Source organism: Saccoglossus kowalevskii, chromosome 2 (genome assembly GCF_978046115.1).
Source record: "Saccoglossus kowalevskii chromosome 2, keSacKowa6.1, whole genome shotgun sequence".
Lineage (NCBI taxonomy): Eukaryota > Metazoa > Hemichordata > Enteropneusta > Harrimaniidae > Saccoglossus > Saccoglossus kowalevskii.
Window position 1 is genome coordinate 16,508,230 of NC_140642.1, and position 288,358 is coordinate 16,796,587.

General features: G+C 35.5%; 12 protein-coding genes and 2 long non-coding RNA genes across 18 annotated transcripts in view; 5 read left to right on the top strand and 9 right to left on the bottom strand.

Moving 5' to 3' along the window:
* Nucleotides 1-3,730: 3,730 nt before the first annotated feature.
* Nucleotides 3,731-19,921, bottom strand: LOC144349718 (uncharacterized). 2 transcript variants are annotated; one of them, XM_085506591.1, is made up of 17 exons: nucleotides 19,720-19,921; nucleotides 13,782-13,942; nucleotides 13,278-13,454; nucleotides 11,729-11,946; nucleotides 10,684-10,864; nucleotides 10,120-10,218; nucleotides 9,770-10,000; nucleotides 9,558-9,668; nucleotides 8,911-9,090; nucleotides 8,569-8,647; nucleotides 7,676-7,916; nucleotides 7,428-7,570; nucleotides 6,891-7,096; nucleotides 5,833-5,972; nucleotides 5,398-5,581; nucleotides 4,989-5,141; nucleotides 3,731-4,763 (listed from the first exon to the last, which is right to left on the bottom strand). In XM_085506591.1, exons 1-17 carry the CDS (start codon nucleotides 19,889-19,891, stop codon nucleotides 4,509-4,511), a joined length of 2,931 nt encoding a protein of 976 aa, XP_085362717.1. In that variant the 5' UTR covers nucleotides 19,892-19,921; the 3' UTR covers nucleotides 3,731-4,508. The 2 variants fall into 2 exon arrangements, with proteins under 2 accessions (XP_085362717.1, XP_077864357.2); XM_078008231.2 differs by having other exon boundaries at nucleotides 6,891-7,099.
* Nucleotides 19,922-43,523: 23,602 nt separating this feature from the next.
* Nucleotides 43,524-48,983, top strand: LOC146748233 (uncharacterized). The gene is made up of 2 exons (XM_085492250.1): nucleotides 43,524-43,907; nucleotides 44,466-48,983. The coding sequence occupies exons 1-2, from the start codon at nucleotides 43,659-43,661 to the stop codon at nucleotides 46,788-46,790; spliced, it is 2,574 nt and encodes an 857-aa protein (XP_085348376.1). The 5' UTR covers nucleotides 43,524-43,658; the 3' UTR covers nucleotides 46,791-48,983.
* A 901-nt stretch (nucleotides 48,984-49,884) lies between these two features.
* On the bottom strand, nucleotides 49,885-92,339 carry LOC100378853 (dipeptidase 1-like). 2 transcript variants are annotated; one of them, XM_006812535.3, is made up of 10 exons: nucleotides 91,850-92,339; nucleotides 60,104-60,245; nucleotides 56,658-56,790; nucleotides 55,872-56,022; nucleotides 55,327-55,381; nucleotides 54,837-55,013; nucleotides 54,464-54,551; nucleotides 53,949-54,024; nucleotides 50,984-51,119; nucleotides 49,885-50,638 (listed from the first exon to the last, which is right to left on the bottom strand). In XM_006812535.3, exons 1-10 carry the CDS (start codon nucleotides 92,143-92,145, stop codon nucleotides 50,534-50,536), a joined length of 1,359 nt encoding a protein of 452 aa, XP_006812598.2. In that variant the 5' UTR covers nucleotides 92,146-92,339; the 3' UTR covers nucleotides 49,885-50,533. The 2 variants fall into 2 exon arrangements, with proteins under 2 accessions (XP_006812598.2, XP_085348389.1); XM_085492263.1 differs by lacking the exon at nucleotides 91,850-92,339 and adding an exon at nucleotides 60,836-60,957.
* LOC146748234 (uncharacterized) lies at nucleotides 61,640-65,024 on the bottom strand. The gene is made up of 3 exons (XM_085506599.1): nucleotides 64,777-65,024; nucleotides 64,066-64,273; nucleotides 61,640-62,455 (listed from the first exon to the last, which is right to left on the bottom strand). Exons 1-3 carry the CDS (start codon nucleotides 64,956-64,958, stop codon nucleotides 61,757-61,759), a joined length of 1,089 nt encoding a protein of 362 aa, XP_085362725.1. The 5' UTR covers nucleotides 64,959-65,024; the 3' UTR covers nucleotides 61,640-61,756.
* Nucleotides 66,768-71,486, top strand: LOC146748235 (uncharacterized). Its single transcript, XR_014931271.1, has 3 exons — nucleotides 66,768-66,791; nucleotides 70,125-70,155; nucleotides 71,032-71,486. It is a non-coding gene; the product is annotated as an uncharacterized LOC146748235 (long non-coding RNA).
* A 14,986-nt stretch (nucleotides 92,340-107,325) lies between the features above and the next one.
* LOC100378703 (serine hydrolase RBBP9-like) lies at nucleotides 107,326-111,484 on the bottom strand. Its single transcript, XM_002731621.3, has 5 exons — nucleotides 111,314-111,484; nucleotides 111,102-111,144; nucleotides 109,485-109,590; nucleotides 108,796-108,881; nucleotides 107,326-107,930 (listed from the first exon to the last, which is right to left on the bottom strand). Exons 1-5 carry the CDS (start codon nucleotides 111,401-111,403, stop codon nucleotides 107,704-107,706), a joined length of 552 nt encoding a protein of 183 aa, XP_002731667.1. The 5' UTR covers nucleotides 111,404-111,484; the 3' UTR covers nucleotides 107,326-107,703.
* Nucleotides 111,485-111,789: 305 nt separating this feature from the next.
* On the top strand, nucleotides 111,790-130,578 carry LOC100378555 (signal recognition particle subunit SRP54). The gene is made up of 14 exons (XM_085492266.1): nucleotides 111,790-112,072; nucleotides 113,588-113,764; nucleotides 114,256-114,360; nucleotides 114,520-114,586; nucleotides 114,786-114,843; nucleotides 115,128-115,278; nucleotides 116,069-116,217; nucleotides 116,663-116,763; nucleotides 118,941-119,027; nucleotides 123,840-123,913; nucleotides 125,835-125,943; nucleotides 128,714-128,884; nucleotides 129,231-129,326; nucleotides 130,075-130,578. Exons 1-14 carry the CDS (start codon nucleotides 111,995-111,997, stop codon nucleotides 130,185-130,187), a joined length of 1,536 nt encoding a protein of 511 aa, XP_085348392.1. The 5' UTR covers nucleotides 111,790-111,994; the 3' UTR covers nucleotides 130,188-130,578.
* A 2,043-nt stretch (nucleotides 130,579-132,621) lies between these two features.
* Nucleotides 132,622-133,485, bottom strand: LOC102803669 (sulfotransferase 1E1-like). The gene has a single exon (XM_006812534.3). It carries the CDS (start codon nucleotides 133,483-133,485, stop codon nucleotides 132,622-132,624), a length of 864 nt encoding a protein of 287 aa, XP_006812597.1.
* A 7,172-nt stretch (nucleotides 133,486-140,657) lies between these two features.
* On the top strand, nucleotides 140,658-143,831 carry LOC100377711 (cytochrome P450 18a1-like). The gene is made up of 3 exons (XM_002731614.4): nucleotides 140,658-141,135; nucleotides 141,847-142,809; nucleotides 143,132-143,831. The coding sequence occupies exons 1-3, from the start codon at nucleotides 140,799-140,801 to the stop codon at nucleotides 143,326-143,328; spliced, it is 1,497 nt and encodes a 498-aa protein (XP_002731660.1). The 5' UTR covers nucleotides 140,658-140,798; the 3' UTR covers nucleotides 143,329-143,831.
* Nucleotides 143,832-165,008: 21,177 nt separating this feature from the next.
* Nucleotides 165,009-174,295, bottom strand: LOC146748236 (uncharacterized). The gene is made up of 12 exons (XM_085506635.1): nucleotides 174,040-174,295; nucleotides 173,391-173,534; nucleotides 172,990-173,120; nucleotides 172,085-172,156; nucleotides 171,872-171,967; nucleotides 170,889-170,977; nucleotides 170,393-170,495; nucleotides 170,124-170,226; nucleotides 168,021-168,128; nucleotides 166,935-167,030; nucleotides 166,083-166,181; nucleotides 165,009-165,887 (listed from the first exon to the last, which is right to left on the bottom strand). Exons 1-12 carry the CDS (start codon nucleotides 174,248-174,250, stop codon nucleotides 165,658-165,660), a joined length of 1,482 nt encoding a protein of 493 aa, XP_085362761.1. The 5' UTR covers nucleotides 174,251-174,295; the 3' UTR covers nucleotides 165,009-165,657.
* Nucleotides 174,296-201,469: 27,174 nt separating this feature from the next.
* LOC100378408 (crooked neck-like protein 1) lies at nucleotides 201,470-218,927 on the bottom strand. Its single transcript, XM_085492272.1, has 14 exons — nucleotides 218,757-218,927; nucleotides 217,320-217,409; nucleotides 216,683-216,837; nucleotides 215,613-215,696; nucleotides 215,066-215,307; nucleotides 210,202-210,380; nucleotides 205,251-205,412; nucleotides 204,662-204,862; nucleotides 204,129-204,269; nucleotides 203,540-203,686; nucleotides 203,201-203,395; nucleotides 202,873-203,028; nucleotides 202,434-202,526; nucleotides 201,470-201,958 (listed from the first exon to the last, which is right to left on the bottom strand). The coding sequence occupies exons 1-14, from the start codon at nucleotides 218,799-218,801 to the stop codon at nucleotides 201,845-201,847; spliced, it is 2,004 nt and encodes a 667-aa protein (XP_085348398.1). The 5' UTR covers nucleotides 218,802-218,927; the 3' UTR covers nucleotides 201,470-201,844.
* On the bottom strand, nucleotides 210,763-214,359 carry LOC146748237 (uncharacterized). Its single transcript, XR_014926883.1, has 2 exons — nucleotides 214,286-214,359; nucleotides 210,763-210,995 (listed from the first exon to the last, which is right to left on the bottom strand). It is a non-coding gene; the product is annotated as an uncharacterized LOC146748237 (long non-coding RNA).
* A 507-nt stretch (nucleotides 218,928-219,434) lies between the features above and the next one.
* Nucleotides 219,435-235,402, top strand: LOC100378255 (cilia- and flagella-associated protein 61-like). Its single transcript, XM_085492282.1, has 26 exons — nucleotides 219,435-219,535; nucleotides 220,003-220,155; nucleotides 220,644-220,794; nucleotides 221,178-221,254; nucleotides 221,365-221,559; nucleotides 221,774-221,906; nucleotides 222,015-222,171; nucleotides 222,303-222,404; nucleotides 224,314-224,403; nucleotides 224,522-224,585; nucleotides 224,986-225,049; nucleotides 225,177-225,361; nucleotides 225,471-225,579; nucleotides 225,671-225,868; nucleotides 226,506-226,790; nucleotides 226,916-227,044; nucleotides 227,342-227,469; nucleotides 227,709-227,894; nucleotides 228,747-229,003; nucleotides 230,039-230,386; nucleotides 233,214-233,343; nucleotides 233,498-233,738; nucleotides 233,845-233,952; nucleotides 234,101-234,295; nucleotides 234,404-234,463; nucleotides 234,577-235,402. The coding sequence occupies exons 2-26, from the start codon at nucleotides 220,013-220,015 to the stop codon at nucleotides 234,715-234,717; spliced, it is 3,876 nt and encodes a 1,291-aa protein (XP_085348408.1). The 5' UTR covers nucleotides 219,435-219,535; nucleotides 220,003-220,012; the 3' UTR covers nucleotides 234,718-235,402.
* Nucleotides 235,403-237,089: 1,687 nt separating this feature from the next.
* LOC100377557 (uncharacterized) overlaps nucleotides 237,090-288,358 on the bottom strand; it is a 70,471-nt gene continuing 19,202 nt past the window's right edge. For 2 of the 3 annotated variants that reach the window (XM_078005316.2, XM_085492301.1), the window contains 13 exons: nucleotides 284,347-284,522; nucleotides 272,942-273,125; nucleotides 249,435-249,641; nucleotides 249,054-249,147; nucleotides 248,042-248,239; nucleotides 247,126-247,287; nucleotides 246,342-246,585; nucleotides 246,009-246,171; nucleotides 241,481-245,858; nucleotides 241,033-241,208; nucleotides 240,278-240,406; nucleotides 239,125-239,275; nucleotides 237,090-238,513 (listed from right to left, as the gene is read on the bottom strand). In XM_078005316.2, coding sequence (XP_077861442.2) covers nucleotides 238,371-238,513; nucleotides 239,125-239,275; nucleotides 240,278-240,406; nucleotides 241,033-241,208; nucleotides 241,481-245,858; nucleotides 246,009-246,171; nucleotides 246,342-246,585; nucleotides 247,126-247,287; nucleotides 248,042-248,239; nucleotides 249,054-249,147; nucleotides 249,435-249,641; nucleotides 272,942-273,125; nucleotides 284,347-284,522 — 6,405 coding nt within the window. In that variant the 3' untranslated portion in view covers nucleotides 237,090-238,370. The remainder of the gene's footprint in view (nucleotides 238,514-239,124; nucleotides 239,276-240,277; nucleotides 240,407-241,032; nucleotides 241,209-241,480; nucleotides 245,859-246,008; nucleotides 246,172-246,341; nucleotides 246,586-247,125; nucleotides 247,288-248,041; nucleotides 248,240-249,053; nucleotides 249,148-249,434; nucleotides 249,642-272,941; nucleotides 273,126-284,346; nucleotides 284,523-288,358) is intronic. The other variant, XM_085492296.1, reaches the window with a different exon arrangement.

A 288,358-nucleotide genomic window follows, 5' to 3' on the forward strand; every position in this document is an offset into this window, starting at 1 on the left:
CCTGTAAAGTTACTAATAGGCCGCTGGAAAAAAGCATTATTGCTTGGGTGAAGCTTACTTGTATAATTTAGAATAGCCATAATAGGACAAAGTGGGAAGTCTGTTTTTTACATCCGTTTCTCTAATTCAAAGTCATCGTTGAAATCCCCGGGGTGGTTTTTGGTTGCTTCCAAATAGGCCAAAGTGATATAATCCCGTTCCCTGTCATCTTTCTTTAAAACAAAACTTTGTGTAAATCCCGAAGATCCCCCCCCGTCGACTTCGGCAAAAGAAAAACTCTACATAAAACCACACCAAACGTAAAAAAGACACCGGGTCACGGTCCCGCTGGTAAACATCTAAACATGTCTCACGCACTGATAACCGTTTTGTGTTGGATTGTATATTCTTCTACTGCTTCAAACTTTTTACTTTGCCTATAAATACATTATTGACAGTTTGGAATTACCGATCTTGAATAATGTTAATGGAATGGAACATTGGTTATGTTGCGATGGATTGCTGCTCGAATTCCAGCGTAGCTTTTTATGCTGTATTCTTTCCCGTCTCTAGCCCTGACCTCGGCATAAAAATGCTTAATTTTTTTGCCAGCTTTTGCACTTCCACCATTTGGAAGGCTGGGTCGATTTTCCATTCAGAGCACCACACTATACAAAAAATTGTTAGTACAGAAATTGGTCATCATGTGGCCAAACGTTCAACGCATTGTTTACAAACAACGAAATTCACTTCATTTTTCTTTGCTGCCAAGTTTTCGACCATTTCTTCAGAAAATTCTGGGAATCTTCGCCCTTTGGCAGACACCGGCTTCTGTTGATCTGGCTCGTTATTACTGCCGGCGTTCTGTTGCTCCCATTCAATTGTAGCTTGAAGAAGTTCTTCATCAGTAGCGTAAATTTCATCCAGCTGGTCCCATTTGAAATTGAGATCAAAATTGATCTGAAACTCGTCGTCTGACGTAATTACTATAAAACAGGGCCCAAGACATATATTGCCAGATATAAACCCTAGCTTCAGCTAATCAGATGGCTAGATTCACACTGGTCATATTATAATAATGTTTCATAAAATAATTTGTTCTATTTACTTCACATGTGAATGTGAAGCTTCTACAATGCTAGGTTTAGAAATAGGAAAACAAGGTTGCCGAAAAAATTGGGCAGAAAGTGCCAAAGCAATGGAGTCAATATGGCCCAATATGGTGGAGGAACTTACCTGACAGATGGAGAAAAGCTCTGCACCGATTGGAACTTTAATTGGTGATGTTGACCAAGCTATTGAGAAGAAATCTGATAGTAATTCTTGGCAATCAGCTCTATTCCCTGAAGGATATTCATCAAGTTGTAACAAAAGTGTTTTAATTTTATAGTTATACATAATGAAGGAAATGTACAGGATCTTAGGCAAGGATTAAAATCACTCTCACTGCATCCAATCATACTTATTGTAGTCCGTCATGGTGCAGATTTTTCGAAAATCCCATCTCAAAATATAAATCTTTATCATATGGCCGTCCACTCTGTGATGCTCTATTACAATTGAAGTTGAGCAGAATATTTGAAGATCTGTTTTCTGTTGCTGAAAAACTAGTGTCAATAGAAAGTACACAAGCAGTTAAGAGTTTTAATCATACACTGTCATCTAAGGCTTGCAAAAATTACTTTTATAGTGGTTCTCAGAGTCTATAACTATAGTGTGACAACAGCAGTTATACATATGTTATACATATGTATCAGAAGTGAGATTTAAACTCAATGATGGAGAGGGTTCGAAGTGTTTTATCGCTCATTTTGCAATTCAGCTATATTTAGTTGAAAAGTAATATTTCATCAAAGTTATGCATATACCCAAGACCATTGTGATAAATCATATACCAAATGTGCCAAATCATAAACTAAACTTGGCCAATCCTAGACTATTGTGATAAATCATATACCAAATGTGCCAAATCATATACTAAACTTGGCCAATCCTAGACCATTGTGATAAATGACATACCAAATGTGTCCAATCATATATTAAACTTTGCCAACCTAGGACCAATGTGATAAATCATATACCAAATGTATCCAATCCTAGGCCATTGTGGTAAATCATATACCAAATGTATCCAATCCTAGGCCATTGTGGTAAATCATATACCAAATGTATCCAATCCTAGGCCATTGTGGTAAATCATATGCCAAATGTATTCAATCCTAGACCATTGTGATAAATCATATGCCAAATGTGTCCAATCATATACTAAACTTAACCATGCCTAGACCATTGTGGTAAATCATATACCAACTCTGTCCAATCATATACTAAACTTAACCGTGCCTAGACCATTATGGTAAATCATATACCAAATGTGTCTAATTATTTACGAAACTTGGCCAATCCTAACCCATTGTGATAAATCATATGTCGAATGTGTCCAATTCTATACCAAATTTGACCAATCCTAGACGATCGCGATCACCCATATACCAAATGTGTCCAATCCTATACCACATTAAACCAACCCTAGACGACTGTAACCTTTGTGATCAATCATACAGTACATGTCCAATATATGTTATTGCCACACCCCTAGTCTCCTTAAAACACACTTGTCAACATGAAGTGAAGTACGGTCACTCCCAAACCTTCAATCACCTTACTGTTCACATGTTTTTCAAATACCCTCTAGAGTTTTTTGATTAGCTGTATCAATATGTTGAAGAAATTGTTTTTGTGCCAGGCGACAGTTTTTGACATTGAGTGTCACTGTTGTCTCTCCTGACTTTTTTTGTGAGTGCAAATTGGAAGTGCTAGTGCTGACACATAGTACATTTTGCCACAGAAGTCATATTCATGTTTGGGACTACAAGACAGGGTTGTGTGGCCATCTCTCTATCAAATGGCAATGTAATGCGCTATCCTGGCGTCAACCAGGCACGGTCGAACACAATCACCTGCGGACCAAGAAATTGTTACATCATATTGTTCCTGCCGTTGACAGAATGTCAACTGTTTTAGGAAAATTAAACCCCCAACTCAGGACCTGAAGAAGTTATACGTATGTATTTCAAAAAAACGTGCGATTTCGCTAACAATCGTTTATCATTTAAAACAGGTCATATCATTCTGTTTTTAAATCCACTTTTTTGTCAGGGTTTTAATGAGCTGATCGAAAAAAATGTCAACCATTTTTCATGGAACATGTTTTAAATGTAAATGAGTTTTCCCTATAAAACCAGCATGCTTTCAAAACAGATAAAGATTCTGGTGGCCAAATATGGTATTTTTCTAACCATTTTCACAATTCAAAAAATCCCTTAAATACGAACACCTAATTCATTGCTGGGGTATTTGTCATTCCAGCTCAGCAGCCCATCAGCGACGTCCTTACAGTTAGATGACAATTTCGGTTTTTAAATACCATGGGAAAGTGTTCTATGTTCTTCGTGTAATTAGGTCTTCACATTTAAGGGATTTTGTCACACAAAAACGACGAATTCGGCCGAATTGTGTTATCGGTTGGCTTAATATTACCCCCAAAAGGATCGTATTTCTGTAAAAGATTGGCATTTTTGTCCCGATATGTAGGAATCTGAAAAACGCGTTTCACAACTTGTCTCTTATTTAGTTTTATGCCGCATGCAAGATGGTGGCCCCATATAGTAAATATCGCATATATTTTATTATCACGTGTGCGCCAGCTAACCACTAACTCAATATACACAAGACAAAATTGACCTCCATGTGCCAGTTGATCAATACTACTTTATTCATACGCTATCAGAATGGGAAATAGTTATGCTATGCTACCAAACATTTAGACACCCGTGTTACAGGGAAATATAGTGGTTATTTGTAAAATATGTTCAAACTGGATATAATTTTGAACAATTTTTCATGCAATAGCACTAGAATTTTTTTAACCAATTGTTTTATATATCTAATATAAACATAAATCAGCTATCATTGTAAATGTTGAACATCTTGAAGCTGCAAATCTTACATTTTGATTTATCCTCAGTATTTAGTATATATCTACTATACTATACTATATTATAATCAATAGCATGTCATTGTCCATATTTGGTCATTGAGTTACGTCACTGCTTCTACACGCCATCAGGCATTTAGCCTTATATATTTAATATGGATTCCTGTCACAACTGTGCATGTGCGCATTCAGCCGTTCTAGGATTGTTTTCTTCTTGACGATCATTGCGCGCACTATGTGTTAAAGACAGTCCATTCGAAATGTAAAGTGATTAACAGAACTTACTATCGACTACGTGTAATATCAAGAACGTTATCATCTAGAAGAAAATAAACCTCGACATGGATTTTTTATTATTTACTATTTTGTCCCTAAATACGGATTTTCAGCAGCTCTCTAAAAACTGTTCGCTATATATGAAAAATCTAACACGTACGGATATATCATAATAACAATAATGATTCTCCAGCAGAGTAATATTGGATTCGGAGTTGAATCTACGCTATTGTAATATAATTATAATATTTAAAAACTATTTTTCATTTGCTGTACATTGATGAACAGGTTTATATTCTGTGTAATCTGCCACAGGATGGTACTGAACATCTTCTGGATATCCAAACGCTTGTGGACCAACGACCTTCAATGCTGTCGGTGTTCTTAGAATATGCGCCGATGCGAACACAAGCACAGTGACACGTAGATTATTTCGTACCTCTTCAAAATGAATAGCCTCCCCAGTGTCAGTGTCAACGATAGCGATTAAGTCAGGAACACATGCTACAACCTGTTGACAATTGAACAAGCACGAGGACAATGTAATTTAACGTAGCGATAAGTTTAGTCGAAGGAAACAATATTTGAGTTGAATACGAAGTTACACCAGTAGTATGTTAGTTGTATGTTTACTGAGGTAGAGGTGTAATGAAACTGTGAAATATTATAATATTATAATACTTGTAATGCATAATGGGTCATTTGTATCATACACAGCAAAAAACTGTCATCTTACCTTAAATTCTCCTTTCATGCAGTGAAGAGTTGCAGTCAGATTTTCGTTCCGGCATTCGACATGAAGTGACTGACCAGCATATGCGTTATAACCATCAATGATCACTTTTCCTTTTGAGAATGCGCCTGTCAGTTTCGTTTTAACATCTGCTATCTGTGGGAATTTGGTTCAAAATGGTTTTAATAAGTATGTACCAAGTGTCATATTTTTTTTCTAATGGTTAACCCTATCATTTCGGGTGAACACAATTTTATCTCACTTTTCTAATCGCAAATACTGCATATTATTAGACATCTGTCACCGTAACGCCAAATATTATTTATACCGTATGTATTTTTATTAGTATTTTTACCGATATCAATACTATTATTACATACTGTATCAGAATATAGGTAATAATAACCCATACCTTTCCAACAATCAGGGTTTTTCCATTCTCCCATTGTAGTATTGCTTGTATAGGATCTGTCCTGTCACGCCTTGCCTGTAGTACAGCCTGACCGAGTCGCCAAACTCTGCTGAACGTATACTTCACACTATAGTCCATGATATCTGATTTACTGTACGAACCAAAACAAAGTCCAGCTTGGCACCTGTGATGAAAAGTTAGAAGTGTTTATTTAGGTCTAACTGACCAATATACGCGTTTACGAAGCACAACCTGTATCCAGGCAATAGCAGCCAATACCACAAATAAGTATTACCTGTAGCTCATGTGGAAAATAATTGAATTCACAATTGGGAAGTTTTAAATAATGTTATTGAGTAATTATCCGATAAAATCACTTCCCAGACTTTACATATATGTGTGCATTATCTCCGGCTGTGTCAGGAAAGTATTTACCCCATTTCTTGCACAACTTTTCGCAGGTGATTTTCAATATCTTGTGCGTTCTTCGCCTTCAACACTACTGCTGTTCTTCCCTTAACATCAGACATGCAGCATGGATAAGCAGGTATACCAAACATATTGGGAACACACATCTGAATATGGTAAATTATGGTGAGGGCAAAGAATATATAAACAGCAGCAAAAGCGATTTAATATACAGGGAACGAACTTGAAAATTAAAATAGACAACTGCAGAAAAGATATATTCTGAGAAGCCCCTCCATTCTGTTCATATAAATGTCTTTCTGTCATTTATCTATTAAGCACTACCTGTGAAGTCATTACAATTTCATGATAGAGTGGTTCTATATGACCTATGTAGTTCACAATTTGGATGGGTTCGTTAAAAACGCTATTCTGGAAAAGCGTTGAACTGTGTGACTACCCCAGACATATGCAAATTAGACTGCAAGTATGCACCACTGCCTATGGTCATGTGTAGTATTGGACATAGAAATTCATGAACAGAAATGTCAATTGAGATGAGATGAGCTCATACGTGAAACCAATTCGCTAGAGAACAATTTAACATTAACTAGCAACCATCACGAGAAAATAACATCGGACGTAGAAGAATGTTAAAGAAATGTCATGTACACACGAGTTTACACAGCGCAAAACGTTCTTCGTTGATATTAGGGGATATTATCTCACTTTGAATTATTTTTAATACAATCAGGAAAAATAAGTATAATATTAGAATACCGCAGCGTGTATACTGGTGCAGTGCGAGATCGGATCAGTCGATGCGATTGTCGTATTGCCGCCCGAGACCGCTGTGCTTACTTATCTATTTTGCGGTTTATCTTGTGACAATCTCATATTATGCAAACCAACGATGATTTTTCGGTGCACGTCCATGCTCGTTCGATACACTGTGATATTGTTTGTGAAGTTAGTTTATTGTCAAAAACTTTGTAATTTACAACGTGGCTAGAATGTTATCGTATGTCTGCTTGAAGTGACTAGTAGCTGTAGTAATGCCATATTTGTATAAGATTTGTACAAACCTGGAACTCCGGAAAAGCTCTGCCCATGAAATCTGCATCCACAACTGGGAGATCGAAGAGACCACCAGCATATAATGCTATCAATGAATTTGCACCACCAATCTCAGCACTCATTATAGCACTCAATCCTGGTGTATCCACGTTTTTCACCAATTGGCCATGAAAGTCTTCAATATACTTAAGTCCATTTAAGTCTTCTTCAATGTCTTCTGGTGGGAAATTAACATATATGTGTTAATTTTCCTTTTGTGTCAAAGAGCTTGATTGCGAAACGTTTTGGTTTTTTAGAAATCAAGAATACGTTTTTACTGTCTTTACTGTTTTTACTGGACTATGGTATACATGAATGAATGTAATCTGTTTCAAAAGTGTGTGACCCATCCTGTTTTACATGTGGCACCTGTCATATACCATCATAAGTCATAATCAAGTGGTTTCTATATGACATTTGAGATCGTTTTTGTAACATATAATATATATGTACTGGTAATTATCTACAAAGCTTATGCAAATCTAAGGGAAATAGGCACGTCTTACCTTCATCCAGAATATTGTTTGATGTGATTATTTGTTGGAGGCATATAACTGGATCTATTATGGTGTCCCCAGCCGGTTTTTCTATTTCAATCAATGGTGCACCCAAAGCGGCAACACAGGAAACGAAACCAGTATTGTTAATACTGAAAGTAAACACAGAATTGTTAGAAAATTAATATTTATCAGTAAGTCTGCAGAAGCATGTCTGTTCTGCCTGTGCAAACAAAAATCAAAGTAGAATATCATACCTTTCTGGTGTTATAATTCGTATCTTCTTGCCATCTCGCAGTATAAGTTTGCATTGCAATTTCTGTAAATAAGGCTCACCCCCTCCACCGCAGCCGAGTATAGAAGCACCTAGAGTAATACAATCTATGTCCCACTCTGACAATAGCCATTCCCCTGTTGAAGGATCTATACGTGGTTGGCTATCAATATCTTCCACTGTAGTTTGTTCCTGTTCTGCCGATGCATCGCTAATACCTGCATCTATAAACAGTATATGCAAATAATGTTGATAAATGTATGTATGACTCGAGCCAAGGTAACAAACACACATTCAATATGTTGAATGTGTTGTTGCCTTACATCGGTGAGGAGTGTGTAAGTTCAATTACAAAATCTAGTTTCAGTAATAGTTTCATCTTTTTCTTGATGAAGTTGCATTTGTATTTGCACAGTGAAAATCAGTGAAGTTCGACAACTGTATAGTGACAGTGTTTTTAATTTGTCATTAAATGAGCCAGAATGTCAAAGAAAGTCAGAAAAAAGTAATCCGTGGATTATTCTAAACATGGTATATGTTGATTAAGCTAACTACATTAGCCACACTAGTAGTTGCCCTGTATTTATAAACACGTCCATCAGTCTGACAGATCCTTATCGATTTAAAATAATACCGGGTGTATCTTTCATAAGCTCCAGTTATTGTTTTATTTATTCACTAACACACACTGTTGCACACTGCTCATTTTGAGTCGATTCCCGCTGCAACGATGTCTTTCTGTTTAAAAGTGGAATTCCAAGCCGTTGTCTCAACACATACATTATCCCAGGTTCATTTCGTTATTTTTTTGGACTTGGAACAGTTTGGATAAAACGCAATGACAGTTTTGGCGATGACAGTTTTTTTAGTACATACCTTTTATGCCATCCTTGGGGACATCACCATCCATGGATTGTCTGAAAACTTCCCCAAAGTTTACGGAAGAGGTAAATGTCTGGATAATTTGAGAGATATGAGATATTCGAGAAAATCACATATTTCCGCCAACTATTTACTGTTTGACAAAATACTAATGCACATTTGTGTGTATGTTCACTACTGCTAATCAAGTTGATATATATTATGAATTGCCATGACTAACGTATGAACCGCATACACTTGTGAACATAGCATGGGAGTCTGCCATAACATGTATAGAATTGAGTAAACATATTAGACAACATTGACTTGATTAACATTAACACTATTCACTTCTACCTTGCTCTCATCAGCTACATCACTCATAGTCATCTGTATGGCGTCTCTCACTCCAGTATAAAATACAGATTTTCCAGCAGTGTGTTCTTGTTTTATTTGTTTGATCTTCTTGTCCATTTTGACTATCTTACCATATTCGGTACCGACCTGTGCAAGAGCTGCTCCCACGGCATTTGCAACCTTAAATAACAGTGGATAGGTTTCTCAATTGTAATCGTAGACAATTATAAGAGGGTATGCTTATACTACTCTATAATATAGTACCGAACAATAAGCCAGGGTAATGTTTGCAATGGTGTGAATTACACTTTTTATTTGTTTTCAGTCATAACGTGTTTTAAATGCTGAAGATATTCATACAAAATTTATACAAACGCATCAGTGTCAGTTTCCAATCCTCAATAGTTTTTTTCTTGCATACCTTTCTGTTTACCTGAGCTAGGGGTAAGCATAGTGGCTATCTTTCTTTTTACTCCTTTTACGACAGTTTCGGTAGTTTTTCTTATGCTAATACATGGAGAATAGAACGTGATCTCGCGTGATACCCGTCCACTTTCGGAAGCACCCAAGTTCGGGAAACCGTATTGATCAACCTTAATATTCTCTGAAGGCTGATTGGTTGTATTGGTGAACTGAAAGGAACGTACCTCAAAGAGTGGTGGCCTGATGACACTGGATGCTCCTTGTAGCTTTTGTTTGTCATCAATTAAAATACTCCCCCCACCAAGTAATATTACGGGTTGGTCTCTTGATTCCATCTGCAAACAATAGATTACAAATGTGGAAGTTGAGACACCAGCACTGATTTGTTAAATAATGATCTAAACAAGTTTTGTTTTTTGTGGTATGATCTTGTCACCTTAATTTGGTCGATTGCAGCCTCCACCATCAAGCGCATTTCCTTAACCGCAGAGGCAACTAACTGCTCGTCCAATTGGTCTGCTTTCTCAGGTTTTCCTACGTTTGCTACTCCTGCTGCAACAGCAGTGTCCGTTGCCGTCAATAACTGATTTTCAACCAGTTCACCAAAAACCATCCCTTGGACAGTAAGCTTGTTTCCACAACTCAACGGTCCGACTTTTACAGATTTCTTTGAGGAAAAAGGTGATAACTGTCGTGATTAATACATTGAAATATTAATTATAAGTAATTAACAGCAAGTTGTACACAAATAATTATAATGCAAGGTACAATAACATTTTAACCTACCTTGGCGTCGTTACTTTGCTCAGAAATTACATGCGATCCTCCGCCGAGACATATTCTCTTCTCAGCAGGAATTCTGAGGCTGGTTCTCACTCCACCCATCTTAAGAAGTATTTATATTAACATTAAGCATAAATAATAAATTGACAGTGTAATGTTAGAGATTATAACACTATCTCTGGAATACGTCAGTAGTAGTCAGACAGTTAAATAAAGCAATAATAATATATAAGGTCTGGAACATCAGAGTATAGTAACAATATCGTGTTTGTTATACACAATATATTAATATATATAGTTCATAAAAAAAATAGAAACATAATAGATTGAGATAAATGATCAATGTCACGGACATATAGTAATGTAAATTTTGCTGAAAAACTACGCTAAGAATTGTCCGTTGCTTGCTTCAGATCGCGTGCAGACAATAATATCGACAATACGATATAATGTAACTACTAAAGTGGTTTTATTTAGCCAATATTTAATTCCAAATCATAAGATATGGTTTGCTGGTATTACCACAGCCAAACCTCAATTGGAATATATATTTTTGTTTCAGTGTACCTCTACAATAGATGAAGTTAACCTGGGAAATCCTCCTGCCATACCACACACATGAGTATATGTACCACCGATGTCTATAACTGTAGCATCTTCGATGCAAGCTAAATGTGATGCTCCTCTCACACTGTTAGAAGTTCCACATAAAAATGTACGCACGGGAAATTCTAAAAAGTCTTTAGCACTGAATGGAGAGAATTTGGTATGTTTGTTACTCGAAATACACATACAATAATACTATATGTGAATACAGTGTTGATTTAAATATTTTTGTCTATTTACAATGATGCACATATATATTTCATACAGGATCAGACACTAGTGAATACATGGACAGGAAACTGTAATCGTTTTCTTTGATGTCTCTTGGGATTCACACGCGATTTCGAACATTCTACGTGAAATATTACGTTCGAATATGTAACTAGTCTTGTGATTGGTTGTTGACAAATGCTGAACAGGCCACGCCTTCAACTGTGCCGTGTGTTCGGGCAAACCGTTAGGAATTCCTAAATGGAGTCAATTTGTGTAGTTTTCTTGATTTATTCTGCAGATATCGGTGAAATGTAGGCAAGGCTTTGGCGAAATTTGAAGGAGCAACTAATATTCTTCAACCTGGTATTTTTTTTAGATTTTATTTTTCATTCTTTTCGTCTGTTTTTTCTAGTTTAAAAAATGTAAGCTGGCTGGAGCCTTCATCCCTTGTCTATTTCTTACACTAGATACCAGCCGATACCCCCCCCCCCCGCTCATAGAGACTGTGTACTACAGTTGATTATAGTTCCTGGGCTCCCTGTGATAATACACGACGCACTAAGTGACGTTGTACCGAGCATCATTCTATTCCCTTCGATGACTGCCACAGTTTCCTGCTCCTGTATACACTAGTATATTTGACATATCAAATTACTAATTTATTTTAGTAATATAACACATTAGCTGATTATACCAGCTCCACTATTACCCTTATTATATTATAGGTGCAGAATAAATTTCCCATATTATTGGTTTATTATTGTTTTTTTAAATGTAATGTGAACTGTTTTACCTCAGAATCGTACCATCATTCTGCGTAAGGTAAAGAGGACAATCAAGACCAAGACTCTGCAGGGCTATATCAAAGTCACTGATGGTTTTTAAAAAGTATGGTTTCAAACTTTCATTCAATACTGCTGCATGTTCTCTCTCCAGCAAACCAACGCCACTCACTGTATGGGACAACGTCAGACTGACGCCAGGGTACTCTTCTTTTAAAATCGCTGCAACCTATAGTTTAGAATGTGACGAAATGACTGCCGAGTATAGTATGACACAAGACTAACTCAATACAGACAGTATGAATATAGCAACTTAAAATGTGAATATTAAACATGCATGCTTTTTGCAATTAGTGACAAAATAAAGATGTGTGGGTGGATTATGTGCTGAAGAGACGTATACTAAAGTGTTTGAGAGGGGGTGGCCGACATTACAATATGCTTATGTGCTTATAGTTATAATAATATACATTTTGTAAAACAGAAAAGAACAAAAACATGTCACTCGTATCTAGGTTGCAGTTAATCAAGCTCAGTCGACCTGCTCTTCTACCTGCACCCCCACCACCAACAACAAGAGATTGTACATGACATACTGTTTGATTATTCAGGTTCATTGAGACAACTATTGCCTCTAGCGATCAAACACCCACTTTATAGTTAAAAAAGTAGAAAATCTTTAGAAAATGTTCAGTGATGCTGAATTATTATTATTACTATTAAATGAAAGATTAAGCCGAACAACATAAAAAAAGCTCCACAAATGTAGGAGAATGCAATTCACAGTTTTTTTATATATCAATTTTCGTTCTCTAGATATTCAACTTTTATCAGTTTTATGTAGTCAGCCATCTTGATTATCAAGCAAAGGATTATGGGTAAAGTATGACATCATAGAATCTGTTGACAGAAATTGAGAAAATGATTTCATCTATAACATGAGAAGCGAATTAGTTCAAATTTTCGTTGTGCTCATTACTCATGTATATAATTATAGTAATGGAAATTACAATGTTACAAATACTTACAAAGATTTGCTAGCAGTAACACGGATACCAAGCGGTTAATTACATAAAGTTAAAGAGAATTTGTCCTCATTGATTGTTTGTCAGTTTGTTTGAATGATTGTGGATTGTCAATACACATAAAATGAAGATATTTAAAAAAAATAAAAATTGTTGTTTTAGTCGTTTAAAATAAAATGACACATTTTGTCCCCTTTTTATGGTCAACAGGTAATATGACAACCATTTTATAAGCATGTTTGGCATCAGTACATATATGCTACTATGTTCTAAACTTTCAGCCCATTTGAAGTTCAACTTTTGAAGTTATTTTCTCAATTTCTGACTACAGATTCTATGATGTCAAACTCTACCCATAATCCTTTGCTGAAGAATTAAGATGGCGGAATACATAAATTGATTTAAAGTTGAACATGTAGAGAATGAAAAGTGATATAAAAAAACTGTAAATTGCATGTTCTTACATTTGTCGAGCTCTTTTATCTGGAAGTATTATGTTGTTAGCATTGACTTTCCCTTTAATATTAATATGTACCTCTAATTCTTGAGCTGAATTAACCGGAGAAAATATTCCACAGACTACCGCGTTTTTTATTCCTTTTTCTTTGATCTGTTGAATGCAAGCTTTGACCTCCGCTATATCTACAGATGTTATCTCGGTCCCATCGTATTCATTTTCGCCTTGCAGTAAATGTGTTGAAGCACATATTACCTGAATACAACAAGAATGTGTCCATTGCAATATGACAGTGAACTGTGATAAACAAATTATCTTATTATTATCTTGTTTGTTTCTTTCGAAAATTACATTGTTTTGTAGAACCTTGCTACTTAGCCTAGGGTCATGCTACAGTGAAATAATTTGCGGCTTGCATTTGCTCCTAGAAATAAATGAAAATGTGTTGTGCCTAATCTAATCTAAGAATACATTTAAGAAGAAGGATTTTGTTCAAGTTAAAAAAAATAAAGCTTTCAAAAATATTGATCAGATTATCCATTTTGTATCATGGGCATTTTATTTTGTTGGAAAGGCACTTACCTTGCAAAGATCTGCGGGCATGTCAATGCATGGTGGTAAACTGGTTGCAGTCGGTCCACATAATCTTATTACTGATATCTTAGCCAGATTTCTTCTCTGAATTACAGCATTTTCAAACTGGTTCGTGCCAATATTGACCTGCGATATACTATCCATATGACCTGCAAATACAGATTTACAATTTAATATATTAGACTGCAAATGTAACAAAACACAGACTAAGCAAAACAGACATATAATTAGTATCTGCAAACAAATTTTAAAGAAGACTATTTTACTAATCGATTATAATGTATATTTACAATTTCCTCTTTTTGTTGGTTTAAACCTTTGCTTAGAATGGGGTGTATAGTGTCAAAAGAAAAGATTTGCTAGCAGTAACACGGATACCAAGCGGTTAATTACATAAAGTTAAAGAGAATTTGTCCTCATTGATTGTTTGTCAGTTTGTTTGAATGATTGTGGATTGTCAATTATCTGTTTTGTGTTCTTGAATTTGCGAATTTCCTTCGACTATAAATCTGAATATCGCTTCATTATTCATATTATATATGCTCTATAAATTTAATACATTATTCCTAACCTTTTAATTTTATACATTAACATATGCTATCTGAGATTGCTACCACATTTGATTACAAAACATCTCTCTCTCTTACTGGAAACCCCAATTTATGAAGTTCGAATTGGAATTCGAATGATTTACAATAAAATGGTTGATTTTTAAACGTTTTTTTATTCCGAGATCACCACTTAGAACATGAAATTACAACTGAAACGGTATTACATGTTATTAATGAATAAATACTAACTGTTGTATGTGTACAAATATAATCTATGAAATTATAAATTTCCAGCACCCGAGTTGATCGAATCGTATTTATTCCTCAGCTCCTGAGAGCGAGGTTATTTGTATTTTATGTTGGCGCTCGTCGATGTGTTGCGGAAGTCCTATGGGAGATTGCATGATGCGAGTAAAAAGTAAAATTATTTGAAATTAAGTAAAACTTTGATCAGTAAAATAATTTTAGAAAAGTGAAAACTAGGATGACTGTGAAATAAAGTTTGGTTTTAAATATTGAATATCATGATATCTGGAGGAAAAAATAATGAAAGGAAATTGAACTGGTATAAAAGGGAAGTAAATGTAGCAAGGTCAGAATCAGGGGGTCAAAATACGTCACAATACATCCTATCATTGCGGCTGCAAAGTGTCAACAACTATGGATGCGGTAAAGAACTGGATTTGCAGTTTGTCGGGGGAAAAATCATGCAAATTCTGTGCTTCAGTAACAGTATTTGCTGCTTTATTGTGCAATGGAAATTAATACAAGAAATTGTGCCAAAAGACATTTCCTTTTAGTAAACAAAACAACCGTGGGGCGTTTATCTTTAGAAATTGAGAAGACGAAAATCCCTTGGCACAGTCTTCTCCAGGCTATGAAGGGTATTTTTGATTATTTGAATAAGGGAAACTGCTGCTTTATGTAAGAGCAAAATTCAATGTCATTGGCCACAGTAATTCGATGTTGGTTTTCAGAGGTGTTACCTGGCGTGGAAATAATTACATTAAGTCTTGTACTAGCCGAGCCACGGCTTGATACTTTATCAATATACATATGGGGAGATTAAATTGCACTATAAAATCACTAATTAAAGATGTACATATAAATTATCTTCGTTTTTTCTTGAGGACATGCAAAAGCATCACAACAATGGGCTTATATGGTGTGCCTTGGACGTTACCCATTGGAAACTATTATCGGAAAACAAACAAATAATACAATAATTAATTAAAATATATTAAATACTTAAATAATTTAATTAATTAACTCATCAAATCTATTATTATCCATTTCTATGAAAACAAAGAAAGTAATAGTAAATGGTACACTAATATAGACTCCCTTTTGAATAACATTAACCAGTCTAACCAGGTCGAAACAATGAAATTCCGACAGCAAGGCTATTAGGACAAATTAATAAAAATATACAAACGTAATTTATATCAACTTCGATAAGTGAATTACATGACGACAATCGATCAAAACATAAATTAAGAACATACAGAGAATTAAAAACCAATTTTGCTTTCGAAACCTACCTTGTTAACTAAATTCCTCCTCATAACCTGAAAATTGAGACTGGCAGACATGCAATCTTTGTGATCAAAATCAAGTAGAAGATGAGAAAGAGTATCACCTAATGATGTGTGCACAAGTGGCAAAAACCACAATTTTCAAAATTTGTCACCAAAGCGACAATTCATAGCTTTGCTAAACAGTGGTCCAACACTCGCCATGATACCATAGTTACAACTAATTTAGTCCATGAATTTGTTACAGAAATGTACAACCTGGAATTAGTCGATTACGATACGTATAAACATACAGACCCATTAAACTTAGAACTTTAAGTTAGAACGCCCCGGTGGTATTTACTGCCTAAAATACACAAACTGCCACCAGTATATTTGTCGGTAGACCAAAAACTTGGTATCGTTTTCGAGATGATATCTTCATGGTATTTAAAGGTACCGTTCCTGAATTACACAAATTTGTTCAGGAAACCAATATGCTTCATAACAAATACCGGCTCACATTTGAATACTCCATGATGCACACCAAGACAACGGAAATATTTGAAATATTTGAAACGTAATTCTTGTCACTCCACATCAGTATTCAAAGGATTTATTAAAGGCAAAACCATTCGGTATGCTCGAACATGTAATAATCTAAGCGATTTCTTACATAAACGTAATCTATTTAATCTATCTTCAATTAATGAACATGACAATCGTATCTCACATTTATGTGAATCGATGCCTAATAATGAAGGGTAAACAATATTCACAACTACATTCAACCTTTATATACTAGGATCTAAGCTCAAAAGAGCCCTATTAAAAAACTGGGACTTAATTCGGAATGATCAGTTACTCACTAACATTTTTCCAAATCCTCCTCTTCTTGCATTTCGTAGAAATACTAACTTGAAAGATAAACTTACAAGTTCTGCTCTATGTACTGATAAATTTGTGAAAAACGAGACACCAAACGACGAAGAATTACTTTCCATTTTACCTAAATTGTATAATGAAAGTAATAACGTCGAACATTCTGAAAGCTAAATAAATCGAACGATTCAGTCAAGTACTGCTCTGCAACAGCACCATAGTGAATAATCCAATTACAAATAAATTTGAGTGCTGTATCGACATAGGCTTTCTTTGTATTCAGTTTCGTATTCGACTATTGTTTCCGTGTTTACTTCTATCGGAATCAAACCTGAAATATTTTAACACGGAAGAATACGTCTGTTACGTATTTAGTTAGCTATTGCCATACTGCCCTCAGTCAGTGAGATGTTCGTCAATCCGCCACCCCCATTGATAATAAATGCATTATTAGAGACAGTTTATACAAAAATACAGCAGAAATTCATTGTGAAAGATCTGTTAAACAACATAGTTGATGAAATTGTTGAGAGAAAGGATAAATAAAATTCATTCTTTAAAAATTCTATTTTTGTCCTGTCCTGTCTTGTCTTGATTCAGGGAGTCTGAAGGTTTCAGATTTTGTTTTTACATGCATATAGTGTGGGATTTTGTTTTCAAGCGTTATAATTTTTTTTATAATTTTTTCACAAAATCTACCTGGCTCGCCCCAGGATATCTAGGGACCATGTAAAAATCCATTTTCTACTATACCGCTTACCGAAGTAAATGTCATTTCTTTTAATCATTTTCCTGTGTTGAAAATATTTTTTGTTGCAGAAATAACCAGAAAATGCATGTTTAAATTTTAGAATTACCAGCTTGCATCTCAGAATTACATGTTAGCATCGTCAGATCGCGTGTTTACATTTCAGTTTTGCGTGCTGCATCTCTGAATTGTATGTTTGCATTGTCAAATCGCATTTTCTTATTTGAGAATTCCATGTTCGTAGATGACAAATTGTATTTTCAAAGAGCATAATAGAATAGAAACACCAAGTTTTGACATGAATATATTTCGCCATAAATAAGTATAAAATATGCCAATTTTACTCGTTTGCCGTTTAGAAATAATCAATACACAAAGAGTACAACACATTATATTTGGACATACGATTCGCTGTTGTCGTAATAATAATAGTAACTTTGAATCTCTGTTGAGATATGGATAAAATTACAATAAAGAATAAAATCATGATAATAATAAAGTAAAAACAGAAAACAAAACAAAAGTAAAATAAGTACATTGCATAGATTGTAATATTACAATAAAATGTTATTTATATATTTATTAATTGTTTTGATGGTACTGGTATGAGACAGCTGGTAATTTTATTTATTCAAACTTTGTTCTCTCATTTGAAAACAACTATAGATATTAAGTTGACCAAGTTCAATAATGGCTTTCTGATGTGTACTTTTTAATAAATTGATAAAATGCTGTTCTTCTGAACAGATATCGGGAACAATGTTAAATTTGTTAAAAATGTGTTCCTTAATTCAGTGTAATGACTACATTGAAGGAGAAAGTGTTTTTCATGTCAGTCAAGTCTCCGCAAATTTTGAACCGATTGTGAAAATAAATATATAAATAGGGCTCATATTAAAGAAGTTATGTTATAAAAATCACCTTTTTGATAAAAAGATTTATGATCACAAATTCGACAACACAGCGTATTGATAACGAAATTCGATAAGTATGTATTATATGGCGTCCAGATGAGGGTTACCAAATCACCTCGACCCCTGTCCAGTTCGACCCTGGACACCTTGACCCCTCGACACTCGGTAGTTACACTATGCGTCCCAAGAATATATATTTTGATTCACTATATTTCAATCGTTTAATCATATAAAGATTATATATATATTTCATTTCACTGACAAGTTAATTTCCGTTGGTTGTCGATTTCTGTTCATTCTATTGCACACAACCGCTAATAGACGCCATCTTGGATTGAACCACTGTACTTCATATTGCCGACGCACACAATTTTTTTTACTAAGTAATACTTCAATGAGGTGATGCCGAAACGAGTTGTCACTATAATACTGATACTTAATAAAAGACGTGATAAAAGAATTTATTAATTATAGCACCATGTAAAACTGTCATGATTGTGATGTGTTTGAATATTAGATATTTGATTACGTGATTTATTAGTGAATAAAATATGCATGGAACATTATAAATATATTAAAGTATTCATGTTTGGTGTAACAATGTACATTAAACATATCAAGGATCCATTAAGGAAATAATTTGCAACTGTTCTGAGAATTATTCGGACAGTCAGTTAGCAAACTGATTTGCAACTTTGCAAAACACTTTGCACAATCCGGACTTGTTGGAGCCACTTGATTGACGGGCGCGTGGTTTGGGATTACTATTTCATAGAGGTTGTCGGCATGATGAATTGCAACTATTATCTAGCATCCGCATACGGCAACCATTCTTTATTTCTTATATTAATATTGTAATTTTTTCGGTAATTTTAAAAATCGCAAGTTGGGTGTTGCTTAAATTTGTCGACAAATTTCAACCCATCGCTCATTTCAGTCAGTTGTACCTGATACAAAAATGGACTAGACAAAATAACGATCGTCATACCATCGTTATTTTCAAACTGCAGTTGGAAAAGCGATTTAGATTTAGATTAGGCACTTTAGATTTGAAAGCTCATCAAACCGTTATAATCATGTTTTCCAACTGTACGTACTCTCCCACTTCGGTATAAAATCTGAATTTGATACATAATGCACCAGTAAAGTTAAAACAACTGACTGTCCGAATAATTCTCAGAACGGCTGCAATGGTACAATGAAGTATGATATGTTCACACACGATGTAAACAAGTTAATATATTTCCTTGTTATTGTTTGGTTTCGGTAGACGCTTATGTTATTTATCAGTTTAAATCTGAACCGAGTTAATTGTACCTTGTGACTGCATTTCCCGCAATGCCGTCGTTATGGCGGCCACGACACCGCCTGTAACATCTTCAGTAGTGGTGGTCTTTGCCCATCCTATCACCGTGTTCCCTCTCAGAATAACGGCGTCAGTGTTGGTGTACCCGACGTCTACACCAATGCAGCAGAACTCCGCCGACATGTTGTGTACAAATCACGACTACTAAACCCGCACAAATACAATCTTACATGCAAATCTGGCCTTAAAAAGGCCCAGGTACTAACTATACTATAAATACGCTTCTAAACAAGCCAAGCTCCAGTAAAAACGCATTTTCCCGAACGTACAGGTCGATTATGTCGTGCCAAAGTGAATGTATGTGACTATGAATATCACAGCAGTGACTGTGTGTTGTATTTATGCAAATAAATAGTGTACGAGTTGAGGTTTTGGCGGATAAAAGTCAAAAACACGAACCGAGGAAAGGGACGCGCTACTAAGCTTGAATAATTAATTGTTGTCAAAGTCACGTGATGTTGGACCGCTGAAACAGGATGCGTCATCTAATCTCCAACACAGACGGACTGTTGCTTCCATAAACATTTACACAGTTCCTATATCACATAGCCGATTCATCGAAGACAATGACAATCGTGTTCCCAAATTTAAAAAGACGCCACAGAGCGTACGAGCCAGAAATAACAGTCTATGACGGTAAATGGATCATAAATGGGACTCGAATCACGTGATATCTAGGGTTGCCGATGACGGTACACTTATGACAATTTTTATAAAATCTATCAAATCATTTCTTTCAACGTGACTACAAAAACTAGTCTTCACAGTCATGCTAAGAATATATATAGCCGTCCTGTCTCCGTTACAAGTGGTTGCAGTCGGTTAATAATTTCTTTCACGCAGTGCTTTTAGCGACAGATAAACAGAAGCCTTAAACTATCTTTTTAAAATAGCTATTATACTATGCTACACTTGAACACATTTGATATTTACGGCTTTTCTCTTTTTGTAGGGTGTGGGTGGCCCTGAAAAGGGCCGTTCGTTGTGTGTGTAACTAGTATATACTCATTTCAATTCCATCGATATTCCATATATGGCACTGTTGATAAATAAGGATACATCGAACGAACTTATTGTACAACACAGACTGGAATGATTTCCCTTTGAGTGACAACAACATCATCGGTAATCATCAACTAACGCTTGCGTGTAATGTATCGATCGTCGTTCCAAACGTTTCTACGTCCCAACATCGTTCAATATTTCTTGTACATCCGACGTCTTATGACAGCATTAGTATCACACGGACCTTGGCCACTGCCCAGCCAATCTTGCTTATTCGTTTTAACGCAAGGCTGGCAAAAACAGAAATTACATTCGTTCCTTTCTATTGCTAAAACAGGGCCAGAGCACAGGAAGCCCATGAACTATGATCAACTGTACCACAGGCTGTACATAGTCTCTATGAGCGAGGGGGGGGGGGTACTGGCTGTTATATAGTGTAAGAAATAGACAAGGGATGAAGGCACCAACGATCTCATATTTTTTAAACTGGAAAAAACAGACGAACAGAATGAAAAATAAAATCTATAAAAAATACCAGGTTGAAGAATATTAGTTGCTCTTTCAAATTTCGCCAAATCTTTACCTATATTTTACCTATATCTGCTGAATAAATCAAGAAAACTAAACAAATTGACTCCATTTATGAATAATTAACGGTTGGCCCGAACGCACGGCACTGCAGTTAAAGGGGTGAAAAATCTGAATAAGACCTGGCCATGGCTAAAAAACATTGAAGATATAGAAAGAACTATAAAGATAAACAAAAGCCAATTTACTAATCTGTCTGAAAGAAATGTTAAAAATGTGATTATAAACAGTGACGAGATTCAATGGAAACAAACAATGGCAGAGAAATCACGTCTCGTCCATTATAGAAAATTTAAAACAAATTCTGTATCCAACTTCAAGGGTACCCAATTAAAATTTAAGGCAGGATCCTACACTCTTGGTTTGGCATATGAGAAAAGGAAATGGGCAAACTTGGATAACAATGATTGTACATGTCCATAGTGCAAAAAAGAACACTTGAGCATTTCATATTACATTGTGAATGTTTCTCAGCACAGAGAAAACCCCAAATGAAAGGGATTAAATGCTTCTGTGCAACAAAAACGAAATAAATTGATATGAAGACTTAATAGCACACAAAGAAGTGCTTGAGTGACGAAATTGATAATCTTACAAACAATTTCTTAAATGATGCCATGGAAAGTAGAAAGAAGTATACAGATAATATTTAATATTTTACCAATGTATAATCTACTTCTTATATATTAATTTTCTTATTTTTTCTACTTTTAGATGTTTTTTGTTGTTGTTATATTTAGTTCGTGTAACTTAGTTTCTATTTTGTCAATCAAAAGTGAAATGTATTATTTATTTGGTGCTGCTCCTAATTTACATTGTGAGCCCCTGTTACAAAAGGCAAGCAATAAATAAATAAGTAAATAAATAAATAAATAAATAAATAAATAAATAAATATGCATTTCCAATTTTTTTTCTTAAACACAAATAATTTAAAATGTAATTAGGAATTTGCTTTATCTGTAAAGTGTAAAAAACAATTTTTCATTGAAAACGGAACTTTCATTTTATTTCCTGTAAAATGACTTTTTTATTTCCTGTAACTTGTACCAGCTATCCCCCCTTGCCCCCTCAAGTGGTAATATCTGTCCACCGTGATATAATTTTTACCTTATACTAAAATATGTTTGGATATTTGGAATTTAGAAATTTGATAATTATATATTATATGGCGTCCAGATGAAGCATGCCAAATCACCTCGACCCCTGTCCAGTTCGACCCTGAACACCTCGACCCGCGTTAGTTGCTTCGACCCCGGAGTTATACACTGTGCGTCCCAAGAATATATATTTTGATTCACTATATTTCAATCGTGTAAACATATAAAGATTGTATATATATTTCATTTCACTGACAAGTTAATTGTCGTTGCTTGTCGATTTATGTTCATTCTATCGCACACAACCGCTAATGGACGTCATCTTGGATTGAACCACTGTACTTGTATACTGCGCTGTACTGTATATTGCCGACGCACACATTTTTACTAAGTAATACCTCAATGAGGCGATGTCGACATTATTAAAACGAATGTTTAACAAGTTATTTTTATATTTTATTTATTCCGCAAATGAGGTGTTATCAACGCACATATTAAGTAATACTTAATGAGGTGATGACGAAACGAGTTGTCACTATAATACTGATACTTAATAAAAGGCGTGATAAAAGAGTGTATTAATTATAGCACCATGTAAAACTGTCATGATTGTGATTGTGATTTATTACTACCTTATACTAAAATATGTTTGGATATTTAGAACACATTTCCACTTACGGTCCGGTAAGACTTAAAATACACCACGAATATTCACTTTTGAGATATAATTTTTGGTATTTGTTGATTCTTGGATATTTTATCTTCCTCGTCCTGTAATTCGTTTAGTAATTCAAACTTCCCAGTTTGCGTAAAAAGGTAGAGTTTCGAGATTTCGACATCAAAAATGCCTTTGCTTCATTATTTGCTGAGGAACGGTCGCTTAGATATGTGCTCTGTTACTTGCAGCAAATGAACCTAAATATGCTAGGTAATCAAACAAAAATGACTTTGTACTAAAGTCCAAAAAAGTACGTTCAAGGTCTGCATTTTTTCATAGCATAAAAACGATTTACTCCCTCGCTTATTGTGACACCCACAAATTGACTGATTTGCATTCCCCCAAGAGTCAAAATGGTATGTGCCTCCATGTTACGCCATGACTTGAAAAAGTCTTTTTTGCTTGACGTGTTCATTTGCCTTCAATTGCGTTTCAGTGGCTGTCACAGTCGTATTCTGAGTCTTGCCGGTAACATTTTGGTTCAAATTCATGTAGATATCGCCGAGAAAACTTAAATTTTCAACTAAAGCTAATTTGCATAATGTGTTTGCCCTTTGCCACCGCACACAACTAGGGAAATTAGTAGGGTAATTCGCTTGCATCAAATTGCGTTCGCCGTGATAGGCAAAATGCACTAAAGTACGTTCAAGATCTGCACTTTCTCATAGCATAAACAATGTTTTCCTTCGATTACTTTTCGCCACCAAAGTGATTCACTTTCCAAATTTTGGTTTCTTTTGGCCTCGACCTTTTTTTCGCTCGAAAGGCAAAGGCGATAAGACTAGATTCTCAAGGACGCAGGTCGTTTGGATCGGACGATTTTTTTTTTCTAATCCGTTTTACGCCTAGAAACATGGCAATGTTGTTTTTGGTGAATATATAACATGTTCTGTTCCAATAAAGGATTTTGATATGCATAACAATTCCTTACTAAAACATTTCCTGTACTCTCTAAAATTTGTTAATGCCACTAGCCCAAAATGGACTTCCTGTTCAACACGTTGTTGAATGTTCGCGTCACTGTACTGTTAGGAAGTTATTAGCAATTTGTTCATGTATATTATGTTTTAGTTTAATTGATATCGGAAACGAGGACGTTTCATATTTTTCAGTTCCGCCATGTTAGGAAGTTGTTAGGAGTTGTTTTATGTATATTTATTTCCAGCGCTATTCACTGTCGCATCTCCAATGTGAAAGTTCATGATACATCACCAGCTGAATTATTTTCCTTTGTCATGATATATGTTTAACGAATCAATTGTTCAGTACCAGCTCTCATTGACTACGTTACCTGTATCATTATAGAAGATTAGTAGCTGAGACAATGGGCACATTAATTAGGCACAGCAGGTGGTAGTCTAATCATTTCCACCGGTTTTGAACTTGGGAAACTGATACAGCGTAATTTATCTAAATTGCCAAGAATAGTAACAGCGGTCTTTTGTTTAATAGTTAAAACATGGTAACCAACATCCGAGATGTATTGTTTTCATTTATCGTAATTGCCATTTATTGCAACGGTGGTTTCCTTTTCATTAATTAGCGCTAATCAAATATTGTAATTAATATTTGAAGTGTATTGTTTTCAGTTACAAACACTGGCTAAAGTGCAGCTGGCGCATGATAGAAGTTAACCCTTAAAAGATGGTTAGTACACATAACGAGTGGAACTGGGTTCGGGCAGCATACCGAGGGCAAGGAATCGGAGGCAGAGAGTAGCAACCGACTGACATGGCACCTACGACGGGTCGCCAGCTCTACGTGTTCAACTACATGTATCACAAGACGCACATTGGATCCAGATCCAGTCTTTTCCCCCCGACACTTCGCAACACAGCCAACTCTCTACACGAATCCGTATTCCTGCGCTCAGTTAGCCTAAGTATCAACAACCATTGTATTTAAAAGTCACGTCTTATCTTATCAATATATATTCATAACTAAGTAACTTGGTGTTTCATCATCATTGTGTGCATCTGCAAGCGTTACGACCCGGTCCCTCTAGCTGAAGCCAAGTGAGTCAAAAGTTCCCCAACTGCAGAATTAATCTCTTACTCCTGGTCCAAAACAGAACTCACACCAACCCAATCTGACTCGAAACCATCACCCGGACAGTACGTAAAAACACACTCTCGAACTTAATAATTTTAAAGTTCAGACCATTAAGCAAATAGATGGAAATACCAGTTGCATAAATCATGAAGATTGATGATTCGATTGCTGAATGGAATAGCTGCATTTAAGTGTTCTTTTCTATGCAATATAAAATCATATCGATGCTGTGGGCGGCGAAGGGTAACAGATTGTTTTAATTCAACGGCTCTCAAGGCACGGGCAACTCACATTTCCTGACTTTTTTTACTATTCTGATGTGTTCTGGGCTGTATATAACAGTCAGACACTGACAAGTAAGTAAGTACTAGTAAACAGTCTGGGATATAGTCAATACAAGCCGGTAAGCTGGTTGGCTATTTGCTCCGCTCAAAAAACAAGCAACATGTTTTTGGCTGTTTCCATGGTAGGACATGAACGTGAAGCTAACGTCAGTTTATAACTAAATGGGCCCGGTATACGAAGTTCGCAAAAACCATTTAGTCTTTAGAAGTCACTTAGTTTATAACTAGGACGTATTCTGCTGTTACATTTATTATTTCCAACCGTTTTGTGCTAGTATTTTCTAGAATGAAAGCAGAATTTACAGTTCACTCAAAGCTTAAAACTGCGTTGGGATTACGTTGACACAGTGTAACAATGTCGGTGCCAGTGATCTCTTACCAGTGTGCAAAGTAGCCAAAATAAAAAGCATGATCATTTGAACACTGCTATTACAAAACTGGTAGGCGGTAATACATTTGGGGCGAAAGTATTCAAACAAGCCGGTAGGCTGGTTGGCGATCGGCTCCGCTCAAAAAACAAGCAACATGTTTTTGGCTGTTTGCATGGTAGGACATGAACGTGAAGATAACGTCGGTTTATAACCAGAACCGAATCACGTATACGAAGTTCGCAAAAAAAAAGCATTCAGTCTTTAGAAGTTACTTTATTTTATTGTTAAGACGTATTGTATTGTTAAATTTATTATTTCCAACCATTTTGCGATAGTATTTTCTAGATTGAAGGCAGCATTTACAGTTCATTCAAAGTTCAAAGTTGCGTTGGGATTACCTTGATACAGTGTTACAATATCGGCGCCGGTGATCTCTTACCAGTGCGCAACGTAGCCAAAACAAAAAGCATGACCTTTGAACACTGCTCTTACAAGACTGGTAGGAGGTAATATATTTGGGGCGAAAGTATTCAAAAATCAGTTTTTGGCTGTTGCCATGGCAGCGTTGGGCCAAGTTTTAGGAGGTAATAAATTTGGGGCGAAAGTATTCAAACAAGCTGGTAGGCGATCCGCTCCGCCCAAAAAACAAGTATGACATGAACGTGAAGATAACGTCGGTTTATAACTAAAACCGAATCACGTATACGAGATTTGCAAAAAAAAACAAAACAGAAGAAGTTACTTTAGAAGTTACTTAATTTCATTGTTAGAACGTATTCTGTTGTTGTTAAATTTATTATTTCCAACTGTTTTGCATAGTATTTTCTAGATTGAAGGCAACATTTACAGTTTATTGAAAGTTCAAAGTTGCGTTGGGATTACGTTGATACAATGTAACATGTCGGCGCCGCTGATCTCATACCACTGCGCAACGTAGCCAAAATAAAAAGCATGATGATCATTTGACAGTCGAGAAGCTGGTTCTTGTCACAGAGGGCGCTCATTAGGCAAAGGTCACATGACTATTTTCAAAATGGCAGCCTCCGTGTCAAACAACACGGTGTGTTACAGGAAATTGCCACATTTTGCTATTTCACAAACACTCCTACCAAACGGACATCTATATCAACGAGAATAGACCCTTTACTTCATAATATTGGAACGGCATGTGATTTTATGACAGCAGATAGCCTTGTGGACATTTTTTGCTGGAATCGACATTACCAAAAACAGTGGAGAAAAATCATCATTTTTCACGTTTGCGATTCAATAACTCACGAAGTTGGAAAGGTAGCAAGACAACTCATCAATGCTCAGTTAGGTAATTCATTCTTCTATATAACTGTAAAGTTTCAGTATTATAGGGTTTTTTCGAATTGCTGCACTTTTTTGTAAATTGTTCCCAAGTGCACGATTTGACGATGTATTGCATATAAATGCAAAAAAGTACTATTAGTTTTCGAATAAATATTTGAATAATAATATGAAACAGTGGTCGTGTTCTTGATTCCATGAGGTGTGTGTAGTTGTGTTTATTATTTGCTGGGCCATATCCCCATAACCAAACAATTTTAATATTTGGAAAAAAATCTGCTTATACACTATGAAATAATATATTGTTTAGTGCATTTTTAGAAATACAAATTTCTATCAGTAGGTAGCAATAATATTTCAAAAATATGAAAAATAAAAAGAGAAGATACATTTATGAGACTAAGTTTATACATTTGAGTCTACCCACAAGTTATTTGAGCTACAATTTTAGCCTTTCAAGATGTCTGTTTTGGTTTGTATGGTGGACACTTAAGTACTGCTCAATATTAGTTTTAAATACTAGGGATACAGCTACTGGGTAGGTAAAATATTGAGTCTAATAATATACTCAAGGTCACTTTTTTTGCTCATAATTAATACATTTGTATTGTGGTTTGACTTTGAACAAATGTTTAGTTAGAAAATATATTTGATCAGAACATCAAGTTGCATGTATCTAAGCAAAATATAAGAAGCTAATATTTCAAGCTTTGTGTGTTTTTTGAGGGGATGTCATAATATATTGTGAAGAAAAACATAAAATGATATAACTTCACCTTCACTACGAAAATAAACAAATCTCTTTAAATTCAACATGACTGTTATACATCACACAATGACACATACTAACAACCTGAAATTAGTCAATTAAGATGAATGACAATTCAAAGCAGTGATATATCTTATAAATATCCATAAATGTCTCAGACTTAACATCACTCGTCAGGATACCAGTCAGGATCATCACGGTCTGCATCAGGTTCCATGGACTGGAGACTGCTGTTTCCTTGTTAATCAATACTTCCTTACTGTTTTGCAAAAGATCTAGCTCAAAATTATCATCGTCTTCCTCTGCCTCCTCCAAAGCTGTTAAATATTCTGATGACGGGGAGTCTGGGCTGCTTGGCTGGTTTGGCATATTTTCACACTGTAGGCATTTACAACCTGGGCCACACGCTTTTCCAGATTTTAAACATTTGCAGCACTTATTTGTACATTTTGATTTTTTGCACTTACACCCACTGGTCCAAAATTTGACAGTTTTCTTCAAGTTCTCATTTGAGTTCCAGACAACAATAATTTGTCAATCCTCCACTTTCCATCCAAATTCAGATATTGGAGGTAGTATAACATCACTGTTAATAGCATTTGCCCATAAATATGATACCCAGCATGACCTATGCCAGTGATATTTCAATGCTTCATTTGATGGCAAGAAACCTACCTCACTGTATATTCTGTCCCATATTCTATTTCTAATATCATTGAGCCATATATAATGTAACTGAAGAGGTGTGGAAAGTGTTTCACTTATGATTGACTGAAAGTGTTCACAAGGTCCATCATATCCTGGAAAAGCTGAAGAATGTTTATGATAATAAACAGAGCCAATTAACTGATAGAATGCTAAAAGGCCTTGCTCTTTAACATGCCCATGAGTGTCCAGTTATATAGTCACTTTCTGTGCCATTTATAAATGCTGTATCCTTAAAAAAAGAATCTAAGATGGCTATCTTTCCGTACCCCGGGAGTAAGAAATGTAGTCGCAGCCTGTACAGATGAATAAGATTTGAAATATTTTACCAAGATTAGTTGAAATCAGAGAAGTTAATGAAAGATCGTGTTTCATACATTCTATAAGGGTGCTCATAGAAAGGTAAACATTAGCTGTATAATCACATTTTTATCACATCCCCCAAGAAGAGGTAGACCAATGTGATATACATCAGTATCAGAATGGAATAGATTAGAATGTTTTCACAAATTGACTACAGAGCATGATACCAAACTTGTGAATCACTCTCTTAATGTTTTGAGTTGTATATTGAACAAACGGAAACAACGCCTTCAGCACTAATTTGTTTAGCTTTGTCACTTGCATCACCATCAAAGCCACCAGCAGTCACAAGTTTTTGACTCCCTGATATGTACACTTTTGATGATGTTAACAAGGCCTCGCACAGTAAGTTAACTAGTAGCCGTTTATGTTTACAAACCCCTTGGAATTTTCTCCAGTTTGTAGGAAGCATTTGGTTAATTGATAGTGTTTCAAATAACACATCATCGTCCATTCCTGTGTCCCGTCTTGCCCTTTCAATATATTTTGGACTCTGTGTACTTCACTAGTATTCAATTGACAGGAATATGGTTTAACCCACCTTATACAAAGAAAGGATACATAATCTTTAAAGGTTTGACGGAATGCTAGTGGCGTTGTGTTGATTAGAAACATTCCTTCTAACACTACACAGTCAGGAGTAAAATTGTGTGGCAATTCTGAATAAAAAGCAGATGGATATCTACTTTAAGTATTTTACCAACACTAGCCTTTTGTCCATTTTCAGGCAATCCATCCACAATAGCTATTGCCCTCGGAAGTTCTATAAATTGACTGAGGTCATCTACAGGAATACCTGTAGCCTTAGAGTAAGCTATTCTTTTCCTGAGAATGGAGTTCACAAGTTTTTGATCCTTCACCTGCATTTTTTTTGTTTTATAACATTTGGTTGCTTTACTATGAAGGTTTTCCAGTTCTTACGACGAGAAGGGGGAAGTTTCGGACCGGGATTGAAGAGTAATACATATGTAATCTGAGAGGTTTTTCTCGAACAGCCCTGAATGTCAGAAAATCATGAGTAGTATCCTTTGAATATAAGGTTTTGTTCAAGAAGAGATGGTTAAGACTGTCGGAGGCATTAGATTTAGGATCAAATAGTACACTTGATGTTTTTCATTTCAGAGAGTAAAACATTGGAAGATGATTTGCTTGGCTGAATGAGGATTTGTCTTTTCATGTTTTTATGCAGTTTTTAACATAGAAAGTGAAAGTAGAATGGATTACCTCTTTCACATCTTTGTTTATGCACATCTCATGGCATTCATCTAATGCAACACATTTCCATTGTCTACCAGAAAGGCTTGCTGCAAAGCCTCCATTATGAAGATGGTGAATAACAGAGGAAATCGTTGCAGATCAGCAAGATGCTGTGGTATGAGCCTAAGATAATTAAAATGTGGAATAATGGAGCCATTTCTTTCATTTCGTAATGCAGCATTACGTAAATCAAAATTCCTATTTCTAATTGATATGTATAGTGTAATATAGGTCATCATATCTCTGTGTACAAAATCATGCCAAAATTTCTATGTGCTATTTGCCTCTATCATCTTCCCTGTAAATTGCTCAAATTCTGACTCCAAACCAACAATTTGTTCTCTAAGTTTTTGTCTTATTTCTCTGAAACATGCATCATCATCAAGAAGGTCTACATGATCAGGTTCACCTTGTATGCTGTTGATACATGCATCATTTATTTATTTCTCGAATAAGGAACAAGACACAGATTAACCTGATATGTTTTTCATGAACCTTTCAATTTCAATTCTGTATAATGACTCCCAAACTTGGATTAGAAATCGATGTGTTCTATCAAAGTGAGTTTCTTGCATTACTGAAGTACCAGTCTTTCCAAAATAAAACAAATTGACGAGCTCCTTTAACCCTGCATCAGGATAAATTTTCATCAACACACTTAAAAAATTTTTCAAAATATGCCAGTCTCCAGGGTAAGCTATCAGCCAAGCCGAAGGGAGGTCAGAGGTCACTGACATGCAAGTAATCTCTGAGTAGTCGCTCCAGGAGTACCCAAAAATAATACAGCAAAACGTAACGGAGACACTCTAACAACAACTCTGTTTGATTCACTAAAGTAATGTCGACAAACAGACACAAGCTCAAGAATGAAATCTAAAAAGAAGACCGGGAATTCGACAACAAAATCTCAACAGCCAGATTCCAAGCCCACGCGACGACCAGATCACGTAATCAAGACGAATCTGGAAACGACAGTGAAAGTACAAGTACTTACGACGGACCATCGCCAGTAAAAATGCACAGCGACATCGATTTTGAGACTTTTGTTAAATCTACCCTAGAGAGAATGGAAAGCAAGATAGACAAGGTGGCGGGAGAACACAATGTAGTGAAAGAGCAAATCGAGCAAGTGGCGACAAAAAAGGGTGAATTTGAACATTCACTTGACCACACCACCGAGGAGATTCAAGAATTGCGTAATGGCCACGCCGCGGCTGAGAAACGAATATCTGAACTAGAAAACGCAGTAAAGGTTATCAGTATTCAGCTCCAAGAATCCAGAGAAGACAATCTCCGTCTTCAAAGATATTCACGCGGGTACAACATTAGATTTGGCGGTATAAAGGAAACACCAGGAGAGAACTGCGTAGAAATACTGGCGGGAATTTTGGAAAACAAATTTGGACTCGTAGACGCGGCGGACATGATTGAGAACGCACATCGGGTGACCCCAGTAAACAGAAGCAGAAGGGACGGTCCACCAGGCCGGATTATTGCTAAGTTTATGAAGAGACCACAACGTATACTCGTGCTGAAAAAAGCAAAAGAGGCGTTAAAAGGCTCCGGAATCTTTGCAACAGAAGACTTGTGTTCACGAGACTACAAAGAAAAACGAAAGCTCGCCGGCGTCATGAAAAGAGCGTATGAACAGGGGAAGAAACCAAGGTTTATAAATGGTAAGCTTTATATCGACGGGCGTTTGCACAGGGACTAATACAAAGAACATCATCGAATCGAATGGAGTAGAAGTTTAATCATGTAAACTTTTCTGTTTGTTATGAAAAAACGCCTGAAAATTAGGCGAACTCTTACATGGACTTGTAAAACGTAAGGTCAGTTCTGCTGAGTGTTTGATCTTTAAGTATTTAGAAATATTGCTGTTTTCTTTTAAAAGTTACCTATCAGGACAGTTATGGGTAGGAGTTGATAATCCAGTTGTTCTGTTAATGATACTAGGACTTTTCTTACCCTGGTCTGAAACGCGACTAACTGGAGTAGAAGTAGGGATGGCCAAAAATATTAAAATGGGCATTTTGGCTTCTGTGGGAGTTTGTTTTTCTGGGGGGACTTGTTGCAGTATTTTTTTTTGTTTTAATTTGTGTTGAGTTAATGAGAAAAAGATTCAGAAATATACATCATCTGGAATCCAAAGAAAGTATTAGCAAAAAGAGATAATGATGTGAAGAAAGTAAAATGGTCGGTATAAAAATATTGTTGGAGGATATAAAAAGAGAAAGAAAATATTTAAATGGACAAGGGATAGCAAATCTAACATAATATTGCTCCAAGAGTCTCATAGCACTTGTAAATCAGTTAAATATTGGCGTAATTAGATACGAGGCCACATGGAATTTTCACATGGTACTAACTTAAGTAGAGGAATGGTTACCATAATCCGTAATGTAGATTTTAGTATAAATAAGAGTATTAGTGACCCCAAGGGAGATTTCTTATTATGGACACTAATATCGAAGAGAAACGAATAATACTTGTGAACACGTATGCACCAAATGATCAAGTTAGTCACATCTTGTTTCTAAAACACCTACCAAAAAGTATAAATGAAACACAATCGGCCTTTGTGAAAAATAGATACATCGGGGTTGTCATCAGACTGGTAGAAAATATATAGATAATATGAAAATGCCAGGTATTCTAATCTCAATCGACTTTGAAAAGGCATTTGATAGTCTGGAATGGAGCTTCATGTTGAAAGCACTAAAAGCCTTTAACTTCGGAGAAAATGTCATTCAATGGATCAGATCAGCTGTACACAAACTCGTGCAGCTGTGTTATGAACAAAGGTACATCTACTGGATATTTCTATCTGGGAAGAGGGGTTAGGGGAGGGGAGGGGGTTGCATTTCTCCAGCATTTATTCTGAGCTTAGAAATATTCTTGATTGCATTGCGTAGCAACAAAGATATCAAGGGGATCAAAATTAATAACCAAGAAATCAAGAATGCAACATTTGCAGATGATGTAACCTGTTTCCTGCAAGATAGCATGTCTGCTAAAAATGTATTCACACTCTTAAATAAATTTAAAGAAATTTCAGGGCTACAAATAAATTTTGAAAAATCAGAAGCCATGTGGCTTGGCAAACTGAGAAAGAGTAAGCAAAAGCCATGGAAGTTGAAATGGCCTAAAGAATCAATAAAAATAGTTGGAATCTATGTCTCTTACCACCAATGCAAACAACTTAAATACAGCACGACCAATTGAACATCTCAAAACTTGTTTAAAATTTTGGAAAACCCGAGATCTTACATTATCAGGTAGAATTCAGATAATTAAAACATTGGGAATTTCTAGAATGCAATATCTATTAAGCATGGTGGATGTCTCTAAAGCTAAACTGAAAGAAATTAATAATATTTTCTATGGAGAGGACCAGATCGGACAGCGAGACACACATCTATTGGCTGTAAAATGAAAGGAGGGATAAATATGCCTGATATATTTACAGTAAATAAAGCAATTAGAATTGACTGGATAAGAAGATACTGCGACCAGTCAATCAAACATCCTTGGAAGTTGTTCTTAGACAAAATGTTGAAACCATTGGGAGGCATACATTTGTTATTGAAATGTAATTTTAATATAAATAAATTACAACATAAAATAACAGGTTTTCTTCATACAATGTTGAAAACATGGACAGACATTAAGATAGAGATACCACCCACAAAAACCAATAAAATTGTAAATGAATCAATTATATGGAACAACAAAAATATAACTGTAGCAGGAAATTCAGTATATTGCCCAGAATTTGTAAATGCGGGTTTGATGTACGTCAAACAGATGTATAAAGATAAGGGACAAAAACAGACTTGGAATTATATCCAAAATAAAGGTGTTCCCAGTTCATCAATTTTGAGAAGGTTTGGTTTGGTGAACGCCATACCAAATATGCAGATAGTAAACACACAGGTAAACCATGTTGAAGATATTAATTTGGAGATAAATCATTAAAATTAAAAGACTGTACAACAAGGAATGTTTATCACAAAATGATAAACAGTATCTTTATCCGACCAAGGACAAAAATTTATTTTATTCATCTGTTTGAAATTAACATTGATTGTTGGGAAGAATGTTATCAGCTACCAGTTAAATGTACTATAGATAATAAGCTAAGAGATTTTCAATTCAAAACAGCCAGGCCAACTCTGAACCATACTGTTTTTTTTTTCAATTTCAGCAAGTAGTCATATTTTTTTTCCATCTCCAACTACAACCAAATAATTTATATATTTGCCAACACCAAACTTGATATAGATTATATTTAGAACAGCTTTCATTGTCTCCTTGTTGTCATCTGGCAAATCAAGCACATCAAGATATACAATATGTGAAACCTCAGTTTCTTCAGTTGTGAACATTGATATTCTGTCTTTCAGAATGGGTATGAAATGGTCTGTATTCTCATTATGTAAGGTTTTTTTCTCCAGTGCATGTAGAAAGCAATCGGATTGTAAATTTGTACACTCCAATTTGTCCTTAGGTGAGACTTTGAAATCCTCAAGAGAAGATTTTCAGAATTTATGGGATGACCACTTTCATTGTCCATTCCAGTCAAGGTGCTATAGTAATTTTCTATCAATAGTGGTGCAATTGTGCGACGAGAAGATTGTGTCTGTTTATTTGTTATCACTGTGTACTCTGGACATAGGATTTCACTAAATGGATTACTAGTTTGACCTTTTATATTTGTTTGTTGCCAAGAAGGTAGAAGATTTTTCTTGTGTGAAATGAGCACACTATCATAATATAAATTTTCATCCCAGAAGAGTGTGTACACTTTGGCATCTTCACAATATGACAATAATACACTAATCAGATTAATTTCACAAAAAGCACTGGCTCCATATTCACAGATTTGACTGTACTGACCATTATGCTCTTTATATAATGTCAGTGTAAAGCTATGCAGCAACACAGTGCTAATAATTCAGGCACACCACAACCAGCCCCCTTCCTAATTTCCTCACATCTGTGATCAAAATCAATGTATTTCTCATGACCATTGTCCTTGGGGAGGAAGGACTCATACTTAGAAATGTCAAGAAGTCTCTGTTTTGTTCAAGGCAGTCTACAATGTCATTCTTATATGGACCCTATGGTATACATGAACATAGAAATGATACTACAACTAAATGTCAGGGAATACAATAATTTCAATCACCTCATTTTTTTTCAAATCCTGCAGCCACCATAGAAGAGTTGATAATATTGCTAATACGTCAGTTGTGAACTTCAAATCTAATTAGGATTTCCACATGAAGTTTGACAAATAATGATTTTATTTTTCAAGGTTATATGATGAATTCTCTAATTAACATTTCATATGTATTTTTGTGAGTGTATTAACTTATCCAACTTATCGTCTGTGTTGAGCCATTTACCAGAGCCTCAAAGAGAAAGTCTTGGTGAGTTGATTTTCGAATTTCAACATTTGTGTGCTGATGAAGATGCTTTAACTAATATTGACTCCTATCCTCTACCCAGAATTGAAGATTGTATTGACAAAGTTGGGAAAGCAAAGTACATCAGTAAGGTAGATTTACTTAAAGGTTATTGGTTGTGTATATTGATGATGTGGTCATCTATAGCGAAAATTTGAATAATCATTTACTCCATCTCAGAAAATTGTTTAAGAAGCTCACTTGGGCCAATTTGATTGTAAACCTGACCAAAAGTGAGTTTGCCAAAGCTAATGTGACCTATTTAGGTCATGTCATGGATCATGGTAAAGTGTGGCCACGACTGGCCAAAGTTTAAGCCATTGTCAACTTTCCTACTCCAAAATCAAAACGAGAAATTCTAAGATTTTTGAGCATGTCTGGTTTCTATCGAAAGTTTGTGGTAAGGAATAGTGAGGTTGTGTCTCCACTTACCAATTTTCTAAGTACGAAAGTGAAGTTTATTTGGTCAGATGAATGTGAACAAGCATTCGCAAATGTGTAAACAGTGCTAGTAAGAGAACCCATTTTGGCTGCTCCAAATTTCAGTAAGCCTTTTAGGATGGTGATTGATGCTAGTGATATTGGCGTTGGGCGCGTGTTGCTCTAGGAGGATAACTTTGGAGTTGAGAAACCAGTTTGTTGTTTTTCAAGAAAATTAAATGTACATCAAAAACGGTATTCTACAATTGAGAAGGAAACGTTGAACTTGGTATTATCTCTCCAATGATCATAATCCACTTGTGTTTTTGGAAAATTTTAAAACTAAGAGTTTGATGCTATAACCATACTCTAGTGCATAAATAGTACATATAGCTAGAGAAGATAATGTATTAGCTGATGCTTTATCACTAGTTTGAGATTTGTTATGTAAAATTGCATTGAGAGTTTGAATTTGAAGTTTGAAGAACGCATTACTTCAGAAAAGCGTTCTTTTTTGTGTGGGAGTGATGTTATGATATTCTATTTTTTAATATTTAATTATTCAAGGTACAGAGGCCACCACCTACAAGTACAAGTAATGTATGTCAAGAATGTATTACAGAGCGCTTAATAACTGTTTGTGCTACAATTTGCATCGTAACAACCCAGAAGACAAATAAACAGAAACTTGCATTATAGTCCAGTAGAAATTGACATGAAAATAGTCAAACCCAGACATTTTGTATAACAACCATTTTTTTGTTTTAATCTCTCTATATAGGTCTCTCAAAGCTGTAAAAAAATCAACCTTGGGGAAATATGATTTTTCAACCAAATAAAATGACGTGATTAAAATTAATTAAAACCATGTTTTTGTTAAAATCATTGGTATATATTTATGTTTGCCTTCACAATATATGTAGTGATTTACAAATATATAAAAAATAGTTATGTTACCATGGTAACTGGTAAAATTTGAGCCATAAAAGTTTCAAAATACTTGTTTTTAAGCATATTTTGTTAACTTTGAGCATTTCACTGAACTCAGGTTTTAAGAATTGTGTAATTAAGTATAATAAGAAATTTAGTATTATTCAGCAGAGTCTTCTCAAGGCCTGTGAAAGAAGAAATGACATGATAGCTGTGAATGTAAAAGCACGAATACAATTTGCAGGAGATATTCGAGCAGTGGATGCCAAGTATCATCGGACATGTATGCAATCTTTCATGTCAGAAAAAAACATTGCCAGCAGTCACACAGTGGTTGAATCAAATGATAAAGCATTTAGTGATTTGTGTGACTAGCTCACTTCTTCTGAACAACAAGTACACCAAGTACACTAGGTGATCTTCAGGAACAATTGGCAATGTATCTGCCACCAGATGTTTCTGTATACAGCACTACTCACATCAAACGACGCCTTAATGAACAGTTTGGACAGAATATAACGATAGCTGAAGTTGAACGCAGAATAAATGTTGTTACACTCAAGGAACGAGCTGTATCAATTCTCCACGAGTCATATACTGATTCAGAAATCCCTGAATGTGTAGAGAAAGAACACATTAGACTTGCAAAATTGGTTGCATCCAAAATAAAGCAAGATTTACAAAGCATTGATCAGCCAACAGATCTGTACCCCATGCCCACAGAGATAGATCTTGAGAAGCTTGAAGGCGATATCCATGATTCCCTCCAGCACCTAATAACAGGCATGTTTACTGATTCACGTACAGAACAAGCTAAACGTAAAAAGAAGCTCTTGCAAGTATCACTATGTCACATAATAATGCAAGTAGCTGGGAAACAGACATACTTATCAACCTTGCTTTTATCAGTTGGTCTTTTTATACACCGGTCAACAAGGTCTCGAGTTCTTCTTGATGTGCTTTCTTCTCTTGGATTAAGTGCATCATATGGTCAAGTAATGGCATTTAAAAAATCTGCAGTCGTCAGTCAATCCATTGACAAGCTTCCTGTAGGCCTTGTTGAATAAGAAAGGGGTGGTGGCTTTTGCCAGTGGGTGGCAGATAACGATTATAATGAAGACACAGTAACTGGCCATAACTCCACACACGTCATGGGTATCATTACATGCCAAACACCATGCAGTAGTGACAAGTACTTAGATGTAATTCAATGAAGACATGTTTCAGCAGATGAAATTTTTAAGGCGGGTAATTTTGGCGAAATGTGGACACATTATGGCTGTTTTCTAGTTGTCTACACCAACAACCACCAAATTGGCATGGCTTTATGTCAACAGTGATAGATAGTAACTGCCAGTGCTCAGCTGTGTAGAACCCAATGATCCCTCTAAATCCACAATCAAATGAAGCTGTTTATAGCACAATGGTATTTGTACAGTCCAAAGCTATGAAAGAAAGTGTTGTGCAACATTGACATTTGACCAGCCACTATACCTGAAGGCTTACAAGATCAAACAGGACAATACACCTGAGTTCAGTCATAACAATTTGCGTCTTGGTGGCTTTCAGCAACTGATGTCCTTTCTAGGAACAGGGCGCAAATTAACGGAAGGTAGTGGTTTAGATGATTCATGGGCAACTGTGTATGCAGGAAATTCATTGCCAAAGATGATGAATGGAAAGGCCTATGCTAAGACATTGCGGGTTTATCTATTAACAGATGCTGCTCTACACTTGATATTGTTGATGCCACTGGAAGAAAAATCAGGCTCTCTTGAACATAATGATTTTGGCGCCAACACATCAAATGTCTCACTTCCTGGAGAGCAAGTGGTGAATGATGATACTGGTAATGGTGTTACCGAAAGTAATGCACCAATGAATAATGATGTGGGCATGATAACTTGCCAGTTGGTGAAATAGCTTCTTCTGATATGTTATGGGACCTTCACAAACAAGTGTGTGATATGAAGAAGGACAAGGAAATATCTCGAACAGGAAAGTTGTGGATTATGGTCATGAATATTGTATCAGTTGTTAGAATGTTCATAAGGGCTGAAATGACTGGAAATTGGAAGCTACACATGATATGCTTCCTTATTTTGCTGCAGCAGGACACAATAACTACATAAAGAGTTCTCGTTTATATTTACAAGATTTTTAAGAGCTGTGTCCTTGCCTGTTGAAACCAATGGAAGATGGCCTATTTACTGTGCGCAGAAATAAGAAGCTTTTCTGGAGTGGCACATGGTCAGACATGACCATTGAACAAAGCTTAATGAGGTCTGGGACCACACAAGGAGGACTCATAAACATTACGCACCAAGAATCAGCCAGAACAAAATGGCTTCTTTCTGCACATATAATGGTGCAGTACAAGGAAGCACTTCGATCACTGACTGGTACTTTTACTGGAACTTGGTCGGAGCAGCATCGTGAAGTTCATCCAGGAAACATCCAACGTGATGCTGCAGATCTCGCAAAATTCAAGGCCTTCCTTCTTGAGCACAATCCATTTACTGTTGAAGATGATGATGAGCTAAGAAATGTTGCATAAGGCAAAATATTCATGCCAAGCTAAAAGGCAAAACAGCTGCAGAAGTCACCATGAAGAAGATTGACCAAGCTAAAACTTTTGCGGTAATGAGAAAGCTGATTAAGGTTGAAAATGACGATATTGCCATGTCATCAGCAGAACTCTACCAACGTCTGTTGTCAGTTGCATATCTGAATGGACTTCCACAGCCAAGTGTATTTGCACATGAGCTTGCCATTGTTTCTCCAGCTTTATTCCAAGATGATGGTAGCATGAGGAAGTCACAGAAGTCACAACTGGCTAATTATCTACTCCGGATGGATGATGATATCCTTGTTCAAGGAAATGATGAACCTACTGTGAAGGGGTTTTATGGATGTGCTCTTCTACACCGTATACCCTGGCCAAAGGTTGGTGCACTGGATTCAGTATGTGAATCTTTTCTTACTGCAGCAACTCACAGACGATCAGTTGGGATTCCACTCTATGTAATTTTTGATAGTTACGAAGTCACTACAATGCTGTAGAACTTGCGAGAACAACGCAATGCTGTAGAACTTGCGAGAACAAACAATCACGTTGTTGTGATTGCTGATGACACAGATGTGTTGATCCTGCTGCTTTATCATTCAAGTATGTCTGCTGACATCTTCGTGCAGACGAAACAACATACCATATCCATCAAGATTGCAAAAGAAGTTATAGGACTGGAACTTTGTATGTGTATTTTGTTTGCCCACGCATGTCTGGTTGTGACACAACATCATCTATCTATGGTCATGGCAAGGTAAAATTAATAAAGCTCCTCCAGTCACCACAACAACTACGGTCTGGTGTACTGGTATTTGGGGACACATCAACACCAATCCAAGAGCTGTGTAATGTTGGAGAGATAATTGTCAAAATGTTATATAATGGAAATATGAAAGCAATAAATAGTATAGATGAGCTCCGATATCTTCATGTTACATCTTCAAAGTATACTTCTGTTGAGCGTATGCCTCCTACAAGCAGAGCCTGCTACTTTCACAGCCAACGTGTGCACCACCAGGGAACTACATGGAAGCATCTTGAAACTGTGTTAAATAAAGAAGATTATGGGTTTAAGTTACAGGCTGGCTCCGTTTCACCTATTATTACAGATATTGCAGCTGCACCACCAGAACTTCTTTCAACCATTAGATATTCATGCAAGACTAGTGTGCACTTATGTTCATCATGTGGATGTTCAAAAAAGGGTCTTCCTTGTAGTATTCACTGCAGGTATCAGGCACTATGCTAGAATTGGCCACCAACAAGCTACTTGAAAGGCAATGATGATGGTGATGATGACAATGACGATCCTAAAGACATTGAGGACATTGAAGATCCAGCGTAAGAAGATTCTCTGGCAATCAGTAACAGGAACAGATCATCATCAAACTCATATTTATGAGTAATACATTTCTATTCTGAGTGCATGTATTATTTGAACGGAGATTTCTGGAATGTAGCATAGCCTTTATCACATTTGTATTTTTCCATTGTTTTGCAGTACAGAAAATGTTCGGAATTGTGTAGTCATTAAATTAGGTTATTTACTTTTACAAAATGTGTGACTAAAGTACTCAAGTACATATGTTGTTGAGTTCATTAGCTTTCGAATGACATGTCACATGCACATTTTTAGATGAATAAAGACCTAAACGTGTACTATACTGCTAAATAACATTGTTTGTACACGAGAAAACATTAGTTTCCCAGGGTTATATCTGGATTGAATGTTGTGTGCACTTCTGTGACACCAATATATATAGTAAACTAACTGTTGTTACTCTTTAGATTATCAATAATAATCAAAACAAATGTTGTCGTGCTTGAAACAATGTGAAAAATGTGGGTTTTTTTAATAAATATATAAATAATAAGTAAAATCACTATCTGCTTCCATTGTAACAATGTGATAACATTTAGTATGTATGTAACTATATTCATGAGTACCTTTAATGGATACCAAAGAGATTTGTAGTTTTGAGACTCAAAATTGCGTTTTTTACACCTTTGACCAAAAATTGGATTTTTACGTGCTTAAAAAACAACTTTCCTCAAGGTTGATTCGGGTTGAATTTTTTTTACGGTTATAGAGCATCAACATATAAAAAATATGTTTGTTATACAAAATGTATGGGTTCTCGTCAATTTCTACTGGACGTCCAGTAGAAATTGACATGAAAATAGTCAAACCCAAATATTTTGTATAACAACCATTTTTTTTTTTTAAACTCTTTATACAGGTCTCTCAAAGCTGTAACAAAAATTCAACCAAAATCAACCTTGGGGAAATACGATTTTTCAACCAAATAAAATGACGTAATTGGCGGTTTCGATTGCTTACTTTTCAGTGTATACGGGCAATCTTTCTGTACATTATATTGTTCCCACTTGAATAAACCTTTAATAGAAAATTGCTAGTATATTTTTATTTACAAAAGAAATTCCACAGCATTTTTACAATTTTTGTCATTACATTGAATATTTTTTTTCACTTCGTACAAATGTGTACACTTCCAGATACATCTTTGCCAGCCAAAGGTTCGTTCATTCAGTCATCGCTTCAATTTTACATCAAACACTGAGCATAATTGTCTAGAATGGAAGCAACAAAATAAGTAAATCGTAATGTTTAGAACACTGTAAACAGCTATAGTAAACAATGCAAACTGATTTTAAATTGTATAACGGTCACCGGCCCACAGAATCGACGCAGAAAATTGGAGCAAAAAAATATTTCCTGATCAATTGCGATGTGTTCCAAATAAAAAATATTTTATTCCAGTCCAAATCAGCTCAATTACTTTAATAAAGAGTTGTTGTATAATGTACAAAATGTTGATACAATTCGATGAATATTTATAGCTACGGCTTCAATACTGTAGCCGATTTTGGCCCGATCGTCAACAAAACATCACCCATCTCCAGGGCAAGCGACTAGAAAAAAACACTAATCAGTCAAGAACGTGAATCAGTCAGCATAAAATAGATTAATCCGAAAAGAAGTGCAAAGTTCATCAAATTTGAACCTTATTAATCCACTAGGCCCTAACAAGTGAGAAGTTAATATGTAGAATATCTTGTAAAATGTGCTTGATGCATGAAAACAAGCTGTAATACACATGTCAGTGTTGGAGGTCGATGCACTGGTTCATTTTTATCTTACAAAAAATCATTAAATGGACACTGAATTGGGTACCCAAACTTTCACGCTCAATTAACAAAAATGCAATCGAGGTAGTAACAGCCGCCATATTTCGTCTGATTTCGTAGCTAGGATGATCGTATGTATATTCGAGCATTCTCTAGTTACCACACTACACGAACGAATTACAACCGCAGTTGCCTTGGTAACGTGATTGTACGCATGCATACACAACCAAAACGCATTGGGCTGTCGCATAATAAATACATATGATATTAGTGTCAGAATTGTTATTTGGGTCTCAAAATATAAAACTGAGCGCAGTGCCGATTTACTCGGCATGGTGACAAGGTATATTTTTAGCCGTGTGATGTATTTCGTATAGACAGACACATTGTATTCATCAAAAGAAAAAAAAACCTGATAAATAGAACAATAGCTGAACAAAAGAAATTCTCGCCAATGCACATGTCAATTGTGTGTATCTCTGTCAAGCTGGCTGCTTTTATGCTTCGATGTGCACTATTGTTTATATTTCCGCGTATCACGTGACAATGACAGAATATAATGGTTGTTTTCTCCCCTCCCCATAAGAATACTGAGCACATGACACCACGCACACATGTTAACCTGCCACCCAGACGTGTCATAAAACAACAGCAGCTATCGCGGTACATCATGCGTATATAAATATTAGTTTGCAGTGTTTTATTCCCGAGTTACTACGTGTCGGATATTCGAGTTGACGATTCTCGTCTCTGAGTTCCTTAAATCATGAACTGGGTATTCAGAATTTTTAGCGTGTTCATTGCCGCCATGGCTCTATGGGAGCTTCTGACTACAATAGATTCGTTTTGGTCTGCAAATACAATGAATGTTAAACCATTAGCGATGCGACCAATGAGACCAGTTATTACCACAGGCGGAAAGGACAAATCTAGCCTGTATGGAGGCAAGCAGTCTAAAAACAGTGTAAAAGAAATGAAAATCAGCCAGACTGAAGATGATGGTGGTTCAACACAGGTAAATGCAGCAATTCATATCGTTATTTATTATTATTTTGAAAATTCATCTAGCAATGACGTATGCTGTAAAACAAAAACACCATGACGTTATTCGGTGTGAGTTGTTTTCATGCACTCGCAGTTCAAGAATTGTTTTTGTATTTGCCTGTTCCTGATAATTCATATAAATAAGCCTTGAGAACCAGATAAACCATTTGAAAGCATACACCCAATTTATCGGATGCGAAGCTAGGCCAGACAAAGCCAATACCTGGCCATTATCTGAGTCCTGTTCTGTATACGGAAATGCCAGTGACAAACTATTTTTTAAAAGTAAAGGCACTATAATACATATATATAGTTGAAGCGGACATTTAGGGGATAGTTTTCTGGTAAAATGGGACATTGGGATAGATTTGGAAATTAATCATTGGCCCAAAGAATACACTTGATTGGGTACCCCTGTGGTATTGAAATCATCATATCCCATGCGCTCACACAAACGTACACGCAGACAATTATACTGACGCACACTAGATACATTATTTACATTGCTTTTTAAATTATATTTATATAGGTTCTGAAGAAGCTTTTCAAACCAGATAAAACAAAGCATAAACAAAAGCAATCGGATGAGAACCCAAGCAAGAAGAAGACTGGACATATCAAACACAAATCTGAAGCTAATCAAACAAATAATTATACTGATCAACCAAAAACTGACCAAGGATCTGACCAAACAAAGGATAAGTCAGATGAGAAAGAAAACCAGAAGAAGATTGGACATATCCAACACAAAACAGAGGCTATCCAAACAAGGAATTTTACAGACCTGCCAAAGACTGGCCTAGGCATACCATTAGGGAAAACAGATCATCAAAAAAATACACCGGAACAACAAGGCGACAATACAGTCAAGTCGAAGTCTGAACCAGGCCAGACATCGTCTGGGTCTAGCCAGCCTAAAAATGTGAATGATCAGCCAAAAAATAACCCCGAACAACAAATGAGTAAACAAGTTAAACCAGGCATGAATCCCAGCCAGCACGTTAAAATACAAGAACAACCGAATATAGTTCCCGTCCAGACCATAGATAAGTCCAACCAAGAAATTAAAACACAAGACCAACCAAAGAAAAACCCAGGTCAGATCATGGATGAGTCCAACCAAGAAATTAAAACACAAGACCAACCAAAGAAAAACCCAGGTCAGATCATGGATGAGTCCAACCAACAAATTAAAACACAAGACCAACCACAGAAAAACTCAGGTCAGATCATGGATGAGTCCAACCAAGAAATTAAAACACAAGACCAACCCAAGAAAGACGCAGGTCAGATCATGGATGAGTCCAACCAAGAAATTAAAACACAAGACCAACCAAAGAAAGGCACAGGTCAGATCATGGACGAGTCCAACCAAGAAATTAAAACACAAGACCAACCAAAGAAACTCCCAGGTCAGATCATGGACGAGTCCAACCAACAAGTTAAAATACAAGACCAACCTAAGAAAAACCAAGATCCAATCATGGATGAGTCCAACCAAGTAATTAAATTACAAGACCAACCACCGAGAGACCCCAGCAAGACAAGGGATAATTTCAACCAACAAAAAATAATGCAAGACCAGCCAATGAGAGAACAAAGCCAGACCACGGATATTAACAGAAAACAAATTAAATTACAAGACCAACCACCGAGAGACCCCAGCCAGACAATGGATAATTCCAACCAACAACGAATAATGCAAGACCAGCCAATGAAAGAACAAAGCCAGACCACGAATAATAACAGAAAACAAATTAAATTACAAGACCAACCACCGAGAGACCCCAGCAAGACAATGGATAATTCCAACCAACAAAAAATAATGCAAGACCAGCCAATGAGAGAACAAGTCCAGACCACGAATAATAACAGAAAACAAATTAAATTACAAGACCAACCACCGAGAGACCCCAGCCAGACAATGGATAATTCCAACCAACAAAAATTAATGCAAGACCAGCCAATGAAAGAACAAAGCCAGACCACGGATACTAATAGAAAACAGATTAAATTACAAGACCAACCACCGAGAGACCCCAGCCAGACAATAGAAAATTCCAACCAACAAAGAAAGATGCAAGACCAGCCACAGAAAGAACAAAGCCAGACTACGGATACTAACAAAAAACAAAGTAAATTACAAGACCAGTCACAGAGAGACCCCAGCCAAACAATGGATAATTTCAACCAACAAAAAATAATGCAAGACCAGCCAATGAGAGAACAAAGCCAGACCACGGATAATAACAGAAAACAAATTAAATTACAAGACCAACCACCGAGAGACCCCAGCCAGACAATGGATAATTCAAAACAACAAAAAATAATGCAAGACCAGCCAATGAGAGAACAAAGCCAGACCACGGATAATAACAGAAAGCAAATTAAATTACAAGACCAACCACCGATAGACCCCAGCCAGACAATGGATAATTCAAAACAACAAAAAATAATGCAAGACCAGCCAATGAAAGAACAAAGCCAGACCACGGATACTAACAGAAAACAGATTAAATTACAAGACCAGCCACCGAGAGACCCCAGCACGACAATGGATAATTCCAACCAACAAAGGAAGATGCAAGACCAGCCAAAGGAAGAACAAAGCCAGACTACGGATACTAACAAAAAACAAATTAAAATACAAAACCAGCCACCGAGAGACCCCAGCCAGACAATGGATAATTTCAACCAACAAATTAAAATACAAAACAAACCAAAGAAAGACCCTGGCCAAACCATGGAAGACTCCAAGCCACGAATTGAAATGCAAAACCAATCACAAAAGACCAGCCAAAAGGTGAACCAGGTCAGCCAAAAGATGAACCAGGTCAGCCAAAGTACTCTCTAGACCAACAAATGGATACACCTGACAATAAACTGACCCAAGCAAATCAGCTATAATTAAAGCAGAAAATAAATAACATGAACAATGATGATGTATGCGCAGGTTATTGGATATATTAAGCAAGACCATCAAATCAATGAGACAGACTCAATGAGACGATCAATTACAATTTAATTAAGAAATAAACATGATGAAATTACTCCAACCAGTCACTGAACCAGTGCGAGTAAAACAAATAATAAGTAAACTAGATCAGTTAAAAACATGGCAGAAAAAGCAGTAGTGAGGTAATACAAAGTTAATCAACCACTAAATAGTTTTGTTACTTGTCATTATATGCGTCTGTTTAATTTATTTACATTCATTCAAATTAAAAGAAATGTGTGTCAACGTGAGCGCATTTAATCGGACTTAAGGTATTGTGTTAGGTGTATTATATTATATTTTAGCTATTATCCGAAAAAAATCACCTTGCGCTGTTTGTGGGTTGATTAAAATTGTACTATGCAATGTTAAATTCAGAATGTTTCCTATTTTAAAGAATTGCACATTGTTTACGTTTGTCAAACATACGACACTATGGTGACAGATTGTGATAACTAGTATAAAAATTGTTTATTAATTAATGCGTATATTTTAGGAGGATATTCGCTATACTGGGAAACAATCTCACAAGTAGAAAAGTATTTAACCAAGCAGCTTTGAAATGGATAATTAACCCACCTCTGTCGATTATATATGCACTATTTTTAAGAACACCACGCTCTCATGCTTTGCTTAGCTCGCAAGCACCATCTAACATTGTAATAGAGTAATACATACTTTAATGATTCCAATCTGGTTGAATATTATTTATCTTATCAACACCATAAATATTTCATAAATAATTCTGTTCTGGGGGTGTATCATATACTTGTCAATGCTCAAAACATCGTGACGACTAATTATGCATGTGATCGACCTCATATTATTGTTATGCAAACATCTACCACTTGAAATCTATTATTCAAATGTGCGGCTTTTTATTAATGTCATATTATTCGGTCATTGCGTGCTGTGCCAAATGAACATGATTAATTAAAAAAACTAGTCAAACTGTCAATAGAATATACTTTTTGAACATTGACATAGCAATTTATAAGATAGCATGATCATGATTCAGAGTATGCGTCATGTTTACTCTTGCGATCTAGCGGGATACAGAGCACCGCAACCCAGTGTGTGTAGTTATTACTGCCAGAACATACGATTCTGCTGTTAAAATTTACTTTTGTTTCAAAACTGGCCTGCATCTTTGAGAAGGGATACAGTATCCCAGTGTGATTTCTATTCGGTAAAAAGAAGACAGAGATTATCGAACACACAAAACACTATATTTAATCACGGTTACTAAAAAAAATCTTTTTTAGTAACCGCGATTTAATAGTCACTCCAACACATTGTTATTTCTTGTTCTTAGGGGCAAGTGAGTACAATTTAATGAATGTTAAAGCGCTGTAGTCGTCGTGCAGCGCCTGCCCGAATTTCAGGAGAACAAACCATGCATTTTACACGTGTCTCATATTCGCCATGGTTCCATATTGAACACGAGGCGGTGCGACAACCGTGACTGTAGCGCTTTAAATGTCAATGTTTCCTAGTATATATTAGACCACGTTCACCATACGTCATCCTCTATGTGTCACAATAATCTATAGTATCAAGTAGGGCAATTTCATATATATATATATATATATATATATATATATATATATATATATATATATATATATATATATATATATATGGAAATGCAACCAATCATTGAGAAACGCAACAGAGCTCAGTAAATACGCTTGGTCATTAAAAGGCAATAACATCGATTATGACATCAAATGGAGTGTTATCGCGTGCTGCACCATATAATACTTCAAGCAAACGTTGCAACTTATGCACTAGAGAGAAATATATTATAATTTTCCAACCACATTACTGTAGTTTAAATAAAAGAAATGAGCTTTTTTCTTCCTGTAGACACAGAGCCAAATCGTTGCTATGCAACAACTAGTTTTAATATCGTAAACACACTCCATTGTTATGCAAATCTGTAGCGCTTATAACGTAGTCTATTTCGGTGGTTTATTTAATAAAGTCTTAACTCCTGATGAGTGAGGTACTACATGTACCTTACGAAACAGTACTGTAGAGTCAACTTTACTCATGTAGTCGTGTCTTAATTTCTCTGTCCACGTATGTAAATCTGTGTCGCATACGACTTGTTTACCACTTCCGTGTGACTGAGAATGTTCTAGAACCGTACTGTGTCTGGGTGTAATTTTTAGAAGCTGGTTGAATAGGTAATAGGACACTGTAGAAGGCAATAGAAGGTAATGGAACATTCTAGAAATTTGTAGTAAATTCCAGACTCATTATGTATGCTGATGTAATGGTCTATTTATAGACAGTGTGGGTATATATAGGGGAGTTGTTCAGCACTGAGATCAGATCGGAGATCACGTTGAATTGTATTGGAGTTTAAGTATCTAGTTATTGGAGTAGTGGAGTTTTACCGCGTTATTGTACTTGATGTTTGCAGAGTATAATATTACCAGTACCAGTTGAAACCTCATCTGTTGGCTCCGTGTTCGTATTTTATCATCGCCGCCAGGGAAGTCTTTTTGTTACTGTTGCCATTTTGGTATTTGAACCATCACACCTGTACTATAACAATTACGGTAATATTACGCGTTGCGTGTGACAATATGCTCTACAAACTCATCGTTTAGTATCGAGCACTCTCATCTGGAATAATCGTCTACCTTCCTATATATATATATATATATATATATATATATATATATATATATATATATATATATATATATATATATATATATATATATAAATGGATCTTGAAATTCGCAATCTTTCAAATCTTGAAACCTGTAGAGAGGGGGAGATATATATATATAAATGTCTTATTTGACTCAACTGATGTCATCTTGCCATATCCCCAGAAGTTTTGTTTGTTATCATCAATCTTAATTTGTTGACTTTATTGATATATATTTTGATATGACTAACGATATAACATAACATTTGACGAAGAGAGTGCGCAGATGATATAAAATTTTTATTTATTAACCTAAATCGGGCAAATGGAACAAGAACCATCACGAAATGCATGACATTTACGGCAGTGAAAGGAATAAAATGCTGTGGCCGCCTTTCCAAATTACGATGACAAATAGCTACCTGCTAAACAAAATATCCGCTCTTTCTTGCTAACCATTTTCATTGTGCATTAAGTTGTTACTTAAGTATTAGTATTTGAATAAAGTTTTAAAACAGTGTTAACGCCATGCTTGGCTAAATACAGACAAAACAAGACGGAATAAGTAGCACACAAAGTACTGTAATGGAATATTCTGAGAGAATCATGGCTTTGTGAACATTATATTGTTCAATGTCTCTAGTAGTGATTTATTTTTAGTTCGCAGTTTTCACATACAAACAGTTCAAAATTACATACATCAGTAATTCGAAAATCGCTTGTTCTAATCCTGTACGTGCAGGTCCTAAAATGGCACAAGACTAGTCTGACAAAATCGCTTCTGATAATCGCATCCTGACAACACATTCTTACTTATTCCCATATTCTACGGATACCCTGCATTAAAACATCTATTATGTCAATTGGAGATCCATTCTCAGTGCAGCTTAATTGTAGTTGGATGGCGTTTACAGACTGCCTTATGATTAAACGTTTACTGAAGTCCATTCCATTCTGATCGACAATTATCGGTCGAACTCTGTGATTCCATAACATCTTCGTGTGGCTTTTCTCCGTCTTCGTACTTTTTATTGCGTACCTATATGGGATAGAATAAAACATTTCACAAAATCAACATGGCTAATACGGCATACGAATAAATAATCACTACAAAAACATGACTTGGTTTTACTATAGAGCGAGAAATAAAACGTTGAAATTTGTCATTATCCGCGATTGACATATAATGTTTTCTATTGGTTTGTTTTCACGGGAGCAGAACATACTGGAATACTGAAAGAATCACATTTTTCTCAAATTTGCAGCAGGTTTAAAGCATTCTTAAACGGATTTTCGTGGCGAAACTTGCGATGTTTCGTTTGTATTATCAGGGACTGGATTCATCATAGAACGATTACAGTTATTATCAATGGAAAGGTATTACCTGTTCTACCCATTCGAAGACTTGTAGTAAATTTTTGCCAACCAGAAGTTCCACTTCCTCATCGGCCCACCCCCGACTGATCAGCTCCATAATCAAGTCTGGGTATTTTGAAGTGTCTTCGAGTCCTGTTGCTGGCCTAGAAGCGATAATTCATTGTTGTTATGAACAGCATAAGTTAGAGGTTCAAATACTGAAAGGTGGTGGACGTCGTGTCACGGTATTTTCGATATTGGGCTCATAACGCAGGGGCGGATGCAGGATTTTTTTATGGGGGGTCCAAACTTTAAAATCGCCAGACTAAGTCAATGATTTTTTTATATTATACAAAAACAAATTGAATAATTTTTTCAACGGGGCGGGGGGTACGAACCCAAAGAACCACCCCCTAAATCTGTCACTGCGTGGAGCTAGAAAGGGCTCCCTGTCGTTCAAACAGTGTCATGTTTCTATGGAAATTAACGTGAACAAACAAACAAACAAACGAACAATGAATGTATTTTATACGCGTTGTGTACGTTGATATGAGTCCCATACGAACAGGGAGCTGCACGACGACTACCACACAAAGTGCCTGTGCAATGCCCACCCACACGCTTCTCATTTTAGATCTGTGCCCCACTGAAATGGGCAGTTATTGATTTTTTTGCTGAAAATGATTACTCGTATCCATGTAAATTTGAGATATTTCCCGTGCTGTAGCCACGCCCACCTATCCTGAAACGGTCGACTGTTTCCGGATTTCCGACTCTCGCCGAAAGTGCGCCACCAAATGCTAAAATATGAGAGGAAGCCATACCTCTGGGCCGTACTTTTGTATCACTGTGTCATTCAACATACGTTTAAACGATATATATTTTTTGATCGGCGTTTCTTTTTTTTTGTCTATTTTATTTTTAAGAGAGAGAATTTTTAGAAATTGTTTTCACAACAAACATTTATGATGGTTAAACGTTGTGTTGTGGGCGGTTGCAGTAATGCGTATAGTCATAGTGTAAGTATTTACACGTTTCCTTTCCGAAGGTGCGAAATCGGTGGACGAAAGCCGTGAAAATAACGAGAAAAGGTTGGGGTGGACTTCCTCCTTACAGCGTCAAATGTAGTGTCCACTTCACCTCAGATTCTTTTTTTCGTAAAACTGTCCTTGTTCATGACAAAACAACTAGGTTTTAATGAGAAACGCCAACGTCCATGCTTAAACCTGGCGCAATACAAAACGTTTTCAAAAAAATAGATTCCGGACCAGCCCATGATCACTGAGGCGGATTTTAGAAGGGAGACAGACGCCGGGTAAGTGTTTCAAATGATTTGACTTTTTTTGCGATCCTGATTATCGCATTATAGAGACCATCCGTGTTATGTAAAAGCATGGACATACTAGCAGTAATTTTGATAATGACACGACAACGAAGCGTCGGACAAACAGGAAATTACGCAGCCCTGTTTTCATTTTCGCAGGCTAAAAGTGTCTGGTGATTGGTGTTGAATGTCGAATTCACACCTTTGTTGCCTTTACTTGCAGCTTGATCTGCGTAATAATTTATGGAATAAGAATCCGGGCTTGGGCTGTCAATGCGTTTCCAACAAGTATTTTTTTAATATGTCATAATTATGAAAATCACGCTAAATCCACTCTGAATTTGTCTGTATCATATGTGAGTCCGCTCTCAATTATTTTTGTTATGCGTTCATCTATCACAACAAATTTATTTCAATGCGGCGGTCATTTATTTAGTAACTGTGATTTGTCGTTTTTTAAATTATTTCTCTATTTTATTGATCACTATAATTTAATGTTTAGAATGTCAAAATATGTTCTCTTTTTATTATAATTTTGAATGTTTTTTTTTTACTCAGACGATCGTTGAAATAAAACAGTGTAGTGACGTGCCTAGTAACCTGCTAAATAACAAGACGATTCAGACGTCAAATTCGATTTTGTCCAGTGCCGGGGTCCAGCAACAGTGTACAAACGTGCGTCAGTGACGGTGACGACCACGGACTAGCTACACCAGACCGGACATATTTCGCATCTGACTCAACGCCATGCAACAAACTTGATACTAATGTGTTCATTATGGTCCATTCTTACTCGACGAACAAGTACATAAGTGGCAATTTAGTCAAAGATGAGAAAACAGCAAAAGCAATTCGCATTATTTACATGTACCGGCAATGCAAGCTACCCAGCAACTTCCCCTTCTGACGTCACAAGGGGAATTTCTGTATGCAAATGAGAAGCTATTGAGGAGCCTCGTTTTAAAACACACAAAAATAAAGTTGCCGTAGACTGAGTTTAAAACGCATTTCTTCACTTAAAAAAATAATTTATGCTTAGAAACATAAAAATTAATAAAATTTATGTATCAATGGATAATTTTAGGCGTTAAAATAGCAGCCATTTCACAGACACTTTATTAAGTAAAGTCATGAAATATTGTAACAAATTAAAGATTTCACTGGAGCCTTTAAGACAAGAAATCACAGTGACGTTTGAGTAATCTACTGGTAACACCTGAGCCTCAAGTGATGAAACACTGTAACCACTGTAACATATGGTGGTTACAGTTAGTGTCATGTGATTATAGTGCCATTGTTTCCCCGATAAACACTGTGTGATATTTACAATAGTGCAACGATATTTGTAATTTTTATTTTCGGTATACACTTACAGCTTTGGTTAGAATAAAATAACCTGGTCATGCACTAATGTAAACTTAGGTTTCTACATGAAATTAAAGTGCTATCCGTTGTTAAAGCTGGCGTTGATAGCCTTTTGAGTTCGAATTCAAGTTCAAAGAAAATCACAGTCGAACTATTGTAACATGCCGCAGGGAAAATTAATCATATCATTATTATTACTACTACTTTACTATCACTGTGACCACCATAGGTGACTATGCATTGAGTGGTCATTTCGCTCCGCTTATAGGTATTACCGGGAGTAAATACACGTGACAATGTCTACCTTACGATTCCGTCGAATTCCGCGCCCAAACCAACATGCGTTGCGCCGATTTTTCTTCGAATATAGTCTATATGATCTGCCAAAGATAATATATATTCATGGGTGAGCATGTGTTGTACTATATATATATATAGGGAACAGTCAATCGTTCGGAAACAGCTGCTACCTCTAAACAAAAATGCAGTGTGGAGCGAGTTCTGTGAGATTATGAGGCGATATTATTATTGTTAGTGCTCTTTATAACAGCGTCCTGAATAAAGCTGAGTAGGTAATTCGCTCGTGTCATGGCCCCTATGAAAAGGATACCGACCATGACGGTACAGATGACTTCTCTGGGATTACAAAAATACATTTGTGATAATACGTACATTTACATATTTTGGTTTAGCTGTCTATCGAGTCTACCACCGCGAAGCATGCATTTCCACGCGTATGTAAACAGATTCTAAGTGTACAATTCAATGAATTCACGACCGAAAAAAATCGTGCGCTCCATAAACCATATATTCACATACCTGCTACATTCATTAGCGTTGCCTCGCTTTCGTCACAGCTTATCATGTCACTGTTGAAATTCACCATAACTATACCATTGTTAGTTCTCTGCCAATATATAGAGCATATGGATTAATTAATAAAATAATGTGCAGGTTTAATAACACTCCGGGTTTATAAATTGTACTTCTATATCAAAGAAATCATGCAATTCCATGTACTGATTTAGCAACATTTCCGCGGTAATCAGTCGCAAAAATATTTGTATGCGTATAAATGGTACGCTACAGTGACCATTTTCCTAGTTTTCGACGCCTGGCTGCAGCATCGAATATTTCGTATTATGAGAAATACCCCCTACCCAATGTCCAATTACGTTATGTGAAGGCTTACCAGCGAAAGTAATACGTCATCGGGTACGTTCCTCGTATGTTTGCATTTCTCATAGGCAGCCGAGTGACTGAATATAACAGGGGCTTCGCTTATCTCTAATACGTCGCGCATGGTGTCTGGATGTGTGCCCGATAAATCCACGATCATTCCCAAACGATTCATTTCCTGTATAACCACCTAGAATATAAGATGACACGTGGTGTTAACGTAATCACATGTTATCGATGTTAACGCCACACTTTTGATAACACGGGATCATACATCGTGTGTTAGTGACGCCGTCATTATTATTTTATTAATTGTCTTAACTAAATATTAGTAAAACATATATGCCTGATACCAAGCCACGAATACAAATAAATCTTTATTAAAATATATATTGATGATATCCCCATCTCAAGTTAGATGACGGGTGGGTGATTGCATAAACGGACCGCCGCTAACATTCGGATTGTTATCATCTACAAATAGACAATCATAATATATCTACCTTTCCGAATTCAGAAAGTCCTCCATTTACTGCTTGTTGGTTGTGAGCATCTGCCCTGTTATATTGAATAAGAAAATACATAGATAAGTCGTTATGTATGTGAATGTACAGAACATTTGTGGACAAATTGGAGAGAGTATATAGTTTTCACTTGTCCGCTGATCCAATCATTCTGATTTATGGAACCAACTTGAAAAAAGAGTTAGAAGATTAGTTATTACACAGTGTTATATTCAGACTATATTATGATGTGGTCAACGAAACCTTCTCATAAGTGACTAGAGAAATGTGTCTTAACCGTCTTAATTCCTGTACAATACTAGTATGCGAAAAATGAATAATTTGTAATATATCTTGATTTACATGTACATTGTTTTTTCTTGTAATTTTGCATAGAATCTATATAGGGGTATATTTGTGTATTTGCAGTGACGAATAATAAATGATTGATTGCCAAATTGCGACAAAAATGCAATCCATTCGCCCAAACCTGACATTCCCAGTCCGCCCAACTAAAATTTACAGGTCCTGTGTGTCATACTCACCATGGTGTACTGCAATCTCCTGTCAGTGTCAGGTATCTTACCCCCAAATTATAGAATTGTCGTAGTTTGGCTAAACTACTGTCGATGCTATGACCACTTTCAACTCCAATCAAACTTGCTATTTTATTATCACGGAAAGCTTCCATTATACCTATAAGAGTAATTAAAAGATGTATGTAACGTTATTTAACAGTTAATCACAGTACCGTTGCGCATTAATGCTGAAAACCCCTGGCACTGGTGTCATTTATTTGTGGACGCATGCGTTTTAATTGTCAATGAATGTGCGCACTAATAATGCAAGTTATATGTTCATTTGGAAGAATACTAATAAATTTTACAAAAGCAACATCCAAGTTCCGCATAATCACAAGAGTATGTAAACATACTAAGCAAGAATAGTTGTTTAGATATAAATATAATAAATAGGTCCAGTAAGATCCGTATCAAGTTTAAAATGAGGTAAAATTTGCGATTATAATGATAACATTGTTGAGATTCCATTAAAACCAAAAACAGGTAATGTTGCCTCCTGCATTGTCTGTATTTGTCTAAATCTACTTTGTGGTGTCAACATGTACCTGTACGAATCCCATGACTAACATGAGAGTATTTTTAGAACGGCGTTACGTTTCATATTTCTGTCCAAATGTGAAAATAAAATTGTGCCCCAGTTGGGGGATGAATCGGGATGGTTTATTATGATATGTTCTTGGTGCGCGGTGTTGATTGCGGACGGGGTTGAAGGAAGCTTCACACTTTCTGTTAAAAACTCTAAAATCTTACCATCGGATGTTGTGACAAATTGAAATGTACTAGGATATTTGTTGATCATTCTCCTGATGACGTCAATCTGGTCGAGCGTTTGACTGGTGGCGTCCTTGTACTGGGCATCACAACTCGTATATGCTGACCAGAACTGGAGCGAATATAAGTCAAAACATACATAGGTTTGTGTAGGTATTTATAATAATAATAATAAATTTATTACAAAACAATACCATCAGAGGGTACCACAGAATGGTAAAATAGAATGCAACTACAAGTGTATCAAAAAATCACGTGATTCACCCGTTCTCCGGATTGCTGCTTAATTATATTTCCAGATTGTGAAATTCAGATAATATTTTTGCTAATTTATCCAAAAATTATGAATGGTATCGAAATAATTTTCAAATCTGAAATTGACTTTATATAATCTGTAAGTTCTAAGATTATTCCCTTTGCTACAGTCGTTCACAACCTGGCTCGATTTATTATATTTCCACTAGTATATGTAGTTATTTTAATATGGCTACTTATACAGCAGAAGTCATAGAATTCCGGAATTTTCGCAATAATTTTAAACCTAATTTGAATTCATTTTGATTGCTTTTGTTAAATGCACATTTTAATATATCAGTGTTTGGGTAGTTAATTTAAACGATGTCAGTATTTAATTTACCCCCCTCCCCTACCGAATTTCTGAATCCACCTTCGTAACCCTATTTGGGGGGGTGGACATTTTTGGTAAAACGGTTTCTAAATAGCAGAATGTATTCATAACAGTCAAGTTATTATTATCTAGTTGAACGTGTTTATTTTTAAGGTATTCTACTCGTAATTTTTGGGAAGGTTGGTCATGAATTGCATGACAAAGTTCATCAGTTTATTGTGTGAAATCGTGTGAAAGATAGTGTCTCATGACACTATGATATAACATTCTTTGAGAAATTTGTCCGAACATTTTTGAAAATTGCTATTTTTAGAACAATTCCATAGAGCACGTTATTAACGAAAAATTGCATTTTCTGCCACTTTTCAAAACCCAGATTTTTTAAATAATTGAGAACAACCACAACGTACACCATCACTCACAATATATATTTTTAGCCTATGTCACCAGCCTACAATTTAAGATATATTATCTTTATCAAGGTAGTGTCATGAATTTGTTTTCGCGTATCTGTTAACCGACTTAATTAGTTGATTATTAGCGAATTGCTGTGTTATGTCTGTCATCGTTTAGGTCTATTTGAAGTTTTGGACGGAACTTGGCTCAGTGATTTGGAACTAATTACGAGATAACCGTCGCTATTCTGACTACTCATTCTGACAGTTGGTATTCGGAGTTATTAATGTAGTGAACGATTAATCAAAAGATATGACGTATTCAGTACTTAGTGTGATTGGCTTTATGATTGAAGGTTACGCGCTAGAGTCTTTTTACTGCTTTGTAATTGGTTAGAGTTTTGAAAATGAATAAAGAGAGTTTGAGTTGGTCTTGGGGAGCACAGCACGATAGACGCAGTCGTAGTGCGGTCCTGGAAAGCCTTGGGGCGAGTCTAAGCACAGTCTTGGGCTAGTCTTGGGTCAGCCTTGCGATAGTCTTGGGGATTTTTCCCCAGGGCGCTGTGTCTTATAGAGTGCTCGATTGACCGACTAAGACGAGAGTTGAAACGTATTTCGTTGTGCGTGTCTTATTTGACTGTAAAGTATAAGTGACTTTCCCGATCCCATACCTCAAGGGGACGCGATAGAGAGACGAGACGAGATTCCCCCCTGACAAGTGTGGAGAACCCCGGTAAGAAGAATTTCCCCCTGATAGTAGCCTATGGTAAAAGCGTTATATTATTGACAAAATGGCCACTATCCACTAAAATAATTTTTAAAGTCAATATTCTTATTGCCCGAAAATACAATTTATTGGAAAATGAATAAATTTTGGACATTTGAAATCATGAGTAGGCTTCTGCCTTAAATAATACTAGTACCACGTTACAAGTACAATTGCAACGTTGAAATTGTAAGTTGAAAAACCTCCGTGCTTATAGTCACTTATCTTACGTCATAAATAACGCGTATCGAGAACGGCAAAATTCCGTACACATGCTAGAATGGTTGAACTCCAATGTTATGGCGCCAAGTACTAAATCAGACAAATATTATACATTCTGATTGTGGTCGGGGTCAAATTGTTCACTCGACCGTGAAGATTATTTGAACAAATTTAGTTCAAGGGACCGATGTACACATTTCCTTGTTCAAATTCAACTTAAGACTCCTTGATTATTGTTATTCGGTACAAAACGTGAAGGCTATTTTGAGCAACAATATTTTATTCACGAATAAGTTGGTTACTGCAGTTTGTTTCAAATAATTATACACTTCTTGTTCAGTGACGTTTGTTTTTGGTCGGGGTTTGATAACTGGAAACTATAGTAGAAAATTTGTAGATTGTGTGCAAAGAAAATCAGCACAGAGAGAATCTTGAAAAAAAATCTTACATGAACTGAGCCTACTATAATTATGCATATAATGAATTTGTACGCATGCTATAGGGGAGAACTAAAAATTATACTGAAAAGCAATCTAGATCAAAAAATAATTTGTCCAATTGTTTTACTGTATTCTTTCTCATACTTGGAGATTCTGTAATGGACACATAAAACAGAATATCCATTACGTTTCAAAGATCACGCAATTATACTGATGGTTCAGTATTTGCACGTACTAAAACGAACGTTTATGTGACTATATATAAGTCTATAATGTGTGCATTTTCTGTAACCTCTAAAATCTGATGTATTGTACGGCATGTATTTTAATTTCAATTCATGTATTTTTATTTTTATTATATATTTTATTATTTGGTAGTTTTTGCTTTTGTTTTTTATTACGTTTATATTATTTTTTAATTACTTCAACGGCTATCAGCAAATAAACAATATAATTATGAAAATATAATATGAAAAATGATTAATTGAAAACATATTTTAAAAGTGTGAAAAAAAGAAAACAAGGAGCTTATTTCAATCAGATTACCGCCTTCTCCGATAAAAATAAATCTAGGAGCTTATTTCAATCAGATTACGACCTTCTACAATAAAAATAAAACTAGGAGCTTATTTCAATAAGATTACGACCTTCTACAATAACCACCTTGTTACAATGCTCAGTTTGTCTCAGGCTTATTAGCCTTGTAAATGTACTAGTATTTAACGGCTTATGCTGTGGGTAGGCTTTACCGTACCGTGAGGAAGGTAAATTACTATCGGACTGTAATCAAACGAATGACCCAGTTTACGATTAACGTCACTTTCAGTCAACCAATCATATTTACGGTCATTAGCTGAGCTAGCTGCCAATGATCGCGTTCATTGACCATCGTGCCTAGGCATATTTGTAGACGTCACTGAAAACGTACAGATTCGAGATTAACGAACTTATGACAGAAGCAGACTGATAATTACCTGCGCACCGACGCGACCTTCTCTCATACGGGGTATATCGGTATGTGAGATTTCCCAATATCCACTCATATCTGCCAGTAGATTGACGTCTTCCAGTCGGTTATTATGGTGTACTCGTATTTGCCATGCTAAGTCATTGTTTCTAAATCGAGTAATACAAATGAAAAGGAGCACATATGAAAAAATATATAATAGACCAAATTTGACAACACAACACAACTTACGTAAATACGACTTATGGGCATCGGCAGTATTCGCACCCATGCCGTTAAAAATGTTTAAAAAAATAAATATACAATATAGCTGCATAGCAGCGATGACGGGTTTCGAGCCTGCGTGGCTCATGGCAAATTGCACTTGCTTGATGTGATTATTATGTCTAGAATGCAATGTTCTTAACAAGTCCTCTGGTATTTTGCTATTATGAAGCACACTGGAATCAACAGACATAATAACCATTTATAGTCATTCATAATTAAGGAGTTGTTTGATGTTATTAATCATGATTATTGTATTATTGAACTTTTGTTTTAGTGAAACTTTTCAGTTCTAAATGAGCCTGTTGCATTTTCGCATTTTGTTGCCAAATTATGTGAAAAACTGTTATAGTTGGAAATGGTGCAAATAATGCGGCTCGTGCATAGTCACTCAATGACTGAAATATCAATTCCAGTTATACCATGTATGTTCCTCTAAAACAAATCAAGATGAGAAAGTTTTGTGATAGCTTACATGTACGTTAAGACAATAGACCAATAACTGTGTCAATAATTCATCTGCTTTGGCCAGTCAGATATGTGCACATGTATATTGCACTGGAAAAGTGCACCATTGTGAGAGGGAGAGGTAACTTGTACAGTGTTCTGAATCCAATATATGTTGCTAATAACAAATTCAAAAATTCCGAGCACATATGATTACAGATAACAGCCTATATTTATTATCATTAAACTTTAAATCCTTAAAACAAAGTAATGATCAGAGGATATGGATGGAACAAAGAAACTACCAACTTGAATGAATATATCAGCAGCAACTTAGGTTGTGTACCAGCTTATAGTGGAAACACTGAATGTTTTAGCATAAAGTATATAATGGTGAACACAACAATGTATATACATAGATTGTATATGAAATAAACATGGTAAACACTGGTAATAAAATCATCAGTTTCAAATTTCAAAACTCAACAAATTACCCCATCACCTCTAGTGAAGAACATGGATGCATTGCATCTAATGGGTGTTTAAGGCCATTGAAATATCGTGGACTACTTTGGTAATTCTCGGCAGGTACCAGTGGTAAATCATTATGAGCATCGACTGGTGAAATGCTAATGATATTATAACCAGAAACTTGAAATTCTTGATCTTCAGCATCAAGTAAGATCTCTTCAGTTTCATCTGAAGAGAACATGAATGTGTTGCCGAAAATGTGTACCAGCTTATAGTGGAAACACTGAATGTTTTAGCATAAAGTATATAATGGTGAACACAACAATGTATATACATAGATTGTATATGAAATAAACATGGTAAACACTGGTAATAAAATCATCAGTTTCAAATTTCAAAACTCAACAAATTACCCCATCACCTCCAGTGACGAACATGGATGCATTGCATCTAATGGGTGTTTAAGGCCATTGAAATATCATGGACTACTTTGGTAATTCTCGGCAGGTACCAGTGGTAAATCATTATGAGCATTGACTGGTGAAATGCTAATGATATTATAACCAGAAACTTGAAATTCTTGCTCTTCAGCATCAAGTAAGATCTCTTCAGTTTCATCTGTTCTTTTTAAGTCATGTTGAGGGCACAGTTTTTGCAGGATGACTTCAGATGCAGTAAGTTTATGCATCTTGCCAGAGTCTGATGTGATGTTGATGTATGCTTTAATACTTGGTAAAAGATGGCTTGTTTTTGTTCGTTGAGAGCAGTATGGACACTTGATAGTTGACATCTCTGGAGCATAATCTACCAGTTGCTTTTTACAGTGACAGTAATATTTTGCTGTACACTCAGCAGATATGATTGTTCCTCTGATGGTATTCATTTGCATGCCAGGTGTATTATCAGTACTCACATCTGTTAGTGGCGTGGTTTCTGTTATAGTAGTATCCGGTGTGGAAGTCAGTTGAATGGTACCTTGAAATTCACGTACACTTACATCGTTGAACTTGTAGGTGGAATTAAGTTTGATGCTGTCAATCTGTTCTCCCCATATAGCTATGAGCATCGATGATGTACTGTCTGCAATAGCAAACTCTTGCATTTGCATGATCAATCCTGATGATAATTGTTTTGGTCCACCATTTCCACAACTAATCACCTTTGCAACTGTGTTTACCTGTAATACCAAGGAAACAGTTCGCTCATGTACCTAATAATGTATCCATTAGTACAAAGTTTAATATCACTTTAAAATACTGATTGTATGCAATTATTAAAACAAACCATATCAGGTATACACCAAATGCATTAAAAAGTTTCATTAAGAAAACGTGTTGAGATAGAACCAAAACAGTTCAAATTTGCCTGATTATTATGCAAATTAGATATCAGTGTGAAAGTTGGTTAATTATGCAAATTAGGTGATTAATATGCACAAATATTTACCGGAAACTAATTGGGTCTGCATAATTCTAGATTCATTGAAATATGATGATGAGTACTTTAGATATCAGTTGAAAAGCTGAAAATTAATTATGCAAATTAGTAATTAATATGCACAATTATTTACCCTAAAACTAATCAGGGCTCTGCATAGTCCTAAAGGATCTATGTACCAAGTTTCATTGAAATGCGATGATTAGTACTTGAGATACCCGTGGAAAAGCTGAAAATTAATTCATTATGCAAATTAGGTAATTAATATGTACTGAAATTACCATAAAAACTATCAGGGCTGTGCAGTGTCATATGACATCTATGTACCAAGTTTCATTGAAATGTAATGCTCACTACTTATATCAAATGCTGAAAATTAATTAATTATGCAAATTAGGTAATTAATATGTACTGATATTACCATAAAAACTATCAGGTCTGTGCAGTGTCATATGACATCTATGTACCAAGTTTCATTGAAATGTGATGATTAGTACTTGATATATCAGTGGAAAAACCAAAAATTTACTAATCATTATGCAAATTATGTAATTAGTATCCACAGATTATTACCAAAAACTAATCAAAACCTAGCATTAGTTCAGAGCATGTATGTATAAAGTTTCATCAAAATCCAATGAGTGGTTGTTTATATATCAGTGGAAGAATAATGGAACAGCTAAAAATCAGCTAATTATCATGCAAATTAGGTAATTAATATGCACGGATTTTTACCAAAAACTAATCAAATCTGCGCATATGTTCAGAGCATCTATGTACCAAGTTTCATCAAAATCCAATGAGTGGTTCTTTAGATATCAGTGGAACAGTCATAGAACAGCTAAAAATTAGCTAATTATCATGCAAATTAGGTAATTAACGAGCATGGATTTTTACCAAAACCTAATCAAATCTGCGCATTGGCCCAGAGCATCTATGCACCAAGTTTCATCAAAAACCGATGTATGGTTCTTGAGATAGCAGTGGAACAGTCGGACACACATACACACACACACACAGACACACTAACTGCAAAGACTCCCATTATGTGCTTCGCACATGGGAGTAAAAAAATTGTTTCAAAATTGCATTAAAATATTGTGTCATTTCATACGAGATTGGTAGATATTCCATGAATATAAATAACATTGGCAACTGAATAACTGACTCCTACTTAAAATAATATAGTCAAAAAATGTTTCTAGTCAACAAATTTCAACAAGTTTCAGTGAACAAATTTTGTGAGACCATCTTTGTCTTATATAATCAATTATGAAATGAATATTGAAATAGGTTTTGACCAAAAATATTTTTTGTGCATAATTATAAAAATTAGTGATAAGTACATACTGTTTGGAAAGCAGCAAAATTGTCTGTGATATCTCTTATGGTATTCAGTGTTGTACTGCTCTGGCGTGTTAACCGGTATCCACTGTCAAAGTTAAACTTCAACTTTTTGGCAATAGATAGGTTGGATCTTGAGTTATATTTAAGATCATTTTTTGTAGCATCTCGCCGTGATGGTGATGTCAACAAATTCTTCAGTAACACTGGACTCCTAGAATTAAAAAAAAAAACCTTATAACTTGTGTATTGGAAAAATACCTGTAATCCGTTAAACAGGATTTTTTTTCAAAAACAATTCTTCACGATCAAAATGCGTATATGTGTATGATACTTTTGGGAAAAAAATAAATGTGATTAAAAATGAAGCAAGTATGACAACACACTAAAATATTGATTTTGTCATGAAGAACAACTGTAACATACGGACAAGTACATGGTGTACATACCGGTAGTACATTTTTCATTTATGATACTAATAAAGCAAGTACCGTATTGCATACATGATTACATTTAAGAATCGGCCTGTTATAACTGAGGGAGGACTCATCTATACCACTAATAAGGTGCATTTTCATCGATTCTGACCTGGACTCGAAATTCGAATGGACCACCGCTTAAGCCATATTGACCTACTAAACGAATGGAATTCTAAATTTTGGAGTTTTTTGGAGTTAAAATTCTGAATTGAGTAGAAATAACTTAATATGAACTTACTTGTGCTTTTCGGCATTGATGAAATCACGGTGCTTTTGTGGTGAAAATACTACTATGTCTTTAAAACCGTCTTGCTCTTGTAATACGGCATTAAAATACTTAGTGTCGTTTTTCGACGCAAGTTTCACTTTTGAAACCTGGTGAAGATATCCCTCGGTATTAAACATCTCTTGATTGGACATTATACGCCGATCGCAGCAAGTACAAAAATGACACCAAGACTCGGATGGGCAACCAATGAATGCCAAAAGATCACAGCAGCTTTGCCCAGCAGCGATACAGTCGCAAATGAAAGCGTCAGAGTGTTGGATTCAGATCGAGGCTTGGGAATAAAAGTTAGATCACTTTCGCAACTCGCCTACCGTAACAAAAATAAAGGTCCTCACCAAAATGCGTTTAGTTTTGTATACATGGGTAGATTTCGTATACATGGGTAGCAATATTGTATATTTTAAATGCCAGTGTTTATGAACTATTTTCGGTGCAAAAACACAGCGGTTTCGAATGATTATATATTTCTGACGGCGGGTATTTGGCAAGTAAAAGTAATAGCGAGAATGGCAGTGTTATTTACATAATAGTCGTGAAAACAACGTTGAATATTGAAAGACAAAGGAGAACATAGAGACCGACAAGTGTTCGACGTAAGGCTGGGGAATTCAGTTTAAACGGATATCAATGATGACGTTAACCGTTACATGTTTAGTGACTTTCAAATCAGGGGCGACAGTCTTAGTACAAATACATTCATAACGAAATATGTGAGAAAAATGAAGGCACAATAACCTTGCAAATTAATCGCAACTATGAAGAAAATAGTAAAGTGTTCGTAATAAAGTAGGAAATTTGGTAGTTGTCCATAGCTCTTTATGGTAGTATTGAAAATATAATTGTAAAATGACTTTTTCTGCAATTTACTGTTTGGCATAGTAATTTAAATCATGCACGTTGTTTTCTGGCTGGTTTACATAGCGGCGATGGCAGTGATTTCAGTATACAGTTTCTTTCTTAATTGGATTGATTAATTTTTTGTAATTCATTAATCCGGCAATGCGTGTATTTAAATAACAAGGTTCACTACTGCGCGGAATCACCGTCAGGATGTTCACATTTGAAATAACCTGAAAACATTCCAAATAATAAAATATAACGCATGTCACTCAGCTTAAAATATGAGGCTTCATTGCAGAAATGTATCATTAAGAAGCTACTGCAGCCTGGTTGCCATAGAGGGCGCACATTATACTAGAAGTGCATGTAACCATGGAACTTACAAAATGGAACCTACAGTCGTTTTTGAAACTGTTAATTGTAGCAGCATAGACAAAACATTTAAAATATTTTCTTGTACATGTGCCACAGTTGTCGCATTCTATCTTGTACTTGGTTTAATAACTTATAATATGTTGTAAATTTATGTTGTCAATATGATACCAGAGACGTCTAAGTTATGTCAAGATCTGGTTATAAAATTTATATGTATGATATTTCGTTTACATCTGTATGGGCGAATCCCGGGACAGAGTATGCCCGGTATAAACTGTTATATCATAACAGTTACATAAAACGACGGTCTAGCAGTGACAGACGCGTACTTTAATTTTGATCAAATTACAACACATGTATAGTCTTAGTATAAACCGTACATAAATCATGTCATGTACTCGACACTGACAATCAATAAAGCTTCGTTTATATTTACAGCTTCTACAAGTATATATTACTTCAATTCGTGTACAAAATGTGAACATTTTTGCACTTGCACAGATTAAAACAAAGGCATACAATTTCCTCAAATCAATATGAGAACAACAAGGTGTGTAATAATCGTGTGATCTGATCTCATAAATTTTATTGAACTATTAATTACTAGTATAACCATGGAACTGGTTTATAGTTCCATGGTATAACTAAGAATGTTGAACTTGGACAACGGCCCGTCTCTCAGGCCGTGACTGTGAAAACTATATAGCGCCACCAGACGGTTGAAGTTTATATGCTGCGCTTTCGTTTAGGTGAGTACATGTTTATTTTATGATCGGAGATTCAAATATTGAATATTGATAATATATGACAATTTATGTAACTATAAGTGAACATATCCGAAATGTAAAGGTCTAGTCGTCGCATTCTCAAGTCCGGTTTTCGGTGTAAGATATTAAATGTGATAAATTTTGTGCATTTTCTAGTCATTTATCGTGTAAAACAATCATGGCGTCGCCCAGTCATGTCGACCGGAAGTGCGTGCACCGTGTTCAACTTCAGAAAGCATTGCACATGTCTAATCAATTTGGCAATTTAGAAAGTCACAGACGTGTCATTTGAGCGTTACAAATAAACAAAGACATTATGGGTGAAATAATTGAACAATGGCGCTATTTTATAGTGTCGATTATTTAGAAAGGTCAAACCTCAATTCCCAAAACTAGCAATGTATGGGGTAACCCGAATCTCAGGCCCCGGCCAATGACCCCTGGCGAATGAGTTATTAATTTACATGTTTTTCTCGCAAATTTTTATATATTTAACGCCACTGGCCAATGTACGTAAAACGCGGAAGTGAATTGGCCGACAAGTTACTATGACTCGACAGTAATATAGAGACATTTCGCGATGGGCGTCTTTCGTGGTCAGTAATATTTACGAAAAAATCTTTGTTCACTGTTTTATAAACTGGCTTGGCAGTTCTCATCACCAAATAAACAATGTCACAGCCTTTCGGCCATTTTTCCAACAAATCCAAAATCACTTGATAATTTTGTTCACTTAACATTTGTACTATGATTACTTTTGAAGTTTTGATAATTTTAATGGCTTAATGCATACATTGTAGTAAATTTTATTTACTCTTGAGATGTTATCATGCTTTTGAAGTGTAGCATTACCATTTTTTCCTAATGCAATAGCTGAATTATTTTTATCAGAGAAATTAAAATTTATAGCTGTTATGTTACACAATCAAATAGTGTGCTCTGACATGTAATTTTTAGTTTTAATATATTTTTGTAATTATTTTTTAGCTCTGCTGTCGACTTAGTCGAGCGGAGCTTATCATGAGTGATTGTTCATCGGTGTCCATCGTCCGTGTCAATGTTTTATTTTTTCGACTTTTTTTTGAAAACTACAAGCCTGAATGCTTTGATACTTGGTGTATATGTACCTTTGGTAGACCTCTCTAAGATTTGTTCATTTGTCTAATTTTGGTGAATATTGTTGTCATTTTTGGTAAAAAGTGATATTTTCGACTTGTTAAAAACCGCAAGTCCAATTGCTTTGATATTACATGTGGACCTCTCTCAGATTTGTTCATTTCATGATGATTTCTTTGATTCTCTAATTTTAATTAATATTTTTTTTTTCATAAAAAGTATTACCGTTAAAATCCTATTATAAACCACGGTTTATATTATAATGTATTAAATAAAAATCAAAAAATCAACAGCTCAAGTTCGGGGTGCGGTTTATACTGTAGAATACTTTATTTTCGCTTGGAATTTATTTTCGCTATTTTCGCTGAAGGGATGATTCCGTGAAAATAAAATCCAGCAAATATACTTTTTTTCCTGTATTTCACATTAAACTTATAAAAAATCAGTGAAAATAAATTCCATACAAAATGCCCAAAAAGCCTTTTCAGCAAAAATTAATTCCAGCAAAAATAAAGTATTTCACAGTATTAGGGACATATTGCAATCACTAAATGGGCGTGGTCATTTTTTCCCACATCACTTGCACAAAACAAACAATACACCGTACAATCTTTTGAATATAAGCGTAACATCCAATTTAGATGTCAGGGAAGAGTGATAAGCCTCACGTCACAAAAAAAACTGTTCACATGAAAAAAAAAAATACTCTGTATATTTAATGTAATATGCATTTTTTTTTTATTTTCTTCGTAACGGAAAGTATATTCCGACAGGAGTTTCAAATAAAAACAAACATTAATGTAATGCTTAGTAGAAAATGATCATGGTACGGCACTAAAAAAGTACGGTACCGTGGGTACAGTAACGCAATCCGGCCATGCTTCGGCTCACAAGTGAATAACTTCATTGTTTTTGAACTGTTAAAATTGTTGATTATTACTCAGTAGTGATTATAACAACACACGAAAATTTAATTCGTTGAATTGTTATCAAATGCAAGTAAAATTCAACTTAGTTTTACCGTAAGCGAATTATTTCGGTCACATGTAAACGATCGATGCGACATACGCCATGTAGTTTGAATGCACACAAGACATTACTTGACCGGGTAGGTCAAGTCGCTTATTAACCAATAAAAATGCTGGATGGTGCCCATGTGTTCAAATTACCTTAGTTCATTTAAATATGTTAATGACAGGTCACCGACTTCATGGTGAACAAAACCCAGAAGCGATTTACCGATAATGTAGTGTGATCTTTTGGCTTTGATTTCCATGGGAAAACCACATGACTTTTTTTTTAAATCAAGAAATTAGTTGTTTTCGAAAGATAAACTGAGCATTGAAAAAGAATTTAACAGTTTTTTGGTGAGAACAGCTCATTGTCGAAAACTTACAACACACGGATGTATTCATAAGGAGTATTGACACAAGTTGTCACAAGACAAAAGCAGTTTCTCTGCGTGTTTGATATCCTAACACTACTGAACAATAAAGAGGTGTGAATATTTTTAGGCACGTTCTCGAAACAAATGAATCGATTTAGGAACAAGTCGGTCACGGTCTTGTTGAATTGGGGGTGCGGTTAGTAATAGGTACTTTTCATGTTTTCAATTTTTGTTGAGAACTCTTTAACACTGAAGCCGAAATCGGGGGTGCGGTTACTATTAGGTATGCGGTTTATAATAGGATTTTAACGGTATTTTCAACTTGTTGAAAACCGCATGTCTGATTGCTTGGATACCATACATATAGGTACCTGAGATTTGTTCATTTTCATGATGATATCTAATTTTGAACAGTTAACATCAGAGCTATCTCAGCCGACAGGCTGCTTGTTTTATTTTGTATTGTGACCTTTGACCTATAGTACTAACTGCATGTTACGGTTTCAGCCACTGGTCAAATTAATGACCCCTCGTCAATAATCATTGGTTGTAATGATTTGCTATTTCCCGTTTCCTGAAATCAACCTAAATCAATTAACAGGGCGAACAATTTTTTTCTATGTATTTTTTTTTTAAATAATAGTTTAGTGAGTGGAGATAGATTCAGTGAATATTTTTTATTATGTTTATTAAACTTTCCTGTGTTGGTTTACCATGTTGACTATCACATTACTATAATAATTGTAAAATCATGTAAATTCATGTTGCATGTATGTTGCATAATTTAACAGTTCTCTATATTTCTCTTGCAGTCTATAACGATTTATTCCTGTATATTGAAAGGTAAGATATGTCTAGGCATGAAACGTTGAATTTGTTTATGAATTTATTATGATCTATACATTATATAGTGTTAATTTAGTTAAAATTTATGTATCAAACATGTGCACATTTTATTAGCCGTTAATAATGAAGTGTGAATTCTGGATATATGCTTTTATACTGCTCAGTATGTATTGATATTCATACACATTATTACTACATGTCAGCATTATGGTAAAATATATCCAAGTTCACATGATTTGTGGGAGTTAGTGCTATATGTTGATAGACTGAAAGACTTTGATCATTTTGTCACTCAACCGGGGAATTGATATATATGTGTCAATCTTTCTAGCTTATGCATACATATCTGGACCAATCAGGTTTTCAGTTAAGTTATTCAATAGACATTCTAAGCAGTAAATAAAGACAAGTTTTATAGTGTTCTAATTCAAGACACCTGTATGTCCAAAATTTTTAGGTAACATATTTTTGAAATCAACCATTTTTTACAACCAGATCTCATTCACACAAACACTTTGATCATGTTTGAACATGTTTAGGGGTAGATATGAGTGTATGTTTAGCTCTTTATTAACAACTGTATAAACTTCAAAAATCATAAACACAGACATCAGACCTATGTACATGCATGTGTGTGATGATGCAATTCAAGACAGCTGTGTGGTATTTAACTGTGAAGGAAAAAACTCACAATGCAAGTTTGCAATTTATCTCACAGTTTTGCTTGCAAATTAGCAGTATTGCTAATTAAATTGACACAGGTAGCATCTGTATTTTAATAACAATGTACCTATCTCTTGTAAGTAAAAACAGTGCTCAATTTAGCAAATATATTAAATAAATCACTCGTATTTTGACAATTGTATCTTTCAGATGCCTCGAAAGAAAGGTTGGAAGAGAGGTGAAGCTCTAAAGAAGAGGTTGGCCTTGGGTAGAAACCCACCAACCAATGTCCTTCGGGATCATAGCGATACTGTCCTTCGGGATCAAAGCGATACTGTCCTTCGGGATCATAATAAATCAGAAAATATTGTCCTTCGGGATCATAATGAATCAGAAAGTACTGTCCTTCGGGATCATAGCAATACTGTCCTTCGGGATCATAGCAATACTGTCCTTCGGGATCATAGCAATACTGTCCTTCGGGATCATAGCAATACTGTCCTTCGGGATCATAGCAATACTGTCCTTCGGGATCAGAATGAATCAGAAAGTATTGTCCTTCGGGATCAGAATGAATCAGAAAGTATTATCTTTCGGGATCAGAATGAGTTGCAAATTAGTGCTGGAAGTATTTTTAATAAAGTACATGATGAAGAAACAAATAATGTTGCAGAGAGTTTCTCATTAGAGCAATTTCATTTGTTAAATGATTCAGTTGGAAATGTTAATGATCAGACAACAGGTAATAAGTTCATGCTAAAAACTTCAGTACAAGGAAGTTTTCATCAAGGTCATCATCAATTTCTAGATAACAGTGGAAAACAGTGTGTTGCAAATAGCTTAGTTTCTATGATATTCAGTCAAATCAAATATGTAGATTCATGGGAATCGGAAGACTTGGATATAATACTGCAAACTGGTAATGAATTGTATGGCTTTTTACAACAGTCTACAACTGTTAATTCAGAACTGTTATTGGTGACAGAATTACCACAAACAGTTGATTTATTTGACACCCAGTTTACTTTGAGTGTTGGTGACTCATTATTTGGTATTATTGGTGAAAGTGATGATGAAAACACATTTCTTACATCATTTGACAATGCTCTTGATATATCATTAACTGAATATAATTCATGCTTTGTTATATTTGGCGGAGCAGCATTTGCTGTGATCAAGAATGATGGATTTTATTGGATCTTTGATTCACATTCAAGAAATTCCAAAGGTATGGTAACACCTGATGGATTAAGCATAATAATCCAGTTCAGTAGTATTGAGATGGTGTATAAACATTGTTGTGATCTTGCTGTATCCATGCATGTGCATGAAAATGAACAGTTTGAAGTTACGGGTATAAATGTTAATGCTGAAAAGTATCATGTTATTGACACTGAAACTCGGTCAGATAATGAAGTGGAGTTAGTTGAATCAGATCATACACCCTTTTTATATCAACCCTTGTCCTCTGAGATGTGTCAAAGATTGTGCACTGAACTTAGTTTACAAAATGAAAGAGAAAGATTTGGGTTTCATACTGAAAATTTTGAAATGGGTCAACCATGCAAAACCAAATCTATCCAAGGGGATGGTAATTGTTTTTTCCGGGCTTTGTCTTATGTACTATCTGGAAGTGAGGATAACCACATGCAAATCAGATTAGCCATTGTAAATCATCTAAAGAAGAATAACCCTGTATTTTACCCCTTTTTAAGACCAGGCCATGTGTCTGTTGATGATTACATTATAGCATCTGGTATGCAATATGCTCAAACATGGGCAACGGAAGTTGAAATACTTGGAGCTGCTGATCTATTAAGAACAGATATTTGCACATTTAGCCGAGGTAAATGGATTAAATACTCCAACTATCAACTTAACAAGAGTGTATCTAATAATGGAAAAGCAATATACCTAAAACACCCCATGGATATACATTATGAAGTGGTCGAATGTGTCAAACATGCTGGTGATGTGTTGTGTGACTGCTCCCAGAGCAATATTATAGAACAAGACAAGATGTCAGAAATTGGAATGAAGAAAAGACGTTTAGAAAGCACAGAAACTGATATTGGAACAACAATGAAATTATTTAAAAATGATAGCAATATAGAGTCAGATGATATACCAAACACTTTAACTACACCAGCAAAAATTACACGATCTCGGGGCAGACGTACCTATCTTAAATGTTTGAAAGAACATTTTCAAAGTAAACAGGGTGTTAAACAAACTGGGCAACATGTTGTTAAAAAACGTAAACTAGAGAAACAGAGAGAGCGATATTATAATGATGACAGTTTTTGCCAGAGGAAAAAAAAGAACATGATTCAACATTATGCAAATAGTAAGTCTCATAGAGAAGCTGTGAAGACAAGAAGCATTACAAAATATAAATATGATAAAATGCACAGGGAGTCTATAAAAACTAGAAGCATTACTAAGTATAAAGATAGTGAGACACACAGGGAATCTGTAAAGGCGAGAAGCAAAATGAAATATGAACAGAATGACATACATAGGGAAGTTCGGAAGGCAAAGAGCAGAGCAAAATATGAATATAATCCGTCACATAGAGAAGCAGTGAAAGCAAAAAGTATTACAAAATATAAAACGAATGAGTCGCACAGAGAAGCTGTGAAGGCAAGGAGTACTACAAAATATAAAAAGAATGAACAGCATAGGAAAGATGTTTTAGATAGAACACCCACCAAGAGATTAATAGAATCAAATAAGAAACAACATTTTAGAAATATATTGGCTATGTTTAGAAATGAAATTGCCCATGGTCCAGATTTTGCCTGTGCAGTATGTCATCGGCGACTTTTCAGAAATCAAGTCATTCATTGTAATAAAGAGGTGTACACAAAAAAAGGTCGGAATGTTGCATTAATTGCAGATAAGTGTATTACTGAAGACTATCTACACAAATGTAGCAGTGTGTGTTCTAGTGATAATGAATGTTTATATTTGAAAAATGGACAGTGTAAATTATGGATTTGTTTTACTTGTCAGAGGAAAATTCTGAGTGGTAAAATTCCATGTGAAGCAGTTACCAACAATCTTAATCTGAAGCCTATTCCAGATGAATTAAAATGCTTAAACTCTCTCGAACAACATTTGGTGGCATTGCACATTCCTTTTATGAAACTGTTGGCTTTACCAAAAGGTGGACAGAATGGTGTTCATGGACCTGTTGTATGTGTCCCTTCTAGCATTGATAAAGCTACATCCATTTTACCAAGATGTGAATCAGATGACCAAATGATAAAAGTAAAACTGAAGCGGAAACTAACATACAAGGGCCATTATCAGTATCACTTTGTAAATGAGGCTCATATAAAGAATGCATTAGTATATCTTCAGAAGAACAATAAATGGTATAGTGATGTTTGTTTTAACAAAGATTGGGTTAATCCATTAGCAAAAATTGAAGAAGAAATTGAATTACCAGATAGCGAGGATAGTGCCTCAAAACATTCTGAAGAAACAAATAGAGATTTTGAGGACAATGAAGAAGAAAAAGATGGATTACTTTTAGATACATGTCTTCAACCAGTTGATGTCGGACCTGAAGTTCTTGATCAACCTTCTGATGAAATATCTTGTATTGCCCCTGCTGAAGGAAATAGTCCAGTTAAAATGTTAATGGATGAGGGTAATGAAGCAAAGTCTTTTCCTGTATTGTATCCTGAAGGATCACCAACATTTCATGACAAACGCAGTGAAAAAATAACTTTGTCAAGATATTTGCATACTCGTTTGATGAATGCAGATGGTAGATTTGCAAAAAATACAGATTTTATATTTTATGCCCAGTATTTGTCAGAAGTACAACAAGTTGTCTCAAATGTGTCTATTGCCTTACGCAAAGGTTCTGGTAAAGCAGGTGGTCAATCTGTAACAGCTGAAACTTTAACAAATTCACAGTCATTGACTGACATTCTTAAGCACAATGAGGGATACAAGTTTTTGAAACCCATCCGTGGAACACCACCTTTTTGGCAAAGTTCACAGAAAGATTTATTTGCAATGTTAAGACAGCTTGGTATACCTACATGGTTTTGTTCATTTTCATCAGCTGACACGAGATGGCCTGAAATAATTGAATGCATTCTTCGAGAAGAAGGTGATACACGAAGTTTTGAAGAGCTTGATTGGTCTGAAAAATGTTCTGTATTAAGAAACAACCCTGTAACTGCAGCTCGTATGTTTGAACACAGATTCCACTATTTTTTGAAACAGGTAATAATGTCACCTGCAGTACCTATTGGCGAAATAGTAGATTATTTTTACCGTGTTGAATTTCAGCAACGTGGTTCTCCTCATACACATTGCCTTTTTTGGGTAAAGAATGCACCAATTATTGATAAAGATGATGATGAAGAAGTAACAACATTTGTGGACAAATATGTCACTTGTGAAATGCCATCTTCGGAACAAGATGAAGAACTTAATGAGATTGTGGATAGTGTACAAAAACACAGTACAAGACATTCAAAAACTTGCAAAAAACTTGGTACTACTTGTCGATTTAATTTCCCACGCCCACCTTCAGGAAAAACCTTTATTGCACGAACTGATGTAGACAAATTTAATGACAAAGAAGAGAAAACAATTGAAACTGATGATGTCATACAGAATTATGTTGATAGTGAATCAGAGTATCATGAAACAGACCAAACAAATGAGATGACTAAAGATACAGCCAAGGCAATTCTGACAAAAATCTGGAATATACTACTGAATTCTGAAAAGAACTTCACATCTGTTGCATCCTTGTTTGCTTACATTGAATTAACGCAAGAAAACTTTGAGAAAGCATGTAGCGTGTTGACAAAAAAAACAAGCATAGTATTAAAACGGCAACCTTCTGATGTTTGGGTAAATCAATATAACAAAGATCTTCTGAGATGCTGGAATGCAAATATGGACATACAATATGTTGTGGATGCCTACAGTTGTGTTGTGTACATTATTAGCTACATTTCAAAAGCAGAACGAGAAATGGGACTGTTGTTAGATCATGCACAGAGGGAAGCATCAAAAGAAGGAAATATGGATGCAAAACTTGCAATGAAAAAAATTGGAGGTGTATATCTTCACAACCGTGAATTGAGTGCTCAGGAAGCTGTATACAGAGTTTGTAATTTGAGGTTAAAAGAATGCTCAAGAAAAGTACAATTTATTCCTACAGGCGATACTCCAATTAAAATGAGTCTTCCACTAGCAATTTTAAAGAGCATGCGTAAAGGCGGAAATCTCAACAACGAAAACATCTGGATGACCAGTATGCTTGATCGTTATAAGAATAGACCAAATGAAATTAATACCATGTGTCTTGCAAGTTTTGCTTCTGAATACAGAATTGTACCTACATCAGAGGTAGAAAGAAAAAGAAATATTGATAACAATAAAGTTATTAAACTTAATAATGGTCTAGGCTATATGCAAAAGAGAACAAGAACTGAACCTGCAGTTGTCAGATATGCAAGATTTTCAGTAACTAAGCAACCAGAGAAGCATTATCAGAGTATATTGCAACTTTTTCTACCATACAGAGCTGAATGCCAGTTGAAACCTAAACAATTCCATTCATTTGAAGAGTTTTATCAAACTGGTGCTGTGCAATACAAGAACAATTTGCCTGAAAGTGTAAAATCTATAGTTGACAGAAATAAAGCAATGTTTGAGAAAGATGTTGATGTAATTGATGCAGCTGAGCAAATGCTTGAGTCATGCCCTCTTTTAGAAGATGCATGGGCACAAATTCATCCAGAGTCTGAAAAGGAAAGATTAGAATGTTTAGAATCAGCTAGTACGAATACGATATCTAATGAATCAGAAATTGAGGATTCAATTCCAGACTTGTTGCACAAAGATAAAAATGATGTTTGTAAAGAAGTATATAATCAGTGTGGAATATCCAAAAATGAGGCTAAAATATTGATGAGATCACTTAATGATAAACAGTGTGACATATTCTACTCTGTTCGACAATGGTGTTTAGATAAAGCTAATGGCAAGAATGTTGCACCATTTCACATGTTCTTAAGCGGAGGAGCAGGTACAGGAAAATCTCATGTTATCAAGGCTGTGTATTATGAGGCTTCAAGAATTCTTGCTCGTATTCTACCAAATCCAGATGATATTTCTGTTCTGTTGACAGCACCAACCGGTGTAGCTGCGTTCAACATAAATGCAACCACTGTCCATAGTACTTTCTCAATAGCAGTTGATGCAAAATTGCCATATCAACCACTAGGACAAGATACATTAACCACCATTCGTTCCAAACTTAGTAGTCTGCAGATTCTTATTATTGATGAAATTTCAATGGTTGACAAGAAGTTGCTTTGTTATATACATGGGAGATTAAGGCAAATCAAACAGACTGGTGACTATTCACCATTTGGGAATATTTCTGTGATTGCTGTAGGCGATTTTTATCAATTACCACCTGTCAAAGGAAAGGCATTATATGTTAGTAGCGAAGGCATGGATCTGTGGAATGATTATTTTGCCATTGCTGAATTAACAGATGTAGTAAGGCAGCAAGATCAACAGTTTGCTGAGGCATTAAATATTGTCAGAACGCGGAGAAAATCTGATGATTTACCATCAAATGTTATAAACATATTTCGTCAGTGTGAAACTGGTGAAGAGTATAATGGTATGCATATATTTGCAACAAATAAAGATGTGGATCTATGTAATATAAACATGCTTCACGCAACTTGTTCAGACCTCATATGTATCAACGCTCAAGACTTTTCTAGAAATACTAAAACTAAAAAACTAGAACAGCGACAGAGAAACTATGTCAAAGTGTATAATACAAACTTGGCAAAGACGGTTACTTTGGCTATAAATGCTCGTGTGATGTTAATTAAAAACATTGATGTATCTGATGGCCTAGTAAATGGTGTTTTTGGCAAAATTTCACATATTACTTCCGAGGACAATGAAAGTTTTCCATCCTGTATATATGTTGTGTTTGATAACGTAAAAGTTGGTGCTAAACTGCGCAGTAAATCTGGAAGCTTTTCAGCATTACCACCGAATAGCACACCTATAAAACCATCAGAGGACAGAGTAAGCAATGGCGGAGGCACTAGAAGACAATATCCATTAAAGCTAGCTTATGCATGCACTATACACAAAGTACAAGGATTAACAGTAGAGAAAGCTGTGGTATCATTAAATAAAATATTTTCTCCAGGACAAGCTTATGTCGCCTTGAGTAGAGTTAAGACATTAGATGGCCTTATTATTGAAGATTTAAAGGAATCAAGTATGTATTGCAATGAAAGGATTGAATCAGCTCTATTAAGCATGCCAAAATACTTGACATCAAAATCAGTGTCAAACAGGGTTTGCCAATGTACTATCTTGCTACACAATGTGGAAGGATTATTATCTCATTTTGAAGACATCAAATGCGATAAAAGACTGGTTAATGTTGATTTTATGTGTTTGACAGAAACCTGGCTACTGCATGGGGAACTATATAGTGAATTGGAATTAAAAGATTTTGATTTTCATCACAAACCACGGTCATTATCTTATGATACATTTAATGAGATAACATCAGATTTGAAACAACAGGCACATGGAGGTGTAGCAGTTTATTCTAGCATTCATAAAAGCACCGAATTCCTCAAGCTACATGTGTCAAATTTGGAGTATTTAGCTTTTTATGTGAAAGACATACGTGTGTCAGTAGCTGTTGTATATAGACCGCGGTCATATAGAGCTGATGTGTTTAGAGAAAACCTATTGTGTCTGGTTAGTGAAATGAGTAAAATATCTGCAAGTAACATTATTATTGGTGATTTCAACGAAAATATACTTGTGTCTTCTAGTGTGCAAAACATTTTGGAAAAGAAAGGATTCAAACAACGTGTTGCCTTACCAACAACAGAAAGTGGAACGTTGATTGACCATGTATATATTAAAAACGCAGATATTCTTAATGTTGAAGTTGTACAAACATATTATGGATTTCATGATGCTGTGATAATTCGGTTCTGAAAGTATCATTATTTTGGTACACTCAACCTAGATTTATTAATGCGCTCAATTTGAAATTCTAATATCTTACCTTCATATAAATGTCAACATTGCCACAACTGGAATGCTGGAATCACATATAAGTGATAAGTGTATTATAGGGAAAAATATTGCAATGTATTTAGATAGTAAGACTCCCTCTACTTTCATGGCGCGAATAACAATCCTGGGCGTGAAAATAAAACTGAGGGACATGCCCGCCCAACTTCACTCATTACAGGATTGGGAGGGGGGCACTTACTGAAATGGATATTTCGCTAATATATTTTTGTATAACAAAAAATAAATTTGATTTTTTTAACAGATGAGATAGTTGCAGTTACGTGGCTACTTATACCATAGAATGTATCGATTTTATGTTAAATTCTTTTGCTGATCAATGTAATGATGTTGACCACCATCATGCCATTGTTTACACGTGCTTAGTATAGGTCGTTATGCAAGATATATAATGTAAATAATGAATATATAATCTATATTATGAAGTCTAATAATTTCAGGAGATCGGCAACTTTACTTTAAAAAATCATTTATAATTTCAATTATTCACGCAGTATCCATCAAGTGCCCCCCCCCCTCCCAATAAAAAATATAATTTATCTATACTACTCAAAACAATTTAGGGAACACTAGCTTCTGACATTATATATTGTTTAATGTTATGTAACTGTTATATTGACACAACCTTGCATGTTTGATTTGGGTTCCAATATAGGAAAATTAAATGTAGCAATGAAATTGAAAAGTTTATCATAAACCTGCTCGAAATGCATGTACAGTATGCACTCAATAATTATGCTGTCACACGTTCTACAAGCATGACACCACGTCATTAATAAATTGAGCATGAAAGTGTACGAATAATAACTGTGACACCTATATGTGTCAAAGCTTTTCAACAGCGCAGAAATGACTAAGGTTAAGCCACCTACTTTAGATGAGAGCGATACCATCTTGTCGCAGGTTTTAACAGCCGAACTATGGTCATCGATGTCAAATTCAGCGCCTTTGGAACATTAATCATACCAAGCCAAGTCAATGATCTCATGGATGATGTGATTGAAATATCATGTCATACAAGCTGGTGAACACTTCATCGGTGCCACAGTAGGATAGCATAATCACTTAATGTGGTGACAGCATTATGATACAAGTTGATTAACGCCTCCCCCTCTCCATAACCGTAATTACATCAAACATATAAGCCTGCTGGACAACGAATATAAGTTTGAAATGGTAAACCAAGACACACCATGCACTTGATGTCACATATTGCCTATGTGAATACTGGTTCCCTTGCAGAACGAGTTATCCAGAATCACAATGTGGTTTTAGATCAGGTCGCTCCACCATAGACATGATCTTCTCTGTGAGACAACTCCAGGAAAAGTGCAGGGAAATGCGACAACCTCTATACTCTATACAGGCCTTCGACCTGGTAAGCCGCAGTGGCTTATTCAGTCTTCTTCAGTGCATAAGCTGCCTAGCAAAGCTCCTAAGCCTCATTGAGTCTTTCTATACAGACATGAAAGGCACTGTCAGCTTCGAGGGGATTCATCTGAACTATTCAACATTCACAGCGGTGTTAAGCAAGGATGCAAGCTCGCCCCACATTCTTTTGGATCTTCTTCTCTCTCCTTCTGTACTGCACCTTTGGCTCTTCATCTGACGGTGTCTACGTTCACACCAGGCACGACGGAAAACTCTTCAACTGGGCTCGGCTCCAGGCTAAGTCCAAGATCACAAGTGTTCAACGACGGTCATGACGGTCTTCGACGACTTATGGACCGCTTCTCTAAAACCTGCAAAGAGTTTGCGCTCACAATCAGCATTAAGAAGACAGAGGTAATGGCACAGGACCCTCAAATACCACCCTCCATCCAAATCGATGACTCGCAGTTGGCTGTGGTCGACAACTTCAGATACTTGGACTCAAACATCTCTCAGAACCTGTCCCTTGATGCAGAGATACATGCTCACATTGGAAAAGCTACAGGAGTGATGTCCGAGCTGACAAAGAGAGTCTGGGAGAACAAAAACCTGACTCAAGTTGAAAGTCTACAACGCATGTGTTCTCTGCACTCTTCTATACAGTAGTGAAACATGGGCAACTTACACAAAACAGGAGGCTAAACTAAACGCCTACCACATGAGGTGCCTACGTCGACCATTAGGGATCACCTGGGAAGACAAGATCACCAACTCTGAAGTTTTCAGCAAGGCCAAGACAACACCAATCTTCGCCATGCTGAGCCAAAGACGACTGCGCTGACTTGGTCATGTTAGCCGCATGGACAAGATACGTCTTCCAAAGGACTTGCTGTGGAAGGAACACGTCCAGTTGGTCGGCCACGCCTGATATTCTCTGGTGTCTGTAAAACAGACCTCAAGGCTACTCACATAGACACACAGTCATAGGAGAACCAGTAGATGACCGCTCATGGAGACAAGCAGTCAGCAAAGGCATCCATGGCGCAAAGGAGAACAGACACGAAAGACAGCAAGAAAAGCGACTGAGGAGTAAAGAAGCTATCAGCTCACTCGACAACTCAGTTTTCATCTGTGAGGACTGTGACAGGGACTGTCACTCAAGGATTGAGCTCTACAGCCACCACAGACGCTGCTCAAGTTCAACCACATCATGGCACAACCCATCGTCTTCCTAGATGGACGGAGGCCGACGGTGACAATACTGATTTGATTGACTTGGTATTCATCTAATATGGACCCAATTAACTATTCATAGTATTTACTGTCATGTGATGGATAAACTGGTCATATTATCGTGCATTTGTTGAATATTGTTGTGTCACCAATTATAATACATTCATTATTATAATTGTCATTCCTGTGAAATGTGCTATAATAACATGCATTTTCCTCTGATTTATTGTAGTTGTAACTAAAAAAAAAGAAATCATGTTTGAATCGGGCTATTTCGGTGTCCCCTAAATTATTTTGAGTAGTTTAATAGGATTTTGTTATCGTTTTTCTGGGTTGTAAATTATACCTTATTTCTTTTAGCAAAATTGTTATCAGAAATACGGAATCTGTTTAGGTAAAATAAACGAAACTTTTATATATGGTTAGAACAATGTTTTCAAAGCAACGAAATGTAAAGATTCATTTTTAATCCTGTAGCCTTGTTGTTTCTCATTGTTATGTTAAACATATTTTCACAGAAGAAATCCAAGCATGCGTTCTCTGAATTTGTGCACTGATATTTGCCATATATATTATGAATATGTAACAAGACCATATATTATATATTTAGTACTAGGAGCGTTTATTATAATGTCAGTGTCAGTCAAAACTTATTAGTGCGTATGTATACACTGTATGACTCTATCAGATCGTTAAAAACATAAAATCTGACGTGATAGACATAGTTATCTAAGAAAGACAATGAATACCGCATCATCTGCATTGTATTGATTTTATAATCATGTATCTGTTGTGATATATTCTAGTGTTGTTGAATACATGTATACATGATTTCACTATAATTTTAATCTTAAATTAGATTTTGAAAACCAGTTTCTTTTTTGTTTCACATTATGAACTTAGCTGATGAACTTATTTACTGATATATAATGTCATTTGCTTATTTAGATGACTGTATCATATGTATCCTAAACCACATGTAATAGTTTTTGTACATATTTTTATTGATGTTGCCAAAATAAATGAATCATTACTGAAATAACAAAACTACGTGATTTACTGAGTTATATGTCAAGGAATCTCCTAAGCAAATTTTTCTTATATTACTGTACCCTGGCTTGACAAACACATGCATGTGGGGATTAGAACAATGAATGCATGACACAATTATGCCAATAGATGCATATTCATACTGAAAACTGTTCAGGATATTATAATTGTGCACATTTGATGAACCACATAACCATGTCCATCTAATCGGTTTCTCACATATTGTGCCATATTTTTTTCAATCTCCCTTCTCTATATACAATAGTTCATATAACATTAGGTTCAGGCACACTGAATGAATAATATACTGTTGGCTAACATGTTTGCAATTAAATCAAACGGATGCAAATATATCTATATATCCACTGGGAATGACAGTCCTTATTCTGTGATACTTTTGGTTAATCAAAATAATTATTTTCGTTATTTTTATATCATCGTTAATAAAAGTACTTTTGAGACGTTATGAATATATAAAGATAAAATATGCTAAAATTTGTATAAATAGTATTTCATTTATATGCTGTAGGGCATTTCTAGTTAACATTAAATTCACGAACATGATCAACTCACTACATGGAGGCTGTATGCTGTATGTCGTAACATTAGTTTTAAGAAGCTTTGTTTTAACTAAATGCAAGATGGCAGAAAAACTACACAATATATGGATTTGATTTCACAGAAATATGATAAATTTAATGCAAGGATTCCACATACCGAAGTCTGGCAAATAGTTCATGAGTTATAGAACTTTTCCTCTTTTACTAAATTCAAGATGGCTGCCCATAGAAGCCATTTTTCAATAATCTGTTTCAGTAACTTTGTAGAACTATCAACATAGGTGCCATATTCTAAATTGCTAGTCAAACATGCGGGCAGTTTTCAAGAAGAAAATTTGTTCGAATTGTGTTTCAAGATGGCCTCAAAAACCACTTGAATCATGGGAAATACTTTCATGAATATATAATCATCTTATTTAAGGGATGTTGTACGCCAATTTTGGTTTCAATCTGGCAAATTGTTCATGAGTTATAGCGTAATTTCACTTTTTACTAAATCCAAGATGGCTGCCAAAGGAAGCCATTTTTCAAAAATCGGCTTCAGTAACTTTGTAGAGCTATCAACATAGGTGCCATATTCTAAATCACTTGTCAAACAATAAGGCGAAAATAAGAAGACAATTTTTGAGGTATTTTGCTTTAGTTTAATGAATTCTAGATGGCCGCGAAAACCACTTGAATTATGGGAAATATTTTCATGAACACATAATCATCTTATTGAGCGGATGTTGTATGCCAAGTTTTGTTTGAATCTGTCAAATTGTTCATAAGTTATAGCGTAATTTCACTTTTCACTAAATCCAAGATGGCTGCCAAAGGAAGCCATTTTTAAAATATCTGATTCAGTAGCTTTGTAGAGCTATCAACAGCGATACTATATGCTAAATTGCTTTTCAAACAAGCAAGCAGTTTTTAACAAGATAATTTTTTGAGGTTTTTTGCAATTTTTTGATAAATTCAATATGGCCGCCAAAACCACTTGAATCATGGGAAATATTTTTATGAAGGCATAATCATCTTATTGAAGGGATGTTGTATGCCAACTTTTGTGTTAATCTGGCAAATTGTTTATGAGTTATAGCGTACTTTCACTTTTTACTAAATCCAAGATGGCTGCCAAAGGAAGCCATTTTTCGAAAATCTGCTTCAGTAACTTTGTACAGGTATGGCCATAGGTGCTGCAAAGCAAATGTCTAATCACATGAATGAGCCATTTTTGAGAAGAAGATTTTAAAAGTTTTTTGTCAATTTTTGGAAAATCCAATATGGCGGCCAAGGTCACATGACCGCTAAAGATTTTATTGCTGATATTTGCTAAACATGAGCCAATGATGCCACACAAAAAAACCGGAAGTTCCTAGACCCTCAGAAAGTGGTGCAATTGAGCACTTCCGGTTTGTGTTCTACCTAACATGGCGGCCAGGTCATGTGACCTACATAGCTGGTTTTTGGGTATGCACCACAACTCATGGCCCTTTATCAGCATGCAAAATAGCAAATAAATTGCAGCATTATTTTTCAAGTTACAGTGCTTAGAAAAAACGGCGGAAAAATAATAAGAATAAATATAGCTGCAGAGCAGCTATTAACGGCTTTCAAGAAAAAAGGATTCATAACACCATTAAATTTGGAAAAAAAGGTTTGAAGATTTGACTTGTGTAATGTATATACGTGTAGGTTACACGACGTTCTGGCCCAATGCCTGCATTATAGCGATATTTCCATGTCTTTAACATCAATAGTGCTTGAGATATTATATATACGCATATCTAATGAGTTCTATGACCATATATGGTCAACGGATATGTTGGCCAATTCTCTTTTCCATTGCCTTCAATATAGCGTTGGTACCGTGTCTGTACATGCAATACTGCTTGAAATATTAGAGACATGCATATTTAATGAGATCTATGACCATATATGGTCAACGGATATGTTGGCCAATTCTCTTTTCTATTTCCTTCAATATAGTGTTTGTTCCATGTTTGTACATGGAATAGCGCTTGAGATATTAGAGACATGCATATTAAATGAGTTATATGACCATATATGGTCAACGGACATGTTGGCCAATTGTCTTTCCCAGTGCCTTCAATATAGCATTGGTTCCATGTTTATACATGCAATAGTGCTTGTGATATTGGAGACATGCATATTTAATGAGTTATATGACCATATATGGCCATTGAACATGTTGACAATTTCTCTTGTACAAAGCCTTCAATATAGCAATGGTTCCATGTCTGTATGTGCAATAGTGTCTGATATATTATAGATATGCATATTTAATGAGGTATATGACCTTATATGGTCAACGAATATGTTGGCTCATTCTCTTGACTATTACCTTCAATATAGCGTTAGTTTCACGTTTGTACATGCAATAGCGCTTGAGATATAAGAGACATGCATATTTAATGAGTTCTATGACCATATATAGTCAACGGATATGTTGGCCAATTTTCTTGTCCATTGCCTTCAATATATCATTGGTACCATGTTTATACTTGCAATGGTGCTTGAGATATTGGAAACATGCATATTTAATGAGTTATATGACCATATATGGTCAACGAATATGTTGGTCAATTTTCTTGTCCATTGCCTTCGGTATACTGTTAGTTGCATGTTTGTACATGCAATAGTGCTTAAGATATTGCAGACATGCATATTTAATGAGTTATATGACCATAAATGGTCATTGAAGATGTTGACGATTTCTCTTGTCCAAAGCCTTCAATATAGCAATGGTTCCATGTCTGTATGTGCAATAGTGCCTGAGATATTATAGGTATGCATATTTAATGAGGTACATGACCTTATATGGTCAACGAATATGTTGGCTCATTCTCTTGACCATTTCCTTCAATATAGCGTCAGTTTCACGTTTGTACATGCAATAATGCTTGAGATATAAGAGACATGCATATTTAATGAGTTCTATGACCATATATAGTCAACGGATATGTTGGCCAATTTTCTTGTCCATTGCCTTCAATATATCATTGGTACCATGTTTATACTTGCAATGGTGCTTGTGATATTGGAAACATGCATATTTAATGAGTTATATGACCATATATGGTCAACGAATATGTTGGTCAATTTTCTTGTCCATTGCCTTCGGTATACCGTTAGTTGCATGTTTGTACATGCAATAGTGCTTGAGATATTGCAGACATGCATATTTAATGAGTTATATGACCATAAATGGTCATTGAAGATGTTGACGATTTCTCTTGTCCAAAGCCTTCAATATAGCAATGGTTCCATGTCTGTATGTGCAATAGTGCCTGAGATATTATAGGTATGCATATTTAATGAGGTATATGACCTTATATGGTCAACAAATATGTTGGCTCATTCTCTTGACCATTTCCTTCAATATAGCGTCAGTTTCACGTTTGTACATGCAATAATGCTTGAGATATAAGAGACATGCATATTTAATGAGTTCTATGACCAAATATGGTCAACGAATATTTTGGCCAATTCTCTTGTCCGTTGCCTTCAATATACCATTAGTTCCATGTTTGTACATGCAATAGTTTTTGAGATACAAGAGACATGCATATTTAATGAGTTCCAAGATGGCGGCCGAACCACGTGACTAATCGAAAATCTGTTTCAGTCACTTTTAATGGCATGACATGTAGAAGGTATATACAAATTTTCAGGCAAAACGGTCCAGCCGTTTCAGAGAAGAAGTCGTTTGAAGTTGGCGGAATAATAATAATAATAATAAATATAGCTGCAGAGCAGCTATTAACGGCTTTCAAGAAAAAGGAGCCATAACACCATTAAATTTGGGGAAAAAAAGATTGAAGATTTGATTTGTGCAATGTATATAGGTGTAGGTTACACGAAGTTCTGGCCCAATGCCTTCATTGTAGCGCTATTTCCATGTCTCTAACTTCAATAGTGCTCGAGATATTATATGCATATTTAATGAGCTCTATGACCATATATAGTCAACGGATATGTTGGCCAATTCTCTTTTCTATTGCCTTCAATATAGTGTTTGTTCCATGTTTGTACATGGAATAGCGCTTGAGATATTAGAGACATGCATATTAAATGAGTTCTATGACCATATATGGTCAACGGATATGTTGGCCAATTTTCTTTCCCAGTGCCTTCAATATAGCATTGGTACCATGTTTACACTTGCAATGGTGCTTGAAATATTGGAGACATGCATATTTAATGTGTTCTATAACCATATATGGTCAACGAATATGTTGACAATTTCTCTTGTCCAAAGCCTTCAGTATACCGTTAGTTCCATGTTTGTACATGCAATGGTACATGAGATATTGGAGACATGCATATTTAATGAGTTATATGACCATATATAGTCATTGAACATGTTGACAATTTCTCTTGTCCAAAGCCTTCAATATAGCAATGGTTCCATGCCTGTATGTGCAATAGAGCCTGAGATATTATAGATATGCATATTTAATGAGGTATATGACCTTATATGGTCAACGAATATGGTGCCTCATTCTCTTGACCATTACCTTCAATATAGCGTAAGTTTCACGTTTGTACATGCAATAGTGCTTGAGATATAAGAGACATGCACATTTAATGAGTTCTATGACCATATATGGTCAACGAATATTTTGGCCAATTCTCTTGTCCATTGCCTTTAATATACCGTTAGTTTCACGTTTGTACATGCAATAGTGCTTGAGATATAAGAGACATGCATATTTAATGAGTTCTATGACCATATATGGACAACGAATATTTTGGCCAATTCTCTTGTCCGTTGCCTTTAATATACCGTTAGTTTCACGTTTGTACATGCAATAGTGCTTGAGATATAAGAGACATGCATATTTAATGAGTTCTATGACCATATATGGACAACGAATATTTTGGCCAATTCTCTTGTCCGTTGCCTTTAATATACCGTTAGTTTCACGTTTGTACATGCAATAGTGCTTGAGATATAAGAGACATGCATATTTAATGAGTTCTATGACCATATATGGTCAATGAATATTTTGGCCAATTCTCTTGTCCGTTGCCTTTAATATACCGTTAGTTCCATGTTCGTACATGCAATAGTTTTTGAGTTACAAGAGACATGCATATTTAATGAGTTCCAACATGGCGGCCGAACCACGTGACTAATCGAAAATCTGCTTCAGTCACTTTTAATGGCATGACATGTAGAAGGTATATACAAATTTTCAGGCAAAATGGTGCAGCCGTTTCAGAGAAGAAGTCGTTTGAAGTTGGCGGAAGAATAATAATAATAATAATAATAAACATAACAAAAACAATAGGCTTTCAAGCCTGAAGGGACTTGAAAGCCTAATAATAATAATAATAATAAACATAACAAAAACAATAGGCTTTCAAGCCTGAAGGGACTTGAAAGCCTAATAATAAACATAGCAATTACAATAGGGTTTCGACCCATCTGGGCTCGAAACCCTAAATATACAAATCCCATGTTAGAAAAAACAATATTACGTAGCCAACACGGCCACGTAGACGTCCTCCGTATGGTATATAATATTTCTATTGCAGTCATTGAAAGAAAAAACAAATGACTGAAGCAACATTAACCTCCCCTCAGATGATTTATATACCTAGAGGGGAATATGAATGCAATCATTGAAGACAATGGGATGTATTTTCTTTCTCTTTTGTTTGAAGTTGCAAGGTTTTTTCAAAGGTTAAAGCGGGGGAGTCGTCACCTGCGCATGCATCAGATGGCCATAGCGTGTATTGTTAACAAACAAGCGTCTACCTATGAGCCTTTGCGATTTAGCGTGTGTTGTTATCGTCGCTTAAGACTCAATTCTCGCGCATGCGCAGGTGACGACCCTCCCACTTTAATGCAAATGCAAAGGTAAGAAAACTTGAACTTAGCTTAATTCAGTATTCGCAAAATCAAATTTCAACCGAACCCTAGAATCCAACGCTGCATGCAACCACATCAACATAGTGTTAATAAAGAATTTAAAAATAAATAAATTACATTTGTCTTATTCTTTCTATTTACTCTACTGTTATGTAACTAGACTAGTATTATCAACAATCGTTATTTTATATATTTATTTTATGTTTTACATGGCAGCAATTTATTGTAGCCGAACTTTTGCTCGTCTCACCAATTAACGGAAAATTATATCTTTTGCGTTTATACGGTTAGGGCCGAACGAAATCCGTGTTCGATCCGCTTCGTTCGTTCAATCACTTGAGAATCAATATATTCTCTATATTTAAATCTAGACGGCAACAACTCCTATATATTGATGCTCTCTGATGACCACCCCCATTTTTGGATTTTTTGTCACGAAAGCATTTACAATCCTCGAGAAAGAATGCAGCAAACGACTTATTTTCGCGATCGAGAAGATGTGATTCGTTTATCTACAATTTCTACACAAAAATTACAAACGATAATCGACTCATGAGATGCCAAGATTTAAATGGAACGTAATTTGAAAAAGGCGATAGAGGGCGTGACTTCGGTGCGTTTACACGGCCAGGGCCATGTCGGGCCAAGTCCTATCGGTGCTCAAATCAGAGATTTATCGGAGCCGAGCCCGGCTCGAGCCAAACGCGTTCACTTCGTTAAAATGATGACATGTAAACGACGTAATTAGATACAAAGGTCAGTCACGTACGATTTTAATCAAGAAATAAAATTTGCATTTACAATCCTCGAGAAAAGATGCAGCAAACGACTTATTTTCGCTATCGAGAAGATGTGATTAGTTTATCTACAATTTCTACACAAAAATTACAAACGATAATCGACTCATGAGATGCCAAGATTTAAATGGAACGTAATTTGAAAAAGGCGATAGAGGGCGTGACTTCGGTGCGTTTACATGGTCAGGGCCATGTCGGGCCAAGTCCTATCGGAGCTCAAATCAGAGATTTATCGGAGCCGAGCCCGGCTCGAGCCAAACACGTTCACTTCGATAAAATGATGACATGTAAACGACGTAATTAGATACAAAGGTCAGTCACGTACGATTTTAATCAAGAAATAAAATTTGCGTGAAGTTGAGAGTTGTAAACCGAAAAAAAAACTATGATAAAGAATAAGATAATAGAATAGCAGGAGAGATGAATACAAATATAATTTTATGTATTAAATTCCGCATTACCAAATCCAATACTAGTAGTTATTCCAACTCCCTGTGCCCAGTTGTGGTTCCTCACATAATGTGAACACGTTAATGGTTACTTTTAAAAGATTGGTATGGTAACCGTGACGTGTCGTTAACTATCATGGTCATAATCGGACGTGATGTCACGTAATGACCATTACAGAACCAAGTCGGTGTTAAATGCGTGTAAGAGAGAAATTGAGAATCTGCTAAAGCTTCATTCACCGTGGGGGTGACAGCCGTCGTCACAGATACCAAACACATTCCGGACTTTGTTAATATGAACAATCAATTGAGACGACGACACCTCAATTTGAGTTCCCTCGTCAATGTCTGGATTATTGTCCCGTGTTGTATTTTATCGATTTCTTTTTCAGGGTTTGAAATATATTTAATTAGACAATACAATTTATTTTGTTTTCGTCAGTTTATATGATTGCTTAATAAGATAGTATTTTAGACATTTTTTCATTCCATATCGTGTTAGGTTAGCTATTTCAAGCTATTGTCTAAGTTATTAGTATTCGTGTCTTGCATTTTATCGTGCTTGTTCTGTAAAACTCCCTCAGAAGAACTGTGCGTGTATCAACTAAACTAAACTAAAACAGGAAACTAAAACAGCGTTGTTCTTAGCGTGTGAATTCAGTAAATGTACTGACATTTTTTTTAAATAATAGCCACTATCGGTTAAAATAAATCGTAACACTGAAGAAGGAACGAAGTTTAAAATCGAGTTAGGCCAAACTTTTTTTATTCCTTGTTTCTCGAGTTTTTATAAGGCAATTTTTTGGAGGAGGGCGGAAAAGAAATAAAATTAATTCTTTTTTTTTTTCATTAGATTTGTCTGATTCTCAAATAATAATAAATTGTAAGTGAGATTATTGATCGGAGAGAAGAAATGAAATAAAATTGTATTCCATGTATACCCTTGTTTTTCATCTGCGCAAGACTTCGGTATTTTTGATCATGATACTCCCACGAATATGCAACTTGGATTTGTTATGCGGCGGGCAGTAAAAAAATGAAGATAACAATACTATTTTTTAGCATTTTTTTGCGCTTATAAGTCGGTGGGCGCGAGAAATTACGCTGAATAAAATTTTATTTTTATCTCATTTTCGGCTCCTGTTCATTCGGCGGATTCGCGAAACAAGGGATAATAAAAGTCTGGCCTTAACAATTACTACAAAAATAGAAAGTCACGACTGAATTCTTACAATTTATAAGATTGTTGGTGCATGCCATCAGGGAGCTGTAATTACAGCTCCCTGATGCCATGCATGATGGGTGGTGGTGGTCACGGTATATACTAGTATACGATATACCCTCTTTAGTCTGGTGGTGCGTCCCTGCTCATCTCATCGCAAGTTGCAATACACGTAGTGCTCCCGTGTATTGGTCTGCTACAGGGGTATGTTATTGTCAAGTAACGTGAACGCTCTTCTTGCAGTAAAAGACAATTTCGGGATAAATGAGACAGAATGCTCGCTGAATACACAAAGAAATCCTTCAATAGAAATCGTTTATTTCACTTACCCGTCGATCAATGGCGTGTTCGTAAGCACGGCCTGGGTCCTAGTCATCGGTTCTCTCTTACGTTTCTCGGCGGCCGCCACAGCCGTCGACGCAGTCATGGCTGTAACGATGACCAGAAAAAGGCCAAGACCGAGTAGAATAGTGTTTCTATTGCTTAAATGGCTAATCTTCACTTCTGGTTTCAGTAAGTCTTGATCGGCACCCACGCGAAAAATGCGATCCGGGCCATCTGCCGCGGGTTCTTCCACGTTCGATTGCTTCCTCAGTTTTGTGCTGGTCTCCGAATTTTGGTTCATCGTGTCTTGTTAGTAACTGCCGTGAAATTTCACCAAGTCGTCAGGTATGTACCCTGACAAGTCTTCTGGTTAATCCGAAGAACGGGAGCCACGTATACACCGAGTTACGATTGACAAAGTGGCAATGTGTTTAGATAGTAAGCCCTCTGTGTGTACCCCACTATGTCCGTGCATTGTTGTTTACCAGCCGCGGCGAAGAAACAATGCGTTACAGGTCACATTGCCGACCCTTACACTTTCACTCACTGATTTGCATAACAATAGCAGCGGGTCAAAGGCATTCTATTTTTACAACTGGTCGCAATTTGCTGCTTTCATGCCACCTGAAAATAAAAAATGGCCTCTATACGCACTATGATACATAGACGTATGATATGCTCACGTGATGACGACGTCTGATCTTTAAACACGTTTCAATAGTAGTCACGGTAACATTTGTTATTTCTTTTCAGAAAGGGAGGGATAAAAAAAAACGGATGATATTCAATAAATCGACCTACATTTAGCACAGCTGGTCCATGGCTTAAACGTGGACTCTACTACTAGTATTACAATGTACCGTGTTTCTAATACCTGGACCTCCATGCTAAGACAAAATAAGACATACCCTTGTCTGAGGCGATGCGGCTATATAATCACTAACTTAATTATTCAATAATGAAATTGCGACGTGATGACTAGGCGACAAGCAAATGGAATATATTAAAAAAAACGTAAATCATGCCATTAAGCTTCCTTATTTCTCAATCATCATCAATTATACATTCAATAATTATACGTGTATATTTCTATATATTTACCTATGTATATTTAATAATAATAATAAATAAGTTTGAGCATAAAATGGAGAATTGAAGAATACATGTACCTCGTGACTATGCTAGTCATTAGTTTTAAACTATCAATTATCGCTATGTAAGATCTATTTATTTTACACGCCTAAGATCAAATGTGAAAACAGATGTTATATAGTGAGATATATAATATATATAATGGGTAAATTGTTTTATTTAAATAAAATAAATTGTAGATTTACTAGACCACCAGAAAAGCTCACATCATCAGAATAGATATACTGGTAATCAAATAACGTTTTATTAAATTAAAGTTCTGCGTATCATACGTAATCTGATTTTGTCTTCAATGGTGACATAAATATGTGCCGTTAGAACGATGGTGTCAACTCTTGACAAGGCTTCAAGTTCGTTTGAAATGTTAATAGTTTAGTTTAGCTCGTGCCCCCTCCACCACCATGAACAGGGGATACAGGTGACTGTTCTACGACAACGTGACTGAATAATCGAGACTTTCATTTAAGCAAATACATTGAACGTGTCTAGGTCTCCGGTATTACATGTGTAATGCTCAGGCTGTATTACCACAACACATCATACAGCTCCATCCAAGAGACAGTTCACTGGCGGATCCAGAAAAACGTCGGTGTATACCGCGCCCCCACCGACGTGTACACTGCGGTGAACGTGTATAGCGTATATTGTCAAAATAATATAGTGTTAGATACAGACAGTATTTTTGGTTTTTAGACCACAGTCTCACAAACCGAACAACGATGACCAGAAACCAATTTTTTTTTAAACTTCGCAGTCATCGCGAGGCGTCGTGTTCGATACGGGCCGGACTGCGCGCCGCACACAACATGTGTAAAATACATTCTGTACGTAAAGCATGCCGTGGTAGAGTAGGGACCATACAAAATCATATGTACCGTATGCTGTTATGCATAATAAACACAGATGGCTGACATTTGTGTAAACCAATAATAAATTTTAGAACTCATTTTGCACTCTGACAATGATGTAATTCGCCTTTTCTGCCATGATCAGCGTGTTCTTAGACTACGGTAGAATGGCTAGAGCACACACAACCTTTCTCGATAAATCGAGCGCGAATACAGTACACTGTACAACTGAACATATAATTCAATACAAAAGTTATAGCAGGCCCCGTTATACTTGTTTCGTTATCCGTTATGAGGGCTTTTTAATTCCTGGTGATGCGTTCTCGGGATTTTTAATTCATGGTGATTCGTTCTCAGCTAATTCCTCGTTCTTCGTTATTGGGTGTAATGAATTCCCAGTGATACGTTCTCGCAACTTTTAATTTCGCGTTATACGTTCTTTGACTTTCCCGTTCTCTGTATTGTACGCTGAATTGCGCCACCAATAGTTTAAAATCGGTACACCTGAGTGTTTTTTTATACACTCGCGTACTTGTAGTATGATAGAGTTCTTCCCATTGGTCAATTCTTCGAAGTGTATGGTGATCTTTTGCCAATCAAATCTACTGTTCTATAATGATTACAGTATTGGGGCAGCCAAATCGAATTGGCTAACTGCCTGGGTTTTGACTAAACAGTTGGATTTCGAATTTCGCTGGCGCCGTCTTGTTATTATATGAGTGGTAGGCGAATGTACCGGCGACTGACTAACTATGCCGACCCTACTTTAGGCCACTTTTTATTATCCAAGAAACGTTCCGAGCGCCTGTGGCTTGCTGGTGTGTCTAGGAAATACTTGAGGTTTCATGTACGTCTTTTAATGCTAAAACGCTTTATTACATGATAAATTATAGTTTTCGTCTGAATTGTCCTATTGTTTATTGATTCCTTATTACGTCATAGTTTTCCAATGGAACATTAAAAGGTTCACAACTGTTAATAATGTATAGTAGATAAGGAAAAAACGTCAAAGCGTTTTTCCTCTGTTCTACAGGGACGTATATTATTAGAATTAATTTTGAATTATTCATTTGAGAACAATTTTCAATGTGCTAATTATTTTCATACTTATGAACCCCCTTCCCCTCTTATTTACTAATTCCTAAATTTAAGTTAAAGTCATTATTTGGCTATATATGCAATTTACAAACCTGATTAGTTTAGGTTAAAATCTGTTGATATTAATTCCCTGATAAGCATAATATTTTATTTGGGTTTTAATCTCATTTAAATGAAACTTGCTACATGGATGGTTTGTTACATTGCACAAACCTTATTAGTTTTACACTGAAATCTGTTCATATTAATGATCTATTTTGCATAATTAGTTTTAAGCTTTTCCATCAATATCTCAAGTACAAGTAATTTTGAATTAATTTTTAATGTGTCTCCATTACTCAGCACACAAGAGTTTTTCTAAGCTTTCTTTGATATTATATTTATTTGACAAACTATTTTTCGTCATCTTTACTTAATTTAGTTGTTTATTTTGTATCAGTATGCCAGATCATTTGGGAACACAATTAAAGAAAATTTGAAAAGATCATATATTTGGTCAGTCTGTTACTTCACCAGTCCGTCATGATCGTTTTGTCCAGCAGCCACAAACCAAATTTCATTTTGAGACAGTCCAAAGCTCCAATACAACCATTACCAGTTGTACCACGAGAAAAGTAGAAAAGAGAAAATGAGAAATTGGGCTGTTGACAATGGGAAAGTTTTTAGACAAAGATCAATCCGACAAGAAAACACAAAGTATAAGGCCACTGAATTTATACGAGAAAGAGATACCAATTGGTGAAACATTGCATAGAGAGAGACATGATTTGTCAGATGGGTCAGCTGTTGAGAAGGACACATCTGGGAAAACTGATGAGCATAAAGAAGAATATAGTAGTGATGAAAACTAGTGATTCAGAAACTGAGGAAGTAGATAACACGAAAGAAGTGAATTTTATGAGCTGCTGAACAAAGAGAAGCAGTGTGTGCAAGATAGGTTGGCCCCTGAACAGAAAGCAACTAGTAGGGAAACTGTTTCCACAAAGAGACGACTACAATAATGACGAGAACAGCAGTTTAGAAACCGAGGAAATAGATAGTTTCAAACAGAAAGATCAGTTAAGAAATGTATTGTCTAACTACTAGGTCTTACCAGCAATCCAAATTAATGTCAAATATCTTCAATAAATGCTTTTATATTCAACAACAATTCCTGGTGATTGGTGAATAGGTAATTGGAATTCCTGGTGATGGTGAATAGGTAATTGGAATTCCTGGTGATTGGTGAATAGGTAATTGGAATTCCTGGTGATTGGTGAATAGGTAACTGGAATACCTGGTGATTGGTGATTTCCCCCTTTAAATCTTGGTGATTGGTGATTGGGAGGGGGTATAAATGGGCCTGGACTGAAAGTTAATGTCTGACAACCTCTCTAAAATATGTTAATAGTACCAAAGACACACTAATTATTGATATTAATTAAACTTAAATAATACACGTGCGAATTCACATAGCTGATTACTGTATTTATCGAGCATAATACTATATTGTGTACTGTTTCCATCTTGCTGCAGTTTATGCAGTTCAGTTGGTCGTGGTATACGTTGTGGGCGACCACAACGTCATGTCAGAATATCCTAAGTTGCCAATATCAGCTACTAAACTGCAGCAATGTTTCATCATACTACTGTTTTATGAAAATTCACAATATATGAACAAAAATGTGTAAAACAATACTGCATTTTCAAAATAATTAGTTACCCCAGTCTCATCCTATTATATTAGCACGCAGCGTTTTGTCGTTATAAGTTCCACAGTTCTGAAGATGTTAATGTCTATCACGATACGCTCTTGTCTATGCAAACTTCGTCAATGTTACTGATTGGCAATGCTGCCCTCAACGGCGTCAGTATAAGGCATCACTGAAGACTTGTACTGTCCATGGAAGGTACTGTCTCAGTATAGTGATTATAATGGTGGTTTCGCAAAAGAGGGCGTGGTATTTTTTGTAACTCGATGTTTTCGTAACTGAAACAATTCATCATTTCGTCAATATACAGAGCATGGTTGTATAATGCGACACATGCAATTAGGTAGGTATGGTCAAGAAGTGGCCTGTTAGCATAACATGGCTAATTGCATCATGATTATCTATCGTCGTATTTAATGCCGCATTAAAATACTAAAAATCAACGGCTTGTTCTAGATGCATAGTACAACGATATTTCTACAATTTTACAACCTCCTACTATCCTGCTCTGTCCGACAACCCCTCCATCAACACCACCATAAACTACAACCTTTAAACATGATGAATTGGGATTTAAACAGGGTACACATATTGTCACTGGCGATGTAAGCTACTCGAATTATCTGAAGATCGTGTGGTGGTTGCCATAACATCATCAAGGTCTCTCACCAGCGTGTCGTTATACATTTCATTATACCTGAAAATGAGGAAGAATAGTTAGCATATGAATGTATGAAACCACGGATGCAGCAGTTGACGAGTATGTTGGTATCATGTGACTACCATATAGGCAGGGAGATGAGAACATACAGACGTGGTTTAGCTTAATTTATTCGGTTATAATTCCCACAATTATATCTTAGGTGCTAGTAATAACGAACATATCAGGACTCAATTTACTCAATATTATTTGATTTTTATATTGGTTTTCACGGTGAAATTATTTACATTTTTTGGACAAGAGATTAAAAAATCATATTTGTTATTGATATGAATTTTAATAATGTTATATATAATTTTTAAATGCCATTTATTTATTTATTTATTTATTTATTTATTTATTTGTTATTGATATGAATTTTAATAATGTTATATATAATTTTTAAATGCCATTTATTTATTTATTTATTTATTTATTTATTTGTTATTGCTATGAATTGTAATAATGTTATATATAATTTTTTAAATGCCATTTATTTATTTATTTATTTATTTTGTTACTTTTCAATAAAAAAAAAACTTTACTATTTCGTCGCGGGCAATTACTTCGCCATTTTACAAGACAGCATTTCATCGAAGCCAAACGGCTCGAGTCGGCAAAAATCGCGACCGACATCTCACTCTGTGTCGCCTTTTTAAAGTGACCTTTTATTTCAATCGAGGCGTCTTAGGAGTCGTTTGTATTTTTGCGTAATCCTGGCTCAACGAAAAGGTACGCGCCCTGATAGCGATTTGGCAGAATAAAGAACTCCTACGACAGATTGTTAGTGAGTGCGCGAAATTATGCGACAATAACTTCGTTACCTGGCTTTCGATCAAATTATCTCCTTGCGACGTATGGAGAACGCAGACAGGAGTTCGAAAAAAAATCATACAGAGCAATACAGAAAGGCTGGTGTGTTTTGGTAGATTTTATTTCAAGCAGTATTAGAAACCACGACAACACAAATACAATGTCGGTAAAACGGTAACTAGTCTCAAACATGCACACGGGATCTGGACGTACCGGGCCGAACTCGTTTTTCATTCGGCCCAACCGTATAAATGTCGCATACGACTTATTTACCACTTCCGTGTCACTGAGAATGTTCTAGAACCGTACTGTGTCTGGGTGGAATATTCTATATTTTTTAGAAAATGTTTGAATAGGTAATAGAACACTGTCGGAGGCAATAGAAGGTAATGGAACATTCTAGAAATTGATAGTAAGTTTAAGAGATCACTGAGATCAGATCGGAGATCTCGTTGAATTGCATTTGAGTTTAAGTATCTAGTTATTGGAGTAGTGGAGTTTTACCGCGTTATTGTACTTGATGTTTGCAGAGTATAATAATACCAGTACCAGTTGAAACCTCATCTGTTGGCTCCGTATTCGTATTTTATCATCGCCGCCAGTGAAGTCTTTCTGTTACTGTTGTCATTTTGGTATTTGAACCATCAGACCTGTACTATACCAATTACGGTAATATTACGTTGCGTGTGACAATAAACCATACAAATATATGTTATCAGAGGTACATTACTTGGGGTTTGCAACGCGCATAGTACTGTATGGTGACATCATGTCAAGATCCCATTCAAGTCTCATCTCGTAGATGCGAGACTGGTGCTACGACCTTCTGACATGACATAGGCGGTTTGTAATAAAACAATAAAACATGTATTACCACATTCATAGTGAAAAAATGTAATACATCGAAAATGTACAGAAAATACAGTTATCGTAATCCGTCATAACGTGAGCAGCTATTTTGATCCACCTAGACATCCCAGTATCCTAGTTACCTCGGGCATGCGCATTCGAATTTTTCTGAGTTGGAACACTTATGTGAGAGCGAGATTGAAACGGGATCTTGGTATCATGTCACCGTAGTTGCAAACCCCAAGTAATGTACCTCTGATGTTATACATACACACACACAAAGGATACGAATACGTCTGTGTCAGATGTCCAAGTCGTTGAAAACAACTATACATTGTTATTTGTCTTCTCTTTCATTTGCTGACAGAAATCAAATATGATACAGTCTGTATAGTATCTGTTCTGTCTAAGTTACTACTCGATCTGATTATACAATCATGTTTATTGCAAGTCAAATATATGATGGTACTGTCGTTCGCATATAGTAAAATGGGCCATGATTTAGAATCAGTGATCTCGAGTTACGTGTGCCTGACTGTTTTAATTTATTTATCTAGAATCCTTAAAATCTATATAAGCAACCATAGTCCCTTGGATCTTTGATGCAACGCGGTTTGGAATCCCGCTGTAGAAAGTGAGTTTCATGTTCTAACCTTTATATTATAGGGCAATTTTAGAAGTGGGTATTCCATCAAAACAAATCTCACGACTTGACGCCCTCACCGATGCCCTAAGGTACTGAAAACATGATCACAACCGAATCTACATAAATGCTCGGCAATGTTCGGCTTTTTGTCGAAACAATTTCTGACCAAGAAACATTGCGAATACCGTAATTGTTTCATTTGGTATAATGCGTCATACATAACACTGCGATAAACACTTTCCGTTTTAGACATTGTGAAATTCTTTCGTTTTTATGCAGAAAAATACAGTATTTTAAGTAAGTAAAATAAATTGTATTAAAGTTATTGTTCATACATGAGTTGTTGAACACAATATATATTTTGTAATTTCACTCATCTTCTTTCAGTCATAATTAAAGACAAATAAAAGGTATAATAAATATAGAGAATATAGAGAATATAGCAAATTATTTTTTTTCTATAATATTCTTGTGTAATCGGTAATTATGAAATGTATTCATGGGAGCCCAGGGAATATTTTTTTGTTGTGTATAATTCTTGATATAAATTTCTGAATTATCTTTTCAAAGTCATTGTTTTTCGTTATTTTTTTCTCCCAAACGACGAAAGAATTTTAAATGTCGAAAACGGGAAGTCTTTCTTGTAGTGTTACATAAAACTGACAGTGTTATTCAGACCATTGATTCCCAGTCCTCGTGAAATGCGTATCACAAGATAGATAATCAATGATGTTCCCGGTAACCAAACTACAAACTTACTGCACTTACCCTGGCGATATTTTATGATGATTTTAGTGCAATGTGTTTTGTAACCACTACAAAGTGTGATTTGGTGACGTATGTTGAACAAAGAGGGTACTATAACGTTCAATACTCGCCATTGTTAGTACAGATTGCAGCGAGACATATAGCCCCACTTGTAAATTCAAGTGTTACTAGGTTGGCTAAGAAAATACGTGAGCGTCTCGAGTTCATACGAGCAGGACTACTTTAAGAATATATTGACTAATGTCGTCACAAACAACGATATCAAGATTCCAATAATTGTACACTGAAGTCAACAAAGAAAATATTTATAAACATAAGTATTCATAAACTCATGCGCAGTTGCACATATTAGGAACTTGTGTAGTCACGTGGGGTTTTTGTTTGTTGTGCGAGTGTTCCGTGGAATGGAAGGGCAAATTTGACGAGAGCTCCAATTCCCATCTGTGGAATGGTAAAGACATTATCTAAACACATTACACAGACAAAAACAAACAATATATTATATGTAACTATCACGACGAAAACCCTCTGTTTTCAATTATCTAAATTTGCATATTATATTTTTTTATAAATTTGCATATTGTTTTAGCCGTTCTTTATTCTTTCTGTGTGGTTTTGATTTTACATTTGTTAAACAGAGATTCCCTACTTTTATAATACACAATCTAGGATCAAATAAATTTCATTTTTTTTTTGACTACTTTTTTTATTGAATTTTCCCACAACAAATAATTCGTCTGTTCATAACTTGTTTCCCTCATTTTGATTATTTCGACAAATATGCGTTCCTTCAAGGATTATTTGTAGTTATTTGTTTATTTAAGTTCCATCATTTTTGAGAGTTGATTGATATTTGTGGTCTTGTGTTCCACTTTTGTTTGATTTTTTTTTTCAAATTTTGCCACGATTTTGTTTATTGTTTTTGTGCTAGTTTGTATTATTTTTAATATTTCTATTAGTGGCATTGTGTTTAGTCTGTAGCGGGATTTTATTTGAGCTATCTCTGCTTTTATTCTTGGTTTGTGTTCTAACCAATTTCAACTTTGGCGATAAAATTGACTACTGTTCCATGGTTTAATTTATTTATTTTTTATTTGGGAGAAATATTGTACCCAAGTAACAAAACTTCCTTACTGGTGTTTAGTTTAGTTTGAAAATTATAGCCTTTTTATGTTTTTTTATGTTTACAGTCAAGTTCAATTTTTCACAATAATCCCTCAATTTATTTAAGCAATATATTATTAGCCTGGACACATCCCTGAAAGTAATGTCAAATTCCAAGCAAAAATGAACCAAACAACCTCCACTTTTTTTTCTTTTGATTCGAGTAACACAAATTCCTTGGTTGACTCCAGTGACCTGCAAATCTACTTGCCCACGGCCGGCTTTATACTTTTCAGAAAGACAATATAAGACAACTATTCGAATGCACCCAACACACTACACAAGGCATCAAGTGTAAACTGTGGTGTGTTTGAAGCATCACTTGATGCCGAAATGTTCTAACCATAAACTCATCGAAAAATCTCCATCTACAACAAAGAATGTTACTATGGAAACTTGAAGTAAGTGTTAGGCAGTTCATCCGGTAGGTCACTCATGCCCTGGTTCCTTTATTTTATTTTATTTATGTACACATATTTTGGTAACCATGTTACCAACGACCTCAACATCTGATAATGTGCACGAAAAAGCACTTATAATCCGTCCAGTATTCCCTGTAGCTACGTTAAATCATTAAATAATTTGGAGTTTGAAATTGATTATTATTTGAAAATTATTTTGTAGATTTGTTCAGTTTCGTTACGTGAATTATCAACAACGCGCATTCAGACATGCGAGTGACCGTGACACCAAAGTTTTTAATCCAGCTAGTGATAATAAAACCATGCCATTGACATCAATTTCATCTGTTTTTTTAAAATCTATTGGACCATATTGCTGATATTCAACTATATTGTTATTTAAATTAGAGAAAGCTTATCCGCCCAGAAAATATCAATATGAGAAAAACCTTGCCAAAAAAACTTATTCTCACATGTTATCATTTATGTGTTCATACTGTTTCGAATCTGTTATTGTGTGATGGCATGACATGATTACAAAGTACTAGTACATTGTATTTTCAAGAGTTTGTCTATTTGTTCAAGTATCTTACCTCCCCGCCAACGATGTGTTAAGAAACACGAGCTGTACCTTGGTTTGAGTCATCACATCTAGTTCTCTACTGTTGTATGTGATCGCTGCAATTGTCGTACCGATGACCACTGCGCCGATAAAGAAAGAAAAAAATCCTAGACCGAGTAGAACGGTGTTTCGCCGACTAATATTGTTCATCTTGACTGTTATCAATGACAGATTCGTCACATTTGGCTCTATGTCGCTCTCCGGTTCAAAGTCAACGCTAACTTTTGTGTATTTTGTATCCTTGCCAGGATTTGCTGCGTCGCTTTTCTTTCCATTCTCCATGGCGATTTCCCTAATGTTGGAATCTGTTTTCACAGTCAGTCGAGGCCTGATCAGAACTTACGGAACTCAGACGACGCTCTTAACAATAGCGGAACAGCAAACTATGGCCGCTATGTTATTATGATGGACGTGACGATTTTACCCACAACCCCAGGTGATGTGCTAAAAATAGTTTCCAAACATCATGCAGCTCGGCGTGCTATACCATTGAGCTTGTTAAACATTAACCAACTGGGCAGCGTTATGCAGTAGGCCTGAAAAGCCAAAATGACACACAGACGTAATTGCACTCAGGCTAATTGCAATCTGTCTGATATATTGTACGGCGTGTATTTTTTTTATTTTTTCTATATTTTATTATCTTTGTAATATTAGAAGGTTATTAAGAAGATACCTCAAAGTATGCACGGAGACAGTACAGCTGGCGTACAGCTGGAGGTCGATGCGCGGCGTACTGTCTGAGTGCATACTTTGAGGTATTCTCGTAATAACATTATTATTATACATCTTTTCCTTCCAAGGAGACACGATGGGAATGCCGAAATTGCACAAATTATTTATTTTTAAATAATCATAATACAACTTTTACTATAAATTAATATATTGGGACTGTAAAAGTACTATATACATATAATTAACACTAGTTACTAAATTAGTAGATATGTTTAGTATGGGAAATATTATATATCAATCAACATGCAGCTAAACTAATGTATTATTAGTATTATTATTATTATATACATGAAATTAAATAATTCACTAACAATTTATATAGAATGTGAAAATAACCATGACCACAGTTGAAAACTTAAGGGGGTTCATGTTTTTGACTTATTTATACAAACAATTATCGATGTCGGGTGGTTTTTGGATAAAACTGGCAAAAATAGTGAAGGTCAAAATGATCGGCTCGACCGTGAAAATGGGGGTCCAAACAGTAGTGCTTACTCTTTTACTTCAGCAATGGGAGTAGGCTCCCCGCCGGACAATCGTGTCGCATTGAATAAACACCGTGATCAACGTATATTTCAGTCGCACCGAGTATGCAAAAATAGCAAAATTTGTAAACCATATCTATATTCGAATTATTTGTATACAAAGACTATGTACAAGTCTGGCATGTAATATTTATTTATGACAATTTTGAAATCTTCAAATGCATACAAATCGTGAAAACGCCACCAACGTCCATTGTTTGCACATGATGTTATAGCAGTCACGTCGATTAGTAATTATACATTTTAATACTCACATTATTTACATTCAATACGCTTATTTGAATTTATTTAACAATGAAATTGGAAATACTCGATTCTGTATTATTAATCGCAAATAACAAGATAACTAAAACACAATGGTATTATTTACACAATTGTCAATAGAGAATTTGGACTGTCACGCAGAGTGGTATGAACCGGTGATCTTTATTCGGATGGTTACATCAGGAGGACGAAGCCGAGCCGGAGCATAGATTACAATGGTTATCCCAGGGCGATGGCCAAGCCCAGGGAGCAAACAAGTGGACTAGGTCCTGTGTCTATGTCTGAGTCTGTCCGAGTCTCTCTAAGTCTAATCTATCTCTCTTTAAAGTAACATATATTTTTATAAGGTAAATCATGTGATCCAAATTGATACATCATATGAATCAAAAGTGACTTTAGCACCTCCACATCGAGGGTAAATGCTTTACAGGCTGATTTGTCGCAGGTGATAATGTTTTACGAATTATATTATTACACGTGATACCATACACTGTCATCTGCCCATATACCACATACTTGCTAAAAGCGACGCGGATATTGTTTTAGAAACCACGCTTGTTGATAGCAATGTGAAGATACGCTTGATATTGTTTCAATACAAGCGTCACCCGTGGGAATCCTGACAACGCCCATGATGGGTGTCCGTACGAGCGATATGACACAATAATGAATCCCCTGCAGCGCCATCATATTGGGTGAGAAGTAGGAGGATCTAAGGAAAGATAAATTACGAGGCGAACCTGGACACATTATTGCCTGTGAACTATTTGTCATCCCTTTTTAATAATTTTTATAAATCACCACCTTCAGAATTATACAAATTTAGTTATATTTGGATGAAATTGCTGAAATAAATTTACTTGCAAATGAAGGTTATATCGTAAAAAAAATTCTCGACAACAATTCAAGTAAAGAAAGTAAATTTATTTATTAAAAACGAAAAACAAATTAGGGGGTGTAGATACGTCAGCTTTATTTACCGGTAAGATTGCTAGGCAGGGCAACCGTCTCAGAATCGTCTCCGTCTTTGATGTTAACAGCAGCGCTCGCTGCCTTCAGACCTCCAGACAATGCACACTGTCTACAATCGGCACCTCATACATGTATCGGTTTGTAGGCAGAACCTGACAGGTCATTCTTTACTTCAACTCATGAAACAATTGTAAAATGTCCCTTGCTTCGTCACTTACAAGCTAGATGGTGCCTGCACCACTTGAGTATATGGAGTCAGCATAACATTTTAATAAAATTTACATATTTTAAACCATACATTCTGAGCTACTGGTATACGACTATAATTATGAATTACCTTCAAAATCACTCCGTGTCCAGTAGATAAAAGTAATGCGTCATCAGCATATCAAAGTTTTTTTTTATGAATTGTCTCGTATTTTTTAATCCATTTAATACTGAAATGGCTATTAAGTATGGTTATTAAATGTTAAAATTAAATAATACCTACTACAGACCTAATTTGCATATATCCATATATTTACTCATATTGTATCAGAAAGGTAACTTTGATTTAGTATTTAATCACAGGGGCACTGAAATCACGCCTGAACTCAGAACATCGACCCTGTTTGAAGAAAATTCCGTTCTGCAAAATGAGAAAAATGCATTTTTTGGCGAAAGGGAAACATTTCCGGGACGAGAAAAATGATGTCATTTCCGGAAATTTGTGTGCAAATTGATAACAAATGTAAAGCTATGTAGAATCAATGGAATGAAAATTGTCCACTGTCGAACACATAAACGAATCGTCTTGATGGATGGATCGGACTTATTAGTCTGAGAATCTACCAGTTTCCGAAAACGTTTTTATTCGTAATCTCAGTCACGCCCTATGTCGTTGAAACAGATGCAGCCAAATAACGCCTTTTCATGCTGTTGTGTATGATATTTCAAAAGACCGTTTCACATTGCTCACGATTACAATATTTGGGGTATATTGTTAACTGCCAGTTCTCCTTTCACTTCGTCATTCCTAAAGTGTCCTCCCACTATAAAACCAAGAAAAAAAAATGCCTCCACTGTCGATTACCACCACACCATTTCCCCCAGCTTTTTATGGATTACAATTTACGGTACTTCAAGCAACACACACAAAGCCAATAATTAATACCCGCTCTGGCGTGAAATTGAAAAATTAATCATAGTCTGCATATGTTCAATTTACCGTCAGATACAACAACTGGGTCCTATTTTTTTAATTCTATATATTTACATTATGATGTCACAATTTCTTCTATTTTACTAAATTAATAAATGGCATATTTGATTATAGATGCATATTCTATTTCACACCCTTCAATGTCAGCTCAGATGTATTCCTTCAAACACAGACATACTTGTTCCATTCAGACATTTTAACAGATGATCCAGTGGTACTTACTCCAAAAAATAATACACAGTCACACAGAACTTAATTTATTTGAGGCACAAACTTATTTTTAATACTTTATTGCATTGAATTTTAAAAGCTGTCTTTCTGTAAAATTTTTAAGTACATATAAACAAAAATCTGTTATTATGGTGGGTTTTGTAACATTAAAGCTGGCAGTATTCTATAATCACCTGTCAGATAATATTGACCAATCAGATAACAGTGTATTCTTACTGTCTGCCAATTAAAACAAGTTGATGGTCTAACAAATAAAATATTAAATAAAATTTGGTTTGTAAGCTCATATACAATTCAATGCCAAATTTAAAAGAAAGTAAATTAAAATATTTGGCAGGATCATTTGAGATATTGTCTATATCAAAAGACTAAAAGAATTAAGACAGAAAGTTGATTAATCTAAATGAAAAACAGAAGGGACTAAAAAGTGTTCAGTTTTGACAGGTTTACAATTGCACTGTATATCACCCTCATATATGTATATTTTAAACAGCTGTGGATAGACAATAAATATATTTTAAAGGCTTTCCTCATCCTAGTCACGATTTCAGGACTTTTAGTTGGGATTTCCTTTACTCATCACTGAGGACCACAGGGCAGTGCAATCCTGAAATCAGGGCTAAGACTGACAGGGAAGCTCATTGATAACAGTAATGAAATCAGGGCACAGACCAACAGGGAAGTGTCACTAACACTCCCAAATTTATAACTATATCTCCAACCATAGTACAAGTAAATTCATTGCATCTTCATCTGGTTGAGATGTCAGAATTAGATCTATTTTCAATCATTAACTGACCATGATAATGTGTGTACAAATATTTTCACTTTTACAAAAATTTTCTATAATATTCAACTTTGTTCTAAATCAGAATATATGCCTATAGATTATTCTAAAAAAACTGTAAATAATGCCATTTTGATACACAGTAATATAGACCCTGCTATGCTATCCAACAAAATAAAAGTCATGAATTTAAATGTAGTCTTAAATCTGCAAAGGAGTGTGCAACAACATTGTTAATTAATTCGAAACGATTCATGGCTAAGTAATTGGCTTTCAAATATGCAAAATACATATTGATTTTCTTAATTTTGATTGGCTCAATTTAATATGGTTTAAGTTTTATATTTTCTCTTGAGTGACATCACTAATGTCCTAGTAACCACACTCAAGTCGCTTCTTAACGGCTTTGATTAACTCTGGAAAAACAGAAGTCATAAAATGTCCCTTGTTAGTGTACTTGTAGAGTTCTGGTGACAGCTGGTTGACAATTTCTTGCTGTTCTTGCCATGGGATGAATGGATCATCAGTTGAACCAAACTGTATTATCCACTCAGTGTTCTCTTTGATTTTCTTCCACTCCCAAGGTCTGGAATAGTAACCTAAAGTAAATGTTTTACATGTATTAGAAATAATAAAAAAACTCTATTGTTGTCTTATCTAAACATCACAATTATCGTGTTCCCATCTGTTTTATATGTATATTGACCTATATGCAGCCCGTTTGTGTCTTTGTAACATTCTAATTTCCATTATTATAATTATATACACAAGTAATCTGAACACTAAAAATATTAACTACCACGGGTAATTCAAATCAGCATTTCTCAATTTATGGATGAAATCATTGTTGTGAAGTCATATTTTACCTGTAATTCCTTGCTTTGACAATTAAAATGGTGGACAACATTAATTACTCACAGGATTTTAATTTTGCTATTTTCACTGATACATGTAAGTAAAATCAGCTAAATTAAATCTACATGAACATGTAAAATAACAATACAACTCATTGTTACCTTGACAAATTTTTGAAATAAAAACACAGGGAATATGCTGAAAATATTAAAATGAAATGTCAGCAAAAATAAATGGTTTTACAGTATGGTAATTAAAAAGTTGAAAGTTTAGAGAATAAAAAGTGATATAGAATAGAAGTTAAGTTAAGTGCCCTGCACTTGTGGAACGCTTTTATCTGCAAGTATCTTGCTGTTAGCCCAGACTTCCCCTTCAACCAAATGTTTGAAAATCAGCTAAATTTAAATACCTAAAAATTTTAGCATCATAGTTTGGTAGGTTACACTAACTTAGGGGGTATCCTTCACCTATACACTATGTGGTTCAGGATGAATAATTGTAACCCCACATGAAATGATCAAAACCACAAAAATTTCATCAAAAAAAATTTAAATTTGGTTTCCCAGAAAAATAAAGTACATTGTACCTACTCAGTGACAGCAGACTTACCGCTTTCTTTCTCTGTGTCATCACCAAGATCAGTTACACAAGAAGATACCAGAACTATGCCATGAACTTTGTATTTCTCTGCATACCTGGTAGAGTAGACGGAGTGTGGAGTAAAGTTAAGGTATGTACATCATGCAATGGTTAATGATATACCGTACTTACAGTAGTATTCATTTTAAAATTTAAGCTGAATTTTCACCCAAACCTGAACAGTTATATCATGCTGTGGGATAATTTAAATATAATGCAAAAATATGAATATGGAAGTTTCATAGTTGATAATTGAAAGCCATCTGCATATCTGAAGCTGTATAATTTATAATAATACAATACTGCATTTGCTCTTTTACAAACTCAAAAGTTAACATGGCGTCTACAGGCATCATTTGTTTACATTTATGAAAACCAGCATGCAAATGTCAGATAACAAAAATTATGCTTACGGATTTACACTAGCTAATAATCACCTTTGACAATATTACCCATAACAGTACCGTAGTTGTTTTTATTAACAAAATCATATACATATATATGTATATATATATATGTATATTTAGTAACTAAATCAAGGAACAACAACAGTATTTTATCTCATGATGCATATATATGAATAAAATGAAAAAAACAAGTATGACTGCCTATTGGATATCAACTTCTAGTATTGCTAATTTCAACTGTTATTTACTTGCCTTTTGGCAGCTTCAGCACCAGAACTGTGACCAATAATAACCGTGTTCTCATCACACTTCAATTCATTGTGCATGAACGGTATCCAATATTTCTCTCGTGCAATTTCTGGAAATTATAATTCAAGTGAGATATAACAAAATGAGGACTACTCAAACACCAAAAAACATATATTGAAATATTTTGTTATGTTTGTGATGGAAGTCATTTGATGTAAAGAAAAAAATGAGTTTTGTACAATTTTAATCATTTCCACACAAAAATAACTCATTACATATATACTCATATACATGATTTTTACTGTACATGACTAAAAAAGCATAGACATTTTGAACGTTTTTGTCTATAATATCTTTTTAAATGCAGTTCTTTAGCTATTAACATCCAATTTTTGGCATCAGAATGATTTTCATCCTGAATTTTGGTCCTCCAAGCATCTCAATACATAAATTATCTAACCGCTGTTTTTCATAGAAGTTTGGGTGAAAAATCTTCCATTTTTTTTTTCGCTTGAAAATACAAGGGCAATAAAACTTGATTTTCAAAAATACAGGTTGCTTAAATCAGATGGTTCTTTTACAGCGAGTGTGTGCATTATTTGAACGACTCTTGTATAAGGAGTCTCCAACTCCTAGTACAAACCAAATATAGTCTTCCTGCTTAGCGAGTGTTGTAGAAATATTTATGATGCTTTACTCAAAGACACACAAAAATAAACACATGAAAAAAAGAAGAAAAACCACTGAAGACTATACAATTAGAGAAAATGTAAATACACAATAAATTTGCCAAAAAAAGCAAATTCCTACAATCCCATATTACAAATGCAAACTTAGTACACATTCAAAGTAAACATTATTATCTCCAATGATTTGGGATTTGGTAAAAATGTATCTGAATTGAAAAGCTGTGACACTGCCATCATGCAAAGTCAATAAAAGTATCTCTGATTAGTGGATTAGATTTGCAAAACCAGATATCAATGGTCTATAAATTGTAAACAAATATTATGCAAATGTCATTGATCACGAAAGTCGCCAATTGCAAAGTGTCTGGTTATATGAGAAATTCAAAATAACTATTTAAATCCAGTTGACCAATCCAACAATAATGATGTGGCAGCACAGCGAGTATAAATTAATAGTACTAAATAAGTCAATGTTATCCAATCAGAAAATAGCTCAATTTGAATAAGTAGGCAATCACAGACACTACCTCACATTCAGATATTATTTAAGGCATTCATACCCAATATTGGAATGTTGAGCTCTTGAGTTACACAGTTACATATTTGAATGAAGGTTCAGGGCTGGTATTTACATATATTTATGAATAAATTTCTACAGTTTTTTTTTTATACTTTCACTATCATGGGTTCATGTCATCAAGGTACAGTAAATGGGAAATGTTAAAAAAAAAAAGCCTGAAAAATGTCAAATGTTGCATTTTTTATTTTCACATTGTCTTCTATGGTAAAATTATTTCTTCACTGCTGTTCATTGACATGTACTGAAAATGCCTGTTTCAATTGTATTCAATGGGTAGTTAAACCCCGCAATGCATTGTACATATGTTCAGTAGTGTGAAGGGTTCGGACCTCCCTTAAATATAACACTCACCAGGATCGGGCATATCTCTAAGGATAACCTCGGTGTCGTTTAACTACAATGAAAAGTAACATACACGTGTGATTACATTCTAACCAAGTAAAGATATATACAGTATGGCGTGCCAACATGCATGCAATCATGGGGGTAGCCTTCACGGTTCGATGAACGCAACTATTTTTGCTGGGCTGGGCATATTATTCAGTTTATTCTATAAATCCTACCTCTTGGAACCTATCCCTCGCCCAGGAATACCAGTTTGATGTTTCTACACTGCCTCCACCGTTGCCAGGAAGTATAACTATCCTTTTCATTATGCTACAATTGTAAGAATTTACAGCTGTCACAGATAAAAACAATCACACGTGAATTAGATCGCGTAAACACGTAAAAAGGCTTCCGGGTTCATGAACCCACCAACACAGCCTCGTACGAGATGGTTTGTTTACAAGAGAACTTTCTGCCTATTTTGCATTATTTGTTTTGAATATTTCATTAATTAGTTCATTAATAGTAAATAATATTTGTGAAATTTATAAAAAAAATGAATTAAATGTGGTTTTATATTGATTAATTTGCTTGCAAAAGAATTATTTTAGGACAAGACTATCGTCGCCATTTTGATTTTCACTTTTCTTAGCAAAACGTTGTGTGTATATTTAAAAGACCCCTACACCAACTTTAATTGACGTGGTTGCTTTAATTAATATGCATTGTGGATAGTCGCTAGATATATAACATTGGAAAATTTACAGATCCTTGAGTTTGATGTGTCATAGTGCTAGTTTTACATATAGACTTGACGCTGCTGCTTGCTTGCTATAAGCCACGTATCTCACCGTAATCTCCTTGACCAAGTGGTCACGAAGGACTGTTTTTGAAGAAGAACTAACTTTACAGTCAACATGGTTTTGGCGGATCTTGGAAGAAAAATCACAACCGCTCTCCGGTCGCTTAGTAATGCGACGGTCATTAACGAAGATGTGGGTAACACTTAATGTATCTTGTGTAAATGATATATGTATATTTTCCATATGGAAAGTTCGTCATAGATGTTTAGCGTCGTTTTTTGTCCGGATAGGTCCTATGCTATTTCGATAGACGCGGTAGCGTCATTGCCCAGAGCGGGAAACAAAGCATATGATCACCCGGCCCCAAAACGACGTGAAACCACGGCTAAGTCCGTTCCTGCATTGCTTTAACCAGTGACAGAGTATGTATTTGTCACAAAGTCTTTCGTGCTTTAGCTACAAGACTAAAGAATAAATATTATTATGTTTATTGCTAGACCACCGTAATAATCACACGAATGTGAGTAAATATGAAAAATTTACCATAAATGGTTTGATGCATTGCTTCTTTAGCGTGAAATAAGTTGCACATTTAATTTGTGACCATGATGGTATTATAGGGATAGAATTTAAATACTGGTAGTACCTTCCATGGTATACTCATTGTATGCTTTGATAATAATTTATTTGTAGATTTTTTCTTGAAATTCTACGTTCCCAATCCCACACAAACTATTTACCTGAGGATAAAATACAACACGAGTGTGGATTCTAAAACACATCCTGTATTACAAATCATAATGGTTTTTTACACCCGGGAACTGAAATTTGTGCATGTTTAATTCTCTGGGGATTTATGGTAGTCTAAATAAGAATGAAGTAACTATACATGTATGAAAACCATTTTGTCATTCTACCACTTAGCTGCAGTTTTGTAGATACTACCCTATACCATGGCATGCCTATATGAATCACAGATTCACAGTCAATTCGTCCCATTTCACATTTGTCCCACAAGTCGATTTATCCCTATTCATGTGTGTGCGACTAACTGTATATAGTTACTGACATGCTTGCAAAGTACGACTACCCAGCACAACCATATTAATATATGTATAAACTAATAACACGTACATTGCAAGTATGGCTTATTTGTATTATTTAACTAATAACTCTAATAACACTTTCAAATAAGCTCAGTCTATTACATGTGAACTGTAAAAAAAAAAAACATTGAAAAACAATTACAAAATAATAAATATATTGCGTTATTTTTATTTATGTTTTATGTGTAATCAACTTCAGGACGAATTGATTTCGGGACGAATAAACTTGTGGGATGAATCGACTTGGGACAAATGACTAATGTGATTTGGAAGAAATCAATCGTCCTGCATCACCATAATTGGCCATTCTTGTCTATTATCACATGGAAGTCAGTGGAAAGTTACTTCTTACAATATGACATAACAATGTAAAGTGATAGATATGTTCCGGGGCCATGGATTTCTACGCTACATACCAGCTGAGTTTTGTTCGTAAAACAAGACGAAATATCGCCACATGCAATATGTGATGATTGGTCTTGCATAGCATCGACTCTTCGAATATAGCACTGCGGGTTGTTCATATTATTATTATTATTACAATATGATCTCATTTTTGACTGAAACAGACATTTAATTATAGTACTTTCTTTATTGCTAGGTGTTGAATTCTATGCTGAGTGAAATCTGTAGGGCATTGCTTGAAGCAGATGTGAATATCAAGCAAGTCAAAAAACTTAGGGAAAATGTGAGATCGGTCATCGATTTTGATGAGATGGCTGCCGGTTTGAACAAAAGAAGAATGATCCAGTCAGCTGTCTTCAAAGAACTTGTAAAAGTAAGCAAACATGTAGTTTACAGTGATCTCATGGTAACATTCATATGTACATGAGTTTAATATGCACAGAGAATATGATTCAACCATGTAGCAATAGATTATGTCAAATTAACATGATTGGTAACAACATTTTAGTTACTCCACTTCACATTGTTGATCATTTTGCTTTGGGAAATATTCAAAATAACTTGGGCTATTAAGATAATTCTGAAATGAGTATAAAATTGCACAATTTCAGAGATTTAGTGATATTAATGATACACCCAGCTTGAAGTCAACAAGCACACTGATAAGTTGTTGGAAGGTGGTTGTCACAGGATAAGCATTTATGTGAATTTTATAAAGTACTTGTACGGTACTGTGAAATCAGTTATATTAACATCATTTTAATTGCGTGTAATTCATTTTCAATTTGATTCTAAGACTTGTAAAGTATTTGTTCACTGGTACAGGACATGTAACCCTGACAAACTAATTTGTTATCCCTGTAGTTGGTTGATCCGGGAGTGAAAGCATGGACACCAGTGAAAGGCAAACCTAATGTTATCATGTTTGTTGGTTTACAAGGTAGTGGAAAGACAACAACATGTACAAAGGTATTAACTTGTTTTGTATTATTCTTGCTGGTGTACATTGTAGTAGTATTAATTCATTGAGATGAGTCAGAACAAGGTAAGCCGTCTTGTGTATCACTGCTTGTTAAATTTATTTACTGTCATATCATGCTTCATTTTACTCCTTGACTTCATTCACAGCTTGCTTACCATTACCAGAAGAAAGGATGGAAGACGTGTCTCATATGTGCAGACACATTCAGAGCAGGTAGGATTACTGTAATATTCTTTATTGTCGCTTGGAAATTATTTTTGTTATTTTCACTAAAAGGATGATTCAGTGAAAATAAAATACTATTTTTGTATGTTTGACATTCATCTCGCCAAAAATCACAAAATTTAATAATTCTACAGTGTAAAATGTTTTTTGGTTACTTATCCTATTCTTCTTCTTCTTTTTATTATAGGTGCCTTTGATCAATTAAAACAGAACGCCACAAAAGCCAGAATACCCTTTTATGGCAGGTAAGCATGCAATATACTTGTTGTAAGATCTACATGTATGTGTAATGTACTTCTAGTAACCATGGCAATCAAAACGTTTGTAAACTTGGTAAATTCACCTGGAGCATAACTTGTAGCATGCCTTCTGAGTTCATGCCAGACTCTTAGTGCAAGCATGTAAAATAACATAAAGAGTAACAGATTACTGAAAGTGTCAAAATTGTAGAGATTAAATATTCCTAAGTGCCACTGTTTACTGTTAAATCATATGTTGTCCTCATGGTGTATTTATTCTCACCCAACAGTTATACAGAAATGGACCCAGTGGTTATTGCAGCTGAAGGCGTAGACAAGTTTAAGAAAGAAAACTTTGAGATTATAATAGTAGATACTAGTGGTAGACACAAACAAGAAGATTCTCTATTTGAGGAAATGTTACAAGTATCAAATGTTACAGTAAGTCGTGTTCAATATTTTGCTTGCTTTATGTAGTCACCACTTGTAAAATTGTTTTTGGGAGGGAAAAAGTTCTTTAAGGCTCCCTCACTCCTAACCTGAACCCTAACCCTAAAACTCCACCCCCACAATGTAATTTATTATGCTCCTCAAATTAATTATAAGTGTCCCAAAGAGGGGTATATACAATTGTAATGTAGGAGGGGTACTGTAAGGGCAGGGTTAGGATTAGAGTTATGGGTGAGGGGGTCCTAAGGAACTCTTTATCTTTGGGAAATTGCAGAATGACATTTTGCTCAAACTTGCCATTGGTGGTGTTGTTACAGACAGCAAAGTTTGACCTGATTTTCTCATCTGATTTAGTTCATTATGTTTTTTTTTAAATTTATACTTGACATGCTATGCATGTTTAAATAATCTTCTATCTTTACTTAGAGAAATCTGCTCTCCACCTTTGGAATTACTCTTGAAAAATCTGTGTGGAATTCTGGCCTCACGGCTTCATTCCTATCTTGCTCAGTGAGAAGCGCTTGAAATATAATACATGTAATGCTGCCATCAAGGCAAGAACTGGTGATAGAATACAAATCACATAGTGATAGTTTTGTTAACTTGTGTATTACATGCATCTCCAGACTTGCCATGTACATGCTATTTGTCCTTATTTGTGAGAATTTATAATTCTATATTATTCAATATTAGGTATCACTGAGCTTATCATAAAGGATCATTGTGTTATGAATTGATGTATTCATCATTCATTAGTATTTCATTATTTTTTTTTCTTCAGAGCCCAGACAATGTAATATACGTCATGGATGCCACGATTGGTCAAGCTTGTGAATCACAGGCCAGGGCGTTTAAGGAGAAAGTAGATGTGGCGTCAGTTATCATCACCAAATTAGATGGTCATGCCAAGGGAGGTGGTGCCCTTAGTGCGTAAGTAAATGCTCATGTCTTGACTTGTCCAACTCATACCCCTAGCTCATTATACTGACTGTTGTACTGTTGTAAGCAATTCACTCAAGCTCCCATGTTTTCCTATTGATTATATTGGTTAGCATACCTTCTTCTTCTTAGGTTGACTGTGTATTATTTACTCATCTTTCATTTGCACTCAATCAGTGATGTTTATTCATTCCATTTAGTTATGATTCAAATATGTGAACATATCAGTCACCACCACATATATGAGAACATTGGTTCCATCAGTATGTCAGTCTTGGAGAATTAAACCATATCACTATATGAAACATAAATGTGTGCACTCCACAAACACAGTGATGGTTTATGTGTGTTTACTTTTTATGTGCGGTACGTAAATATAGCTACCAGTTATTACCCATTGCATTATCTTAGCGCTCATCTATTTATTGTTTTACAGTGTTGCTGCAACCAAAAGTCCCATCATCTTCATCGGTACTGGAGAACATATTGATGATTTTGAACAATTTAAAACCAAACCTTTTGTCAGCAAACTGCTTGGTAAGTTCATTTATTTTCTACAAACAAAAATTTTTTTTATTGGTAAAAGAAGATCTAAAAACCATCTTCAGTAGAAGTGCATAAATCATTTGTAGAACTTGTAATGCAAAGCATGTCACCACAGTGTTCTCCACAATCCAAATTAGCTGGTGGGCGGCCTAATTAGCATAAATTTGCATATCAATTTGCATATCATTTACATACAGCATTCTCGCATTTATGACATGAACTGCAATACACACTAAGTTATTTACTATTCTCTTTTTAATTTAATTTTAATAATTGGAACATGTTACAATTTTTTGAAATACAAACAGATTGGTCACTATCAATATTTACGAAATGCAAAAAGTTTGAAATCGGTGATTTATGCGTTCGCAAATTATTCTGCGTTCATGAAATGCAATTCGAGTAACCAAGAGCAAGTACAAAACATAATTGAGTTATAATGTAGAAAATATACGAGATGATTTGCCCACGAAGCCAAAACAGACAATTTGTCAAAACAAAATCCATAACATTTTTATTTGTGGCATCAGTACTCACCCGTGCCGACGGACGGTAAGATGCATTTACGCATGTACGGCCACGATACGTTGCGTTTTCACACATTTTTATGGAATTCAAGAAAAAAATGCTAGCAATCGGCAAAATAAAAGAATCTGATATGTTCTCGAAAGATTAGACATAAAAAAATAGATAAATTGAAAAAAGTACGTGGAAAAGATAACTAAAATATTATTCAATTACAAATACTCGCGGTAAACTAATCCAGCAGCCATGTTTGATGTTTATTACCGCTTTCCGAATTCAGTACACGAACACCCAGAATGCGCTGTTCCCCTATGCAACTTAGATACTAAATCGTTACAGCGCCAACAGCGGTGGGTAGCAGACGGTCGTTGAATGGGGTAGGCCAAAAGGTCATCAGTTTGCCTTCTCCATGCTGTTTTCACCATGAAAATCGAGCGAACGTTGTAAATACGGCTAGAATTAAAATTTTTGTTCGAATTTACATGCAATCTGCTAATATATTTGTTTATTTTCTGTGCATATACATTTCGTTCGTATTTACTTCTTTTTTTCGTGATCGGAAGACGATTATTAAAAATACAGCTGTAAATTGAAACCACTGTAGTTGCGTATGGTGAGCAATAAGTGGCAACAATGTCGGGCGACAATGAATTCAAGCGATTGACACATTGCCATGAATACACTTGATAACTGCTTGCAGACTTCCAATGGACATTGTTTATGTTTGGACTGTTGAAACAATAGCAAAATAAAGGGTTGGGCAGCTACTCTTTTGTTTAGGCTTGGGAAGAACAATGCAAGCTTTTTACAAATAATTTCAGCTGGATGTACGTTGGTGGGCGGGTGTTGAGAGTTACTGGGCGGCCGTAAAACTTGACGGGCGGGCCGCCCGCCTAAAACCCCTTGTGGAGAACACTGCACTAAAAATATCACCAAACTTTGCCTGTGTTCACCCTTGTTGTTTTTGTTGTTGACTACTATATAGAGTATTCAGTGTTTTGCTCTGGTTGAGAAAAATATGCATCCCACAGGGACAGTAACATTCATTGCAGATATGCATTCATGTAGGTAACCCAGGTAACAACATCTGGAAATGTGATTACATATACATGTACAGTCAAACCTGTGTATAACAATTTTTTTTTTAGACAGGTGGTCTTTATATAGACTATAATAGTGGTTGATTAATTCATTTTTTGAATAAAAATGTGACATTTATCAGTTTGTAGAGTAATCTGTCGGGTATTTGAAAATGGAAAATAAATAAATATACATTGTTTGTCTTGATTAACTTAAAAATGTCAGTGTAGAGACTAGTATAAAAGACGATGCATGCAATCATCTGATCTTTGTACACTTGTTTATTTGACCAAACTTGTGCCAAAATGATGGTCACTGGTCATATCAGACAGGTGGTCTTACAGCATGTAAATTGCACTAGGATTCTACAGTGACAACTGCACCACAACCAAACACTAGTATTATGGTATCTGCTTTGCATTTGCTCAATGTCACTGGAATACTGTTATGTTTAATTCAAGTGTACTCAAAGTTCACAACTAGTTGTTCCTTTACCCCATGAGCAAACGGATCTCTGCTATCCCACCATTCACAGAAAACTGTTGAATGTTTCCTTTCCACAGGCATGGGTGACATTGAAGGTTTGATTGACAAGGTCAGTGAACTCAACCTAGATGACAATGAAGAACTTATTAACAAACTCAAACACGGTAAGAAAAGAGTCCAGGTCTAATTTGCAAACTCAATAATTTTCTTTCTCTGTCTTACTTGTGATATTTTGCTTTGAGCTCTCATTCCACTATCAGCTTGATGTGAAGAATGACATTACATTCTTTCATATGACCACTTCCTAGTGTTTCAACTGCCAAGTGAGCTTTCCATTCATAACATAGCTCTGTGGAGTATATTGTTTCATGTTAGTCAAAAACTCTACTTTCTATTTTATATAATGCCTATTCTATATGCATTTTTTGTGGTAGATGACCAAGGGGTAGCTTAACTATTTCTTTTTAACATATTGCATGTGTAATAAATAGAGAATGTACTTATACATAATGTGCCAGCTTTGAAAAAAAAGATGATCTGGCAAATCACTATCTCTCTAATACTTATGGTTTTTCTTGCAAAATTGTAATATTTATAGGTACATTGACATCTGTAATATTTATAGGTACATTGACATCTGTAATATTTATAGGTACATTGACATCTGTAATATTTATAGGTACATTGACATCTGTAATATTTATAGGTACATTGACATCTGTAATATTTATAGGTACATTGACATCTGTAATATTTATAGGTACATTGACATCTGTAATATTTATAGGTACATTGACATCTGTAATATTTATAGGTACATTGACATCTGTAATATTTATAGGTACATTGACATCTGTAATATTTATAGGTACATTGACATCTGTAATATTTATAGGTACATTGACATCTGTAATATTTATAGGTACATTGACATCTGTAATATTTATAGGTACATTGACATCTGTAATATTTATAGGTACATTGACATCTGTAATATTTATAGGTACATTGACATCTGTAATATTTATAGGTACATTGACATCTGTAATATTTATAGGTACATTGACATCTGTAATATTTATAGGTACATTGACATCTGTAATATTTATAGGTACATTGACATCTGTAATATTTATAGGTACATTGACATCTGTAATATTTATAGGTACATTGACATCTGTAATATTTATAGGTACATTGACATCTGTAATATTTATAGGTACATTGACATCTGTAATATTTATAGGTACATTGACATCTGTAATATTTATAGGTACATTGACATCTGTAATATTTATAGGTACATTGACATCTGTAATATTTATAGGTACATTGACATCTGTAATATTTATAGGTACATTGACATCTGTAATATTTATAGGTACATTGACATCTGTAATATTTATAGGTACATTGACATCTGTAATATTTATAGGTACATTGACATCTGTAATATTTATAGGTACATTGACATCTGTAATATTTATAGGTACATTGACATCTGTAATATTTATAGGTACATTGACATCTGTAATATTTATAGGTACATTGACATCTGTAATATTTATAGGTACATTGACATCTGTAATATTTATAGGTACATTGACATCTGTAATATTTATAGGTACATTGACATCTGTAATATTTATAGGTACATTGACATCTGTAATATTTATAGGTACATTGACATCTGTAATATTTATAGGTACATTGACATCTGTAATATTTATAGGTACATTGACATCTGTAATATTTATAGGTACATTGACATCTGTAATATTTATAGGTACATTGACATCTGTAATATTTATAGGTACATTGACATCTGTAATATTTATAGGTACATTGACATCTGTAATATTTATAGGTACATTGACATCTGTAATATTTATAGGTACATTGACATCTGTAATATTTATAGGTACATTGACATCTGTAATATTTATAGGTACATTGACATCTGTAATATTTATAGGTACATTGACATCTGTAATATTTATAGGTACATTGACATCTGTAATATTTATAGGTACATTGACATCTGTAATATTTATAGGTACATTGACATCTGTAATATTTATAGGTACATTGACATCTGTAATATTTATAGGTACATTGACATCTGTAATATTTATAGGTACATTGACATCTGTAATATTTATAGGTACATTGACATCTGTAATATTTATAGGTACATTGACATCTGTAATATTTATAGGTACATTGACATCTGTAATATTTATAGGTACATTGACATCTGTAATATTTATAGGTACATTGACATCTGTAATATTTATAGGTACATTGACATCTGTAATATTTATAGGTACATTGACATCTGTAATATTTATAGGTACATTGACATCTGTAATATTTATAGGTACATTGACATCTGTAATATTTATAGGTACATTGACATCTGTAATATTTATAGGTACATTGACATCTGTAATATTTATAGGTACATTGACATCTGTAATATTTATAGGTACATTGACATCTGTAATATTTATAGGTACATTGACATCTGTAATATTTATAGGTACATTGACATCTGTAATATTTATAGGTACATTGACATCTGTAATATTTATAGGTACATTGACATCTGTAATATTTATAGGTACATTGACATCTGTAATATTTATAGGTACATTGACATCTGTAATATTTATAGGTACATTGACATCTGTAATATTTATAGGTACATTGACATCTGTAATATTTATAGGTACATTGACATCTGTAATATTTATAGGTACATTGACATCTGTAATATTTATAGGTACATTGACATCTGTAATATTTATAGGTACATTGACATCTGTAATATTTATAGGTACATTGACATCTGTAATATTTATAGGTACATTGACATCTGTAATATTTATAGGTACATTGACATCTGTAATATTTATAGGTACATTGACATCTGTAATATTTATAGGTACATTGACATCTGTAATATTTATAGGTACATTGACATCTGTAATATTTATAGGTACATTGACATCTGTAATATTTATAGGTACATTGACATCTGTAATATTTATAGGTACATTGACATCTGTAATATTTATAGGTACATTGACATCTGTAATATTTATAGGTACATTGACATCTGTAATATTTATAGGTACATTGACATCTGTAATATTTATAGGTACATTGACATCTGTAATATTTATAGGTACATTGACATCTGTAATATTTATAGGTACATTGACATCTGTAATATTTATAGGTACATTGACATCTGTAATATTTATAGGTACATTGACATCTGTAATATTTATAGGTACATTGACATCTGTAATATTTATAGGTACATTGACATCTGTAATATTTATAGGTACATTGACATCTGTAATATTTATAGGTACATTGACATCTGTAATATTTATAGGTACATTGACATCTGTAATATTTATAGGTACATTGACATCTGTAATATTTATAGGTACATTGACATCTGTAATATTTATAGGTACATTGACATCTGTAATATTTATAGGTACATTGACATCTGTAATATTTATAGGTACATTGACATCTGTAATATTTATAGGTACATTGACATCTGTAATATTTATAGGTACATTGACATCTGTAATATTTATAGGTACATTGACATCTGTAATATTTATAGGTACATTGACATCTGTAATATTTATAGGTACATTGACATCTGTAATATTTATAGGTACATTGACATCTGTAATATTTATAGGTACATTGACATCTGTAATATTTATAGGTACATTGACATCTGTAATATTTATAGGTACATTGACATCTGTAATATTTATAGGTACATTGACATCTGTAATATTTATAGGTACATTGACATCTGTAATATTTATAGGTACATTGACATCTGTAATATTTATAGGTACATTGACATCTGTAATATTTATAGGTACATTGACATCTGTAATATTTATAGGTACATTGACATCTGTAATATTTATAGGTACATTGACATCTGTAATATTTATAGGTACATTGACATCTGTAATATTTATAGGTACATTGACATCTGTAATATTTATAGGTACATTGACATCTGTAATATTTATAGGTACATTGACATCTGTAATATTTATAGGTACATTGACATCTGTAATATTTATAGGTACATTGACATCTGTAATATTTATAGGTACATTGACATCTGTAATATTTATAGGTACATTGACATCTGTAATATTTATAGGTACATTGACATCTGTAATATTTATAGGTACATTGACATCTGTAATATTTATAGGTACATTGACATCTGTAATATTTATAGGTACATTGACATCTGTAATATTTATAGGTACATTGACATCTGTAATATTTATAGGTACATTGACATCTGTAATATTTATAGGTACATTGACATCTGTAATATTTATAGGTACATTGACATCTGTAATATTTATAGGTACATTGACATCTGTAATATTTATAGGTACATTGACATCTGTAATATTTATAGGTACATTGACATCTGTAATATTTATAGGTACATTGACATCTGTAATATTTATAGGTACATTGACATCTGTAATATTTATAGGTACATTGACATCTGTAATATTTATAGGTACATTGACATCTGTAATATTTATAGGAACATCTGTTATGATTTTGTTTTCAATTGTTTGAAATAAACAACATCATTTGCATACTGAACATTCTACTATACTGCGATTTAACGAAATTGCTAAAATTTCTTCACTATCTTCATATTTTATGTAATTCTAGAAATCGGGCTTACTTTCAAGTCCAAAACTAACTAATTTACAACTTTCCTTGAAAAGGGATACTATTATTATATTTATCTGAAAGATGCATGGAACCTCATTTTTACGACACCACCCATGAGATGCAGTGGGCGTTTTTTTTTCAGATAAATAACGCTTTGCAGGCAGGTCATGAGCTCATTATTGTGACCAATAAATGCAATCAAACATTGCCTCCTTCAGGTGAATTTACGCTACGCGACATGTATGAACAATTCCAAAATATCATGAAAATGGGACCTTTCAGTCAAATAATGGTAAGTTGTAATTTGTATTTGTATATTTGTGACTAAATAGTGAATATCTCACACTGTCTTAGCATGTGTTTACTATAATTTTTTGTTGATCTACCGTATATTGTCTAATATGCAAACAAATTGATATTGTAATTAATGAGTTTAATATCAACAGTGAAATTACCATGGGACATTTGGTGTACCGCACACTGACCAATCTGGTGTACCGCACACTGACCAATCTGGTGTACCGCACACTGACCAATCTGGTGTACCGCACACTGACCAATCTGGTGTACCGCACACTGACCAATCTGGTGTACCGCACACTGACCAATCTGGTGTACCGCACACTGACCAGTCTGGTGTACCGCACACTGACCAATCTGGTGTACCGCACACTGACCAATCTGGTGTACCGCACACTGACCAATCTGGTGTACCGCACACTGACCAATCTGGTGTACCGCACACTGACCAGTCTGGTGTACCTCACACTGATCAATCTGGTGTACCTCACACTGACCAATCTGGTGTACCTCACACTGATCAATCTGGTGTACCGCACACTGACCAGTCTGGTGTACCTCACACTGATCAATCTGGTGTACCTCACACTGACCAATCTGGTGTACCTCACACTGATCAATCTGGTGTACCTCACACTGACCAATCTGGTGTACCGCACACTGATCAATCTGGTGTACCGCACACTGATCAATCTGGTGTACCGCACACTGACCAATCTGGTGTACCGCACACTGACCAATCTGGTGTACCGCACACTGACCAATCTGGTGTACCGCACACTGACCAATCTGGTGTACCGCACACTGACCAATCTGGTGTACCGCACACTGATCAATCTGGTGTACCTCACACTGACCAATCTGGTGTACCGCACACTGACCAGTCTGGTGTACCGCACACTGATCAATCTGGTGTACCGCACACTGATCAATCTGGTGTACCGCACACTGACCAATCTGGTGTACCTCACACTGACCAATCTGGTGTACCGCACACTGACCAATCTGGTGTACCTCACACTGACCAATCTAGTGTACCGCACACTGACCAATCTGGTGTACCGCACACTGACCAATCTGGTGTACCGCACACTGACCAATCTGGTGTACCGCACACTGACCAATCTGGTGTACCGCACACTGACCAGTCTGGTGTACCGCACACTGACCAGTCTGGTGTACCGCACACTGACCAATCTGGTGTACCGCACACTGACCAATCTGGTGTACCTCACACTGACCAATCTGGTGTACCGCACACTGACCAATCTGGTGTACCTCACACTGACCAATCTGGTGTACCGCACACTGACCAATCTGGTGTACCGCACACTGACCAATCTGGTGTACCGCACACTGACCAATCTGGTGTACCGCACACTGACCAATCTGGTGTACCTCACACTGACCAATCTGGTGTACCGCACACTGACCAATCTGGTGTACCGCACACTGACCAGTCTGGTGTACCGCACACTGACCAATCTGGTGTACCGCACACTGACCAATCTGGTGTACCGCACACTGACCAATCTGGTGTACCGCACACTGACCAATCTGGTGTACCGCACACTGACCAATCTGGTGTACCGCACACTGACCAATCTGGTGTACCGCACACTGACCAATCTGGTGTACCGCACACTGACCAATCTGGTGTACCGCACACTGACCAATCTGGTGTACCGCACACTGACAAACTGATACCATTGTGTATGCATTTGCCTCTCTGTATTGAAATTATTAAAGTTGCATTGTCGGCAAAATTTAGTTTGACTTGTGAACTCTTAGATATTATTTTTAGACAAAGTTCTTAAAAGTCTTTTTCAACAATACAACATTGCTATTCCCCATTGAATTACAGTTCATGTTAATACTGTCTTTGTGATGACAATGCAATCTTTCATCTCCAGAGCATGATTCCTGGATTTGGGTCGGATTTTCTGAGTAAAGGAAATGAACAAGAGTCCATGGCAAGGTTGAAAAGATTGATGACAATAATGGACAGTATGAATGATGAAGGTAAGGACCTAACAAACGTACGTACGTACAAACGTACTCTATCCAGTAATATTTAAATATTACACCAGGTTATCATGCGAAATGTACATCTATTCTCAGAGGCGGGGCTATGTCACAGAACATGTTGCTATGATGAATACAACTGTAAAATGTATTTCTATGGGTTCTGTGAAAACAGCTAAAACCATGAACAGCACAAATTTAATTTTTGGAAAATCCCAAACAACCAAATTATATGTTGCACATGTAGGTGTAATCTTGTTACGTTGTTCAGAAGAGTCTCAACGCTAGTTTTCTGAGACTTTTCAACCTTGTTTTCACTGGTTGTGGTTGTCAGGCAATGAAAATGTCTGGATGTTCGCTCCAGAGAGTAGATAGATAATTTCTAAGTTCTGTGGTTGCTGCTTTTATACTGAGAGCATACCTATGACAGAAAAGAGGAAGACATTTTTATTCACGGGCTTGTTAAATATTTCCCAAGAAATATCCAAGTATTTAAAGGGTGGATATTGATATACATGTATTATGAATTATATTATAAGTATATTTTGTACTTTTGTATGAATCAAAATATGTTTTCCATATTTTACAAATTTTCAATAAAACCTAGATACCTACAAAACAAAATCAACATTTTGATACAGAACAGGATGATAAATATCCTACAATGGTATATTCTTGCTGAACAGAAATGTATCAGCATTGACCAGCCCTCATACACAACCCAATAACTGCTATTGACATCCCATGTTGATGTGTCATGATAATCTAGTGGCGAAAATAATAAAATTGAATAAACTAGACAAAGAATTAATATGTTCTGTCAATACCTGGAAAAAATTTTGTTTTGGATTAGAAGTTTAAATTTGTTTGTGGATTGCATCCTTTGCACCTAGATTTTCAATCCAAGGTTAACCGTCCCAGTTTAATTATTGTAACAGCAGCTACATAAGGCCTCGCAAAAAGAAAAGTTTCTGGTCAAATGATTTTTCAATAATGGAGTGATTTGGCATTTTTTGCTAAAATATTTGACTGTACACAAATTTTGCAAGTTTTTCAATTTGGCGCTTAGCAGTTAAATTAGTCAAATAAAAAATCAGTCCACCCTTTTTTTAGTGTTCAGCATGCTGTCTAGAAACTTTTCATTACATTATTTTTAGCTCCGCTGTCGACTTTGTCGAGCGGAGCTTATCATATGAGTGATTGTCCGTCGTCGTCGTCGTCCGTCGTCGTCCGTGTCAATGTTTTACTTTTTCGACTTCTTCTTGAAAACTACAAGCCTGAATGCTTTGATACTTGGTGTATATGTACCTTGGGTAGACCTCTCTCAGATTTGTTCATTTCATGATGATATCTTTAATTCTCTAATTTTGGTGAATATTTTTGTCATTTTTGGTAAAAACTGATATTTTCGACTTCCTGTTAAAAACCGCAAGTCCAATTGCTTTGATATTACATATATAAGTACTACATGTGGACCTCTCTCAGATTTGTTCATTTTGTAATGATATCTTCAATTCTCTAATTTTGGTGAATATTTTTGTAATTTTTGGTAAAAAGTGATATTTTCGACTTCTTGTTGAAAACCGCAAGTCCAATTGCTTTGATATTACATATATAGGTACTACATGTCAACCTCTCTCAGATTTGTTCATTTTGTAATGATATCTTCAATTCTCTAATTTTGGTGAATATTTTTGTAATTTTTGGTAAAAAGTGATATTTTCGACTTCTTGTTGAAAACCGCAAGTCCAATTGCTTTGATATTACATATATAGGTACTACATGTGGACCTCTCTCAGATTTGTTCATTTTGTAATGATATCTTTAATTCTCTAATTTTGGTGAATATTTTTGTAATTTTTGGTAAAAAGTGATATTTTCGACTTCTTGTTGAAAACCGCAAGTCCAATTGCTTTGATATTACATATATAGGTACTACATGTGGACCTCTCTCAGATTTGTTCATTTCATAATGATATCTTTAATTCTCTAATTTTGATGAATATTTTTGTAATTTTTGGTAAAAAGTGATATTTTCGACTTCTTGTTGAAAACCGCAAGTCCAATTGCTTTGATATTACATATATAGGTACTACATGTGGACCTCTCTCAGATTTGTTCATTTTGTAATGATATCTTTAATTCTCTAATTTTGGTGAATATTTTTGTAATTTTTGGTAAAAAGTGATATTTTCGACTTCTTGTTGAAAACCGCAAGTCCAATTGCTTTGATATTACATATATAGGTACTACATGTGGACCTCTCTCAGATTTGTTCATTTTGTAATGATATCTTTAATTCTCTAATTTCGGTGAATATTTTTGTAATTTTTGGTAAAAAGTGATATTTTCGACTTCTTGTTGAAAACCGCAAGTCCAATTGCTTTGATATTACATATATAGGTACTACATGTGGACCTCTCTCAGATTTGTTCATTTCATAATGATATCTTTAATTCTCTAATTTTGATGAATATTTTTGTAATTTTTGGTAAAAAGTGATATTTTCGACTTCTTGTTGAAAACCGCAAGTCCAATTGCTTTGATATATTATACATATAGGTACTACATGTGGACCTCTCTCAGATTTGTTCATTTTCTAATGATATCTTCTGTTCTTTAATTGCCATGTGCATTGCTAACAGCGGAGCTATCTCAGCCGACAGGCTGCTTGTTAATTAGAGAAGTGTAACTTCCCAAATCATGTTTTAGAGCATACATATTCAGACATATTGAAACCTAGGGCTGATTCTTCTCTCCATACCAGAACTTGATAGCAGAGAGGGTGCTAAATTATTCACCCGTAGCCAAGGAAGGATACAGAGGGTTGCCAGGGGAGCAGGTGTCTCTGTCAGAGAGGTACAAGAACTATTGTCACAATATCAGAAATTTGCTGCTATGGTGAAAAAGATGGGTGGCATCAAAGGATTATTCAAAGGTATCTCTCACGTCCTTTTGAAATCAACATATTGTTATATTTCAAGAACACTACGCTGACTGGAATAGAAGGCAATCAATCATGTACCAGTTATCTGATCTCAATTACAATTACTTATGCTTTAACTCTTTATTACATGTATTATGGTAACCTGTGCGGAGCACACAAAATGCATTCACAATCTGCATGTGATCTGTTGATTAGGAAATTCAGGCTGGAATGCAGACAGGTTTATAAAACTATATTATGACATCCAAAAACAGTCTATGCTGCTAACTAAATATCTATTCACCCACAATGTTCTCTATGCTTGTTATAAATTTACATCATCATTTACTTTATTTAGGTGGTGACATGATGAAAAATGTAAACCCATCACAAATGATGAAACTAAATCAACAGATGGCAAAGATGATGGACCCAAGGATATTACATCAAATGGGTAAGACCATTGTGTTATGCTCATTTTAAGTTTTCTACTCAATTTGTGTATGGCTTTTAGTCCAATACGTTAATGCAATAAGAGTGTTGTTCAAACGCTACCGATGGTTGTGTGTGCAAAACTTATCATTCCTTATCATTGTCAGAAAATGGGAACTTATGTTTTGATCTCTGTGCAGCCGTGCATTTGTGTGTGCATTGCCACGTGTACTTTGGACATGCCTGGATTGATCATCATGCAAACTTCACATATATATCATACATTTCGGGATACATATGCATCTCCATTCGTTTTGCGATCAGCTTCACGATGACTGAATTGCAGCCATTTTTGTGCTAAAATCAATTTCTCCAAAAGTTGAACCGGATCTTAGTCATATAAGAATGGATTTTGTTCAAACTTGATACAAAGATCAAACATTAATGGGACCTTGATGCATGTCATTTTGTTTTTCAGATCAAATTCAAAATAGATGACTGCAGCCGTATTGTTTTAACATATGCACATGTTTTCATATGACAATCCAATCCAGTTGTTTTTCTGATCAGATTCGAAATGGCTGACTGGTGGCCATTTTGTTTCTGACACATTTTGACCATTCATGTTCAAAATTACTATATTTCTTAAACTCGCAGGGACTATGTAATGTACATATTACTCAGCCTGCAGTGTGAATTTCTTCACATAGCCCCATTTTTCTCATTGCCAATCATTGACCACAAATTTGTCATCTTTTTTTTCACTCCAGGTGGTATTGGTGGACTTCAAAACATGATGAAGCAGTTCCAGGGTGGGGGAGGACCAGGAGGTCTTGGAGGCATGATGGGTGGTATGGGAGGAGGTGGTGGTCCCAGCAAATAACATTACAACCTTGTGTTTTTAAAGCGGCAATAGCTGTGATTAAAATATATGCATTGAGATGACCAAATCTCAACAAAATATTGTTTTTACACACAATTACATGGACAAAAATCTACTCTAGCCTATATCACATAAAATTCAATGTGAAAACTAACGGTCGAGTAGTCGCCATCGTTGAATTCATTCACCGGATGGGGATCGTAGAAAATTATGATGCATTCTATTATATGAAGTGAAACATAAAATCATCAGTAAGAAAGTGCATCAGTGGCTTCGCCTCTGAGGATGGTGACATATTTGATATGAATTTGTAAGTTGTATTGGAATCTCTGAGGTTCACTTGACAAAGCTGGATTTCAATAAATGCCGCCCTCTGGAGACGTAGACGAAACATGGACGTGGACATCTTCTTTCACTTGTAAGAGATTTAATGTACAGCCATGATATATAGTGTACATGCCATTCAGTGTCCACATATCAGCGATGACCATTACAAATTGGTACTATTAAAACTAATTTATTGATAATAAAATCTGAGAAAAAATGGATAGTTACAGCTATTGCCGCTTCAACTGAAATGTCAAACAACCTCTAATGGGTGAAGACAATTTCAACTGACCATCTATTGCTCCTTTGAAAAAAACAGGAATGCATTGTTCATTACTGACTTGCCATATGGTTTATATCATATTTATCTATCCTGTCTGGCAGAACACATTTTTTTACCTCAACAGGCTTCAACTATTTACTGAACACCAGAAACTTGGTCAGCGTGTTTATTAAACCTGCGTGGATGAGAGAGAAATTGAAATAAAATTCACAAATTGAGATTTTATCATAGTTGTTCATTCCAAGGAAGTGCAATATTTGAATGGTGTGTACTGGGTACTCTTAGAGGTACAGGTCATTTTAAACTGCCTGCCTAAAAGCATGTGTGCACATAAATGTTAGGTAATTACTTCAGTAAGTCACTGTCACAACAGCAACTGTTGATTTTTTTCATTTGTGATGTGAAGAGGGGATCAAATATTTGTATGCCATAATTGTAACATGATAAAACCCATATCTTCCCACCTTGCAATAAAACATAAATATTTGCAGATGTCTTACTGAAGACTTTCATGTATATTGTCTCTTTCAATGACACTACATGGGTGTTACTTTTTAGTCACATGACAACACACCCTCACATATACCTGACCAACCATGTTTTACAAAATCAACATGACCAATTAGTGCTCCTTATATAATTGTATTGTCATTGTATACATGGTCCACATTGCAATTTCTGATTGAATTGAACCGCAAATGAACAAGACTCCAACAATCACAAAACTTGCCTGCATGTGCACCAACATAACTACCGTAAAAGTTTGAATCGCGATATGGGATGTGCTGCAATGCTTGCATAGCAACATACTTTCTGATTGGCTCTTATAAGTTGTTTACAGACAAAAATAAAGTGTACAAAAATGTTTTGATCCGGTTTTAATCTGATATGCCAGTTTTAAACTTCCTCAATTGTCAGTACGTGTTGAAATAGGTGGTATTCTCGCAATTGTGGAACTGCCTGTGTCTGCAACCTTGTAGTTTTGCCTTTGCCAGTTTATTATATAATTGATACACTCAAGCTAAGTAGTATGAATATGTAAGTCAAGGAACTCGTCGGTTGTGTAAATACCTTTGTTAAGCTGTACTGTGAGTGTGTGGTCGCTGTACCGGATGTGGGCACTCCTTCAAGTAGTTCTGGCGATCATCCTTCAGACTGAAGATCAAATTACATCAGTACTTTTAATGGTTGGCCATAATTGTTATTGCCAGTTAACAATGTTACCACAAGTATACTTGTGTAAAAAAAAAAGTAATATTAGCATAAACTATCAGTGTTGGGACTCGACCTTGGGTCCCATTCTTGTGAACAACTCTCGACTAAATATAACTTTCGCTCATCTGCATTATACAACAGTTATTAAAGCTTGTCAGTTACTTGACTACAGTTTTTTTCATCATCTCTTTATTAATTAGTCATTTCAAGAAAAATGTACATAAAAATAATTGTTTATATATGTATAAAAACATAAGTGTCTGTTTGGCCACTGTTATATTTCTGTATTAAAGTGTCCAAGCCTGCATGTTTCATTGATATAGAAGTTTCTCCGGTAAAAAGCCTATACTTGTATGCATTCAAAGGAGTGTGCACAATAATTCACGTTAATGAACTATTGTCATAATAATTACCACTACAAAATACCTTGCATTTTGTTTAGCAATAGTACACTCGCGTTTCTCAGCCACTTTATTTTGGGAATTATAATTCTTATTTTGCCATTATAGTGATTTTTTTTAATCATTCTGTTAAAGTTTGAGAAAAAAACAAAACTATTGTTATATTCAGTGTTTAAATATATATCGTATAAACGTGCTGAACATGACGTCATTTCAAAAACATTCCGTGTCCCCTCTCCCTCATCTCAGACAGAGCTTCGTCCATAAGGTCGCTCTGGGCAACAGAGAAGTATTTCTTCCAGCAGCCAACGTCATCAAAATCACGATATGCGAAGTATGCCCGACAGTCATTATTTGAGAAGCCGAGTTTGTTGCCAAGATTTATCGTAGCGGAAAGTTGATAATCCGTGGCAAGGGAATCGATGGCGGCCCCCGTGACCGGAAGACCGAGGAACTCTAACACGCTTCCGATTTCTTTTCGGAGATTGTATTTAAGATTCTCGTATTTAACGAACAGTGTGTTGGCAGGTTTGTTTTCCAGCCAGTCGGTGCTATGCGCCATCCATGATCCATATGGGAGGTTCCCGCATAGAAATTCAGAAACAAAATCGTTCCATGATAATATATGATTGTCAGGTTGGTTTGCGCAGAGTGAGCCATAAAGAGCGACACATACGTCCTTGGGGTTCCTAATCATAACAATGGTCTTGCCGTGAAAGTGATGACGTGGAAAACATTGGTACGGTAAATGCGATTTAATTAAACGCGGAGACGGAGCTCTCGTACACTCGGTATATCCCATTTTAACTGGAGTACTTGCCAATTCCAAGGTAGGGATCAACCCGTTGTCCGTCACTCTCGGCGTACCCCAGTCGTACAACTGTTGAAGTAAACTGGCCAACCAGTCCGTACCAGATTGTGCGTAGCCGGTGACGAACACATCGTCGTGTCGCACTTCGAAATCTCTTACTATGTTTTCAACATTCGTGAGCGGATTACATGCCCATCTATTAATACTGAGATAGTTGTTTCCCTCGGACGTCTCTTCAGTATGTGGAAGGGGGACTGCCATTTCTGTCTACCGCCAGCAACTTGTGTTCACACGAACTGTTTGGGGTCGCTGATAATGTATGCAACCGGGCGTGTCTCGTCCGTGATAAAGACGACTGGTAGGCATAATTTGGGCTGTGAGGGCGCTTTCAAACAACACTACGTGTCTTAGTTTGTTTATTCGATGTCAATTCCAACAGCTATCACCCTCGGAGTCTTGGGAGGAGTGGTGGCGTATGGTATTGAAATTAAAACAAGAAAACGTCACCCAGACAGCACGCGACTGACATAAATGAACAACACATTAAGCTAGGCTAAATATATCCGTGTTTTGCATCCGTGGTATTTGATGTATGGCTATTTCCATACTAATTTTAAATTTAAGGCCTGGCCCTTTGTATACTTTTGTTTTTATTGTATGTGCGCACTTGGTTCACATTCATCGTGTTAGTTATATCATGGAAGGTGCTAACGGATTTTTATATGCGACACGTCATTGTGCAATAGAATCACATCCATGTCACAGAATTGTGGGTGGACTTTTTAGGGAGTTTGGCGTACTTGCATTATTTAATTAAAGTCAATAGTCGCTTACGCGATTATCAAAATATTTGGCTCTTCAAATGTGTGTTTAAACATAAATCGTATGACACTGCTTGGTACGTTTTACTATAATGTTTGCTTTTTGAAAGGCTAAGATGAAGTGTATATATGATTGTAGTGTACATATTATATAATTGTAGTGTATATACGATTGTAGTGTATTTATGATTGTAGTGTATATATGATTGAAGTGTATATGTGATTGAAGTGAATATATGATTGTAGTGTATATACGATTAAAGTGTATATACGACTGTAGTGTATATACGATTAAAGTGTATATACGACTGTAGTGTATATATGATTAAAGTGTATATATAATTGTAGTGTATGTATGATTGTAGTGTATATATAATTGTAGTGTACATATGATTGTAATGTATATATGATTGAAGTGTATATATGATTGAAGTGAATATATGATTGTAGTGTATATACGATTAAAGTGTATATACGATTGTAGTGTTTATATACGATTAAAGTGTATATATGATTAGAGTGTATATATAATTGTTATGTATATATAATTGGAGTGACATATGATTGTAGTGTATATATAATTGTAGTGTATATACGATTGTAGTGTATATATAATTGTAGTGTATATATGATTGAAGTGAATATATGATTGAAGTGAATATATGATTAAAGTGAATATATGATTAAAGTGAATATATGATTAAAGTGAATATATGATTAAAGTGAATATATGATTAAAGTGAATATATAATTGTTGTGTATATATAATTGTAGTGTATATACTATTGTAGTGTATATACGATTATAGAGTATATAAATTTTGTAGTGTATATAAAATTGTAGTGTATGTATGATTGAAGTGTATATACGATTGCAGTGTATATATAATTGAAGTGTATATATGATTGAAGTGAATATATGATTGTAGTGTATATACGATTAAAGTGTATATACGACTGTAGTGTGTATACGATTGTAATGTGTATATATGATTGAAGTGTATATATAATTGTAGTGTATATATTATATAAGTGTAGTGTATATACGATTGTAGTGTATATATGATTGAAGTGTATATATGATTGAAGTGTATATATGATTGTAGTGTATATACGATTAAAGTGTATATACGATTGTAGTGTATATACGATTAAAGTGTATATATGATTAAAGTGTATATATAATTGTAGTGTATATATGACTGTAGTGTATATATAATTGTAGTGTATATATGATTGTAGTGTATATATAATTGTAGTGTATATACGATTGTAGTGTATATACGACTGTAGTGTATATGTGATTGAAGTGTATATATGATTGAAGTGAATATATGATTGTAGTGTATATACGATTAAAGTGTATATACGACTGTAGTGTGTATACGATTGTAATGTGTATATATGATTGAAGTGTGTATATAATTGTAGTGTATATATTATATAAGTGTAGTGTATATACGATTGTAGTGTATATATGATTGAAGTGTATATATGATTGTAGTGTATATACGATTAAAGTGTATATACGATTGTAGTGTATATACGATTAAAGTGTATATATGATTAAAGTGTATATATAATTGTAGTGTATATATGACTGTAGTGTATATATAATTGTAGTGTATATGCGATTGTAGTGTATGTACGATTACAGTGTATATATGATTGTAGTGTATATATAATTGTAGTGTATATATGATTGTAGTGTATATATGATTGAAGTGTTTATATAATTGTAGTGTATATACGATTAAAGTGTATATACGACTGTAGTGTGTATACGATTGTAATGTGTATATATGATTGAAGTGTGTATATAATTGTAGTGTATATATTATATAAGTGTAGTGTATATACGATTGTAGTGTATATATGATTGAAGTGTATATATGATTGTAGTTTATATACGATTAAAGTGTATATACGATTGTAGTGTATATACGATTAAAGTGTATATATGATTAAAGTGTATATATAATTGTAGTGTATATATGACTGTAGTGTATATATAATTGTAGTGTATATACGATTGTAGTGTATATACGATTAAAGTGTATATATGATTGTAGTGTATATACGATTGTAGTGTATATATAATTGTAGTGTATATATGATTGTAGTGTATATATGATTGAAGTGTTTATATAATTGTAGTGTATATACGATTAAAGTGTATATACGACTGAAGTGTATATACGATTGTAGTGTATACACGATTGTTTATTTTTCTAATCAGATGCACTTGAATGTGTTTCACCCAGGTTCTTAAACAATATATGCTCAATGAAGGTTTTAAATGAGATGACAGACAGAGAATTCTTTATTCAAAAGTAGGTGATAAACATTTTACATTATTGTGTGTACCAATGTTCCATTCACAATTCAGGATTGTAATTTGTGACATATACATAAAACCACTGTGACTACAAAATTTCGAAATTTAGACTTCGGTTCTAAGACTTCCGTGCCTATATGAGAAAATAAATTTCCCAAGTAAAAAAAAGCTATAGCGAAAATGTAATCAAAAATATGATATACAGTTTGTGCTTTTAGTAAAGAGTACGCTCATGGAATACAGAGGTCGGCTCGCCCGTAGCAAAATATATTGCATTAAGAAAATGTAGACTCCTTTGAGACAGCACACTCGTCTCTAAATTGCATGCTTTATCAAGTTTAGGAGCTTGTATTTATGTAATCATAACTCTACGTGTTCTAAGCGTGTATACCTAGTATGTATAAATGCGTTGACATAAATCAGTGAAAAGCCGTTCCCTTTTGTATAACCATGCATCACAGGAAGTGCAGAGTGGAAAATTCAGATGAATCATGGACTGGATGTCTTTAATCTGCATGTTTCCTCCACTCACCGGCAGTATCGTAATATACCTCGGAAATCAGGGTTATGATCCCATGTAAAGCTATGTACCCTCTGTGCCATTTGTGGCATCGTCGTTATCTCCTCGTGGTGGGAGAACGCCGATCAGGTTTCAGGATCTTGTAGTAAATAAGGAGTGAATGTGAACAAAAGTGGTGACGGATTTAAATCAAGAACTCGGTCATATTATACTGTTTTGTAATGTGATCATTTCGATATACTGACGTGTTTTCTACGGGGTGTCAACAGTTGGCCAACAAGTGATCACTGTGTCACAGCTCGTCACCACTAGGCAATGTGTCGAGTTACTCGCGAAAATGGTGAATGATTGTGAAATATACACAATGCACTCAATGCCTAAGTACGATGGTCCATGTTTTATTTGCGTGCCCACTGTTTCCCCAGTCCGGCTTTTTGTTATACTCAATTATATGACTTTCTGACATACGGGGGCGAACCGAACTTTATTAATTTATAATGTATTTAATTTGAAATTGATTAATTGTATGATAATGATATTTTGTACAGTATTATCGTCTTTACATCAATGAAACCGGACGGAATGACTCATCACTAATGCATCATGGTCAACTTAACAAAGAAACGTAAAGAGCATATTCGTAAACCCTCGTTACTTCCTTTGATACACATGTCAACCATTATTTCGTAGATCATTGCATAGAATATACCCCATACAAACCGTTTTTATTTATTTTAATTACACTTGTAGCTCTGACGTAGGCATCTCCTGGCTATATATAATTAGCATGCCGCAGTGCGTCACTTGGATGGCATGTTTAAGAGTAGTGCGTTTACGTAAATCGTTTATTTGTCTCACTGAATTCGGACACATTTTTGTCCAGTCGGGCTTTTGGCGTATCTCACATCTGGATATCAGTATCCAGATGTAACTGGCTCATTTATGGGTTGGTATTTTCGATGAAGTCATCAACTTCACCGCCTGCAGATCGTGCACACAAACAAATGTTTCAGGCAACTACGGATTGACTTCCCATTGTTTAAAAACATTCACCCGACATGTTCTGATAGAAATGACTATTTTTATGATTATTAAAACGACAAGAAAACTACTGAATGAAAATGCGATGTATTCATTTTTTTTCACGGTGTATCGTAATACTTGCTTCGTAATACATTGGGTAATGTGATGAAATGTCAGAAAGTAGGTATCGTAATACATTGGTTAATGGGATGAAATGTTAGAAAGTGGGTATCATAATACATTGGTTAATGTGATGAAATGTTAGAAAGTAGGTATCGTAATACATTGGTTAATGTGATGAAATGTTAGAAAGTAGGTATCGTAATACATTGGGTAATGTGATGAAATGTTAGAAAGTAGGTGACGTAATACATTGGGTAAGATGATGAAATGTCAGAAAGTAGGTGACGCAATACAATGGGTAAGATGATGAAATGTCAGAAAGTAGGTGACGTAATACATTGGTTAATGTGCTGAAATGTTAGAAAGTAGGTTTCGTAATACATTGGTTAATGTGATGAAATGTTAGAAAGTAGGTATCGTAATACATTGGTTAGCGTGATGAAATGTTAGAAAGTAGTTATCGTAATACATTGGGTAATGTGATGAAATGTTAGAAAATATATGACGTAATACATTGGGTAAGATGATGAAATGTCAGAAAGTAGGTATCGTAATACATTGGTTAATGTGATGAAATGTTAGAAAGTAGGTGACGTAATACATTGGGTAAGATGATGAAATGTTAGAAAGTAGGTGACGTAATACAATGGGTAAGATGATGAAATGTCAGAAAGTAGGTGACGTAATACATTGGTTAATGTAATGAAATGTTAGAAAGTAGGTTTCGTAATACATTGGTTAATGTGATGAAATGTTAGAAAGTAGGTATCGTAATACATTGAGTAATGTGATGAAACGTTAGAAAGCAGGTGACGTAATACATTGGGTAAGATGATGAAATATCAGAAAGTAGGTATCGTAATACATTGAGTGATGTGATGAAATATAAGTTAGTAGGTTTCTTATTACATTGAATAATGTGATAGAGTGTCAGTAAGTGGGTATTATAAATGCGTTGAGAGGTGTGTGTGATAAAATATAAGTAAATAAGTATCGTATTACATTGAGTAATGAGATTACATTTCATTAAGTATATTGTAATACATTTAGTAATGTTATAAATATTACGGATAATCTCTGAAAATATTGAATGTCTCGGAAGACGTCCTGTGTTCGCGCAGCCGGTATGAAAATAGCCCCGCCAGTCAATGGGTTTCCTAAATATCCGGCTAGTTGACGAAAACTGCCGCATATGATCGAGTCACCAATCTCAAATTCAGTTCAGGAATTAACATTTCTATTTATATACCACACCCCCTGAAATTACTGAATGCGCTCTTGCACTGCTGTGTGGAGGGTGACCTAATACATGTGTTTTTTTCGACAAGGTTTCGAATTTAGCACAAGGCTATAGACACACTTCAGGACTACTCAAGTTTTAAAGTACTCAGTTGCAACCGCGGAAGTCCGGTAGTGAACTTAAAATTTACTTCCTGGCTCGAAGATTTGTGCACTTGGAAGTTGTGTTTTGTTTAATTAAATAATAGCCGCACCTTTGACTTGTAAGTGGACGTACCCTGGAAATGCAATACGACCACATACAGTGTTCCCGGTGTTTTATCTCGTTGATTCCAATGGCATGACAATTACTCCCATACCATACTTCCGGGTCATACTCACATCCGAACCACGCTATATGACTGGGCGAATGAATAGCTCAGCGATGACCAATTAAGGTCATAGTCTCGCTTCAAAACGTACGAGGCATAGCAACGGGCTCGGCATGAGGGCTTCGGCGTGGAGCGACTCACCTTTGACCAACATGCATTACAATTGGCACGACTAATATTCATATCAATGTGACGCAAAAATCGACATATTTACACACCACGGTCAATGCCGCAGAATTAACTACATGTGCGTCGTTGTTGCCATTGGCGTTGTATATACCAGATACAGAGATGTTAATAGGAAACAACTATTCACGATTACGTGTTGTTTCGATACGAGTGCGGTCTAAACGCCTTATATGGGTAGTTTTAATATATTTACGTGCACCCTACTGGTAGTCACAATTGAATAGAGACAAATGAAAGGATTACGGCCTTCGCTTAATTGTGCATCGGCAGTAATTCTGTTTCAGTGACGAGTACTATTAAGGACAAGGTTATAAAACGAATGAATTTTTCATCTTATTTCAATTATTGAAAAACTTCCGATGCTAATTTAAAAAGGAAAGGTTATATGGTGTAAACTTCCTCAAGGACCACCCACTATTAAAAACCACACTGAGAGGTTCAACTTTCTAGGGCGTACAATCGCGGATGCGAAATCGTCAGACTCTTTCAATGGAGCGAGGTGTTAAAATATTTATGAGCGAACCCTTCTGTCTGGCCGAGAAACTCGCCCCGTTGCAAGAATCCACGAAGCTGTTAATCGAACGACAATCTACACATACATCAAGAACGCAGATCGTCAAAACATCGGTATGACTTGATTTGGCAAGCAGATTCCGCGTGATATATTTGGCAAGCAGATTCCGCGTGAACGAAAGACGGCTTCAGCTGACGTCAGAAGGAACCAGGTCAGCCAATCGAATCATTCAAAACCCCGCATGCGCTCTGATGAACAGCACTGTCGTCAGTAATAACGGGGAGTGTCGTTCGTGGGTTTTAAAATGAGTTGAGTAGATCGAGTAAGAGCCACTGATATAGGAGTAGCTCACAGGCAGCTGACATCGCCGCAGTCACGTGGATCTTTACCGCAACTTTTCAAACTTGAGCTGAATTTGTGTTATCTCTTCAGGAAAGATGCTTATGGTGGACAGCATACTTATTTTCATTACGTCCTTCCTGACAATATATTATTTTTACCGTGTCCGGCGAAATCCAAGAAATTTACCTCCTGGGCCATGGGGCTGGCCAATACTCGGCTATCTACCACATCTTGGGAGTAAACCTCATCTAACGTTTGTAGAGATGGTGAAAACTTACGGCTCGATATTCCGAGTCCCGATGGGATCACAGGAAGTGGTTGTCCTCAACGGTTACAAAGTTATCAAAGAAGCCCTTGCTGATAAAGGAGCCAAGTTTGCTGGAAGGCCCACATGGAAATCAACAAGTGTATTTTCTGACGGAGGTACCAAAGGTGAGTTATAAAAAAACGTTGATGTCAAGGCCAGTCCACTCTCGTTCAATGACTTTCGTTTTACGTAAACATATTCAATAGGACATTATTAGTATTTTAACCAACATGTGGTTCACATTTTTAGCACAGTATTATCGATATCTGGCCAGAGACTGATTTAAAACAGTGATGTTACACCGATCTTTGCAGTTCTAATTTTGTGCTATTAAAAGAAGAATTTATATTGCGTCATCATTCACACGGAAAATCTATTTGTAGGCTTCAATAGTCCGTCAAGGCCAAGTCTTTGTTGTACTCTTTCAATGAGACGGACTGAAGGGTATCCAGGTCCCTTTTAAACATAATGAACTCGCATCGAGCTTACGTGATGAAACACACGCCATTTAACCATATATCGCTTGATAGAAAAAAACAAACTTCAAGCATCAAGCGAACAATGCCACTTCATATTTTAATACAGAGTATGCAGTGTTCGTTTTATCGCGGACATAATGATGTGAACAATCGACAATTGTTTTTTTCTTCCTGTTGCTTAAATTCCAAACAAGCTTTGATATTTTAAAAACAATGACATGGCTATATTGTTGTTTCTTTGTATGTTCTTTCAAATGAATAACTTGAAATTGTTTGAATTTACATACCCCCTTCCCATACAAAACAAAGTAATCTATTATGCATAACAAATTGTGTATTGTTTGCATTTTCCCCCAGGTACCATTTTCTCCAACGGCTCGGTTTGGACAGAGAATCGCCGATTTGAAGTGACTGCCTTAAAGCGCTTTGGAATGGGAAAACGGAGTATTGAAGAACCAATTATTGAAGAGGTGCAACACTTCTTAGACGCGTTAGAAGTTGAAAGAGGACGCCCGGTCGACACGTCTGCTACCATCGAGTGTGCTTTGACCAACATCATTGCGCAAATGACACTGGGGCAGCGATTTGAGTACGGCGACGAGGAGCTGAAGCGTATACTGGAGATGACACACGAAGATGCTGAACTGGTTGGTCCCAACGCCGCTATTAGTTTTCTCCCGTTACTGTGGTACATCCCGTGGTTCAGAAATAAGTCCTGCAAACTGCAACATAACTGCGCGGAACTGGTGCATTTTATCACTAAGTACATCGATAAACACATCGAGACATTTGATCCTGATAACATCCGAGATGTCATTGATGCCGGAATTCTCAAGATGATAAAAGAAGAAAAGAATGGTAGACCGGAAGCATTCGGAAAGAAATCATTGGCATATGTCATCAGCGAACTATTCGGCGCTGGATTTGAAAGTACCTCCACGGCGTTGAAATGGTGCGTCCTATATATGGTCAAACACCCCGAGGTTCAGACACGTGTGCAGAAAGAAATCGACAGCGTGGTGGGTCGCGGATGCCACGTTTCGTACGACGACGCTAATCAGATGCCGTACACGGAGGCTACCATCATGGAAGTTCTGCGAGTCGCTAACATGGCACCGCTGGGCCTGCCGCACGCTACAACGGCGGACGTAGAGCTGAACGGTTATACCATACCAGAGGGAACATGCATCTTTGCCAACGTATGGTCGGTACACATGGATCCCAATATTTGGCAGTGTCCGGATAAATTCAACCCATTGAGGTTCATTGGCGAAGATGGCAAGTTGATGAAAAGCAAAGCCTTCATGCCATATTCTTTGGGTAAGTTTTTTTTGGTGAACTACATATTCATTTTACGATAAACCACTTGTTTATCACATTGACTAATGCAACTATTAAGTCAAGGTATTCAATTCATATTAAAATCTTTCTGGAGGTGTGACCGAGGGTTCATGTATAACCCGGTCTATTAAGAGACCTTTCATTGAAGCAGGCAAAACTATCGCTTTTATATAAGTCCATTATACCTCCATGATATGACGAACGTACACTGTGTTGTAATGTCTACGTGATATAGCCATGACAACCGCCGTGCCCTTGGTTACATTGCATAATTAAATTACCCCTATCTTCTTTTGTATAGGTCGTCGTCGCTGCGTTGGAGAACAATTGGCCAGGCACGAATTGTTTGCCTTCTTCGCTAGTCTCCTGCAGAGGTTTTCATTGCGACTACCGGAGGGGCATCCAGACCCGCCAACAGATGGAGTACCGGGATTGTCAATTGCGCCGTTCCCTTTTCAAGTCATCATTAGTGACCGAAGAGATGACAAGGCCGCTTAACCCGCTGCCTGTCATATTATTTTTATTTTATCGGGAAAGGTCTTTAATCGTGCTTTACAAGAATCTCAAGACCGATCATGTGACCCAAACCCTAGCTTTTCAGTGCCATGACTCTCAACCCACCGGCGGGTATCCGTATTAAACAGAGAAGTTACATACCAAACTACTGATCCCTGTTGTATACTGCCACAGCATAAGTACGCAATGTACGTAAGAACTTTCTGAGACTTTTCGTTTACTACTTGGAAGTCGTTGTAACATTATGTTACATTTATTTAGTGTTTGTGCAGGACATTGCATAGTGTGATGCCACGTTTGCGTTACTCGTGCCTTTAACAAGACTGATAGCATAACGCATTAGTAGTGGTTTCTGGAATAAACACACTAATAATACTAATCCATATTTTTGATATTTATTCAGATATATTTTTATAAGCTATTTATTAATTTAAGTTCTGTTGGGACATTTTTATGGGATGAATTAAACTGAATATGGTATAAAAGATGGCTGACTGTGTCGTTATTCATTTAAAGAGGTCAGTTTGCTACTCGCACATTGACATATACGCATACGTTAGTCGTTCGCAGTAATAGTAAATGTTATTAACGTATCTTTTTGTAGAAGAACTGCGCAATTGGCAAATTCCCACAGACCACAAAACAAATAAAAAACGGCTTCTCTTTAAGCTATGCTATGATGTTGTTTTCATCGCCACGGAGCATAATGATGAGATACATGTGTGCATTTGCCGTAGTGAGCAACGCAAGTGTTAGTCGATCTCTCAGAAATTCGTATGGTACCAATATTTTAATTCAGTTTTCTTCGTCCATTCAAAATAGAGAGCCGCCCATAATTAATACTTTTGAGTGGAGGAGAAATTGAGTTTGTTATGTGGAAGTTTTGGCATTTCTATCCTATAAGAACTCAATTATTTCCATATCTTTAGTAGTATTTATCTGTATAAAATACTTGTATGACACGTCCAGCAGCGAAGGGAGTGTCGGGTGGCTATGATTCATGATTTGGTTGCTCCTTTCTCCACGCAACACGGTATTCTCCTCCACGGAGTGTGTTTTTTTATCTGCGGAGTGGTTACACTGTCGGAGGCAATAGAAGGTAATGGAACATTCTAGAAATTGATAGTAAGTTTAAGACTCATTATGTATGCTGATGTGATGGTCTATTTATAGACAGTGCGGGTATATACAGGGGAGTTGTTCAGCACTGAGATCAGATCGGAGATCTCGTTGAATTGTATTGGAGTTTAAGTATCTAGTTATTGGAGTAGTTGAGTTTTACCGCGTTACTGTACTTGATGTTTGCAGAGTATAATAATACCAGTACCAGTTAAACCTCATCTGTTGGCTCCGTATTCGTATTTTATCATCGCCGCCAGAGAAGTCTTTCTGTTAGTTCCATTTTGGTATTTGAACCATCACACCTGTACTATACCAATTACGGTAATATTACGTTGCGTGTGACAGGGATATTCCTGAATACTAGAAATGACGTGAAAAAGAACATGAAATTAATTGCACCAAAAAGTCGTTCTAGTCGACGTGAACACGAAAAACACTCTGCTATCACGTCGACATCAATCACCTCGCTTCCATCTACTTTAATTTCACAGATGCAAAATGATTGCCACAATTATATTATTTTTTTTTTATATTTTAAATGTGAGTTATAATAATATAATGACGAAATGCCCTGTGTTTATGATGTGAGAAACTACCCGTACTACCCACTGTGTTTCCGATCTGATCAGGTTTTCCACCCACGCTTTCGTCAGATATCATTTAGGTACCATTAACTGGTTTTCAGCCTCCGAAGCATCGCGCGTAATACTGCTCCCACGCATGTATTAATAAAATAGAACTATTATTTATATTAAAACAAGTAATCACATTAGCTTCCTGAATGACAACTTAGCAAATATATAGCCCCCACGCACGTATTAGCAGAACGCAAAAGTATCGCTTAATTCGTGACTTCCATGACGAGTGCGAAATATTAACGGGTTATATTTAGATTCAGCGTGCATGCTGAGTAGGATTATCGCGGTACGCCTGCGCATTTGACATTAAAGACGAAAGTAACGCAGTTAATGAAAATACATTTGAGTGGGATAGATTATTCTAATTTGCGTCATTACCCCATCTATGGTAAACACGGGTGGGTGAAACTTTGCGAGATATAACCAACGCTAAGGACGTAATCCACGTAATTTAAGCAACGCATTTTAAGTGGATTGTCACGTTCTCGTCATATCACGAGATTCTTGTATCACGTGATCGTCACTGATTGCTGTGAAATGTCAAATGTTGACTTTTTATCAAATCTATTACGATATCAATGGTTTCACAAAAACGATTGATGGCGGTAATCGGCGTTGTCTTGGTGACGCCATATTATCAGATAATCCGTATTGCCTAGCCTTGTAACGCTATAAAAATCATGGTATGCGAGCCGTGCAATAATTTTCCATATCACTATCGTCCCTGTTTGACCATGTTTGGATATACGTATTTCTTTTAAAAATTTAAAGCGGCACTCCGAACAGGCTCCAGCCAGTTACCGATACATTGCGTTGTATCGGGGAGCTGAAATCCGTCACGGTAGCAGTTTTGATCTTGTACAGAACTTGGCTGTTATGATGCATGGCTTGTTTTTTTTATAAAACATCGATCACATTAGCTACGAATACATGTAACTGTCGGATACAGAAAGATATTTGGAGTTCAAATCTATCGTCATTCAAGAGATTACACGTTCTTGCTCAAAGGAGTTGCCACGGCAACGACCGCTCCCACGTATTGTTGATTTTCTGGTGTCAAACACAAAAGTTTCAATCTGCACTGTGAATGTTATAATAAGCGACAAAAATAAGATTTAACACCAGTAGCTTGAATCAATTGCATTTTAATGAACCCTATAAGGTATATGATAAAAACTTTATGGACTGAATACGGCTTTTGTTTATCAATGACCAATATTGCGCACCAGTCCTAGTCCACTGCCTCTTTTGTGAGGTGGAGTACACGTTGTATTCTTGGTAGAGACGCAGTGACCCAGTTGTAGGTACTCGCTATACACATGGGTGTTGTTTGAGCCTGGAGAGCAAATTGTGTGAATATTTGTTATCATATTTTTCAATAATGGATAGAGGAACATACCGCGTTGAGATTGTGCATATGTAGGTAATGGCAAACGTGGGAGAACACTAGTTTAATATCAAAGCATTTATCAAGGTTCGCAGCAATGATGTTTTAACAAGTGTGAACATATATATTCACTGATGAATTGCGATATCACTTACGAATAGGAAAATGGTTTAGTGGTAAACATGTAACTTTAGGTCACCCCTATCAAGACAATTGATTAAATCGGCTTGACCATTGCGGTGTTCGTATGTACTATAGTGCCTCCAAGGGTCACCTATTTCATTTACTGGGTGTTTACAAATATATTGTTCCCCGTACATCTAAAAGTACGTACTGTAGAATACTTTATTTCCGCCTGGAATTTATTTTCGCTATTTTCGCTGAAGGGATGCTTGTCTTCTCCAGTCTTCTCTTTTATATCTAACCACGCGGATAGTCTCATGTACTCGTGATATAAACATAATACCGACGAAAAAAAAGAAGAAAGTTATCAAATATTTATTTTCTGATTTCCGTTCATCAACAAATGTTTGAATGACTAATTGCTTCCGGTCAGGAAAGCCGATCAGTGCTACATTACATACCGAATATACTGAGACTCTACTGGTACCGAAGCTATGCGATGCTTCGAGTCGACACAAGAGTCTCATAACGAAAACAAACTGGGGATAGATCAATTTGGACACAAAAAACGACCATATATCGATTGAAACATTCTCAAAATATATTATTTATCCACCTCCCGTTCTGACGTACAGACTGGCGACGATGGAACAATATGAGTGAAAGTGTACCTAAGTCAGTCCTCTACAATACGGCACTTGTTGAAAGTACGTCTTGTTTATACAAGAATAGTCTCTGAATGAGAAAGCAGGTCGCGAAGATATCGCATGTATCTTTTTTTTGTCTTGAATGTTTTTTTTTATATCACGATTTGAGAGAAGAATACGTACATACATTTTACCGTCTGAATTCTCCAAACTAGAAGGCATTTTACAGACCGGATGAGTAGTAACAGCAAAGTTATTATATTACTCATTTAAACATGGGAAGTGTATGTGTCGATTATTTACTTAAAGTTGTGTACTTTGGTGCTGGCGACTTGATAGTTGGGTAACAAATACAAATTTAAAATTTATATTACATATCACGACCCATGACTGTTACTTTGTGTACCCTCATCATTACAGTTCAAGGTGATTGTGTTGGCATGACAGTGACTACACAATATTGACTACCACGTGTCAGCGCTCAAGGTTACTGAAGAATATATTGCGGACATGCAGCAGCCTATACAGGCCGCGTGCGGATGTTGCAATGGGTAGTTATTACGAGTCTGGAGTCTGACAGACCACTCTGGTCAATTGGAAATGTGATTAATGGTAATGAACATGTTGACATTTTACTACGGCTTTTAAACAAGACTGCGGACCATGACACGTTTAGTGTATTATTGAGTTCTCTCACATCCCACCTCTTTTACACAATACATGCACCGAGATTATTTCAGAATATATCAGGTGATGAGAATCCGTATTTCTTTCGGCGATCGCTACGGGAAGGTGAGCAAAATGTCAGTGGGTTAAAATTTCAATTGCAATTGATTCGACCTAGCAGCTGGGCACGGGTTGTGGAATTTTTTGGGGCTATTCGGCAGGATTCGAATGACGTCAGCAAGCCAAAGAGTTTGTCAGCGTATCAATGAGGGGCTATCACTCATCGGAAGTAAGAGAGAAAACAGCTATTCAGCCAAAGAGTGGCTATATTGTGTATTGCTGAATTCTCTATGAATTTGCTGCTCATGGGTGCATGAAGTAGTTATTTGCTTGTTTTGTTAAAGAGTGCAAGTGGGTCTTATAAACCCCATGTGGCCACACGTGTGTTGCCGCCGATGTCTTGTGTTAGACCAGTAAACAAACAGCTTTGTTTACGGCGCAGTGAATCATCCAACCAAGCTATATATTCTAGAGGTGTACCCGAAGTAGTGTTGACACGTATTTTAATAATTAATCGATTAAAACAAAGTATCATCCAAATCAACGCTCTGGTTCTGTCGGTTAATTGTGCAAGTGGTTGTGAAAAAGAAGTATGTCGAACGTAGCATGAATATCAACAAGATGCGAGATTTCCAAATGTTAAGCCTTGTATCACTTTAATGACTGGATGTCTCGACATCACGGTGACATGATTACATAACACAGTTCGTTTAAATTAGAACATACATTGTCCGAACCTCTAAGTATACATCCCAGTTCTAGCGCCCTGTTATATATACTCAGAAGTTTGAAATAAAATGCTATGGAGTAAATAAATTCAAAAATGCCGCTGCAATGAGTGATTTTACATGCCCTCACACATGCTCTAATTTCGTTTGCGACCTTGCCCACGGTTACTAGTAACCGTGCCTTGCCCGAAATAGATCTGATTTCATCATCTCCGCATCTCGTCAATTTCAACACCGTTTTTATCATAAATAAAATCACGTTTTTTACGACCATTTTGCGGCTTATTATTTGAAATAAAGTAACACGACAGTAAAACAAGTTCTCTACGATGTGATCGTTATTATGGAGAGTGATTTTATTACGACCAGATGCCGAGTTTGCGCAATCATGTATGGATACCTCGTGACCGTTACCACAGTATTTCCAGCCTATTGTATGTCGCAATCGTTAATGACAATCAGTTTTGCCAATGCTATACATATTATAAATGTTATTCACCATTCGTTAATACATTAGTGCGTATTTTTTCTGATCACTCATGTACTTCTTCGGTATCACGAGGACTGTATGGAAAGAAGACTGCCTGATAATATCGACTATCAATTAATATATTCAACTGTCTTATAGGAAACTAGCAGAGGCGGCGGAAACGGGGGAGAGGGGAGAGGGGAACGCCCCCTCGCAAAAAATTTTTCGAAAATCAAGCTAAAACCTTTCGTGTCAGCAAAATTTGCCCCTCAAAATGCAGGAAATAGCATTTCAGAAGGTCTAGATTTCAAAACTTTGAAGGGGAACAAGCTCCATACTAATGTTGCGCTCTCAGCGCGAGGAATGGCGCCACCACAGTTGGAACTGATAATTTCCAGCCAATCAATTCAGGCTCTTCTACCTAGTGTATGAATTGTATTTCGATGTCCGCGGAGAGAGGGATTTCAATATCGGATCCGAATCTGTACGATAAGATGATATGAATATGATTCATGATGATCACGAATATAACAGAGTGAATTATTGCAGATTTTGTTGGTTGTTGATTTTTGTTCCCTCATTCGACCTAGTCCACTAATAGCAGCAAATTTAAAATCAAAGCAAGGACTTTCAATCGCCGAGGATATTGGAGGTGACGTTTTATAGCATTAATTTATGGATCAGGGAATTTATTGTTCTCAAAACCGTATGCAGTATGATCAGTTAATTGGGTAACTAACTTAATTGAAATTATAAACAAATACCGTGGTTCCTGAGATAAAACTCTCACAAACTGAAATGGCCCATAATTATGCAAATTAGAAAATCATTGTGCAGATATAGTTTACCTTTGAGTGTACAATGAATTGGCTAATTGCTATGACGATTTTATAAGCACAGCTCTGGTTCTTGTCATAAGTTGTTCTTCAAATCCAAACATTTTATTGTTATTCATCGGAAAACCAACAAGATTAAACTCTCAATTACAGGCTCTGTGACAACAACAATATTAACAAACGTTCACGTGCAAGATACAATGAAATACAAAAATACATTTAAAATATATTACAATATAAAATTAATCTTCCAAAGTTTATAAAAAAAACACGACTTAAGGGCGGATTTAATATGACTAAAAATATCCATGGCGGGACACTGTTTTGAAATTCTATTAAAAAAATAATACGTGAGGCAAAGGAAAACTTTCGGAGATTTGTCATTGAACAGAGGAAGTGAAAAAAGTAAAATATTCAAAGTTTTCTACAGATATGATAACAGGTATACGCTAAATATTCAAGTTGGCATGAACACATTTTATACAAAAAATAAGATGAGTCATGCACTTTCCAACGGGTGAAACAAAGTAGGTAAGTTAGACACTAATTGGCTAAGTAATAAGAAAATTAGATAAAATAATATAGAGATTTGAACTAAAAAACAAACATACCAAGATAAATCTGACTACAATTAATTATTATGCAAATTGATAAATTGATCTATGAACCAACAATTTCGTTGAAATATATCTAGAGGTGCTTGAAATATCAGTGGAACAGCTTAAAATTGCTTTTAAGTTAATATTATTCAAATTACATCATAAGTATATACGGTCGCTGTTATTATTAATTATCAGTGTGTGATTCAAGAAATATACGAAAGCGCCATCAACGGTATATCAATACAAGCGACAACGCAGCTGTAGGTCTCACTGCAACGGAAGTCAAAACCAACTATGAAAAGAAAACTGACTATGGTAGTATACCATAAGCGACTCGGCTGAACATTGTTTACAGGGTAGCCGTGTATACTCCGTGACCATCTTGCAGAATGTATGCAATTACTTTGTTTTTATCTGAAAAAGTAATAATATGGTTTTGACAATGAAACTCGATAATGCATAAGGATACAATTCACTGTAAAACGATCTTGCCTGTAAACATGTGATTCGTTGGTAGAATGCAGAAAATATCAGTTTGTTATTACCTGTATAAATGGGTGTAGTCAGAGTATATTCAAATTAAATTAGTATTTCATGAAAATACTGCAATTCAAGTTAATTGATTATATTATCGCCCTGAGATAAAATACATTCCATAAGAAATATTGACAAGAAAATGAATCAAATCTTATGGCATACCAAGTTTTAAAGAATTCACTAATAAATCGCAGTTGACTCCTTTTTCCATGCCATGTAATTGAATGTCTTAACGACATCTAGAAAATCTGGATGGATTTTGCCCCATTTTATAATGGTCAGCCCCTAATGAGATTTAATCACTATCATTTTAATGCAACAAAATGTACTATTTAATATACTTGTTAGTTAACAATGAAAACCCGCATCAATTAATGGTGATGGAAATTTCCAATGCACGATGATTCACAGCTGCATCGTCAGCTTGAGTTTCTTTGCCAATCAACTTGATTTGCCTTATCTAAAGAAACAATTGAACAAATGCACTTTGAACGTGATTGGTCAACGAACGTTTTTAACAGTAACTTAATATGGAATAGCTTTATCCACGAGACAAAATCCGATTACTATTACATGTGTATCTGAAATAGATCTCTCGGAATTAGATGTACATAATTAATTAGGTCATGTGAATAATTATGTTGGTAGTAGCTGGTCTATTCGGGTTTGTTCAATATATGTGCATAATTATTATCTTTATTTATGCGTACATTGTCCAGTTAGTAAATGCATATCAATAGATCTCTGGAAATGTACATAATTAATTAAGTCATGTGACCAATTATGTTTGTAGTAGCTGGTCTATTCGGATTTGTTCAATTTATGTGCATAAATATTATCTTTATTGATGCGTACATTGTCCAGTTAGTAAATGCATATCAATAGATCTCTGGGAATGTGCATAATTAATTAGGTCATGTGACCAATTATGTTTGTAGTAGCTGGTCTATTCGAATTTGTTCAATATATGTGCATAATTATTATCTTTATTTATGCGTACATTGTCCAGTTAGTAAATGCATATCAATAGATCTCTGGAAATGTGCATAATTAATTAATTAAGTCATGTGACCAATTATGTTTGTAGTAGCTGGTCTATTCGGATTTGTTCAATTTATGTGCATAATTATTATCTTTATTTATGCGTACATTTTCCAGTTAGTAAATGCATATCAATAGATCTCTGGGAATGTGCATAATTAATTAGGTCATGTGACCAATTATGTTTGTAGTAGCTGGTCTATTCGGATTTGTTCAATCTATGTGCATAATTATTATCTTTATTTATGCGTACATTGTCCAGTTAGTAAATGCATATCAATAGATCTCTGGGAAATAGTATGTGCATAATTAATTAGGTCACATGAACATTTAAAGTATACCTAAATCTAATGGGAAATCTAATGAGGGAAATATTCTCTAGCAAATGGGTATTCGCAATATATCTCTGGTAATTAGATATGCACATAGTATTTAGTAGTTTATTCAAATCTGCTTTTCTGTATAAACAATATACAGTTTGTTGTAAATGCAATATCTGCAACAGATATCTTTGGTAATCAGATATATGCATAATTAATTAGGTCACATGACCAAGATAAATGCCAAACCATTATGCATGTCACAAATATTTATTGTAAACCCCCACCTATCCCGTAACGCATTGCAAAAAAGCCACATCACATTTATTTATTTATGAAAGTTAACATCCCATGCACAAAATATTATTGTGCAGACCCGGGCACCGTGAAAATATACCCATAGTGATCTTTCAAAATAAATGCAAACACCCCTTCTATAAAATGTCAGTTTTCAATGGAAATCCAGAATCGAAAAAAAAATCTCCTAGCCTAAGAGCCGAGTAATAAGGTACTCCTCAAGTATATTACTGAAGATAATAAGTTATCCTTAATGCATTGAACGGAATAGAAATTGGTTAATACATGCAACTCATGTATCATAAACTATCCTATTGAAATCTTATGTTGGTATAGGTTCTATCCCTTTTTTCATTTTTCTCTATATTTCATTATTTAACTACAGACGACAGAGATATAGTTTAAAGTTACACATATATATGGAACAGAAAGAGTTTATTAGAGGAATTTGATATGAATTCCAAACCGAGGCTCTGATTTCAGCCTATTCTTGAAGTTGTATGTGGTTATTTTCACATGGGTATAGGCTGAGCTCAAAAAACATCCACGTTGTGTATGTGTATTGACTACTACTGTAACACTGCTATGCAACCAAGCTGTGCGAGCAGAACAATCACGATATAATAACGCACTGAAAGACCGCTAAGAATCACAGTGATGCATGCTGGGTATCGTTATATTAGATTAGTTGAGAGCGTGGAGTTCATACCCTCTTAGTCTAGATACTTGTTCTACTCAGGCTCGTTCTAGAATCTTAACAAATACTGACGTCGGAGTATGGCATAGCGCATGCATCGATTGCTCGGGACTATGATGTTATAATAACATATACAGTTATTGCCAATAAGGGAATTTTTCCTCTTCTTCCGCCGTTTTTTTTTTGTCAAGCCTTTAGCAAAAACCACTGAACCGGAAGTGCTCAAATTAACCTACTTCCTACTGCTCAAAGTACGCTGACGTTTTGTCAATAGAATAACAGTTGTTTAGCCTTTGTTAAATACGCGCCTCGTTTAGTAATCAGGTGGGTTCAGATAGAGGTTCATATCATACGATTCGATCATAGTGGAAAGTGCAAATTTCACTTCAATTTTAATAAGACCTATTATTCTCAATTTCCTGTGACATGTGATTTAACTTCTATAATCCATTTATATTTTGCCTATGATGACGTATATCTGGTCATGGATGTACAAGATTCTAATTAATTTCAGAATTAGGGCTGTGACACACACAAACACATTACATGTATTAAGTTTTGTACCATGGGTCTCAGCAATGTGATTTGTTTTATTATAGCATCATTAGATTATGCACAATTTATATCACTAGTGTATATCACGTCACGTGTCTTTTTGCGCAATAATTTATGATTCAAACAATGCTTTGAAAATCTTCTCCTAGCTGGGTAAAACATCAACACTAGCCGCACTAATCAAATTTGGCTTTCAGCAAAGATTGGTCATAATTTGGTGCTCTTCACTGTAATATTAATTGTTTTCATGTGAAACGCATATCATAGTGCAAATAACTACACTTCAACACTAAATTACTATGAACACGGACTACTTATGATGTTTCAAAGTACTCCTCACAAAATAAACAATTGTATGAAAACATTATTTATATTTATTGCATGGAAACTGGAGTGAATACGAATTATGCAGTGTATACTGTAAATAACCGATCCATTGTGACCATCGATCCCATCCTCCACCCACTAATAGAGCCAATGTGGTCATCGACCACATCCTCCGACCCCCCCTCAACATGAGCCAATGTGGTCAGCGACCCCATCTTCTAACTCCTTCAATGTGGTCATCGACCCCCCCCCCCACCTTCAACATGAGCCAATGTGGTCATCAGCCTCATTCCCTAAATCCGCTCCCTCCCAAAAACCATTGGTCAATATCCTCTAATCACTCCAACATGGCCCAGATACAGTCAATGTATCTATTTATTGAGTCGTTCCATGTCGATTTTGTGAGGGCAGGGGAGAATTGTTTTTTATTTCTTGGGACAGGAAGGAATTTTGAAATTTTTAAGGACAGTGTATATTTTGTGCAATTTCTTGAGGTTAGGGGGAGTTTTGGGATTTGTTTGAGGCTAGGGGCCTTGTAAAACTTATGGTTGGAGGATCGTCCTAGATTTGTTAGAACATACGTTTTCAGTGACCATTGTAGTTAATCAAAATTGTGCAAAAGAAAAAAGTAAAAAAACAAAGAAATATTTTGCGGACAGGAAGAAGAAACTTGCCAAAAACATGTGGGAGACCAGGTCTCCCGCAAGATGTGGGGAGCACAGCAGATCAAACGAATTTAGAGGTGGGGAGAAGTTCGTGTGGCCATTAATTATCATAAATGTTATGTTCATTTTTAATTTAAAATAAAATTGTATTTTCGATTTCTTTTTAAAAACAAACTCAAGTACGATAGTCATATTTTCACCTGTTTGACGTCACAACACTCACCAAATTGCCAGCCTCATTCACCATGATCTTGTTTTTACATACCTCATATTCTCGTTGTGTCAAGATGAAAACAACAACCCTGTGTGTGGGTTGACGTGTTCAGCTACAGTATACTAGTAATTATTGTAGATCTACTAATTCGACGGTAATCACTCATTCTCATGACAATGAAAGTGCATCAGATTTTCAGCAATTATATTTATATATTGTTGCAAGAAACTTCCCTTTTAATCCCTTAAACCATCTAACACAATTTGTAAAGCCAATTTGCCCACCTTTCGTTTGTTCAAAGTGGGTTGCCGTTATGTCGATCGGGTAAGAGTTGTTTAGCCTTAGTTAAATACGTACCTCGTTTAGTAATCGGGTGGGTTCAGATGGAGGTTCTTCTTCTACCATCGACCCCATCCTCAACCCCCTAACATGAGCTAATGTGGTCATCAACCCCATTTCCTAATTCTTCCAATGTGGTCATCAACCACATCTCCTAATTCTTCCAATGTGGTCATCGACCCCATCCTCCAACCCCCTCCAACATGAGCCAATGTGGCCATCGACCTCGATCCCTAAATCCCCTCCCTCCCCAAAACCATAGGTCAATATCCTCTAATCACTCCAACATGACTCAGATTTTCAGCAATTATTTAAATATTGTTGCAAGAAACTTTCCTTTTTAATCCCTCTAACCATTTAACACATTTTGTCGATAGCGTAAATAACAGTTGTTTAGCCTTTGTTAAATACGTGCCTCGTTTAGTAATCAGGTGGGTTCAGATAGAGGTTCATCTCATACGACTCGACATCTTCATAGAATTAGTTGTATATTACTGACGTTGACTGAACACCCTTCCCAAAGAATAGCAGAGATTTTACTAGTATGCTATGTATATTGGTCATAAACCAGTTTACACTGGTAAACTGAATGTGTATCGGTTTACAAGCACATCCGTCATTGTCAATGATTCAGCCAGAATCGGTACGATCGTGCCCCCTGAACAAAAAACGCAGATAATGAGCAGAACATTGCACAACGCGATAAATAAGGTAACACTGTCAATTTGTATAGAATTGGCAAACATGTGTGGATATTTTCCCCTCCCTCTCAAGAGACAATAACCATAACTGTATAATGTCTCTCCCAGGAGTTAGTAGGTTAGATGCCTCTAGTCAATACTGTTAGTTTATAATTGATAGGATAAATGCGCACACCCATGCAATATATGCGGAATTCCTACATGATTAAATTATAAATTGTCCACAGCTTTCAATACAGAACAAAGGGTGGTTGTAGCGTCCAGGTGCTGTAGCGATACGCTGAGGGGACAGACACAATAAATTAATTGCGGCAATGACGTAAAACAGTCAGAATATAAAACATATATATCATTTTCGACAGAAAGGTGTTCATTTTTTGTATGTTGATTCGTGCTCGATTATTCAATTCTCGGTGCGTTGAGAGAATAACATGTTTTTTTGTAGTACATGTTAATTAAATTATAATTACAACATCATATTAAGCAGCCATGTGAAGTTAGACGCCCAGTATAAATCGTTTTTACTGATTATGACAAATCTATTCAACGGCAGTATACGAATCGAACGACGTTCCACACATCAGCGCAATTTCACCCCGAACATCCTAAATATCTAAACGGCATCTCGTCGAGATGTTGGAAGCGGGAAGGAAGACGGGAGAAATGATCGCACAAAGATTCCTTTAATCTCGAATTGGTGATAATTACTGGATAATTATATGCAACCTTTTTGTGTCCAACCTTGGCAACAGTAACTTTAAGATAAATGACATTTGAGAGAGAATGGTTTTGAGTTTTGTCACATTGAAAAAAAAAACGAATTGAATCATGTTATGAAGAATCAAAAATATTGTTTTTTCATTATTTTTAAAAATACTGATCAGAATAACTTTTGTCCACCGGCATAAAACCAACGAGTATCGTGGCATATAAATGAAGACAAATAGCTAGTCAAATGACATCTACACTGCTGATAATTTAGAACACAAACCATAAGTTTACTCTTAACAGAAGAACAACATGCCGGATTTGACTGATGACACAGTCTACTGATTCAGAAATGCTTTAGACACGTGTCTATACTAAAATCTATCAACAGATGCAGACATTAAGTCTGTAACCCGAAACCCAATAGTGTGCACGGTGTTTTAAGGAGAGTTGGATGTATTCTAGAGAGCAAAGACATCGGAAATTCAAATAATACAAGAGAACTGGTGATGGTTGTAGAACCATAACTGCCTCAGCTCAAAGACTGTTATGTAATACTAGTACAAGGGAATGTGAAGGGAAATGTATTGTAGTGTTACCTCTGTGTAATTTACAATATATCTGCATTAACCTTCACTATTAAGGACAATATGGGAGTAGAAGCAAGGCTACGCAAATTTGCGAAATAGTAGTTAGTTAGAATTACCTGACATTGTGGGATATAAAGAAGTGGCATATTAACCCAACAAACATACTCGCACATATCCATACATGTCTTATTGTGTGGGGGAAAGCTGTCGTGTACACATTCATAATAACTGGAAATGTTTTCACAACAGAAAACAAGTGTTATTGCTGTAAATAATTATGAACAATAAAAACTGAAATTTAGAAAAACTATGAACAAAAAATAATGAAAGTCTGTGATTTTCTGCACAGTTTCCAGGAAATTATTAACCGAACCATAACATTTATAAAAAGCACAGTGCTGAGATTCACTTCGAGTATATCAGAAATATAATCTTACAATTGCATACAAGTCGTCAAAACGTACAGTTTGGTGACATAATTCAAATTTTGTATAGTTCAGTATGCATACAACCACCCATGTACTAGTACATTTTGGCAATAAACCCCTCTTTCACATTGTGCAAATACAAACAAGACATTAAACCTTCCTGACAGTAACGTGTAAGCGTTGTATTAATCCGAATGAAAAGTCTTGAGTCACGGCGAATACTTCTATCGAGTCGCCCATTTAAAAACCGCTTCAACTAGCCAAGGCCAATCACTAATGTGCGGGGTCATTAATTAAATAATATTAATTTTATTAACACTTACACATTCCCCGAAGGGATTGGCAATGGCTGCAAATGTTTAAGAAAGAATAAAAGGTTAAAAAAAATAAATAAATAATACATTACTGTAACAGAGAAAGAAAATATTAAGACTAAATTATTATACAATAAAAAGATAGAAAAAATGCAAAACTTAACTGTGAACGAAAATTGTCACTGGGGTTGCTGTCTTATTTCAAAACACTTCTGTAGGCACCTTGCTACAGGGAGTGTTAGACCACTGTTGTTTAGCAAGGCTATGAACTGTGTCTTTGGTGACAAATTTTGGTTTTTGCCATTTCAAATAAGACATTTCTATCAGGAGTACAACTTTTGCATGACATCATTAGGTGATATTCATCTTCTACTTGATTCTGATCACAAAGGTTACATAATCTATTAGCAAGGGGTATTCCGTTGTGTCTGTCAGTCACAATATTTTGCAGGGTAACAAGGTAGGTTTCAAAAGCAAAATTGTTTTTTTTTAATTCTCTGTATGTTCTTAATTTATTTATATTTCATTTTGGTTTGATTAATTGTCGTTTTGTAATTCACTTTTCCAAGTTGATATAAATGATGTTTGTATATTAATTTGTCCTAATTGCCTTGTTGTTAGAATTTCATTGTTGTCAACCAGGTTATACTGGTTGATGTTAATCAAAAGGGAGTCGACCATTTACTATTAAGGTAGCGAGACTATTATTTGTGTTGAAAATTGCGATTTTCACATTTATTTATTAATTGATGAAATACACTATAAACTTTCATGTGATAAAGTCAACATAACATAGAATGTCATGTAAGTTGGTTAAAATGTAGATTTTCTGAAGGGAAGCAAGGCAGCCTCAGTAGTGTTTTCCAAAATCAGCAACACAGGTTTAATCTGTGTGCCTATAAGTTTCAAAGATAAACTCAAGACAAAGCAATGTTAGGATGTGTTATCAGTAGCTATCTGACACACAATGAGTGTTTCCAAACATTTGAGTGGTTTGTCTCCGCCCCTGTTTGTTTCACAGATTAGTCATTTGCATATGAATGCGTCAGACACAAGGTCACACAGCCACTGAAAAAAATCATTGATTTTGGTGTTTTCATATGCCGAATTTATCCAATTATAGCTATCCCATTCCTTTATTTTTTGGTTTCCAATAGCCTTGCACATTTGAATGTCCCTACACATGTTAAAACAGACCTTGGTGGGAAAACAAATTGATTGTGCCGATAAACAAGCTTGAAAATCTTTGCTGTTACTTCATGGACGTTTTCTAGGAGTTTATGTTTTTCAAAATACAAGGTCTTTAACAAAAAATAACGTATACTTATTGTCGTCAGATTTACACCAAATTTTCACAGCTTTAAGGTGACAGTGAGAGGAACTTGAATGTGTCCAGACAAACTATTTCATCGATTATTTACCAACGAGTTGTGGTTTGAGTTCGGGGCAATGCGACTGAAACAGTAATTGAAATTCAGCACACTATTTTTTAAAACGAGTTGCTTGAATAAAACTGACCAGACACATTCAATTTACCAGACTATTGAACAACTAGGAAAAGTGAAAAAAAAATACTTCTTATCGCCAGCATAAATGCGTAACTATTTTTTTACAGAAAAAGTAATTTTTCATCTTTGATTGAGTAACACGTCGTAGAATGCAGATACGGGCATGAAAAATACACTTGTGAAAAGCTTGAAGTCTGGCGATTATAAAAATATATACTTTCCTGAACCTATTTATAGTCATTTAGTCACAACTGGAAGATGAAAACAAGTATGCAAATAATAGTCCCGCTACCTTAATTTCTTAATATTAATAATTTACTATTAAACTCAAAAACATCGTAAATGTTATTACTTCTACATCAGGCAACACCATTTAAAACCAACATCGATTTAGAATTACTGTGGTCAATGACATTGACATTTGTTGCTTTTCCATATAGCAGCAGTTTCCCTTTTTTAATAATCAAAACTACCCTTGATACCCTGGAGAAGTATGTCCATTGTTTCACAACAACGACTGTCCCAAGAGATTTTCGTCTTCTCAATTTCTCAAGATAAACGTCTCAGGGTTGTTTTGTTTACTAGAAGGAAATGTCCTTTGACAGCATTACTTGAATTAATTTCTATTGCACAAAAAGCAGCAAATACTCTTACTGAAGCACAGAATTGGCATGATTTTTCCCGGCCATTCACGCAAACTGCAAATCAAGACTTTTACCGCATCCATAGTTGTTGACAGCCGATGGATGATGATGGATGTATTGTGACGTATTTTGACCCCCGGATTCTGACCTTGCATTCTTGCCACATTTCCTTTCATACCTGTTCAATTTCCTTTCATTATTTCATCCAGATTCCATGATATTTTATATTTAAAATCAACCTTTATTTCACAGTCACTCAAGTTTTCACTTTTCTAAAATTATCTTACTGATCAAAAGACTTTTCACTCCCATCATGCAATCTCCCATAGTACTTCCGCAGACACAGCGGCGGTCGCCAACATATCTACAAATAACCTCGCTCTCAGGAGCTGAGGAATAAAACACAAAAGACCGATACACGGACAGTCACACTACAGGAGAGAGGATGTTTATCACTTTTACTAAAAACAAGATATCAAAGAGGACTTGAGTCTGGAAATCAAGCAGTGATAGCTATGACGTCAAACAGGCGGCATGCACAACCGATACACGGCAGTCACACAATTGAATTGATTACAATAATTATAAGAGTTACACAAATTATAACTGGTCATGTGAACCCTCGCGTACACTGAGGCTCATTGCTTTCAACTACAAGAGAGAGGATGTTTATGTCTTTTACTAAAAACAAGATATCAAAGAGGTATCGAGTCTGGGAATCAATCAATGATAGTCATGACGTCAAACAGACGACAATGTGACTACCATGCGCATCTTAAATTGGCGATTGAGTTGAAACAGGGCTCGAGCATTCGGTTTCAAAGGTAGATACAATCAGTCCTGCTCATAATATTGAGTTCCCTTGCAAGACAATTTACGCATCCAAATAAACATTATATTCGGGTACAGAATTCGTGACGAATTATGCTTTTTTTGTTTGTTTTACTAGTAGTACATACAAATAATGTTAATGACTAAATTAAATCGGATATATATATAACCGTTCGCTAGTATAACTTGTCGACTTCCTGTTCACAACCGACGCGTTCCAGAAATACTCATTGTCAATTACCACTGTTATCATGATTAAGATAGACCTCTGCTTAAAATTAAAAATAGTGTCATTTTCTTTATTTTTACATATGTGACACTATAAATTGATGGAGAAAATGAAATAAAAATATGGGGTCATAGTACTCAGTTCGGAGAAAATTAGTAATTAGAAATGAAGTGAAAATAGCATGTTTTGTATGTTTTAGGGCATTTTCTCAATTTAAAAGTGTATTCTGTTGCGAGAATAAATCTCAAGAACTCACAAATTTGCTCGGTGGAATGATATACTGTTTTACAAGGAATTTCTTTATGTCTATAGGTATTGAATAATTGAAATTATTTTAGTTTGGGTGATGATTTGGGTTTGGATGATGAAATGTTTTATGACTGTTATGTTATGCATATTATTTGGCAGTTTTTCTCTTATAAACAGATTGACATTGAGCAAAAAAAAAAAAAAAGGTTCACATACTAGTAACTAATACGATTAATTGTGAAGAGACTTTGACAACAAATATTGTTAGTGCTATATGAGCTAAAATATTTACACGCGCCAAACACCGTCACATACGCAATATGGTTCTACCCTAAAACATACCAGACACGTAAATAACATGTTATTTACGTCCCTGGGCAAAGTGAAACGATCTGAAATAAATCAAGAAAATACATCGAACGATTCTCAAACGTGGTCATTTGATGAGCATGTAAAACAATAGGTGAAATAGAACATTGGCGGATCCAGCAAAATGTATGGGAGGGGGGGTCCAAGCTACGCTTAAGATAAACGAAGCGTAAATCGCAGAGAAGCTATGCGTAATTCAGATGATACGAATCGTCATGCGTTTGGGGGGGGGGGCATGTTTCCCTGCCCCCCTCTGGATCCGCCACTGAAATAGAATGTGTTTAATAAACATTGAGAAAGGTTTATTGGCACTACCGTCATGATTGGTACAAGGCCAGGTACTATACGTGTGTTTAGACTACCTGTTGGAGACGTGCCACTGAAATGGGTTCTGTTTTTCAAGATTCTATGTCTTATTTACTGTCCAAATAGGTATAAATTCAGGATATAAATATCTGGCAGATAGTAGCTGTTTTTTTAAAATAGATATGGATCTATAATCAAGAATCGAGATCCCGCGTAAATATCGTTAAATTGTTTCAATCACGTCCCAGTCACATCTTTCATGTAGTCCGGGCAGATATAGACAGTGAAATAGAGGGCGCAATTCCTTTAATGACTACATGACGGTTTTAGTCGTAAGAAATTCAAAGGACGAAGGATTGTGATTGTATATTTGACAAATTAAAACAGTACAATATCCAGGAAGATAAACGTATTAGTTCTATAGTTATAAAATAATAATTAATCATTGCAGAATAATAGGAATAATACAGGGTCTCATCCAGTCGTCAGTTCATTTCTTTTCTCAAGAACCTACCCTGGATGTACTCGCGTTGATTGTCAGGTCGGAAACTGAATGACATACCGAAATGGATAGTTATAAACATAATGGTAAATCTTCCAAATGGACATTGAATACAATAGTGTTTTGGGCTCTTAGGCCGACTTAGACGTAAACGCACACTTCGTTAGTCCGTGCTAAGGGTCTAGACCGGGTCTTAAAAACGAGCCAGATTTAGCTGTACTTATCGTTCCTTAGCCCGTGCTAAGTGTTCGCGCACGTTTTCTTAGCACGGGCTAACTTTTTTTAACCTATTAGGCCGTGCTTAGGAGCTGTGCATGAACGCAACTTATATCTCAGAAAATAAAACACAAGTGTCAAAATAAGATTTACCCAAATAAACATGTCACATTTCATGAGAATATCTAACCTAATCCAAGCGAGCAATATCAACCCAGTTCACCAACTCAGTTGGTCCACCATTTGATACGAACAGTTCAAGATGATATTACTGTAAATGTGTTTTTTATATAGTCTGTGTCGAATTTCTAACAGCCCCTCCCTTAGTAGACAAAAGCGAATAAATTGTATAACTCGTACAAATCTGATTCCGCGCAAGCGATAAACAAATGCGTAATTTTCGAAATTCCCCTGTACGTGAGAAACGCAATATGAAATCCTCACCATGATCAGTTATGCATTTAAAGGTAATATACACCATTTTCATTTTTTGTCTCGAGGGGGCACACTTCTTCAAGATTTGACTAATACGTCTCAAAATCAACACATTCACACACACACACACACACACACACACACACACACACACACATACGTGGATTGCTATATGTTGTGAGGACTAGGTAACAGCACCCCCCATACGAGGACACCATTTTCCCCTGTACCTACTGCCATAAAATTAAAAAACATATCATCAAATCTATTAAGGATATGCCCTGTTTACGCATTTTTAGAGTATCTCAAAATTTTGCTGACCTGGTTTTTCCTATGCCACAGAGGACAAAATTCCGAGGACTGTGATTTTGTTGCGAGGACAAGGAAATTTCAGGGGGTGTCACTCATAATCTTGTTGCAAGTCCTCGGAAAACATGCAAATAAACAAGATATTTCACTGCTCATCTAAAGCAGAGGTAACTGTTTCAAACATAAACCATTCAAGGCGATGACTTTTGGATTGTTTTTTTTTTTCTAAAACAGAAATAATTACACTATATTCCTTTTTAATTAGAAATGATTGCAAGACAATCCTTTTATATTCCATGTAATGAAGTGACTGTATATATTGTTGCCACTATTCATTGATATTCTATGCAATGAATTGACTGCATTTATTGATGTCAAAATTTTCATTGATACTCCATTCAAAGAAGTGACTTTATTTATTGATGGCAAAATATTCATTGATATTTCATTCAATGAAATGTCTGCATTCACTGATGACCCCAAGAATCTCCCCTCTAGATCTGCCACTGAAAATATTCATTCATATTCTCCATGCAATGAAGTGACTGTATATATTAATTTCACAATATTTATTGATATTCTATGCAATGAAATGACTGTATTATTGTTCGTAAAATATTCATTGACATTCTATGCAATGAAATAATTGCATTTAGTGTTCGCAAAATATTAATTGATATTCCACACAATGAAGTGACTGTATATATTAATGTTAACTATTGATAATCAGTGTATTTAAGTGACTTTATTTTTTCCAAACCAAAATATTCCAAGTAATGAAGGGACTGTATTTATTGTTGCCAACTTTTTCATTGATATTCCATACAAGGAAGTGACTCCATTTATTGCAGCCAACATTTTCATTACAGAGAGGGTAACCTCATACTCACTTTATTAGTACATGCTTCACACAGAAGTCAATACTGTTGTTTTTTAGCATATTACCAAGGCTGAAGTCATTCTCAAATTTCCAAATTATACACATATAAAGTGAATGTTTCAAACATAACTAAAACATAATCTCTACATAATAAATCATTACTGAACATAAAATTTGTTTGAATACCTTTTTTTATTCTTAATGGTACACACTGAATACATGTACATTAAAAAAATCAGCAATAGTTACATAAAGTAAATGATATCATCACAGCAAATGTCAATGGTGGATAGGGGGTGGAACGACAACAAATTATCAAATATTCAGGTTTTAATATACATGTATGAGGGGCACACAATGAAACCATCCATACTTAAACACTAAAAATATGGCAATGCTGCGTGATGGGATGGGTTGTTGTGTGCCCAACAAGTGTTGAACAAGGTGTGATACAGGTTTGTGAAACTGATATAACCATCTTTTAGAGCCCAGGTTTCATCATATTGTGAAGCTTTGAAATTATGTTCATAGTTTATCTATTCATATGCAAACAAGTTTGATCTTGCATACTGTTATTACCTATAATTGAAAATTTATCTGCTCTATTTGAAGTGCATCTAGACAAGCACATAAACCAAAATTAATTTATACTGGATCAATATAAATTGACTTGTTTTGACCATAACCATATATGAAAGCACATGCTAACAGAAGCATTCAAGACACATGTAAGAAAGATGAAACTCATTCTTGCATGTATTACATATTTGATAACCCACCCCCCAACCAACTAAATGGCATACAGAAGACCTGTAGCCAGAGTTAAGAATAATGCTGTTTTGACTTTGATTGCCTTTTATATGTTGTTATCAGATTGTACACACAATACTTTATGTTTTTCCATGACCTGCTGGCCAGTACTTGATTCTCTTTCAGACAGTTAGTACATTCAATCTTTCCAGGAACTTTTAACATTCTGATATTTCTCATAAAATAGTTTTTAACTATTGTCCGTTCTTCTGTGGTCCACATCTTTTTCCCATCACTCACACCTAAGCACAAGAGAAAATGTAATTAAACCAAAAGAGGTCCAAAAAAACTTAGTGCATGGAAATAAAACTGTCTAGTATTCAAGACTTAATGATAGCAAGCAATGTAGAAACCACAAGACAAATTAATTTTTAACTGAGAGAAAATATATATGACTTCGTGCTTAGGAAGGGAATACAATCAATCAATTATAATACCTTTATCAGGTTCTCTCTGTAAATAAGCTTTCTTAGTTTCTGACTGAATAGGGTTATCTGTGGAAGTTCTCTTGTTATACAGTGATGACATGATTACATCTGGAATAAAAATAACACAAATCAAGGCAGTTAGTAAATGAAGCTGAAATCACAAGTAATGGAGCACTGAAAACAAACCCAAAAGAATGACACCCTCGAAGGTTTCGCACACTATACTTTGTCTACATTCACTAAGAAAGTACTTTTTTGTTGCGAGCAGTTCAAATTTATGAGTTAAGACGTTATTCAGGAAATTTCTCCCAAACAAGCATGAATACTCTACTCCTATAAGCAGGAGATTTTGATGGAATGCAACAACTAATGATACTTTCTGCAGAAAACCCATTTACCAGACATTATTTAGCAATAAGAGGTCAAGTACTAGTACAGGGATGTGTTCAATGAGCGAGATGCAGAAAAAAAACATTATTTAAGAGGCCATTTCCATCCATTATGGCAGCGAGAAATCCATTATTTCAATTATAATGCCCAAAATGTAGTGATGTGCTCAAGAAAAAGGACAACAACTCTGTTGTTATTGCGTCCTGACTTTAACACGTTCACAAACAAATGGCATACAAAAACATGTTTATAGGTAATTTTGCAATTAAAAAGACCAGGATTTTCTAACTTAAACGACCAGTAATGGATTTGTTGTTTAAACAATCTTCACAAGTGCGGACAATTTGGTATATTGCTGATCTTTTTTGTGCATTGTCCTCAAGCACTACCCTGTTATTGTCTGATAATGTTACAGCATCTGGTACTGATCAACCACACGATAACTAATAAGAGATAAAATAAAAACAATACCTTCCGCTGATTTTTTCTTCTTTTTTGGTGAGGAATCACTGGTAGAATATGTGGAGGTTCTTTTATTAGAAACTTGTGTCTTGTTCACAGCAAGATCTAGATTTGAATTAATAGATATAAAAATATAATTAAAGAAAATTTAATGCTGTTTAATATTAATTGTCATTTTATCATTTCCCATGATAAATATTGTGGTGGAATACAATTTCTGTAGGTATGGGATGGGAAAATACTGATATAGAGATAACAAGCAAAGCAGTGACCGTAGACTTGAAGAGAACGTACACAAGTGTTATTATGACAAGTGTGTAGTGTAACTTGCTGAAAACTTGGTCAGAATAAGTAATGACTTTGCAAAGACTAAAAATTACGTGACCAACTAGGACTGAGTAGGAGAAATCGCCTGTACAGTTGTGTTGACTAGAGTGATATTTAACACATTTTATAGCAAGTCACTGTCAACATTGTTGGGAGTTTAATAGTTATGGTGTACTCACTTTGAACCAACTTGGAATCCTGACTCCAACAAGTGAGGATTGACTGGGGATTTGTAGATGTGTGTACCAGCCACAGAAAGCCGATACCAGCTTATCTGTCACTTGACTATTGTAGGGGTGCACCCATAGGAAAGCGGATTGAACCAGACCATTAACGTCAATAAATTCCTACATTGTTAATTAGTTGGAATAATACTGGTGTACTTTGGATTTAACACTGGTACCAGTGGTAATCGCACAGGAGGAATGGTTAGAGGACTCTATTGACCGGGTAATTCAACTAAGATAGCAAACCCCTAACTCAACCACAGACACCCAAATGTGACCCTGGTAATCTGAGAATAAGCTTGTTGTAGACCACTCAGGAGACCCTGTGGGAACCTTATCCACTGAACCAATAAAGTGCTACCAGTGGTGTTAGGAAAGCTGACTCACCGCTGACTTATTTTATAACCGGTGGCCAGTTATTTAATAAAGTGCTAGAAAATATTTCTTGGACGAGTTGTTTCAAGTTAAAATTGCAACTGAGAACACAGATTAGTTACAGTTAAAAATAAGTTTAGTCCTACGGTAAGGGAAATAAAATTACCTTCAACAGATTTCTTCATAGGTAAAAGGAAATCCGTCTTCTTAAGTTCTAGGGATGGAGTATGCACAGAAGCTCTCTTTGACATGTGCGTCTTAGAATCTTCTGAAGCTAAAAATAAAAAAAAATACAATTTTATCAGAACAATCAATATGGCAAATGCAATTAATTTTGAACAAAATTATACCATGCATGTCTAGAAAACAGTTAAACAGATAAATTGATGTTATATTCAGTTGTTATTTCAAGTATTGTCTTTGTCCCAAATACCAATGAATCAAATCACGTTCAAGAATTCAACAAGTCATTGTCAATGACACGTCCCCGTTCCGTTCATATTTGAGTGACATATACATTCAAAGCAGATCATGACCGAAATGCACCTGCATATGTACAACACATTGAACAAAATCCATCCATGCATGACTGAGATCCGGTTCTGGAATTGGGAAAATACATGATTTTGATGCATTTTCGGCCTTAAAATGGCCATCATTCAGCTATTGTTAAGCGGATCATGAAACAAACGCACATATCTATTTGTGACATGATGTATCATCTGTGTGTGAAGTTTGAACTTGATCAATCCAGACATGTCTTGGATACGGATCCAGAACTGAATTCTTTAAAACAAAATGGCCACCAGTCGGCCATTTTGAACTTGATCTGGAAAAAAAATGACGTGCATCAAGGTCCTATTATGTTTAATGTATGTACCAAATTTGAACAAAATCCGTCCATGCATAACTGAGATCCGGGTTCGGAATGGTGAAAATGTGCGATTTCAACCTTAAAGCGGCCGCCATTTGGCTATCGTTAATGAAATCATGAAACAAATACACATACATATTTGTGACATGATGTACCTTGTGTGTGTGAAGTTTGAACTTGATCAATCCAGACATGTCTCGGATACGGATCCAGAACTGAATTCTTTAAAACAAAATGGCCGCCAGTCGGCCATTTCGAACTTGATCCAGAAAAAAAATAACGTGCATCAAGGTCCTATTATGTTTAATGTATGTACCAAATTTGACTGAAATCCGTCCGTGCATAACTGAGATCCGGGTCCGGAATGGTGAAAATGTGCGATTTCACTGCATTTTCGGCCTTAACGCGGCCGCCATTTGGCTATCGTTAATGAGATCATGAAACAAATGCACATACATATTTGTGACATGATGCACCTTGTGTGTGTGAAGTTTGAACTCGATCAATCCAAGCATGTCTCAGATACGGATCCAGAACTGAATTCTTTAAAACAAAATGGCCTCCAGTCGGCCATTTCGAACTTGATCCAGAAAAAAAATAACGTGCATCAAGGTCCTATTATGTTTAATGTATGTACCAAATTTGACTGAAATCCGTCCGTGCATAACAGAGATCCGGGTCCGGAATGGTGAAAATGTGCGATTTCAATGCATTTTCGGCCTTAAAGCGGCCGCCATTTGGCTATCGTTAATGAGATCATGAAACAAATGCACATACATATTTGTGACATGATGTACCTTGTGTGTGTGAAGTTTGAACTCGATCAATCCAAGCATGTCTCAGATCCGGATCCAGAACTGAATTCTTTAAAACAAATTGGCCGCCAGTTGGCCATTTCAAACCCGATCCCCCCCCCAAAAAATATGACGTGCATAAGGTCCTATTATGTTTAATGTATGTACCAAATTTGAACGAAATACGTCCATGCATAACTGAGATCCGGGTCCGGAATGGTGAAAATGTCTGATTTTGATGCATTTTCGGCCTTAAAATGGCCGCTATGCGGCTATCGTTATCGGATCATGAAAAAAATGCATGTGCATATGTCCCATATAATGTGTGATGTATGAGTGAAGTTTGAACTTAATCGGCCCATGCATGTTCGAGATACAGGTGATCACGGACGCACGCACGGACGCACACAGGGCAAAACATAAGTCCCCGTTTTCGGACTACGTTCGAACGGGGACTAATAAGCTCACTTCAGAAATATGTTAATCACATCATGAAAAAAAAAACTTTGTGAGATGATCATACAGAATTTGAGTGAAATAAGTACAGCCATGACTGGGAACTGTAAAATGTCTCTCATTATGTCTAAAAATGGCAGCTTACCTGCTTCTACAATACAACGTGATATATCTTCTCTAAATTGCACTATATTGTCCATGTCATACATTAATTTTGTAGACTGTCCATTAGCAAACTGCTCTGCAAACTGAAAAGTAATATGACATTATCAGCAATAAAATAAACATTGCTGTCGATACAACGGCCTGATATATGATACATACATTGAGAAAGTACTGTAAAACCATTTATTTTCACTGACATTTAATATATCACTATTTTAATTTTAAATGCAGCTGAAAGTCCATAATTACCTTGATGACTAACACACCACATGATACAGCATCATCTTGCATTGTATGATCCACTTTCAATATAGTATAAGTACTGACTTCACCCTTCTTACTTGCATAATTACTAAAAGATAACAGATATTTTAGTTGTTGAAAATGAAAAATCTTGTGCAAGAGTTAGGTGCATTTTTTGTGTTACGGTAAGTAAACTATGGCACGTAGGTGGCACAGGATCCTACTGATAATTTATAGCAAACACTTGTATCAAGAATAATACTTGAAGTAGGAGTGCATATGGATCCAACCTTATCCAATTCTTGGTAATTTGTTCCACAACTACATGTATGTCATATTTTGTTATAGCAACAAAACACTCTTGGGGACATAGTTATGTTCAAACAATAACTACCTATTTCTCATACTACAGTATATCCCAGAACTTTGAGTTAAATTAAAAATCTACAAAATTATGCAAAAACAGAAAAAAATTAATTATAATTGAACTCTTCCTACTTACTTCCAATTCTGCTGAATTGTCACCATTGTCTCTTTACTTTCACCAGTAGAATTCAGATATATTATTTCATGACTTTTTTGCTTAACCACCTGTAAAGCATTACAAAAATCAATTCTCATATTGGACAGAAATAAACTAGTCATTGAAAATGACACAGTCCCCGTTAAATATTTGAAAGTTTTCTTTGTGCTCGTCATATTAAAGCAGAGGGGTTGTCGCGAGCGTGTCCTTGAAACTTGAGTTCCAAGTGGTGTATACAACAGATTGTTTATTTACATCAAAACACGTGTTCCGTGTAGTAGTAATATGGCCAAAAATAAAAACAGCCGTTATTCTGCCATCTTTGATCTGATTATGAAACACACTTGATATGTACGATGTATGTGCCAATACGAATGAAAATGGTACATAAATTGTGGAAATATAGTAGTAAGGCCAAAAAGTCAAATGGCTGTCACAATTTGTCATGGACATGCATCCTAACATGTATAAAGTAAATGTATGTGCCAAATTTGAATGAAAACTGACAGAGCACATCCAAGATACCACATAAAAAAACAAAACAAGATGCAAAATTCAATTGATCCAATTGCAAAATAAATCGTCATGGACATGTATCTTAGCATGTATAATCTATGTACCAAGTTTGAATGACAACTGACAAAGCATGTCCAAAATACAAAATTTTCAAAAAACAAGATGGCTGCTAGTCGGTCATTTTGAATCGAATCGCTGAACCACTGCATGTGCATATGTCCCACATAAGATACTAGGCACATGCAAAGAATTAACATAATCGGTCCAAAGGGATTCTGAGATATGACTCCGGACGGACGGACGGATCATCCGAACGGGGACTAATAAAATTGTTCAGTACTGATGGATTTATGCAAAGGAAATGGAAAACAATTATACAAGAATTTTAGAGTCAACTGTAAAATTGAAAATGGTGCCTGAATTATTTACAGTATTTTACAACTTACCACAAGTGTCCAATGTCCATTTATTATGCCAGAATTAGTTGTTTCTCCACCTTCAAACATAGCACCTATTACCATCTCATACTTGGAAAGATTTATCTGTAAATACATTGTATGCATTAGTAATAATACACATGACTAGTAACAATTGTTGCTAAATGGAAGAAACAAATTTCCACTAGCTGACTAGTCTGGAAAATATTAAATGATAATTACCTTTTTTGGTTTGGCCATTTCACCCTTCAAACAAATAGATGTCATTAAATTGTGGTCAAAAAAAAGAATGGCCTGAAAACAATATAAAATTACATTGTCAGCAATGAAATAAAGGAGATTATGTTTAATGATAAGCAATGAATAAACTGTGGCAACAAAGCATAACAGCAGACACCAATGGAGGAAATAAGTACTAAAAAACTGTTGAAGTGCACTACACTTTGGATATTATGCACTAATGAAAAAAATATATTTCAATACATAAACACTGTATTTTACATAATATTCACGTCAGATAGCATCAGAAAGTGATGAACAGTGCACGAATAACTCAATCTAAATAAATAAAATTCATTTCGTCCGATTGTGAATGCTCAACACAGACCTGACAAACTTTCATAGAGAATGGTCAATCAGAATGCATCTTTAAATAGTAGCACAAATTATTAACAGATTATAGGAGTTACTCAAGTGACTTATAATCTGCCATGCTGTTATGTTGACAGAAAAGAGAATCAGAGAGACCCACACTCCACAATCATCATAAACAAACACAGACTAAATAACACAAATACCAATGGTAACCAGTCAAATATCAAATTACAAAATCAATATTAGGGAAAATACAACCAAATATGTTATCATACCAATTTAAGTTTGATTGAAAGTGACATTGATATGTGAACAAAGTCTATCAATTTTGAACAAATTATCACAGTCAGGGTCAGGGATACCCTGTACCAGAATATCTACAAGAAAAACAAGATTTCTTTCCATTGAGCAGCAATAAGTAAAAGTTTACCAAAATCTTTATCATTCAGTATGCAATTAAATCTTAAACTCAGCTTCCCAATTCAGCCATCACCATTCCACCTGTTCAGAACCTTTCAACATAAAATAAATACCTTTTTCTCTCTTGTGGCAATATAAATAGCAGAGTTCACAATATCATCTGACAGCTGTTTTTTATGGCCCAGGTCCAATATACTGTTCTTCATTATCGAGTAGGGCCCTACTTTCATTGTATCTACATCACCTGTAAAACAACATAAACCATTCAAAAACCCTATTACAATAAATACTTTTTCTATCAGGTTGATGTGGTTGTATCTTGTAGATCTGTATAAGCATCAGTGGCAGTCTTTTTCAGATACGCATGTTTACCTTCACAACATCTTCAACTAATGGAAGAAATTTTGGCATGTTCCTCTTCCTTTCATTCATAGTATTAAGTGCATGTAAATACTGAACACCAAGTGCCTTAGGAAATGGTGAATTAAACTGAACACTAAATATATGAACAAACCTTTAGAAACATCTTCATCATCAATATGCATACATTTGTCTTGTAGTTTTCCATTTATATCTGTATTATTATTATTCATTTCTTGAAATTCCTCATCTTCAATGATATTACCAGTATTCAGTAGGTCTTCATTCTCACATTCATCTATAATTCACACAATTTTGAAAAGTTAGTAAGCCAAATGACAAATATCATACGACTTATTTCAATTCTCGTCCTAAGACAGTGCTCAAAGAGATTACAGCATAACTACTGCAAAGATTGTTCAGTGTCATTGATAAAAACTATTTCCTGAACAAATACTAACCTAATATCAATACACAATAGACTGTTCATTCTATCGGTCATTCAGGTTTTTCTGCTGGCATATACAAGGGGACAATTTTTGTTGTTATCTTTAACAGTGTCAGCAAATACTGATAATCGTTGGCTAGTGTATATTTGATACTAATAGCAATTCCCCATAATCATTGATTGAAATTCCATCAACAAATTCAGGCATTTCAATTTAGGGAAAGGTGACCAGCCTATATGCTAGTTCCATATTTGACATACAACTAAAGAAGGTGACGATGATTGAGTAAAAACAATAGTTGGAGTGTCATAGCAGTGAAACGCAGAATTTATCATGGGATAAAACACTACTCACCATCTATGTTGATTTCTATTTCATCAAGTCCTTTGTTCTTGAATTCTCCAATATTTCCTTTCTCAAATGCCATCAGAATTCTGCTGACCTTTGCAATTTGTAATGTATTCTGTGGAAGTCTGTAAAACTCTCGATGGACTCTTATGTCATGTCCCAAAAATCCAGCAAGGATGTCTTGCTCATTGTCCTTCAAATTGAAGATTTGTGACATTGTAGCAATTTGTTTCCTTAAATTTGTAGAGGTGAACCGTTCAGCATGTTCAATGCCACATTTTGTTACAAACTTTCTCAGGCATACTGTTGCACGTACTGGGCGCAGTGAGTTTTGTAAGCACGCAAAAATGTATGGATTTGCCACATTGACTTCAACAGCTTTTCTTTTTTCGATAAGTAATTTTATCTGATTACAGTGATCCTTGGTTAATAGAACAGGCACATTTCTTCCTCTTTTGCCTTTTATTTCAACTCTATCAATCAAACGACACAGATTTTGCTCCCAACTTGTCAAAGATGAACCAGCTTCTTGATTGACTCCCCTTACTTCTTTAAAATCTTCTAGAAGCATTCTTTCCATTTCCCCACTCCTCCTCCTATTGAATAAAATCAATTGGGCTAACGTTATCTCGCTCAAATTCTTCCAGGTTGATGTGGTTGTATCTTCTTGTAGATCTTTATAAGCATCAGTGGCAGTCTTTTTCAGATACATGTTTACCTTCACAACATCTTCAACTAATGGAAGAAATTTTGGCATGTTTCTCTTCCTTTCATTCATAGTATTAAGTGCATGTGAACTTATCGACTGTGCCCACTGTATCTCACACAATTTAAGGAATTTCTTAGCTGCTAATTCGTTGGTAGTCTTCATTTTTGATTGCCTCAGCCATGCAGATTGTAGTACATTTCTTCAGAGAGTGACCCAACTTTAATGCGAGAGAAGGTTTTCCAAGAACTCTATCATCAAGGTTATAGTCTGCCAACTGCTGTGTTGCCTGGATTACAATTTCAAACTTTGAAGGATGAATATATTCTTTTAGGGAGGATGCATTTTTCTTACTGATCTTTCTAAGTTGTATTAGAAGTTTTGCAAGTTCTCTCATTTTCTGCTTCACGTACTGAATCTTTGCAGATTCTGTACCAACTTTCATATATTCCCTGGATCCAAATTCTATGATAAGATCATCATTTCTTGCAATTACTGCCACTTCATCCTGAGTCATTTTAGATAGCACTCTGTCTGCCATACCCTCTGTAACATTATCACTATGTGGTAATAACATTCCTGCTACTTGTTGTATTCTTCGGTGAATTATTTTTGGTGTTGCATTTTCAAACAGTTTGACAGGACATGTCTTGTTGTGTTTATACAGTTCTGCTTTGATGAACCAACCCAAACATTCAGGACAAGGGAGATACTGCGATACAGGAACTGTAAATGATGGTCTTCTGTATGGTATGATATAGCCATATCCATCTTTAAGTATTTCAACATTATGAGCATGGTTGCCTTTATTTGTCAGTTTCTGCCATAAAATTTTCCTTTCGGTACTTCCCTTTCTGAAACTTAATGCATAGACAACATCTTTCTCTGTACTGTGTTTATTCTCAAAATGCCTTGGTAACTTTGGATATTTGTTCATGCAGTAAACACAGTAAGCAAATTTGTCCCATTTTCTTTTCCTATTGGAATTATTTGTTGTTTGAACCTGCACCGAGGAAGGATTCACAGAACTGATTTGGATGTCATTCTTAAGATTCTTTGTAGTAGATGATGTACTAGGCAGATTTCTTTTTTCTGAAGACTTTACAAACTCCATGCTCATTTCACCTGCAGAAGTATTTTGATGATTCTTGTTTTCTTTCCCATGAAACTTTGATGACAATGGTGACACAGTATTGAATTCAACGGACTCACAATCCGACAGATCAGGAACAATGATACTATTGGAACAATTATCACTACTTTGACAGATAGCAGCTGATTGGCAAGCTTTATCTTTGGGGCTTATGCTAGATTTCATCCATGGCTTGTCATTTCCTGTAGTTTTCACATCACTGATACTATGCATATCTAATTCACAAGAAAAAGATACATCCGACTCACAATCTGAATTTGGTTCATAAGTAGGGTCAGCATCAGAATCGTCATAGTCTTCTTCAAAGTTTTCACTATCATTTTCATCTTCATTGTCATGAGTAGCTGCAGTTTTTACTTCCATTGAAGGATGTGTTTTAACCTTAGTTTGTACAGGTGTGAGAGGCCTAACTTTAACAACATTTTTACTTCTATCCCATTTAGATTGCAGAAATGGAAAAGAAATTTCAGAATCAGAAATGTCAGATTCACAGTCTGATTCCAAAACAATGTTTGAATCATATTTTTTAAACAAGGTTGATGATTTACGTACATTTTTACAGGAATTAATATAACCTGGGGTGAGAAATTCTTCTGGTGAGGTTATAAATGGCAAAATGACTCTTCTTTTTAATGATTTTGTCTTGCCTCTATCTGACCCACCATTGACATCATTATGTACCAAACATGATTCTGGTTTCAAGTTGCCACCATCTGGTTCACTTCTGGCAGTTAAAATACTGTTCTGTAAGATGAATGATCCTGAATTCAAATTGCCACTATCTGGTTCATTTCTGACAGGTAGCACACTATTCTGTATTATACACGATTTTGGTCTCACGTAGACACCATCCGAACCATGTGCAATATACGATTCAAGATTCACGATACCACCATCTGGCTCAAACCTGCCAGGCAATATACATGCTTCTGGTTCTGAGTTGCAACTATCTAGTTTACTTCTGTCAATCTGCGTGAAATGTGATTCTGGTTCAGTGTTGCAGTCAACAGATTCACTACTGGCATTGTGGGTAACATGTGACTCTGGTTCAGTGTTGCAGTCAACAGGTTCACTACTGGCATTGTGGGTAACATGTGATTCTGGTTCAGTGTTGAAGTCAACAGGTTCACAACTGGCTTTGGCATCATTGTGTACCAAACATGATTCTGGTTTCAAGTTGCCACCATCTGGTTCACTTCTGGCAGGTAAAATACTGTTCTGTAAGATGAATGATCCTGAATTCAAATTGCCACTATCTGGTTCATTTCTGACAGGTAGCACACTATTCTGTATTATACACGATTTTGGTCTCACGTAGACACCATCCGAACCATGTGCAATATACGATTCAAGATTCACGATACCACCATCTGGCTCAAACCTGCCAGGCAATATACATGCTTCTGGTTCTGAGTTGCAACTATCTAGTTTACTTCTGTCAATCTGCGTGAAATGTGATTCTGGTTCAGTGTTGCAGTCAACAGATTCACTACTGGCATTGTGGGTAACATGTGACTCTGGTTCAGTGTTGCAGTCAACAGGTTCACTACTGGCATTGTGGGTAACATGTGATTCTGGTTCAGTGTTGAAGTCAACAGGTTCACAACTGGCTTTGGCATCATTGTGTACCAAACATGATTCTGGTTTCAAGTTGCCACCATCTGGTTCACTTCTGGCAGGTAAAATACTGTTCTGTAAGATGAATGATCCTGAATTCAAATTGCCACTATCTGGTTCATTTCTGACAGGTAGCACACTATTCTGTATTATACACGATTTTGGTCTCACGTAGACACCATCCGAACCATGTGCAATATACGATTCAAGATTCACGATACCACCATCTGGCTCAAACCTGCCAGGCAATATACATGCTTCTGGTTCTGAGTTGCAACTATCAAGTTTACTTCTGTCAATCTGCGTGAAATGTGATTCTGGTTCAGTGTTGCAGTCAACAGATTCACTACTGGCATTGTGGGTAACATGTGACTCTGGTTCAGTGTTGCAGTCAACAGGTTTACTACTGGCCTTGTGGGTAACATGTGATTCTGGTTCAGTGTTGAAGTCAACAGATTCACAACTGGCATGGTGGTTAACATGTGATTCTGATTCTGTGTTGCAGTCAACAGGTTTACTACTGGCATTGTGGGTAACATGTGATTCTGGTTCAGTGTTGAAGTCAACAGGCTCACAACTGGCTTTGACATCATTATGTACCAAACATGATTCTGGTTTCAAGTTGCCACCATCTGGTTCACTTCTGGCAGGTAAAATACTGTTCTGTACAATGAATGATCCTGAATTCAAATTGCCACTATCTGGTTCAGTTCTGACAGGTAGCACACTATTCTGTATTATACACGATTTTGGTCTCACGCAGCCACCATCCGAACCATGTGCAATATACGATTCAAGATTCACGATATCACCATCTGGCTCAAACCTGACAGGCAATAGACATGCTTCTGGTTCTGAGTTGCAACTATCTGGTTTACTTCTGTCAATCTGTGTGAAATGTGATTCTGGTTCAGTGTTGCAGTCAACAGGTTCACTACTGGCATTGTGGGTAACATGTGATTCTCGTTCAGTGTTGAAGTCAACAGGCTCACTACTGGCAATGTGGGCAACATGTGATTCTGGTTCAGTGTTGAAGTCAACAGGTCCACAACTGGATTTGTGGGTAATATGTGATTCTGGTTCTATATTGCAACCACCTGGTTCACAACTCGCATTGTAGGTGCCGTGTGATTCTGGTTCAGTGTTGCAGTCAACAGGTTCACAACTGGCATGGTGGTTAACATGTGATTCTGATTCTGTGTTGCAGTCAACAGGTTTACTACTGGCATTGTGGGTGACATGTGATTCTGGTTCAGTGTTGTAGTCAACAGGTTCACTACTGGCATTGTGGGTGACATGTGATTCTGGTTCAGTGTTGTAGTCAACAGGTTCACTACTGGCATTGTGGGTAACATGTGATTCTGGTTCAGTGTTGAAGTCAACAGGTCCACAACTGGCATGGTGGTTAACATGTGATTCCGATTCAGTGTTGCAGTCAACAGGTTTACTACTGGCATTGTGGGTGACATGTGATTCTGGTTCAGTGTTGTAGTCAACAGGTTCACTACTGGCATTGTTGGTGACATGTGATTCTGGTTCAGTGTTGTAGTCAACAGGTTCACTACTGGCATTGTGGGTAATATGTGATTCTGGTTCAGTGCTGCAGTCAACAGGTTCACTACTAGCATTGTGGTTGACATGTGATTCTGGTTCTGTATTGCAACAATCTTGTTCACAACTCGCATTGTAGGTGCCGTGTGATTCTGGTTCAGTGTTGCAGTCAACAGGTGGTTCACTACTGGCATTGTGGGTGACATATGATTCAGGTTCAGTGTTACAGCCATCAAGCTCAACACAAGCAAGTAAGGCATTACTGTTCATGACACATGATTCTGATTGTTTGTTTCCACCACCAGGAACTTTTTTCTATAGATAAAGAAATAATCCAATGTGATTTAGGTTAAGCATACATCTTGCAATAGTGCATTGATAATTATAACTGTACACCAGGAACTAAGTGTATTGCAAATAGTACCTAAAGACTTGTTTTTCCCAACTTATTCAGAGAGATTACAAGATTACAAATTTAAAGCATATACTAATTAGATGCATGATATTTATGTTTGTCACTTCTCTCAGGTACAGACACATGTGCTTTCTGTGTTACTACTGACACTAATCTACACCAGCTGATATGAATACTATTTTGCACATTATTCTCAAAACAAAAAGCTACCCAAAAGCCAAAACATAAAAAATCCAACTGTGTAGATATAATACAGATTAAATATTTAATAATATTCAAAAGATAGAAAATATGGGCAGTTTTAGCCAAATATTGAGAATGGTCAATGAAGGCAGAGAATTATGCAAAGAAAGACAAGGAGGAACCAGAACAGAAAATTACCTAAACTTCAAGAAAAAATCACCAATAATGCTCTGAAAACAACAAAACATTTTGATGTTTTGATATGACAAACAAGTCAAAATACCACCACTGTCAAGCAAATAACAAATTTACAAAACAAGTCACTGTCAATGCCCTAGTCCCTGCTCAGTTTTTAGTGACCGCATTAAATATAAACAATGAAAATGTAGAGAAATTACAATAAATGTTAGGAGATTATTCAGCATGTTAAAATATGGTGTTACATCAAATGGCATCATATTCATGTTTTGTTCAGTCAAAGTGACACCTCCTATGAAAAAATCCACATAATCCACACATAATACAGTTGGACATTTTGAATCAAATAGCAAAACAAAACATATATGTTTTACATACCAAAATCTGTTAAAGCATAAAGCATATTTATGAAACTATGAAAAAAAAAAAGCATAGCTGCCAGATTGAAGCAAATCACCAAACAGATTCACACGTGATAGTGTCATGTTCTCAAGTTTGAATAAAACTGACCCAGACATGCCTGAGAAACGGTTTACGAGCGTGTGAGGGAACAAAAATATATACTAGTCTCTCAAAAGTCATTGAAACAAAAACAAAATAAATCAACTTGTGTAATGTATTGTCTTTGTAATGATTTTCAACAAAATTGTTGAAATGTTGATTTTTGGTGTGTTATTGGACTAAAATAATCACCAGTTGGCCATTCTGAATCAACAAAACAAAATAAAGTGATCATGCAAGGAGTAAATGAAATCAGCAAAGGCATCCCTGAGAAACAATGACAATGGCAGGTACAAATTTTTGAGATTTTATTGTTTTTGGAAAAGGATGCTAGTCAGTCATAATTTCAAAAAACAACATTCGTCTTGCGTTTGTACTAAATTTGAACAAAAAATATCTTGGAGAAATGAAGACCAGTCAGCCATTTGAATCAAACCATGAAACTATCATAATGTGCATCAGTCACCTGATGTTCATACCAAGTTTGAACAAAATCAACATAGGCATGTCTGGGTAACACTTCTTTTGAGACAGAAATGGCTGCTAGTCAATCAAGATCAACAAAATGACAAACAAATCCTATGCATATGTATTTCATTATGACTTGTCAATGAATGAACATATACACGTATACACAGACGGAACCAAAACACAAGTCCCTATTTTGGAACTTGTTCAACAAGGCCTAATAAAACGCAGCTTAATTAATTAATTTTGAGTTAGTAAAGTGGTTTTTATAGGCCATCATGAGTGAAGCTAATTCATAGAGGTTGACCAAATGTTTTAGGAACAGAATTACATAGTCAAATTTACATGAAGCAAAACATTTTTTTTTCTACTATACTATTTATAGGAAATGAAGTTCACACACAGATGATCAAAACTGAAAACACAATCTTCCAACCAAGAAAGAATCTCAACAACATTTCCCAGTCAATATATGTACAAATATGTACAAACTATCAAGTAAACAAAACTTTCATTGTAGCCAATATCATCTACAATATATGATTGTGTAACTATATCTCAACAGTAGTTAAGTGTAAGTACCACTGTAAGTACCACTGCAACGCCTTTTACAGCAAAAAAGTGGCTGCCAGTATTTCAGACATCCAGCTAATTCCAGTAAGAGTATAGATATTTACCTTAACTTCCCAAGGTAATCTAGTTGGTCCATAATTATAAAGAATCTCTTCATCAACGTCAATGTCTTTGATTGCAAACAATGCTAGGTATGGGCGACTCCTTAGTTCTATTACTTGCATTCTTGAATTTGGGTGCTTTCTTTCATGATTAACCAATCGTCCATATTTAGGACCTTTTGAAGGTTCATCAGTTGCATCGACACTAAAAAACAAGTTTTAACCAAGTTTGAGTTTATATAACCTTTCAAGCCTATATAGTGCTTTACAAACTTATTCTTGTAGTCAGCTTTACATACATGATTATGATTAATAACATTCTAAAACAAAATGGACATGGTCATATGAAAAATAAAACATGGGGTCAGTAGCAAAATTTGAAAAAAATATTTACATTCCCTAGAGTTAATACAAAAGATAATAATAATAATAATGTACCTGGTAATAATGTAATAATAAGGGTAATAATGTTTTTGAGCGGTCATGAATGGTTTTAAAAATATATTGGAACTTTCATCAATTTTACTATTTATAGACAACAATACTTCTTTTGTCAGGTAGAAACAAACAGTATTGCCCATTGTTAAAAACAAATTACATAGCTCTACAAATGTACATCTTACTCTGAAGTTAATACTAATTCTTTATACTAGTAACCAACAGTATTTATTATGTAAAGGGCTGTCAGATTAAATTACCATTCATAATGTATATTGACTTATAGATATACTCAGAAATCTTCTATCATGCTCAAGCTCCAACTCGAGGAAGCTGCAATTGGTAAATTTTCCAGAAAAATATTTATTTTCCTGAAAATTTTATATGTAACAAATTAAGGTATACCAAAACAAACAAAAATTATCATATTTTGCATCACTTGTCACTACAAATACCAGTCTAAGATGCAAGGAAACTTGAGACTGATAGACAAAATGATGTGAACAGTTATGGGTCATCTCTATGAATTTTCTATGCATGAATTACAAATGCTATTGCAACGGCGGGGGATAGGCAAAAAGCATTCTGGGTAGTAATTTCAACAAATGGATGGAAACCTTAGTCAAAAAATAAAATGTCAAACGTGCCAAAATATTAATAGAAAATACTAACCAATAGCTTTTTCCTTTATGCTTGAAAAAGTAACGAAATACACTTTCCTTGCTGTCTTCACGTCTTTCACCCTCCCTTCCAGTTAATAGCTCACCATGATATTCTAAAAGGAAATCACCTTTTGTAAAATTCTTTGCAGCAAATACACCTCTACCTGAAAATAAAACAGTCAAAATACATCATCACATTGGATTTCGACAGCTTTTATATTTCCAGTAAGGCAATTGAATTGCATGTTCAATTGTTCAGCGACCAATATTATATTATATGAGTGTTCTCAATTAAACGCGAAGTCGGTACAACACCGGAGTATTAGTAAACTTGCTGCCAACTTGCAATGCAACGTGTGGGCGTGGCTACCCAAGATTTCACATGCCACCACTTTTCAGTGGCGTCAATGTTTTATCTGAAAAGTTGATTGCTTTATAAGCATGGATGGCACCGAAATACTTTCACAAAGCTAGATTACTGTTGACCTACAAATGATGATGTCCATGCCCGCAAATCTGAAAATGATCAATTCAAGTAATAAAGCGACACTGCTGAAACCACACTGTAGTTACCCAGAAAATCAGCGCCACAAATCACACGAGAAGACAATTTGAATATAATCACCTTTCCACAAAACCATGTGTTTGTAAAACCCAGGCTGGTCTATTCCTTTTTGGATATACTCTTCGGCCACATTAAAACGGGTAATTCGGCCTTGATCCGTCTGACAACGACTTCTTAGTCTACCAGCAGCCAGTTTACAACTCGCGCTCGACACCGCCATTTTAAAAGCTTAACAACTATGCGCATGCGCGTCCTCGATTAAAAAAAAATACAGCGCCACAAAAATGTTAATCAACGTCCAGCAACACTTTACCAAACGCATAATTTTTGTCATGCTTAACATTTTATTTGTAAATACAAAACAGGGGAGGCACTCGAATTGGAGTACCTATGCTCAATAGTGGTTTTTGAAAAAAAAAAACGCTAAATGCATACAAACATTTGCAATAAATAAGCCATTCCACTGCATGTTCATACTAATCAAAAGTAAAACCTCTATTTGCGAAGGAGGTCGGAACGTATGATTGGATACTAATTCATATCGGGAATTCACCTAGGAGATTCACATAAGAATTAAGACATTGCGATTGAAAACCAAATATACTCTTTTTTTTTCTTTTTTTTTGTAGGCAGACATGACTTTCTGTTTGAAAACCACTCATAATACGGATTTTTTCGTATTGCAGCATGCGTATAAGGCGGCGGCACGGAATTTTACATGGAGGGGCGAAATCTGATCACTAGCCTCTCGCCGAAAACGCGACCTTATTAGGGAGTCTGGGGCATGCTTCCCCTTTAAAAGTTTGAAATCTAGACACTCTGAAACGCTATATCCTGTATTTTGAGGGGCAAAATTTGCTGACATAAAAGGTTTCAGCTTGATTTTGGAGAGGCGACGAGGGCACCCCCCCCCCCGCGCGTGTTGCCGTCACTGGTACAGAGTTAAGGAATATTTAAACATTTTGAAGGGCGGCAAAGCAACATCATTTGCCTCCCGTGATACGCTTCTGTTAATTTCGAACCCTGTGCTCAAATCAGACATCAGGGAAAGACGGGTAAATGTGTAACGTTGTGATAACTGCATTTCTAGTGGGGATCACTCGCATCATAAGCTACTAGCACGTGCATTGCATATTGTGACATTAAACAAAAAATCATGATCCCTTATTCGTGGTTCGGCGACCCTGTTTTTGCCAGGACGAGGGAAATGTATGCTTTTTCAACAAGAATATCTAACAGAACCGGGCATGAGACTAAGATATTTCTGTAGCAACCACACCATGTTCTAGAATAATTTCAGAAAGTTAAATGGACAATACGTACCCTGAAACCAAAGTCTTTTAATCCGCCAACTGAAACGATGATACAGTTTGCAGAGAAAAGCGCCACTATCCAAACGCAAACAGAAAACGCATCTAAGAAACATTCGCGCTGCATTCGGTACAAAATGGTAGTTAGGATAATAAAGTACTTTTAATTGTAGCTTAGAGGCAATGGACCACACGCGTGTACCGGGGAACAGTCCGTACAGGGTCCGGGGGTCACTCGGCAGAGCCGGTACCCTAATTGAGATCTGCCGCATCGATGATCGTCAGTCAGATTTTGTCGTGGACATCATACCCGTTGCAGGCGAGATAGAAGTAGTATCAGCCAAAAGCAGCATAGAAAATTGTAGTGATACAAAACACAACTTTATATCATAATTGGCCAGATTAGGAAAAAACAGCCTCTCCCATGAATACTACCAGTGTAGCAAATAAGCGACAGGTCGATTCAAAACCTCGTCTGAAAGCTGGTTCAAAGTGAGACTCTGTCGACAGTAATCTGTAATTCTTGTGAATGGTATTGCTCAAAGTAGTGCTTCAACGGGGACCCGGGATGTTCACCTCAAATATGAAAATCAACACCTTTACCAGCATTTTACTGCACTGTAAGGCTTGCTCGCAACAAATCCAACTCCTCCGAACCCAGCATTAGCTTGCAACATGATTCGTGTATATGCCGGAATGATGTAACTAGTTGCAGCCGTGGTAAATGTCAGTTCATTGGAATATAAATTTGCTCAGGGCAATTTCTGAATATGTAATAAATAAAAGGTCGAGGGTGTGTTGATGTGGTCGGTAGGTATATAAAGTGCTGGGGCAAATGTGGGTATATCGGTAAGAAATGTATTTATAGGTAATATATAGACCGCCGATTTACAAAAAAAGGAATAGGTATTACAGCTACACACCTTCAACTACTAACAAATAATAAGTCAATAACGCGGGACGTTTTACTGTAAACTGGAGCAATAATAATGTAATAACCACGAGATGACATTCAAATATAACCACAAATCACGTCGAACCCCGATTCCCCAAGCCACAGTCCCCCTGTCACGGGGACTGTGCTTAAGCCCAGAACATTGCTGAGACAGTATTCGCAATGATACGCACAGCCCGGGCACAATACATGCTCTAAGTTGATTACAAATAAAGTGTATGGACTTTACAGTGACACCCCGGCGTTTGCTTAAATTTGTCCAAGACCCATTCTTGCTTTCATCTACATACTGGATTTAACAGAACACTTCATTGTCCAATTTTTTTGGACAAAGTTACGATCTCAAAAAGTTTATTGAGCCGCCACAAAATGCAAATTTGCATTCTCAAGTGTTCAGTATAATGCGATTTCACACTATCCAGATCCAGAACAGAATGATATTTCATTTTCAAAATGAAATGAGAACTAAAGCGGTTATGTGAATGTTGTCAGCCTATAATAATACGAGCCATCATGGTGTGATACATAACACATATAACTTCAATTAGTATTCCGTTCGGTAGTGGGAATCTCACCCGTTTCATAGGCAAAGTATAAGTATTCACTAGCTGTGACACACACAATCTTGTTATCAAATGTAAAACGTAACTAAAATTTAGTACGGATTGCTCTGGTCAAAATCAAGTGGGATACTCGCCTTAAAAGTGACTGTTTTATAGTATACCCACTTTATTTCGAAGGTAGTTCTGAGACGCATAAATCATCTGAAATGCTATATTTGCAACCATGAATCAATGTAATGATACCCAGTCCTAGAACTAGCATGCATCGATTGTAAATACATTGAAAACTAGCACCTGTTTTTCGGCGTTACAAGTTCAAATAGTTTCTTGTTAAAAGATAATGTGGATATAAAATCGTCTTTTAAGAAAAATCACGGGCGGCGGCTAGCGCTTTCGCCCGTTTGCGTTTCGGAGATCGCCTAATTCTTCGGGTCCACGAGCGACCACTGCAACGGCAGTCATTTGCTTGGTGGCGTCTGCGTAATTCTGGAAGAATATGTTCTCATGCTCCTCTTGTGAGCCCGAAATACCCATGAATGTTCTTCATTACACGCTATGTACTTTGCGAAAAATAGTAGCCTTTTTTCTAATTCCAGTAAAGTGTTAATCAGACGTATTCATTTGAAATGCTGGTATAATATATTAACAAATGATCGCATTACATAGTCCTCGTAGTTAAAAGTTTGAAAGTTCAGAGTATGTCATAGATAAGGAATGGTCCCATAATGTTCAACGTACATACCTATATGTTTTTTGAACGGAATTCAAAATTCGGCTACCACCCGACCGTATACATATCAAATGAACACATATGCACATGTGTGACATTATGTATATATAAAGTTCAACATAAATGGTCTGGGAAAGTCAAAGATATTACAACATAGCAGCATTCGTTAAAACAAAATGACCACCAGTCTGAAATGAGCCTGAGGTAATGAATAACCTGAATTTATAATGTCTAATATATGTGCTAAATTTGAACTAAATCAAACATGACCAAGATATGGTCACACATGGCAGAAATTCTTGATTTATATGAATTATCAACATACTATGGCCACTATTCTGACATCTTAAATCATATCGCAACTCAATATGATGAATGCCGTATATATGAAGTTCACACATGACTTGTCAGCACAGGTTAAAGATATATCCAACTATTCACAACTGAGAAACGGTACCAGAATGGCAGTGATGGTTAATTTTAATGATTTTTTAATATTAAATTGGCTGCCATTCGACATTCTTGACTTAGATCACCAATGAATAAATGTTCGTATGTACGACATGATGTATGTACGCGATTTGTAATGATGTGCTTGAGTTCGGACTGTTGACAAAACCATATGGTGCAAATTCACGCAATAATGAACTCTGGAGAATGCAAATGTGTATATTGTGGTCAGTCGCATCCTGCAGGAAATACTATATTGAAGTTTCATGTTCCCAGATGATCAGATAGTGTGCAATAACGCATCTCAATTCATTCAAAAGTGCAATTTTGTACCTCTCAATTAATATAAAAGTACTAATTTGCACATTCATTGGCACTTTCCAGATGTAGGTATATCTGCGCATATAAATTTTCATTGTAGCTTATGATATTTTCTTTTACTCTGGGATATTTGGACAAACGCCCGTTTGCTGTTAGTTTTGCATCATGTGTGTGGATTGTAAGTAGGGAATCAGCATGTTCCGGGGACTAACAAACACACTACCATTGGGGGACAAATAGTCCCAATAGTCCCAATATTTTGACAAAAAAACAGTTTGTTGTAATACATCACGTGTGTCGATTGCAAGTAGAGAATCAGCATGTTCCGGGGACTAACAAACACACTACCATTGTGAGGACAAATAGTCCCAATATTTGGAAAAAAACAGTTTGTTGTAATACATCACGTGTGTGGATTGCAAGTAGAGAATCAGCATGTTCCGGGGACTAACAAACACACTACCATTGCGAGGACAAATAGTCCCAATATTTCGATAAAGCCAGTCTGTTGTAATACATCATTTGTGTGGATTGCAAGTAGAGAATCAGCATGTTCCGGGGAATAAAAATCACACTACCATTGTGAGGACAAATAGTCCCAATATTTGGAAAAAAGCCAGTTTGTTGTAATACATCATGTTTGTGGATTGCAAGTAGAGAATTAGCATGTTCCGGGGACAAACAAACACACTACCATTGCGAGGACAAATAATCCCAATATTTGAAAAAAAAACCAGGTTGTTGTAATACATCATGTGTGTGGATTGCAAGTAGAGAATCAGCATGTTCCGGGGACTAACAAACACACTACCATTGCGAGGACAAATAGTCCCAATATTTGGAAAAAAAGCCAGTTTGTTGTAATACATCATGTGTGTGGATTGCAAGTAGAGACTTAGCATGTTCCGGGGACTAACAAACACACTACCATTGCGAGGAGGACAAATAGTCCCAATATTTGGCAAAAAAAGCCAGTTTGTTGTAACACATCATGTGTGTGGATTGCAAATAGAGAATCAGCATGTTCCGGGGACTAACAAACACACTACCATTTCGAGGACAAATAGTCCCAATATTTGGAAAAAATCCAGTTTGTTGTAATACATCATGTGTGTGGATTGCAAATAGAGAATTAGCATGTTCCGGGGACTACCAAACACACTACCATTGCGAGGACAAATAGTCCCAATATTTGGAAAAAAGCCAGTTTGTTGTGATACATCATGTGTGTGGATTGCAAGTAGAGAATCAGCATGTTCCGGGGACTAACAAACACACTACCATTGCGAGGACAAATAGTCCCAATATTTGGAAAAAAGCCAGTTTGTTGTAATACATCACGTGTGTGGATTGCAAGTAGAGAATCAGCATGTTCCGGGGACTAACAAACACACTACCATTGTGAGGACAAATAGTCCCAATATTTGGAAAAAAACAGTTTGTTGTAATACATCACGTGTGTGGATTGCAAGTAGAGAATCAGCATGTTCCGGGGACTAACAAACACACTACCATTGCGAGGACAAATAGTCCCAATATTTCGAAAAAGCCAGTCTGTTGTAATACATCATTTGTGTGGATTGCAAGTAGAGAATCAGCATGTTCCGGGGAATAAAAATCACACTACAATTGTGAGGACAAATAGTCCCAATATTTGGAAAAAAGCCAGTTTGTTGTAATACATCATGTTTGTGGATTGCAAGTAGAGAATTAGCATGTTCCGGGGACAAACAAACACACTACCATTGCGAGGACAAATAGTCCCAATATTTGAAAAAAAAACCAGGTTGTTGTAATACATCATGTGTGTGGATTGCAAGTAGAGAATCAGCATGTTCCGGGGACTAACAAACACACTACCATTGCGAGGACAAATAGTCCCAATATTTGGAAAAAAGCCAGTTTGTTGTAATACATCATGTGTGTGGATTGCAAGTAGAGACTTAGCATGTTCCGGGGACTAACAAACACACTACCATTGCGAGGAGGACAAATAGTCCCAATATTTGGCAAAAAAAGCCAGTTTGTTGTAACACATCATGTGTGTGGATTGCAAATAGAGAATCAGCATGTTCCGGGGACTAACAAACACACTACCATTTCGAGGACAAATAGTCCCAATATTTGGAAAAAATCCAGTTTGTTGTAATACATCATGTGTGTGGATTGCAAATAGAGAATTAGCATGTTCCGGGGACTACCAAACACACTACCATTGCGAGGACAAATAGTCCCAATATTTGGAAAAAAGCCAGTTTGTTGTGATACATCATGTGTGTGGATTGCAAGTAGAGAATCAGCATGTTCCGGGGACTAACAAACACACTACCATTGCGAGGACAAATAGTCCCAATATTTGGAAAAAAGCCAGTTTGTTGTAATACATCACGTGTGTGGATTGCAAGTAGAGAATTAGCGTGTTCCGGGGACTAACAAACACACTACCATTGCGAGGACAAATAGTTCCAATATTTGGAAAAAAAACAGTTTGTTGTAATACATCACGTGTGTGGATTGCAAGTAGAGAATCAGCATGTTCCGGGGACTAACAAACACACTACCATTGCGCGGACAAATAGTCCCAATATTTGGAAAAAAGCCAGTTTGTTGTAATACATCATGTGTGTGGATTGCAAGTAGAGAATTAGCATGTTCTGGGGACTAACAAACACACTACCATTGCGAGGACAAATAGTCGCAATATTTGGAAAAAAGCCAGTTTGTTGTAATACATCATGTGTGTGGATTGCAAGTAGAGAATTAGCATGTTCCGGGGACTAACAAACACACTACCATTGCGAGGACAAATAGTTCCAATTTTTGGAAAAAAAACATTTTGTTGTAATACATCACGTGTGTGGATTGCAAGTAGAGAATTCGCATGTTCCGGGGACTACCAAACACACTACCATTGCGAGGACAAATAGTCCCAATATTTGGTAAAAAGCCAGTTTGTTGTGATACATCATGTGTGTGGATTGCAAGTAGAGAATTAGCATGTTCCGGGGACTAACAAACACACTACCATTGCGAGGACAAATAGTCCCAATATTTGGAAAAAAGCCAGTTTGTTGTGATACATCATGTGTGTGGATTGCAAGTAGAGAATCAGCATGTTCCGGGGACTAACAAACACACTACCATTGCGAGGACAAATAGTCCCAATATTTGGAAAAAAGCCAGTTTGTTGTAATACATCACGTGTGTGGATTGCAAGTAGAGAATTAGCATGTTCCGGGGACTAACAAACACACTACCATTGCGAGGACAAATAGTTCCAATATTTGGAAAAAAAACAGTTTGTTGTAATACATCACGTGTGTGGATTGCAAGTAGAGAATCAGCATGTTCCGGGGACTAACAAACACACTACCATTGCACGAACAAATAGTCCCAATATTTGGAAAAAAGCCAGTTTGTTGTAATACATCATGTGTGTGGATTGCAAGTAGAGAATTAGCATGTTCCGGGGACTAACAAACACACTACCATTGCGAGGACAAATAGTCCCAATAAAAACAGTTTGTTGTAATACATCACGTGTGTGGATTGCAAGTAGAGAATCAACATGTTCCGGGGACTAACAAACACACTACCATTGCGCGGACAAATAGTCCCAATATTTGGAAAAAAGCCAGTTTGTTGTAATACATCATGTGTGTGGATTGCAAGTAGAGAATTAGCATGTTCCGGGGACTAACAAACACACTACCATTGCGAGGACAAATAGTCCCAATATTTGGAAAAAAGCCAGTTTGTTGTGATACATCATGTGTGTGGATTGCAAGTCGAGAATTAGCATGTTCCGGGGACTAACAAACACACTACCATTGCGAGGACAAATAGTCCCAATATTTGGAAAAAAGCCAGTTTGTTGTAATACATCATGTGTGTGGATTGCATGTAGAGAATTAGCATGTTCCGGGACTAACAAACACACTACCATTGCGAGGACAAATAGTTCCAATTTTTGGAAAAAAAAACAGTTTGTTGTAATACATCACGTGTGTGGATTGCAAGTAGAGAATTCGCATGTTCTGGGGACTACCAAACACACTACCATTGCGAGGACAAATAGTCCCAATATTTGGAAAAAAGCCAGTTTGTTGTGATACATCATGTGTGTGGATTGCAAGTAGAGAATCAGCATGTTCTGGGGAATAACAAACACACTACCATTGCGAGGACAAATAGTCCCAATATTTGGAAAAAAGCCAGTTTGTTGTAATACATCATGTGTGTGGATTGCAAGTAGAGAATTATCATGTTCCGGGGACTAACAAACACACTACCATTGCTAGGACAAATAGTCCCAATATTTGGAAAAAAGCCAGTTTGTTGTAATACATCATGTGTGTGGATTGCAAGTAGAGAATCAGCATGTTCCGGGGACTAACAAACACACTACCATTGTGAGGACAAATAGTCCCAATATTTAGACAAAATTATTAATTATTAATATAATACAGAATAAACAGACTGAACACAGTTAATTAATAAGCTGCTAAGCTAATTATCTAAGTTTCAATTTGTTGGAAAAAGCTTTTACTATGATACTGAAATTCGTATGCAAATTAGCTAATTCATTTGCACATATTAATTATTAGATATTAATCTATACAAACACTGTGCATGTACTAAGTTTCAATCCACTGAAGGAAAATGTTACATTACAAACAAAACGTGATAAAAAAGTTAATTAGTATATATGGATTAATTACAAAACTATTATCAGGAAATCAACTTGCACATGTTATGGTGAGGAATAAACAAGCTGAAATAATTAATTAGTATAAAATTAACTAATTAATTTACACATACTAAATAGAAGCTGTTATTATATGTTGATCTACACACTCAGCAATCATGAACCAAGTTTCAATGAATGTGTGCAAACAAATGCAAAGATACAAATGCTTAGACAATTATTATGCTAATTATCTAAACCATGCATAGGTTTGTAAATATAATCCAGTATATGCATTGGTTCAAGCAGAATATAGTAACCCTCTGCCAAGTTTAATTTCAATCTAGCCAGTGGTTCTTGAGATCAGTGGAACAAGATTTGAAACACAAACTGAAGGAAAATGGACGGACAGACATATTTGCAGCATTAGCTTCTGTTTGTGCTCTGCAAATAATCTTTATTATGCTGTAATCCTGTGTGTTAACAAATGATTAACATTTGTTCAAATGATTTGCTGATGTCAGAATGAAATGACAATACAAGATACTCTTGAAATAAACCAGTATAGGTATAACTTATCAGGGGCACATTTACCAGATATCTGGTAGGTCACACTCAAATAAACAGTACACAGTCTCACAGTGCACAGCAAGAAAGTCAGACAGTCATATTATTTATTCAGTAAAAATAGACTTATCAGAGCACAACTTACAGTACCCCCAAGGCACACACACTAGAATATCTTGTCCTGGGGCTATATTTTTTTTGGAAATTAGTAGCCCAACCAGACTACCAGAATTTTTTTAAAATCTTATTTTATAAAACTAGTAATATCTATTGACACAACACTGACTTTGGAAATTACAGAAGTAAGGTTTCAAACAAAACAAAATAAAATAAAAGCAATCATAGAGTAATAGTATCATCGTGATTAAGTAAAATCATGTCTAACACTGTGGAGAAAAACACACAACACTTAATGGCGTGACTATCACAAATGGAAGCTATCCCGCTAATATTACTCGCATTAAGTTATCACGTACGTCATGAATCGCCATGGTTATATTAAAAAAAGGTTTCGGCTTAAGTTTATTTTTATACTTAGATTATTTAATATCACAACAACAAATTATATATTCAATGTTTAACTATTAATATAAAATTTTTTCGAATACATGAATTGAAGGTTTATTTGGATCAACAAAACCTAACCGTGTGATAGTCATTAACAAGACTTGCAACGTGTAACTCAGTACAAAACCAGTTTAATGTTTATTCGATTTGGTGAACATTTGTGAAGACCTGCAGAAATGTACTCACTCGTTTATTAGCAAATATAAGCCAGGGGATGGTTAATATGTTTAAAATTCCTGAATAACAATGAACGAGACACTAAATGCCACAAATTCAAACTATTCTGTATCACGAAGGCGGCCATGTTAGTTTTTCAATCGCAATGCATTATGGGGCGTTCACTATGACGAATTCTTGAAATCAGGGCATGTCAAATGTAACAACCAGATTTATCATACAAGTTTCATTTTCAAATGATTTGTACTTTTTAGGACTGTTATGTAAATTAACATATGTTCGTTATCTGACTGTATTTGAAGCTGGCATACATCAAATTGCCAAATTAACGTTATGTAGGTCAATCCGGGGGTGTCCAGCTCGATAACCTGCTGTATGCGTTCACAGGCTGTGAGCAGCTTTCAATCCTCGGACGTCACTGAAATACGGTAACACCATAGATTTATTTTTCTGTAATAAGTCTTTTTTCAGCAATGGAGTTGTTTCAGTGTCGAATTTACGAATGATTGGGGGCTTTGGAATTATTAAACATGAATAAACGTAAATTATTCTTACAACAAAGCTAAAAAATCAGTCTAAAAGCCTTTTCAAAATAGTGTGTGTATTCACCAAAAAATTTTGGTTGGTGGCGCTCCCACCTAATTAGCGCAGTTAATTCCGCGTTCACACACGTACAGTGTGTATGCCTAAGGTGTGTGGATATGCTAATTTGGTGGCGCTGTGAGCCACAAAACACCTCCAATGAAAATGTGCGGATTTTAACCACACACATCAATGTTTCTGTACCTACCGAGGACCCCTGTCAGAAGAACGTCAAAGGGTATTTTATCAAATTTCTTTTGTTTTTAAAGGGTGTTTTTCCGAGGACAGTCAAAACGTCCTCGGAAGTCTCCCTAGGTCCTCGCAATAAAGGTCGTTTGACCATGCAAAGTCCTCGCAACATATAGCAATCCAAGTACACACACACACACACACACACACACACACACACACACACACACACACACACACACACACACACACACACACACGTTTTGCTTCTCTTCCAGGGAGAACAAAATAATGTGTTTTTGTTTATTTCAAGTTCATTCGAAACATGAACAAAATGATTAGATCCATGTCCACGAGTTAATAGATCTGTCTCACTGAACCATAGTAGTAACCGTCAGTGACTGAACTTAAGTCAGCCGAATAAACATTTCTTCATTTCACCGTACGTGATGCACTTCACTGGCATGTGAGATCCTCACGAAAGTTTTCCCATTGACGCACATTATTACGACATAAACTATTTTGTGAATAACTGGCCTGGTTTGAGAATTGGCAACGCACAACAATGATTTCCTTTATTTTATGTTGTTAATCACGAAATCCAAATATGGATTTTATGAAATAATTTTTTAACACCATCCCCCCAAAATATTTAAACAAAAACAACTGGATAACTTTTCACTGTTTTAATAGGCAAAATGTTGTGATTGATCTTAAATATGATACACTTACTGTAGCCCCCTCTAGTGTTATCAGTAATCTTTTCCCTAACCTGTGTAATCATACTACCACAATTACTACATTCTCAGACCACTTCGTTTACACATTGTATCTTTAGTCATTCTGGGCTTCTTCTATTTTTACTGGTGTTGGCCAATGTCAGTTATGTCATACATTCAATGACCACCGATATGCCAAAGACACATTCAATGACCATCAACATGTCAAAGACGCATTCAATAACCATCAATATGTCAAAGACGCATTCAATGACCACCAATATGTCAAAGACGCATTCAATAACCATCAATATGTCAAAGACGCATTTAATGAGCATCAATATGACAAAGACGCATTCAATGACTACCAATATGTCAAAGACGCATTCAATGACTACCAATATGTCAAAGACGCATTCAATAACCATGAATATGTCAAAGACGCATTCAATGACCACCAATATGTCAAAGACGCATTCAATAACCATCAATATGTCAAAGACGCATTTAATGAGCATCAATATGACAAAGACGCATTCAATGACTACCAATATGTCAAAGACGCATTCAATGACTACCAATATGTCAAAGACGCATTCAATAACCATGAATATGTCAAAGACGCATTCAATGACCATCAATATGTCAAAGACGCATTCAATGACCAGCAATATGTCAAAGACGCATTCAATGACCAGCAATATGACAAAGACGCATTCAATGACACCAATATGTCAAAGACGCATTCAATGATCACCAATATACCAAAGACGCATTCAATGACCATCAATATGTGAAAGACGCATTCAATGATCATCAATATGACAAATACGCATTCAATGACCACCAATATGTCAAAGACGCATTCAATGATCACCAATATATCAAAGACGCATTCAACGACCATCAATATGTGAAAGACGCATTCAATAACCATCAATATGTCAAAGACGCATTCAATGACCATCAATATGTCAAAGACGCATTCAATGACCATCAATATGACAAAGACGCATTCAATGACCACCAATATGTCAAAGACGCATTCAATAACCATCAATATGTCAAAGACGCATTTAATGAGCATCAATATGACAAAGACGCATTCATTGACCATCAACATGTCGAAGACGCATTCAATGACCAATATGTCAAAGACACATTTAATGACCATCAATATGTGAAAGACGCATTCAATGATCATCAATATGACAAATACGCATTCAATGACCACCAATATGTCAAAGACGCATTCAATGATCACCAATATATCAAAGACGCATTCAACGACCATCAATATGTGAAAGATGCATTCAATGATCACCAATATGTTAAAGACGCATTCAATGACCACCAAAATGTCAAAGACTCATTCAATGACCACAAATATGTCAAAGACACATTCAATGACCACCAACATGTCGAAGACGCATTCAATGACCAATATGTCAAAGACGCATTTAATGACCATCAACATGTCAAAGACGCATTCATTGACCATCAACATGTCGAAGACGCATTCAATGACCAATATGTCAAAGACACATTTAATGACCATCAATATGTCAAAGACGCATTCAATGACCATCAATATGTCAAAGACGCATTCAATGATCATCAATCTGACAAATACGCATTCAATGACCAGCAATATGTCAAAGACGCATTCAATGACCATTAATATATCAAAAACACATTCAATGATCACCAATATATCAAAGACGCATTCAATGACCACCAATATGTCAAAGACGCATTCAATGACCACCAATGTGTCAAAGACGCATTCAATGATCACCAATATGTCAAAGACGCATTCAATGATCATCAATATGAAAAATACGCATTCAATGACCACCAATATGTCAAAGACGCATTCAATGACTACCAATATGTCAAAGACGCATTCAATAACCATCAATATGTCAAAGACGCATTCAATGACCACCAATATGTCAAAGACGCATTCAATAACCATCAATATGTCAAAGACGCATTTAATGAGCATCAATATGACAAAGACGCATTCAATGACTACCAATATGTCAAAGACGCATTCAATGACTACCAATATGTCAAAGACGCATTCAATAACCATGAATATGTCAAAGACGCATTCAATGACCATCAATATGTCAAAGACGCATTCAATGACCAGCAATATGTCAAAGACGCATTCAATGACCAGCAATATGACAAAGACGCATTCAATGACACCAATATGTCAAAGACGCATTCAATGATCACCAATATACCAAAGACGCATTCAATGACCATCAATATGTGAAAGACGCATTCAATGATCATCAATATGACAAATACGCATTCAATGACCACCAATATGTCAAAGACGCATTCAATGATCACCAATATATCAAAGACGCATTCAACGACCATCAATATGTGAAAGACGCATTCAATAACCATCAATATGTCAAAGACGCATTCAATGACCATCAATATGTCAAAGACGCATTCAATGACCATCAATATGACAAAGACGCATTCAATGACCACCAATATGTCAAAGACGCATTCAATAACCATCAATATGTCAAAGACGCATTTAATGAGCATCAATATGACAAAGACGCATTCATTGACCATCAACATGTCGAAGACGCATTCAATGACCAATATGTCAAAGACACATTTAATGACCATCAATATGTGAAAGACGCATTCAATGATCATCAATATGACAAATACGCATTCAATGACCACCAATATGTCAAAGACGCATTCAATGATCACCAATATATCAAAGACGCATTCAACGACCATCAATATGTGAAAGATGCATTCAATGATCACCAATATGTTAAAGACGCATTCAATGACCACCAAAATGTCAAAGACTCATTCAATGACCACAAATATGTCAAAGACACATTCAATGACCACCAACATGTCGAAGACGCATTCAATGACCAATATGTCAAAGACGCATTTAATGACCATCAACATGTCAAAGACGCATTCATTGACCATCAACATGTCGAAGACGCATTCAATGACCAATATGTCAAAGACACATTTAATGACCATCAATATGTCAAAGACGCATTCAATGACCATCAATATGTCAAAGACGCATTCAATGATCATCAATCTGACAAATACGCATTCAATGACCAGCAATATGTCAAAGACGCATTCAATGACCATTAATATATCAAAAACACATTCAATGATCACCAATATATCAAAGACGCATTCAATGACCACCAATATGTCAAAGACGCATTCAATGACCACCAATGTGTCAAAGACGCATTCAATGATCACCAATATGTCAAAGACGCATTCAATGATCATCAATATGACAAATACGCATTCAATGACCACCAATATGTCAAAGACGCATTCGATGATCACCAATGTGTCAAAGGCGCATTCAATGATCACAATGTATCAAATACGCATTCAGTGACCACCAATATGTCAAAGACGCATTCAATGACCACCAATGTGTCAAAGACGCATTCAATGATCACCAATATGTCAAAGACGCATTCAATGATCATCAATATGACAAATACGCATTCAATGACCACCAATATGTCAAAGACGCATTCGATGATCACCAATATATCAAAGACGCATTCAACGACCATCAATATGTGAAAGATGCATTCAATGATCACCAATACGTCAAAGACGCATTCAATGACCACAGATATGTCAAAGACTCATTCAATGACCACAAATATGTCAAAGACACATTCAATGACCACTAACATGTCGAAGACGCATTCAATGACCAATATGTCAAAGACGCATTTAATGACCATCAATATGTCAAAGACGCATTCAATGATCATCAATCTGACAAATACGCATTCAATGACCAGCAATATGTCAAAGACGCATTCAATGACCATTAATATATCAAAAACACATTCAATGATCACCAATATATCAAAGACGCATTCAATGACCACCAATATGTCAAAGACGCATTCAATGATCACAATGTATCAAATACGCATTCAGTGACCACCAATATGTCAAAGACGCATTCAATGACCACCAATGTGTCAAAGACGCATTCAATGATCACCAATATGTCAAAGACGCATTCAATGATCATCAATATGACAAATACGCATTCAATGACCACCAATATGACAAAGACGCATTCAATGATTACCAATATGTCAAAGACGCATTCAATGACCATCAATATGTGAAAGACGCATTCAATGATCACCAATATGTCAAAGACGCATTCAATGACCATTAATATATCAAAGACACATTCAATGACCATCAATATGTCAAAGACGCATTCAATGATCACAATATATCAAATACGCATTCAGTGACCATTATGTCAAAGACACATTCAATGACCACCAGTGTGTCAAAGACGCATTCAATGATCACCAATATGTCAAAGACGCATTCAATGACAATTTCAGAGACGCATTCAAAGACAATCAATATGTCAAAGATACATTCAATGATCACAATATATCAAAGACGCATTCAATGATCACCAATATGTCAAAGACGCATTCAATGACCACCAATATGTCAAAGACGCATTCAATGATCACCAATATATCAAAGACGCATTCAATGACCATCAATATGTCAAAGACGCATTGAATGACAATCAATATGTTAGACGCATTCAATGACAATTTCAGAGACACATTCAAAGACAATCAATATGTCAAAGACACATTCAATGACGACCCATATGTCAAAGATGTATTCAACGACCACAACACAAAAAATAAACCCAATCACCATAAGTCAAAAATACATTCAATGTGTCAATTATACATTCAAATACCACCAAATAGTTCAATGACCATTATGTTGATACATTTAATGACCAGAAATGTCAATGATTACCAATGTAAAAATACACTCATTCAGTGAACAGAATGTCAAAAATACATTCAGTAAAAATACATTCAATTGACAGAAAATGCATTCAATTGCCCTGAATACATCAATGTTGAATGCAATGACCACTTGTATGTCAACGATACATTCAGTAACACTTTCAATGACCACCAATACTAAATATGTAAAGGCAGATTCAGTGTGAAATATCCGACACTGAAGTCCACATATCCCTCAGCATGTGAATTGCAATCGTGTACATGACACAACTAAAGACATACGACCTTCAGTCATGTGTTTTGGATTTGAATAACTGATGAAAACACTTGTTGTCACTGGTAAACCTGATCCATGTATCAATCATATGAATGGCTGCTGCTGTATGAAAACAAACTCTATGCATAAAACCATATTTTCAAACAATACTAAAGTGCACTTGAAATCCTTCACCTGCAAACAGGTGAATGAATATGTAATTTATGTGGGTACAACTCATCATAAAGTGATTTCCCATAATCTAGTTTTGTACTGACAACTAAAAACTTCCACTGACCCATGTTCAGAATCTCAGAGTACACAAGTGCAACAGTGTCATACATGTATACTTGCTCAAGAAACTGCATTCATTAATCTGAGTAAACCTTGATGTACATAACTTCTTTGTTAATTTAGGTCTTAGTATAACCAGGACTTGGGTTTGTTTCAACATCACCACTGGGCATCAGAATCATTTTCATGTTGTCAAATACAATTTGTTATTAACACAGTAAGGTTTATTATTTAAAATGTATTCATTGTACATAGAACAACATCTTTTCATTTCAAGGTGTGATCCTACCACATATGAACTAAATTGGCCTAATTGTTGCTGGTATAAGAGCAAATAACTGCATTGATCTAATTTGCATATTTTTGGGAGGGCGTGGTAATTACTGTCAGAAGCACATCTACTCGTGTCAAGGTGTAATCATACCAAATATGAACGAAATCAGCTCAATGGTTGCTGAGATCAAAGGAAATGACTGGATTTAGCTAATTTGCATATTTTTTGGGTAGGGTGAGGTCATATTAATAACCTAGAAGATGACTTCCAATGATAAGAAAGCTTTTTTGAAATTGAGTTCTGAAAAGTATACACTACCGATCGAATACATGTGAATCAAACTTGTGAATCAGAAATCAGGAACTCATGAATCTGAATTTAACAGAATCTATTATTCTGAGCATGCTCAGTGGCTCTGTCAGTGTAGTAAAGAGAGGTAATTTGGAATGAAAATCTTTAAAAAGAACCACTTAGAATTTTCAGATCTGGAAAAAAAAATTACGTGCATATGTAACACAGACTTGTTCATCAACCAGCCAAGTTTCATTGACGTCTGCTGCAGAGTTCCTGAGAAAATGTGAGAGATAACTTGCAGAAACTTGGACATGAGAAAGAAAGTAATTCTAGTACTCCCCTTTCAGGCTTCGATTAGGCACCATCATATCAAATCAATCATGCTGGTGGGAATGTCTATACAAAATCATCAAATATATGACCAGCTCTGTCATCTATGATAACAGCAAAGCTTTAAAAACCAAATGACTACACCCATGAGTATTCTTCACATCATTTCATTATGACAATATTTTGAGTTAAATACACCATTTTGTGTCATTTATTTGTTAATAAAAAATACATATACAATTGAAAAGCCTGGCAGTAGTATCAAAATAAATGACGTGAGAAATGTGGAGACAGTGCTGGACACACACACATCTACTGGTATGTCTAATAATCTAGTTCATTGCAGAATAGTTTCAAAGAATTGTACAATTTCCGCTGTTTTTTCCTCTCCACTGACATTTCTACACGATAAACTCCAGAGTTTCCATATTGTCTTCTGCCATCTCGGGGCTTACTGCCAATGTTTCAGTAAACCAATCATGTGTATGCCTGCATATAGGCACCACACTGCATGATGGTGTCATTGTAGTCGTTACACGATTGCTATTTACATTGTTCATGCGTTGCCTTGCTTCCATTTCTTGGCCATTGCTAGCAGCTTAAGATTCGGTTGGTTGGCAGAATCTGTTGGGAATATATAGTCATAATACTCCTCCCAACCGGCATCGGACTGTGAACAAGAAAAAAACATCAATTGCATAAAAACTGCTGATGCAAATATTTCTTTCTTATTCATTACAACACAATAAATCTGAATACGCTATACCATGTACTGTATTTATTCTATTACAAGCACATTACCAATAAAAGCGCATATAAACCAAAAAATGCATTTATTGTATACTGAATCATTAAAATATTATAATATTTTGACCATATAAATACCTCTGTAATTTACGTAAATGCCTGAGCTAATAATGCAGCAAATTTTTGATTTTGTTTTTCTGATATGAAATTTTTAATTTTTGATCTGATATGCATGTCAATGATTCACCAGCAACTACACATATAAATACTGCCTGTGTAGCTAATATAAGTAGATAAGATTCTATCACGTTTAGAGATATTGTCAGTAGTCTATTCACATAGCTATCTGAACCAACATGAGAAACACACAGGACGAGCCGCGAATTGAATGTGCTTACCCCATCCTCTGTCTGTACTTTTCTCCTTTTCTTAACTTTCTTTGGCATCTGATCCTGTACTCGCCGCAAGCTGTCATCATCACCACAGTTTATCTGAAAAGATGAAGAAACGCACTGAATAAGTGAGGCCAAAAAACAACTACAAATATGTATATTAGAGAGCACTGGTTGTCGCAACTGCACATGTTTTCAAATGTCTTAATTGCGTAAATGAATTATGCATTTATGTTGCGATGCGTAGTATGGGACCCATCTTGAATGCATGCAGTCGTACAGTGTGCTGCTGTTCAATTAATTAATGTCTGCTACAAATTAGCCATTAAATTCAGGCATCAGAAAAATTTCCACATGTGACAATATATTGAGTATACCAGTTAGTCCCGTTTAATCTTAATAAGTCCTTGAGAGAAAAAAAAGACTTTCAGTTTACATCCTGTACCTCAAACTCTTTCCAAGATTCGAGCAGCATCAATCGATTTTCTTTCTCTTCGTCATTCCGAAGTGCTTTATTTGCTTGTTCATAGATACTTCTAGAAGCCGCAATACAGTGGTCGTCACCGATTGAGGCTTCGAACTGAGCATAACTTATCCAGACCTTATGAATGAAAGAGACAGAACCATAAATGCCATGCATGATTGCTGGACATAATGATGTAATACGGGGAAAATGTGCAACACACTTTAGGCAGATCCTGCAATATAATGTGTGAAGAGTCAGTGGTGTGAAAGATACTAAAGTATAAGTAACTTTAAAACCAGATATTTACCTTAACATGGTGCGTCCTCTCCAGTAATCTACAATACAACTCTCTTGTTTTGTCATATTCTTCTTGTTCAATTTCAAAATCTATGTAGGCTTTCCACAACACTTCTGGCATGTCCAGTTTAGGTTGGTTTATAGCAAGTTCATAAATGGCTCTCGCTCTCTCCACGTCACCAAGAATGGTTTCTAGCTCTGAATACTAAAAAAAATAGTAAAGATAAATATTGTTTATACGTCTCGAAATTTTGTCCATGGAACAATTTTTTTTTATTTCTACAAACATTTGAATGCTGCAGTGGCCTTGAATGCCGTATTAGTGAGTTGAAAACTTCAGCAATCTCACCTTCATCCATGTGGTACAGTTCTCCATATTGAATTCCAAAAACTTTTCATACAGTATCCGACATCTGTCAAATTCTCGTAGTTGTAGTTCTAATTCTATGTAGCCTTTAAATAGTTTGTCTTTTGGACATTTTCCTATTGAGGTTCCCTGTAAATCATTGCAAAGCATGGAAACAAAAGTTACATGATTTGTATGACATGTGTGTGTATCATTCATTACATATACCATGGGGCACACCTTATATAAAGGCTATATTTTTTGTGTATTGACTCTTTACCTAATACAGTGGTTATAGGGTTTGGTGCATTGGCACGGTTCAATTCCATAGCCACCAATTGTCACTTTGCACAAAATAGACCTGTTACAAATCTGAATATTGCCATAAAAGATCTTGCTTCAAGTTTAAAATATTCATATCATCAACTTCACTCAAAGTGTGTCCCACTCAGTGTTCTGCAGTCACAGTGTCCCCAAGTACACATTTTTGTTGCAACCAAGTGACCAATCAGGTGTTAATTCAGTAGGTCTCAATCGTAGTGAGTCCAATCACAGTGTGCTTTGCCAGGTTTCTCATCCTCATAATACTTACCAGGATTTTTCTGGCATGTGTGATATTTTTCTGTCGGACTTCAAACTGTGCAAAAAGCAACCACAGCTTGGCGAAAGTAAACTTCTTGTGTGGAATGAGTTCTAAGCAAGCTTGATACACTTGTCGGGTTTTCTCATAGTCCTGGGAAACATCAAATAAACAAGCATAACAGCACAGAGCAAGGATACAAGGATACAGATAAGGAGTCAGGCAACACAAAATGAAATGGCAATGAGTGCAATATATCACACTTTACTAGTTAATTATTATTACTCAAAAATGCAAATACCCAGAATTTATTCATTCTGCAATAAATTTTACTGGGCAATATAAGTATATTGGCTTATTTGGGGGTCGCCAGCTTTTCTATGGAATTGTTCTAAACATAGCAATTTTTGAAAATTAAGATAAACCACTGCTTTGCAAGCTAATGAATTTTTGAGGTAGCCCATGTGTAAGATACAAGTAGAATGAGGGTTGTTGATTCACATGTGTATAAGTGAGTATTGAACAAAATCATCACAGTGACCTACCTGATCCTCTAGCTCTTCGTACAAGGCATAGTTTATCCACAAGTAAATGTATCTTCTCCAAAACCTTTTCTCTTTCATAGGTGGAATGTTGGCAATGGCTCTCTCATAGATTTCCTGGACTTGTTCCGCTGTGCCATCAGCTTCCATCAGTCTCAGATAGTCAAACCAGGCATCGTAGTTGTTCGGATTCGCTTTTACTTCCTGGTAGATTAAAATAAATGGTTGTTTAAAAGAATAATATACAGTACATAGTGCTTTCATTTTGTAGTTGCATATCGATATTATCGCTTAGCTGATGATAAACAGCGTCTTTGCATTTCACATGGCTTTACACAAAAGTCAATGGGTTATACTACCAACATCAGGCTTGCGGCAGCATTCCAAAATGCATATATGGCAGTAAGTGGAGTGCGTTCCAATTTCTAAACCTATCCTAAATGATATAGTTAAATAATTACAGCGAGGTTCACCAATACATGGTTGGAGGAAATTAGTGAGCAAAATTACTAGACACAGGAATTGAAAAAAGAATACAAAAAAATCAAGTATACTCATGAACAGAAGAGAAGGGGAGGGGGGTATAATTTACCTCTTCATATTGAAACCTTCTTTTGCTAACAATCACATCTTCAATGCCAGCCCGATCACCGTATTTCTTCTCATGTATTGTGTAGAACTTGAATAAATCTTGAGCTTGCTGCTTAGGGATCTTATCCAAGGCATATTTGTATATCGCTCTCACCCTATCATGCTGAATGGAATGAAAATTAAATACATTTTAAAAACCCCCTGCAAATTAGCCAGGAAACTCTATAATGTTTTCAATATGATCAATGCAATGTGCAAGTTTTAAGCCTTTCAAAGCTGTGAAACTGATTTCATTTGTAAATCTAATATTGTAGGGTCCCTGAGAATTAGGCAGAGGGTTCTCTGAACCCGCCTATTCAAATAGTTCATACCCACCATAGACTCTGGTCAGTCAAAATGACTATTTTGAACTGTAGGCAGAGTCAGACGCCGATAGGTGGCGGGTGCTCCGAGCAAACAGGAAAAATGATGAAAGCCTTTTCCCAGTCCGGGATGATACACTCTACAACAATCACTCAACACCTTAATTAAGACCCAAAGAGGGTGGTGTCTTACCTTGCCTGTGCTGTCCCCAGAGCAAGAAGCCGAAATGCTGCTACGGTGTAAGGGTTCGGTGTGCCCGAGAAAGCTAGACCCAAACCCAATTCAGGGGGTAGCATGCTTTTGAAGTGAAGACCGAAACAGTTCTGCATGAGGGCATAGGCCGAAAAGCGGGACCTGGAAGCTTGTGGTCGTTCGGGCTGGGTCAGCAATCAACACAATTTGATTGTCCAAAACGCTGGTACATCGTCCATGAGGACAATGCCCCCAGCTCTGGCCTACCTGTGGTGAGAGCCAGTAGGAAGACTATTTTCCATATCAAAATTTTGAGTGGTGCTGATTGGAGTGGCTCAAAGGGCGGTCTGCTTAGAGCGGACAACACAACCAACAAATCCCAGTTGGGCGGTTCCCTTGTACGGGGTCACGGCTTCTGGAAAGCAGTAAATAATAATAGGACAATCGGCTAGTCTTGTTCCCTGTCGCATACGACTTATTTACCACTTCCGTGTCACTGAGAATGTTCTAGAACCGTACTGTGTCTGGGTGGAATATTCTATATTTTTTTTTAGAAACTGGTTGAATAGGTAATAGAACACTGTAGGAGGCAATAGAAGGTAATGGAACATTCTAGAAATTTGTAGTAATTTCCAGACTCATTATGTATGCTGATGTAATGGTCTATTTATAGACAGTGGGGGTATATATAGGGGAGTTGTTCAGCACTGAGTTCAGATCGGAGATCTCGTTGAATTGTATTGGAGTTTAAGTATCTAGTTATTGGAGTAGTGGAGTTTTACTGCGTTATTGTACTTGATGTTTGCAGAGTATAATAATACCAGTACCAGTTGAAACCTAATCTGTTGGCTCTGTGTTCCGCCAGGGAAGTCTTTCTGTTACTGTTGCCATTTTGGTATTTGAACCATCACACTTGTACTATACCAATTACGGTAATATTACGTTGCGTGTGACATTCCCAAAGCGTTTTCAATGGTGGGGGACAAGGCCGACCTGTAGCCAACGATCGCTGCGTAGGACAAACCCACTTCGTCAAACAGGTAGACAAAGGAGTCTGCTACCTGGCCAATAGAGAGATGGTATGGATCAATCTCCCTTCCACTATACCAATCAGTGTATGCTCACAACCTAGAAATGTAGGCAGCGTTGGTGGAATCCCCGTTTGCCCTGGCCAGGACGTTGGCAGCCCGCTCAGATAAACCTTTCGCATGTGCGGGTCTAATGAGAGCCTCTATGCGTGTAAGTGATACCCACTGAGCTCGTTGGTAGTGCGCCATCCAGTTGGGACTAGCATTTCCAACAGAAGTGGAAACTAGGCCTTGGTTGGCCAATTGGGTGCAACCAATGACAATATGCAGGTGTGCCCCTGTCAAAGTTTTCTCCGGTGCCCGGTGAACTAGCGGGAAGGGAGGAAATGCGTACACAACTATGTGGGTTCACAGGGTCAGCAAAGCAACCCTGGTTCAGGCTCCTGGAGTCAGCAGGAATGTTATGTACGTCGGGAGCTTGGCGTTCCGGGGTGCGGCAAACCGGTCTATCTTTGGACTGTCCCACAGCCGAAACAGCCTGGAGGCTACCCACTGGAAGGTGGTGTGCAGTTAGCTCCACATTGTATTCCAGGCACAAAAGGAGAATTTGCTCCAATAGGACTGACAACGATGGGGAACCCCCCCCCCCCCTTCTTCTTGAAGGAGACCAGCACTGTGTTGTCTGTGCGTGGCAGGACTCTTGAACTACGGGTAGAAAGTGTGGTAGCGCTAAGTGAGAGAAGAATGGAGTGGATGGAGAGAAGAACGCTGATGGCGTCTCCATGCAGAGCTGAACGAGGAGCACGTACAGATTCAGTCTGCCTAGTTCCGGAACTGGACGCCCGTCACCTGTTGATTCGGTACTACGAACATATTTAAGTAGAAGCCTGGACTTAATGCCGGCTGATCTACCTTGTGTATGGCGCCCTTTTCCAGCAAACTGTCTACTTCCTGTCTGATTGCTTCCGCCTTGCAGGAGTCCCCTGGCAGTGCCTAATAGGGGAGACACTGATGGGGGAGATGGAGATTTAAGCGGTATCCCGTAACAGAATGTCACCACTTGGAAAAGTCCAGGGATCGGTCACCCGCTGCCTCCAAACTGGACTACACTGGCGCAATCTGTGTACGACAGGGATATGTGGCCATGGGTTCAGCAGTTGCGAGGGGTGGGTGCTCTATTCTCTCATGAGGTGAGTTTCCCCAAGGCCTGTGGTAGTCACTAAGTTGTGACCTCGTCGAACACATGCCTGTCCCCCCAGTCGCAGAGGTAAGCGTCAAACATGCTTCCCCCGCTGCTGGGGTGGACGACCGTCTGAGGAGGGTGAGGAACCACCACCTGGTTCCTTCCTCCCTGGGGGCGCACTGCTACTCTTCCCTCCCATAGAAGCGTATGAGCGCTTGCCTCCTGCCGTTGTGTTTTCTGTGCATGGAGCGCCCTCCGTTTACCTTTGGCAGAGCCAACTGGCTAGCGGATTTGATCTGAACCATCTGGTTCATTGCACTCTGAAGCTCCTTGACTGCACCTGCCATCTCCCGAACAAAGAGGGTGGAAGATGTCCAGTCTGCGTCACTGAGGTGGGGACATACCCCCTGACTCAGTTTGCCGACGAAAACACACGCGTCTAAGACTGCGTCTCGTTGCACAGTAGTAGCCCCAGCCAAGAGAGCCAGGTGACACTAGGGAATGTCGCACGTAGATGTGTGGTGGCCCACCAGTAAATGTGTTTGCCAAACAGAAGTTTGTGGTATCGGGGTCTGGGGGAGGAGCCTTGGGATTCGGTTGGGGGCCTTTTGGTCTCATCCCACAATTTGGGGCCTGATTCCGAAACCACACCGACCAGGTAGCGTTTGGTCCAGCAGAAAGTGTTGCATAAGATTTACCCCACCCGGGGGCCTTAAGCATTACCTCCTCCGAGTCGTTACGGATGGAAGACTCTGAGGGATTGCCCAAGGTATCGGCTGTATCCAACGTGCGCGAACTGTCTCCCTTCAACTTAAATATGTGAGAGGGAGCGTGTTTGACTGTGCGTCTCATGACAGGGTCGGTTCCCTCTGGGTTACTGCGCGACAAACCCTGGCTGGCTGAAAGTAGGGGGCAGGTGCAACGTGTGCCCTGACCCGAAAGCCCTGCCCCGAAATCGGAGGCTTGGCTGCCAGCATCCCCGTTGGCATTCAGTGCCCGAGGTCCCAGATGAGACCCGGTACAACTAGCCTCAGCCTCACCCAAATCAGCGAGTGAGTAGCAGCTGCGAACAGGGAGTTCCCCGGAAGAGACATGTTTTGAATGCAAGCGATGGGTGGAGGCAAACCCTACATTGTGCGAGGTCGGATCCACAAAGGGACCCAGCAACGGGCCCCATAGGAGGAAAGACCTCCAGGGGCACAGCCTTGCTGTAGCAGGTAAAATCGGGTAAACCACCTCCTGGAAACACAGACTGTGAGGATGCCCTCCGATCAGTGGGGGGAGACCAAAAAATATTGGTACCTCTAACATCGGGTCTCCTACTCGACGTCTCGGTACATGAAGTACCGGTAGCCGAGCGTGAGGGCTTTGCACTCATGCCAAACACGCAACTCACTTTAACCGATTTTTACTGGACGCGCGACCTTGCTGTGAAAAAACATCTCAGGCCTCAGAACTACAGTGAAAACACACGCCTTCAAGGCAAAAACCCTGAACCCCGTACGTAGCCATGGCAAAAAATAGCATTTCGGATGCGGGTTCTATGCTGATAAAATTCTGATTTTAACCACTGCACAGTCGCCTCAAAAAATGAGGAGACAAAAACGGCATAAAATGAACATGACATGCATGAGGGAAGCGAAATACAGTTGGAAAAGGTGACAACAAAACCAGCAAGTGATTAAGTTACGTCGCTCGGGTTTTGTTAAAAATGCTACACACAAAGAGGAAATCGATAAAAATGGGTAAAAATGACAAGGAAAACTTATCCTACCAGCTACAAGTCGGTTACCGCACAGCGGCAGCAACCCATGCCAGAAACCTGGACAGAAAAAAGCAGGCTATGCAGGCAGAGCCACTAAACTTCATCCCCATCGAAGCGGAGAAAAAGGAGAGTGAATATCCAGCCGTAATGGCACCGCCATATGGCCTCGGTCACATAGTTTGTGAAGTAAGGGAAAAGAATCTTGGGGTCATGGGGCTCCCCCTGACCTACATTCTATCTCTCCGTCATTGGCAGAATCGCTGATTAATGCCTACAGTTCAAAATAGTCATTTTGACTGACCGGAGTCTATGGTGGGTAATTGAACGTAGTGAATTTACATGTATCCCCTATGTAAAAACCTGATTAAATAATACGACTGCTTTTTTTCAGTAACTTTGAACAATTACAGAAGCAGCTCACCTCTTTTTGTTTCTCTTCAAACCTTGCAAATGCCACAAACAGTTTCTCATCCAAAAGTACATCACCAAAGAACTCAACAGCTCTTTCATAAACACTTCGGGCTTTTGAAATGTACGAGTGATGTTCTTCAAAATTAGCATAGCGGATCCAGTTTTTTATTTCTGGATGAACGGTGACAAGTGAGAACAAGTTAAAGAAAACAAGAATGCTCTATTTTAAAGTACAGATAAACAAATTAGGGTATTAACAAGTCATGAATGACACTGCCTTCGCTAGTTGTCATTCTAAAGTTGCATGGACATAAATTGGCAAACGTGATTTCTATGGCATTTTCAAGTTTATAGCACTCTCCATCCAGGTCAGCATTATTCTCAGCAAGGAAACCAGATAGCACCAAACCAGTACAAGAGGTAAAATGACAAGGAAGTATACAAATCAGATCAGTGTTGTGTCTGTTTGGATAAACTAGTTTGTGGCCCTGGATTAGTTTCAATATCTCTAATAAGGACAAGATTACTTCTCATACGACAATGACACAAATAAAGTGCAAAAATCCAGAAGAATATTATCAAGTTTTTATTATCATACATTAATATTAACAAATCGTGTGAAATTTTATGTACAGAGAAAACACATATTTATGCTTTGGTTGACAGAACTTCTCAAAGTAAATAAAAGAGGACCAGCGAAACTTTATACAATTGTCAGACATGCAGTGAATAGTACCGGTATGTTTTTGTAATACATGTAGTTCCAGTGCCTTTGCTTTCTGAGAAAAAAATCTGGCTCTGCACCTGAAAAAAACAAAAAAACATTTAGTCCAAAGTAAGCAGAGGTTGTAGCATATGTGCTCCCATTGGCTGTTAGATTTAATTAAACAAGCAGCCTGTTGGCTGAGATAGCTCCGCTGTTAGCAATGCACATGGCAATTAAAGAACAGAAGATATCATTAGAAAATGAACAAATCTGAGGTCCACATGTAGTACCTATATGTATAATATATCAAAGCAATTGGACTTGCGGTTTTCAACAAGAAGTCGAAAATATCACTTTTTACCAAAAATTACAAAAATATTCATCAAAATTAGAGAATTAAAGATATCATTATGAAATGAACAAATCTGAGAGAGGTCCACATGTAGTACCTATATATGTAATATCAAAGCAATTGGACTTGCGGTTTTCAACAAGAAGTCGAAAATATCACTTTTTTACCAAAAATTACAAAAATATTCACCGAAATTAGAGAATTAAAGATATCATTACAAAATGAACAAATCTGAGAGAGGTCCACATGTAGTACCTATATATGTAATATCAAAGCAATTGGACTTGCGGTTTTCAACAAGAAGTCGAAAATATCACTTTTTACCAAAAATGACAAAAATATTCACCAAAATTAGAGAATTAAAGATATCATTACAAAATGAACAAATCTGAGAGAGGTCCACATGTAGTACCTATATATGTAATATCAAAGCAATTGCACTTGCGGTTTTCAACAAGAAGTCGAAAATATCACTTTTTACTAAAAATGACAAAAATATTCACCAAAATTAGAGAATTGAAGATATCATCATGAAATGAACAAATCTGAGAGAGGTCTACCCAAGGTACATATACACCAAGTATCAAAGCATTCAGGCTTGTAGTTTTCAAGAAGAAGTCGAAAAAGTAAAACATTGACACGGACGACGACGGAGACGGACGACGACGGACAATCACTCATATGATAAGCTCCGCTCGACAAAGTCGACAGCGGAGCTAAAAAGATATTTGAGTCTTTTTAGTACGAAAAAATATTACTTTATAAATTTATACCAGCCAGAAAGAAATTGCAGTTCACACTGTACTATTTTAAACATGTTCTACCAAAATCTAGGATGAACTAATTCAACAGTTTCCACTCTACAAAGTTGTCAAATTAATATTCACAGGATTCTGCAAAAATAAAATATTAAGAATGTGCAAAAAGCCAAAGTACTTGTGTCGAAAACTTCACTTGAGCTGAACCAAATGGATGCCAAGCTATCAAAAGAAATAAAAAAAAACTATTGAGAAAAATATAAAAAAATACATTTAATATAAAAGCAGATAGAAGTGCATAAAAAAACTAATCAGCAGAGGTAGTGATCATGTAACCTAAGTGTATGTCAAATTTCCTTTGAACTGGATTGCATTGTCTCAGATTGTTCTCAATGTACATGCGTCCATTGGGCGAGTTATTGCGACGTCACGGCGTAAAATATCATTTTTACGCCGATGACACACAGATTTATTTATCGGTTTCTGAAGATGATCAAATTCGCGCCCGGGTGATACTTCAGACATGTATTCAAGATGTTAGCGATTGGATGTCTTGTAATTTCCTACTTTTGAATGTGTCGAAAACTGAATTTGTGTGCATGTCGTCTCGGAGATTCTCACAAGACTCGTGTCCTTTGTCTAGTATCGCAATTGGTGAAGAATTGGTTAGTGCTTCGTCAAGTGCTAGAAACTTAGGTGTCTTGTTTGATTCGCAGCTATCTATGGAAACACACATTTCTACTATTTGTAGATCTGGATATTCCCATCTAAGAAATATTAATCGTATTCGTAAATCATTATCCCAATCTGATACTGAAAAGTTGGTACATGCTTTCATATCTTCTCGCTTAGACAGCTGTAATTCATTATTGTCTGGTCTCCCTGTAACTAAGATAAAACCTCTTATTCGTGTACAAAATGCAGCAGCCCGCCTTGTCACTCGTGCTCGAAAATATGACCACATTACAGACATTTTTATTAAACTTCATTGGTTACCAGTTGTACAAAGAATCAATTTCAAATTACTTTTACTAGTGTATAAATCTTTGTATGGTTTTGCCCCAAATTATCTATGTGAATTAATCGAATTTTATGTACCGAGTCGTAGTTTAAGATCTGAATCGAAGTTTCTTATTAAAACTCGTCAGATGTGTAGTAAAAAGTCCAAGGTGTTATACAAAGACCGTGCTTTTGAAAATTTAGGTCCTAAACTTTTTAATGAATTACCTCTGTCTGTTCGTTCTAGTCCTTCAGTAGACATTTTTAAATCCAGACTGAAAACGCACTTATTTAAATGTGCTTTTAATATTTGGCTGATTGTTTATTGTATCAGCGCCTTTGATCTTCATATGTTGGAATTGTTGCGCTTAATTAAATAGAGTTATTATTATTATTATTATTGGCTGCTAATTTGCATATTAATTTGCATACTAATTAACATATTGTAGTTGTATTAAAATATTATATAAAATAATATCCGGAGTTTTTAAAAAAAAAATTATGACCATTAAGTCAACATCATTAAAATTGAGAATTACGTGAATTTGACCCCTCCCTAATATTGTTTCACTATCCCTTAAAAACATGGCCACCGTTAAATCCCTCTCAATCGAGGTCCGTAATTTATTTTCCTGCTCATAATGGAGATAAATTATGGTAGCTAAACATTGAAATTGCCACCCTGACTTCAGTACCGAAATAAATAGCTGATTGGGAAAATGTGTCTCTGTTGACATTTCAACATTTCAATTTCAACACCGCATGGAGCATGGAGGTCCCGGTCACGAGTGCAATAATGCACTCGGGTATCATATTTACTTCAAAGGTAATTTAAAAGTGATGATAGATTCATTGATATTGAATTACAGTACTTTTCAATTTCATCATTGCTTTCAAGCAGTCACGGTTGGCCGAACTTGACTTGTGTTTTCTCGATAATTCTAGCCTAATATGTCGTCACGAAACAAAGCTTCAATCTGCTACAGTTGCCAATGAACACCGGAAATAGCAATCGTACATAACAGAATCACGATCAGCGTGTTCTAAACTTTTACGTTTTTATTATTCCAGTATTTTATATGCCAAACGTTATTCCCAAGCCTCCTAAATGACGAGAAAGACTTTCGATCTACACGTTTCATAACCAGTTCTTGAACTAATAGCAGGACTGTTTTTCTGGCAAAATGTGACACTATGCGATCACTAGTTTCTCACTAAAGTCAGGACACAAAAGGATAAATCAAAGTTCATAATAAATACCATAAGCACAGTTTCTTACCTTTGAGATAGAATTTAATCTATATAAGCCTTGTGCAAAGAAAGATACAGTCCCGAAATACAATATACTCAGACGAAATCGCCGCCGATTTCCTCAGCAGTTGGACTGGCGCATGCGCAATACGGTTTACCAGTTCTCTTGCGAGATGTCGTTAAAACTCAGATTTTTCCGGCAAATTTCGGCATTTGTACTAAAAAAATGTTGAAAATCACAGAAAAACACAATGAAACTTTGGCGAATCAAAAAAATACTTGGCGTGCATATGTATGGCATTGAGATATACATTTGCACCAATTTGGAAAAAAATTGGACAGAGCATATAAAAGTTATAAGAGGTAAAACAGAACAGAACAGAACGGACAGAACCCAATCTATAAGCCTTCGGCAGACTTCGTCTGCGAAGGCTAAATAGGCATTGATCAATTCACATCAATACGAGTCTAACAATGGTCTACCTAGAAAGTTGTTGTTTTTTTGCACAGAGTGGAGGCTGTAAACTCCCATCACTTTTTCCAAGGCATCTTCGAGCAAAACAATTTAATTGCGCTTAAACTTTCAGGAAAACAATACACCAGCAAATTATTATTATGCTAAAGAAAACTATTATTTCAAAATAATCTACTTGTTATGTAAATTAGGTTGTACTCTTATGCAAATAAGATGCCATCCAAAAATTCCTTGAGAGAACTTCGAACACAGTGACAATAATTCTGATAATAATACGACAAATAAAGGAAGTATCCTTCAACCCCCCAGCAGGGTCATATTACGAAAGGATATATCGTTCATATACTTGTCTGGCTCTATCAACTTCTTTATATCTAAGTTCCATCTTGATATATGACAACCATGCTTGCTCCTCCGGTTCCCATTCCATCCATCTTTCAAACACTTGTCTGGCACCAGCCGTGTTGCCAAGCATTTCTTCCATGTAAGTGTACTTATACCAGAACTGATTTGCTCTTGGTAGAATCGTAACCGCTCTGTCCCATATATTCCTTGCATGGTTGATCTGACGATGTCTGAAGAGAAAACAAAGCAAATAAAAACATTGTTATCCCCACACCTTAAGAATTATGACGACCATACATATTACAATCTTATGATTGTAGGCCTGAAGAATACATGTAGCTGAGTAATTCAGACAAATACAACATAGGTTGAAATTGGCATGAAAAAAAGTAGCTTGCATTAACGCTAAATTGGTAATCACACAGCATGGCACATAAATTAACAAAGCATCATGGCAAGCATAATAGTTTTGTTCTACCATCAAAATCAATGAAGAACACATCAATAAAATTGTATACATTATACCAGTACTTACTTCATTTCTAATTCGGCATATTTTAGCCATATTGTGATATTCCTGTGATCCACATCCAATGCTCTCTCCCAGATTGACCGGGCTCTGAAAGAAACAAATAAACAAACACATAGCAATGGATTCATAAACAAGCAAAACAAGACTAAAGTAACATTCACCTTGTAACATTTGATATACTATATTTGCTCTATTACTAGTCGAAGCACATTTCAATAGAAGTGCACATACACCGAAAATTGTATTTATTGTATATATAATCATTCAAATATGACTTATTTTGACAATAGACACATCCCACTCTCAAATGCAGGCACATGTAATGACCCATAGTACATGTCATATAGCCAGATTAGGGACAACATCAAAAGTTCAATGTAGGATAAAAAACTTAATTCCTTTAGTTTTTTCCCAAACCCCCCTACCCCCCACTGAAACTTAATTGATAAATATTGACCATGGCGTCAGACTACATTCACTATTAAATACAAATTGATAATCCGACAGTAGTATGGCATAGCAGTTGGTTACCGGGTGGGTGTAAAAAGACTTTACACTCGGACCAAACCATTTTCTCGTCTTGGATGTTTTTTTTTTATTTTGTGTTATTTTTGGCTATGATTGGATAGAAAAAAACGAATAACAAATACTCCAAGATTTTTTTGACTTCATTAAAAAATAAAATCGTTTTTGTAGGATAGAAACTTTTTGAGGTCAAAACCCCCCACCCCCAAACTAAAGCTAATAAGTTTTTTATCCGACATCGATCTTTTGACGTCGTCCCTTAATTAATGCTAAGAGAAAGATACAAAAAAAAATAAACTTAAAAGTTGAACAACAAATTGCATCCAAACAATAATATTGCTTAACAGTACAGTAGTGTCAAGATCAGCCACTTCACTGCGATCTATTGCAAGTAAGCCTCAAAGACCCATTGGATTCGTCGAAATAAAACAAACTTCCATATTCAATTTCAGTTGAATGAGATACAGACATTCATAATTTATTGATATTTATTGATATTGGTAGCAAAAGGATTAGAATTTAGTGAACACTTCCAGTTGCTTACCCACCTGTCAACTTCCCGCTGACTCTCCTCCCACTGAGCATATTTTATCCAATTAGTCATAACTGATCTATTTTTTCGTATATTGTCCTCAAACTCCTTTCGTTTTTTAAGTCGGTATTCCTGAAGTTCATCTGGATCAGTGATCTTCTGCTTTGGGGGCTGAAAATAATATTAGAAGCATGTGTGAGTGTAAGTCTTGTTGCATTTCAGGCCTCTCCCTGAGAATTTTTGTTATAGATGAGACTAATTAGAATAACATTAGCATATCAATCAGCATAAATTAACATGAAATTTCTTAGTTTAGCCATTATATACTGTAAAGTACTTTATTTTCACTTAGAAATTAATTTTCGCTATTTTCACTGACGGGATAAATCGGTGAAAATAAAATCCAGTAGAAATACTTTTTTTTCCTTTGTTTTATAATCAATCCATCAAAATTTAGTGAAAATAAATGTCATACAAAACAGCCAAAAGGTTTTTTTTTCAATGAAAATTAATTCCAGCTAAAAGTATTTTACAGTAAGTATTCTATTTAGAACTACTATTTCTTCACATAAATATTTAGTGCAGGTTCCTTATCGACAGTAAGCATTAATGCTAAAACATTATAGACAATAGAGTGGATTCAGTGTACTTACTGGCGGCACAGCTTCTAGCTCTCTCTCTTTTGCCTCCCTCAGAATCTGTTCAGCAGTGATTTGAACTTCTGCCGGCATTTTATTTTTAACCTATAATGAGAGTAAGAGGAAAAGTTATTCATAAATTACATATCTGTGTCAATCCCAATCAATATGCACTTGCAAGTAAATGACCAAGCAGCATTGTTTATATGATTATTTTGAACATGTTACAAACTACAACGTTGAGTTTTAAAAAATAATTTAATAAGTATTATGATAAAAGGAAAGATGGGAAAAATGATCTCAGTAACTTTTTAAAATACATTTTCTTTTTAGTAAGGACTAGTCATTCACTACATAGAAAGTGCATGAACTTAATTGGTGGAATGACAATAGCTAATTTGCATATAAATTAATGATAAATGATTCCTCTCCACCCAAAATATCCCAAACATTTTATTATGTTATTCTGTTTTTCCAACAATGATTGGCTTTCACTGAATTTGCAATTTATAACCATTATAGGTTATTCTGATATTGCATTTAATAATATTTGTAAAAAGCAACCGGAGATCCACATGAAAAGTTGTTTCAAAAGTAAAGGAGATCTTGGGTGACTACTTGAATACAATCGAGCACAAGAGAGGTCCATTATTTATTCTATTCATATGTGTGGTCTAAAAAATCTAATCCAGCTGTTTTTTTTTTTTTCTGTCTGTATCTCAAGCAGTATTCCAATTTTTTTACTTTGAAATATTATCCTTATGCTTGCCCAAACTACATGTACATGTATAATTGCATTAATTATGAATGAAATCTACAAACTTCACCTAGAAATTGTTATATAGATTTGGGGGAGGGGGTCAATATGTGTTATTTCGGTCAAAAATTGCATTCTGTATTGGTGTCAAGATAGAATTTAGATTCCAAAACAATATTTTCTCCATTTTCAGGCTGAATCATGCACAGTGATATAAAATAAAAACTGGTTTAATCATAGACCCTACAATATTGTAGGGTCCTTGGTTTAATGTAAACACCAACATTTGTTGCTCATCACCGAACAGAAAGGACATTTTAGATCAAAAATTACATTTATGCCTTTTCTTGTGCATACACATAGACCAATATATTTAATTTAACTTGAAATAAATATGCATATTATCTTGTTGGGTCGATTCAGAGATCGAAAATGTTTTTCAACATATAAGTGCGTAATCGAAGTGCATATTATTATATTATTATGAAAAAATAATCTCTCACGGAAGTCAGTGAACTCCTGTCTAAAGAACAAGTTTTTCCTCAATTTCGGGACATTTTCCTCCCGTAAATTAGAAGTATTTATAGTAATTATTTTGGTAGGGGGCGATTGGGCTCATCATAGTGAGATATCATTGTACATGTATTATCACTTGTGTTACTGTTAGACACTTGTGTCAAATTAATACATCTTACCTTGGCCACTTTGGGCGTTTTCCCCTTTCCTGCACTGGATGCCATGATTATAGCCGATGTCACAGATCAAGGTTTTCAAGAATATTACAGCGACAACACACTTCAGCACAAACTCTCACAACAAAGTTTTCTATTTTCAAGTCCAACGAGGGAAATCCAACATGGCGTATATCAGACGTATGGTCGTACTAAATGTTAGTATGGATAGGTAAATGCAACTATAAACATAAGATGATAGGACAAAAATATAAATTGAGTCACCATATCCAATAAATATCATCCATCCACAACTGAAGCATTATTAGTTTATTTTTATATAGAACATTTAATAAAAATGTAATGTAAACATAGACGTGTGTTTTTGTTTATCGAGAAATGATGTACTTTATGAAGATCCCTTCAAAAGAATAGTTTCATCTTACGACCCTTTGAATATTCTCCTTGGGTCAGCAGCAGAGGACGCTCAGCAATATGTCCTTGTTCACAAGTTTATTTTTTGCATTTACGTTCAATTTATCTATAATCACTCATTAAACACACGATTATCTATATTTATATAAAATATTATAAAACTAAAATAAATAAATATAAATTAGATTGTTTAAAACGACAAATTAGGTCTAAAATTACTCACATGTCAAATACTGTCTTGAACAAGGTTGCCGTTGCCATAGAAGAGCCTCCAACATGGCGGGTGTGTTTTGATGAGCTCGAGCTTGCGAAAAAAGTTATTAACTCGGCTTATAGTGTAACAATTTACTGTACATCGTTCTACACAGGTAAATATATCGTATTTGATTGTTCATATATTGCTTTTTCCAGCCTGTTACCCTTACATGAATAAAAATGTACTACACGTTAAACACCGAAGTATCCGCGGCTGAACAGTATCATAACAGTTCATAACACATGAATTGATTGACTAATTTTAAGGTGACTCTTAGAATGGTCAAATTTCTGGTCACCATTTTTTTTTCATTTCGCATCAAATGATTCGAAGGTTGCATCTTTTATATTTACACAAGGCAGTAATACGGAGCAGGAAGCAAGTTAAAATATACCAAAACCTTTTATTATTTTTGTTTATGAATATTTCTTCTTGTATGGTTGTTGTTTGCCAGTTTTTAATTTCAGATATCATGTCCTCAAATTTGCTTTCTCTGTACACAGTTGATAGAAAAAGGGTGAGCTCCTATAATATAAATATTATATTTATATTTAACTCATTTGTTTTCTTTCTTCACAGCAAAGTAAATATGACGACCCTAGTTTCGTCAGATGGCCCTGCTGAGGTTATCAATGCAAGGAGGACTGAATCATTGGATGCACCAAATATTCTAAGATTGGTTTCACATGCTACAGAACAGCTATTTGGACTTGTCAACGTTGTACACCTCATGTAAGTGGTATTTTGGTGAATAAAATTGAACCTGAGTTCCTTGAAAGAATGACTTCATGTCGCACCACACTTCACGCATACTTGCTAAACTGCGAGCAAGGCTTTCTCACCACCAGCAAACTGGAGGCTTACACAAATAACTGATAGAACGCCACAGCTTATTGCGAGCAAGCAAGTTTATAGATTTACTAGAATCACATTTCTGGAGGTGTAAATGCCTTGAATGACCTTTCTCACTTTGCATTATCTATGAAACAATAATCAAAATGGTGTCATCGCAAATATCGATCAAAAGTTCTATAATAATTTAATCAGATCTATGCTTCCTCTTTCAGTAATAAATATTGTAAATTGAGTTATATTTTTAAGATTAACTAAATAACTCAAATTGAATTAGTACTACTGGTATATGCAATGAGCAAAAATGCAGAGAGAGCCCAGTCATTCCGAGTACCATACGCTAATTATTGACTCAAATATTCCTGTAGTGAGAAGGCGGTTCTTGCTGTAACCTTGCACAATGACCATGATGAAGTCTTGGCACATGCCGCTTTCTTTGACTTCCCAAATGTGACAGATGTGGATCCAGCTAAATGGGAGCAGTGGATGAACCAGTACTATGACTGTGAGGATAGTACTGTAAGTATATCCCAGCATGGCCATTCTTTTGTATTTGTAGATAAATGGTATTTGCCTTTAAGCTGGGTTGATTTAGGTCCAGTCTTTTGTTTTTGGGCCATTGAATCAATACTGTAATCATAGTAGCATTGGGTGTTATTCTTTTTCACATCCCCAACTTTATTAAAAATGATGAGTATATATCTTCCATAACGTGATAAATTCTAGGGAAGAACATTAACTAAATGATATGATTATTGATAAACCAAAATGTGCAATACATATACTACTACTACTACATTATTAATTGTTACAAACATTACATGCATATACATGTGCAAATCAATTCACTTGGGAAGTGTGTCTTCAACAAGTTAATAAATAATTTGTATTCTTTTTTCTAGCCACTGAATAGTGCCTTTATGCACTACTTTGTCTCTAAGCAGGAATTCTCACGTGGAAGCGCAAGAGAAATCATCAGGTAAGGATGGTTTGTACAAAATGCATGGTTTTTCTTTTAGCTTATTAGAATTTTGTTTTGTTAATTATGTCACTAGATTTAATTCTGTAATAAACCTGGATTGTTTTCAGAACTGCTTTCAATGCTGTACCAGACCTCCACTTTATATATCTAGTTGTACCACAGGGTGTCTACCCAGAATCCTCTTTGTCTGATATTTTCAAACCACTGGATAAGAAGAGCAATGCTGGCACCTTAGAAAAATGCGCAATCTTTGTATGTTACCGTCATGATCACTGCCCTGTGCTGTTTGTGAGAAAAGCACGGTGAGTAGCTAGGTGGCGCTATGTTGGTCTTACACTTGATGTCTATTTTGATTGTATTGTGCATCTATTTTGTGTCTTCTATCAATCGGTTTTTGTGTAGAATAATAAAACTGTTTACATTATTTTGATATTATACAACATAATGAAATGTTTGCAAACAATTAATTTTGTATTCACTTTGCGGTCATAACAAATGTAATTTCTCGTTCTTTAGTGTTGAGGATCATGATGATCTGACTCCAATATTTAACAGACAGAGTGATATGCTATCTAAAACGTATGGTGACTATTTCCTAGCTGAGTTGATTGAAGCTCAAGATGATAATAACCATGCTCTTGTTACAGAGGTATGTTACCATTTACTTCTCTACATGAGTATTGAGCTCAGCTGTGTGACTTGATTTCTGTTACAGTAATCTAATTATATTGATCCAAACTTATTTTACCTTCAATAGAATGATGGTACAGCTATAGGATTCATGAGTATCTGTGGTGAAGTGAGCAACTTAGAGCTTTTAAACGACTGTTTCGAATTGGCTCCTTTCCATGGTTTACGTAAACCACATCCAGATGATATACTGGAAGACCCGAGGGAACAAACACCACCACCACGTGAGTCATAATTTACAGTTTTTCATATTTTCAACCTATAACTAAATCATTGTTTTTATTTTAAACCATTGATTATATAAATTGATTTGATAAAACTATAAAATAATAGAGTTGTAATCTGTTCTTTCCAGCCTCTGCTCCCTCTCCAGTTGGAGCTGTGATTACCGAAGACCGACCAGGTACCCAAGATACAACTAAATCTGACAGGGTAGGCTCTGCTGGTTCAAGGAAAGGTATGTATACCATGTCTTGTCACAAGCATATATTTTATTGCATGTTGGTATTCTTTCAGTGAGCCCAAATGCTAAAATACTTGAACATTTGTTTGATGATCTACATGTATTTGCTACTACTTTTCTTTTAATCTCATCTGCAGTAGGAATATTATTTTATGCTGGTTCTAATGCATGTTTGGCAATGGAAGGAGCATGGCAATTGTCTCTAATGTCTTTGATTACATGGTTTCTTCTAGCATGGAGGTTACCTCCATGCTTCTAGTTTTTTGATTACCGATACCATTATTAGTACATGCAAATACTAACACTGTGTGGCTTGGCAGCAGTGCATTTAACATATTTTTTATGCTTGTTTTTATGCTAAACATATTTTTTATATGCATGTTCATTCATTCACCTAGATGAAGACCTTGATGAGTTAGAGGAAGGTACAGGACAATGCTTCCAATTTTATTACGTATAAATTAATTCATTTACATTTTAAAGTCATCTTATTGCACAGCACATAATTCCTAGTTTATTATCATAAAATTTAACAACTCAAAGTACATATAGTTCTCATCAAGTATTAATAATTGTTTATTTTGTTGAGCATGATTACAGTCTGAAATCATGCGAGTTTCATTTGTGGTATTAAACTTAGGGTGAGGTTCAATAAAGCATATCAAACATTACTGATGTCACATTCTTGTGGTCAAAGTCAGTATAGGTGACTTGTGATTTCAGCCTGTTAGCTGCATTTTAATTATGTGTATTACGCCAGGTAAAACATTTAGGTTCTGATGCACATGTGTTCATGATATTTGGACTGTAGTTTTTCAGATAATCTATAATTGTTCCCCACATATGTGCTGCAATTCATGCATCATCATTCCATCAAATATTTCATATACGGATAAATGTGCCAAAACATTAATAAATCTAATAAGTACCATCTCTGAATACTAGTGCAACTTTAGAGAGTTGAGTTCTTCACTAAGGGTTACCAGAAGACTTATTTCACTTGGCCCATAGATTGTTTTAAATATTGTGTTTGGATTGCTACTGCAAAATGATCACAGAGTTTAATACAATTCAGTGTATAATTTTTACACCCAAAATGAGCTTACACTGTACTACATATATGGGAATGAAATATGTTTACAATTTTTCCAACCAACATTGGAGTGGTTGACGGAATATGCATCATTCATGCATCATCACTAGCTCACGCTGTGACAATGTTGTCAAAACAATGTTACCGGTATAAAAAACACAGTTACTATACACGTGTGCATGTGCATCCTAAATAGCTTCAATTGTTAACATTCAATGCCTGCACACATGCACACTTACTCAGTTTCACACACATCTCCACTAACACCTCATATCGTCTTATAATGATTATAAGGTAAAAGATAGGAAAAGTTTCAACTGAAAAAAAATACATGTATGATTTTTTGGTCGTTTTAACACACTCAAAACTCAGAACCAAGTTGTGCAATGAACACATTTTTATAACTGTTCAAGTCTCAAAACATAGTACATTTTATTATTTGGTGAATGTCACAGTATGTCTGATATTTGATTGACTTGTATATCAATACCAAAGCCACACTCATTATTTATACCGTACATCCATACTTGTCACTAATAGCGCACCTTTTGTGGCTGTTTTCCAAGGATGTTCTATTAAATAATCACACCCCTGTAATAATTGTCTTTGTGTTATATGTAATTAATTATAATGTTGTACCGAGTCTTGTGAATATATATTTACTATTATAGTTGTTCACCATGTTTATAGTGTTAATTAATATAGGTACTATGGATAAAATAGTAATGTCACTCCCACAGTATGTGTATACATGCTATAAAATAAGTACTGCATCATTTACTATACATTGTCTATTTTCTTCATTCACAGGGGATGGAGGTGCTGGCAAAACACCAAGTGTGAAAGGAACACCATTACCACAGCAAGCCACACCACAGTCACAACCACCAGCATCCAGAGGTATGACCCATGATACATATTTCACAGTGTTCACTGTGTTATTATCAAATTCAAAATAATTTGCATTTTCTTTCATTCATATTTTTTATACAAGTATGTTTTTTTTTGTTATTTACAGAGGCTGCTAGTGAAAGTGAAGTGAAAATCAAACGAAAACTTAGTGATATACAAATGGGAGGAAGGTGGGTGAATGTTTTTTTTTTTTATCTCATCTTGTCCAAGCACTCAATAATTATGCTTATGATGCTTAGGTCTCAGTTGTTGAAGGCATGTGATACTGCTAGAATGATTTTGTGTCTTTATTGTCATTTGTTAATCTTTGGTAGATTTTGATCCAAGTATTGAATAATAGTGAAATGTTCATTCATTTGTGCAGTTAATAAAACTGATTACAACTTTTCACTGTAGTATCGCAGTAATCTCAGTTGCAAATTCCCAATCATGCAAATCAACAGCCCTTGTCCTTTGTATGAGACCCACCAAATCTAAGTTATTATTAAGTATTGAGTATCTCTTGATACAATGAAATGTGAAATCTACAAACATCACTTTCTTATTCTCTGCCATCTCTTCTTGCTTCAGTTGTAGTTCCTTACAAAGTGAAGGTAGTCGCCCAGAGTCCGCCAAGTCTGGTGCTTCTTCCAAGGTAAAATATTTCTTATATTCAGTGTTTTGTTGATGTTAATTTTAATAGTATAGTCATAAAAACCACAATAGATCTATCTATCAAAGTCTATCTTGTTTGAGTCACCTTTGCTGTTTATATGTCATAGGTGTCTGGCTCAGTAAAATCACCAGTACAGGAAGAATTTGAGGAAGAGCCGCCAGCCCCTGAAAGAACACCAACTCCACAGTTACCAGATCGAAAAATGAGAACGACGTTCAAATCAGTTTACAATGGACCTAGTAATTGTTTCTGTATACAGCTATTCTGTATTGATGAACGCTATGAAATGAGGCAAGTATAGCAGGATAACTTACATAATGTAAGAATCGCATACAAACGAGCCTTTTAGTATTTAACGTACTTACAAATAACAAAAATATTCTTAATGTTTGTGTTTCAGGTCTCTAGATTTCCTACCCATGGCTTTTGATCTTTTCCCAGACAGAGACTTCTGTGTTGTCACCATGCCACACCTTGTTCCCGAATTCCCAATGCTGCAAAGTTTTGTGGTAAGCTGTTTGTGATTTCTACTTGTATCTTGTTTCAATCCCTGAAATAAAAATACCACATACTAAACTTTCCTTGTTTCTCACCAATTAGAGGGTAACACCCAGATGTCCTAGTACTCTCGCGCAGGAATTGTATGTATTCAACAGATCGGGATTACTTCAAAATTTTTTGGTACGACCTGTGTGTACGAGTGACATGGACTCTATCCAGAATGTTATTAAGAGCCTACACCATCACGATAACTTAATTGCCGATCTCAAGCAGTACAACATTGCGAGACGAGATGTTGTAAGTTTATATCAAGATTTATATTTATAATCTCTGAATGCTCTTTACATATTTTAGTCGATAAATATTGTGAACATTTTAATAAAACATTTTCTGGAAACTCATACCGTAAACTACTCACTTTCGCAAGGGACAATTTTTTATGACAATGGAAATTGTGAAATTTTGTAGCAGTAACCATTTCTCTGAGGTTATGACAAGGAGTGTCAGCCACTTTCGCAATGAATACCATTTAATCATCAAAATTACAGCAAACATTTATATTTACCTCACTTTACAGGTAGAAAATAAACTGTTTTGATTATAGACACAGTAACGTATATACACATGTCAATTTTAATTCAAGTAATTCAAATATACTATTGTCTGAATTATTTGTTCGTGGATGTATGTAGTCCCATGTATCATAAGAATTCAGTTAATTTTTTATTCATCTGTGGTGGTGCTTTTTTTCCAACCTATGGTGGCGCTGTTCCTATAAGATGGACAGAAATAATGAGGTTATTGTTCTTCCATGTATATAATATAGAACACACCAAAACATTTTTGTCCAACTATATTTTTTTATTTTGACCCCTTTTAATGCTGTAATGTATGTTGTAAAAGTCAAATTTAGGTACACGTTTCCTTCTTCCAGAATGGCACACCAATCCAAGCATTTGTTGCCTGCTGCCTAAAACAGATAGTCGGGGTGGCCGTGACAAGACAAGAAGAAGACATTGAATACATTCGTTCACATTACAATATTGAAGACTTCATCTACTTTAACCATCACAGAAGACATGAACACGGACATTTACACCACTTTGCACTGAATCCAATATTTCAACATTATTCGAAACACTTCATGAAGGAGATTCTGAGGCAGTCGCATCATTCATGTCTCTACTATCCCGTGTATCCACCGTACTCCACAGACGAGGTAAGCCAACATACTACAGCTAAATCTCCATTAAATTTGTCTGCATTAATTGACACTTGGGCAAAGTTGTGTACCATTGGTCTGTAAATTCATACTACATGTGTATTGTTATATTTTTACTTCAGACTATTCAGCATCATTCCTTGGTGTCAGCCTTGAATTTCATGGTTCCCGTGAGAGCAAGGCGACAGATCATCTATCCATTGGAAGATCTAGGAGAAAATGCACCCTCAGAAAGGGTGTCCAAAGAAGAGGTGAGAGTCAAAAACAATAACAATAAGTGTCAGAAGAACAAAGTTCATAAAAAGTTGGGACCTTTTATTGAAATATATTACTAGTATCCGTAATTGTGTTTTATGTCGTTTTTGTCATCTGTAATTTTAACTTCTTCATATTGGTAAATAACTTACAATTTCATTATGATAAAGGGAACTGTAACCCAAAAAATGTATGAAAGTGAGGTAAACTTTATGAGTTGACTCCTGGTGCTAGAAACCCAACTTGGGAGAGTCTACTCTCATTCTCTCATCTCTTTTGTTATATGTTTGTAGGAGAGGTATGCACTGAATCATATCAATCGTAAACTCACTCTGGAACCTAAAGTGACAGTGAATGCTAGAATTGTTGTGGTTGGAGCCTCAGATGTTGGTATATCATTTTTAGAAACATTAACTTTCTGGTGAGTATATGTGCCTGATTTAAAATATTGCCTAGTTTGCTTTCATTTTTCCTATCTTCATTAAAAATAAATACAGACACAGGATTATATGCTTGCATTACTGTAAATTTAGTCACTGGTTTGAGTTACTTTTTCTCCCAATCTCAACATCCAGTCAGCTGTGATTTCTGCACAATCCATTGCTGTATGCATGGCTGTATTGATCCGTTTGTATAATGTTTTTTTTCTCTTGATTTTAGTCCACATCTAAGATTTAATAATCTGACTTTGATATCACCAAATGGTTTACCAGGAGAGCTTCCTCCAGATGACATCAGAGATAACTTCTTATCCAGCAGTCTGTGTTATATGCAGCATGAATTGTCACAGATATCATTGAGAACATGGGTTAATGTTGTCTGTGCTAAGATGGTTGCTATCAACAGGTACACGTAACAAGTAATATACTCTCATTTGCAGTGTGTTTGTCAATCAAAGATACAAACAAAATTTATATTCCAATTCCTTTTGTGTAATAAATGTAAATCATTGTTTTGTCCTTAGTTTATATTACAATTTGTATGTTACTGGTAACTTCAAAACCATTTAAACTAAACTAAATTAAATTAAACTTAACACATCACACTTTTATTCTCTGATAAGTAGTGGTACAAGTTACTTGGTTCTCAGTGATATATACAAAAAGCTTGTGTTTGAAATGTGTTCGTTATGTTTAATTTTAACACTTCGCTTTCTGAAAGTCTTCAGAAATGGCTAAAGTGAATGAAATATAATGGCACCAGCAAATGATGTGTTAAGTTTTATCGTAACGTTACTTAGCAGTATATCCTCTTATTTGGTGTGTCACATTTAATCTTGAGAGTATATTGTGGTAGCTAGCATCCTCCAAAAAAACTTGAATGCAAGATAGGATTTCTACTTTGCATATACTTAGCTTAACCTTGTTTAATTATTTGCATATCTGAGGAATCTGTAGAAAGGTCAACAGGTGGACAGCACGAAAAGTCAGTACGCATACCAGCTAATCAAGATAATGGTAGTAGCACATAGTCCATATGGCTTGAACTTGAATGCTCATGCATGCATCTATTTTACCTGAACTTGGTATCTGTCTACTACAAATGAGATCAGTTTTTGAAAATATAATAGACAACCTATCTCCAGGAATTCAAAAGTACTAAACACACCACTAAACATCAGATACATATAGTCATATATAGCTCTATTGCTAAAATATCACTGTTCATTCACTTTCTTTTTTCCATTTATCTGTACAGAAGCAGCAAGTATGTGGTCGTCACCGGTGGAGCTAAAGTACCCTATGATCATCTCATTCTATGTACAGGTCAACAGTATCAGATAAGTGCACCGACTGAAGCTAATATTGATGATTTAGTGACCAATGAAGAAGTACCAAACAACCCTAATAGGCATTACACAGGGGTTGTACCCAGTAATGTGTTCACTATTAATGACGAATATGATGCTTTCCAGGCTAAAGTGTGGATCTCCAAAAATTTACTTGATACAGAAGGTAGATTTTGACATTCACTTTATATTATTAAAACGTCTTTTTAAAGTGAGCCCAGCTGGGAGAATTCGCAAGGCAAGAGAGTACATCTCGCAAAACTGTTAGTTATGATAATTATGTTTTCATGTGTGTGAATATCATCATACTTGTGTGCATGACTTAGCACTCAACCTAGACTATATGCCATCCCTCCCTTTGGGGATTTTTATTTCAGGTCACGTTCAATTTAGTACCCTTCCAAAATTAGACTGTCAAGCCATGATACTTGGTCATTGAATCACTATACTTTTTTGAATATTTCTAGTGTCTATTGTGACTATTGTGAATATTGTGTGGGTAAACTAGACTTTGACAATGATTGCTTGATGGCTGTGACAGGTGTTAAATACATCTTCCACGCTTTGTGAATCAACCGTTTTTTAAACAAGCCATTTTTTGTCAAAATCAGTGCCAATGATATTACTTCAAGTTTTGTTGAAAGCAATAATAACGTTGCAATAACCATGAATTAACACACTTCGCAATTTTATTTTATAAACAAGATGAACAAAAATTGGCAGCTGGACAACTTTTTATAGAGGTTGCTTTACTAAGCACTCACCTCCCTAAAATAGATGATTTTTAAAGCTTGGTACCCTGGTAGGACGGGTGCGGTAAATTTGTCCTCCCTGTAACATAATGGACTGTTCCCTTTTGGCACAATTGAGGTCTAACCCATCTGAATGATAAATTTTGATTAATGTGAATTTAACAACTTACAGTTAAGTCACTTTAATAAAGAAATACTTTTGTCGGTGTGTGTTAATTGATATGTAACAACATGTACTTGTCTGAGATAGACAAGAGATTACACCCTTAGATTAGTCAATCCATGAGAAAGAAAAAAAGTTCATTGGTATATGTTCAATATATGGGCTGAAAATGTTTCTAAATCATTCTGATTTATCAGGTGTATATATTTTTCTATTGCACATTGCGTACCTATTCAAGTATAACATTAACAAATGTGTATTAACCACACCATGACTTGGATTACAGGGAAAGTACTGATATATGGCCACACATTGGATGTCTACACCACTATTCAAACCTTACTGATGATGGGAATACCTGGTGAACGTATCATCATGGTGCAACCACCGCTGAACTACCAACCAACGTGTTTCAACAATTCTACAATTGACAAAGCTATAACCAATGCATTGAAACACAGTGGGGTACAGATCCATACTGGTTACTACCTGGCTGAGTGGAGTGACTGCATGGGTGGAGAGGGTGATGAAGTCCACTGTGCTTCATTTACCTCTGATACTAAACCCATTAAGTTAGAATGCTCTGTGTTCTTGTGTTACAATAGGAAAGGTGTTGACTATGAAGCATTTAAAGGTAAACACTGCTCTCATTTATCACAACTTGGTCACACTCATAAAATAGTAATTTATGGCACTGTTTCTAAATCACCTGTCTAGTCACTCAGGTGTGATAATAAACAAGAAAAACGAGTATTTGCTCCCACGATATAAATATAATATATAAAAGATCTACAAACTTGCAATGGCTAGACTTTAAAACATTAAATTTAATGAACCTGGGACAGAATAGTGTGTCAGTTTTCTGGATCAACTGCCTATGAAGCATGTGAAATAACAATGTGAGGTTGCTGAGATGAGACATCGTAAATTTCACAAAGTATTGGTAACTTGTGTATTCTGCGTATATCCAGCTTTCATGTAATAAACATGTTTTTCTGACCTCAGTTGTCTTTCGCTTTTCAACTTTTTACTGTGAAATTCACCTATGTTTACTTGGATGTTTAGCACAAATTTGTATCAATAAATAAAATCATGTGGTGTTGGTAATGGAAACAATTTATTGCTGAAACAAAACAAAAGTCCTATTCTCATGCATATCCAGTTGTTCATTTATTTTCACTCCTGTGGTGAATACAGATATTTGTGTTGTTTTCGTTGATATGGATAATTAATGTCCAATTGCTGTTGGTATGCAAGTCTATTTTCATTGAGACATATATTTCTGAGATATATATCAAAAAATAAGCCTCCATTCGTTGCATGTGTCTAGTACTTTATCCAGAACATATGCACATGCAGTGGTTTACTGGTTCAATCCAAGACTGGTTCAATCCATTTTGTCTTTTGAAAATGTGGTATCTTATGCATGCTTTGTCAGTGATTGTTCAAATTTGTTACATACATTGTACATTTTAGCATACATGTCGATGACGATTTGTTCATAATCAGATCAAAGATATCCGACTGGTGGCCATCTTTCTTTTTGACCATACTACTATATCTCCAAGGCTTTTAGACCATTTTCATTCATATTTTTCACATATATCATAAATATAGGAAAACATGTTCATGTCAGTTTGTTCCATTATCAGATCAAAGATGGCCAACTGGCATCCATCTTGTTTTTTGGAAAATGTGTTTTCTTAGACAGGATTTATCGGTATTTGTTCAAATTTGATACAACATTATATATGTTGAGATACATGCCCATGATGATTTGTTTTGTGTTCGAACCCAAAATGACCAACTGGCAGCCATCTTGTTTTTTTTTCAAAATGTCATTGTTGACATGTTTATTTTCTCTTCAAATTTATACATGTTTGAATACATGTCCTTGACAATTAGTTTCACAATCTGGTCAAAGATGGTTGACTGCCTGCTTTTTGACCATACTACTATATATATATATATATTTACCTGAGCCCCAGACGAAGAAAATTCATTTTGGATACAAAAAATGCATGAATAATTAATTTAATTTCTGACCATATATTTCGATTTTGGAAAAGTAATTTTAATACATCTAATTTCTGTTGATACTAGACCAGCCATTTATTCACTATCAATTACTAACTATGCTTTTGGTCCATAACTTTATTTTTTGGTATGAATAACTTTTCCCCTAATTCCAACGGGGACTATGTCATTAACAATGACTTGTTCAATTCATGGTTAGGTCTCTGATTTAAATTATACAAGATGTCCAAATGCTAATCTTTGACTTCTCTACGAAATGTATGGAAGATATTTTTAGCTCCGCTGTCGACTTTGTCGAGCGGAGCTTATCATATGAGTGATTGTCCGTCGTCTCCGTCGTCGTCCGTCGTCCATGTCAATGTTTTACTTTTTCGACTTCTTCTTGAAAACTACAAGCCTAAATGCTTTGATACTTGGTGTATATGTACTTTGGGTAGACCTCTCTTAGGTTTGTTCATTTCATGTTGATATCTTTAATTCTCTAATTTTGGTGAATATTTTTGTCATTTTTGGTAAAAACTGATATTTTCGACTTCTTGTTAAAAACCGCAAGTGCAATTGCTTTGATATTACATCTATAGGTACTACATGTGGACCTCTCTCAGATTTGTTAATTTTGTAATGATATCTTTAATTCTTTAATTTTGGTGAATATTTTTGTCATGTTTGGTAAAAACTGATATTTTCGACTTCCTGTTAAAAACCGCAAGTGCAAATTGCTTTGATACTACATATATAGGTACTACATGTGGACCTCTCTCAGATTTGTTTATTTCGTGATGATATCTTCAATTCTCTAATTTTGGTGAATATTTTTGTCATTTTTGGTAAAAAGTGATATTTTTGACTTCTTGTTAAAAACCGCAAGTCCGATTGCTTTGATATTACATATATAGGTACTACATGTGGACCTCTCTCAGATTTGTTCATTTTGTGATGATATCTTCAATTCTCTAATTTTGTTGAATATTTTTGTCATTTTTGGTAAAAGTGATATTTTCGACTTCTTGTTGAAAACTGTAAGTCTGATTGCTTTGATATTACATATATAGGTACTACATGTGGACCTCTCTCAGATTTGTTCGTTTTGTGATGATATCTTCAATTCTCTAATTAATTTATTTTGGTGAATATTTTTGTAATTTTTGGTAAAAAGTGATATTTTCGACTTCTTGTTAAAAACTGTAAGTCCGATTGCTTTGATACTATTCATATTGTTCATTTTCTAATGATGTCTTCAGTTCTTTAATTGAAATGTGCCTTGCTAACAGCGGAGCTATCTCAGCCGATAGGCTGCTTGTTAATATTAGCTATGTAGACACCTTGGGTGACAGATTGCTTGTTTAGTCACTTGCTGGGATGGTTAATTACTGCTTCATCCACTCAGTTCTAATCGTATCTTTATCATTTGTTTTAATTCGCAGCTATAAATGATAGTTGTCTTGTGTATGATGGTAAACTGGTGATAGACGCTAATTTCCATACTAACGATCTGTCCATCAGAGGTGCAGGGCCACTCACCAAATTCCAACGTAAATACCATGCTGATCAGTGGTAAGACAAACAGCAGATTTAAATTTGTATATTTTAAATCATTCAACTTTCAGTATAGTGATAATTTCTGTTAAGTTAATATGACTTTGCATGTTAACAGACATTTCATTGCCATCATAACATGTCGTGTATACATTATTTTAACTTGTTCCAGGACCCACAGTAACTTCAATTCCAAGGAGGTGGGATTTTTATTAGCATCAACCATGTTGAGACTGTTTGATCCCACTATAGAAAATGACATTGTTCCACCAGAGGAACCTCATAACCTGATACCCATGTATCGTAGTGCTAAAGTACAGAGTGGGTTCCTACCTGGTGATTATTACTACCTAGACTATGGTAAACCTAGTCTTAAGCAATCATTGGATGCTCTCATGGCACAACAAGACTATGTAAGTATTACTCACTCATTAAGGTGGATTTTTTGTTGTATTCTAACACTGTCAGAAAATATATTTATCGCCGACCAACATTGATGATGTTTTTCTTTGCTTACAGGGTGAGGAACTGATCACTGGTCATCCAGACAAGGATGGTTCAGAATATTTCAGAATTCATGTTAATCAGTACAGTCAATTAGAAACTGTCACTTGTTTGTCTAAAAAGGTATGCCTCATTAATTCCAAATGTGCCTGCTCAATTCAGTGCATCATTATTTCAACTTTTTATATTGCAGTAACTACTTCACCCATTTCTATGTATATACCGGTAAGTCTATAACTATTAACCTTTTTTTATTCTTTTTCAACCTCAGCCAATTGACACTGGTAACCTCCTATGTCTGTATGGATTACATGAACGATTCCTCAACAACATGTTGTCCCGATTTAAGGAAGGTCTGATCAAAGACTTTTATGAGTTTTTCAAAGAAACATGGTGCTTGGCTGTGTTCCATGATAGATTTGGTGACTTCAGACAAGAAATTCGTGAACTTCTTATTCAAAGACCAGTAAGTAACGCTACAACTGAAGATACCGTAACTCAGTTTACATAGAAGCTATTTCGTCAATGTGTGTCATATCTCTAATCAACTATGGCTTTATCTTTGCCTTTTTAGGCTGCTGACTTGCCATCACTTGAAGAGAAAGTACGTCAATTGATAGAGCAGGATTTACAGGTATTTTCACTCTACAGTATAAGTTTCTCTTCATATACAACTTTCCAGTTTACTTGAAGATAAGAGAAATTCATTATATATTTTCAAACATTTCACTTGTTTTTTTCTTTCAGTTGGAGAAGAAAGACCGTAAATACTTGAATGATGAATTTGAAGATGGTTCGTACCGGAAAGCAGTGGAGACTCGTTTGTTGAGTTTCTTGAGTTACAATTACTACCATCTGCCGATGTACGCCAAACCCGGAATGGTGTAAATGGTGATCATCACATCATAGACACTAACCTTGGCTAGCCTTTGCAACATCTCACATATGTATGCATAAACCTTTAATCTGATGTAATTATACCATTTTGTACATAGAGTAACTATATAATAATTGTTTGTGGATATTTGTAATTTCTCTTCACTGTCCTGACTTTGTATCATGCGAAGTTAATCAAGTTGTATAACTGAAAATGTAAATTTCTGAGTCAGATATGAATCTGGTAATCTTTTAACTGCTACATTTATCCATCCCAAGAAATGTTAAGTGATTCATATACATGTAGACTTTAAATTTTCTGATATATTGTGTATTTATATATTTTGTGTAGAATTACAATTGATGGATTTTCTAAAATGTATTAGAATGATCAAATCCTATTCATGTCTTCTTTGAAGCAAGATTGCATTTTTTTTACTAGCATTGTGGAATGCTTTGTATCATCTGTTAATAAATGTTTGTACTGTATATCATGTATTTTATCGTGTTATATGAATGAGAATCAGGTTCTGCATTGTCATGCACACATTCCAAACATTTTTCACTTCATTGTTTAAATTTCTCTGATGAATTCAGCATACGAATTTGAGGCTGTACATGTCATTGTTGGTTGTATTGTCTTGTGGTTCTTACTTCTCAATAATAAAGCATTCTTACTCGTTTCCTCTTTCTCAGATTTGACAGCTTGTCCTTATGAGAACACAACTATCTCAAGAGATAGTTATCTTTGGGTTGAGATAATTAACAATTCACTTGGATGTGGTATTATTGGGGGGGGGGTCATTTTGTTTGTGTAATCTAATTAATTAAGCTATACAGTGCATTTTAATTGTTTTCATAATATCCTAAGTTTGTCCAAGTACATACACACACATACACTATACAGATAAATTACCTAATTTGCATAACCAATTTCAGCTTGTTCGTTCTGTGTTCTAATCAATCTGAGAAGCATAAAAATGTTCAGATTAAATGGTTGCTCAGTAAACGTCAAATAATATTGAATTTGAACAATTCACCTTTTCCAAATTAAATTATCTTAAATGCCAAAACTCGGTGCACAGACAAGTATGCTGTTGATACTGCTTCCTGTACAAATTTCATATAATGGACTTGACATATTTGGTCAATTTTAAGGTAGCGGGACTATTATTTGCATACTTGTTTTCATCTTCTAATTGTGACTAAATGACTATAAATAGACCCAGGAAAGTATATATTTTTAGAATCGCCAGACTTCAAGCTTTTCACAAGTGTATTTTGCATGCCCGTATCTGCATTCTACGACACGTTACTCAACCAAAAGTGAAAAATTACTTTTTCTGTAAAAAAAATAATTACGCATTTATGCCGGCGATAAGAAGTATTTTTTTTCACTTTTCCTAGTTGTTCAATAGTCTGGTAAATTGAATGTGTCTGGTCAGTTTTATTTCAAGCAACGCGTTTTAAAAAATAGTGTGCTGAATTTCAATTACTGTTTTAGTCGCATTGCCCCCAACTCAAACCACAACTCGGTAAATAATCGATGAAATAGTTTGTCTGGACACATTCAAGTTCCTCTCACTGTCATCTTAAAGCTGTGAAAATTTGGTGTTAATCCGACTATAATAAGTATACGTTATTTTTTGTTAAAGACCTTGTATTTTGAAAAACATAAACTCCTAGAAAACGTCGATGAAGTAACAGCAAAGATTTTCAAGCTTGTTTATCGGCACAATCAATTTGTTTTCCCATCAAGGTCTGTTTTAACATGTGTAGGGACATCCAAATGTGTAAGGCTATTGAAAACCAAAAAAATAAAGGAATGGGATAGCTATAATTGGATAAATTCGGCATATGAAAACACCAAAATCAATGATTTTTTTAGTGGCTGTGTGACCTTGTGTCTGACACATTCATATGCAAATGACTAATCTGTGAAACAAATAGGGGCGGAGACAAACCACTCAAATGTTTGGAAACACTAATTGTGTGTCAGATAGCTACTGATAACACATCCTAACATTGCTTTGTCTTGAGTTTATCTTTGAAACTTATAGTCACACAGATTAAACCTGTGTTGTTGATTTTGGAAAACACTACTGAGGCTGCCTTGCTTCCCTTCAGAAAATCTACATTTTAACCAACTTACATGACATTCTAGGTTACATTGACTTTATCAGATGAAAGTTTATAGTGCATTTCATCAATTAATAAATAAATGTGAAAATCGTAATTTTCAACACAAATAATAGTCTCGCTACCTTAAATGTTGGGATTCAGTTCACTAGAACTGGAACATGTTTTGTACAGGGTATGGAAAGCATGACATTAATGTAGGTAGGGCTTTTATTAATAGATTGAAAAAAAAAATCACTGTCATATATAATAATTCCACTTTATTAGATAATTGTGCTCTAAAACGAACAGTGGGAACGTGTGCTTTCTTTCACTACAAGCACAAGTTAAGAACACAGTAAATGACTGAAATGCCAACAAAACAGTGTGGGCAGCTATAATGAACGTGAACATTCAGAGCTTGCACAATATTAAATATAGTATTGTCATATGGCTGGCTCACTTATATAACAAGAAAATTAACATAAACATTTCAATTTAATAATGTACAAATTAAGTTTAAAACTCTAATAAAGCTCTGTTCTAATATTTCTTACAAGCAATGGTGACCCTGACAATTATGTATAGAAATTATAATAATGCTGTATTTGTAGTCAGAACTCAAGAAAGATGAGGGCTATCATTTCATAAATTGTTAGAAAATTCTTACAAAATTTGTAGAAATGGTGGCTTCTGTATTATAGATCCAATTGATTTGTTATTGCAAATACAAAACATCTTGTTTAGTATAAAACTCATTCCAGGAACTTATAAAAGTTGATGTATCAAACTGAGCTTGTGCTGTTGGGTTCTATTGTTTATAAAAATTAGTACATGATGGTCTTATAAAAGTTATCAAAAAAGTTGTAATTGTTTTTGTTTTTTTAAATAACTTAAAATTTCAGTGGAAGCCTCCATTAGCACATGAGGTATGTTGCTTGTTAATACAAAAAAACTTGGCTCTAACTGTATGCTGAATGGCTAAGAATGCTGTGATTGCAACATCTATTATATGAGGTACAAATAACTTACAAAAAGTCATGGTACTTTGGTCAGTAAAAAAACATGTACTGGCACAGTTTTTAAACTGTGCAGAAAAATACCCTGATAGCTTGGTCTGCCATTGTTTTTTTTTTAAGATAAAACATAACATGGGCAGTGATCATTGACCAAAAAAAAAAATCTACATAAAATAATTACAATAGTAATGTAATACTGTCTCTGTACAACAAACATAATTGTGATATGGTTAAGAGCTAACGCTATAGGTTTTTACACACACAGGACTTTGAAAAGTTTTTATACACAATTGATACTGAACACTAAAAAAACTGTTATATACAAATTTGTAAGATTATTTACTTGACAAACTTACAATAATTTGAGATACCCTGGCCATGGTCAATGTCTGTTTCCAATTCAAGCAATTTATAATTAGTTATCCCGACAATATACAGTCATGTACAAATACATAATTCACATTTAGACAGCACTATCAACAACATTCACCAAAAAGCGCCCTCTTGGTTGAGTGTGTGTTGCATCACTTAGTGTTGATTAACATCAAAACAAGTAACCATCATCACGTGTGATTTACAAACAGCCAATCGTTGTTCCAGCTGATCAGTTTCCTCTTGAAAAGATTCCACAAAATTTGGTGTATCAGAGTCAATGTCTTCAAATACATTTACTGCAACAAGAACAAGAATAGACAATATAAAAGTGCTGGCATGAAACTTGAGTAAATCTTACAATTGAATTATATACTGTATTGGCTCTATTAGAAGTGCAATTCCAAAGCACAAGTACATTTATTGTATGACCATAAACTCTTCTGTCATTTATCTAAACACATGCGCTACTAATATTAAAATACTATCATTTTCTATATCAGATGCATATTTCTAATAGAAGTACATATAAACTAAAAATTGCAATTATTTTGTACTGGATTATATCATTCAAATATGACTTATTTGACCATAGACGTAATTTACAGAAGACCATATGTATGCTGATAAGGCAAATACGATATTATATGACATATTTTTATGAGCTTTCGTGAATCAATATGCTTCAAAAGCAAATCAAATCAAATCAAAAGCCTCAACAACCAAAATTTGAATGTTTTGGACATATGTCGCATAATAATCCTAATACATTTCAATTACCATACTACTTTCAGTAGTTCAGCGGTGACATTCCTTTCCCATTGTATGTACTGCTTAGTAAGTGAAACTGAAATTACTCATTTAATTACCGGTAAGATGAAATGTGTTCAATTTAATAATACACACTTACAATTAAAGTTCCATTGAGAAGAGTCCACCATCAATTTAGCTTTGGTAGCTGACAATTCTTCTTTTAACTGTTGTTGTTTATATCTCAAAGTTGCTACTGTTTCTTGTCTTCGCTCAATTGCTACCAATTTTGCATTGAAGTATGCCATATTCTGTAATGAATTTAAATTTTACATTTAAAAAAAATGCAATACAAATGTGCTAACATCAAGAACAGTGTATCTGTGTGTACCATGCATTTAAAGGCAACAACAGTGTACCAGTATGTCTACACAGTGTTTTCAATGCAGTGGAGCAGCCTATGTAATCTTCTCATTGGAGCACATTGGAGTAAAAAGGAGTGAGAACAACAAGCATGTTAAGGCAGAAAGCACAGCAACATATTTAAATGGCACTGTTCAGAATACTTATACATTATTACTTTGCTGATCATCAAGCTGGTTGAAAATTGTTTATATTATTACAGCGTATATCATTATGTATTTTAGACAAACATATTTAGTTAAAATCTAAAGGCTAGCTTCACACAATTTAATAGTGCCATGTGTCATAAATTATTGTTGGTAGCGTCCTTCTTTAACATAATTGGAACCAAGTTTTGTTATGACCAGATACCAGTTTTAATTAATATCAAAATGAAAATACAATGTAGCCATTTTAACATGACTGACGAAAAAAGTTTTCAATTTTCTAGGTATAACAGCTAGATTTTAGAATAGTTCATTTCAATCAACACCAAGCTTGCTACTGTGGTAGAATGTTAACAATAGTAGTGAACTTTTCTCTGAGTATCTGAACATAAGTGTGTCAAAGGGGAAAAATAAACAAAAAAAACATTAGTCGATAAATATGAACATTAAATAACTTTACATAGAACCAATTATAACTCACTACATGCACACAGACCATAGAAAAGAATAAGACAACTGCACAGATGAAGACAATTTTACAAGGTAGTACAGATTTCCAATTCAATATAATTGTATATGACACCATTTACTGTACGGTTTTGAGTGATAATTGTGAGTGTATAATGTAACGATGTATTCAAATTCATGCTAGGAAAATACACGTCAATTAGGTAAGGTGAGACAATCAGGCAGCGGATATACACATACAGCAACATATGCAAGTGGTGATGACATGAAACCCACCTCTTCCTCATCATCACACTGAATTTCATCATCCTCATCATCAACATCATTACCCTCCTCATCCTCAAAATACTCATCCTCCATCTCCTCCTCCTCATCATCATCCTCAGAGCTCATATCAGAACTCTTCTATTAATGGTAAGCAGCAAGTAAAGAGAGAAGCAATATTATAGTAGCAGTATGAAGCTTAGTAGATAGAAAGGTACATGAAAAAAAAGGCTGCACCAAAGAACGTTTTCGCTATGAAATTGATCATTTTTACATGTATTAGCAAGGTTGGAACAGCCAAGTATTAGATATTCCTCGATAGCATTCTTTGAACAAGCATTGTTATCATAATTATATTTTGAAACAGCCTTTTTAGTACCAAAACTAGTGTCAGTAATCAGAATTTGGTGTCAAAATTGGGAAGGGGGGGGGGGGGGAGGTCATGCAAGCAATGCCATAACACGGAAGAGTCTTGACACCGTTTACAAAACCTACATTTACAAAACTGTAGAAATGTTTCCAGTACTAGGTTTGAAAATACTACTTGGATTCACATTTACTATCAGAGTTTCCGCACTCGCTGCAAAATAAAAATATTACACTTAGTACACAAAGAAAATTACAAAGAGGTGAAAAGAAAATGAAGATGGAGATGAGAAAAGAAAGAAAAAGAAAAGAATGGTTCTATGATCAACAGCAATACTACAAAAAGATACACGTATACAAGTGCACACTGAGTGGATAATATACAAGTGATGTAAACCTACCTCTCCATCCTCATTTCGCCGCCTAGGTACTTCATCTACTTCATATACTTTTAGTTCTACTGGCTCTGATTTTGGTGATTTGGGTCTAATATCCAACCACCTGCCTGGGCTGGTCTTTCGTACAGCAGATGGACTATCTGTCGGTCTTGGAGGACCACTGCGGCGACTTCTACTACCTAAATGGGCAGAAGTGTCAATAATGTATAAATATCTATAATGTACAATGATACTGGAATTTTTAACATATTTCTATGGTGAAAGTGAATTAGTTTAAACATCAAAAATCCACATCTGTTCAGATACATTATACACACAACACTGATTTTATATGAGACAGATTCAACATCAGTATTCACAATGATGAATGTACTTTCAATAGAGGAGTAGAGCTCTAGTCAGAAAATCTATTGATCAAGTGAGGAACTGAATCCAACAAATAAATTAATACCTTGAGAAAGTTTCTTTTTCAGCATTTTCACTCCTTTCACTCTTCCAGCTGAGCTTTCACTCAATGAATCATGCGTTGATGAAGTGCTGGCAGTTGCTTCACTGTCTCTAAGCATACTTTCATAACCACTACTGGTGCCACCTGTGCATGGAGATGCTATCTTACTTGCAGTAAATCCTAAAGTGTCACTGATTGTACTACTATTATCACTACCATGTCCACTGCTACAACGACTTGCCATACGTGGCTTGGTGACTGTAGAATATGGCGACAACAGTCTTGATTTGTTTTTGCTTGGTGTACTTTCAGCACCAGCTATGCCGCTATCATTGCCACTGTCAGAATCCGTATGCCGAATTGATTGGTTGGATTTGTTGGCACTGAGAGCACTACTTTCTAAGACACTTTTGTTGGCTTTAATGTTGCTACTCTGCTGTAATTTGGCACTAGAACTTTTGGCAAGAGATGGAGCAGATTTACTGACTGCTTTGCTACTACTTGATAAACTGTTACTGGATTTACTTGCTGTACTCTGGGGTATTTTACTAGTTCCTGTACTGGACTTCCCACTACTTGTTGTTTTACTGGTCTTACTACTAGCATTTTGCATAGTCTTAATTGAACTGGTCTGAGACTTGTTTGTCATATTGGATTTACTAGATGCTACACTTCGAACTGACTGCATAGATGATTTGCTTGAGGTAGTGGAAGAGTTCTTAGTCAGTTTGGAAGATGGTGGTGGCAGTTTAGAGTTCTTCAATTTTGAGCTTCCTGCATTTGAGAGAAGATTAACAGCAGTAGTACTAGCTGATCTGATTGGTAGTTTGGAACTTGTTCGACTACTGGCACTTGATGCAGACCTTAGACTTGAGGTTTCTAAATTATGCCTTCTTGGCGGCAATTTGTGCACAACATCAGCTAAGGATTGGTGACCTGGTGGAGTATTATGTTTAGAGTGTGTCTTTGGTTTTACACTGGGTTTTGGTTTAGGAGAAACATTGGGTCTATTACTGCCACCACCTGGTTTAGGGGGAACAACTGGTTTGATGTTTTTTGATGTCAAAGCTGTCTTTGCCGTTGGCATTTTACGAGAGGAATTGTAAGTTTTTTCCCACTTTGCAGCAAGACGATGTATTTCCTGAATGTTTCCATTAATATCTTCTCTATTTGAGCAACAGCTGCATACAGAATATGATGGAGAAATTGTTCTTGTTGGAGACTGGGGAGTTTTCATTAGCCTACAACATGAATCGGATGCATATCCATCTGGCTTGCCATTTAAGTCCTTTCTTCTTACAACATGACTGAATTTTTTATTGCACATAGGTGATAGCGTGGTTTCCTTGACAACTTCTGGTGGATCACAGGCACCATCTGGCTGTCGTGACAACCAGCATGGAGGCTCCTCCGAATCAGAGAGAATAGGTGAATACTTTGGTGGAGCTACCATGCCAATAGTAGTGGGAATGAGGGGAGGAACTAATACATCATCTTTCATGTCACTAATGTCTGGGTCTGATTTCCCTTCTACATGCCACAGTCTTGTTTCCTTTCTCCATACAGACTGCTGCATTGATGTCTTTTCAACCATCGGTATCAACTGCATTTTGGATGGTGACGGGTCTCTCTTTGGCGACCCCATCAATAGATCTGGCATCGGTTCCCGTGTATTAGACGTTGTACTTCCTTCATCTCCACTCAAAATCTCACTGGTTGTCTGAGGGGCAATTTTAGGATGGACGGAAATAACCCCATCTTGTGTTGTAGAGAGATACCTTTTAGAAGGACTTGTTGGTGGACTAGCAAATTTAAAGCTGCCTGGAATGCAGTTATCTCTGACACAAGCAGCTGGTTTAGTGACGCCTCCTTTACTGATTAGACTCCGAAGAGTAGGTATACCACTATCAGTGGTATTGTATCCATTCATTGGGGATTGAGGCTGGGGTGATGACTGGTCATCTGACATATCATCTAGTTCGTTAATACCTAACCTTTGTAACTCTTCTTCTGTGTAGCTTTCCCTCCGCTTCCATATACTTTCAGATATTCTTCGTCGCTCTTGGTAATTCGTTTTTTCATCACTTGTATCCTTCACTACTTCACAAGTCTCTTTGATTTGTTCATTTTTCACAGGCACAACAGAATTGAGAATGGTTTCAGGCTCGCGAGTTATACACACAGGTTTACACCTCTGATTTCTCTCCTCCCCAGTGAATATCTTGTATTGGTCATTAGCACTCATTAAACTATCGGGTCTGGAGTACCTACCCGATGTGGTGAATGTGTTATCACTGTCCACACTGAGCATACTCAAAGGCCTCAAAGGATGATCATCATCACTATCACTTCTGTCTAGTTGGGCATCATCCGCATCCTCTTGATCTAAAGCATCAGGATTGCATCTATCCCACAGTTGTTTTTTAAACATGTTAACAGATAAATACATGCTAGATGAAGGTTCATCAGGAATTAAACTGGGTCCAATGGACTCTGTGTCATCTTCATCATCAAATGATGCATGTGACACAGACTGTGCATTATCTTCAAAACGATAACTGGCCGTATCTGTTATGTCACTCTCTGGACTAAGTGGTAACTCAGACGATGTGAAATCTGTCATGTTATTGTTAGCCATCATTTGGTCAAGCGTTTTGGTGAGCAAGTCCACCATTGGTGCTTCTGAGGGACTTATTTGGTCTTCTGCATCAGTCTCAGTTCCAATAATCTCCACAGAGTTCCCAAACTGCGAGAATGGGAGTACATTTGACGTTGAAAGTTCTCCGTTGTTTTCAGCCTGCCACATACACATTTCAATTTCTTCATCGTTGATATCATAATCATCATCAAGATTGTCTATTTGTTTATCCGACACATCTGGTGCATTGACTTCAAGTGACATTGTTGAATCCCCATACAGTTTGACGTTTGGCTGGTTATCAAGAACATCAAATTCAGGCCTACAGCCAACTTCAGGTCTATCACTCATGTATTGTTCAAATAAACCTGATTGATCCTGAGCTTCATTTCTAGGTATTGGCACAAAGTAACATTCCTTAACATTAATTTGTTCATTTGTTGCACTCATTCCAGCTGGCTCTGTCCTTTCCTCCAGTTCATTTTCAAAATCTCTGTAACACTCAGAATGAACAGATGATACCTCACTAATACTTGAAGTGTCATAAATAGATTCGTTCTTCATGGATGCCAGTTTCTGACAGAGAGCTTCATTCATATTCAATTTGGCACAGTCTATTACTGTAATATCCTCAAATGTTCCTCCTTGAGGTTCTGTCCTTTCAAACTTATTTGGTAGATTTCCAGTTTTTACTAAGGGTTTGGGTTTGACTGGGGGTGGACCCCTCTGTTTTGTTGATGACATTTTTGATGTGGGAATGTAACTCTGTTTGTCAGTTGTACTTTTAGACTGTGTTGTTTTTATTGATTTGGCAGCAGATTTTCCACGAGCAGGTGAATGTGACCTTTCAGGTGAGGTAGAAGGGCTATTCCTTGCTTTGGGAGTAGGTAAAAGAGAATGAACAGGTGTTGGTATTCCAGTTGTTTTTTTGTCGACCTGTTTGTTCTTTTGTTCTTTCATTCTTGGTAGATTTGAATAATTCTTAGTATTCACATTCTTTTCAAACTCCATCCTTCGGGCAGTTTCTGGACCAAATTCACACAGTATTCTCCGGTTTTCAGCTGCTGTACAATTCATACTATCTAATCTTCTGGCTGTTTGTGGACCAAAGTCACACACAAATGGTAAGTTTTCTTCAGTATTGACACTGTCACCTTTCCTGGCAGTTTCTGGGCCAAATTCGCAAAACATCATCCGAGGAAGTCCACCAGGAGGTGTGTCTACTTTGCGAGCTGTCTCAGGACCAAACTCACATAGGACTGGTGCATCTGGTGGAGGTGGCGGAACAGGTGCTGTGTTCTTTCTTCTGATCTCAGGGCTGTTCTCAGCACTCCTACAACCAAGTTGCTTCTTCCCAGACTCTCCATCAGATCCCCTTGCACCTGAATTCTTCCTCCTGATCTCAGGGGAGTTACCTGCCGACCGAGCATGTGTTCTGTTGAAAGCTGGTACTTTGGACACTGGTGACCGGACAATTGGAACAACTGCTGGAGGTCCTTCATTATCTGTAAGTTCTCTATCACTTAATGCAGCTCCATTAGGCCCACAATAAATCACTGTATCACAGGACTGTTCACTGCTAGATATGTACTCATTATCACTGTAATGTAAAGCATCTGTCACTGTGGCATCTTCGGGGACAAGCATGGGAGGATTCCTAGGATGTAGGGCTCGGATACGTGGATGACGAATACGACCTTCATCACAAGAACTGTCACCTCCAGAGGAACTAGTGCTTGAATACTGAAATAAAAAAAAAATAAAAAAAAATATAAATACTTTTCTTGAAATGCATATTTTCCCTTGGATATTTGTATGCATAGTTTTCAAATATTTTGGTGGTAATATTGATATTTGTTTTGAATTGCTCATTTGAAATAAACAGAAACTCACCTTTGATTTTTTCTTCCTCATTCTATGAATTCGGGATGCCATCTGTACTGTTGATAATGCCTCTGAATAAAATGACATCCCAGCTGACACATGTGCAATCATGGTTGTTCTGCATGATAAATTTCCCAAGGAATCTCGTAACAACTGTGTCAATTTACTCTCCCTGTGAACAAATAGTCAATTTTTATTGATTAGCAGAACAATCAATGAATATGTGAATGTTAAAATGGATTCACATTTGCATATAAATACATTAAAATAATAATTCATAAAACTTGTTATAAAAGAAGTATAAATGTATAATTCTTAAATTCAAATTTATCAAACACTTACTTAAATGGTATATGTTTAGCTCCATTGACTAAAGCCAATATAACATTGCCCAGTGCTGATAAAGACAGACTTGATCCAGTACTGTTTGTCTTGCCTAATTTCCCACAACTGCCCAGGTCAATGAGATGCAGCCTACTCCTACCGCCAGCCACACCACCCTTTCCGGATTTGTCCACTCTATACTGGTAGATATGTAATGTAAACAACATGTGGGAAGTCTTGGCATCTTCATCAGGATCACCATCTAGGTACAAGCACAATTGTGAATTAATAAATCAAGTAGAGTAGTTACAATAGTTTCTCTCATACAGACAATGAATCCAGCTTCATGTTAAGTCAACATTTACTTGAAAGTTTGCACATACGATGAATGCTGCCCTCACAGTTGAAAAAGATGATTATTTTGTTTTTATTCTTGAAATAAAAATGTACAAGTTTTAAATTTAATTTTCAGCAGAATTGATTAAATCATTGCCACTAAAGTGAAACCTATATAAACTGAACCCTTTGTGAATAGACCATATCAAAACCAAAAGCATTACAAAATATGAATACTGCTGAGGGGAAAATATTCACTGGGTTTAATATTAGCAAATTTGATGTTGGATTTACTAGCTTTTAGAAAACAATACATTTTGTTATTAACTGGGTTTTAATTTAGTGCATTTGACTATCAGCAAAATAATTCACAAGCTTTATACAGTACAAATTTTAAACAATTTTTACTTTCATGTTCCATTTAAGCAGGTTTCACTGAACACATGTATTTAAAAAGTGCTTTTACCTGACATTGGCTGACACCGGGCAGCTAAGGCAGCATCAAGGTAAAAGGCAGCTTTCTCTGGTGTTGGTGCACGCAATTCACTTTGATTATGTAGCTGAACACCACAAATTGGATCGTCTCTAAGGTAGATACCAGGGGAGGTCCCAACCCCATTGGCACTTCCTGTTGCGATTTTAAGTAAAGAAAGAAAAATCAATATAACATTAATAACATTAATTGTGTGAGAATCAATTTTAATAAAAAAAAATCATAAAAATGAAACAAAATCCATGGTGAATTGAGCTCAGTCCATCAATTGCAAGAAATGATATCTAATTATTTCCACACAGTTCTTTTTTATTTATGAATCAATTTGATGTTTATATAAATAAAAAAAATAAGAGCTTGAGCCCACTTTACTTGAGTGGCCTCAATAAATCTACTTCTGCTTATCGACAACAATCATAATGATACCCTAATGAGTATGAGTCAAAGAAGACAAATGACTCTTCCAGATTCCCTTGTGAAAGAAAAGTAAACATACTTAGAATGATTTGGTAGAAAATATGGCAGCACTCTCATGATTCAATGAACAGTTCAACTTTATAGAACAGATTTCTTGTAAGGCCGGTGACTAAGACTTTATATGTCTGTATCGGTGGGAATAATCTGGAGAACACTTTAAGAATTCATAATGCACCATTTCAACTTAGACATTCAGTGATGAAGCACTGACCCATGGCAAAGTCAAGTGATTTCAAAAAGAGAGTCTCATTAGGAAAACTGATGCTGGCTCTACTGGGGGTTTGGGGAATTGGCCATTGTTAGGGGCAAATGTCAAGATATAAAAGTAGACAAATAAAATCATGCCCTGATCACTGTATTCAGATGGGCTAGATCACAACAGATGGCTTAAATATCACTGGCATTAGCTTACCCATTGCTTGCTCAGCCAATAAATCTTTAAGGTTCTCTGACTTGCCGACAACTTCAACAGCTGAGACACGCACAGAGAATCTAGCACCACTTCTTTCTTTTCTGTCATTGATAAGTTTGAAGAGCCAGGAGATGGCACATGGTATGATTCCAAGATTTTGTGGATGATCATCTTTACCAATCATAGTATATGTTTTGCCTGAAACATCACATTCAAAATTTTTTAATAATATACAAAGGTGAATCTCAGAAGTAAATTAACGTTACAGTGAATGGAAATTGTGACTGATTAAAATGGCGTGACATCTCACACAAATCTCAACATCTGACAGAAGGAACAAGGGTCATATTGACACTATTGAGGTTGTGTATTACTGCTAATGCTACTACTCATAGGGCAGAAAAGAAGCTGTCAAAGTTAGTTGAAATTTGCATCAACTTTCTTGATATGCCTTTGAGTATCAATCGCACACATCTCATGTACTTATGTGTAATCATGAGAAGTTCAACAGTCAGAATTTTAAAGACGCCAGGCTGCCTGCCCGACTGCCGCACTGCATGCAGATGACTTCAGCTTGTGCTTGAATGCATTAATGGAAAACTGACACATTGATTCCATTTCTTCCACAAGACTGCACATCATTCATATTACCAACTGCAGTCCAGTGAGCTAATGCACCTTTCTTCGTCATCTTGTATGCTTGTGAATAGCAATTTGAGGGTGTGTATCTTTAAACATTAAGTACTATTTATATGGCTAACTATCTCAGCATCCAACATCCTAGTTGAATCGATTCACTGCCTGATGTTGAGTACTACGATTCACTGAAAAGACGATTCAATGGTTTTCAAAGACACGCACACATTATATTTTTCTTATTACTGCACCCATTGAAAGCAAACAAGCTCTAACATCAGAAATTACGTGACATTCCTTTTTATGTTTGACATTCTGCAATGAAAGATGGGATTTGTTATAAAAAGCATGCTCTGAATTAATAAATGATTCGTACCTAGACGTGCATGTCCATAACAGAATAGACAACCGTCAGCACCATTCACCACTGATTGGACAATATCTGCAACACTGCCAGCGCATATTTCAGCCTAACAAGAGAGAACAAAATAATAACTGACAAGTCTATTTACAAGTATCTAGCAATTTAAATTCAAATAGGGAACCCCCCCCCCTTTTTTTCACATACAATATATTTCCTTTCAAATTTAATGGATAATATTTTTAACTTTACAATCATAGGATGAAAACACCAATTTTCCAAACAGTGTTTTTGTAGTATTTATTTCATAAATAAAGAAAACAAACACATTTAATTCAGATCCACTCCATTTTAATCAATAAGTACATTGATTTTAAAAGCTTGAACTGAACATACCTGTGCTGCATCCTGTGAAAATATTGCATCAAATGCAAACATTTTGGGAGCCATAACTCCTGCTCTTCGGTGTGCTGGTGTCATGTAACCATTATTAAGAAACGCCGGATCGTATATCGTAACTTGTTTCTTCTTAGGATCTAAGGATAAAAACGATCCTCCTTCATAATGGTGTGGACTTGGACATATCCTTAACATCACTTTCACCTTTACAAATTTAAGTAAAAAAAAAACGTTAGATAAATCTTTTCAAAATGTAACCACAGTGGGTCTTGGCACAGCTGAGATCGTATCAGGGGTACCATAAAGAGGAGAGAAAGCCAACAAAATTTAAAGATAAAGTCTATTTGTTAAAACGTAATTGCACTTGACAATTGAGCTGAGATTGGAGAACAATGGCACACCATCAGTACAAGTATGAGGTTATTGATAGATAACGCAATAGTAATCTGTTCAATCTGGCAAAAATTATTGTAACATATTAAAAAGATTTCTATTTAGTTATTATCATACAAATGTCATTGTTGTCATAAAAAATAGTGAAAACTGTGCATGTATGAGGTAATAAAATTGGATATTGTCAAGCAGACAAAGGTTTTTTATTTGACTTAACAAAGATTACATTATTCCTTTTTAGCACTACCATTCTATATTTTTAGTATTCCCTCTCTACAAATTGATACAAGTTTAATCCAAAATTAATTGAAGCTCTTTTGTTATCAGTGAGTCATGCTAAAAATGTTGTGTCTTATCTCACTGCCTTTTGCATACATGCTCTGGCAATTCTTCAGACCTGCAGGTGTAGGCATGGCTTTCAATAGCAAGGTACAAACCATTATATGATTGAGGGGGGTTAAAGTAGGAATATTATCATATTTGGTGAGACACTAGTGTCAAATATGCTAAGTTGTAACTTTTTGGTCCAAAGATGATCAATAATCAGAATTACTTTAAAATAAATGAGATAACACCTTGCTACTTGTGTGAGAGTTTTAAAAGCAGCATGACAAAACATCCAAGAAGTAATTTGCTACTATGTGATGGGAGTAGGTATAATATACAATAGCATATGGTTTTCATGTAAAGGAAGAACTTATTTTAAATTGAGCCATATATATTTCACACTATCCTAGAAATCTAATATGCTCTCAAAGCAGGAAATTAGAAAGAAATTGTCCCCAATTTCTTTTAATAAGAAATTGGTTAAGTTAAATATGGCTGCTATTTTTTATTAGAAGGGGCGGGGACTCTGTTCTACATCACTGAGAATAAATTTACAAAGAAACAACAATTGAGAATTTAAACACAAAGCTTGAGTTATTCTATAGAGTGTTTTAAAATACAAATAGTTATAACAAGTGCTTATAGCAGTACTGCTTGAAGAAAATCATGTTTCAAGATTCTGAAGTAGTAGTTATACAATCTTAGCACTGGAGCACAGAAAAAAATAATAAAAAAACGTTTCACATTTGATTAAATGCAGCACAGTGATTATACTTCAAAGAGGAGGGCAAAAAGGAGCACATACATAAAACATATCACATTAAGGCAAACACGCATTATATTCTCATGAAATTAAGTAATCATCTTCTGATGGTTATCCTATGTAGCCTTCCTGTCGGCAACTACACAGACAACCATTTCTCAGGTCAGACTTGGGCATATTAACCATTAAAACTGTGCACCGGCGCGTTGAATGTTTAATTAAAACTGTCATCCTGGTGGAAATTATACCAGCAATATTTGTGGAACATGGGTATTAAGTTATCTAGCGTATTAAAAGTGTGCAGCATATTCACGATAGTGTAGAAAATAATACATCTCTGTCATATTTGCTGATCACTTCAACTATAATCTGCTGGTAGGCAGAAATACAATATTCTATCAGAGCCATGCATTGATGGGTTTTGCTTCAAGTGTGTATCAGATATGATGCATTTCTGAATTGTAAGGCTTTAATGAGGCAGGCTCACCTGTAAAACTAAGCACTCATACTTTCTAGTTTGTATCACACTGCAATTTATAGCCACCAGCTGAATTATGATTGTCCACACACAAATTATAATGAGCAGCTAAAACAACAGTTCACCCATTTATTTCAAGTTTATGCTCTCTTATAACAAAAAAACAGTTTCCTGTAAATTTATTACAATATTGAAATTATGCTTTCAGATGGGAGATTGCACAACCTCCCCCCACATCAACTCAGGATTCTCAAATTATTTTAAGTTATGATTATATTTGACGACTGACAAAGCAATATTGTTTAAATATCAGGATTATTAGATTAGATTAGATGTGATTTTATTCAAATGTAACTAAGCAACGGATTTTTTTGGAATTATTCAAAAACCAAGGTGATCAGTGACCTAGAAGAGCAGGCATGGGTGAGTGAGCAGGAGAGGTAGAAACAACATATTAATTAAGAGGCAAGTATAACACATTGCTCATTCAAAATGTGTTTAAGTCTATATTTGACAGATTGTAAAATGCGTTGTTTGCAGTGGCCACCCTGTCACAGGTAATGGAGAATGACACACACTGCTGTGTATGGCATAACCAGCACTTAATACCTAGCAACTGTCAATTAGGCAAGCCTTGTAGAAAGAAAAATAAAATGAGAAAATATTGAGTACCAAATATTGTTTTTGATAAGACCACTGATGCAAAATAATTGAACTTATCATGTGCATAAATTTTTATTAATAATGACCTCATTCAAATTGCAGAATAAATTATAAAATCAGGAATACAAACTTGTATATTGGGTGCATACTAGTACAGCTACTTTGAATGTGATGTATCTTTCTTACTGGCTTTTCATGATGTTTTTTGTTACTAATTCAAGTACTCCTTTCTATCAGAGCCGAATATATTTACATCAAGATAGTGCAAGCTATATATATGGGAATTTAACATGAAAATTTAACAAAGTGACAACTATGCCAATATACCACCAAGCATCAATTCACATTCAATCAATATTGGAAGCATGGAAACCACAAAGTTAGGGGGTCTAATAAAAAATAGTAAGCTGACATGTAGTTGGAATATCCGATCAAAGACAGAGATACCTGTTCAAGTAGGAGGGAGAATAATGAACAAAGGTTAATGTGGTAGCCAGTAATATTTTTTTTTTTTTATAGCTAAATAACTAGCGAGTTCCTGTACTTTAATTAATATATACCATAAAGCACAATACATATATGGTGGAAATAGAGTCTTAGAAGCTCATATAATTAACAATTAATGTACATATGACCTGTTACAATAGAAGAATATAGCATCATGGTATATTTCTATCTATTAATAAAACAAGAACACAACTCTAATTGTGCAGAGGAAACAGTATTAAAAGCCAGTGTATCAGCCTAGCCAAGTCAGCAAAGCTACTGAGTGATATGCCAAGGATTTTGAACACAAAAGAGTCATTTCACAACCCAATCTGATTATTTTTTTTTAGATGGAGTTCGGGTGAATAAAACTGGTGTGTATGTTAATTCACTAATTTAATATAACAACACTACATGATATGGCTTTTAGGCTATAAAATGTTTGTGGAAAATATTAGCAACCTCTGTAGACAGCATAAAAGCTTGGCTAAGTGAATTTCTTTTGAACGGCTGTTTGCGCAGGTAGCAAGGTTAGGGTTTGAAAAGCTACATCCTTTCTATAGTCATAACCGCAGAACAATCGGGTGATGAAACAATATCACTCGTCATAACACAATAACAGTATGAATCATAATTTTTAAGTGAAAGGGTATGATTTCTATCATGTGCAATTTGTTAAATCCAGATTGAAGGTGACAGCAATGACACACAGATAGCTTAAATGAGGGGGCTATTAGCCATGCACAATAACATTGTCTACCTGTCATTTAAACACAAAAAAGCATACATATATAAAGATGAGAAGTGAGAAAGAAATGATACTTTTGAAGTTTTCAGTATGAATAATTCACTAGCTTTTAGAGAAAGGTAAATAGTCTATGAAATGTGACAGAGCATATTAATAAGGAGCTGTTGATACAATTTGTAATTTTAATGTAACACTCCTAATTGCTATCAGCTGCACCAATCTCTCAGGAGATGTTTAAAAAGAAGAGTCTGGAGTCTTTTTTACAATGAATATTGTATTACTGTTATCCTGGTTGCAAATCTGACCTTTATGTCCATGGACGCTACTGCAGATTCCGGTGAGACTCAAATAAACTACATAAAACAGATGAATTAACCTTTCTATGAAAAACACTAAGAGCATTAGTTGCAAGCATTCTTTCTTTTTTTCAATGTTATTTCCTCTCTTATAGAAATCACATTTCAAAAGAAAATATCTTTTTTTTTCTATTTATTGGTTGTGATCGCAATATCATTATGTGAAAAATAATACTATGGCCCTTTTTTTTTGTTGTTGAAAGAAAAGTCAAGCTGCTACGAATGCGATGTACAACATGGAATGAATGGTCTGGTAATTTGGATAAAACGTATAATTGGTCAAAACGTTGCTAATTAGCATCTCAAACTGAAATCATGTTTGTTAGCCGTATTTAATCAGAACAGGACGAGAGAATCTTTCTAAAGAACTGTCACAGCCAGGCTATTAAAAAAAGAAATTTGATTCCAGGAGGGAGACAGATTGCAAAGTAAAAGCCAGCAAATCACATCCCGTTTATTATGAACCTTGATTGTACAGGTAGTATTTCAGTTGTGCAGCAAGAATCTAGTGCTCAACCGTTGAGTGTCGTGTTCTAGCAAGCAGATTGTCATCACAAACTATCCTACTCAATATCTGACCTTTGTCTTTGCATGTAATGCAACTGTTCATGCACTACAAAGTATGTTGAAACATTCTCATATAGGTAATGTCATGTTATATTGAGCTGTTTGTTTCTCTACTACAGTTTTCACTTTACATGTCTGACAATTTCAATCCAAGGCTGGTTCTTAGCGTGCCATTGCCATGAATCCGTGCACGAGGTAAACCTTTTTTGAATTTAAAATTCTATTGGTTTGATCCCATCTCTCAGGGGAATATCCTACTGAAAGATACTTGAAAATATAATAAATTTTGCATGTTTTAATAATGGTAATTGAAAGAAGCCTGGTGCATCTAAAATGAAACAGCCCTCAAAGCAAAAATGTAATAAAGGTGAACAGTGTGCTGAATACTGAAAATTCAAAACTATGTATAAGATACAGGTGACCCCCAGTGACTTGCTTTTTAATTTCGGAAAGTACAACAGGATGAATCAGATTTGAATCTAGCCTTTGATGGATTGGAGCTATGCTGACAGGCTAAACTATGTAAGAAACAATTAATACATCAAGATTTAAAAAAAAAAATTACAACAAATTACTGTAAAAAGAGAATGTCAGTGTCAGCAGCTGGTTAAGTTATAATAAATTGCTTTTCTAATTTCCATTTGTTTTGGAACAATCCAGCAAGAGATAACCTTGATGATAAATCACTGCAGGCTAATTTTTGTGCAAACAGAAAGGTATAACTGCTCCACAAGTACAAATATCATGCCTAATGACTTGCATGTAAACTAGGATGGCAAAATAAACAAACATTTCTAGAGTGACACAATGATATCCCAGGTAACCCTCCAGCACTGCTCAATCTTTCTCACTGATGAAACGTTGATTAATAATCACATGGCTAATAAAGTTACAGTAACAACCTTCAGGGCTAGCATTCTTTCTTATGATTTCTATAAAGCGTGATTTGTTTTATTTGCCACGCTCATCCAAGATTGGGTCAATCAATACACTTTTTAAATGCTTTCAAATCTAAAGAAAATATGTGCAATCCATTAAAAAAAGCATACAGGTCAAAAACATCGTGTGTAGCCTCACTACTAAAAGCCATGCATCGAAATACTGACTTTTGTGTCTGTTTTAATATGCATCAAAGTCAGAACTATGCTCATTTAATACGACCGACATGAACATTTCTGGTAAAAGTGGGGAATCACACACGACTGGTTTATGACAGCGAAAATAAAAAAGTTGAATAGAAATATCGCCAAGTTAATAAGTTAGTGATTGGTCGTAATGACTCAGGACATGAATATATTGCCAGTTTACGGCAGACTATGCATATACTACTATGTTATTGAGCTGCATCACTTTACTATTCATTTCAATCACATAATGGTGTCGGTGCCTTTGTCCTACACTTTCTCAGGCACTTTCCACTTCATTGCCACTTCCTTGATGCTTTCATATATTGCCCATTTGAGTTTATTTCAATACATATACTATATATTTATTGCCACCATGTAGATATTCAGATATTAACTTCATAATGAGATTTATCAGTTTGCAGAGAAGATGTCGCTGAGAGAGATTTTCTCGTCGTTGCACTCAAATTGCACAATGATGTTAGTTTCAGTCCTTTCTGTCGTCAATAGAACAAGCTGAACATTGAGTCTACAGCCTGTTAGTTACTGACAATAGTATTAGAGCTTTGTTATTAAACATTTTCATTATTACAGTAGTTTATGATGGAATCCTTTTTGATGGTTTTTTGTTTCCTTATATACTGCATGTTATTGTCAGAGCACTAAAGGAGTCTATTATCTAGTAGGGCCAGGCAAACTTTACTAAGTCAGTATTCAGGTACACCATTATTGGAAAGGTGCCTAACGGTCAGTTGTCAAAAAATTTCAACTGTCATTAGCTCAAATTCTAATAACATTCTTCACCATTGTTCCGACAAACAAAAGAGTACTGTATTACATTCATCTGAAGACATATAAGAAACTTTATTTAATATTTATTATAACTTATCCCTTCATAATTTCCATAGGTGTATCTAATAGAGAAAATTTGGTGTAATGAGATGCAATTTCACAGTATAAATTAGGTTTCTATATTATTACACCATTATTGAAAGCTTAACTGTACAATGGGGTTTGGTTTAACAAATGGGACACCAACTAGACAGAATTTTTCAATTAAGTGGGGAATTTTATTACTGCCGAAAAATACTGTTCAAATAATCACAATTGATTTGGTTTAATTGATGAAAATGAGGAAGAAAAGGATATGACAAATTATTTCTCGTTATTAATATCAGGTTTCATTATGGGGTACATACATTACACAGTACATGTGGAAACAACTGTTCTGTAGTTCAACCACCGGGTATGAGTGCAAAGAAAATTCATCACATTAATATAATTAAAATAATGAAGCAAGTCTCCAAGTTGCCGCTGCACACATATTGAACAAAAAAAACTATTGTCAGTTATTTTTTTTATATCAAGGTTTTATTTGTTGGCGAGTATAAAAGGATGTACATGACAAGTACAAGTGATAACACCATTAATAAACAACTTTCTGTTACTTTTGTCAGAGCCTGAAAGGATTCCTCCAAATCTGACTGTTTCATAAAATATGCATGGAAGCCAAGAAATTAATTTTCAATTTCGAATAGAGTTTTGATTGACAGATTATTTACTCAATTATTGAGAAAATTAATCTGATGAAAATGAGAAACAGAACTTGAAAGGAATTTATTACTGGAATCGACGATAGAAATGGTAATAACATTGATTTTCAAACAAGTTCATGATTTCAGTAATTTTTATGCAAATTGGGAATGAGTGTGCAGAAACTAATCCAATATCATGAAGAGGGAAAGAAATAATTACTTTTCTATAAGTTTGATCAATTTGTTCACTGAAGCCAGCACCAATTTCTCTGGAGCCGAATTATTATCTTGAGAACATGCACATGCTTTTAATTTCATGAATGTTACACAGTGGCATTCAGAGACGTCATAAAATATACTGAATACTGGTAATTGGATGGGAAGAACCAACTTCATTGAAATGCAAAGTATATATCCTTTATGTCATAATTCATGATGTGTCACATGAAACGACGGAAATGCTAAAGTAGTGAAAAATGTACTGGAGTGTAAATTCTCGAAAAAAGACAATCAACGTGAGACTTTGTAATATAGACCTAAGGCTCTTGAGATTGAGATTGAGATTATGAATCATTGACAGAGCAAAAAAAAAAAGCAAAAAAAAATAGTTTCTTTTGTGCTTAGATTGGACATTGCACGCATTCATGAGGACAACTTAAAAACAAGTGGAGCCCGAGGCAAAGTTGCAGATTACAAGGGGTATTCTCTATGGGCGCAACACAAATATTTCTATGAGGTATGATACCTTGCAATAGATATCCGGACGACTTGATTAAAATTAAAAGCATGAACAAAAGAAGTCAACTTTCTTAAACACAATACACTCAGTGAAGGAAAAAAAAAAAAATAATTCATTAAATTGTACAAAAATATCAAATTAGAAATAAATATTGAATACTATAATAGTAAAGTAGCAAGGTAGCAAAAATGAGGAACAACCATTCAGGTCTTTATTTGCATTATTTATTTAGCCTATCGGCAAAACAACTGTTCAGAGGAAATTTCAACAAATATTTCACATTTCAACAATTTATTTTGAATTTTACATTACACGTACTGTATGATATATTTTATGTATGTAATATTTTATGTATACAATGTAAATAATTTTGATTCTGTAGGTGGGAAAAAAAAAATTATGAGTAAGTCATTTGACTATATTCATGCAACCACCTGACAATGTTATGGTTTAATGAATGTAAAATATACAAACTCTTATTATTAGTTTCAGTAATAAAGCTACAAAACAGTTTTCTGTGTAGTAAGGGACTTTATTAAAGCAGATCTTGGGGCCCCTGCTGAGCAGAGTCATTAAAAATATATTCCATGATACATGTACAGTCACAACAAATGCATGGCAAAGTCTGAATACTGGGCATGGGGATGTGAATGTAGTCACATAGGCAAAGGGGAAAAACAAACAGAAATTTAATAGAAATTAACACTTCACACGTTACTCATGGAGTCTGACAATAAATAGAACCGACAGGGTGAATGAGAAAAGACAAAAGTGGCATGTGTTAATTTCATTTCTCATCAGCGCTAATGTATCCTCTGAGATCCATTACTTTGGTCTCTGCATGCTTCATCATGCGTACACAGAAAGCTAGCCGAATATTGTTCCTGGGGGCTTCGCTTGTGCACTAACGAAGATAGTGAATGTAAAAAGATGAAGCACAGGTACGGTAATATCTTAACCTGATAGTTCTGATTCAAGTTACTTGGCTTTCCTACATGTCTTGTTTTTTTTTTTAACCACCTTGCCTGCATTTGTACAGAATGTGCGATCTTTAAATTTCAATGAGCCAGAGGCTAAAATTTCTGATACTTATTTCCTCCCTTTTTTTCATGTATGGCTTCTTTTGTCCCTCCTCATTTTCAACATCTGCAACATTTTATACATTAGAAATTGTAAATTATATTCAAACATTGCAGTAGAATCCCCTGTAGCATTTTCTTTTTTTTCAATAAAAAGGCTGCAGCCAGCCCATCGTCTTACAACGCATCTTTTTTTTAATATTACAGAAGAGACTTGGTTTCAGCCCTAAGGGGGAACAAAGAAAACAAGTACATACAGCCATACAGCTGGAGTGGATACCTTTGTCTGTGTATATAAGGCAACCCTCTGAAACTGTTCAAACAGCGATGGTGAAATCAATATAATGAATTCAATTGAACATAACTATTCACAACACACCCAGTACAGCATGTAACATGGGGGCTGTTAGAATTATTTCCATCATTGCAAAAATCTGTTAATTGTAGGGACAACAATTTCCATTGAAAACTACATTGATTGGAGTGGACTGGAAACAAACAAGTGTGATACAAAACAGATTTTAAGTCTTTTGAATCATTAAAAATTTGGTGAAACATGCATGAATGCTCAGGATGTCTGTACGATTGCCGGTTACTCACATTAATATTGCAATACAATGAATTTGAAATCGCCGATAGAATTTCATGACATTTTACTAGAATTTCCCACAGCCTGGACAATAATTGGACAAGAGTATTGCAATGGTTTTTATTCACTATTTTAGCTTTGAATAGTAAGAAGTGTTTTTGATAGAAGTTAGATGACTGTGAGTGAGTTGATTCATCACTGTCTTAGTCATGTATAAGAAAGCATTTACTTTTAAATTGAGAAAATTCTACTAAACATTTAAAAAAAATATTCAAATTAACAAAAAAAGGTTTCCATTGACAGACATGTACACTAATTTACATTTAGGCAAGACAATATGCAAATGCACATCAAGTATTAAAATGCGACTTTTAGTAGAAAGTTTCTTGGTTCTGTCATTATATATTTACAGCATGTGCTCAACATTGCGCACAACATTGATTGCCATGTAAAACTGGCTTGAATTCACAAATAGATTGCATCAATCAATACTGTATTTAACTCTGAAATCATCTTCTTCGTCATCTCACTCACATGCACACAATAGGCAGCTTTCAGTTGTTCTTCTTCAGTGCACCAATGATTGGTAGAAAGCAGTGCAGTGAGCTGAGATCATCAATAAATCGATACAAGCATACAAGGTTTTAGAAAGCCTGTTAAAAGCATATGATGACTAGTTTTATTTGAAAATTGACAATGTTATTGTCTCGGTGGGAAGCTTCACAGCCTGGTTGACAAGCAGACATATCATCACACAATAGAAAGACCAAAAAGAAAGTGACTGTTTCTTTGGTTTGCTAAAAAGTTGATCTAGGACTACTCGTTTGTAAGGTATGAATCTTAACCCAACTGAGTTCTTGGCAATTGAAAGCTGGCCTGTATTGACTGAAGCTTTTTCCTCTCCTTTATTGTATGATAGTGCAGTCGATTTATTTGTGATCTACGCTTTTATCAAATAAATGAAATATGTAAAAGGTTTGCCTGTGGTTATATGTCGATATTTTTTTATCATCTTAAAGATTCACCATTTTTTTAATTTTTATTTCACTGCTCAATAAATTCTGAAAGGTAAAGACAATTCCAACTAGGATTTTTTTTGCCTATATATAGCATCAATATTATAAAAAAAGTACAGTTACAAATCACAGTTATAAAGTGCAGTGAATGAACTGAACAACTCCTTCCTCCTTATATAAATTTTAAAACCTGTGCATATAGGCGTGAAAATTCACGCACTGAATCTAAATAACGCTGTCAGTCGCATTATTTCACAATGAACTAAATAAGAGAATGTTATGCTATTGTTTACATACAAATAACAGAGACTCTGACCTCTCTATGAATCTAATGAACTTGACACAGTGTAAACAAAGAACATAATAGCCAAGTTGATTTCCAAAGAGACAATTCAATAAATACAGTTACTAGAATAGAACTAATTATTTTTTTTCAATTGTTGGTGGAATAATGAATGCCGCATCTACAAATAATTAGACGACAATACATAGCTGGGTGGGGCATTCTCACCTTATATAAAAAAAAAAAGACTTTTCATATACAAACCACGTGCACATTCACAAGATAAACTGTTGTGGGCGATAAAATTAAAATATTGTCAATGTATAATTTAATAAGAGTACATAAAAATGCCAGAATGGTGAAAGAAGTAAAGTGGCCTTTATTTTTAATCATTCATGCTCCCAGTTTTTATCATGCAATGGGGAAAAATAACAATAAAAAGTTCAATATCAATGGTATCGGAGGATTTTATTACCTCGGATAAGGAAATGTTTTTTATGAGGTATAGTTGACTGAAATCCCTAGATGCCCATTGGTGCAGACGTAATGATAGGTCGGTATCTACAAACATTCATCGTTATTGGCTGCTTGCTTGCCACTATAATCATTGCGTAGACGTTTGTATTATTGTCAATGGACTCGTCAGTTTGGTTAGACTCGTAAAACACATTTTCACTATCTGAGAAAGTGAATGGCGTCGCTCTGCAGTAAAGTACTGTGTCTGTCAGTCCAAAGTACACACAGTCTCATAGGCGTCCCTTGGGCAATATGGTGCCACTGATCGCAACAACGCTGATCTCACACCTCATAACATTTAATGTTTTCCACTCTACTACTTCAATGAAGTAAATTTTAGAGCGTCTTCTTTTCGGCAAAGATTCTCACACCTGTCAACCTTCTGTTACATTACCTCTTTAAAGCCATTCAACTAGGCTGTCATCATCACAATGGGTTAGGTCTTTTACATTAACATGCTGGTGAGTTTCATGCACTACCTGGGTTATTTTCTCGAAGCACTTCCTTTCTCTCAATTTTCACCTGCAGATTTACACTCACATTGCAACAAAGGTTTAAAGTATATAGCCATTTTGAAAACCAAAGTGCATCAGAATGTGGACTGCAGTTTAATTTTACAGCCCTACTGCGAGGTTCCCATGAAACAAACGAAAACAATCTTAGTATACAGTAGTCTAATTCGTTCCTTATTTTGCTATATTCTCGTACTTGACCGATTTTTTTTTTTTATAATACATTTTACTGAAGAAGTTAAGAGTAAGAAACTGCATAATCACTCACAAAGATCTACAAGGATTTGTTGATACATGGTGTATTATAAACACTATGGCGTATTTCCAACAGGGGCGGAGGGGATCAGCTGTGAATACACAACCACAGGTACACAATACCATCAAACTTGAGGAAACGTCAGGATGCCAGGCTCTGTCTTGCATTACATACAAGTCTCCAGGGAAACATTAAAATCCAGATTTAACTCTCTACTAACCTAAATGTGACAAAAATTGATAGCTATATTACTCAGATTGGCTCTTTGCCTACATCCAATTTCAGAGATGGGTTTGCTGTAAATTCTCTCTCTACATCAGTGACGATGATACATTTTACACATCTCAGGGCCTCTTAAGGTAAACACAACACTTGAACTTTTTTGCTATTTAGTTAATTTATACTTTTTGTTTTATCAAAATATTAAAGATAATGAAATTACAAGAAGAACTGAAATCAAAATTTGATATCCAAATTCAACCTTGGCGTATTGGAATTTCCAGTGTGTCGATCAATCTTTATTTAATTCTAAAACCAAATTAAAAATCTTGTTTGCACCTCAAATTAGACCTAATGAATGACAGAGTTTGGAGTTCAAATAATATTTAATTAAATCATGTGTCAGTTGGGACAGTTTTCAAACAAGGGATTTAGAATTATTAATTGCTCATACTATTTGATATAATCCTAATTTTTAATAGTCTATTCTTGTTGAAAGGGTCAGATGAGGAGGTTTCACCTAAGGCTGACATTTGTTATTTGTTGATGTAGCCTTTTTGAGTCACTATGTCACGGCATTCATTTGAAATCATAGCACTGGGTGTTTTTTTTTTTTTTTTTTTAATCCAGCATCAATTGTACTTTCATATGTACTGCTTGAAATTCAAGGCTTTTCCATTTCCCGGCGGTCCAATGAATTAATAGTACAGTATTGCGGAATTAAGCTCCAATCACACCATGACTCAAAGCCTGCCAGGGGGGATTACTACACACATATACTCAAGCAATTTGACCAAAATTGCAATCACACTTCCCAACATTCTATTATTGCCTGATTTTATGCGATGAAACCTTTCAGTTTGAAAAAGGAGAATTCATTATTTTATTATTTTCTTCCCTTTCCATTCTCACATAATTGACAAACACAGACCCAATAAGCTCAGTAATATACTACCAGAAAATGGCCAAAGAGCACGTAGAGCATGGATAGATGGAAATTTCTGTCTGTGTCAGGTAATTTAAATTGTAAATAAGCCTCAACATTTTTACAGCTCTATGGATCTACAGGGATTGACATAGGATTTGTTATTTTATTCCAATCAATAACACTGGCACTATAGTCGGCAGAAACACAGAATATCCATTTACACACCATGTACTAGGTGTGATTTGGTACAGAAATATTGCACAGTAAGTGTCAATATCACATGCTATATGCATTTGTGTGAGCTGCAGCTATGTTATGTCTAGAGATTCAAAAAATACTCAGTAAATATTTCCCATCTAAACTTCACTTATATTAACCAAATTTGCTCAGTGCATTTGCTTTTATTATTGAAATTGAGGGAGTAATAACGTTAGAATTTGCTAAACCTGACGAGCAATTCTAAACTGCTCAGCAGGTAATGCAGGTAGTTTAATCTCTCAAGTACTCCCGACAGTTTGATTTTCTCTCATAAAATAGAACCCAGCAGGAGGGATGCCGTTTCAAAGTAGTTTCATCAAATTCCTGTTAACACATAAACTAACTGATGTATTATTCCTCATGTCACACAAATTGGCTAATACTTAATTAACTGACGACTACACAGGTAAGAAGCTAGTAGAATTTTTGTTTATTGCATAGCAATTCTCACAACAAAGTGCAATTTTGTTATGCCCAGATATTGCAATTCATTGAAATGCACCAACTCTAATCTTCTAATCCACTCCAAAAGAAATATTTAGAAATTATTAGTTTGATATGAAACCACTCTGAGGAATAAATCTGACAAGTCAGTGAATCAGAAGTGAGATTGGGATGAATATGTGAAATATAATCATTTTCTTTGACCTTCTAAAATTATACAGGAAAACCTAGAAAGCATTTCTCAGGCAGTGAATTTTCTATAGTAACTGTTATTAAATGACAGCATTTCAATACCACAGTTGATCTGTCTTATTGACATTCTAGGCGCGATACCTCTTAGGACGTGATGAAGCATATAGTGGTATAGTTACTCAGGAAACGGTAACCACGCCAACCTTTCAAGGTGTTCTGCTATTTGCTAAACTATCAAAACTGCAACATTCTGTCATACCTAATTATGATGTGCACATACAAAAACAAGAAGAGTGCACCAAGACAATCATCAACTCTTAACAACTGTAAATCATTTTATTTTCATTGCGATTTTATAATTTAAAGGGCAATTAATTGTCTTTTTAAGATCCTAAATAAAATAAAAGCAGTTTACAGAATATATCACAGTTTATACTCGTCGCAGTGTCTAGTATGAATCTACATGTGTATTATTAAGGGTAATACCAATTTGGACAAAGGTCAATGAATGCAGCACATATCTACCTGGATTTGAAAATCATCCTTCTTGAGTGACAAGCAGATGAGAAATAGGCTGCCTTCTTTGCTTGCAGACGCATCATCTGCAAGACTCCAAAAGGATTTACGAGTCAAAACCTATTATTAAGTCTTACCCCGATTCTACTGTCTACTTTGTGTTTGAGGCGCTTTATTGCAATGAAAACAAGTGCACAAACATACTAATCTGCGGCAATCAATTTACAGCCACTAAAACTGCCGATAGCAAAATTCAATTTCCTATGGAAGAAGTTGCTAGAAAGCAAGGCTTAACATACTATAAACTTAGCTGGCTATTTTACCCTTACAAACTGTTTAGATTATATTGCTTTTCTACATATTCTACAGTCAGTCCAAATCATGTCTTTATCGTATTACATGACGGTCTCTTGTTGGAACTGACACAATATCTATTGCTGCAGTTGGGTAGAATGCCTGGCTTCTCTTTTATAAAAAATTAATCAGTGGTGGTACAAATGGCAGTTTTGTCATGGAATTTCAAACAAATCTCTGAGGGACATATATCTAAGTCTTTCTACAGAAGTAATAGTCACTGAACATGGGGAATAAGCCCCATTCGTTTCAACTGATGCATAACTAGGTACACTGTCAGATGACAATCATATCTGCAAACAAATTCTTAGGGAATTTTATCTCTACTTTCAGAATGCGAATGCATTATTTAATGAATTTTTCACAGAGACATAATTTTTAAGATAACGAGGCTACGTAAGATAAATTGTAATTGAATATTATAAACAGCTAGCCCACTGGTAACCTGGAATGAAACAATATCTGCGTATATTTGGAGCTCAAACCATATTTGAATGAATTTCATGATTGATGAGGTAAAGTGGATCTTTATCATGACAGCTATATTCCGCTGGTACAGCTGCATAATTATTTGCAATGACTAAATTAATAAAGGCTGGTGATGTAAAATGCGAGTATTGCCGTGATCAACTCAACCACTTCAGCAACATTCATCATCTGTACGAGTTTACACACATCTGAGCAAATAATATGGTGACTAATACATTTGCATGTTCCAGCCAACATGCTGATTATTTGCATATGCTTGGCAGGTAAAGGGTGCATGCTGTAGAAGAGTTGCAGGAAACCAATGTTGCAGAAAGAGACTTGCTCCCTTTTGCCCAGACATTAATTAAATTTTTGTACTGCTTTTATGCTGCAATGAATTTGTGTGACCAAAAGCAATCACACACATGAGTAAGCTGTACCTGTGTAGGTATTTTAGGACAAATACAGTGGAAAGTACTGATAATGATTCCACAGCATGCTCCTGCCTTGGGGCTACATCTAATGATTGTACATGCTCTTCCTGCCTGTAATTACCATTAGGTTCAGTGCTTTTTGAATTTCATGCCAGAGGAAATAACTAGGCGCTCACACCTTCCACTGATAGGCTTTACAAGAAAACAGTGACAAGGTCAAATTCTGTTGATTTTGTCAGATTTGAACTCTGACTAGGGGAACACTTCATTTGAGAACACTTTTGTTCTGCTTTTGGTCTACTATTATGAAAGGATGGAAATTGTAGAGAAAAGGATTTGAAAATTATTACAAACAAACAAACAAACAAACAGAATGCAACTCATTGTAAATTTGACAAACTTCAAGGCTATCAAAAAAAAAACATCATTTATTATAGAATGGGATCCATATATATTATGACAGGATGGGAGATGTGGGTAAAGCAAGAAGTTACCCCTGTTGCGAAAGACAGTACAAGTAATTCAGTATTGTTCAAGGACAGGTGAGATAAACACAGAGGCACAGAAGTAGGGCACATTTTTGACAGGACAAGGCAGGATATATTCATGGTAGCAAATCATTACAGATCACAAGATTTCATAAAGACAATTTCACAAGGTACAAATTGTCCCTAATCAGAGGAAACTACTAATTCCTGCATAAATGTTGATGCAATATTTTGCATGTTTTTTACATATTCTATACCTGTTCTTTTATTTTATTTTCAACCAACTGCACATAATTTTTTCATAATTTGAATGATCTTGAGCAACATTTTTGAAGAAAAGTGGAAAAATTATGCAAGTTTATTTTGTAGAAGGATAAATAAATTTGTCTGCAGTGTTGAAAGGGTTAAAACAGGGAGGTCTCACAGACCTTTGCCAAATTTGACCTCTTTGAATGCAGTTCATCAAATAAAGCACAATTTAAGGTATTATAGTTTTAGGTTATTAATTCCATCTTTTACTTGATGAAACCTACAAAACCACAACATTATTATGATATACAGGTACACGAATAAGTTGTCATAACATATCAACTCATGTTGAGCAAAGGTGCGGAAAGGAGAAACAAAATTGTATAGAACCACAGGGAGTTTAAAATATAATGCGAAATTAATTTGTATGTTGTACATGAAAACAACTTTTAAATATTATAATGAAGGTGGCAATAGTAACTGTCGGTCAAACATTTTTTTCTGTGAGACAAAACTTGCTAGGTTACCTTTAGGTCAGCTACATTTGAATGTATTCACGATTCTAGATGTGTCAGGGATAATGATGTCCACCTGTACTATTCAGGCCAGTGCACCACACATAGCAACATAATGCCACCTTAGTTATAGGACAGTGCAGGTATCTTGGTTAGTTAACAAGAGATTCAACTGTCTTGTCAATCAGGCAATTCAATCTAATAAGCTTTTATTTCTTGCTTGTTCACTCAAATGCTCTTTTATAATTGGTCTTAGTTGATGGGCATGCTGAAAATTGAAGCTAATCACCAAGGCTATTCTCACAACGTTTGGTGAAGTTTATCATTCACTGACAGTAACCTAGGCAAGTAGAACCATAAAATCACCAGCCATAGTTGCATGTATGTGTATGCCCATTGGTGCAATTGGTACAATTATTGTTCTTTTTCCCATGGTAGGACTAATGTTGTCCAATTTTCATAGCAAATGAGATGCTGGCAGACCTCGAGGGCATTGTCATCTAGTATCAGAAGCACTGATCTAGCACAGTTGGATTAGAGAAATATTGAAGAAATTGGACTGTCTGTCTTTGTGTATCTCTAGGATTAAGATAGCTAGATGACTAGCCTGTCAAGACAGAATGCATGAACAACTGTAATTTTTCAGCCAGGATAGAGAATGATTTTTATCTAAAAAGAACTGAGAATGCCCAGGAACCTTGATCTCTGCACAATTTGTTTAGTTTTTTACAGAAGGAAACAGTAATCTCCCTTCGCCAATGTTTCTTAAGCCTACACTGCCAATAAAAATAATCAACCAAGCTTTATAAAATATTGAAAGTAAACCACTGCAGTGAGCACACCAAGGTTGAGTATTTGCCAGCATCCAATATAAAGCACCTTATGCATGGTAAATTGCTATGACCTAATGACCCTAACTGGTAATTTACCATCAATTTTCTTTATAGCATATTAGCCAGCCTCAAGTCTTAATTTAAAAACAGGGATGTATATTTACAAAAATTATCGGGTAAATATTTATTCAAGAGGGTGAATATATCAGCAAATTGATGACAACCTTTTTTTCTTTTTTTTTTGAAATACAGTAATTGCTTTGCAACAGTTTAGCAGACATGAACTGAAAGTGCTCCAGTGTGTTATTTAATTGAGATAATTAATTCAAAACTGATTTTTTTTTTCAGATCTGTTTTTGGTTCAGGCATGTTTCCTATTATTGTTTTTTTTTTCCAAAAATAACCAATTTTGTTTGTACTGCAAAAAAGAAATAGCTACATGTAATTAGTATGCAAATTAGCTAATAAACATGCACAAATATACAAGCTGTTATTACACAAATAGTAGACATGTACCATTTGGAAAAAACAGATGCAAAGATACACAAAAAATAAGCTAAAACTGATTATTATGTAAATTTCCTAATTGACAAGCATGGATTTGTAACAATATCTAATCATGACATAGTATTTCTGCATCAAGTTTCATTCAATGCAGGCTGTAGTTCTTGAAACATCAGTAAAACACGATTTGACACAGACAGACAGAAATTGGCGCGACACTGCCTCCCGGTTGTGCTTTGCACACACTGGACATTTTAATACCGGTATGACTCATTAGGAATGCTCCCATTGTATTGTTACCCCCAATGTAACAACTGCTATTTACACTAATGTTTGAAAACATTGGAGATTTTTCCATTAACTGTCGCTATTATTACAACTGTCTGCACTCCTGGTTGTCATTAAAAGCATTTTAAACCAACATTCCTCAACAAAGACTCTCAAAAATAACGAGCCATATGATTGATTGACGTAATTGCTAATTTTTATATAAAATCATGCCCTTCATTACAGAATAGTTTAGGGGTCAACCAGTTTGGTTCTTGGAAGAGTGGACAAATAAAGCAATAATGACTAACTGGCAGATTAGATTTAACAGGAAACAGCTTGCGTAATTCTAGTTTCCATAACTACAAAATATTAAACAAAAAAGCTGCTATTATTTGTACTGCACAATGATGCAGCACACCCCTATAAATTGAATGGTTGATTCTCCATCAGAAGAATTTATATTTCATATTCCAATTCACTGCCTGGGTGGAGGTAATATTGGGATTGTTGCAGTGTTTATCCAAGAAATGAAGGGGAGCCAACCACTTTCATTTTCCACTGTTTACTATGTATATATTACTGTGCCTATATATCTAAGTGTCATTTGTTTACACAATAGGTGATACAGAATCAACTGTGGCAGAGTTCTGAGGCCTGAGTCAATTGCTTCGTCCATTGTAATACAATTATAACTGGCATTCTACATAGATTTATATAATTCATGATGGAGTAGTTCCACAAAATGAAATGCTTTCACTAAATTGCCTATATTGATACGCCGGGAGAGATCAAGACTGTGAATGTTTTTTTGACGACTCGTATAAACTGGCGCCTTCTAAAGTATACATCACAGTAATGTAGTTTAAGAATGGCGTGCACATATAAATGTCAGTTTCAGCAAATAGAGTGAAATTACGGAAAATTGAGTTGATTGACCAATTTCAGCAATTTTCTCCATCCAAGCTACCCTGGGTGATTGCATTAGCTATAATTTGCAATTGGAAAAATTTGTATGCAGCATAGCTTGACTTCTCAAAATTGTCATTGGGAAAACTTCTCAAGAAAATCTATTCCTTTTCAAATGCCTTGTGAATGCTACATTTTGTTTAGTTATTTGTAAAATGTATTTCCTGTAAACTTAAACCTTTCAAACTTCTGTAATTGATTTTTGAATAGGTAATTATCGCCAATTAAAGATAATTAGGGTCCTTGAAGGATGCAGGAAGGTGATGGTAAAAAGGTGTTAGCTGCTGAAATGAAATGTGGTTAAAATCATACAGTGATGCTGCAACTGCAACTGATAATGCTCTGTCATGCTCGTGGACTTTTAAGCCTCTCTTTTCGTTGAATAATTGAATTATCAGAATTGTACGTGGAATAAAAGCTTTTACATTCACTTTGAACATCCAATAAAAGAAAGAATGCCTGGCCTGATGATTTCACTATCTACAGGAATTCTGAAGTACTCAGTATTTTTTTTTTTTTTTATCTGGCATTGAAATTCTCTTCACAGGTGATGTTGTTTCTTTTTATGTGGTTATCTCTATCAATTTACAGTTGCCTTTTACATGTCATTTTTAATCACACAATAAATTTGATTTGGTCACACTTTGATATTTTTAGATATATCTACTACTCTGCCTTCATTCAATAATTAAGGCATGTCAATCTGTTTTAAGCAAAGGAGTAAAATGCTTTACTGCTGAGGCAGAGAAAACGATTAGACCTTTAATGTGTCAAGGGGTAAACAGTAGGAGATGGGAGGTGGGTCAAGATTGTAAATGTCAATCATTGGGGGCTTAGCAAGAATGTATTCATAGCCACCAGTATGAAACTAAATACCAGTAGGGGATGAAGCTGAAATGTTTAGGTTTTTTTTTTGCACTCTGGTTCCCTCTAGAGCCTTTGAAACTGTTTCTATAACAGATTCAATTGATCTGGAACAACAAGTATAATAGGACCTTTCACGTGCCCCAACTCATGAATGACATATGGATACAGGGTAAAATGCTTTAGCTGGGCAATCAACTTTCCATCTAATGAAAGTGTGAAAAGAAACAAACTGAGCATAATTACAGCCACTCATTGAAGCACACAAGGGTGGAAAATTTAAAAGAAAGGCCATAAAAAGATCAAGCTTTAGGGGAGGGATAGGGAGGGGTACTAATCCACATAAAAGCTTATTGGCAGATCTGACATCAATATGTGACAGGACTCTGTTCACCGGTATTCCCCTTTAGCAACTACTGCAGTGAAAATATTTACTACGTGGTTATGAATTTAGTGCTTTTGAAATGGCAATTAATCTGGGTGCTTCTACCTAGGCACTTGCAATGCATCATGGTTGGAGATTTGGATAGTACACCACGAAAATTCCCATGAAAGGGACAGTGGAAATTCAATTTGTGATCGGCTATGGATTTTGTCAAGCAAGAAAGTTACATGAAATGGTTGGTATAAATGCAGGCAACATTGTTTATGCTACCTTTTTCTTTTCCTCGGATAATCTTTGAAGCCTGACAAAAGCTTGATCAGTTTCTAGTGAATGGAATAAAGGTGTCAGTCAATTCACTAACAGAAAAGGGGGAAAATTCTCTCAGCCTGCATACAGATAGGTTATTGGTACTTGTGTTAAGAAAAACAGATCAAGCCAATTCATTGCAACAAGTTACTCCTGAAGCGAAAAAATAACAAAATAAAAAGAATTCTTTCATACTGATAGATTTATTTTCCATGCTAGTGAAATTTCCAACATTTAATCGAGGCCATCACTCCTATAACAGTTTTAGCAATCTAATTATTGCTCTGTTGCTCTGGAAATGCACACAATTATGCAGAGTGAGAAAATACAGAATTATCTTCCAGTCACGTTCTCTAATGATTTAGAGGGTTTCCTCTGATTTCAAATTAATTATTACCAGTAGTATTGGATAAACTTGCAGCTCTTGCTGAAATGTACAAATCCAGAATTTTATGAGAGGGGCTCATGGTTTGAAAAATTTAAATTTGTGGTAGGCCTAATTTTGGCTTTTTGGTTGTTGTTAATTCTCTAGAGGAAAATAGTTGAGCTGAATCTGTAGGGGTGGTAAATCAAAGCAACGCTTGTATGAATAGGACTGTCACACACATTTATTAAAGAGATGAAAGAATGTCACTGTTAGACTGTGTTGTGCATGGCTATGATGTAACGCTGAATTCACTTGAATGAGGAAGTCAAGGAAAGATTAGTTTATTTTTATGTGAGCAATTTAGTTGACAGTGTATGGACGTTTACGTTCTTATGCTCTACTCAGACTCATTGCAAATACAAAACCTGTGCAAGTTAATCTGATTAAGAGATTTGTACAGACAAAATGACAAGCCCACAAAGACATCAGTTGTCATGGTCAGTTTTCCTTTACAAGTAATCCCTCATTTATTTTACTGCTGTTCTGATACGAACTTGCCCTTCTAAATCAGTTACTTATCGATACAGTGTTCTCATACTAACTCGACCTCCCAAATCAGTTGCCCAATCTTATCCTTATTACACTAGCCAAGCCAGTGTTTTTTTTTTACATTTATGAACAACTAATTGTTACACTGAATATGTTTAGAGAAAGTCATGCATTAGAAGCAAGATAGTGTGAGAAAGCGGGTGTTACAGATCAAGACAGTGTTTTAATAACATCCAAGGTATTTTTTCAATAAAATTCATGACAACTCATCTCACCGGGTGATGAAAAACTTAATTTAAGATTTCTTTTAGTTGCGTGATTATTCAGAAAGTGAGTCTCACTAAAGGTTTCACCCTTGGTTTGCTAATATTTTTATTTCAATGTTATTGTCTGGATTTCAGCTATGATAAAGAGATTAGCTCGCAACGTATTTAATTAAACGTTGAGCAATAAACGGTTGCAGCTATTAATTTTATTTTCCAATGGGTTCCAAAATTAATTCCAAGAAGTTAACTAAATTACAGAGTTCATTCTTGTTACCATGCTGTATATGCCATATCTAGTTGATAAACTGTCACTCAAAAGATAGCCGCACAAAACATTGAGGGGGGGGGGGCAAAGAAATTAATTTTTACATATTATTGTATCGTTTTCTTTTAAACTGAATCAGACATATTAGTCATATGTTCACCGCGATAAAGAAGTGATCATTTAAACAACAATGATTGGCCAAAAAAGTCATGTGATCTCACCTATTAAACAAGCTTTAGGTAGTATTTATGTGTTAGATCCCAGAATGCAATTTGTCCCTTAGAAATTTTCAACACAAGAAACACGATTGTGAATATAAAGTGAGGAAACGTGAAATATTAATATTGAAAATATTGACACATTTGTCCAATAATGCCCTCCACAATTCTTCTTTTATTACACATTGCATTAAATAAGTGATGTAGTAGCCTTACCTTTCCCATTCCTGGATTTTCCCTTCGGCCACTTCTCAACAGGCATGGTGGTGCCGGTGGCGAATTTTTCAGGAGACAATCTCCAAAGTTAGTTGGGAAAACCGGGGGCTCTGGATTCACAGGTTCTTGGGGATATGTCTGTTTCTTCTTTTTTTTGGAAGTCAAATTCAATTTTTGTGCAGCCCTGTAAAAAAAACAAATTAAATAAAATATGATAATGAAGTTTAAATAACCTTAATACATTTTCAGCTTGAAAGAGTGAAATTTTTATTATTTACTAATTTATAGTAGAAACAAATTTAAAGTGTTATTGGATGTTGATTCAACATATTGTCATCAATGACACATGAAAAGTTAGTACTGCATTAATTAAGTGATGAAAGTGTTGATTGGCTGAATTTCAGTGAAAAAAAAAACCTTGTCAATAACATTTTTAGTATCAATATCAAATGCCTAATAATGTAACAATCCAGTAGCTCATATATACAAAAAAAAATAAAAACTTAATTATCTTTTGCATGAATAAAAATAATATCATTTTAACTCAAAATTATTATTTTCAACACACCTATTTATTTAATAATTTAACCTATATTATCAGTTAATTTCTTATCATTTTAAAGAGTGGGTTGTTCCATAATACTTGATACAATAGGGGGAATGAAAACAAACTATCATTATTATGGACATAATTTATAACAATACCATGTTACGCCAACCTAGGTTGGTTAGTTTCAAATAGTACGCAACCCTTCATTCGTCATGTAACAATTGCTGTTTTGCTCTGCTGACAAATTTACCCTTGTAGACGTAAGTAGAAGGACAAATAGTGAATACTTTAATTGATCTTCCTTCCTCTTTGTTATAAATATGAGAATAAGAATAACCAGGGCTAACGGAAAGCAGATGTGTTGACCAAAAAAAAAAAACCAAGTACAGTCAAGGTAAATAGAAGAATAGTCACTGAGGAAATGCTCTTTTCCATGTAACATTTAATGGCAAACAAAACAAACAGACTAGGAGACGCCAAATGGGAGTGTTTGTTCTTACAGAAATACTAGATGTCCTCTGCTACTGCAGTTTATTCTGGGATGCAAATTAAAACTAATTTCCCTCAACCATTTCTAGATGGAGATTGACAGGAGGAAAAAAAATAAATAAACCAAGGTTTATATTTGCCAATCTTTTTCATAACGTGGCTAACTTGATACAGGTAATTTTATATCAGTCTATTAAAAAAAAGAAAAAAAAAGAAAAAACACCACAGCTGTACAAGAATTTTAATTTCCCAGTTTCATCTTTCTTTTAATTTACACAATAAACATGAGGAAATGCTCGTGCATACATGATATGTATGCTTTAGATTTTTAAAATCAACCTATACATGACACCATCCGTTGCAGAATTGCATGAGCAAAGTAACGATATGTAAATTCAATCACCTTCATTGGAATTCCAGTCACACTACACCAACCCAGGTGAGCAGATAAGTACACAAATGGTTGTGTGTGTTTTAGTTCAGTATAGAGGATTACTGTTTCCAGTATTATCCCTACTTTTAATGCTGTTCAAAGTACAACAATGTTGTGAGCCTTCAATAAATACAAAATGTGTAAGCCTTTTGAACAAGTGTGGACTTCATCAGTGTACTATAACCCGGGATAAATCCTAATGTATCCACATGCCTTGGTAATCTTCTAGGAAGGAGTCGTTGAGCGGTTGTAACAGGGACAGACATTTAATTCAGCTGCGTGCATGCTGTCGCACTTTGTATGTTGCATGTTGTAACGATTAAAAAAAATGTATGCCTGACAGCAATCTATGCAGCGAAAAATACGAAAACAGGAAACGGAGTAAAATAGAGTGCTTTACAGGGTGTGGGAATAAAGCTCTGATGGTCTACTTTTTATTGTGATATACCATTAACAAGTATAGTGAATGACAGGGGGTGACAATTTAAATACACTAGTTGAAAGAGTGGAAAACATTGATGCTTGCCAAATCACCAACACAACAACACTACACACTGCACTGAATTAAAAGAAATATTTATGCTATACTGTACATTCATATATGGAGCATTCCTAACGCCTGTCAATCACTCATTTACATAGAAATCAAACTTAGGTGGTCCTCTTGGACACTGAAGTGGACAAGAAGACATCTAAACTATGAATTGCTTGTAAGAGAATATACTGTAGTTATGCCATTACTAACTTTTCCATTTGCAAAATGGACAGGATAAGCTGTAGTGAAGTGGCAACGTTGCAGTCCGTTTCACGAATTCTGAAGTAGAAACCATTATTCTTACATAAAATTGCTTGTACAATTTTACATTTGATTCTCAGGATAACTTACTGAACTATTTCTACTCATACAATTAAGATCCAAACAGAAACATTGTGTTTACACTTAATTATTGAAAACTGAGATGCTCACTAGGGAGATACAAAATAGTTGATTGGAAAGGGAAATTTTAGGAAAACATTGAAGGTATCCCACCTGCAGGAGAGGTGTGCCACTGGGAGCATGGTATTCAGTCGAAACCCGGTAACCAATCCCAAAATGTGGTGAAAAGTGTGGGTGACTTAGTTCAACGCGGCAGATAGTGATCTGGTTATACACATGACAGCTAGCAAGACAGAACTGAATGATGTCCATGCAGTTGCTGAATAAATCCAACAATGCAGTGGCGTGTAATAGTTTTTTGTTGTCCCCACACAAAGGCCGGCATACGCTGTATGAAAAACAGCAGAATCCCCACCGACAGTGAGCCGACTCACAAAGCAGCGTCATTCAAAACACAAATTGGTAGCTTTTCATATTGTACACACGAAAATTGGCTAATCGAGTCCATTGGAACAATTGATATGGACAAGCTGGAGCAATCACAACCAATGTTATTTAAAACCACTCTCACTTTTATTGAATTTCATGATTGTATTTCTTACGAACCACACTTCTCTATGTCTACTGAAGCTGACCACTCAGGCGGAATAAAGTTGTTCACTTCTTCATACAATTTTAGCATTAGTAGACATTCAGTCTGGATCGAATGATAGCGTTTGTTTTTACTTAACAAGAACCATGATCTATGGCACACTGCACACATTATCTGATAACCAATATCTCAAAGGAAAAAGCATTTTCAAAAATGTTTTTGCTTCTCAGTATGGATAAAACAAAAACAATTTGCACAAGGTATAATATACAGATTCACAAGTAAGTATCAGTATATTTAAGTGTAAACACAAAATGTAATTTGAACTGGATATAAATAACCGCAACTTGGTTGCATTGAAAATCTGTATTGCTACATGTATGCATGAAAATTTTCAGTAATTTCATCATATTCATCGAAAGATTTTTCTCAATAGTAAAAGAATAGAATCAACCGAACAACAATTGCAATGTCCTAACTCCTTGACGTTCCAAATAGAAAACAAATCCCTCTAGAGATTAGATGACAAATTACATTTCACTCTAAGTACTGATTTTTAACTAATTTATCTGAAATAGTGATAGATTTGCTTTAAAATGACACTTGATGGGCTTCGCACGCAACTTTAAAATGTCCTTGGCAGAACAAAATGGGTAAAATGCCTCAAGATGCCAATGTAGTAAAAATAAAACTGATATGTCACAATTGAGCAGGTGAAACAACTGCTTAGGAGGGCCTCTGACATGCATGGTATGATAAAGATACATTTACACTATATATAAAGTACAACAAAGAATCCGTTTCAACCATCACTGTTTATATAAATAGATCACCTATCATAGTTGTGGTGTTTATTTTATTGCTGTCTGTTTTAGTAATGAGGCTTAGACAAGAGAGAAAATACAAATTTGATTGGCAAGCTGTCAATCAAAGTAATGAAAGAATATAAAAGTTACCATTCTAGTGGTCTTGTTGCCTGCAGTGTGATGTTGAAAAGCATGTTGTCGTCTTTTGTAGCCATTGACAATAGAAAATTCCAAACAAAACAATAAACCTTAGTCAAGCTATGATCACGACCCAGTCAGTCAAACTGACGAGCATGGCAAGAAGGTAATGAGAAATAGAATGGAAAGTTACCAACAACGTTACAGTTACCTACCCCTTAATCATGGTTCATCAGGCTGTTTCTAATCATCGGCCATCAGTGTTAAAAATGTTTCATCAAGGTTGAGGGAGACTGCAAGATTGCTAAGGTGCTCCACAGACTAATCCACACGACTTTGCTGTATTGGATACATTGACACAATCCCTATCGCACAACACTATCACTATAAATATGACAAAGTATGTGATCAATGGCAGTTGCCCAGCCAATCACAATCCAGTACTGCCGTTGGGTACTTTCAAATACCCCATTTACCGGCAAATGATACAGCATCGTCAATCAACACACTTTGCTGCATAATGAAGCTCATCACGAGTGAAATTAATTAACCAAATTTGTCAACTTCAAAATTGAGAAGACCTGGAATGACGTGAATTGTAAATGACTGATAAACTAATTAAATTTACAACTGATTTACATAGGCTCAAGGATTATGTGGAGATAATATTTTTTTTAATTAGTGAATCAAACAGGGTCAATAAACGAATATGAAATCTACCAGTAATTTTAAATATTTTTTCAAGATATGCTTGAAAGATAAAACAAAGCATGACAAGGAGATTAGTTTATCCATATAATCAGTTCATTCATACTGTATACACACGACTCTAGTTTGTCAATGTCAACCACACGAAATTGTATGTTCAATGTTAGCCTCACAGAGCTTGAAATGTTTAATGTCAACTAGACAAAATAATATGTAAAACTGTGGTACGATGACATTTTGTGAAGTCATAGAAACATTGTAGCATTCACATCTGAAATTTGAGACACATTAGTAGTAAGGATTACCTAAGCAGATTAATGTATGAACGTTCATCAAAAAATATGACCAAATGGATTAGAACTCCATAGCCTTACTTTAGTCTGAAACCAGTAAATATTATATTAAATTTGTACGAAAGACATCGAGGGACCTTTAATTTACTAAATACAGTACTAGTAAAATAACCCCCCTCCCCTCCCCTCCCCTCCCCTCATCTCCTTTGGCCATTGAACTAGAATTGATTCTAGAATATGGAATTAGCAGCTAATAATGCTAATATGGAATTATATGCATATGCTGTCAGTTGGTAGTTTTATGTTACAAATTAAATGTTTACACAAAAAACACTACACTGGCAACACTATTTCAACAAACTACAACCTTTGTATTCACACTTCACAAAATACCATCACTAGAGGGCTCCCTTTCTAAAAGCGAATTGGCAAAATGTATTGCGGACATGAATTTTCCCCACTATACCACAATCACAACAAGAAGATACCTAAAATATATCAAACTGCTCACGCCTACTTTTATTATCACCAAACAGCGTTCAATTAAGATATTAATTTATTGAATAATAGTGTACATACAATGTATATCAAACATAAATTGAATCATACCAGTTTCATTATGGGGAACTGTCCAACTGCTTTAAGCCAAAGCTTCATCTATGTAATCCACAGAGTTCCTGCCTGTGATATAGATAACATGCCAAAACAATATGGACAAGGCCAATTGTATTACAGCTTTTACTATGATTTAATTTTCTTCTGGGCACGCCACAATAAGGTGCATGTATTATAGATAACAAACATAATGTGTTAGTGGTCTATATCACTGGAAAATTGGATGTGACACCTTTGCTCTGGTGACATCACTTCTAAATGTATATGGTGCAATATGGTGCATTCCCTATGGAATCAATCTAACCAGGGTCTACATACAGGCCATATACTGACTGTAGAGTAAAACAGATGACAGAGAAAAAAAAATGCAATATCTCATTGATAAAACAGCAGTGTAAGGTGGCTTTTTTATCCATTACAACAGTACTAGCAGACTGGCAAATTAATCTGGCAGATAATACGGGAGGTAATTACTCTGCAGTGCAGACAATAGGGCTCGCAGCCATAAATTGAATACTACCATTTCAGTAATATCTTAATTTGTGAGTATGAGTTTTGTGATACTGCCGACAAATTGGTTGCATATTGGCTCAATATAAGAATGATTATAAGCAATAGTTACGAGACCACACAAACACTTGGGATTTCAGAATTCACAAGATGCTGAATGAAAATATATGGCTCCATTCATGATAAAACTGACACTACTTTCCTCTCAAAATTAAATTTATTAGGGCATTAAAATTCTTCTGATTACTGAATGATGAAAGCAAGATTTATTGAGATTTTATTTGTAGCATCAGATGTCATTTTCAGACAACAAAGATTTGAGTCATAAGAATTCAAAAATACTTGATTTTGAAATATTCGGCAAAATGTGGAAATATGAATTATTGATAAAAAATATAGTTAGCCTGTTATCTCTAGATCCGCCCTGGCATTAACTTATGAGGGATTGAAGCTGTCAAAATGAGAAAAGAATTGTGAAATTAAAAGCTTAAATACAAACAATCTGTGAGTGACAGGCTCCAGTGACTGATGAAAAGACAGCAGATATTTTAAAGTTAGAAAATGCCCAATCACTTAATTTCAAATACTGGATACTTGGGAACAGCTGATGATAAATCACAGTAAAGGTAGACATAGTCCATACACATCAATTAAAATTTCCGGCAGTTGACAGGGTCTAACATCCAGCTGACAGGGTGAGGGAATTAAATTAAACCCATGCATGTATTTCAATCAAAAAAATATGTTTTCAATGCTGGCTGTGTTACACTACCATTCTATTACACAGGCATATAATTAACCCTTTCAAAGTACATGTTTTTTTAGATATTCATACCCCTCCAATGATATTGGAATGGTCCACATCAAAAAGTCATGCTCAAATTATAATGTACGAAATACTTTTAAAAAAGGCACACAATTTTGTTTTTGTGTGATTGTAACAGAAATAGTGGATTGTATGTATTCTGCCGTGTAAAGTATTTTCAATTCATTACATTTCATTATGGTAAAAGGTAGATGGCATCGTAGAAAACCGATAAGTGATATCAATAATTCATCAGTCTTTTTTAAGATTCTCACATGCATTGATAGCGACAGTCTCGCTACTCGGTTAGAAGTTGATAAGAAATTTAATAACAAGGGTTTTATCTTCTTTCATATTCTTAACGCAGCAAGCAATATTTAGAGACAACTCGGCAGCACACTTAATACATCCCAAGTAAATCAAAACTAAAAGTACATGTAAAGTGATGGCCTGAGAAGCAGGATAAATAAACAACTGTATTAGTGATTTCTTGAAGTACGAGTCTGTTTTCTGAGTCACTGCATAACTGAGTATAAATGCCATTTATATCCCCGCGATAGTGATCGATTTTTTTTTTTACTGCTGACTGATGAATAAAACCACTATAAAACACAAGGGAAATTTTACTATCGCACCCAAGACTACTTATGAACACATGACCTTCTATTTAACTTAATTGCTGCAGCAATTCTGCTCAAAATCTTATTACTTTATCCACTGCATAGGTGTAGTAAACTCTAAAACATTTTACGATTTCACATAAAAAAAAAAGATGTATGCAAATTCAGCAAGTAGGTCATTAGTTCTTTTCTCAAGTTTTCACTCAAAGACATTGTTAGAGTGGTCAGCTTCTAGAGTAAACTGAATAACAGGTAAATAGCCATAATTAAGACAGACAGGTCAGTCATTTGATTTCATTCTATATTCAAGACTGTCCATCAAACAATTTGCTTGAAGACAAAGGTACAATAAATGGTACAACAAGCAACATCTGCTGGTCACAGGATTTTCTTTTTAAAAGACTGGCTATATTTTTGTATTCATAATATGCAGAATTGTAATCTTGTTTCAACTCAATTAACATGAATAAGATACCAGAGTAAATTAGATGACCATTTATTTGCATCTGTAGTACGAATATTTTGTGCTCTCAAATTGTTTTTTTGATGACTTATTACATACTGTTACAATTGTCACTACCAATTATAACGCATAAATGTGTTCAGCAAATATGTATAAAGTTGATAAATTTACAGAAACCCAAATTCACTGAAATAGACCAAAAGCAGGAGCTGAATCAGTGGTGTTCAAAATACACTGAAAACTTGCAATAATTTTTTTTATATATTTCAAATATATGCCTATTTTATTTTTCTATATAACCATCACAATTATTAACTAACACTAACAGCTTAACAACAGTGAGGGCTCCCTTCAAAATGCTAAAAATAGACCAATAGCTATAGCTACGTCTGCGCAAGAATGGAATACTCTTGATTGATTTACTTCAGGTACATGTAGTATGAATGTTTTATTTGAAATTTAGTTACATCATGCTAATGTCTGTTCAATGTACCCGACTAATTAAATAATGAATTAAATTCAACAGTGGGGAAAAATCAAGAATTGCATTATTACATTTCACTAGACAGTTCTCAGACATGGATTTGTCAACGGTGTAATTTCCCACATGTACTATCACCATTTATCATTGCTTTTACTCATATAAATAAAATTATTTCATTTGTGAAACATTGTCTCCTACAATCAGAATCGCATAGAAATGATAATAGCTTTCACTGACTAAAACATATTTTAATTAAAAGAGTTGACAGAACTATTCCCTAGATGGAAAAATGAAAACATTTTTGTGTATGAACTACTATGAATAAACCAAATAAAAAACAAACATTCAAAAACACATTGGCGGAATTATTTCCAAATAATGAAAAATGTAAACAATTTTTATGTTGTTTTTTATGGGCAAAAAAAATTTCAAGCAACTTTCAAAAACATAATAAGATTTTTATCTGATCAGTGTACTGATATTATACTGTCTCATATTTTAAACATGAATTATCAGTTTGCTTACTGTGGGTCCACACCCAGGGTTTCTTTGAAGTTCCTCGATAATAGTTTTTTGCTATCTGAGCTCCACTATTTGGCTGATAAAACAGGTAAATCATGGTGCAATCATTGCCTCAAAACCCACTAGATAACAGGTTGATCAAGTCAATGACGTACAGTTTACCAATATTTGAAATGCTTATGAAGTACACATGAGAATGATAAGACAAAATACACTTTAATTAAACTAAAGTAAAGTCTTAACTATATATAAACACAAGACTATGAGATGTCTAATGTTGGTAGCCAGCTACCTGTTGTGCATGTAATATAGATGTTGGTGTATTTTACGCATTGCTGGAGATCCCCATAATACTATGTATATTTGTTTGCGGATACCAATGACAATAGATTACTACAAAGAAGACTGCTGGCAGGTACATTGCCTAGAGTCTACATCAACAATGTGCAAATCGGTCACAATAATATGCAACAGCAGCCTGAACAAAATCACCAGAGGCCAGCAATGGTTGGTTATTGTGTTACTCTCCAGAGAGGAAACAATCTGTGGGTGGCCAATGCATGGTGAGGAAAAAAAGGAGACCTGTTTACTTTTATCATTGCCCAGTAATGTAAGAATAGAAGGCTCCAACAAACCTTTTGTGGACATTCACAATTCTGACTTTCAAGTTCTCCCTTTTCTTCTAAACATAAACTAACCAACAAAAGTACACTGGTTTTTAATTACTTTCCCCATCTGGTAGAGCGTACATTTTTTTCAGACAACCTAGTTTATGTGCAACGATACCATAATTGCATGTATATCACAATGACAAGTTGCCCCTCGGGCCACATTAAAAGTTGTCAGCCTTTTGAGTTTAACAATTGATGATATCCTTTGACAAAGATAGTTTGTTATAACCATTCGGTATTGTTTTTTTTCAGAAAAGTGCAATTTCGTTGTTGGGAATAGCAGTTAATATTACAGTCCGTGTGATTTTTGTGCTTGGGTGGGGCAATATATTGGCACTGTTTCACAATCATGAAAGTAAAATGAAAATATATAGATGTATTGAAAAGGATGAATAAAACATAGATTTCAACATTCTTACTAGTACTGCGGTTTAAGTAGTTATACAATTTGGTGGGCGTAGCAATTATTTACATCTGAGTAAAGGGCAAGAGACTATGTATTCACAGCCCCTTATTGTCTATTGCCAGATTCATACTAAATTCCACTAGAACCACTTGCAGTAGATCTGGGGAGTGATATTACACTGCCAGACCAATTGCTTATTGTGTGACCACACTTAAATTGGTAATCTTTAATTTCAGAAATAAAATGATATGCAAAGGGGGAAATTCACTGGCAAGGGTTTTGTCTAAATACAATCTAGTGATGCTTGCATGGTTTCCGATGAAAATACACACATGATTTAGATCTAATTAACAAATAAAAGATTGATACACACACAATGCCACAACATAGCCTTTGAAAAAAAAAAACAATGCAGTCTGAATATATGTTTACCAACCATCACTATGGATATTATCAAACCCCAGAACAGCAAGGCAAAGTAGTTAAGATTTCAACCCAGCGATCTTATTATTCTGGTTCAACAGCGTAAAGACATCACTCAGTGTTCTGTCAAATTACCGTGACAAAAACCTCAATAACAACACTAATTCATTTAAAGTTTCATGGTTCAAAATGATAAATTACAAGACTCAGAGACATTGATCTAACCTATATCATATGTTGATAAGCTGTAAAATAGATCTTGTAATTGCTCAGTAAGATAGACATCAAATATTCATTAACAAATTTATCATTAACATCATGCTCGTATTAAATTTTAAAAAAATGTCTGCCATTTATAGTACATGTATTGTCTAACCATACAATGTAAAAGACAAAAGCAAGAGTCTAATTTCAACTCAAGAATTAAACTAGTCACAAATTGCAGGTAGCTTAAATTTCTAAAATTCATTAAAAAAAGTTTATCTGCAGGAAATTACATATTAATTTATTTGGAAAATTTTAATCAAGTGAAAGGAAGATTACCGTAGGTCCCTTGATAGACAAAGCATCTAAAGGAATACTTTTCTGATTATTTGAAGTTGGAGACAAAACTTATTAAAGACTATGGTACTTGTTTGAATAGTTAAATTATCATAATGACTAACAGAACACTGGCAAAAATGTTTTCTAGAGATATATACCAGCGATCTTTCCAGTCATTTATAAAATAAAAAAAAGTGTCATAAATTATGAAACGAGCATATTAGAAAGATACATATACACGATATGAAGTATTCTCCAGTGTAATAGTAACATAAAGAATATTTGAACTAAATTCATAATTAATTTTCAATATTTCCCAACATGGTGTCACACTGTATGTAATATACAGTAGGTTGCAGGAATACTGATTATTATGACTTAGAGCAGGACAAAATGGATAGTCAAAATAGCCAATATGGTTTTTTAGACATGTCGCAGCAAATAATCAGGTACTTACCTTGCAAAGAATGAAGCAGCTGCAGAAGTATTGGAAACTGTGCTAGCATTAGAACTCATTGGTGATGATTTACTAACATTGGTTAAGGCCAGCATACCATACTGTTGATTTGGTCTGCTACTAGATGCATCAGATAAAGCACTAGATTTACTACTGCCTGCACTACTGTGGGAAGCCTGTTATGAAAAAAAAAACACAAAAACAAATTCAATATGGTTTATTTAAAAATGCAAAAACAACTGAATAGAAATGGTATTTTGACTATATAACTCGGCAAGGGAAAGAATATGCCATTTATATCGCATCAACATTTCCACAACAATTCAAATCCTATGAAAACAGTAGTGAAATGGAAATTCTGAATATGACATGTTCACACATGGCCCAAAACAACTCCACCCACTTGATTTACTGTGCTACAAGAAAACAAACCATGATTAAATGATAGCTGTTAACAAGTTTATGAACAGTCAACTCTATTTAGTCACTTTTACTACTCAAGATACAGAAGAAAGTAATAAAATGGACACTGGTGCCAAAAAACAGAATTACAGGTATTGTACCAAAACAGTGTATATCAACTTGAAATCAGTGTTTAAATCATTTCCCAACTGCTTGTGAAGCTGGAGTAAGTACAAAAGAAAAAGCACGTCACTTACGCATTCTTCATGAAAATCCTCACGAGAGGCAACTGGTAAACCTCCCTGCTTGTTCCCTAACATACTGACATGAATGCAGTGTATTGTCCCTCACAATGGTCAGTGCACTGATGACAGTCACTGAGGGGACGGTTTTGACAACTGTTACCAGTACAAGAATTCACACATGCATTTTTAAACCATGTATCAAATCACAAATTGCCCACTCTAGTGTATGTGAAAGCACACCAGTGGGAGTGAGTAAAATTCTGCTGGTTGGTTGCTAACTGCCCATACACTTCCATTAAAGCCTTTAAAGGTGATCTTACTATAATGAAATATTCATTTTTCACGAGGACAATATATGAATATTTCATAAAATTCCATTCAAATACATGTAACCATTGGCTAGCATGGATTCTATGAATATTTAATCTCACACTCTCTTACTGCATATTTAATCAACTGTTTTACAACCAAATGGATGAGAAAAAGCGAAGCAAGAATTACAAAAATACAGTTTTCCCTTATCCCACTTCCTGTAACTATATTTATTTAAACTCATGCAGGTGCCAGAAAAATTTAAATGATTTCCAGTGAATTACTTTATTGATTTAATTAATTGATCCTAATTAAGGAAAATGTTCAACAATTTGATAAGAATTGCAAGTGACAGATAATGTCATGAATAATATGTAGGCTAGAAACAATTTAATTTTCTCACTGCACAGACTGTCAATTGAATATCCCATCAAATTTGTTAAAAGAGAACAGAAGACTGGGTTTTATGCATAGCTGTAGAATGGGGTAGAAAAAATATTTTATATTTAATACTGCTTAGATCTCTAATCAGAGCCAATAATAGCCAATTCACTATGCAACGAAAATATATATGAAATACAGATTTTTTATATATAACAATGACGAATTGACCATTTATCAATATTAGCACGATTATTGTCATATCACAATCAACCAATATTTGAAGTTTTATGAGCAAAGTTGCGAAATATCAATTTCTAAATTAGGTGCGAAATTTATAGTCTTGTACTTGAACTGTGTTTGAGTAGTTTTATTGCATGGGCCAGCATTTTATTGCATGTCCATTAAATCTTTCTTTTATGATTGACATCTGTTGCAGAACCCATCACAGAACAGCTTTACAAAGCAAATCCACTAAGTAACAATAAAGATGAAGGACGACATCCCAACCTCTTTCACACATTATCAACATCAATTATAGTATTATAATACCTCCTATAATACTTTATCATACACCAGATTTTTTTCCTGTGTTTTTTACTGAACATTCAGCTTCACCCACCTGGAAAGGCAATTTTTCTAGTGGACTATTAAGTTACGAAGGTTGACATATGACCACAATTAAAACCACAAGTAGCTAGGTATAATGTGAGAATTTCAATTCTTTTTTTTTTACTCTCAAATTAAAGCAATGGTAGACTTAGCTTATCTAGTAATGGGCTCTATCAAAATCCCAACATTCAGTATATAGAATTAAGGTTCAAGAACTTTACTGAAAAACAGTAACTAGTAAATTTAAGAAAAAAGAAGCCCTGTAATTCCATATAAAACGCACACCACAACAAACGCACACACTTGATTTTGCTATTGTGTTTTTTTTTGTATACTTTTTCTTTTTTCTAGACTTGCATCCCAGCCCAGAATTTCAACCCAGGGGATTAAGGGAGTTTTGAAGCTCAATAAAATTAAAAACAAAGCCAGCTACAGCTGTTCTCAGCTCAGCAAGCAGATGTTCTCAATGAAATTTCTAACTGAATAATACTTAAAAATAAGTAGTATTGTTAGCCAGCGATTTGACGGAAACTGACCTGGAACCAGAATAGCCAATGGAAATACAATCTATATGCTGCAGATGTTACAGGGTGAATAGAAGTGCATCAAATCCTTTCATACTGTTTAGCTAAAACCAATAGTGAATTGTAAACACCTACCGATCTACTAGAATAGTGTTCAAACTCAGAAATTAGCCATGGTAGAAAGGTCTTGAGATCACAGACTAGAGGGGAAACGGTTGCAGCAGTGCTGGCCATTGCTGCTATATCATAAGATGATTTCTGACAGTGTGTTGTCTTTCGTTGAATTGTAAGCCAACAAACTTCTTTTGAAAAGTAGAATGATTGGCAGTTTTATTACAAATGGACTAGACCATTATCCTATAGGTTGGGAAGAGCCATGAAACCCCAACAGTATCCCCACTTCAGTATCTAGATACTTTAAACAGAAATCTACAAAAGTATACAGTGATATGAATCTTCAAGGAAATATTACAGAACTAAATGATGCTTTCATCAATGTTGATTAGAAATGCCACCCCTCGTCCTAATTAGTTGCATTAGCCAAGATTATTTGTTCAAAAGATGTTGATACATGGGCAGGGTCAGGAATAAGGTTGGAGAGAAAACCAATCCAAATTAAGTCAACATTCATAAACTTGACAGTAATCATAAATCTTTCAGACTCAGGGACAGTCTATTCACCCCGTCCTCCATGAAGGTAACAGACTTGATTAGTCCATTCACTTGCAGATAAAAGCGGGGCTTCGCTATTTTTACTGAACAAACTGGGAGGTCTTAATGGCCCCTGAAAGAAAACTTTTATGGGCTGTATATCTCGCATCGGAAACACAGAAGTATCATTATTTCAGATAATTTGGTACGGAAAGTGTCCTTCAGTTAACAAACACATTTCTAATTTAACTGTCCTCTTCGCACAGACTTGCTAAGTACCTAGTACATGCACTTTCTAAATGATTCTTATCAATATTAACAAGTGCCAGATAATGACATAGTAGCAAGTGCAGCCTATCCTTGTTTGCCTGGTCAGCTTCATTTCCAAATTAATACAACCACATGCTGGCAAATCAGACGGTACACCTGAGTCAAAGTTGGCTTATTAGAACCTCAGCCACTTGCCTAAACAAAAAACTTGAGGACTGGAAATTCTATACTTTGTCTACAACCAACAGTCAGTCACTCTTGAAACCACCCAGTCAACCATACAGGCAGTCTAAACAGTGTACCAGGAAAGAAAGTAGCTATGCTGTATCTTGGGAATTAACACCAAACAACTGCATTGCCTGATAAGACTACTTAGTTTCCAACTTGAGAGCCTAAGTACTGTTTAATAAAGTGACTTCTCAGTTTGTGAAATCAATGGTTTTGTTGTGTTCTCTAAATCAATGTTTCTAGGGTTAACTGCGAGATGGCTAGTTACAAGGATGCTATAGTTTGCTAATGTTGATAATAATTATCTAAGAATCCTGCTCTCTTTCTGTCTAAGGATGTTGTGTTCAAGTTTCATATACTGATTGAGTATGACAGTAAATTAATATG

Bases quoted from the DNA above. Each gene is read 5' to 3' on its own strand.
- LOC146748233 (XM_085492250.1), top strand. From the start codon at position 43,659: ATGAACTGGGTATTCAGAATTTTTAGCGTGTTCATTGCCGCCATGGCT. The intron at 43,908-44,465 runs GTAAATGCAGCA...ATATTTATATAG, and splicing joins ATGATGGTGGTTCAACACAG to GTTCTGAAGAAGCTTTTCAA.
- LOC100378703 (XM_002731621.3), bottom strand. From the start codon at position 111,403: ATGAAAAGGATAGTTATACTTCCTGGCAACGGTGGAGGCAGTGTAGAA. The intron at 111,145-111,313 runs GTAGGATTTATA...TTTTCATTGTAG, and splicing joins CGAGGGATAGGTTCCAAGAG to TTAAACGACACCGAGGTTAT. The intron at 109,591-111,101 runs GTGAGTGTTATA...TATAATTTCCAG, and splicing joins TAGAGATATGCCCGATCCTG to AAATTGCACGAGAGAAATAT.
- LOC100378853 (XM_006812535.3), bottom strand. From the start codon at position 92,145: ATGAACCAAAATTCGGAGACCAGCACAAAACTGAGGAAGCAATCGAAC. The intron at 60,246-91,849 runs GTAAGTGAAATA...TACTCGATTTAG, and splicing joins AACACGCCATTGATCGACGG to AAACAATGACTTAGCATGGC. The intron at 54,552-54,836 runs GTAAGCCTTCAC...ATATATTGGCAG, and splicing joins ATGACGTATTACTTTCGCTG to AGAACTAACAATGGTATAGT.
- LOC100377711 (XM_002731614.4), top strand. From the start codon at position 140,799: ATGCTTATGGTGGACAGCATACTTATTTTCATTACGTCCTTCCTGACA. The intron at 141,136-141,846 runs GTGAGTTATAAA...ATTTTCCCCCAG, and splicing joins TTCTGACGGAGGTACCAAAG to GTACCATTTTCTCCAACGGC. The intron at 142,810-143,131 runs GTAAGTTTTTTT...TCTTTTGTATAG, and splicing joins CTTCATGCCATATTCTTTGG to GTCGTCGTCGCTGCGTTGGA.
- LOC100378255 (XM_085492282.1), top strand. From the start codon at position 220,013: ATGACGACCCTAGTTTCGTCAGATGGCCCTGCTGAGGTTATCAATGCA. The intron at 227,895-228,746 runs GTACACGTAACA...TTATCTGTACAG, and splicing joins AAGATGGTTGCTATCAACAG to AAGCAGCAAGTATGTGGTCG. The intron at 234,296-234,403 runs GTAAGTAACGCT...TTGCCTTTTTAG, and splicing joins AACTTCTTATTCAAAGACCA to GCTGCTGACTTGCCATCACT.
- LOC102803669 (XM_006812534.3), bottom strand. From the start codon at position 133,485: ATGGCAGTCCCCCTTCCACATACTGAAGAGACGTCCGAGGGAAACAAC.
- LOC146748236 (XM_085506635.1), bottom strand. From the start codon at position 174,250: ATGTCACAAATCTTCAATTTGAAGGACAATGAGCAAGACATCCTTGCT. The intron at 173,535-174,039 runs GTGAGTAGTGTT...TGTGAATTATAG, and splicing joins AATAGAAATCAACATAGATG to ATGAATGTGAGAATGAAGAC. The intron at 172,157-172,989 runs GTATTTATTTTA...TATTGTTTTCAG, and splicing joins TTGCCACAAGAGAGAAAAAG to GCCATTCTTTTTTTTGACCA.
- LOC146748234 (XM_085506599.1), bottom strand. From the start codon at position 64,958: ATGTCCAATCAAGAGATGTTTAATACCGAGGGATATCTTCACCAGGTT. The intron at 64,274-64,776 runs GTAAGTTCATAT...TTTTAATTCTAG, and splicing joins ATCAATGCCGAAAAGCACAA to GAGTCCAGTGTTACTGAAGA. The intron at 62,456-64,065 runs GTATGTACTTAT...TTGGTATTACAG, and splicing joins ATTTTGCTGCTTTCCAAACA to GTAAACACAGTTGCAAAGGT.
- LOC100378408 (XM_085492272.1), bottom strand. From the start codon at position 218,801: ATGGCATCCAGTGCAGGAAAGGGGAAAACGCCCAAAGTGGCCAAG. The intron at 210,381-215,065 runs ATATCCTTTCGT...ACTTGTTCTCAC, and splicing joins CAGACAAGTATATGAACGAT to TTGTCACCGTTCATCCAGAA. The intron at 202,527-202,872 runs GTACAGGATGTA...TCATCTTTTCAG, and splicing joins AATCTTGGAAAGAGTTTGAG to ATAAACTGTGGTGATGATGA.
- LOC100378555 (XM_085492266.1), top strand. From the start codon at position 111,995: ATGGTTTTGGCGGATCTTGGAAGAAAAATCACAACCGCTCTCCGGTCG. The intron at 115,279-116,068 runs GTAAGTCGTGTT...TTTTTTCTTCAG, and splicing joins TACAAGTATCAAATGTTACA to AGCCCAGACAATGTAATATA. The intron at 125,944-128,713 runs GTAAGGACCTAA...TCTCCATACCAG, and splicing joins GGACAGTATGAATGATGAAG to AACTTGATAGCAGAGAGGGT.
- LOC144349718 (XM_078008231.2), bottom strand. From the start codon at position 19,891: ATGTCGGCGGAGTTCTGCTGCATTGGTGTAGACGTCGGGTACACCAAC. The intron at 7,571-7,675 runs GTATGATATTCT...GTTTACTTTCAG, and splicing joins CGAATTATAACACCAGAAAG to TATTAACAATACTGGTTTCG. The intron at 4,764-4,988 runs GTAAGATGACAG...AATTGTCAACAG, and splicing joins GCATGAAAGGAGAATTTAAG to GTTGTAGCATGTGTTCCTGA.